General features: G+C 36.1%; 13 protein-coding genes and 1 long non-coding RNA gene across 16 annotated transcripts; 5 read left to right on the plus strand and 9 right to left on the minus strand.

Moving 5' to 3' along the window:
• Positions 1-443: 443 nt before the first annotated feature.
• On the minus strand, positions 444-9,564 carry LOC136800700 (tyrosine aminotransferase-like). Its single transcript, XM_067057355.1, has 12 exons — positions 9,268-9,564; positions 8,415-8,519; positions 7,851-7,918; positions 7,438-7,596; positions 6,487-6,625; positions 6,095-6,147; positions 5,735-5,817; positions 5,200-5,266; positions 4,472-4,600; positions 4,247-4,330; positions 2,716-2,814; positions 444-1,085 (listed from the first exon to the last, which is right to left on the minus strand). The coding sequence occupies exons 1-12, from the start codon at positions 9,461-9,463 to the stop codon at positions 972-974; spliced, it is 1,296 nt and encodes a 431-aa protein (XP_066913456.1). The 5' UTR covers positions 9,464-9,564; the 3' UTR covers positions 444-971.
• Positions 9,565-27,870: 18,306 nt separating this feature from the next.
• Positions 27,871-50,699, minus strand: LOC136800803 (glucose-6-phosphate isomerase-like). Its single transcript, XM_067057459.1, has 9 exons — positions 50,532-50,699; positions 49,282-49,372; positions 48,048-48,116; positions 47,370-47,438; positions 39,261-39,311; positions 38,647-38,730; positions 38,075-38,218; positions 28,875-28,946; positions 27,871-27,960 (listed from the first exon to the last, which is right to left on the minus strand). Exons 1-9 carry the CDS (start codon positions 50,657-50,659, stop codon positions 27,871-27,873), a joined length of 798 nt encoding a protein of 265 aa, XP_066913560.1. The 5' UTR covers positions 50,660-50,699.
• Positions 31,968-34,005, plus strand: LOC136800596 (uncharacterized). Its single transcript, XM_067057249.1, has 4 exons — positions 31,968-32,044; positions 32,228-32,512; positions 32,721-32,858; positions 33,470-34,005. The coding sequence occupies exons 1-4, from the start codon at positions 31,990-31,992 to the stop codon at positions 33,988-33,990; spliced, it is 999 nt and encodes a 332-aa protein (XP_066913350.1). The 5' UTR covers positions 31,968-31,989; the 3' UTR covers positions 33,991-34,005.
• LOC136800598 (uncharacterized) lies at positions 42,673-44,536 on the plus strand. Its single transcript, XM_067057250.1, has 2 exons — positions 42,673-42,956; positions 44,046-44,536. The coding sequence occupies exons 1-2, from the start codon at positions 42,674-42,676 to the stop codon at positions 44,492-44,494; spliced, it is 732 nt and encodes a 243-aa protein (XP_066913351.1). The 5' UTR covers position 42,673; the 3' UTR covers positions 44,495-44,536.
• Positions 50,700-52,182: 1,483 nt separating the features above from the next.
• On the minus strand, positions 52,183-81,194 carry LOC136800804 (NEDD8-activating enzyme E1 catalytic subunit-like). Its single transcript, XM_067057460.1, has 17 exons — positions 81,103-81,194; positions 80,294-80,381; positions 79,830-79,910; positions 78,983-79,065; positions 78,271-78,351; positions 77,627-77,670; positions 76,195-76,259; positions 75,081-75,159; positions 74,041-74,120; positions 73,482-73,584; positions 72,799-72,966; positions 58,275-58,311; positions 57,613-57,694; positions 56,943-57,037; positions 54,749-54,812; positions 53,236-53,290; positions 52,183-52,287 (listed from the first exon to the last, which is right to left on the minus strand). Exons 1-17 carry the CDS (start codon positions 81,126-81,128, stop codon positions 52,205-52,207), a joined length of 1,314 nt encoding a protein of 437 aa, XP_066913561.1. The 5' UTR covers positions 81,129-81,194; the 3' UTR covers positions 52,183-52,204.
• Positions 81,195-81,649: 455 nt separating this feature from the next.
• On the minus strand, positions 81,650-88,114 carry LOC136800701 (GTPase Obg-like). The gene is made up of 7 exons (XM_067057356.1): positions 87,936-88,114; positions 87,462-87,543; positions 84,833-85,010; positions 83,255-83,357; positions 82,861-82,982; positions 82,274-82,412; positions 81,650-82,038 (listed from the first exon to the last, which is right to left on the minus strand). Exons 1-7 carry the CDS (start codon positions 88,069-88,071, stop codon positions 81,674-81,676), a joined length of 1,125 nt encoding a protein of 374 aa, XP_066913457.1. The 5' UTR covers positions 88,072-88,114; the 3' UTR covers positions 81,650-81,673.
• Positions 88,115-96,916: 8,802 nt separating this feature from the next.
• LOC136800805 (dynein axonemal heavy chain 5-like) lies at positions 96,917-161,996 on the minus strand. The gene is made up of 69 exons (XM_067057461.1): positions 161,978-161,996; positions 161,497-161,711; positions 160,375-160,540; positions 159,187-159,603; positions 158,332-158,492; positions 157,025-157,204; positions 155,907-156,021; positions 155,347-155,582; positions 154,761-154,979; positions 154,050-154,112; positions 153,137-153,375; positions 152,415-152,655; positions 151,537-151,736; positions 150,798-150,970; positions 149,869-150,116; positions 149,031-149,129; positions 148,136-148,303; positions 147,635-147,859; positions 147,296-147,441; positions 142,655-142,761; positions 141,984-142,141; positions 141,020-141,148; positions 140,226-140,555; positions 138,953-139,114; positions 138,455-138,701; positions 137,521-137,707; positions 137,057-137,111; positions 136,650-136,790; positions 135,673-135,907; positions 131,942-132,084; positions 131,142-131,276; positions 130,144-130,266; positions 129,406-129,619; positions 128,460-128,569; positions 127,381-127,670; positions 126,883-126,952; positions 126,383-126,505; positions 124,649-124,779; positions 124,025-124,178; positions 123,079-123,243; positions 122,712-122,813; positions 120,904-121,028; positions 119,776-120,100; positions 119,445-119,519; positions 119,052-119,219; positions 118,491-118,619; positions 117,831-117,917; positions 117,342-117,479; positions 116,599-116,726; positions 115,328-115,496; positions 114,551-114,706; positions 113,797-113,952; positions 112,856-112,945; positions 112,025-112,117; positions 111,370-111,475; positions 110,770-110,907; positions 110,207-110,321; positions 109,359-109,549; positions 108,874-108,995; positions 106,834-106,952; positions 105,598-105,800; positions 105,214-105,287; positions 103,734-103,953; positions 102,926-103,233; positions 102,239-102,399; positions 100,653-100,809; positions 99,444-99,656; positions 98,307-98,459; positions 96,917-97,438 (listed from the first exon to the last, which is right to left on the minus strand). Exons 1-69 carry the CDS (start codon positions 161,994-161,996, stop codon positions 97,052-97,054), a joined length of 11,547 nt encoding a protein of 3,848 aa, XP_066913562.1. The 3' UTR covers positions 96,917-97,051.
• Positions 161,997-169,964: 7,968 nt separating this feature from the next.
• Positions 169,965-179,347, plus strand: LOC136800702 (uncharacterized). Of its 2 annotated transcripts, none has more exons than XM_067057357.1 (12): positions 169,965-170,159; positions 172,462-172,552; positions 173,406-173,499; positions 173,758-173,843; positions 174,495-174,588; positions 175,007-175,086; positions 175,321-175,418; positions 175,651-175,799; positions 176,987-177,052; positions 177,229-177,275; positions 178,303-178,454; positions 178,610-179,347. In XM_067057357.1, the coding sequence occupies exons 1-12, from the start codon at positions 170,147-170,149 to the stop codon at positions 178,816-178,818; spliced, it is 1,179 nt and encodes a 392-aa protein (XP_066913458.1). In that variant the 5' UTR covers positions 169,965-170,146; the 3' UTR covers positions 178,819-179,347. The 2 variants fall into 2 exon arrangements, with proteins under 2 accessions (XP_066913458.1, XP_066913459.1); XM_067057358.1 differs by having other exon boundaries at positions 175,657-175,799.
• A 3,966-nt stretch (positions 179,348-183,313) lies between these two features.
• On the minus strand, positions 183,314-191,573 carry LOC136800704 (uncharacterized). Of its 2 annotated transcripts, XM_067057360.1 has the most exons (10): positions 191,542-191,573; positions 189,934-189,999; positions 189,266-189,514; positions 188,504-188,842; positions 187,962-188,024; positions 187,718-187,765; positions 187,257-187,307; positions 186,617-186,658; positions 185,957-186,172; positions 183,326-184,841 (listed from the first exon to the last, which is right to left on the minus strand). In XM_067057360.1, exons 1-9 carry the CDS (start codon positions 191,554-191,556, stop codon positions 186,080-186,082), a joined length of 966 nt encoding a protein of 321 aa, XP_066913461.1. In that variant the 5' UTR covers positions 191,557-191,573; the 3' UTR covers positions 183,326-184,841; positions 185,957-186,079. The 2 variants fall into 2 exon arrangements, with proteins under 2 accessions (XP_066913460.1, XP_066913461.1); XM_067057359.1 differs by lacking the exons at positions 186,617-186,658; positions 187,257-187,307; positions 187,718-187,765; ... (3 more) ...; positions 189,934-189,999; positions 191,542-191,573 and having other exon boundaries at positions 183,314-184,841; positions 185,957-186,079.
• Positions 191,574-216,732: 25,159 nt separating this feature from the next.
• LOC136800705 (bifunctional glutamate/proline--tRNA ligase-like) lies at positions 216,733-247,067 on the plus strand. Its single transcript, XM_067057362.1, has 28 exons — positions 216,733-216,961; positions 224,124-224,211; positions 224,385-224,484; positions 225,534-225,690; positions 225,863-226,008; positions 226,217-226,302; positions 226,694-226,820; positions 227,167-227,359; positions 227,652-227,823; positions 229,181-229,305; positions 229,735-229,928; positions 230,862-231,032; positions 231,448-231,589; positions 232,360-232,559; positions 232,962-233,074; positions 234,281-234,422; positions 236,296-236,481; positions 236,696-236,932; positions 237,643-237,921; positions 238,208-238,417; positions 239,042-239,296; positions 239,924-240,277; positions 240,583-240,753; positions 241,183-241,266; positions 241,924-242,000; positions 243,709-243,787; positions 244,342-244,406; positions 246,794-247,067. The coding sequence occupies exons 1-28, from the start codon at positions 216,802-216,804 to the stop codon at positions 246,945-246,947; spliced, it is 4,467 nt and encodes a 1,488-aa protein (XP_066913463.1). The 5' UTR covers positions 216,733-216,801; the 3' UTR covers positions 246,948-247,067.
• Positions 247,068-252,459: 5,392 nt separating this feature from the next.
• On the plus strand, positions 252,460-255,542 carry LOC136800706 (uncharacterized). The gene is made up of 2 exons (XR_010845748.1): positions 252,460-252,618; positions 253,539-255,542. It is a non-coding gene; the product is annotated as an uncharacterized lncRNA (long non-coding RNA).
• A 13,487-nt stretch (positions 255,543-269,029) lies between these two features.
• Positions 269,030-271,650, minus strand: LOC136800707 (SH2/SH3 adapter protein NCK1-like). Its single transcript, XM_067057363.1, has 2 exons — positions 270,545-271,650; positions 269,030-269,798 (listed from the first exon to the last, which is right to left on the minus strand). Exons 1-2 carry the CDS (start codon positions 271,292-271,294, stop codon positions 269,598-269,600), a joined length of 951 nt encoding a protein of 316 aa, XP_066913464.1. The 5' UTR covers positions 271,295-271,650; the 3' UTR covers positions 269,030-269,597.
• Positions 271,651-272,132: 482 nt separating this feature from the next.
• On the minus strand, positions 272,133-281,343 carry LOC136800708 (cytochrome c oxidase assembly factor 1 homolog). Its single transcript, XM_067057364.1, has 3 exons — positions 281,176-281,343; positions 275,254-275,402; positions 272,133-272,585 (listed from the first exon to the last, which is right to left on the minus strand). Exons 1-3 carry the CDS (start codon positions 281,264-281,266, stop codon positions 272,400-272,402), a joined length of 426 nt encoding a protein of 141 aa, XP_066913465.1. The 5' UTR covers positions 281,267-281,343; the 3' UTR covers positions 272,133-272,399.
• A 1,550-nt stretch (positions 281,344-282,893) lies between these two features.
• LOC136800727 (uncharacterized) lies at positions 282,894-286,775 on the minus strand. Its single transcript, XM_067057383.1, has 2 exons — positions 286,387-286,775; positions 282,894-286,237 (listed from the first exon to the last, which is right to left on the minus strand). Exons 1-2 carry the CDS (start codon positions 286,676-286,678, stop codon positions 283,248-283,250), a joined length of 3,282 nt encoding a protein of 1,093 aa, XP_066913484.1. The 5' UTR covers positions 286,679-286,775; the 3' UTR covers positions 282,894-283,247.
• Positions 286,776-288,358: the final 1,583 nt, after the last annotated feature.

A 288,358-nucleotide genomic window follows, 5' to 3' on the forward strand; every position in this document is an offset into this window, starting at 1 on the left:
GGTTGCAAGTGACGTATTGACTGATATTACGTCACTTTCAACCAATCAGCTATTGGGTCCGTCGAAGATATTGCAATGGTGCATATCATGAATATGGTCGATTGATACACCCCTGTCTTACATCCCGGTGGAATTTTTTTCCTCAGTGGGGGATAAAAGAATACTATGGGGATAGCAATTCTTTTGTTCAAAGGTTAAAAAATCCAGTGGGGATGGTTTTGGAGGTGCAATTTTTAAACATTGAATTTCGAATGGAGATGAAATAAAAGTCAATTTCCCAGTTGGGCTGAAACTCCGGGGTATTTTCCAGCCAGGGACGAAATTTTGCTCAAATTTTTCAGTGCGAGCATCAGTGGAGTCCCAGCGGGTCTGTGACACAAGGATGTATTAATAAAAATTAGAAAAATAGAATGGGACAATAGATAGATAGAGACACAAGATGGTTCACTTACACTAAAAATATACATTACTACCTTTTTCTGGTCAAAAAAATATAAAAAATTCTCCTTATAAATAAAAAGATTGCTAAGTATAACAAAAGTCAGTAACAAAAAAAAATTTAAACTTGTCATTAAAAAAAAGTCATTCCAATTAAATACATGAGAGGTAAATTATATAAAACACAGTTAAAACTAAAATTTTAGCATATTTTCAACATACCTTTTACTAAGATACAATAACGAAAACTTTAGACGTTTTGGGCTATTTATAATAATAATTTTCAAAATCAATTATTCCAGAGAATAAAATTTGAGAAATTGTGATTAGAAAACATTTTCTTTTCTATATAAAAAGTATTAAGAAATCATATTCTCTCAAAGCCTACTAGAATAAACTTTTGAGTTGAAAACACAAGGAAACGTTTGCCACGCTTTCCCATATCTCAAAATTATGTACCGTTGTACCAAAGCTCAGTGAGCCTTAAACGACCAACGCCCGGCGCCCACATTGAACGCCCAATTGGCGCCCGACTATGAGATAGCGATGACTTCTTCACAAAACTCTTTGATGCGGCTACACGCTTCTTGGATCATATGCGGTGGAACGGTCAAAACGATTCTGAAGAAGTTTGGATATTTGAAACACTGAAAGAAAAGAAATTGTTAGAATTAATGAAAAAAAAGTTCGCTGGTGTAGAATACACCTTTTCGACCGTACCGCCAATTTCCGTGCGGGCATTTTTTAGTCCGTTTTACCACCCTAAAACCGTCCCAGTCTTTTTTTCGCACCTCGGCAAACAGTTACCATGATTCCTATCCTTGCAAAGTTAGATATTTTTTGTTTCAAAACACAAATTGTTTGCTGATTTTAAAACAATGAATGGTTAACCCTTTAAGTGCCACGGTCATTATTTCTAAGCTTTTTAAAGAAAATCGCTACTTCAAACTTTAAAGGCTTATATCTCCGGATCTAGAAAGAGTTAGAAGCTTATTTATGGCTCGTTGGATAGCTATAGTCCGCTGCGCGGACCTGCCTGAACGATAGAAAGGTGCCCAGTGGTAAAACTTCAAATTAATTCGCTGGAGGACAGAATTAAGTAAAGCAGGGCCAAATTTGGAGGTTCTTGGATCACTATCGTTGACCAAAAATGGTCAGAAAACGGTCAAATCTAAAAAAAAGTGGATTTTTGTCAAATTTCTGAATTTTTTGACTTTTTGGCTTAAAATCTTGCTTGAAAAACTCGCTTTCGACTTTTTTGCTTGACCATGAAGCCCAATCCAATTCCTACGAGTTAGACCAAAAATGACGATTTTTAACTCAAACTGGGCATTATAGGAGGGCTTAGCCCTCCTACATAGACCATGTCTGATGTATACCTCATTGGCACTTAAATGGTTAAGGTAAAAGAAAGATACTACATCATATGTGGCGCATACAATACCAAAATTGCTAACGAGATAGGCGTAAAGCTTCCTCAACCACATTTAGAATCAAATGTTCCTCCGTCCTCAAAACGATGTATAGTAGAGAAAAACTTGCCAGTATGAGTATCTTGGTCAATGATGGTATGTTTTCATCATTTAAAGGTTTTGCTTTGTTTTTGATAGGTTGGCGAATGAAAAATTAACCCCGGCGAATTCTAGATTCTAGTCCAGCGGATTCTTATTAGACCTGATATTGTATTGATTAGCGTGCATACATGAAGATTAAGAAACGGTGTATTTCTTCTCAATACAAAAGTTTCTTGTTTACGCATTCATCGGTTGATTAGAAATTGTAACTTTCACTATAATCATCATAATCTATAACTTTATGTAACAAGCTTTACTTAAGTTAGTTAGTTTCCGCTTAAATATTGAGCATTCTTAATTGTGTAGAGAAACACAAAAAGATTAGCGTGAACATGTGCTTGAGGCGGCGAACCGAATTTTTATACCGGCGAATTGTAATTTTTTTTCTTGTCTTAAAACGGCGAAATTCGCCGTTCGCCAGGCCTAAGAAAGACCCATGATCATTCTTTCCATAAATAACACCATGTAAAAGGTTTATTGTTTATATGAGAGCTCAGTTAGGCACTGTATAGTGAGTTTATGTATTTGAGGTAAATCGAAGGAGATGGCATAAAGCAAAGTTGACATGTCACCATCCTTTTTTTCCAAATTCCTGGTTAGGCACTCTATAGCGAGTTTATGTAATCGAAGGAGAAGATATAAAGCAAAGTTGACATGTCGCCAAAATCGCTGTCCAGTTAGGCACTCTATAACTCGCTCTTACCGTTCCAGGCAGACAGAAAACTGATTTGTTGGCAAGTAATTGTTCGGTGAAATGTATATCACTCTCAATGGTGCCAAGTACTTCAGTGTCTATACCAACCTACAAATGATGGAAGAAAGATTTTAGTTATTTAAAAGGATATTAATTACTATAAGGTTAAATGAAAATTAGCCTGGATATCTAAGCTTGAAATTTCAGAAAGATAAACTTATACCGGGTGTCTCTGAAAAAACTTCCCCCTGTTTGATTCAAAATTGCGAAAAAGTGAAAAAAATGTATTAGCTTGATTTTTTTGAAATCGTTTAGAGGAGGGTTTAAGTTAAATTTTGGTATATCAATCTTTAAAATTGCTTCATTAGATCAAAAGTTATGACAAAAAGAGTAAAAAATCTTTTTTCAAAAAGAGCGAAAAAAGACGAAAAAACAGGGTATCAAATCTTTTGTTAGAAAAAAAGACACTCAAACTTTCTCTTCTCCACTCAAATAGACTCGCTAAGCTTTGGAAACTTTTGGAAAAATTTTGATAAAAGTTTGTTGCTTGTTTAAACTTCATGCTCATTAATGAATCCAAAAGGAGCTCTAAATTAGCAATAAAATCATTAAAAACGAATAATAAAACAAATAAGATACACAGAAGTTCAAAATTAAAACAATGTTTTCTTGTCTAATTTGATACCCTGTTTTTTCATCTTTTTGCGCTCTTTTTGAAAACAATTTTTTTACTCTTTTTGTCATAACTTTTGATCTAATGAAGCAATTTTAAAGTTTGATATACCAAAATTTAAATTAAACCCTCCTCTTAACGATTTCGAAAAAATCAAGCTAATATATTTTTTCACTTTTTCGCAATTTTGAATCAAACTGGGGGAAGTTTTTTCAGAGACACCCGGTACTTCAACATACAAAGCTCTGAAATTACAGCTTAGTCTCCCAAAAATGAAAGTACGAGTCCATGTTTCCAAAATTTTTCTAGTCAACCTTGGGCGACAAAACAGAAATCAATAAAAAGTAGCCTTTAGCAGATATTTAAACCCATTTAAATCATAGAGTCCATAAGCAAGTTTGCATCATAATCATTTACCACCTAGATATTCAGGCAAAATAAACGATGTACAAAACTGTCCGGCACAGCAGCCTGTTTCTCAATCATTAACAAATTTATAAAATTGGATGTGTCAGATTAAATAAAATAGACAGATTTGGGATAAAAATAAGCGGAATCTGATCGCTTTTTATTTTACAAAATTTGTTACTCGATTAATTACTCTAACTACATCGAGTTTTAGGGGCTAGATGGGAATCTTTGACCTCAAGCGAGAAAAAGTGAAGCCTTAAGATTTTTTGTATGACAATTCAATTTTGTCTTTTTTTTATTTTTGAGCTGCATATTTTGCGAAATCTAACGATAGGGTTTACTTTCAATCCGTTGTTTGGGTGGTAACCACGTGTTATGAATGGGAAATAAGTTCATTTCCCATCTAAAAGTCTCAAATCTAGCCCCTTCGGGACTTTGAAATCAATGTAATCTTACCATCATATACATAGCACCACGTGGCTGAATAGGTTCCAAACCATTGACTTTAGACAAACGGTCCATCGCTAATTTAGCATTGTCCTGTGAAAAGTAAAAGACAAGCTTTTGTTTTTCAATGAAGTCAATGTTTTTAATCAATTTTCACCATACCATCACCTTATAAGTCCTGGTGAAAGTATTGATTACTCTGTGAAAAAACAAACAAACAACGATAAAATGTACCTCGATATATCGTAGATTTTCGTCGAACCATTCTTTCGGAGTTTCAGATAAGATTTTTGGTAAAGCTCCCTGTGTGACGGAATTTGCACCCAAAATACGAGTCGCCAGGTCATATAGTCCTTTTCGTACCTGCAGAGAATTACCGATCAAAATAAAAGCAAACTGGTAATGTTATCATCAATTTTACGAGTTAAGAAAAATTCTTTGGGCCGAAATTCGTGGGGGAGGGGTTTGAGTGGCGTCTAGGTTATACTTATATTCTCAGTCTGTTTGGAACAATTTGAGTCTTTAAATCTCATAGTAAATTTTGGTTTTTAAAATGTTGCAGGGAATTCCCCTTTTTACCAAATATTGTGGCTTTGATTGTATACTGGACATTACTCTCGGGTGCCAAGTTGAGGAGTGGGATTTTTTCGAAATTAAATAGCTGTAGGATGTGTTAAGAATGTCCTAGATAAAAGAATTTTGAAGATCAAGCCCTCAGAACAGTCAAGGTAAAAGAAAGAAGTTTCTCGAGCCAAAAAGCATCTAATCCTAAATAAGATATCATCGTATAAAAACTTTTGTTGCGAGCTCCCTTGCAGACACTAGTCCGTTTCCCCGGGATATGCTATTTTCCGCTAGCCAGGGGTGTCAAAAATATTTTTTCCCTTCCTGAAGAAGAAAATGAATTAGATTCGCATTATTCAAAATGGTTTTACTTTCACTTTCGTTTTTGTTGAACATACCTCTGCCAAAACGTCGTTTCGATCGTGTATCTGTATCCAACCAAGCCTCCAACCAGGTACTAAAAATCTGAAGGGAAATGATACAATAATTTGAATCTAAAATGAATTTAAACAATTCTACAAAATATTCTTCGGTTATACCAGATGCCTTCAATCCGTAATAATATGTGTCAGCTTACGGAATACCCCTGTGTCTGATATCTTTTTTGGATGGGGCTTTAAATTTTATTTTATTTATATAACACCCCTGTCTCACAGCAGTGGAGATAGAAATCTCCATCGAAACCCCAGTGAAGATAGAAGTTCTGTTGTTCCAAGCTCAAAAAATCCAGTGGGGATGGTTTTTTGGATTGCAATTTTTTTACATTTGAATTTCGAATGGGGATGAAATCAAGTCTATTTCCCAGTGGTAAGGTAAAATTGCAGGGTATTTATTTCCACCGGGGACGAAATTTTTGCCTAATTTCCCAGTGATGGGGGGTGTCCCAGAGAGTCTGGGACACAGGGGTGTTTTATACATACTATACTACCATACCTTTTCGAAATTGCACAACAAGATAAAATAGGTACGGTCGTGGTCAAACTTGCTAAGGGATAAAATGTCTCTCCGGAGAAAACCTAAAAAAAGAAATAGTTTGGACGAAATTTAGATTTTAACATTTTAACGTTTTTAAAATTTTTCCTTTTTTTTGGATCGGCTTAGCCAGAAGTGAAACAACATTTTCATAAATTGTCGCGAGAAACTCTTAACTCGTTTTCAAAATATTGCTATAGTAATTGATTTCAAGAGGAGTTCATAAAAAGTTTAGTTTATACAAGTAACACTTGAAGACTCAAGGGATTTAATCACCTTGGCAATGGTTTCGAAACGATGCAGTCGTTAGTACTAACTTACGGAATAAGCGTAAATTTCGTCCGCTAATATCGGAATTTTGTGTCTTTCAGCAACTAAAATATAAAAATTACGAATTCAGTACAACATATTTTACAGTAGAATACAGTCAAATTTTTCTAATTCAAGCCTCCATAATTCGAATCTTTCTCTAATTCGAAGAAAATTGACGGCCCCTTGAAGATCGAACTAGAGAATAATCGTTCATAAATTTATTTGCAACACAACGCATTTGCATATAAAATACCAAAATCATGTAAAAAAAACCAAATTATGTTAAAAAAACAAAACAGGTACAGACGAGTCTTTATATCTTTAATCTCTATTTCTCGAACAAATTTTCGTTACTTGTCGATATTCGAGTTATAGAGACTCGTCAACTGTAACATTCATACCTTCTAAGATATCAATAAGATGTTTGCGCGAGTAAACTGAACCGCAAGGGTTTGATGGATTTGTGACCAGAATGCATTTCGTTTTTTCATCGATTTGTGATTCCAAATTGTTCAGGTCGACTTCCCATTCTTTCTCAGGCTAAAAAGAAAATTGTTTAAATTGTATGTACTTGATAATTACATTGGTAAGCCCTATTCAATGCAGTTTTAGTCATGACTGGCTTTTTCCTTACAGAGGATGTTCGGTTCTGTATTGAATGGTATAAGAGTCGTCTCGTTAGAACCTTCTTACGCTGTCGTTTATACTGCCTGCCAGTTTGCGAAACACGGACACACAGTTTTTTTCGGATCAAATGCGTTAATCCGGCGTGAACCACTAGGGAACTAGGTCAGCGCACTCTCACCTCATCCACGATGTATTGTGGAATCGATTCCTAGCACAGTCACCGACAGGCTTCTTGAGTTTCTGTCTACCAATTTCCTCTCACATGGAATGGGTTGGCCAAGTGAATCACAGCAACGAGTGGGAATCGAACCCCGACCTCCTGGACGGCAGTCAAAATTGATAACCACTACACTACTGCATTTGTAAAAGTTTATTGACAGTAACTGTTGTGCCTTTTAACACCTCTGTGCCACAGACTCGCTGCGACCCCCTAAACGCTTTTTTATCCCGTAATCCTGTAAAATGGGTTTCAATAAAAGGAAATATAGAGGTTAGTGCTCTATCCTCATTAGAGTCATTCTTGATTTTGATTTCCTTTAAAATCTACCGGATTTAACAGAGCCCTGCTACCATAAGTAAATGTCTGTTCAACAAAACTGCAACTACCACTCATATTAGCCTGTACTATTCCAAACAATGGGATATTTCTTCAGCGAAGGAGAGTCTGGTATACGGGCTATAGAGCATAAACATTTTGTCCGAAAAAAACAACACTTTATACTTACGAGTAAATTATAAAATCGGACATCGAGAGCGTTTGAAACACCAATTGTTTGATATAAGGAGAAACCAGGTCTAGGACAAACGATGTTGTCTCCAGCATTTGCCAGAGCTGACAGACAAATCTCGATGGCTCCTGAACACGCGGAGGTGATGATAATATCCTTTAAAAGCATTAAAAACACAAAAGTTTAAACAATAACAATAACATTTTGCGCGTCCGTTCTAGAAAATATAGTGAAATATTCTCGAATTGCGACCCTTTCCACAACGTGCTCTTTGGAAAATCTAAAAGTACCCTTAGGGTCCGCCGCCTACTTTGAGTGCACCACCCTCCGCAGTTTTTTCGTTTCTCGACTAAAAGATTTGCAATGTTTAAAATCCAAAAACAAAAAAAATAATGTCTATTAAATGATACCTTTTCCGTAAGTGGTGCGCCAGGGACAGACATATATTCTGCGATTGCTTTCCTTGCTTGCGTTTGACCTAACATACGGAAGTTAAGCGTGTTAATCTTTTCGGATATAAAAAATCTCGAATTATAAGTTTAAGCTCACCTACACAACAGGCTCCAATACTTGCAACTTGTAATCTTAAAGAGATAATAAAATGCTTTGAAATCTTCCGCGCTGTGGATTCCTCTTATGGAAATGAGCTAAACTTCCAAAGTAGAGATACACAAGTTACAAGTCTCTCCAATTCGAATCTTTCAATAATTCGAAATAAATACTGGTCCCCTCAGCTGAAAAGTGGTCTCTATAATTCGAATCTTTCTCTAATTTGAATGATTGTTTTTATTCTGTATATGTCTAGAACCCATTTTGACAAGTCTCAAATATTGATTTTGAAACACACACCTTAGACAAAAAGATTAGAATCTTTTGTTCAAGACCATAAACGAAATCTTTATGCCAAATACTCCATTATCTCCATAATATACTTAGTGTATATAAAATTAAAAAATTATAATAAAACCACTCACCTACTGCTGGAGCATATCCATTATTCTTATGCGAGCGTAGACTTTCTTCGATGGCTTTTAAAATATTGGGATGTGGTAGCAGGTTACCGAATATCGTTGGGTCGCCTTAAAATGAAAGGAAATCGATTTATTTTATCAGCGGCGATTTTCAGAAAACTCATCTCCATGTAGAGTGCGGAACCCAGTTGGCGTGATAACCCATTTGGCGTGAATTTGACTGACGCCAACTGGGTTCTGCACTCTATAGCAATAAAACCAAACTTGGACCCAGTCCCTTAGTACGCTTTTTTATGATTCTGAGATTCTGATAGCGCTCACGAAAGGTTGTATTATATCAAGTACATCAGTAAAATTAAAGAAGTGATGCAGAGCGAGGGCTCTGGGTACGAAATTGAGAAAAATATCTCTTAAAGATCATGCACGTGTGGTACATGTAAAACGAGAGAATTTTCGTAAGTCAAATCTTCGGTCCGTACAAAATATGAGGCCCCAAGCCAAGAAGCTCCCCGATGTGATGTCGTGATAGGGACTTTCTTTCGAGCGTGATTACATGATTTGAAAAATGTTTTTTTTCGTGTTTGCAAGATTAGAGGTCAAAACGTGATTCTGATTTGAAATTTATGAGCCGTGATGCGTGATTTGGACTTTGTTCAAAGAGATACGTGATTATCCAAGTTATTTGCTGATTTGCATAATCGTGATTAAAGACAAAAAAATTCGTGATTGATATCGTGATTAGAGTTACCGCTGGGGATGCCTCATACATCGAATGTTAAATGTTTTTCAAACCAATGTTATTCTTCTTTTTCAAATTACAACTCGCTGGAAGGATAATTCTAAACTATAAACATACCAATTGAGAGTGAGATAGTTGATAAATTAGGGTTAGGTTCGATTTTCATATTATCCACTATTCTTCGAATTGGATTGACTGTCCGTTTAGCCATGTCCGATGATTGGACAACCCATTTCCGCTTTCTAGAGTGTCCGTTACATAGTTCCATCCGGTCTTCACTGTTATTATTACTGTTACTTTTTTGAGAATCCATGTTTTTCGTTTTTATTTTATTCGTTTGTTGTTGTTGTTTGTTTTAAGTGAGTGTAGTTTTGTAGTTTTTTTACAATATTTTGTTGTTGTCGTTGTCTCTCTAGAAAAGAAGGTTGGAGTTTCATCAGATTTGATACACAATCAAATACACGTTTTTTTTTATAAGCAAAACGTTTATAAGGAACTCGAGGCTGAAAATGGTTCAAAAAATAAGGAATTGTTAAGGAACTGCTCAGGCTGAGAATAAGAAAATAAGTTTTAAGGAACAGTATTTTTGCAAATCCAAACTTAGCAGCTATGTAAATAAGGAACTCGATAAGGAACTTTGAGGCTGAAATTCTCCGTAAAAATAAGGAACTGCAGGCTCAGAGCAAAGTTTGTTTCTTTCCTTTAAAAAGAATGCTTTAGATATTTGAACATGATATCAATGACAAGTTTATGGATCTCTCCTGAAAATTTCACAAAAATTAATCTAGAGGAAAGGAAGTTATGATAGGAGTTCTTTACCTACCGTTTCTCTGGTAGGTTTCCTTACGAGAACCGGAATTTTAAGTACCGTTTTTTTTACGGGAAAGAGCAGTCGCTAAGATCAAAACAATGGAAAATTGTTTGGGCGCGTGCGCAGGCGACACTACTAAACGGTGTATTGTCCTCGTGATGTTTATTAAGGTCTAACAAGAAATATTCCAAAATGTACCAGATAAAATGTGACGCGTACAGTTGATGAAAAATGTCAGTCCGACCCGTTTTTTTATCTCTAATATGTTATATTAACCTGACATAATGTTGAGTGACCTACAGCAATCTTGAAATATAGTCTGTGCCATGAAAATATGATCATAACATTCAACTTACCTTCTAACCTACATTTTCAAACCAAAATCAACAATGAATATATACAATACATCTTAAACGTTATCATTCATAATTTACCAAGGCGATTTGAAACACAAATGCATGTAATCTTATTATCAAAATCAAAAACTTTTCTCAATTCTTAATAGCATCAAGTGGGAATTTCCCTAGCTACCTTTAAAATATTTGGCTCGAATAAAATAATCTAATTTGCAGACAGATGCAAAAAAGACGCCGTTTTCTTAAGAGGAACTCGGAGAAATATAGTGATCTTTGAATAAAGAATACCTATTTTAATTGGTTTATATATTTGTCAAATATATTGTATTAAATATATTTGACCGGGTAGCTCAGTCGGTAGAGCATTCGCCTTACAATCTAAGGGTTGTGGGTTCGATCCCCGGTCACCGCCAACTCAGCGGATGAGTAGCTTAGATTGGGGTAATCTGATCTAGGCGGTAAGTTACTGGGAGCTGAGGGTAGGTGTGGCGCTCCACCTCAACATTCGATCTCCCAGGTCTAGCGCAAATAGAAAAGGGGATAGACTCCCTCACTCCCGGCTCCGCCGACAGCCACCAGATGAATATACTTTACTTACTTTACTACAAATATATACCTATGCCTCAGAAACTTGACTATTTGAATATTGGTATTCTGAAATTCATTTTAGCGAGACTCAAAAGTCCCGAAAGAAGTATGATGACTGTGAATTAGGACGAATACCAATGGTCATTATGTAATCAACTGAACGACTGAAAAACGGAAAAAAGTTTCTAATTGGTCAAAAACCCCAAAAATGTTTACGTTTGAACCTCATAAACCTAGCTGGCATCAAATCATTTTGTGGTAAAAATGATAATATATAATGACTTGCGATAATTAGAGAACAAAGTCAAAGGTACACACTAAAAAAAGTTGAAGCTTATGGCAAATTGCATACAGAACCAAACAATATATTTTTTCGAAATCTCACATTTTCAGTTGGCGCTTGCATAATTATTCTCCAAATTTAACCAATCAAAACTTTCTCTTAAGTAATTATTTCATAAGGGAACATCAATCAAATACAGGTTTTTTTTAGAACAAATTATATAAGAACAGAAGGCTTCGATAGCCAAAATATTAAGAACAAGTTAAGAATATTTTAAGGCTTTGCAGACTCTTAGGCTTAAAACTCTGAAAGTTAAGAAGATCTTAAGACTTCAAAAGTTTTGGATGTTCTTATAAAAAAACATGTGTAGAAGGAATGCAAAACGTGCTTCCGTATCTAAGAGATAACAGTCCAAATAATTATTGATAATTTTGATTTGTCATAATTATTTAAGTAAATTTACTGCTTTGTTAAGTAAATGTCATGCTTCATGCTATTATAACTGTAGAATTTAAGCATGGAAATAACCATTTAGTTCATTCGTTCATCTAATAAATAAATATTATGATCGACATAGACTGAAGTCGTTGAAAATGCGTGTAGCGAAATTTAGTTTTTAGGATCCTTTTCTACATTCTTCCAGCGTAAACTACCTCGTAAACTGAAAATATAAATGAAACAAAACTGAAAATATAAATGAAACCATAGAACTTCAGTATAATTTCATATTAATGAAAGAAGAAAGATTTATACATCAGAATTAGTAATATTTTATCCATTTCTAAAGTGTCTTAAAAATAAAATAAAATAAAATCAAAAACCAAAATTTGAATGAATCATGATTTTTTAAAAAGGTTAGAAATAGAACAAAATACTTTAAAGTTATATTATTAATAAATGAAAGGAAATGCCTCACTTCTTGACAGCTCTTCTGATCGACTATATCGAAGCTGTGAGACATGACTGAGAATTCAAATAAACGCAATTCTTGTTTGCCCTGGAAAGTGTTTCTTCTTATTCAGATACACATGTTTTTATAAGAACAAACTATATAAGAACATAAGGCTTCGGTGGCCAAAATGTTATGATTTTAAGAACATTTTAAGGCTTCCCAGACTCTAAATCACCCAATTTCTTAGGAAAATGGACCAAAATACATTAAAAATGGGGAAAATAAGAATATTTTTAGGCTAAAAACTCAAAAAGTCAGAACACCTGAAGGCTTCAAAAATTTTGAATGTTCTTATAAAAAAGATTTTCCTCCAGACTTTTTTAGTTGGAAAACACCTAACCTAGATAGAATCATCTAAATAAAGAAAAATCAGCTCACTTATGAATAGGATTAAAGTCGATTCCATAATCTCATGATTAAAACTACCAAGCTTTTTTACACTGTTTTATAGTAAGCCACAATTTGACTCAACTGCATGCAACACTACACAACATAGAGAGGTCTGATAAAAAAGTCTTTTTAAACAGTTATTTCCCAGTACAAAGAGAAAAAGATAGTTCTAATGCTCCTAATCCAATCACTGGCATTTGGGTGAGAGAGAGGAAAAGACATTAATATCATAATACCACAATAATAAGGTTCTATTGTTTGAGAAATATTTAATCGCACTGCAGACAGGAGTGGATTTTTATTCGAAATTCCTCACGTCTCTACTTTGCCCTGTTTTGCAAATCAAGTATAGTATAGAGGGCAGCAACAAGGAAACTTGTCAGCAATAAACCGCTAATCGTGATGAATAAACAGAATCAGATCTTTCCTGATCATTAAAAAACTGACAGATTTATAGACCTTCTTTGTAATTAAATCAAAATAATTTGAGCCAAAACATGTTAGTATTCTAATAGAAACTTTTATTAAAAATGTACAACTCCTGTTTGCCTATCTTTTCCATATTTACCCAAGCCCTTCTTCAATTAAGAAATCCAAAATTTAGTATTTCTTATTTATCAAAGTATCTTTTAAAACTTATAAATAATAATTTATATCAATCCAGAGTCTACTCAAAGAATTTTGAAAATTTGTCATCCAAGAACTCTCATTTTCCTCATCTTTCTGTTTCTCAACAACTCGAAAATATATTATTCAAGATTTTTTCACTAACATTCTTTTAATAATTCATTACATGTTACCTCATATATATAAATAGTCTCTTCTTTCAATGAATAATCACATTTTTTCCTGAAACATTATCAAAAAGGAGACAATCACCCAACTACATTTTCTCATGTATTCTCAATTTAACAATTTGTTATAACCAGTTGGATTTTTAATATACCCATATAAGTAAATACATGGAATAAATCATTAAAAAGTGAATTGTGAACTATAAATTTTCTACCGAGATCTTGTTACTATCAGCTAGCTTTAATTTAGAAAAAGAACATCAATTGTATCTTGTAATCTACAAAAAGCACCTTATCAATGGTACATGTGAGCAGGGGACATGAAATAAACTTTTTAATATCAACAGATTAACATTTTCTAAGTTTCTAAATCAGTTACATAAAATAATCTTCTGAGCCATGCTTTTAAATAAAAAAACATACTGAGGTAGATATATCATTCCTCATTCCTAATTTTCACCAGAGTGGTGTTTCTTAATTTCATAGATGACCTTTACATCAACATAAAGCACTAGTTAAATCTTGCTATTAAATTCAAAATACAATTTCATTTAAGCTTTTACTCTGTTTTACTAGTAAAATTTTTTGAATTAGATGTCATTTAAATTATCAAAAGTCTGATTGATTAGAATTACAGAACACTGTTCTGGTTAATAAAATAACAAACTGTGTTTTGTTTTTCTCATTCTATATCCATTCAAGGGAAATAGATATTTTCAAATAAAAACAAACAAAATGTTCAAAAAGATAGTAAAAGAATCTAATCTCTAAGAATATTGAGCAAAGTTGAGCAAATTAGAATCTCAATTCTTTCCTATACTTGATCATACTTAACTGAAATTAACCAGTCAAGCATTTTTGACTTGATGAATAACTTTTGTGAAACTAATTTTTTCTTAAGTGACTTGAAATTCTCATTAAAAACTGTAGGACCTAGGAAAAATTGCATAAAAAAAATATGAGAAGAAAAAATTAATGATAACTTATAATAAATCAGCATTAATGTGTTATTGTTTTAATGCTGGAGTTTTTAATTAATCAACATGACATTGTGATTAGCAAAAATTCTATAGCAATTTGATTGTGTTCAATTAAGTTCGATTAATTCAATTGCAATTTTATTTGTTTGAAGTTATTCAATTGGCACCAATCCCGTAACTTTGTGTAATGCCAAGATACCTTGTCTAATTCCTTCAATTTGATTGTGTTCAATCAGTGCATCACAAACAGCCATATAAACAAAACTCAACATTCTCACAAAAGTTGTCTTTTTGATTTCCCAAACATTCGTCTAAAGCGTTCACTTCCACAATAATTTATGTAATTGCAATTTCGGTCAGTCCATAGTCGGCTTCAACATATGCACATGTTTTTATTTACGTGTCTACTAAAACAATCCGGGGGTAAGTGGCGAAGCAACACAGCAGATTATTCGTAAAGTAAAGAAATATCTTTTGGCATTGACAATCAAATATAATATATTATATTATATTTCCTTAATTCAAAATCAAAAGTTCATTTTTCATTCGCGAAAAATAAAAAAAATCAAAATAATGAATTAATATTACATACTAAGATGCCCCTGTCTTTTACTCTCGTTTAATTTCCGATCTCGGAACGTGCAAAACGCCCGTTCGCCCAATATCCACCCAATCAGCTTAAATTCACTTTGATTGTCCTTTGACTTTCAAAAAATAGTATTTAAAAATCATGAATTTATAATAATTACAAAAAAAAAAAGTTTGATACTTCATTAGTGAAATATTCAATAAATTCCTAGTTTCAATTTTCAGTGGGCGTTTTTCTAGTGCTTCGTTTATCGCGCAATTTTTGCATCACACAAACTTTCTCAGTCGCTCGTAATAATTATGCATTGCCAAATTTGGTTCTCCTTTGTCAAGTCAGGATCGATGGTGACGTCACCTAAGCATAAAAAAAAAAGGATTTTGTCAGTTTTATGCATATATTAATTAATTGCGAGGTATTCTATTCGCCGCGCGAGCGCACTTTTCGTAGACTAGTCGGAATACTTTCTTTTACTCGCGGGATTGATGGTAACTTTTCATCTTCGTTATTTTTAAAATGAAGCACGCCCGAAAAAAAACGAAACTTCAGAAAGTTGCGTATTTCCAGTGAGTAAACGATTCTGACATTTAACAAAATTGATGATAATGATTTTTTTTCTGTCAGGCAAATGTCTCGTATTGGGGGTTGGGGGTTGACCCCTAAGCCTACGGGAGATTGAAGCGTTTGGGTAAACGAGACAAAACTCCAAAAAAGTTGGTGTTTTGAAGCGCTTCCGTGCGATCGAAATATCGCTGTTTGTGACGCACTGTCAATTAAGTTTGATTAATTCAATTGTAATTTTATTTGTTTGAAGTTATTCAATTGGCACCAATCCTGTAACTTTGTGTAATGCCAACATACCTTGTGTAATTCCTTCATAGCAAATTTCTGGTGCTTTTTTTCAAAACCTATTTTCATGAATAATGCCTAAAAAACCTGAAAAAGATTTTTTTTCAAGAGTTTTCCTCATTATTTAGTCATATGTATTGGAAAATCCATAAAATTTGCTCTATTTTCTTACCAAGTATTGGAAAATCCAAGATTTTCCCATAAAAGATCTTGAATGTTACGGAAATCCTGAAGTTTTTCAAAAGTAAATTGTTGCGGAAAATCCATGTCGTCCACAAGGGGGTAAGTAAGTTAGTATTTATTTTACTTACCTTTTTAACACATCTGAAAATGATACAAGAGGCGGAATCAACAAAATAAAAAGGAAGGAGACCGCCTTATAGCTAAGCTAATCAAAAAAAGATGCGGCCACCTAAGTGCCGAAAAAATTGAAGCAATAAAAAATAGTAGAATAAATTTTTGCTTTCTTGGTTGGGGAGGGGGTGTGCTCAGTATTTCCCAAACCAGTGAGTGAAGGCAAGAGATTTAATGAAATCATAATCAGAAGTCATAATCAGGTTATATCAGGGTATGATCGCTGTAAACAATTCCATTGTGTTATGCAGGTCTTAGTAAATGATTTGTTACCAAAAGTTATAGTGTTAAAGGAAGGAACAAAGAGAACAAAAAGAAGTTTCAATTTTGCTCCACTGGGGTAACGGACTATAACTTGAACCGCCCAATGTAGCTATGTGGAGTAACTTTTTTATTCAATAGACTACTACCGTCAGTCTGAGAAATCCTTCTAATTGCACGCTTAACTTCCGCAGGCGTAAACTTTTAAATGCGCACTTATCATAGTCCGCCCGAGTCCACCCATGTGCAATTGCACGCTTAATTTTCCGCCCTGCTTGAAGAAGCTTGAGCAATATAGTGGGGCTTACTTTTTTAAAAACGGATGGAACCATGGTCAAACGGACAAAAACTGATTTTTGAATTGGAATCTTCGTAAAATTTTGCGTAAAATTGACCAAGCATTCCAGATTTTTTTCCGAGAAAACTCGAGGAAAATCGTCAATTTTGAATTCGCACAAACGAAAAGTGTTTTCATTTCTTTTCTAATAACTTGTAAATGATGTATCTCAATGTAAGCAATGATTATAATACTGATTTAGATTATTTGGAACATGAAATTGATAGGTAAAAACACTTTTAAAAACCTTACAATTTGATAGCCGTGCAATTACGCGTTTAAATCTCGGAATTTTAAGCGTGCAATTAGAAGGATTTCTCAGACTGACCGTGAGATCGGGTAACTTGCATCAGTGTGGAGGCTAACACGCATAGCCCTCAAATGAATGACCTGGCTGGTTATTAAAATACAAAATTAAATCAAAACAAAAATGGTAGAGTAGAGCTGTAAGCGGAGCTGTGTAGTTCATTTGTTTTGAAATTTTGCTGCTTAGATTGTTGTTGCCTCCACTGATGCAAGTTACCCAATCTCACGGTATAAAAAGTGACTAGTAAGGCTTTGTTTAATGAAGACAACAGAGTAAAAAAAACTAAACCAAATGACATGAAAGATGAAAAAAAAACCTCCATTTTGCAATGATATCATTGAGGAATGACTTTGAACAAGCGATAAAACAACAACTCTTATTCAGGAAAAAAACAAATAAATAACCAAACCAATCATCATTAAAAATAGATGTTGACGACGAAATGACAGGGTCGCGCGTAATCTTGCTCCACACACCTTCGAAATGCCTTTTCTAGTCACCATCTTGAATGTATTGCTCCACATTTAAGTCTATTTTCCGCCCGTTACCGCCAAATCTTTCTGCTAAAAGCCATCTTGTTGAGGTTGAGTCTGTAAAGTACACTGAAAATTGTTCTTTCGCCAAAATTTCATCAGCCAAAACCACCCCCCACGCATGACGCAGTGGAGGCCACATCGACCATCGACTTCAGCTGGCCAAATCCTGGTTCCAGGGTTGTATGTTTACTTCTAAAGTTTCATTTGGTTTGAAAACATTGGTTAATTTTACAAGAAATCCTTGTTTGAAGTCTTCTACACGAAATTTTCACTGTAAAATGGATCCTAACACAGACTCTAAGGCTTTACGCCAAAGTTTCATTGACTTTTTTGTGAAGAAGTATGAACACACTTTTGTTCCATCCTCCTCCACGATCCCTCATGATGATCCAACTCTCCTGTTTGCTAATGCAGGGATGAATCAGGTAAACTTGCATAATCAGTTTTGATGGTTTATATTTATGTGTTTTGTCTGAGAGATAAAAAGATGAAAAAAAAAGAGATTTGTTTTTTGCAAAGTCCAGCGTCTCCCTGCTGAGGATGGAGAGATGTAAAGCAATTTTTTAAGCTCAATATTTGGTTAGAAAATGTAATGCAATATAATGTAATGTAAAATTTATTTGGTCAAGAAGGTCTAAAATTTAGGCATTATTTATAAGCATTAATGTGGGCCTACTATATATATATTCTAGACGTCCGCGCTCGATAGTAGCGACTCCAGAAGTCATGCAACTTTCGTTGACGTCAAACCAAATGTTTCATTTTTCCGTGAACTTTGAACCCTTTGAACTTTTTTTCTATGTATGCTAAAGCGTTCCGGTTTTTACTAAATGAAAGCCCGTGATCTTAGCTTTCCAGCGGTATATAACACTGTGGACACGGGCTAGACAGCAAATTGGTAAAATGCTGAACGTTTTGCAACATTTTGAAAATTTTTTGCCGATGGGAGAAAAAAAATTTCCAACTATCGATGAACAAATGTGTCTGGAAACGGAGGAAAGTGTATTTGAAGGCTGAAACTTTGTATGTTTATCAGAAAAAGGGTGAGGAATTCAAAAATCACAATCGCTAATTCTAATTCTTTCATTTTCATGTAGTTTTTTTCACTTTTTTGCTTCTTTTGCATGGGAATGTCCCAAAAAAAAGTTTTTATTTCTGCCGAAATGGATTTTCTTTTCATTTGGGGTTTCTCCTTTCAGAAAAACTTATTCTTTATTCATAAGTTTTTGTTCCTCCATTTCCAGAGGCCCCTTGAAAATGGGTCCTACCACCTTTTTTGACTCATTTCAACCTTTTCCAAGCTAGTTTTCTTCAAAAACAAAAATAAAACAATGCAATGTCTTCTTTTTGCAAAAAAAAGATATATCTTTCATTATTTTGATATAGTCAGGCAGCTGAGGTCACATAAAAAAGTGCAGTAGCTACAAAGTTTGCGAGAAAACTTTAAACAGTTGTTTTCAATAGATACGACCTTTCTGAACACAAAATCATCAACCGGACAGTTTGAAAAAAATTACCGAACGCGTCCGAAAATATTAGGGGGGGATGTTATTTTGCAAAAATGGCATAATTTCTTAGCCCATTTGTCAAAAGTTGCCTTTGGGTATAAAAAGAAGAAAAAATTATGTTAAAACCCTGTGGTACCCTTTTCAAGGTTGCCACGGGCAGGGTGCCACCGTGGCTCCGCCAGCAAAATCGAAATTTCAAAGATTTTCAAAACATAGTGAAGTGACCCCTCATTTGAAAGGTATCTTCATGCTGGTTAAGAAAATCAATATAATGAGGTTGAATAACACTGTCACAAAAAGTAATTTCCAACAGTTGGCAAAATTTTGAGGATTTTGCTAAAAACGCAATGTTTTGATCGTTTTTCTTAAGTTACTTCTTGTGAGAGTGTCTTTCACCCTTACAATATTGATTTTCTTAATCAGCATGAAAATACCTTTCAAATGAGGGGTCACTTCGCTATGTTTTAAAAATTTTTGAAATTTCGATTTTGCTGGTGGAGCGGCGGTGGCACCCTACCCGTGGCAACCTTGAAAAAAGTTCCACAGGGTTTTTACATGAATTTTTCTTCTTTTTATACCCAATGGCAACTTTTGACAAATGGGCTTAAAAAATTAGTCCTAACATCCCCCCCTAAAAATATTTTCGTATTTGATGACGTCACAAGCAAAATGAAAATTTTTATGAAAAAAAGCATGGACATATTTGTAGCGTCAGGATGAAATTGAATAAACAATAACGCCGTGTTTGTAACACTGTTCAGTGCATTAATTTATTGATGTGTAGTAATGTAGTGTTCAAACTGAAAATAAAAATTGAAAAATACTAAGTCTAATGAATGAAAATAAAATAATCTAACTTAGGTACAAAAGGATGTAAGTCTATGAGAACAACAGTAGAAGTAGAAAACAGCAAATGTATAAATGAATGATTGAAGTACTAATATAATGTAAAAGAAAATCTAACTTAACTTAGGTGCCACAAATAGAGACAGAGAAAAGAAACAAAAAACTCACCAGCTGGCCTGAGGTAGAATGCTGTAAGCAGGCAGCAGAACACAGGGTGTGTCAAGACTAACACCAACTGTGTGAAATGAAAATTGAATGTGCTTGTATATGTGAATAACTAAAGAGACAATTGATTGATTTCATTTGATTTGAGTTGACATCATGTCAGAGGAGGTCTTCACTCCTTGAAGTCTCTGTTGAAGTGAGGTCTGAGTGATGATGTGGCATTTATAGGCAGATCAAAAAGTCTAATTTACAGACCAAAATAAATTATGAGAAAAATTGAAATAAATTATAACAAAAGGAAATGCATATCAAATTGACATAAATTTAATGAATAAAATACTGACCAAATGCTTATCAAACACAGAAAAATGCAGAATAACCAAAATGGTGGGAAAAGTGAAATAAAATGCAGACCAAACAAAAACAAACAAAATGGCTGCACACTGAAAAAGGTGAGAGTGTTTGATTGACCAAAATGGATTAAAACTAAGGTTTATGCCTTAACACTCCCCCAACAGAATGAAAAAGATTTTTTTTTTTTTTTTTTTGATATATTAGAAAATTTTAATTTTTTGAGTTATCCAATTGTTTCATCAAATCTATTTCTATTTCCACACCACGTATCAAAACCAACGAGCGAACTGATCGATGGGTCTCACGTTTGACTTTCTCGGTTGAATTTTGATACTGCACAATAACATCCCGAATCTTTCCGTCACGTCCTTTATTGATGCTCTTAACGATTCCAAATTGATAGTTTGCGGATAGGCTCGACTCCTGCTTGGTGAAAAGAACGATGTCTCCTGGCTTGATGTCATTGTCGTTTTTGAACCACTTTGGCTGATCCATTAATGCTGGTACGTGTGAAGTGAGCCAACATTCAAACCACGAGTCAAAGATCTTTTTGTTGGTTCGTAGAATCTTGTCGGTGTCATTTGTGACTGTTAAGGGCTCTGAGGGTGAGCGGTCGTTGTTGCGGCCGAGGAGTAGGCGGTTCGGGGTGATCAAATCTGACATCTCGAACTCCTTGAAGTTGCCAACGGCCAATGGCAGATTGTTGATTGAGTTCGAGATTGTTGATGCCAGTGTCTCCCAATGAAGAATGGACAAACGTTGATTTCCGGCAGTTTTATCGATCGACTTCTTGATCTCCTGAATCTTTCTTTCTACACGTCCGTTGACATTATGTCCACCAACAGGACATGTCTCAAAATCGATATTCATTTTTGAATGAAGGTGCTGTTGTAGGTCGACGAAGTTAAGTTGCATTGTTTCACAACCCTTTACGAGCTGACTTCCTTCATCAACGAGAAGCTTTTTCGGGTAACCAACCTCACAGGCTAGTCGTGTAAATGCTTGGAGAAATGACGTTGTGTTGTAGCTGTCCATGACTTTGATTTTGACAGCTGTGGTTGTAGCGCAGCAGAAAACGAGTAGCCAGATCTTCACAGTGGTGCGCTTGTGATGTTCTGAATAGGACTGAAATGGTCCAGCAAGATCAGTCTGGGCGACAAAGAAGGCAGGGGCAATCTTTAGGTTGTCTTCTGAGAGTGGTCCCATTATGACTTGGAATTTCCTTTTTAATAGATAACGACATCGAGGACAAGAGGAGCGAACTTGTTTTACGAGTGATCTTCCTTCAAGTATGTAGCAGGTTTGAAGCACATAGCGCCAAGTGGTTTCGATGCCAGAATGGATTGCTGTAGGATGATTCCAGTGAACTTCTTGTACAATTGAATATGCCAAAGGTGAATTTTTGTCGATAATTGGCACACAGAAGGTTAACGCAGTTAGATCCTTCATGATGGCGGTAGCTTTTCCAATAGCGGTGATCTGATCGGTTGGGAGGATTCTTCCAGTATAAAAAAGGATTCCATCCTTTTCTTCAGATATTTTGTTGTACTTCGTTTTGTTGGTGAATTGTTTGACTTCAGAGGTTGCCTTTTTGAAGTAGTAGGATTTGGCTCGTTCAATATCCGCATCATTTAGGAGTAGGTGTCTTTCCTTGGTAGAAGCTGAGGGATTTGGTTTGTGAAATTTTTTGAAGCTATTGATGAATTTAAGTACGTAAGCCATCACTCTGATTACATGGTTGAAATTTCTCCAATTGGGGTCGATCAAATAATTTGAGTATTTGTAGTGATTTGAAACGGCTTCTGGAATCATTGACTTGGTTGAGGATATGTAGCATTCGATACCTTCCTTGTGTACTTCTTCTCTTGACTCTTTCTTAAGATGTTGTTTCTCTTGCGCTGTCAGTGAGATGTCAGTAGTAGTCATGGCTGGGAAGTCCGAAGGGTTGCTTCTCATCCATTCATATCCGTTGATCCACTTTGAATGTTGGTCGACATCTTGGATGGCTGTGCATCTTCTAGTGCCCAAGTCTGCAATCATGTCCTCTGATCTGACATATTTCCATTGGGATGTGTCTGTAAATCTGTGGACTTCAGATACTCTGTTTCTTGTCCATTGCTTTAAATTCAGGTTAAGGTTACAAATCCAATAGAGACTGATCTGAGAATCTGTAAATTTGATGCTCGACTTGTGTTTATCCTTCAGGGCTTGTTTGATTGTATGACCAGAGTGTGCATTGATCATCGCTGCATATAGCTCTGCACGTGGTTGAGTGTATTCATCTGAAATGAGTTTGGATCTACCAAAGATGAATTGACAGGTGAATGATCCATCCTTCTTCTTGAATCGAACATATATAGCGACACAAATGAGGCTTTTGCTTGCATCCCCAAAGTCAAGCGTCTGAATGTCCAAACTTGCAGCATCTTCTGGTACAACGGCTCTTTGATACTTGATTTGTTTGATTTCATTCATCATATCGAAATGGTCAAGCCAAATGGTCCGGATGTTATCGGGAAGAGCATCATCCCAATCCAATTTCCGAGTGACAAGGTCGTGAAGATCTAGTTTCATGGTGGCAACAATCGGTGTGATTAAACCAGTGATGTCGTAGAGTTCAGCTACCTTGGCCACGCATTGTCGTCGAGTTAGGTTCTCAGGTACCGTAGATACAAGTGTTGGTTTGCGACCTCGTGATTTTTTGGCGAAGTTGAGTTCTTGCACATCGAGAGAGATTTGATCTTTGAGTGGAAACCACTTGAGTCCAGCCACTCCAACCGATTGACCATCAGCAGATAGAGACTCTTGAGGAGGTCTTGATGAAAATGTGAAGCCTTTGAGGCCGAAGCCACCGTGATTGACAGCAACTTCTAGATCGTCTGCTATTGATTGGACTTCTGTCATGCCTGATGAACCTGACAAACAATCGTCCACGTACACATCTTCGGAAACAATCTTGTGGACGGTAGGATATCGGTCCTTGAGGATTCGGGCTGTCTCTCGCAATCCTCTCTCCGCTTGGTTGCCGCTTGACTTGATTCCATAAATGAGTGTTTTTATGACCTTCTCTTCTGGGGGCTGTGAAGGGTCCAGTGAGTCTTGCCAGAGATATCGTTGGAGTCCCCAGTGACATTGGTCCAATTTGATGGAGTTATACATTTTTTGTACATCAGTGTGGAATACCACAGAGTGGCACCTCCACCGCACAAATATATCAACCAATCGATTCATACTGTTGCGTCCTTTTGCCAAGATGTCATTCAGAGAGAATCCTGTGTCGGTGGGCATTGAGGCGTCGAATACCACTCTGCATGGCGTTGACACCGAACTCTCCTTCCAAACGGCACGCCATGGTATGAAATTCTGGTAAGGTGATTCTTTGAGGATTTGTTGAGATTCTGTTGATAGATTTTTGACGTAATCTACATATCCAAGCTTCTGAAGTTTTTGTTCCGAATGGAGGATGTCTTCTCTATCTTTGGTGTTCTTTGCGAGGCGATGAACTTGTTGGTTGTAGACCTTCAGTGCGATATGTCGATTTGGTTGCAAACGGTGTGTTGGGTCAGCCATCAGTGGGAGGGTGGCAATTGATTGGTGATTTTGTACATCGACTGTGACGGAATCATTTATGATCTGCTGCTCTGTTTCCTCCTTGATGCTCATGATTTCGTTTGGTTGGTTGCGACACGTCTCACATCCTCTACAATTAACACAGCGAAATGACCATTCGCTGCCAGCACGTTCCGCTTCATTGAATGTGATGAGCTTCTGAACATCAACATCATCGTCTTCGTCAAGTGTGTTGTTGCTAGTGACGTCACCGATGGTTGCAGAATATCCGAGCATGCGCACATCTGGGTTGACTTGATAGCCATTTCGAAAGAGAGCCAATTGATTGGAGATGAAGTGTGTGGAGAGGTGACTTGAGCCAACATTGTTGAAGACCTCATGAGGTCCTCCGATGACACCAGTGGAACCGTCTGCGTTGATGAATTGAGATCGGTATATCGTCAGTCCAGATGGAAGTTGGAAGATGGGTTCTGGGAAGTATCGCTGATATCTGATGCCCACCATAAAATCGACGTCTCCTCCAATGGATTTAGGAACGGAAGGAAGAAATTGAAGTTTATTACCTTCTTTCAAGTATTGAGTCTTGATGTCCTCGTAGACCCTTCCTTGGAGTGGGTAGCTTGGAAAAGTCTCGGTTATGCGATCCATGCAAGGTCCAGTCATCATGGCATTAACTCCGTGGCTGAGAGGAATGGAGATGGTGTATACTCCGTGAGATGTAATATTGACTGATCCACCAACACCACCCATTGAGATGTCCCCAGAGAATTGCTTGATTGCGTTGGATCCAAGATGCCTGACTGCCTCGAAGCGACTGATAAAATCGCTGCAGCCAGAGTCGTAAAAGATGGTGTACGTTCGTTTGTTGATTTGGATGGACTGCAGCATGAAGATAGCACTGTTGGAGTCGTCTGTTGGAGTTGAATGGCTTGATTTGAATGAAGTGTGGAAGATCTTTATATCCTTGGAATACGTAGGGACTGGGAGTCTTCTGATGCATCGGCTCTTATAGTGTTCGAGCACGTCTTTGTTGGTCTGGTCAAACTTGTGATCGTCACATACCAGTACATGTTTCTTCGTGATTTCGGAGTTGTGAGCCGGATTCTTGCAGATAAAGTCTCGTTGACATTTTCCTTCGGCGTGTTTGCCTCTATCCATTTGTGCTCCGGGATAAAGGCATTGATAACAGAGTCCATTGTCTTGGAGGAACTTGAAACGTTGGCTGGTTGTCATGTCGACAAACTTCTTGCATGAGAAATACTGAATTAACTTTGTACCTCTCGGACCATTGGATTTGATATGATTGGTTGCGCCACAGATGAAGCATATTGGCTCTTGGTGTTGTTGGTGTTGGGGTTTTCCATCTGACGAGCCATAGTAAGTTGACGAACCAGACTTCCTCTTGTCTTTCTCCTTGTCATTGGTTGAGTTGGATGTCTTGGTATTCGACTGGATGACAGTGACTTGTTGCTGTACCTTGATTTCTTTCTCCAGAAATTCAATCATCTGTTTCCATTTGTATTTTCCCTCTCTTGGACTTTCGCAGGTCAATGTCAGCCATCTCATCATTCGACTTTGACCAAGTTTGTTCGACAGGTGGGTTAGGGCGTCACCATAGTATAACTCGTTCTCGATGTTGTGGTCGGATGCTAGATGCATTAAGTCCCGCATGACGTTGATGACCTTGCTTAACGATTCAGTGATTTTGATGGAGTCCTTGTGCTTCAAGTCAATGGAATTGAGTTTGGACAGCTTGTTGGAAAGGAGCAGACGTCTATCACCAAACGCGTCTTTGAGTCTTGTCCAGATATCTTGGATGTCGGTTACGTTCTTGACAAGCTCCAGGGCATGTTTTCCGAGATGATTGTTTTTCAGTAAGTCAGACTGGTACGATTTTGGAATGTCTGAGAACAGTTTATTGAACTCCGAGTTGAAGGTGTAAATGTCAATGTGCGAGTCATAGCCTGTGAACGTAGGCAATTTGATATTGAGCTGACTCTTTTTAAAGTTATCAAGTTTATCAAGTTCTCTGGTTTTGATTTCCTCTTGAAGACTGCTCTGGTATGACAATCGAAGCTCTAATAACATGTCGTAATCCTTCTTCAGGCTGGCAAACTTGTCTGGTTTGATGTTGAGATCGAGGAGTTCCTTCATCTTTAGAGATAAACTGTTGAATTCTGTGCTGACGGACGATAGATCTTTCTTACGTTGCTTGAGGTCTTCATTGGTGCACTTTCCAGCAATGAACGTGATGGTGGTCTTCAAGTGCTTCATTGACTGAGTGAGATCGTCTATGGCAAACTCTGACTTGTGCTCTTGTGTGGCTTGAGATGTAGCAGAAATGGCGATGTTATATTTTGTGAGACATTTCACATATTCACTGACTTTTGATGTAATTAATGTCAATGGTTTACTATAACTTTGCTCATAAACACCATCTTGATCTTGAAGATGAAAACGAAGTTCTCTATGTTTCTCTCTGAACTGGTTACGAAGTGTCTCAATTTTGGTAGCACACGATTTGATGAGTTCTGGCGACTCTTTGATGTCATCTGGTGCATAGTCTTGGATGATGTCAAGTATCTGATCCTCAAGACCTGAGGCTGAGAACAAAATGATTTTGATTTCTGTCTCTGCCATTGAGCGAATTGAAGTGTCGGACGACAGACGAATTGAAGTGTCGGACGACGGATGAATTGAGGTGTCGGACGACGGATGAATTGAGGTGTCGGACGACGGACGAATTGAGGTGTCGGACGACGGACGAATTGAAGTGTCGGACGACGGACGAATTGAGGTGTCGGACGACGGACGAATTGAGGTGTCGGACGACAGACGAATTGAGGTATCGTACGACGGACGAATTGAAGTGTCGGACGACGGATGAATTGAAGTGTCGGACGACGGATGAATTGAAGTGTCGGACGACGGACGAGTTGAAGTGTCGGACGACGGATGAGCGATAACCTTTTCTCCGGTTGATGCAAGGATGCGATAGTCAATACGATCTTTCTTCCTCGTGTTCATTGACCGCGCCCACAAACAGCAGTGATGTTGATTGAACGGTCCTGTTTGAATGTAGCGTCAGGATGAAATTGAATAAACAATAACGCCGTGTTTGTAACACTGTTCAGTGCATTAATTTATTGATGTGTAGTAATGTAGTGTTCAAACTGAAAATAAAAATTGAAAAATACTAAGTCTAATGAATGAAAATAAAATAATCTAACTTAGGTACAAAAGGATGTAAGTCTATGAGAACAACAGTAGAAGTAGAAAACAGCAAATGTATAAATGAATGATTGAAGTACTAATATAATGTAAAAGAAAATCTAACTTAACTTAGGTGCCACAAATAGAGACAGAGAAAAGAAACAAAAAACTCACCAGCTGGCCTGAGGTAGAATGCTGTAAGCAGGCAGCAGAACACAGGGTGTGTCAAGACTAACACCAACTGTGTGAAATGAAAATTGAATGTGCTTGTATATGTGAATAACTAAAGAGACAATTGATTGATTTCATTTGATTTGAGTTGACATCATGTCAGAGGAGGTCTTCACTCCTTGAAGTCTCTGTTGAAGTGAGGTCTGAGTGATGATGTGGCATTTATAGGCAGATCAAAAAGTCTAATTTACAGACCAAAATAAATTATGAGAAAAATTGAAATAAATTATAACAAAAGGAAATGCATATCAAATTGACATAAATTTTATGAATAAAATACTGACCAAATGCTTATCAAACACAGAAAAATGCAGAATAACCAAAATGGTGGGAAAAGTGAAATAAAATGCAGACCAAACAAAAACAAACAAAATGGCTGCACACTGAAAAAGGTGAGAGTGTTTGATTGACCAAAATGGATTAAAACTAAGGTTTATGCCTTAACAATATTATATACCGATCGAGGCGTCAATACCAAACTCTGACACTTTATCTTTATTCGTGGAGAGAGCTACAAAATGTTTAGCAACAGCATCGTCCTATAGAAAGAAATGGAAGGCTATTTAGTCAATACAGCTTGCATAGAGGTCTTTCATGGTTGATTAAGTTACGTAATTATTCAAGCAAATGTTCAATTAGCGTAAAGGGATCACCTCCTACAGATTCGGATAGACCATTCATTTCACAGTCGAAATGGATCATGGATAATCAGGACTGATTGCGCCCCGATAACGGTTTCCCTTGGTTAGACGCAATAATCTTCAAAATTTTTCAAAACTTTAGACCAATAGTAAGTCGTCATTACCATTAGCGCGCAGTGGTTCTGATTACCCATTACGCTTTGCGACTGTAAAATGGCCTATATTTGCTTCCAAAATGGCGGAATTACGCAACTTAAGGTGCGGCTTAATTCAACAATAGAAAAAACTTGACACTCCAAGCGATTTTAAGTACCTTGAAATCGGATAGGTCTTACATTACACAGTCCTTCAACCTTAACTAAACCAAGACTGGTCCGTTTTCATAGGTATTTAAACTCGCTTGGAAGTCAGCAAAGGTGGCAGATGATAGTAGAAATTCAAAAGAATAATTTGGGGACCCAACAAAGGATTTGTTTGAATTATGTATAATGTGTTACAAAATCCTGTACCTGTCATTGGGGTCACAACAACATGATTTGCATGTTACCACGCTTGACTTAGTTAAAAAGTTTTGCTGGGGCCGATCTGTTGCGATTTGCACCTATCACATTATAGTAAATGAAGTGATAAAAAATGCAAGCAACTCTCCTTAATTCGAACCTCTACCATTGGAATCTTTCTGTAATTCGAACTAAATCGTCATTCCCACAGCTAAAAAGTCATGTCCAAAATACTTTTCGTATATCTTTCTATGGTCCAAAGAATTCTTTGATCCCTTGAAGGTCGAATTATAAAGAGTCAACAGTACTTACAGATTTAGCGGCTTTCAAAAGCCATGAACGAGCGGATTTAGCATTTGTGATTGTTTCAACTGTGGTAAAAGTCTATGCAAAGAAAAAATAATATTTGATGATGAAAGGAAACAAAATAATATAACAGCAGGCAAGTCAATCACAAATTTGTGAACAATCATTTTCAAAGACGCAAAGTCTAAAATTTCTCAGACTTATTTCGTTAGTCTGATAATTTGACTTCGTTTAAGAATCAAAGCAGAAAAGGATTGAGTTATTGACTTAGAGGTTTTCCGTTGTGAAAGTTCGGGTTTTTTGCTCCTTTAACCAATGTCGGGTATATCGGACATAGGATATGCCTTCCATCCCGTAATTCCCAGTTTGAGTTAGAAATCTTTATTTTTGGTCTAACTCGTAGGAATTGGATTGGGCTTCATGGTCAAGCAAAAAAAAGTCAAAAGTGAGTCTTTCCAGCGAGATTTTAAGCCAAAAAGTAAAAAAAAAAATACAAAAATTTACAAAAATCCACTTTTTTGAGATTTTGACAGTTTTTTGACTATTTTTGGTCAACGAGTGATCCAAAAGCCTCTAAATTTGGCCCTGCTTTACTTGATTCTGTCCTCTAGCGAATTTAAACATAAGCCTTTAAAGTTTGAACTAGTGATTTTCTTAAAACAACTTGTCTGTTTATTTGTTGCTTCTTTTTTTGGAGGAGCGGTTTTTTTACGACCCTTTTAGGGAGATTCAGAATGTCCAAAAAACGTCCTTACACTGTCTGCACCCCAAAATGTCGGTAAATTTTGTTTTTCTTCTGGCGCGAACGAAAAGCTTTGGAAAGGAAAAAATGGACTTGTAACAACTTATTTACCCCCATAAGAATCTTTCCATTATTCATTCTCAAAGTTTTTCAGATGATCAATATACAAGTTTTTCATTCATAACTTTCTAAAAAATCGCACATTGTACCTTCTATTTGCCTGGGTACAACCCTCTCCCTGGACGTTAAGCGTAACAAATACTTCATCTGACTTGTTTGTTATCGCTGCAAAATGAGAATAGAAACCCAATAAGAACTGCTTTTTAAAAGAAGTGGGCGGAAATCGGAAAGTGCCAGCATGTGCATTCATAAATCGATGCGTTAATGAATGGGTTCATTCCTCGAGCAAATAAATGCACGCATGTATCTCATTAAGATAATAGCCTCTTCTATTTCTTATTGCTATTTTCTCATTGCTACTTATTGATGTGCCAAATGAAATTAAATACCACCAGAAATGATTAAAGATGCAAAAAGAATTTTGAAATTTCAGTCAGGACTCGAGCCTTCTGACATGAAAATAATGGTGTACTTATTGTTGAAAAACATGCACAATTTCAACAGGCAAATTTCCTCACCTGCCAAGCCGCAAAAGAAAAAAGTTTTAACTCAGTCAGGGAAGGGTTGTGGGGAAAAAATAAATAGGAAGTTCTGGTCGCAAAAATCAGTTTTATTGACAATGAATCATGCTTGATGGTGAGCATTGTTATCAATAATGTTTTTGTGTGAAAAACATGGAAATAAAAGGAAAAAATCCAATGAAAATCTGCAAAAACGGCGATTTCCGGCATTTTCAACCGCAAGAATCTTTTTCTCAAAAATCGAACTCGGTCATGTTTTGGGCATTGCGAATACGCATCTTTCTGCAAAAAATCAGAAAAAACTAAGGATGAAAATTCGAGAAAATGTCAAAAAACCGGGTTTTCCGGCATATTTCCGGCATTTTTGGCCGGAACAAAATGTTTTTCGAAAATCGGGCTCCGTCACATTTTAGGTATTCTCATTTTGCATCAGTGTGCAAAATTTCATAAAAAGATATAAAGTACAGCTCGGAAAATTCAAGAAATACTGTCTTTCCGGCGAAAATAGGTTGTTCCGGCGATTTTTAAATAGTTCCGGCTTCAAAAATGCTAAAAAACAGTTTTTCCGAAAAAAATTTTTTTTTTCGAAAATCGGGCTCCGTCACTTTTTAGGAATCATCATTTTGCATCATTGTGCCAAAAAACAGAAAAAAGTAATTAGCCAATCCCGAGAAAAGCTGGTAACAGACGAACGAACGAACGGACGGACATGGGTTAATTTAAAGGACCTCCACCGGGGTACCCGGAGGTAGGTCCAAAAAAACCATGACACAAGACATACAAAAATTTAAACTCGCTGATTTCAATTGTGGATAATGATTTTACGTTTCTTTATTTACCAATTTGATTTTGGTAATACATTTTTATTTTCATTGCTTTACAGACTGCCAAATTTTTCAAAATTTTGGTAGTTTTTCCAAGGTTTTGAGAACTTTATGTTCAATTTTTCATTTTATCCAAAGAACTCGACCTTCTCGTGTATTCTTATTTTCTATTTTACATTTTTTGCATTTTTTTCAAGATGTTGTAGCTTTCGCTGCATTTTTAGGCGAGACCAATCTGATTAGTTGTTTTACGGGCCCGACCGACCCTGAAATATCAAAAATCGAAATAGAAATATAATAAAATAGATTTTTGTAGTAAATTTTTGTTTTCATTGCTTTACAGATTGCCAAATTTGCAACGTTTTGGTAGTTTTCCAAGATTCTGAGAACTTTATGTCGATTTTTCATTTTATCCATGAATTCGAGCTTTTTGTGTCTTTTTTTTCTATTTCGCATTTTTGTCAAGATGTAGTAGTTTTTGCTGCCTTTTAAAGATATTTTATGGAGTCAATTCTACTTTTAATTTTATTTTTTCGCCGACCGACCGACCCTCTTTTTTAGGTAGCTTTGCCCGTAAAACAACAAATTAAATTGACCTCGCCTTAGTTAGATAAATTGTCATAGCGCTATGAAGTAGCCAGATGTTAAGTTTCATAAATTCAAAAACCTAAGTGCTGGGGAATAGTAAATGAAGCTCCTTTTAATTACCGAATAAACAACGTAAGCATAAGCATATGTGTAAAGGTGGTTCCGAAACCCCTTCGAAAGCTCTTTATGACTTTTTAATTGGGGACGGATCGAAATGAATTGAAGAGAACAAGAAATTGACGGCTATAAATAGCGGGGGTTCGATATGGAATTTTCCTTCTTGACTTGAACCAAAGATATAAAGAAGACAAAAGCCAACAAGAAGAATGAACCTTTGGAAGATTTTTCTTCTCACTGCTTGCTTCATTGCAATCGCAAATTGTAAGTACAAACCTAAATATCAGTTTTATTTTTAATTTGCTGTATACAAAACAAAATGATCTGCTCTGTGTCCTTTTTAATTACCATACCATTATTAGCAACGTTTCTAAAACCATACTGCGTAAAACATCCCATCACAGAAACTTAAGATGATTTTGAAATGAATATGAATTCCAATTTTAGGCAAACCAGAGCGTTTGGAAGATGTTGCAAAGGACGAGAAATTGATCGAAAGCGATGAAAAAGAAGATGTTGCAAAGGACGAGAAATTGATCGAAAGTGATGAAGAAGAAGATGTTATGCTGAGCAATGACAAAGAAGAGGCGGATACAGAAGACGAACCGAAAAGCGAAGCGTTAGATGAAAAGAAAGAGGACGAATTGAGTGAGGATGTGGTTGAAAAAGAATTCGAAGAAGATGAACCGGCAGAAGAATCAGAGAAAAATAAAGATGAACTGATTCAAAAAGGTATGGAAAATCATATAAAAAAAGTCTATTTTGTATTGAGGTTTTACGTTTCTAACCTGAAAAGATTTGTTTTTATGCAGCGGACGATTCTTTCTATAATTCGAACTAAGCCTCGTGGAATACTCTCTGTAATTCGAGTCTTTCTGTTATTCAGCAGTGAAAAGCGCGAAAATTGCAGTCAAATAAAAGCGAACACATTAAATTTCAGCTGATGCTCCAACTCCAAACGAAGAAAAGAAAGAAGACGAAATCGTGAAGAACGAAGAAGAAGACGAAAAGGAGAGGAAACCGGAAAATGACGAAAAGAAGAGAGATGAAAAACTAACTCACAACGATCCACAAGTTGGTGAGTTGAGAGCCTTATCGGTATTTTTCTGGGTCAAAAAAAGTTATAGCGAGCTAATAGGTGTTTGGTCATAAAGGCCGGTCTCCACTTTCGCGCGACATGAGCGAAAATTTTTTGATGTTTTTCTAAGTTTCAAAATCAACGCATTTAATAACACCCGACACTAAATTTTTAACATTAAACCAATGTTTATTCTTGCCATTAGCTTTTCCAGCACGATTAACAGCGATAAACTTTTCTTCCTTATTGGTATTTGGGTCAATGAACAAAATCAGGTCATTGGTCGGTTGAAAAATGAAGCAATTCCATTGGTAGAAATTGACATAACGGATAAAAAAAGTAGAACTTCCTTCAACTTTTTTTTGTTCGCACGAAACTTTTTTATGACGTAATCTTTTATTCAGGCAAAAAAGGTTAAGAAAAAAACTGTCGCCCATTTCGCGCGAAAGTGGAGTCCGGCCTTAATCAATAGAGCTCAGTATGCAAAAATACTGATTATTGGAGCTCTGAGGAAAAATCAGGTTCCTCATGCTCAAGCACCTATAAGTTTCATACTTTTACTTGCAAAAAAAGACTTTCAAAAGGATATATAAAAGCCTATTTCCTTGTAGGTTACACACTTCGAAAAAATTTCATCCACGACGCTTTCGAGACCTGGTCACCAGCTTATTCAATAACGTTTCAAATCAAACCACTCTACATCGTCAACCATTGGACCAGTATCTTACATTTTACAACTGGTGGGAACTTGGGAGCTCACGGCCGTAGAGTACCAGCAGTTTTTATCATGCCACACACCTCAATACTTCATATTTGTACAAGTTTACATAACAGTAACAACTGGTGTGTTAACAGTGCTGCCTTGCCTCTTCACAAATATTCTTATGTCACGATTAGCCAATATCCCAGCAATATTCCAACGAAATATATGTATAGAGTTTATGTGAACGGCAAACTATTAGCAAACGTGGAGAACAAGACTCCGAGATATTTCCAGAACATTAAAGTGTACAAAGCAGACCCATGGTATAACGCAGCACCGGCAAACATCAGAAGTCTTTACATCAGTGATAGCCAATATAGTAAGGATAGATACTCTTCTTTGGGGGAGGTTAAGGACATTGATTTATAAAGCCCGAAGGGCTAGATGTCGTACTTTGAGCCATCGCAGGCAAAAAAATTGAATATCGGAAAAAATATTGTTGCTATTGTTTTCGAAAACCCGCGAAGCTTCAGATTGATCAAGCGCTTAAATTATATTGTAATGTCACGTGACCTAGTTAGGATTTCCTACCTAACCACGACACACTTTTCAGCTAAAGTACGACATCTAGCCCTTCGGGCTTTATAAATCTATGGTTAAGGGTGATCGCGGGTACGAGATGGCGCCACATTCAATTCTTTTATTTGGCTGTTAAATTATAGCAAAGAGACATCTAGTAGAACTTTCCAAGCTCTTAGTAAGAACGGAATAGGAATTGGATTTGAACTAAAGACCTTGCTGCTAAGCTTCAGTTACGGCTGCTATCTACGGTCGGCGTAGGCGTAGTGATATAGTGGTTATCGTGCTTGACTTCTGTCCAGGAGGCCCGAGTTCGATACCCACCGTGGCACTACGATTCACTTGGCAAGTGAATGCTCCTTCGCCCGGGTCAACCCATGCCATGTGAGGAGAATTGGGTACCATAACTCTGATACAAGAGTATGGGTAGATATTCCAGACATTGCGGTGTGCTGAGACACTCAGGAGGTTCTACACCTGCGAGGAAATCCGTTCTCCCGTGTAGTTCGAGTGTCGTGGTATACACCATGGCTCGGCAGCTCGCATCTGCAGGGTTGCAAAGTCTGCTTGCGCTGTGATTCCTACTCCATCGTGGGTAGGACCCATTCCGATGCATTGGAGGGCATATCTATCCATCTATCTATCTACGGTCGGAATGAATTGGATAATGGTATGCTATGTATTACAAATATTCGATAGAAATATTAACCTTAACTTAATTTCCCTTTTAGCCAATCATCCCATCCGAAAAAACACTCTCATCAAAACATTTCCAACCTACTTTTCCGAGTACGAAGTATCTTTTCGTATCCGCCCCTACGCAAAAGCCAAAACGTGGGAAAGTATACTTCACGTCACCAAAGGCGGGAATCACGGATCTCATGGCGATCGAATCCCCGGGGTCTGGTTCCGGCCAAACTCAAATAAACTTTTCATTGCAACATCTCTCGGTGCCAACAATAATTACCATTGGACCAGTAAGGATTTACTAATAAATAAATTCACCGAAGTTAATATCAAGCAGAAAGTAGTCGGCTGCTGTACCCATTACTTTACAGTCACCATTAATAAGAAAGTAGAACTGAACGTTGTTAACACCAGCCCAAGAACTTTCCGCAATGTTAGAGTTTACCGGGGCGATCCATGGTTTTCACCAGCTCAAGCGGACATCAGTAAACTTCAAGTCACAACAACCTCAGGAGGTAAGAAAATCTTCGAGTTACACTTTGATTATTTTCTGAAAAAAAAAGAAGCCTTAAAGTGCTCTGATGCAAATTCGATTTTTCCCTACTGCAAGAGCTTTGAAAGTTTAAAGTGACGTCAATAAATCGAATGTATGGGGCTCCAAACAAAACAAGAAACGCTGAATGGACCTACCTGATGATGAGAATTAGATAAAAATAGGACAAATAGCAAGAGAGTAAAAAAGTGTAGTGAGCAGCTTGAATTGATTACCTTGAGTATCACAGCTCAAATTAATATCGACCTGTGAAGTATAGTTAAAGTCGTATGACTTATAGTCGTAGATACTGGGGTGAATAAATATTTTAGCGTGATTTCCCTATTGACGATAAAAGGTGATTTTCCCCAAAGTCTAAAACCAGACCCAGGCTAAATGTTCGACTTAAGGTTAGTAGACCCTTAGGCAGTTTTTGGACCAATGAAAATCTAGAAAAACGACGATTTCTGGCATATTTCCGGCATTTTCGGCCGGAAAAAAAATTTTCTCAAAAAATCGAACTCGGTCATGTTTTGAGCATTGCGAATACGCATCTTTCTGCAAAAAATCAGAAAAAACTAAGGATAAAAATTCGAGAAAATGTCAAAAAAAAACGATTTTTCCGACATATTTCCGGCATTTTTAACCGGAAAAAAATGTTTTTCGAAAATCAGGCTCCGTCACATTTTAGGTATTGTCATTTTTCATCAGTGTGCAAAATTTAATAAAAGAATATAAAGTACAGCTCGAGAAATTCAAGAAATACTGTCTTTCCGGCGAAAATAGGTTGTTCCGGCGATTTTTGAATAGTTCCGGCTTCAAAAATCAATTTTATTGAAAATTGAAACATGCTTGATGGTGGGCATTGCTATTAATAATGTTTTTGAATGAAAAAACAACCAATTATAAGGAAAAAGTCCAATGAAAATCTAGAAAAACGGCTATTTCCGGCCGGAAAAATTTTTTTCTCAAAAATCGGACTCAGCCATGTTTTGAGCATTGTTAATACACATCTTTGAGCAAAAAATCAGAAAAGACTAATGATAAAATATCGAGAAAATGCCAAAAAAACAGTTTTTCCGGCATATTTCCAGCATTTTCGGCCGGAAAATCCGTCACATTTTGGCCATTGCCATTTTGTATCTTTGTGCCAAAAATCTGAAAAACTAATGAGCCAATCTCGATAAAAGCTGGTAACAGACGAACGGACGGACGAACGAACGGACAACGGTTAATTTATAGGACCTCCACCGGGGTACCCGGAAGTAGGTCCAAAAAAGCCTTGACGCCTACTGTCTGGTACCTAATAGCCGGGGGGTACCCGAGAGTAGTATATAAAACCATTTCTTCTCATTGTTTCAGGTGGTTACAAACTTTCGAAGGGCAAAGTCCTTCGATTCATCCCGCGCATTGAGAAACAATGGTATATGTCTTTCGACGTCAAACACGTAGGCAGTATCAAGAACCACTGGACCAACGTTTTACACTCCACTACCGGCGGGAACCACGGAACATTCGGTTACCGTATTCCAGCAATCTGGTTCGCCCCAAACACCCGGAAGCTCCATATCTGCCACGCCATCAACAATAACCATAATTATTGTTTCAACACACCAAACCATGTCCCGTTCAACAAATACACTAATGTTCAGATCGCCCAAATCTACGAGACCGATTATAAGAGATATCGATACATCATCTTGATTAACAGAATACAGAGGTTCACCATCATCAACAGCACACCTCGCGTTTTCCATGACGTCAGATTGTGGGGCTCAGACCCCTGGCACAACGCAGCCAACGCGTTCATCAAGAATCTTGTTTTCAGAAGTATTCCACACAAAAAATGAGGGACTTGTTAAAGGGATTTTAATTAGCTTTTGTATTATAACTTTCTTTATTATCTTTATAAGTTTTATATGCTCCACTTCTTTTTAACGATGCAAAGATAAGAATTTCGATAATTATGATCTCCAACTCATCGTTTGACGTTTACTGAACATTTTTGCACAGTCGGCAAATTTCTAGCTGGAACATCTCAAGATATAGCCATCGAAGTCTTATTAACGATATCTTCACAGTGCCGTAGGAAGCATTTGATATTATATGATGTTATATGACAAAACGAGGGCCAACCAGGGCCCGAGGGTGAAAATTTTAAAACTAAGATTTAGACCCGCGGCACTGCCTTAAACAATACACGGATATCGAATTAGATTTTGCTTTGATTCCATGTAATTTGCACGGAAAATAATCAAATAAACAAAACTGAAAGTGGCTATGCGACAAGCAATTTTAGCTCATCTTTCTTATTTTGGCATACTGTATGGGTCACTATAACAGCCAATAATATAACAAGCTACAGAAGATATATGGTTTAGCAAAAATTCATAACACATTAAATTTCATCATTGATTGTTGATGGGGGAGAGGGAAGGGGAATATGAAAAGTAGAAATAGAAAGTTCCGGTTTTTCAGGCATATTTCCGGGATTTTCTGCCGGTAAATTTTTTTTTCGAAAATCGGGCTCCGTCACATTTTGGGCATCATTATTTTGCACCTTTGTGCCAAAAACCAGAAAAAATATTGAGCCAATCTCGAGAAAAGCTTGTAACAGACGGACGGATGAACAGACGGACGAACGACGAACGAACGAACGAAGGCTAATTTAAAAGACCTCCGAAGTAGGTCCAAAAACTACATCACACCACAAACCTTTGAAGCCACAATAAACAAAGTGCTTTCTGGTTTCAATTTCTTTAGCGTTTCTGCCATGTGGGTACCATCGATGTTTGAAACAAAGTGAGCTTTAGGGCCGTCCACGAAAGGCTTTAAAGCTTCAGTCACCATCAACGGTCCCTAAAACACAAAGTAAGTAAGTAAGTGGGATGAGCTGGAGTTTTTACAAGATACTTCACTAATTGGTCATTTAAAGTGATAGAGATGACGCGTTCTTTAGAAAAAGTAATAAGATTCTTTTATTACATCTTAACGACCAACCAAATCAAATAAGAGCTTGTAAAACTCCAGCTTGTCCCAAGTAAGTAAGTCTGCGACCGCAGTCCGGATCGACCCGAAGGCTTCTCTTTCGATAGCTATTTACCCGAAGGTAGGGGAGGATGTCACTTTTTCTCCCTGGATTGCTCCATTTACTCTACATCCTTGAAAGTGTTCTCTAATCTCACAAGAAGGTTTATAGGAAGACCTACAAAAATGATTAAAGACAAATTTCTCCCCTTGAAGCTTAGAAACGCTTATTAATAAGACAAAAAAAGTAAAAGCTGCACCAGATCTGAGCCACCAATCCCTATATTGACAATGTCTGTGATCACTTCTCCGCTATATCCTTTCCATGTTCCACTTCTCACATCCTAAAATATTAGGGAGATAATAATACATGTAGATTTACATTCAAATTACGAAGATTAAAAAGATGATCAGTTGGTTTGAAGATTTTAAACTGTCATACTCAAGTGTCCAATACCCAAAATGTTGGAATGTTTGAGATCTTTGAAAAATGGGTCCTTGTCGCTGACTTTTATATACCCCGGATACTGTTTTTCGATCCCGGCCAACCAAGATCTTTGATCGGAGTTTTTTGTAAGTGGTACCCTGATGGTAGCACTACTCAATGTGGCAAAAAAAAAATAAACGGAAAATTACAACAAATTATAAATTACCCCGCATCAAAAGTGCTACCACTTTTCAAAAAACCCAGATCAAATATGGCGGATATAGCTTGGTCAAGGGTATATAAAGGTCAAAATTAGCGTCGCTTCGTAAGCCAGGCTGGCTGCTTGGCAGTTCTGGTCAAGGGGACAAGTGGTTTTGTTTCGACAGTTGCAGGTATTCTGCTTTTGGTTTTATATAATCAAAATTTATGGAGCAGGAGCATATTTACCTTCGTGAAAGATCTCATTTGAGCCAGGACAGCATTGACGTCACCCATTACCTGTCAAAAAAGAACGTAAATAAAATAAAAATTGATAATCAAGTAAACAGACTCTTGGTTCCGCAATTTCCAATTGTCTTTCGAAGAGTAATTTTTTTTGCGGGTGGGTGGCTTACTCTGGGCACCGCGCCTGATCTCAGACTTCGGTCTTCATCATTCCATACTTTTTCCATTTTCTTTTGGTTTAGATCTCTTTTCATTTTAAATATTGGGTTCCTATTCGCTAAATTTATTTTTAATTGTTCTAGTAATGTGTCTCTAGTGAAATTTGGTTTGTTTTGTCTGTCTTTTAGGATTTTGTGTTGTTAAAATTTATTGGTCATTCGATTCTTGCCATATGATGAGGGAAAAGTTTTACTGTTTTCTGAAATTTGATTAGCTTCTTCAGATATAAATTTTTTATAATTCTATTATATAAGTCAGAAATTTGCACCCAAAAATCTCATATTCTTTCCCATCTTTTGTTTCTTTAGCATTCAACAGCGAATCAATGGCCGGCAAAACATCACGGGTTGTCAGAGCAGGGTTCTGAATGGTCAAAAGGCCGAGAGGTATAACGGAGAGATGGTATATTTGACTAACTACAGAAATTATCTTGAAAAGAGTTTACTTGAAATAAATCATTTAAAAATATTCCAGCCTTTTTAAACTGGGAGAAAACATATGGTCATAAATATCAACAATTATTTCCTTAAAATATTGTCTGACATATAATTATTGAAGTCAAAAAGATATCGTTGAGAAATAATTGAAAAACTCGAAGATCGTGTTTTTATTAAACAGTTTGCAATCTGCTTCAGTCAGGCTTGTTTCGATGGGATAATTTTTTTTACATTATTGAAATCCTGTTAGCAGGGGTTTTACTTTGTTTTTGATAGACTGACGAATGAGAGATTGACTCCGGTGAAATCTAGATGAGATTCCAGTTCAGTGAATTTCTAACGAGCCCAGTGCATTGATTAGCATTAATGTGCACTTGAGGTGGCGAGCCAAATATATTTAGACCGGCGATTTATATTTTTTTCGTTCATTGGACCGCCGTTCGCCGGACAAAAATAAGGTGACTGATTGTGATGGATTCGGTTACATTGATTAGCCTCCCCTGGTGTAAACGTTTTTTATAAGAACAAACTATATAAGAACATAAGGCTTCGATGGCCGAAATGTAAAGAACAAGTTTAGAACAAGTTGAGGTTTTGTGGGCTGTTTTCTTTATAGGAAAATGGACAAAAATACTCAAAAAATGCTGAAAATATGAACATGTTAAGAACATTTTTAGGCTTGAAACTCGAAAAGTTATAAGAACATCTTTTATAATAAAAAAACATGTACTATGACCCTTATGATCAAAATTGTATCTCCTGTAACAATGTTAGTAAGGTGAATTTTGGTAAAGGTTTTTGACGGGGAGGCAGCAGGTTGCATTAACGCCATATTATTTCAACATGGGCAGCTCAAAGGCACAAGTTACGTCGAATATAGAATTCATGATATTCATGACGTAATGTTTTCTACGGAAATACCCCGGTTTTTGACAGTAGTGGCAAATTTGCCACTACTGGCAAAAACCGGGGTCTTTCCGTAGAAAACATTACGTCAAGAATATAATGAATTGGGTCCAGATGGAGGGTTCAATCTTTTTCGATGACATGAAACTGATGAATATTTTGAATAGTTTTCATTGATAAAAGTGAACGGGTTGAGTTGCAAAATTTTCTATATAACAATTCATTTCATCACTTATTAAATAGTTTTGAAATATAACACATGAAAATGTACAGCCTGCGTCTATTTTCAAAATAAAAGCTTGAAGCGAAACACAGCACTGCCTCTCTTCTTCAAAGTTTTTTTTTCTAGAATTCAATTTGACCTCACGTAGGGCTGTCATGAAATATATTTTTCATAGTATTGAAGAATCTAACAAGGCTTTTACATTAATTTCTATGAGACTATTCAGTTCCAGTCACCTATAGCATAAGGTTTCAAAGGTTTCAAAGTTATGAAATTTCACATTCAAACAACACCAGATCGGAGAAAAACAAGAAAAAGGGTTCACTTTTTTTCCCTTGATTTTTCTTAACTATTCACAGGGAATCGGAAAAAGCAACTTTTTTCCCCTTGATTTTTCTTGACTATTCACAGAGAATTTCCTTAGACAAGAGCACTAAATTCATATTTGTGATTAAGATTTTTTTAATGGATTATCTAATATTGTGAATTGGGTTCACCGATCTTTAACTACTTGACTGGGATCGGGCTACCCGTATATAGGAAGAGGAAGCGTATCCCGATTTAGACTAGTCCGCCATCTTATTTGCAATTCTGGTTGCAACAGCACGATTCGAATGTTTTGAAATTCGAACGTTCGAAAATCTAAGGTAAATTGGAAAATAACATGGCGGTCTAAAACTAAACACACTTCCAAGGGAAATCTGTGAGCAGTTAACCTATATCTTACGTGTAAAAGAATATGACATGGGTGATTGACGTCAGCAGTTAACTTTTTTTATTATGATTTTTTTTTACACTGTTTTTAAAAATAAGAATCAGCAAATTTTTGCTGAGGCTCAACTGTTCTTCTTTTTAAACACTTTTAGTCTAAAATTGTTCTTATCCTATTCCTAATCTTTAGAGCAATTGGGTAATTTCTGGCTGGATACTCTATTTCTACCGTATTGAACTTTAATTTGCCCAAAATTCAGCCTTTCTATGCTATTCATAAATTCTTCTTATTTTTTGGCATTTTTGAGCCTCATTATTTTTATAAAATTGTAATAGTAACTGTTTTCCGTTCTTTGTTTACTTCAGCAGTAGTTTTACCAAAAAGCTAGCGTTGCATTATGACTGTATTCATGATATGCACCACTGGAGAGTCTTCTGAGAACTTTTTAAAAATTTTCCACCCAAAACGTCACTTAAACAATAGAAATTGTATTGTATTGGGTCGAACATTTTGAAAATTCTCAGGAGACTCGATAGTGATACATGAGCATCTGACATTCTGACATTACATCACGGACCCAACAGCTGATTGGTTGTAAGTGACGTAAAAACAGTCAATACGTCACTTACAACCAATCAGCTGTTGGGTCCGTGGAAGACATTGCAATGGTGCATATCATGAATATATTCATGATATGCACCACTGCAATGACTTCACGAAATTATGCAACTTTTCTGTTTTTTTCCACCCAATACGTCACTTTTTCTATTGTTTAAGTGACGTATTGGGTGGAAAATTCTAAAAGTTCTCAGAAGACTCTCCAATGGTGCATATCATGAATTTTGTTGTCTTGTGTTTATTTTATCGCCATGGAATGAATGGCTACTGATAAATAAAATATTGTTGATTTTCAGCAAAAATGAAGCGACATGGAATTCTCATCATGACTTGGATCAATATGAATTTTCTTCGACTTGTGAAAAGTGTATCCTACGAACAAAATGTTGTCAAAATAAATCAAAACTGCACTCAAGGAGATGAAGGCATTCCTACAGAATCCATAATAGAATGTGTGTTGCATTGTGGGGCAATGAAATGTATGGATGCACTTCGAGATAAAAATGGTAGATGTTACTGCGTGGATGGAGAGAAGTGTCGGACAGAAGGTATTGGAGGTCAAGAAGAAGCTACAATCTACTCCAGTGAGTTACTTCTTATAATAGATACATTAAAGGTTTTGTTTTTACATAAGTGTTCCCGTTTCATATCAGACACATACTTCATATCGGGACAGTGTCTTCCTATTGTTATGTTATGTTAATATAAGCAAAAAATGTTTTTTTCATTTTTCTGACCAATCTTGCTCCACATCCGTGTCAATTCAATATCAAAAAGGTTGTAAATTAAAAGTGATGAGTAAGCAAACGATATCACTTTTATTTAAAATCAAAACCTTTAAGTATTATGTGTTATTTCTTTGATACCATCATTTCTCAGATTTAATACGTCTTCTTATTGAACGCAGATGATTAATTTCAACAAACATTTAGACCATATTAAACTCTACATATCAATGAGGGTTTTCACCTATTCCTGATTTCGCTTAAATTCGTGGATGAACATTTCCAGAGGGTAATCCGAGGGTGTGTTTTTTCATTTTTCCAAGGGGGTAAAAAGTTATTTTAAAATTCCCAGGGGGGAGACTAATTTAAGTTTGTTCACCCTAGCTTTAAGGTATGAAAAGCATTTTCTCAAGGGTATTTTTGCAAGTTTTGTCATAGAATGGAAACCTCCATACTAACAACGTCAAATCGAATGGAATCGGCCAACCTTAGCCCAAATGACCTAAATAGCTTGCATCATCAAGTTCCCTTTAAACAGTTCCATTGAATGTAAACGTCCATACTAGTAACGTCCATTCGTCTATGGAATAAGCCAATCTTGAGCCAAAATGCATAATCAAGACCCCTTTAAATTTTTTTTCTACAACAATATCTAAATCCACACTACATTAGGCTCTACGTCATATCTTCCTTCGTTCCGAGCGTAAAACTCCTTCCCTTGGAAAGGCTTAAAATCCTGGAGTAGTCTACTATGTAGACTATACTAAACTCATGATATGTACCATTGCAATGTCTTCCATGGACCCAACAGTTGATTGGTTGAAAGTGACGTATTGACTTATTTTACGTCACTTACAACCAACCAGCCCTTAGTCCCGTGATGTAATATCAGGAAGACATTGCAATGGTGCATATCATGAATTGATTTCATTTTTTTTTCCTTTCTAGCTTTTCAAACGCCAGTGACTGTTCAACCGATATGTTATGAGCCTAAAAATACAAAGTACGCAGTTTTCAGAGTTCCGTATAACGGAAAACTCAAATCCATCAAATTGGTCTCTGTATCCGGCGGAATCGAATGCTCCACGGACAGGGATAGTTACGGACCAAGCAGATGGAGCTGTAACCATATAGCGTTCACAGACGATGACTTTTTGACGGTTGTTACTGACAATCAAAACAAAGTTTTGGTCCCTAAAGGGCCTTACGAAACGTACAAATTCAAAATACCCGGTCAAGATAAAAATGGGAAAGAATTGTTATTGGTGGCTGAGAATCCGATCGGCGTACAGTCTGGGGACGAGTTGAGGGTGTGGAATACGGAAGATTTGTATAAAACGTATGAAGCTGATAATGTGGGAAGACACTGTATTGGTGTCTACGTCAAATATTGTTGATGGGTTATTCTTGAATGAACCTACAGTAGAGCTCTCTATAATTCGAGCACCAAAATACCGTCGTCTGTTTAGGTGAGCAAAGGCAATATACATACATCAACTATCGACTTTGTATCGATTTCACTTACCGTCGCCCTCGATATCCTCCGATACATAAACTCGGTATTGTTAACAGAAGGGACGAGAAAACTTGTTCGAGTTAAGGAGACATTAGAGTTTATAGGGGTTCGAGTTAAAGAGACTCTACTATATCTGATGTACAGAACAACGAAACACGGAACTCTATATATGCTTGAGTAATGGACTATAATCAACCCTAAAAGAACTAACAGAACTCTAAAATATAAACTGGAATTGACATCAGTAACTTGTTTTGTGAAGCTTGCATTCTCCACAGCTCTAGTTACCATTTCGAAACACGACGCAAACTAAAAATACCTAATACGGACGGATGCACTTTCTACAGCCCATTGACAATAATGCGCAGATGTTTAAATATTTTAGTACAGTTAACTCTCTCTAATTCGAACCTCTATTATCCAAGTCTTTCCGTAATTCGAACTAAAATATTGGTGTCATCGGCTGAAAAGTTACTCTCTGTAATTTGAATCTTTCTCTAATTCGAAGAAAATTTTTTTTCTCCCCCTTAAAGATCGAGTAAGAGAGAGTCATTTATATCTTTAGTTTTAAAAACATAGCTACAAATTTTGGTATTTCGAGAATTTATGGAATTCAAAAAATGACTTTTGAGAAAAACAGGTTCCACAGTAGTTAATCATGAATTTTGCCCTTATGTATTACAATGAAGTGAATACAGTCGCTCTCATGTTGTCTTCTGACCAGCCACCAGAACCGTTTGAAAACTAAGAGATCCGGCGAAACTCGGCCATTCGCGAGCATTTGCTCTACCATTGAGCTACGGGTCCATGTGGAACCCGAGGACTCCATTGCCACTTGCTAGAGCTGGAAGTGAATTCTTGTCTACTGACTGGAATATTACGATTTTAGATGTAGCATACCATGAGTACATTACCGAAAATAACGAGCATTTTATGCCTCTTGGATGAGTATAAACAAGGGTATGCTAAGTTGATAAAATATGTGCAATAAGGCCGAAAGTTAATAGTTAAAGGTTTTTACATAAGTTTTCCCGTTTCATATCAGACACATATTTCATATCAGTGTCTGCCTTTTGTTATGTTATGCTGAAATAAGCAGAAAAATGTGTTTCTTTTCCTATTTCTGACCAATCTTGCTCCACATTCGTATCAATCCAATGTGTAAAAACTTGTGAATTAAAATTGATGAGTAAGCAAACGATATCACACTTATTTAAAAACAAAACCTTTAAGAATTCAACGTAACTACGATAATTTTTAAGGATTATTTTGATATTCATTATTAAATCAAGTGAAAACATTTCTCCTAAAGGTAAGTTTCAAAATCCTGAACAATTTTTAATCATAAGTTTGATGAGAACTGCAGAGTTCCTGGATAGAATTCCAAATTGTTTTTCTCACTTTTATCAAGAGACCAAGTCCGCGTGACGTCATTTTAAATGGCAGAAAGAATTATGTTCAGGGTGATTAAAGGTTTTGTTTTTAAATAAAAGCGATATCGCTTGCTTACTCATCAATTTAAATTTACAAGCTTTCAAATTGGATTGACACGGATGTGGAGCAAGATTTGTCAGAAAGATGAAAAGAAAAACATTTTTTTTGCTTATATAAGCATAATATAACAATAGCAAGACACTGTCCTGATATGAAATATGTGTCTGGTATGAAATGGGAACACTTATATAAAAACAAAACCTTTAAGTCAAACCTTGTTTAGCTCAAGTTTGCAAATGTTCCCTGTTTGGTTCGGACCTGCGCATAGATTTCTAATTTCGTTTTTTTTGTTTTGTGGGTGAAATTTATGTTAGTTAGGAACATACAGCTTCACTGAGTTTTTGTTGAAAATACTTCCTTCTAAACTGTATTTTGTGGAGTTGATCTATAAATCATTTGTGAAGGATCTTGTCAAGATTTTTCAATGCTTGAAATGATTAGTATGGTAAGATAAACAACCTTTGAAAGGTCATTATGAGAGGTTATTTGAATGAGAAATTATTTGAAGCTTTCTTAAGATGATTGCGATCAAATTGAGCCGTAACAATTTTGCAAATAAAACAAGGTCCCAAATGCTGTATCCGGGGGGAGGTACTAGGGTTGCGAGGCTGACGGGGGGGGGGGGGGGGTGCCCGCCCCGACTTTCGAACCCTTACCGGGACTAAAAAGGAGAAAACAAAGGAGAATTTTGGGAATTTTACGACCCTTAGCGGGACAAATTTGACCGATTCTGACCAAATTTCGATCTTTCAGGGGGTAAAAAATTGAAATTTTCCTATTTTTACGACCCTTAGTGGGACTGAAATTTGAATTTGATTTGAGTAACCCCCCCCCTGGTGCTGTATTAACCCTAGCCTATACTAGACAAATAAACACTATATCATATAATTAGATTAAGCTTTTTCGAGTATTCGGGATTTTTCGAGGTTTTCGAGGTCTCGTAGACTACACGTTTTTTATAAGAACAAATTAAGAAAATAAGGTTTGGATGGTCAAAATATCAAGAACAAGTATAGGGACAAATTAATACTCAGTTTCAATTTCTTAGAAAATGCGGACAAAAACGCTCACAAAATGGTGAAAATAAGAACAACCTAAGAACATTAAAATATAAAACTAAAAAAGTTAAGAACATACCCGCTGGCTTCAAAAAATTTCGGATGTTCTTATAAAAAATAGCGGATGCACTTTTAGAGATATTGAATTCGTGAGTTTGTCAGTCAGGTATTAAAGAGTTGTGACAAAAAAAGAACGAAACTTACATCATTTCCATCAACCAGGATTGGTTTATTTGATCGATTACGTAATGCAACATGGAGGACAGCACGATTCTGGCAACGAAAGAAAAAAAATATTTGAAAAGATATTTGTACACTTGTAGCTGATACTTTAATAAATAACATTAATAAATTTTGCATTTTATTTTGCGTTTTATCGGAAAATTAAATCTCCGAAAAAGAGCTCAAAAACATCGTTATCCAGCAAAATACAAGTATGTAAACGATTAAAGTCCTATTAACTTATCATTGTCAGCAAATTTAATGTTAAGTAAAGAATTTCACTAATTTTTTAACTTCCCGAAAAATAAATCTAATCAAATTATAGCTGTATCTCTCGCTAATTTGAACTCGAACGAGGAATCTGATTTGTTCGAATAACAGAGAGGTTCGAATTATAGAAAGTATTTTGAGAGGGTTTCTCCTAGACAGTGACTGGGAATAAGTTCGAATTATAGAAAGATTCGAATAATAGAAGTTCGAAAAAACGAGATTTGCAGATCATTCCAGTAGATGTTAGTCAAAATCGAACACAAAATAAAAAGTACAGCTGGCACACAACGTTGTTTCAACGTCAATTTAACGTCCGTAACGTCCATTTAACGTTAGATGAACGTTAAAACAACGTTGTGTGTCAGCTGGGAGTACAATATATAAAAGTACCTCAGTGATATTGATTTTTTCTCCGGCGAACATTTTGTTTCTCATTTCTTCGACATCGCAAGCTCTTGCCTGAAAGAGAAGCAGTTCACGATAATCTACCATTATAAGTTGATACACACAGCCCCAGCGGAACTTTCTTCCTCTGTGGGGATAAAAATTTCTATTGAAATCCCCCGATGGGGATAGAAATTCTTTCGTTCCAAGGTTAAAAGATCCGGTGGGGATGTACAATTTTTAAACATTGAATTTCGAATGGGGATGAAATCAAAGTCATTTTCCAAGTGGGGCTGAAATTCCAGGGTATTTTCCCACCGGGGACGAAATTTTTTCAAAATTTTCCAGTGGGACTGGGGTCCCAGTGGGTCTGTGACAGAGGGGTGTCTTAAGGGAAATAATTTTCATCAAAAAATTTGAAAAATCCCTGGGAAAATTAAAGAAATTAGTCCAAAATAAGGCGAAAAATAAATTCCCGAAAAATGCGGTTTTTCCGAATTTCTTTTCAACTGCTAAAATTAGTTCGCGCTAAAATTAGTTCCCTTAAAGCAGAAGACAAACTTAAGGCTCTTCATTCGAAAGGTACCCGATGCGAAGGAATAAGAGGGGCACTCTTATCTCCCTCGATTATGGACGACTTACCCATAACTCAACATAGACCTCATGTGTTATTTTTTTAGATTTGGGTTTGAACCCATGACAAATGCTCTACCTCTGCACTACAGTTCGCTGAAGTAATCCTTCAATAATTTATCTTCTGCCCAAGACTGTAATTGGAGAAAATTAGAGGCGCTATCATAAAATGACTCTTTTCGGAATCACACTATATTTTTACGCTTCCCCGGTACCCTTTCTCCTTGTCCAAATTATGTTCTAAACCAAAATATGTAAATAAATACCTTATCGGCCAAAACTTAGTCGGCCTTGATTTTAGTCGGCCTTAATTATTAGTCGGCCCTAATTTTAGTCACCAAGCCAAAATTTAGTCACTAAGGGCCGACTAATAATTTTAAAAAACTTTTAATTTGACCAAAATTTTTAGTCGGTCCTAATTTTAGTCACCTCGTCAAAATTTAGTCACTAAGGGCCGACTAATAATTTTAAAAAACTTTTAATTTGACCAATATTTTTAGCCGGCCCTAATTTTAGTCACCATGCCAAAATTTAGTCACTTAGGGACGACTAAGTTTTGGCCGATAAGGTACACAAAGTTCTACACATATCATAAAAATTTACTTACTAAATTAAAGAGGGCTGATAAAGTGTCTTCCGTGATTATGTTTTTGGAGAAATCGACAAGTAAATCCCCTTCAGGTGTAGATAGTGTCTTACTGTAAGAAATAATTAGGTTTATTTTTGGTGAGTAATTCTTCAGTCTTTTACAGAGCTCGATACATAAGTATAGCAATGTCAGTCAGGAAGAAAAGACATTTTTTTATCTGCTACTGGAAGTTTCACCACTTTTGTGACAATCTTCAGGCAGCTGAAGACAATGTTTATTTTTGTTAAGTTTAGTTTTGAAGACTTCTAACTACGTTATTAAAGTCTGTCTCGATATAATCTACAGCGGAGACAACAAAGACTGTAGCTTTTGATAGAATTCAAATGAGATAGCAGTTTTGTACTTGTTGAAAAGATAATCGAGAGTGGAATATTCCCAAATGAAAACATTTTTTCAAAATTGAAAAATGAAGAAGAGAAAGATAAGCTGCAACTTTTTTAACTTTTAACTTTTGACAGAATGTTGAGACGCATCAAATTATTCCAGTGTCGCTTTCAAAGCATTGTTGCCAAGAAAAATCGATATCTTTTAGGTACAATAGACGATATTGCGTTTAGATAAATGCAATGCATTCTGGTTTCTCGGGGACCCTCAAGGGAATTATAATCTATTCCAGATCATTATATAATCGACATTATAATTCCTTTGAGAGTCCCCGAGAAACCAGAATGCATTGCATTTATCTAAACGCGATATCGTCTATTACCCTTATTTTGAACGTTTCCATTTTTAATAACGTTTCAACTACAGTCAACTCCCAATACCAATCCCTATTTTTCGAATCTTACGAAAGAATTGACACTAAAGACAACGAAAAAATTGGTCCTCTCTCTTGAAAAGACATTATTTGGGAAGCTTTCTCTAATTCGAAGAAATTTATTGGCCAAAAGATCGATTGAATTTAGAGAGAGCCAAATAAAATACTTCTGATTGAAAACGAGGCGTGTCATACTTTTTGACATACAGTTGGCTCTCTATAATTCGATCTTAAAAGGACCAAAAATTTCTTTCGAATTAGAGTAAAATTCGAATTAGAGAGTAATGTAAACAACTTTCCAGCTTGGTCGCAACTTTCCAGCTGAGGGGACCATTATTTTAGTTCAAATTTCAGAAAGATTCAAATTACAAAAAAATTCGAATTAGAGAGAGTTGGTTACATCTGATAAACATGAAACAAATAAGAACAACTTGTTAAAGGGTACTAGTACCTGAATTTGTTGAACCTGTTTGAATCATCTTGAAAAAGTTTTCTCATGTGGAAGGTTTTTGCTTCACCATCGTAATGTTGTTGGAGTTTCTTCCATTCTGCTTTCTCAGTCAAAGTTGCCATTATCATTAATTAATTGATGATTATTTTTTTAAATGTAACTTTTTCAATCTAAATTTGAAGTAAGAAATATTAGTGATATTTGACTAAGTGTCGTCCAATGGATGCTTGAATAATCGGTGAAAATAAAGATAACGGAGACAGTGTAAACATGAACTTAACGCAATGTTTTAGACAACACCCGCGAGTAAAGTAGGTGGTCGCGGAATCTAAATCGCCACATTATATTATACACTTATCAACTCTTAGTGGCGCAGTCGGCTTTTTAGGGGACTGGTAATGAATTTACAAGGAATATTTGTTCTCGGCGCACGGCATTTTAAGACTGCTTCTAAAAACAAACCAAGCAAATTCCCGCCAAACCTTCATAACATATGAGAGACATTTCCTTGGGCCTCTGTTATTGAAAGCAAATTATTTTCAGCATTCGAATCAATGGTACCCGAGAAGAAGCCATTGTAATGTTAAAAATTAACGTTAAACAGCGCTACATCAACTAATACTTTAGGAGGAAAATAGTAGATCTAGCGCTCTCGATGCATTTCACCGCTATTGAGTAGTGCTACTATTAGGGTACTCCGAAAAACTCCGATCAAAGATTTAGTTTGGCCGGGATTGAGAAACTTGGTCCAGGGTATATAAAGGTCAGTGATTCGAATAGCTTAACTAAATTGATGTTATTTTATCACTTCAATGCAAGGGTATCCTATCCACATTTTCCAGAAGAGTGCTCCAACACCAATACCGTCATCAAAAAAATTCGCTATGTGTTTTCGTTACCAGCCCCTGAGCGCGCTGTAAGGGTTGATAGTTGTTTTATGGTAACATTTCACGAATATTGGAAATCTTTAAGGGAACTAATCTTTGTGGAGCTTTACAAAGGACAATTCAGAGGTTTGATACCCAATTTCTGGACGAATTCTTTAAATTCTCCTAGGGTTTTATAGGAAAAGCTATTGCGCGATAGAACTTTAAAGAAAATTGCTCCCCCTGAAATTGTTTCCTAGGAGAGCTGAAAATCTGTAGAGCTATTGACTAAATTTTAGGCCAATCATTTTATCTGTAACCAAGTTAAGCTTTAGAATGTAAAGCAATATGCAGGGGTGAATGACGCCTAATAAAAACAACGGGAAAAGTTGATCAGAAGATATTTACAAATGTCATATTTTACAAAGGATATGGGTGTTAGAAAAATAACGACTAAAACTAACTGATGAACAGAGATGGCGATGATTTCTGTTATGCTCGCCTTTGGTCACGTTGTGTTTGTTAGAGGCGAGAGAAAAAAACTGGCTGAAAGAGACCATATTTATTGGAAGCTTATCGTGGCTTGGATCATGAGATTTTCACGTTTGGCTATGTTTCGAGAGATTTTTCTCCAATCATCGGGCAAGGTGAAAGATGCTTTTTCCACTGTTGTACTACACTTTTTTTTATAAGAATAGGCAAAATTTTTGAAGCCTTTGGATGTTCTTAAGTTTTTCCGTTTTAAGCCTAAAAATGTTCTTAAAATGATCAAAGCCACGATAAACTAACAATAAGAATATAGATTTTCTAAGACAGTAGTTGAATTTCTAATGTTTTGGGTAATGCACTGTCCGTGATATTCAGCGCTTGTCCCGGTTGAAATCCAAGATCTATAACGAAGAAAAGAATGAAGCCTCATTACCAGAAAGAGCAGGTCCAATGATAAATTTCAGAAGAAAATAATCAATTTTTTTTTACCTAGGTTAAAACACAACTAAAGTTTTTGGAGGTGACTAAATATTCCCGCAGTTCAGCGGGGACGTGACATTTTTGACAAAGTTACCAAATTGTTCCCAGATTTCTTTTTACCTAGGTAAGATTCTTTCCATGGTAGTATATTAGTCCATGTTCAGACGTTACAAATCCGTTCCGTTCCGTTCCGAAACAAGTGTAAACGTCAAAATTCGAAACGTCAAAAAAGAAGACGTTACAAAGCAATACAGATCGAAACGGTTTCGCTCAACTTTTTACATCGGAAAGGAACTGCTCTGTTTTCTTGCTCCGAACCGTTCCGAAACCAATATGAACACACTCGATCCGTAACAAAAATCATACCGGAGCGAAACGGAACAGTAACGTGTGAACATGGTCTTGGTGGCAAATATAAAGGTTGGTGAATGGTAGTCATCACCAAAGACCATGTTCACACACTATGGTTCCGTTTCACTCCGAAACGAAAAGAAGCCATTCTATTGGTTAAATTCAATCCTTTATAAAACTCAGTGTGTGGTATTGATTATAATGAGTACAGAGAGAACATTATATCACCGTTAGACCGAATTTTTGGGCGGTAGACTTTCTGTAGAATTCGAAGGAAAGCGAGAAAAGTAGTCAAGCATCTAACCCCTTCCTTAGCTTAGAGACATTTAGATAAAAGTAGAGTTTTGATGAATCTTATTACCCAAATTAGCAGCGAAAACATTACGTAATAACTAAAAAAACATGATAGCGGATCAATTTCTCAGCGCTTGTAATGTCCTGTGCTAAGATTATGTAATGTTTTTGGAGTTCATTATGTAATGTTTTCCAAGCTAAACTACCCGGCAAACTTCTTTTACCTGTCAACGTTTTGGAAAGGTTGGGTCGGGTGCTTGCCTCCAGTGATGGAATGTTCTAGAGAGTGAAAAATGTATACGAATTACCTACTTTTAAAATCAGAAAATATGATTCTAAAGTTTGAAGCAAAGCCAGCAATGTCAATCCATTTTCTATGGTCTACTTGAAAATTTCTAAAAGCTATACCATGTTTTCAATTTTCAAAAGAAAAATAAAATTTGAAATTAGCTCTGCCTTGGTATAGAGCACTTTGGCACCACAAGTTACTAATGTTGTCTAAAAGCTATACCATAAAACTTTGAGAGTGTAAGCATAATGGTTGCTTTCCATGCTGTATAAAGACACACAACTACAGTAATACTGAGATTCAATTTGTAAATAACATTTTTCGCATCAGAACAAAAGCCCTTCATAAATAACTGCGTGTAATAAGAGAGAGAAAAGAAAATTGCTGACATAGTATATGCTGACGTCAGCGTGACACTAACAAAAAAAAGTTGTTGATAAAGCTCATTTTATACCATGGCTTCTGTTATTTGATAATGATAAGAAACTTTGCTGAAAGAAGTGTCTTATCAACAAATCGTGTACATACATAATCAAAAATAAATAAAAGTGAATGAATGAAAAGTTTTCACAGATTGCACAGCCTCATCGTTCAATCTTATGTCCCCCCTAGCACCTTGCGTTAATAAGCATTTTTCGTTGGTTGAAAATAATGCATGAAAATCTTATAAAAAATTTGTGTCAATGTGGGGGTTTATTTCTTTCGAACAAGAAAATTAGCCTTACGAGAGAGAATTGACACAGAAGGAGCAGACTTGGATAAGCTTGAAAACAGCGTTAACTTTTTTCACGGATGAGTAGTAGTATCAAAGGTTAAATCTACGGAAATTGTCTGTACTTTGCTAAACATTACCGAGTTTATTTATGTGTGTTTTCCGGCGACGGGGACGGTAAGGTTCTAATTTTTCTAGATCCTGACCAACCGAGGATGACGGTAAATCAGCACTTTTACCGTCCTCGATTTTGCGGGGCAGAACAGCGGGTTATTCCAAATCGCTTCAGTCACTTTACCGTCCTAAAAAGCGTAAATACATAAACTCGCTATTTTCAAAGTGCGCCGGAGATGATCTCCTTCTTTAGAGCACGCTCCACAAAAAGCACTTCTCCATAGAGATTTCTTCACGTAATGTTCTACGCTACGTTAAGGCCGGTCTCCACATTCGAGCGAAATCGGCGACAGTTTTTTTCTCAACCTTTTTTGCCTGAAGAAAAGATTACGTCATAAAAAAGGTTCGCGCGAACAAAAAAAGTTGAGGGAAGTTCTACTTTTTTCATCCGTTACGTCAATTTTGACCAATAATTGCTTCATTTTTCAACCGACCAATGACCTTACAAAAACGTCAAAAAGTTTTCGCTCATGTCGCGCGGAAGTGGAGACAGGCCTTTAAACGTGAGATCTAGACAGTGTAGGTTGCTAAGAAGCAAAAGACTGAACTCCACACTGCTTACCGGAACATATAGAGTCTTTGTCTTGTCGCCAAACAGAGTCGTTACACCAGGATTTTTCAATTCACTGAAAATGAATTAAAAATTAACTAAAGGGATAATCAGATGGTTTTACATATTTGACCTGTAGTCAACGTTCAGTGGTTTTAAGTAAAATCCTCAAGTAGCTTCGTTTAACTATTCTCCAAAGTCGAGATATCACAATTTGAAATTTCTGAAAATGGGTTCTTACAGTTCTTACAGTGATATTCTATTGTTATAAGTCAAAAACTTGTAACCTTGGAAAAATAGTAGGCAAATATATTTTAAGGATTTGCTCAATATAATATAAGGAATTCCTCTCGTGTCAAATTATCTCAAACCATCTGATTATCCCTTTAACAGTAATAAAGTAAAACGTTTGTACAGAGAGTGACGGTAAAATCACGACGACGAACGAAAATTGAATAGGCTAGTGAGTTTCAACCAATCAAATTTCGTATTTTCACTAGCCTATTACAATTTTCGTCCGCCGTCCGTCGTCGTGATTATCCTGGTATGCTTAACCTCAGTAATGAGAGCAAGATAACAACAAAATTTGAACTATGATAGTACTTCAAGTTGGAAAATAGTAATATACAGAGAATGGCTGACAGACATCAAAAGGCACATTACTTCCTCTTACTCAAAGACATGACATTTAAAAATCGGATTAAGAGTATTTAAAAACCAACATTATCATAAACGGTTTCTCATTTCATTGAACAACGAATATCTTTATTTATAAGAATCGCAATTTGATGATAGAATCAATATTATACGCGGATAGCCCAGTATAATCTACACGTTTTTTTACAACAACATTCAAGCCTAACTTTTTTAAACTTTCGGATGATCTTAACTTTTTAGTTTTAAGCCTAAAAATGTTCTTAACATGTTCTTATTTTCACCATTTTATGAGTGTTTTTGCTAATTTTCTAAGAAAAAGGGTGTTTTGGAGTCCTTAAAATGTTCTTAACTTGTTTTAAAATTTTGGTCATCGAAGTCTTATTTTTCATATAGTTTGTTCCTATATAAAAAACGTGTAGAGTTTTCAGACAATTTATTCGATTGTTTTCAAGGGGTGCAGTTATGTAGTCTAATTTTTAGCCACTCAACTTCTCTAGTGACCAGTTTTTGCGATTGATTATGATTGGGTTGTTTAGTGATAGAAGAAGTTAACTGATTATTTCGTGTCTTATTCAATCTATCTTTATGTTATTAAAATGTTCTTGTTGTTGTCACCGTTTTTGAGGTATTTTGGTGCGATTTCCTAAGAAATTAGTTTTCTTGAAGGGGATAATGAGATGGTTTGACATATCCGGCCCACAGAAACTAACTGTGGTTAGTTTACTTTTTGATAAGGGACAAAATATCAACGTTTGATGGGGTTTATCTAAAGAATCCTACGATTACTAAAAAATTAACAAAAATGACGACAAATTTCATAAAGAACGACAAATTTCATAAAGAACGACAAATGTCGCCATCCACAACCCCGACCCATACGTATCCATTCCTCTTTGTTTATCACGGGAATTAACTACATATGGTTTAAAGAACGACAAATTACGCATGCGTGTTACAATGCAGGATTCTTTAGAGGAACAAAATGATTAGTTTTACAAAGCTTTACTGCTCTAGAAGAGACTAAACCTTGTCTTTATAACAGCCAAGTGCCTGTGAATATTCTTCTGAATTCTTCTGAATATTTACTATTATGGCCTGTAACAGGCTGAGGATTATTCTTAAAATGTTCTTATATTTGGTGCGTGTTGAAGCCTCGTTATTCTTATTACAAAATGTGTTCTACCTTAAAGGAAGAAATTTTGGCGGAAAGAAAATTTGGCGGATTTGGCCAAAATCCGCCAAATTAAGTTCTCGCCGAAATTTATTTTTCCTCCATCCGCTAAATTAAATTCCCACAAAATTTATTTTATTTAAAACGCATTCCCCAAATTGGTGCTATTTCAGGCTTTTTTGCTTATCTGATAACGATTTTAGCCAAAAAAATCCTGCAACCGCCAAATTAAATTCCCTTCAAATTTAATTTTTCAAGCCACCCGCCAAATTAAATTCCCTTCCAATCTAATTTTTTCAGCCATCCGCCAAATTAAATTCCCGCCAAAATTCCTTCCTTTAAGGTACATAAAGAAGATATCAAAGTAAGAACACTTACAATTCATTTTTGAGTTGTTCTATAACTTCGCCAAGGGTTGAAGTGAATTCCACTTTACGTTCGATAGGTTTCCTACTACACACTGGACAATCTTCCTAATGGATGAAAATTTCTTCTATAATATTGAGATGTTTTCATATTCGAGGCATTTTATTTTAAGTGGAGGTAGAGAGTCTATCCCCATATTCCCCTAACACCCTGCCTGGAAGTGCTAGTAAGTCTGTGATCGAAACCTTCACACTACCAATCGGCAGAATGTTAGTGAGCTTAAGTAAAGCTCAAATTGCAGATGTAGAACAATAAACTCGGTATAGAAATTTATTTCAATACACCTTCCTTATAGTCACTATATACTTTTGGTGTAATCATGGTACAGGCCCCCAATCTTGGACAATACCGAGTTTATGTATGTGTGTTTTTCTGCGACGGAGACAGTGAGGTTCTAATATGACTAGATCCTGACCAGCTGAGGAGTACGGTAAATCAGCACTTTTACCGTCCTTGATTTTGTGGGTCAGGACTGCGGGTTATCCCAAATCGCTTCAGTCACTTTACCGTCCTGAAAAGTGCAAATACATAAACTCCAAGCGTTAAGATCCATAACTCTTAAGATCTGTTTCGACCACGCCCTTCAGACAAACGGTACACAAATATGAAAACAAAAAGATACCTTCTTCTCTGCTTCGAAAGTGTACGTATAAACGCCCTGTGAATCGTTAAACACCGTGTAATTCTCCATGGTTTTGTAGCAACTGAATATAAAATGAAGTAGTAAGTAAGTAAGTTTGCGACCGCAGTTGGAGGCGACCCGAAGGCTCCTTTTTCGATAGCTATCTACCCAAAAGTAGGGGAGGGCGCCACTCTTTCTCCCTGGATTGCTTCACTTACCCTTGACCCTTCTCTTAATTGCTGAGCATCGAGTAGAGAGGCATCAAGTACCATTTTGGAAATCTGTGGTATGACCCGGCTGGGGGTTGAACCCACAACCTTGCGCACCGTAGCCGGATGCTTTACTACTGCACTACGATCGCTAAAATGAAAGAGCAGGGTAGAATAACGAAATAGAGAATTAGCAAATCTCGAAACTATATAATAATTAATGATTCGAATCAATCAATCAATCAATCAATCAATCAATCAATCAATCAATCAATCAATCAATCAATCAATCAATCAATCAATCAATCAATCAATCAATCATCAATCAATCAATCAATCAATCAATCAATCAATCAATCAATCAATCAATCAATCAATCAATCAATCAATCAATCAATCAATCAATCAATCAATCAATCAATCAATCAATCAATCAATCACAATATCACTCACCAAGTGATAGCTTTGAAGACTTCGGTGACACACATTGCTGAAAAACGAGAATGAGACAAAGAGGCTTAACTAGATTTTCCGCAAAGTCCATTTGGCTGAGACCACCCAACTTTGTCTGTACACAGACCCAGTGTCTACGGCTAATTTCGAAATTCATTGCCGTAGAGGCAATAGCGATAAACGTGAGATACACTCTGGTACAGAGTAACCCAACTTAGCTCATACATACGTGGATAATTCCGGGATACGTAATTTTTATTGAAGCAAGAACGTCGTATCGGTTTAGTGCTATATGGCTGAACCCCCGTCCTGCTTGTCAAGCGACAACTGGCACCTTTTTTGATCCAGGGGGATACTGATATAGAGGTCACAATTTTGAGTTGTGTTGTTTTTATTTATTCTAGACTGTGTAAAAGAAAAGTTTGGCCAACAGCACAAAATGAAATACAATACATCTACAGTTTTTCATTTTGCATCTGAATTATGTTCATAATTTTTAAGGGGTCAGCTGAGATGTCTACGTATAATGACCAGGGGATATGCCAAGGTGCAAATCAGTAGAAAAAAGGTGTAAAAGGTTTTAGACTTTTCCACCTTCATCTGACCTTTCGACTTTAATTTGACTACGTAATGACCAGGGGATATCGAAGGTGCAAATCAGTAGAAAAAAGGTGTAAAAATATTTTGACTTTTCGACTTTAATTTGACTACGTAATGACCAGGGGATATCGAAGGGGTAAATAAGTAGAAAAAAGGTGTAAAAATATTTTGACTTTTTGACTTTTAGTTTGACTTCAAAAATTTTCCGCCTAAGAAATCCGCTGATTCAACACACTAATTGATTTTTTCAGGCTTTTTTAAAAATGTTTTCTTTCGAGGTGAAGGAAAATTTATTGGAGTGATGTACCCCTCAGGGTCACCTAAAATATAAGGGGTTGCCTAAAATTACTAGGTATTACCTAAGGTTTCAGATGCATCATGGATATGCTAGAAATTATGCGTTACTAAGCCAATTTCAATTTAAAAAAAAATAAAGAACTGTAAAAGGCATCAGAAAACACCATTTTTGATTTTGGATACCAGCTAGGGAATTTACAACTACCTGAGTAATTTAATTTTGGGGGAAGCACAAAAAAATCATTTGTTTATTGGGCTTTCTGTAAATATTTTCAATATAATTAAATTTCGCCCTGGTTTTAAATAACTATTGTTTATAATATAAAGTTTAGGGGATTCTTAATCATTTAAATGATTTCAATAAAAATTCCAAATAAAAATTTAAAAAAATGTGTCGTCAAGTTTAAAATCTTAAATTTAAAATTAACATATTTTCGGACATTATACACGTTTTTTTATAAGAACTAGCTAAGGACATAAAATTTCGTTGGCCAAATTATTTAAAACAAATTTAAGAGTATTTTATATGATTTGAGGGCTCTTTATTAAAAACACCCAATTTAAATGAAGATTGTACAAATATACTCACTGAATGGAGAAAATAAAAATATTTGTAGAACATTTTAGGCTTTAGAAGACGCAGTGTTTTGAACTCTAAAAGTTGAGAACATCAGAGGGTTTTGAAAATTTTGTTGACCTATTTGTGAAAAAACACACAAATGTGAAGCTTTTTTGTTTCACTCAGTTTAATCTGCAAAGTTTGATATACTGTTTAAAGAATACGTTGAAATTTATATACTTTTCACTCGCTCCATTCACCCATCAATTGGCTCTTTTTACGCCGGCCCTTATTACGATAAAGCTCAACTTTTCCACGTTTAACGTAGTCTAACAAGCTAGACGACTAATTCAGACATATTAGAAATAAAGCAAAAAAGTAAATTTTAGTCGTCTAGAAACCTTTGTGCACTAACTCCAAACAAAAAAAAAAGTGTCAATATCGCAATTAAATTTTTTTCCCGCTCAAAAAAAGTTCTTGAAAATAAAATGTGTGTGGATTTGTGTGTTAAAAATGTTTCATTTGAGTTGATTTTATTTTGAGAGTTTGTTGTTGCTTGATAAATTATTTTTTCGCTACGCAAGTTTCTGCGTAGCTAGGCCCGGTATCTATAAGGCTGGAACACCGGATTCTTCCAGTCGTTTATACAAACTAAATCCCGTATCATTATTTGTGTTTATTATTAGTATTACATGCATTATAAACGACTCCAGTCTACGTTTAACGCGGCCCTAATTCAATTTCCGATCCCTTAAGCCGGTCCATATTACCAAAGCGACGAAAAGATTACACCAATAAGGGCCAGTGTAAAAATGACTCATAAAGGTATATAATTTTATAAGTACTATTGAGCGTTCATAGGTCACTGTCCACGATCCTCGCTATCAGGCATACTAATCTTTTTCCATGATAATAATAAGATTTGTGCTGCATCTCATCATTTCATTACAGCTATGATAAGTAATTGAATGTCTCTTCCCTTCAAATAAGATGACTGTCGTCCACTCAAAACCATAACACGTGTATTCATCAACAATCAAAACATTCCCCTCTTGAAGAAATTTGTATGGATTCTCCTGCTCTGTGAAATCGTTTCGATGTGTAAGGTACATTTTCCATTTCCCCCTTATCTGATTGTAAATTTTTTCATGGTATCTAGCATCGATGACTAAAATTCCATCTTTAGTTCGTCTTCGTGCTTCTTTTATCGCATTTCCAAAGGAATCAACAAATATTGGTTCACAGCCTGCTGGGAAGTTGTCCGGTGGCATAACGATACCTTCTTTGTATTGATAACTATTAATGAGCGCTTGAAATTTTGTCCTTTCTACGATCTTTCGCGAATTACGAAAATTCTGCGAGAGATCGAGAAAGCTGAATTCGTCTTTCCATACTTGAAAGTTTTTGTAGTACAAATTATTAGTCGAAGGAACGATCCACAAGAAATCGACCATTATTTTCCTTATCGATTCTTTGTTTTCGGTGTCAAACTCATCACAAAACAGGGCTTCGATGCCATCTTGATTAATTTGTTTGATCAGTTGCTCGTGGTTAGTTTCCTATTAAAGATTGAAAACATAGATATTATTGTTAATATGAAGTTAATTAAAAGCCTATCCCAAAATATTGGCAGTCCACGCATTTTGATACGTAAACCTAAAAAGAAAAATGTCCAATTAAAAGAGAAAGGTCGTTCGAATTTTGGCCAGATGAATTTACTGTATTTTGAACAGTGAAGATGGAAGGTTAACCAGAAAAAAAGGTAATGGCATTATAAAGAGCTATATATTGTAAAAAGTGATTCTTCTTAAAATGGTTTTCAAATCTAATAGTGTGAGCCAATGGTGAAATGATTGTGCACTTTTTGCAAAAAGCATGAAATTTTGCACAGACCTACTTTAGACCTAAATAAAGGATTTCAGTCCGGGAGCCCAAAAAATTTTTGCCTTTTTTCCCCTTTTTCAGCCGATTTTCTGCTGACATCAGCTAAAAATCTTTGGCCTAGAGGTCATCTTTGAAAATATGGTCATATCATATATCGTTGGATCGGAAATTGTTTGTAGATTCCAAAAAAGGATTATCTCATACCGTAAAAGTCAAGCCAATAAAAGTTATTCATCCCTAAAGTGAGTGATGACGTCATCAATTTTTTTTGGCTAGCAGCTAAGTCTTTAAATATGGTCATATCATATACCGTTGGATCGGAAATGTTATGTAGATTCCAAAAAAGGATTATCTCATACCATGAAAATTTAGAGAAAAAGAAATATCAATGCTCAATGTGAGCACAGTATTTCTGTTAGTAATTGGGCTTAAGACTTGTAACTCCCACTTTAAGCTTCTGGAACAATATGAAACATTGTTACATACAGTAAATCTTGTACAAAATGCTAACGGGCAAATTATCGATCTTTTATACACTATTATGTCTAAATAACGGAAGATCGTGGTCGATCGTGATTCATCTTTTGATCTATATAGCGTTAGAAAAATATATTAAAAATTTCGAGAGCGACTGTATTCACTTCATTGTAATTAAAAATCTTTTAAAATCTAGAGTAGATATATAAACAAAGTAAAAAGTAAGATAAACACCTTTAATACATAGTCATAATGGCTTTTATATACACATTTTAAGAACAAATTTATTTTCATTGGTAGACCAGCGACTGAGTCGATTCAAGACCACTGAAAGATCGAAGGGGTGACTAAAACGACAAATATACTTTCCCTATGAGAACCAACAAACGATAAAACGAACAACCTAGAAGGGTATATCTTTTGTCCTAAAATAATGTAAACAAACTTCAAATACCTAAACTGAAACACATCTTATAAATGCAGTCAATCTCGCTCGTATTCACCTTTACACCTGCAAAGTTCAGTACACAAGAATCCAGAGAATACACATTTACAACGCCCCTTAATCCTTTCTCTAGATCACACGAACATTTAATCAATTGTCTGAAAACAGGAAGATCTGTCCAATTCGGGATGTAACTTCCATTTCGCACGTTCCATCCCCAATCTTCCGGAGATGGAAGAGACAGTTGTTGTGAGACAGTTTGATGTTTTGTTGTAAAGTAGTAATGTGAAGCGCTCGATAATAGGCAGTGACTCCTCTACGTCGGATAGTGATGGTCGGTTACTCAGCTTTTCGAAAACAGAAGTAATTTCTTCGAACGACTCCCAAACTTTCCATGCTGAATCCTTTGAAACACGTGAGAAAAAAGATACTTGATCGCAGCCTGTAAAGGCATGGAAAAATGGAAGTGCTAAGGCTTTCGACTGACCAATTTCAGAGAATATTTTGTGAGCTGGAATAAATTGCCGATGCTTCCCCGTTCCAAAATCGACCCATAACTCTTCCAACTGTTCTTTCAAGCGGGCCAACACGGAGACTGCAACATCTGTATCCACGAACAACAATCTTCTTTCGGCCTTGTAATGACATGTCGCTTTCATCAGATGATTTAATGACATTGCTGTTACTTGGTGACAATACTTTGTTTCAGCGACATCATGACCTGATAACATTGCTTCATTTCCTGATGATGCCACTCCGCTACTTGAAAGAGCTTCTGTCCAGCCACTATTCTTTAGAAAATCACCTATACATCCCATCATGACCATCTCGATGTGTAACGCCCCAAGCATCAATACCAGTTTCTTTTCACCATATAGCGAAGGATGCTGCCACTGGATTTTCTTTGCGATCGCGTACAAAGGCTGGTCAAGACCAATCACTGCTGCTTGTCTAGGGTTTAAGAAATTGATTGACTTCATTAAAATGTTCAGCAAATGCTTGATTGTAGCTGGTGACTTGGAGTCGTCTCGTAGAATCGGAAGCATAGCGGACGTATCTTTGCATGTAGGTGGCTCTTGATTTACTGAATGATAAACAGCCCATGATGATTTGCTAGGATTGTCAAGCCATTTTTGATCTTCGCTATAATGACTCCTGCTATTATAAGCTGTCAAGCCTTCAAATTGAGCAAGAAACCTTTCCTTGAAGCGAGTGCTGTGCTCCCTTGTTTCAACAGTTACACCAAGCTTGGCAAGCTTTGTAGTATAAAGCTTTACCAGATCAGACAACTTGAATGTGGGTATTTCATCATCAGTCGATGTCAGATGAGTTTCTTCTATGAAAGTTACAACTTAAGCGAATGCGATTCCACATAGCTTGTGATGAAGTTCTGATTAACAACCACCAAGTTGTTTATTTGTTCTCTTTCTATACAGATCAGTTTCGATGGTACATGGCATCCTGAGCAATCATATCACCATTTTGAAGCTTTGCGTAGAGAATGGAATCTTCGAGTAGCTTTGCACTGGTTCGAACACGATGGTCAGGTCTATATGATTGAGCCAGATGCAACGCCCCTTCTTCTGTGTTTGACGGTTCGTTGCAAAAGAAACACGTGGCAATTTGAGATGGTTGTTATGATTGAGACTTTTGCCGTGTTACTAAAGATAAAAAACATTATAAAAACTTGACAAATTCGTGCAGAAAAAATAAAATTAACCTTAATAAACTCGAAAAGCTAAAAAACAACGGTAAAAATAGGTTAGAAAATTTAAAATTAGTTACTTAATTTAGTTAATTAGTACCTCTGTCTGTCTTGTCAGATTTCTGGTATTTCTGAATCGCCTTGTTTTAAGCTTTTCGTTAAAATGAAAATTAGCTTCATTTCTGATTAGTGAATCACCCAATGCAACTCCCTCTTTCAATTTGTCTATGTCTAGAGGCACTGGTAACATGTCTATTGAATCAAACTTTGCTATTCTTTTTCATCTGTGTCAGTTTGACAAATAAAGCAACTGCTCCAGTCCTCTTTACCATCACTTTCGTCGCGTTTGGAACTCTTTGGGCTTGATCCACCAGGATCAGCAATTATAACACTTCTTCTCTTTGACATTGTTATTCTTTATTTCTGTATCTACATTTTTCTTTATCTAGCTCCTAAAAGAAAGAAAAATAGAATGTAAAAATATACTTATGTTCTGCTCTTGCTCCAAAGATAAGTTCAAATGGTAATCGCAATCCAATAACATAGCTAAAGACTTAGTCAGAGAGAGCCAGAAGAGCAACCTAAAATCATTTGTGAAATAACCTACAAAGGAAGATTATGAAGTACAATAAAGATATTAGAATCATCCCTCAACATTTGCACCCCCCCCCCCATTAACACCAAAAAATCACTTCTTTGTCGGAAATACCGTGCTCACATTGAGCATTGATATTTCTTTTCCTCTAAACTTTCAAGGTATGAGATAATCCTTTTTTGGAATCTACATAAAATTTCCGATCCTCCAACGGTATATGATATGACCATATTTACAGACTTGGCTGCTAGGCAGAAAAATTTGATGACGTCATCACTCACTTTGGGGATGAATAACTTTCATTGGCTTGATTTTTACGGTATGAGATAATTCTTTTTTGGAATCTACATACAATTTCCGATCCAACGATATATGATATGACCATATTTTCAGAGATGACCTCTAGGCCAAAATTTTTTAGCTGATGTCAGCCGAAAATCGGCTGAAAAAGGGGAAAAAAGGCAAAAATTTTTTGGGCTCCCGGACTGAAATCGTTTATTTAGGTCTAAAGTAGGCCTGTGCAAAATTTCATGCTTTTTGCAAAAAGTGCACAATCCCTTCAAAATCTTGCACCATTGGCTTACACTATAACTGTGAAAGTTGGATAAAAATAATATACAAAAACCACTGACCTGAACGATTATCTCTTCCACTTTAATCCCGTGCTTTTCCTCCAAATCGACCTTCATTCGAAAGTAAAGCATGGTGTGCATATGATAATATCTTTCTCCCAGTGCATACATGACTTTGCCTTTATATTCCGGTTGTTTATTCAATTGTATGGCTTTGTCTCTCAGCAAAATACTTTTACCCACACCAAATGGGCCAGAAATTATCAGTCTGTTATAACGTGGATCATTGTTGTTCAATGCCGCCATCTGTTGGTTGGAGTAAAACAAAATGTTGTCACTAGTTGAAACATTTTGGATGGCGTCTTGGATGTACTCTACCCAGTTTGAGCTGGTTATGGGTGCAACTAGGTCCTTCTTGGAAACGTGAATCGAAAAGACGATAATCTTCAACAGCTTTTGAACTTGATCGAGTGGAGTCGGTTTTTGAGTGATTTGAACGATTGGGTAATTATCGAGGATGCTCGCCAACCATGGTTTGATTACAGTCCCCATGGTGATGAAATGATTACTAGCGATTGAGATGGAACTGTTTTGGACACAGACAACGGGGAAGAATGTCCATCCAGGTTGAAGTTGGTCACCTAATCTTTCCTCGAGTAATCGATGGTTCGAATCCAATTGGTCGAAAACTCGATCGTTGGGGAGTTCGCGTTTCATCTCTACGGAAATGATGAGTTTTCTTTGCCAGGAAATGATTAAGAAATCTGCTTCTTTATGCATCTTGTTTCGAACATTTGTTAAAAAATTGACTGACGAAAGGACAACTGTGTCCTGGAGAATGCCATCTTTTAACGGTAAAAGTTGATTATAAAACCAATGTTCTAGTTGTTCTCCCAACTCTGAAAACTCCAATCCGAAGATCCATCGAAGGTTTGAATCCTGTGGTGGGTTCTCCTCGATCTTTTGTTTAAGAAGCTTTTTGAAATTCTTTTTGCCTTGACATTCTCTCAGAAAAACCTTCAGTGCTGGTTCTGGTGTGGTCGAAGGGATTTCATTGATGCAAGCTTGAATGAAACTTCCTCGATCTGATACAGTAGAAAGTAGATTAGCATGCTCAGTTTTTAGCACAACAACAACAAGATACATGATTTTGAGATTTACAACCCATTGGTCAAACGCATTCGTGTCAATCCGATTCATATCATTTTGTGTCTGCATAAAGTTTTGTAATTCTTTGGTCAACCAATAACCTGGTGATTTTATTTTCAAATTATCCAAGAGTCTATCAATATCTTTCTTGACTTCATAATCCAGAATGGCAACGGTCGATTTCTTTGAGTATTGCTGTGAAACAAACGTTGGGGGTATGAAGACAGCCTCGTTTACATCGTTCTTGAAAAGTGCAGAATCGCCGTACTCTCTTTGAAGGAGGAACATGGCAGCTTTGATCGGGTCATTAAACGTAAGGGTGTTCCCCAAATTGAATTGTTTGGCTTGACGACTCGATACAGTTTGGTTGTTCCTGATGATCTGCCAATACAATGATTTATTTGGGTCACATTTTGTAGGATCAATTGGTTTTGGTTGCAGTATAGATAATTTCTGTACGATAGTTTGGACACCAATAGAACTCGCCATCTTGTTTTCAAAATAAAAAACACACAACATCAACTTTCTCTCTTACGGTAGTATTCCCTCTCTTCTATCTTTCTATGATCGATTTCTTGATCGACCAAGCGATTTAAAAAAAATGGCATTATGTTTTGTGTTTATCAAAAAAAATTGAGAGGTGGAATGTCCAATTGGAATTTCCCATTGAACATGCTTCGTTGATATGAAAGCGAAACTAAAGACGTTGGGAAATTTTCAATGGGAGGCCCGGAATCTTCGAGTTAGGAATTCTCGAGTTATAAATTTTCGAGTTAGCTAAATTATGACGTCATAAAAGTGCAAATTATGACGTCACTCGACTCTAACTCGATTTTGTCATTTACAAAAAAGGATTTTCGAGTTAGGATTAACTCGAATTTTATTTTTCGAAAAAACTTTTCGAGTTAGCTAACTCGAATTTCTTTTTCACAAAACCTTTTTTCGAGTTAGCTAACTCGGAATTTATTATTTTAATTTTTATTTGTATGGTAGTACGTAAATCAAAATAAATTCGAATGTTTTTATTCAAAATTCGAATGTTTTTATTCATAATTCGAATGTTTTTATTCGAAATTCGAGTGTTAGTTTGGAAATTCGAATTCTTAGCTCTACGGTCGTCGAAGCTCCAAAATACAAATATGAATAAAGTAAGACACTCCAATCTCTTCAAAGGAATTGAAGCTTTTCGTATTAGCATATAAGTGCCACTCTCGGGAGTTTCTAAACATCGACAAGAAATAGCGACCACGACCGGCGACCAGATAAATTTGGATTATCGAGTTTATCTGCTCTCTCCACCGTAGAGAATGTTTAAATCAAGTCCTCAGAATACAAAAAAGTGACCTTTGAAGTACTAGTAACCAGTCATTTTCTTGACAAAGTGACACTATTTGACAAAAATAATATTGACAGGGTCATTGATGTTTGTAAGCTTTGTTCCACCAAATATTTTAATTATGCTGAATGAGATGCATTTTGTATAAAGGTATAAATGGATAGAACTTGTCAGTAGGAAAAAATTGGGAAGGCCAGTTTTAGAGATATAAATCTAATCAATTATTCTATTGTCTTTATGCTGACAAAATGACTAATTTCGACAGAAATGACAATCTGATGATGAAATACAAAGCTTCTCAAACCATTTTCAAAAAGTTTTGTGCCACTAATTATTTTGATGCTGATAATGCAAAAGGATAGAAATTGACACCATAATCAAGCTCCAAGAGCGTCGAAATGGTTGTTTTACGTATTTGGCACGTGGCTTTAAATAGATGAGACAGGGGTGACCTTACTTTTCAATATAAATTTAAATGATTAGGAGAGACACTCTACGTTGGAGAAAGGGAAAGAACTCGATAACTCAAATTTATCTGTTCGCTGGTCGTGGTCGCCGGTCTTGGTCGTCATTTCTGGTCGACGTTTAGAAACTATAAGGAATGTGATCTATCAGGGGGATCAGGGTCAGAATTCGCCGGAAATTGGGCCGTCGAAATAGTTCGGTGGAATAGTCGTCCGGCCGGCTGAAATGTTATCTGGCCGGCGGAAAATCGGCCTTCGGAATAGTCATCCGGTCGTCGGAACAGTTATCCGGCCGCCGAAAGAGTCATCCGGCCCGCGGAAAATTGGCCGTCGGAAAAGTTATCCGGTCCACAGAAATTGAGGTCGAGTTATTTTTTTCGAGTTGTTTTTTTGAGTTATGAAAAACCGTGTTGTTGCGTCCTTTTTCGTAATTTTTGGCTTGATTATAATAACTTTATCAACAATCTGGTACTCGGGAACCGAGTTATAGAATAGTATAAAATAAGGAAATTTGAATAGCTAATCTAAAAGTTATTCAATTTAAAATAAGCGAGTAGTTATCAACAGAAAACAACTCGAACAATTAAAGTAAGCAAAAAAAAAACGAGTAACGATATTGATGATGACAATGACATCATAGTTAAACCAAAATTTACAGAAAATGTTATCATAACTCGTTTTTTCGTAGCTCAAAAAAATAACTCGTAACTCGACCTCAATTTCCGCGGACCGGAAAACTTTTCTGATGGCCATTTTTCCGCGGGCCGGATGACTATTTCGGCGGCCGGATGACTATATCGACGGCTGAATTTCCGGCGAATTCTGACCCTGACCCCCCCCTGATAGTGATCTAACGTTTAGAAACTCCCGCCACTGTCATTGTTTGAATGTCCAATTGGAATTTCCCACTGAACATGCTTTGTTGATATGAAAGCCAAACTAAAGACGTTGGGAAATTTTCAACGGTACACCTTTACGTAATATTAGCACATAAGTGCCACTGTCATTGTTTGAAGTCCATTTGGAATTTCCCACTGAACATGCTTTGTTGATGTGAAAGCGAAACTAAAGACGTTGGGAAATTTTCAACGGTACACATTTTCGTAATATTAGCACAAAAGTGCTGACTGTCATTGTTTGAAATCGCATTATTTTTTCCGTCCTGGAGCTAGGGGCGCCGCAACGGGAGAAGACATAACTTGGACCCCCCTATATGGACCCCAATATGGACCCCATTATGGACCCCAATATGGACCACATTATGGACCCCCTCAAAAATGGCGGGAAAGCATTTTGGTTGATTAAAGAAGATTTATATTTGACCATCTGATCATTATTTTGTAAAAATAAGTCATTTTGTCAACGTAAGGACAATAAAATAATTGATGAGAATTGTATCTCTAAAACTGCGCTTCCCAGTGTTTGCCTCTTGACAATATTCATCTATTTATATCAAAGGCATCTCATTCGGTACAATTAAAATATTTGGTGTAAATAAAGCTTGCAGGTATCCCACTTAAGTGCCTGTCAATATTTTTGTCGAAAAGTGTCACTTTGTCAGGAAAATGACAGGTAACGTCTTTCTCGTGGAAGAAACACGTCCTTTCAAAACTTGAAGTTATGTAATGCTCTGCTCATACGAAAATAAAAATAAAAATAATAATAAAAGTACTATTTTCATATCTCTAAAACAGCTCTCTTGGAGCATTTAATGTTTTCATTACATCACAATCTATATCCATTTGCACCGCCAGCATCCTATTGAGCATGAAAAAAACACTTGTTGTAAATTGGTGTATACACCTCATATTTTTTGATAATGTCCTTATTTACATAACTTAAGTGTCATTTTTGTCAATATTTGGGATTGATGATTTGTCATTGAAATCTTCTAAATAGCATATTTTGTATACATCATTTCCATTGCATATATTATTTTCATATCATAAATTATATGATACGAGCGCGTTACAATCTTTCTGGTCTGTAATTTGTATGACCTGTGCCCTGTGTCTAAAAGACACGTGTGACCTTATGTTCTAAAACATAATTTCAAAGTGATTTTTGATAATGAAATGATTTTATTTCAAGAAATACAAATAAATAGCCGGTCTATGAAATTAAACATGTGGTAATCATGATACAATTCGACCGCGTGGTGTCGTGATGCAATTTGCAATTTTTGAGGGGGTCCATATTGGGGTCCATAATGGGGTCCATAATGGGGTCCATATTGGGGTCCATATTGGGGGTCCAAGTTATGTCTTCTCCCCGCCGCAACCGCATTTTATTAGTTGTAAAAATGGCAACAATAGAAAGAAAAGGGTCGGTGGAAAACATGAATCCCATCCATGGACTACTCCATTGGTGTACCTGTTAGAGTACCCCGATATAATTCACAGACCAGAATGGGAAAACTCGTTTCTTGAATTATAGACCAACGATAAAACGAGTTCCAAAATAAAAGTTAGATAAATCTTAAGGGAAGAAATTTTCGCTGGAAGATATTTTTGGCGGAAATTATTTTACTTTCCTAATAGAACAAATGTCATTGGCTGAAACTGACGTAATCTTTCAACTAACCAATCAATTATCGCCATACTAGCCCGTGTTATCTTATGAAAATAGAAAACAACAGGCTTGATACTAATCCGAAACGGAAAATCGGGAAATTAGTCTGTCTTTCTTTCATCTCTCTTTCCTCTGGTCTGCAAGATTTCTACTCAAATCGATTTTTAATGCATCGAGAGCGCTAGACAATATTATCTTGCTGACAAAATGAAAAACTTCTAATTTCTAGATTCTCATCATGTTATTATGTTATGGAATCACTTGAATTTCAAATAGAAGTCACCTACACAACTAAAGAAATCAGCAATTCTAAAATTTTCAAGCTCTAGGGCATAAAAACTAATGGAGTAGTCAATGGATGGGATCCATGTTTTCCACTGACCCGAAAGAAAATGCAAACTAAAAGATCAGAAAAAATACCAAGCCAATCACGAGAAATACTCATTTTCCCTTAAAATGACGAAAGGGATTTTTCCCCAAAAAGAAAATCCGATTTTTACGGCCAAAAATAAATTTCCGGAAAAACTTTTTAGAGAACTTTGCCCTCTGTCTTTCTGCCAAAAATCAGAGAAAACTAATGAAAAAATTTTGCAAAAAGTCCGGTAAGTGTAAACCGCAGGTTACAGGTTGCAGGTTCGCTTATCTACTTTTCGAAGAAATAAAGAAAGGCTTTGATTCTAATACTTTAATCGGATTAAATTTTGCGATTTTGCGAATTTTTGCCCAATTCGCAAATCGTTTTGCATTGTTCATTAGTGAAATTTTTGAAATCGTATTTTCACCCAATATATGTCAAAGTATGTGTAAGCTGTTTGTGACGAAAAAGACCATTTTCAAGGCTATACCCATGGACAATCATCAATTTAACACCTTGGACACTAAAATTTACCCCTGGACAGTCCAAGTTTACCATAACATGGCATTTTTTTTGGAATTTTTCGGAACCCAGTAGTTCGCAATAATATTTAACATGTGATCAAAATATCGATTTTCCAGGTTCAACGCGCAATGTTTATCACATGACTTGCGTGATCACGTGAGGTAATGAACACTAGGTTTCGGGCAACATCTTTTTAGACGTCGTCGCTTTTTAGATTGTCAAGACTGGAGATATTGCATGCGATTTTGTTAAGGCTGTAATTTTCGTGAGGTCTGTAAAATATCTGCTGTTTTGTGGCTCATTGCATCATGTTACTCGAACTCCTAAAAAGTGGTCTAAAACACCTCCAGAAGGAAGTTTTTATTTCAAAATAGTAAGAAATTTAATAATTTTATCTCAACAATTATTTCTATTGACTTTTAACAGCTTTGTGACCTGTAACCTGTAACCTGCGCTTTACACTTACCACAAAAATTTTTGTCATTGGATTGGTCGTTAACTATTCAAACAAAAACTTTTATTATATTTTTCTAAAGAACGCGTCATCTCTATTGTTTTGAATAACCAATTACGTGAGCATCTTATAAAAACTTCAACACAACTGGAGAAGATGCGGATTGGCGGTATTTAATGGGTGAAGGACGGCGTTCAAACGCTGGAAACAAGGATATAGCGCCTTGTTTAATATGCTTCATGACAGCTAGGGATGAGTAACCAATCCCTCTTAATCGGGAAGGGGGGGGGTTAAATTAATAGACCTTTGCAAAAATTACATCACGAACATCACTTGCCTCGTATTCAAACAATTAATATGGTGATTATATCACTTTGAGATATTAAATGATTTTTTTATGAATAGAAAGTAGTTTTAATGAAATCCGCTGGGATTTCAAAACGAGGCAATAATTTCAAAACGAGGCAAGTGATGTTCGTAACGTAATTTATGCTAAGGTCTATACTGCCAGCGGTCACACTGAAGAAAATAAGTACCTGCAATTACTGCATTAGTTGAGGCGACCGCTGGGATGATATTTTTGATAACACCCTGTGTCAAGCGATAGTTTACGCCTTCGATACCGTACTGTTGCGCTCGCTCAGATGCACGTTGGCAAATCCAAGCGATGTGGTCAGGGTTATCCCCGTCTATGTTCACACCACCTTAAATTAAAAGAATATGAACTTTTGAAGGATAGAGAGACACTTGCGTTAGTTAATTCACAGATATCTTATATGAAACACTAGATAGAGCTTCCCCGTCCCTAGCTGGAGCAAAATAATCCGCCATCTTTGATGAGTAGACCATAGTTTAGTGCAGGTAATGTTAAAGATTAAGTCCATTCTCTCGCCTCGTCGCTTCACGTAATTCAGATTTATTTGTTTGGTTGAATTATAACCTACTTTCAGCAAAGATGGCGGATTATTTTGCTTCAACTGCCATTTTATGAGGAAAACAGAGTAGATCTATCTTTGTTTATACATCTATATGTAAGATATCTATTAACCCCGCTTCCCAGAGTCGATTTGTTCGTGTATACCCAAATCTACCTATTAGGAGAGCATGCCACTGGGAAACAGAAATAATTGAGCCCGTTCTATGAAGTTTAACCTCTCCTCACTATGAAGTATCAGTTCGCTTTGAATAGGCCAAACTGACTAATATCAAAGAAGCTTACCACCAAAGGGGAATTCTTTTGGCCAGACAACTATTTTGATATATTCGATACAATGTTCCGGTAACCGAGGCGTTTCTGCTAACGTGCATAGTGGGAAGTTTACCTTAAAACGAAACAATATACAATTCAATAAAAGAATAATAAGGAATTTCAATCATCCCATTTGCGCACGACACGCTCTGCTCTGCTCTAAAAGGATGTGGTAAAAGTGATGTTCTGGTCATGTTGTTCAGACAAAACAATCAAAAACCGCTTTCGTAGCCATAAGACGGAGGACAGCTGTTCAGAAGACTAAAATGTTTATTATTACTTTAGAAGCACCTTGTTAGCATCTTGTTATACTAGTGAGACAAAATCCTAAGGTACCTAAAGACTATTCCCTTTTGTTTAAGAATACAAACCGAATCAATAATATATCCCGCTTATTAATCGAAAGGATTCTCATTTCCTGGGGAATACAAAACCACAAGAAAGTTGAAGATGATATAAACTTTTGAGGTAACAAAGATTGCTGGCAAAACCAGGGAAAGCACAGAATTGCACGGAGAAAACTTCTCACCTGTTTTGGATAAAGATCGAGGTTGCATTCTATACAAGCTGTTCGTCCGGGGTATATGACCCTAGCGTTTCCTTTGAAACCTGGGCAAAATATGTTTGAATCATTATATCAAAAACCGCTATTAGCTTTCTTTTGTAATTATTTTTACAGACATGTCTTCTTATGGCATTTAATACATAAAACTGTATTGGATTTGATACATAAAACTGTATTGCATCGATTCGTCTTTGGTACAATTTAATTTGTGCTAGTAATAACATGGTTTGGAGGGTGATTTGGGATTAATAACCCCGAGGTTCATTGAAAACATTTCAAAATTTGGAATGTTTTCAGTAAAACAAGGGCTATTATCACCAGAAATATATAATCTATAATCGCTGAAATAGATTCTGCAAAATTGCACCGAGATAGGTGAATCGGTCCCAATACCAAACTTGAGTTTTTTATTTGGGCGGGGTAAAAAAAACAGGGGACGACGTGCGAATAAGCGGCGCTACTAGGTCCAAAAAAAACTGAGCCATCTCATATGATGCCAGTGTCACTTGAAGGGTTTATACGCGATCACATAATTGTCATAAACACATTAGTAACAACTTTATGAAAACCATAATGAATCATAAAAAGACAATACCTTATCGGGGAAAAACAATGTCGGAGTTTTATTTAGTCGGGGTTTTTTTTTCGTCGAGGAAAAATTTCGTCACCTAGAGGCATTTTCGTCACTTTTCCCCGACCAAAATTTCAAATTCGTCACTTTCACCCGACTAAACTGTCCAAAAGAAATGGTTTCCTTCACTAGCTCGAAAACAGATCTTGTAATTCGACGTTTAAAGCACTAATTTCGGTAAATAAAGGTGTAAAAAAATTAGATTTGAATTTTGGTTGCGGTATAAAATTTCGGGTAAATGTTTGGTCGGGGATAAAAAAATCGGGTACAAGTTTTAGTCGGGTGATAAAATGTCGGTGTAATAATTCGTCACCCCCTCAAAATTTTCGTCACTTTCCCCCGACATTTTTTCCCCGATAAAGGTATAACAAACCTTCAGTACCGCCGTCAACAATAGGAATGAGTGTTCCAGGTGTGATTGAACCATCTTCCTCGTAATTCAATAAAGTATGCTGAAGAAAAATGAGCAAGAAAAGCATTAGTTAGAAGTTTGTAATCATGACATGATGCACCACTGTAATACACCTTTTTACGGCCAGCTGCTTCGTATAAAAAGTCACCAAAACTTCGAGTAAAAAAACCATCTCATTGGCTAAAAGCAAAAACATAAACAGAAAAATGTCCAGAGTAAAAGCACAGAAAGCACATTTTTTTTCATACTCTGCACATTTTTTTGTTTATATGCTTTTGCTTTTAGCCAATGGGATGGTTTGTTTACTCGAAATTTTGGTGAAATTTTATACGAAACGGCTAACCGGAAAAAGGTGTATCATCTCACGTAATAATACAACTTTTTTCGTATCCTACCCAAACCAATCAGGTGATGAGATAACAGAAGAAATTGCAGAGGTGCATTATCATGAATAGGTTTCTTGAACAAATTATATTCTGTTCATACAGAAGGGTTCGGCGATTGGTTAAAAAATACCAGACCAAGTTTGGCATATTTGACCTTGAGGGGACTAAGTTTCGCGTTCTGAGGTGTCTACCACGGAAATTAGTTCTGCGAAATGCAATTTTTTGCTATAAATCCTCGAAAACTTTTAGGAGAATTTCGACAAAAAGTGGGTGTCAACTGCAAAAATCAGTTCCGCAAAAAAAAAACGTACAAAACGTATAACATATTGATCCTCGCACTATTGTGTACTTAAGGCAGGTCTCCACTTCCGCACGCTTCGATCGCACGTTTTCGAACAAAGCTTCCACGCTATTGGTCAAAAGAAAAATGAAGCAATCCGTTGGCGCGATCTGACGTAACGGTTGAAAAAAGTTGAAATGTGTTCAACTTTTTTTTCGAGCGCGTGCTACATTTTTATGACGTAATCTTTTTTTTAAGTAAAAAAGGATTGAAGCCAAAAAATGCGGTCGCAGCGCGCGCAAGTGGAGACCGGCCTTTAGACAATGCTAGACGCACATCACAGCGGAGAGGATTTTCACCAACAAACAAACAAGAGAATTGTGGGAACTGAAGAGACAAAGGAACATACCACCATGCCATTCATCCATCTCCTAGCAACCACCGAATCCAATCCACAAACGATCACTTGGAAATCTGAAAAAGAAAATGAACAAAAATGACTCACTCATTTTCATAAAAATTCGGCAAAGCCCTATGCGTAAAAATTCTAACTTTAATTTAGCTTTCAAATTAATTCATTTTGACACATTGAACATGATGACATTTCCGACGGTAAGGTTGAGGTGTCCGAAAAAAATTCACAGTACAAATCTGATGATTTTGTCAAATATGTCGCTCAAACTGTATTTATCGTTCGAACCGTAATTTATTGAATGTTTGTGATAAAAGCCTTGTGAACTTGGGGAACTTTTTTTCTAAAGGCATCTATTCTTTTTAGTAGGGGTAAGCCTGGGGTCCCGTGACATCATTTTTACGACCTAACCATTTTTAGTCTATTCCAAAGAACAGTATATTGCAAGATATTTTTGAGAGGGAGGAAGCGGATTGGGCCCGGGAAAACTTTTGGTGACCAAAATAGTGACGCCATAGGCAAAACTGCAAGGGAAAATAAGGGGTAGAAAAAAAGCTGATTTTTAAAAGTCAAAATAAACGGAAATGATTGGTACCATCTGATAGAGCATGAAATTCTGAGCAAAAAATTGTATTACAACAACTCTCTGACTAAAACACACAAAGGAATACAGCCGCTTTAAGACCAACTAACTGTCAGTTCTACTATGTGATTTGACGTCAAATCTTGTCTCGATCGTACTGACGTCGGTATGTTTTTGAACACAAATCAGTCAAAAATATCATGAAATGGAAAACTTTTGTAGGATGACTGAAAACGTAAGACTCTTCGAGAGAACCATTTATTTTCTTGGTGAGCTCATTATCATCTAACAGTTTCCATGGAAAGGATGGATTATTCTGGCAAATAAGAACCAGAAGATTTATCTTGCCTTGTTCAAAACTATACATAGTTCGGGGGTGAAAAGTTGAAGAAGGGCGGATCAGAAACTTTCATGAAAAAGGGAGGGGGTAGCAAGGAAGGGGGGGATAGCTTAAAAAGGGGACCTACATATATATTATTTTCAAGCACAGTTTATGAAATTTGGTCTTCACGAAAGGAAGTTTTCTGTTCTAACAGACTCTAAAGAGTAGTCTGAGTCAAAAAGAAGAAAGAAGTTCATTATGTCGCTTTCTCTCTAAAATTTTTCACCATATATTTGTTAGTTATTTTTGTCCAAAATCCTTGGAGGATAAGCATTTTAAAGGTTAGGGGGGATGCCAAGAAAGGGGGATCATTTAAGAAGAGGGTCAGACCCCTTTCCACAATATGCTATATATTCGACTTTGCTAAGAATGAGGTTAACGTCAGAAATCGAATACAGATAATGTAACTTTTCTTTGTATTAGAGCTTTTACTTTGATGATGGAAATATTTTTTTGAAACTTACTTCTATAAAAATCGTCATCAAAGTCTTGAATTTTATTGTAATATCTATAAAATATTGGCAGTTAAGAAAATCAATTGATGAAGAAAAGACTGACTTCACAGAAGAAATGATGGTTCAAAAGGAAGCATGCATCACCACACTATTCTAATTATTTTTAGTTCATAAATGTGACTCCCCAATCGATTTAAAGGACCTAAAATAGGATAGGTCTGCTAGTAGTGGTCAAATTATTGTTTCAGATCGGCCTACAGACCTTCTATAAAATCTGATTTTGAACGGCCCTGGTCGCTCGTATACGATCATGGCCGCTCGTTAGACCAGTTCTGGCCGTTCGTTAGTGTTTTTAGTAATAATTACATAAAGAAATTGTTATAAAGGATATAGACCGCTAAACTGCCACTGATTTAACTAGACTCGAAGCGGCCATTTGATAATTTTTTACCGGTCATGTGCCGGCCCTTAGATAACTTTTTAAATACCGGTCTGATTGATTGATCTGATGATGTACTTGGGAAGTCACAAATGTTTTTAAGAAAACTAGAGACGTTCAAGACGTCACTGAACAATAAGATTGAGAACAATTGAACAATGATTTTCCACAAAAATGATAATTTTCAGAATAATTTTATAGAATGAAAAGATACGGTGTGACATTGCAACTTGGTATTCGTTTATTGATGAATGCTGCTGCCACTTCAGCTTTTGGTTTGCCAATATCTTTAGCTCTGTGGAAATGAATGAAAATAAAGATGACTGAAATCATGAGTAATTATAGAAGCGATGGCCAAGGTGTCGGAAAAACAAACCAGGGGTTCTCGGTTCGAGCCCCTGATCCTTTCAATGTTCCGTTCAGTTCAGATAAAGATAGTCGAGCTGACTGAGCGTGGACCACATGAGGACAATCAAAAGATTATTTAAAAGTCCAAGATTACTAGGCTACCCACGTGAAATTTCTACTCAAGGGAATTACTATATGCTTTTCAGTAATTTCAAGCAATTCAAGAGTCAAATTAGTAAAAATGGATATAAAACCTAAAAAAGTAGCTAAATTTTGTCCTAGAAACGTAAGAAAAGGATATGAGCAATTAATTAGTTCTAGTTAAGACGGCCCACTTTTTTCCCTGTCTATTCTAATTGTGAATTGAAGTTGGCAGAGAGTTGGCTGTCTAAAAAGCCCTCTTTTGACGTCAATGCAATGTCTTCTTTCAACCCTTTTAAAGCAAAGATTTTAATTGCCAACATATAGTGCCCACATTTTGCCTGCTATAACAATTAGAATTGGAAGGGCAGAAAGTCGGCCGTCTATACTAGAGCTTAGAGGCTCAAAGTGCTAAAAACGAGTGTCAACAAGGGTACCTGAAAAGAAATTGTCGATTCAAGTTTGAGAGGTCAATCGTATCCATATCAATCACACTGATGTTATGAAATCCACTCAATGCCTTTTGAAAAGAGATGAAAGAGAAAAATGATCAGTAATTAAGCAATGAATCTGCCAATGTTTTCAATAATTGACAAAAATATTTTCCTAATAAAGATCCCTCGTTTTTTATATTAATTTCAGCACCCCATATTTATCAATTTTTGAAATTATTTTTAAGCTGTCAAAGAAACACTGCCTTATTTTTCTCTAAATAGCCTGGCCTATAATTTCCTTTAAAGTATTTTTTGCAATTTTATAAGGTTTTCTTGAGTCCATTGAATCCATCTAACTGTTAGCCATACAATGCGATTCTCACAACAGTGTGCTTTGGCTACCTCGAAAGATACACCCTAAGCTCAGGTAATGCTGTAAAAAAAGCAGGCAGTACCTTCGTCGTAAAGGATAGCAGTCAACTGTCCCTCAGGCAGATGCAGTCAGCTATTTTGCATTAGTGTCAGCATATTCCGTATAAAAAAACACCGGTCTGGAAGCCTTTTTTGTCTTTCCATTGTTTATTTTCATTGTTCTTTACTTGAACTTGCGTTGAGAAACTAGTTTGTTTTGTTCACTTTTTGATCATATGATTGAATCTTAAACCAATCCCAAGAGGAGTAGGTAACTTGATCAAAAACTGAGCAAAACGATTTTAACAAAGTAAAAGCTAACAAAAAGCTTCCAGGCCAGGGTTTTCTATACAGGCTATGGTGCCAGTCGGGGGTGACTAGCTTTTAGTTAACCCAAAGTCGTTTTTTTATATCACTGAATATATCACTGAATTTTTACCAGGTCTTTAAGTAGTTCACAGCCTAAACCACCAGCACCAATGACCAGAATGTTGACATTTTCTCGAATAAAATCCAACAGCTGAAACGAAAAAAGGAAAAAATATTCGTCGTTGTCGAAGCAGAAGGACCCATCTCAAAATGAGTGTCTTAATGTCATAATGAAAATCTTTCTATAAGATGAGCCTTTGACAATGAAATCTTAAGACTCATCTTATAGAGGAGAGATTCATTCACTTGACCCAAAGGCCGAATCTCGTTTTCATCTTAAAGAAACAAATTCTCACTTTCCCAAAATACTAATTTTAAGATTTGCCTTTTATCTTGGTTGATAACGATAAAATTGATCAAAAGAAGCACACCCATTTCAAGCAATATCTATCATTTTATCCAATGTCCATTTTGCGGATCAATAGTTACAACGTTTTCATCATTATCACAGGAATTGTAATATCAATCACTTACAATTGGAGCAGCTTCAAATTCTGGATGTTGCATTGGGCCATTTGTGTTCAGGAATTTTGAAATGTGTCCAAATTTAGCTGTGATGTGGCTGAAGGTGAGATCAACAAAAATATAAGAAGTGAAAATATTGTAGAGAGTCTTGGTTGTTCCTGGAAGGAATTTCATTGAATTATTTGTTAGAAATATCCCTTTTTCAAGTCTTTAAAAAGTAAACCTGAAACTTTTGTTTAGAAGGTTAATTGCATTGTCTTCTTTCATAATTAAAAAAGATCAACAGATAGTCGACCGTCTAAAGTCAAATTGATGCCTTATTTTGATTCCTATGCAATGATCTATTTTAATTTTTAAGTACTGTAAGATTTAAAACTATCGATTCTCGACTAATCTTCGGCTCAAAATAACGGTTTCAAATGTGTCAGATAACATGTCTGTTGCATTAGCTTGAAAATTATGATTTTGGGTCGGAGACACAGAATTATAAAGCCCAAAGGGCTAGATGGCGTACTTTTGCTGAAAAGTGTGCCGTGCTTAGGTAGGAAATCCTACCTAAGTCACTAAGTCACGCGACATTACAATAGAATTTCAGCGCTTGACCAATGACCAAGAAGCTTCGCGGGTTTTCGTAAATAATAGCAACTATATATCTTTTCCGATATTCAATTTTTTTGCATGCGATGGCTAAACACGACATCTAGCCCTTCAGGCTTTATAAATCTATGGTCGGAGAATGTCTGATGTCTGTCTAAATTAGAGAAAAATAGAATTATGATGCAAGCAAGGTAAGGAAATTTAACATAAAATTTGTTTACCTTGAGACATTGTTTTCAACCTCCATTTTTCAATATGCTTTTGAATAATCTTTTTATTATCAATTTTTTTCTAGTTATTCTATTGTTTTTTCACTAAAAGAAACAAAGGTTAATTCATAATAGTGCATTTCAACCCTGACACCATAACAATAATTAAGAAAGCAAGCCATTTTTAAAAGACAAAGTTTATATAAAATATACTACCAAACATCATACTTTTGAAAAAACTAAATAAAATCTAAAATAATATATTTTTCATTTTTATTTTCTCATTAGCCAGTATGCTTAAATTTCCATTTCTGAAATATAAGACTTTTCAACTCTTCAATATTTTGATTGAATTTAGCAGAGAGTGGGACAACAGGCATGTTTACATGTTGTTGTATGTTATTTCTCATTTCGTCTTGGTCTTGTATCAAATCGATTTTATTCGCTATGAAGATGGATGATATTGTTGACAGTCCAACTTTGTAAAGATCTAACTCCTTTTTCAGGATTTCGAATTAGGAAAGCATGTCCGGTGATGAACAATCCATAACATATAATCTATTTTTCATTTTTCTTTTCTCCATTAGCCAGTATGCTTAAATTTCCATTTCTGAAATATAAGACTTTTCAACTCTTCAATGTTTTGACTGAATTTAGCAGAGAGTGGGACAACAGGCATGTTTACATGTTGTTGTATGTTATTTCTCATTTCATCCTGGTCTTGTATCAAATCGATTTTATTCGCTATGAAGATGGATGATATTGTTGACAGTCCAGCTTTGTAAAGATCTAACTCCTTTTTCAGGATTTCGAACTGGGAAAGCATGTCTGGTGACGAACAGTCCATAACATACATTAACATATGGCAACGTTCTACGTGGCGTAAGAACTCATGTCCAAGACCAATGTTTTCGTGGGCTCCCTTGACTATGCCAGGAATATCAGCAACTAAACGGTTACAAATAAATATTATTTGGGTTTTTTAATGAGTAAGCATGAACAAAATATCTCTAACTTACATGATGCACTTTTAAAAGTCATGAAAATTATTTGAAACCCCATATATTCAGAAATTGAGGGCCAAAATCAAGCAAATTATTATGAAATCCCTAGAATATCAGGTAATGCTACTAAAAAGTAATAGGCAGGAATGTGTTAACACAAGGAAGCAATAGATAAAAACCTGAAACAGTCAAGTCATCTTTTAAATTCATCACGCCGATGTTTGGTTTCAATGTTGTGAAAGGGTAATCTCCAATCTTTGGTGTTGCACGTGAAATGCAATGGAGGAGAGAAGATTTACCAGCATTCGGAAAGCCCACCTATAAATACAAACACAGTTCCTTTGAGAGAATATTTGGGTTCCCAACCGAACAGAGAGGCAAAATGGAAATCACAGTAATGAGTAATCTCATAAGTTCAAGAGCTATTTTACCTTACAACTATGATAACATGGGGATCCACACCTTGCAAGGAAATTACACTTGATAATTATGGGTACAGAAGGTCTTAGTACAAACAGTGGAGAAAACATCCTCTACATTTCCCGATGATGGGAGAAGAATCTTTTAAAACGTAGCCAAACGTAAATCTCATGATCCAAGCTACAATTAAACTTCCATTATGAATATCACTGGGTCGATAAACTCAAACTTATTTAGATTATTCCTTTGAGAGATTGGACAAAAAAAATCATTTTTGGCGCAATTTCATTGCAACAGGGGGCTAGTGGTGTAATTTTTAATTCTCTATTCAAATAAATGCTCATACCAAGCCAATATCAGCGATTGATTTCAGTTCCAACTCTACAAATATTTCTTCTCCTGTTCCTCCCTCTGTGAACTCTCTTGGGCGCACTCTTGTAGGTGACTTGAAATGGACATTACCAAGACCTTTAAGTTACCAAAAATGCAAAACAACTATTTCATTCACAGCTATATCATCTCGTAAAGAAAAATGAATAACAAAAGATTAATTAATAACTTGCTTTCTTCTGGATTACCCCCTAAGCCTTAAATTAAAAATTATGATTAATTTATATTAATTGATAATTAAAATTAATGAAGAATTATTACAAAGTCATGCAATGGAAATAACATAATAAGAAAGAAAATTGACCTTGCAATTATAGTCGATTTTGCTCCAAAGTAGCAGATGAGCATACCTTTAGATCCACCTTTGGCAACAGTGTATGTTTCTCCCTTTCTCGTTAAATCTGCTAGTTCTTCGTCACTATTTGAGTTTGTAATGACAGTCCCCACGGGGATCTGCAGCCAAAATTGAAATGTAAAGATGTTTTAAATAGTATAAAGAAATGAAAAAGTGTTGTCACTGGATCAGTTGAAAGGGACATAAAAATAGTTAAATTAAAAAAAAAAAAAACTATATGCCACACATGATTTAAAAAATCATACCGGGTGACCCACGAAAAAGTTCAGACGTTTCTCGACGTCTTGAGGCCGAACAAATGTCCTAAATTGCTTGGAGTTTAGATATTTAGAAAGTAGATATCCTAACTTAAATTTGAGCTATCACTTTTTAAATTTGACCAATTTGTTCTCTACTTATGAGCTTTTAAAGTCAAAATTCACTTTTCGGAAAGTGTAAAAAACACGTAAAAAAGGGGTATCAATTTTGGTATTTTTAGACGTTTCTGATATACAGTCTTTGAAAAAAAATCTGAAAAATCTACAAAAGCGCCAATTTTTATAAAAACTAGTCTTGTTTTAAACAAAAATTACTTTTAAAGGTGTTTTTATTAATTATTAATGTCATAAAACTCGTTAAATAAGTCCATTTGTAAGTGATTTTCTAATTGATTGCATAAATTTAATACCTCTTTTTTACGTGTTTTTTACACTTTCCGAAAAGTGAATTTTGACTTTAAAAGCTCATAAGTAGAGAACAAGTTGGTCAAATTTAAAAAGTGATAGCTCAAATTTTAAGTTAGGATATCTACTTTCTAAATATCAAAACTCCAAGCACTTTGGGACATTTGTTCGGCCTCAAGACGTCGGGAAACGTCTGAACTTTTTCGTGGGTCACCCGGTACATATCTTTTTTTATAAGGAACACGTTTATAGGGAACTTGAGGCTGAAAATGGTCCAAAAAATAAGGAATTGTTAAGGAACTGCTGAGGCTGAGACTAAGAAAATAAGTTAAGGAACAGTAAAGAGATAAACTTGAACTTGTAGGCGTTTACAAAAATCTAAACAAAACGTTTATAAATATTGACAAAACAACGTTGAAAAACGCGTATTGTAGTCCATTGTTTAACAAAGTAACCTATTAATCCAAACTTGGCAGCTTAGTAAATAAGAGCCCTGATAAGGAACTTTGAGGCTGAAATTCTCTGGAAAAATAAGGAAATCCAAACTTGGAGCCAAGTTAAAGTTCCTTATAAAAAAAACGTGCAGGACATGTCTCGAACAATGTTTATATTTCAGTGGTCAAAGCAAGACTTTCATCTGAGACGGAAAATGGATTTTACACAGCAAATTAGCACATATTCTTGAAATTTCGGTCAATTATGCTGTATTAGAGACGGAAAAGTCTCTCTATATACTTCGTTGAGACGGAAATCAGTCTGAGACGGAAGAACTTTTAACACTAAATATTTAGAGAAGCATGACCACAAAAATTTTCCAAGTAGCTTTTAGGCAGTTTCAAAATTATTTCTACACAAAAACATAAACAAGGACATTCCACTTAAACAATAAGAAAATATATTGACACACTTACCTGTATATGTAGATGTTCTCCATTCTTTCCATGCCTGTTTTTCTTGGAACCATTCCCTCCATTCTTAGCACGGTATTGATGCTCCAGATGAGAAAGTTGGGAGTAAGCATCATCAGCAATGAAAATGACATCAGCCCCACGTCCTCCGTCACCACCGTCTGGCCCCCCTTTATGGTCCCTTATGAAGAAAAAAACAAATTTGTTCAATGAGCCATTTGAAGTAATGAATTTCGTTTTAATAAAAAGATCACAATCATAGGGACCAACTGAAAAAAAATTCTTTTAAGAAACTGCAAGAAAGCATAATTATTTTAAGAGTAAAATGAGAATATGTTTTATTAAAAGTTTCAATACAAAAACAAGCTAGATGCTGAATGGACCTACCTGATGATGAAAGTTAGATAGCAATGCGAGGAGAAAAAAATCAGTCAGAAAATATATCGTTTAGCGAAAATGCATAACGCAATAAATTCATCATTGATTGTTGATGGGGGAGAGGGAAGGGTTGTAGGGAAAAATTAATAGAAAGTTCTGGTCGCAAAAATCAGTTTTATTGACAATTGAATCATGCTTGATGGTGAGCATTGTTATCAATAATGTTTTTGTGTGAAGAACATAGAAATACAAGGAAAGGAAAACATATAATGAAAATCTGCAAAGACGGCGATTTCCGGCATTTTCAACCGGAAAAAATTTTTTCTCAAAAATCGAACTCGGCCATGTTTTGAGCATTGCAAATACTTTCTTTTCTGCAAAATCAGAAAAAGCTAAGATGAAATTCGAGAAAAAAAAAAAAAAAACCGGTTTTTCCGGCATATTTCTGGCATTTCGGCCGGGAAAAAAATATTTTTCGAAAGTCGGGCTCCGTCACATTTTAGGAATTGTCATTTTGCATCAGTGTGCAAAATTTCATGAAAAAATATAAAGTACAGCTCGAGAAATTCAAGAAATACCGTTTTTCCGACGATTTTTAGAAAGTTCCGGCTTCAAAAATCACTTTTATTGACAATTAAACCATGCTTGATGGTGGGCATTGCTATCAATAATGTTTTTGTGTGAAAAAACAACGAAATATAAGGAAAAAGTCCGATGAAAATCTGCAAAAACGGCGATTTCCGGGATATTTCCGGCATTTCAGCCGGAATAGAATTTTCTCAAATCGGACTAGGCCATGTTTTAGACATTGTTAATACGCATTTGTGCAAAAAAATCAAAAAAAATGAGAAATCCGAGAAAATGAAAAAAACCGGTTTTCCGGCATTTATTTTCGGCCGGAAAAGTACGTTAATTGAAAATCAGGCTCTGTCATATTTTAGGTATTGCCATTTTGCATCAGTGTGCAAAAATTTCATGAAAAATATAAAGTACAGCTGAATTCAAGAAATACCGTTTTTCCGGCGAAAATTGCTGTTCCGGCGATTTTTAAAGTTCCGGCTTCAAAATCACTTTTATCGACAATTAAAACCATGCTTGTGGTGGGCATTGCTACAAATAATGTTTTGTGTGAAAAAACAACGAATATAAGGAAAAAGTCCAATGAAATCTGCAAAAACGGCGATTTCCGGGATATTTCCGGCATTCAGCCGAATAGAATTTTCTCAAAAATCGGACTCGGCCATGTTTTTAGGCATTGCTAATACGCATCTTTGTGCAAAAAATCAGAAAAAACTAATGATGAAATCTCGAGAAAATGCCAAAAAACCGGTTTTTCCGGCATATTTCCGGCATTTTTGGCCGGAAATGAATTTTTTTCGAAAATCGGGCTCCGTCACATTTTGGGCATTACCATTTTGCATCTTTGTGCCAAAAATTAGGAAAAACTAATGAGCCAATCCCGAGAAAAGCTAGTAACGAACGGACGAACGGACGAACGGACGAACGAACGAACAGAGGTTAATTTATAGGACCTACAGCCCACCGGGGTAGGTCCAATAATTATATAACGTATTCCTATTTGAATTGAACTATTCCTAAGATGTGCACATAGAAAGGTCTCATTGGTGTTTTTTGAGCTCTAAAGATGGTATTTCTTGAATTTCTCAAGCTGCACTTTATATTTTTTTATGAAATTTTGCACACTAATGCAAAATGACAACACCTAAAATGTGACGGAGCCCGATTTTCGAAAAACATTTTTTTCCGGCCGAAAATGCCGGAAATATGCCGGAAAAACTGTTTTTTTGCTGTTTTTTGGCATTTTCTCAAGATTTCATCATTAGTTTTTTCTGATTTTTTGCTCAAAGATGCTTATTAACAATGCCCAAAACATGGCTAAGTCCGATTTTTGAGAAAAAATTTTTTCCGGCCGAATATGCCGGAAATATGCCGGAAATCTCCGTTTTTCTTGATTTTCATTGGATTTTTTTCTTATAATTGGTTGTTTTTTCATTTAAAAACATTATTAATAGCAATGCCCACGATCAAGCATGTTTCAATTTTGAAAAATAATGATTTTTGAAACCAGAACTATTCAAAATCGCCGGAACAACCTATTTAGCTTTTTAAACAAAGAGCTCCAAAAAACGCTGATGACACCTTTCTAATGCACATCTTTTATATGATATGTTATTGTTTTTGTGTAAATCTATATAAGAATGTCTTGATTCAAATAGGAATACGTTATACATACCTTGAGTGAACAAATGAGGCTGAACCATTCCCACCATTACCCGACTTGATATAGATACGCTTCCAATCTACAAATGTTTTACCTGGCAAAATGAAAAATGCAATGGAATTTGTGATCAAACAATTAGGATTAAGGAAAGGTTTCATTCTCATTATAGTTTTCAAACCAAGGTCAAGTCAATCACAGGATATACAATAAAGTAGCTTATATACTTCCGTAACTTAGTCTAATGTCGACACCCCTCCTCTAATTCCAACACCCTTTTTATCACCTGAAATTGATAGAAAGGTTGAAACTGTTTTTCTTTGCTTAGTGGTCAGAGAGGAATAATCCTTTTTCAATCAGTGATTTAAGCTTTCATATTATTCCTGTCTCTAAAGAAGATTGTCGGAATTAGAGGAGGGATGTCGATATTAGATCAACTTACAGTTATTATTTAGACAAGAGAAAATAAACTACATCATAAATACCAACCCTTAGCGTATATTAGTTTTCGTTTCTTCTTTAAAGATGGGGAGACTTGAGTGGAACATCCGCATTGAGATGAAGAAATTATTACTTTATTTGACAGTTTTAACCGTGATAGATGATTTCTGCAATACATCAGCATGTTTCAGAAAGAGAATATCTAAAATTGCTATATGTGATCATTATTGTTTATCAAGCTCACAATTATACAGAACAGAGAAGTCTCAACAGGTTATGTATTTTTGCACTCTGGTATCGCTCCTGAGTTACATTTTTTCATGTAAGTAGAAATTCTGATTCAAATAGGAATACGTTATACATACCTTGAGTGAACAAATGAGGCTGAACCATTCCCACCATTACCCGACTTGATATAGATACGCTTCCAATCTACAAATGTTTTACCTGGCAAAATGAAAAATGCAATGGAATTTGTGATCAAACAATTAGGATTAAGGAAAGGTTTCATTCTCATTATAGTTTTCAAACCAAGGTTCAGTCAATCACAGGATATACAATAAGTAGCTTATATACTTCCGTAACTTAGTCTAATGTCGACACCCCTCCTCTAATTCCAACACCCTTTTTATCACCTGAAATTGATAGAAAGGTTGAAACTGTTTTTCTTTGCTTAGTGGTCAGAGAGGAATAATCCTTTTTCAATCAGTGATTTAAGCTTTCATATTATTCCTGTCTCTAAAGAAGATTGTCGGAATTAGAGGAGGGATGTCGATATTAGATCAACTTACAGTTATTATTTAGACAAGAGAAAATAAACTACATCATAAATACCAACCCTTAGCGTATATTAGTTTTCGTTTCTTCTTTAAAGATGGGGAGACTTGAGTGGAACATCCGCATTGAGATGAAGAAATTATTACTTTATTTGACAGTTTTAACCGTGATAGATGATTTCTGCAATACATCAGCATGTTTCAGAAAGAGAATATCTAAAATTGCTATATGTGATCATTATTGTTTATCAAGCTCACAATTATACAGAACAGAGAAGTCTCAACAGGTTATGTATTTTTGCACTCTGGTATCGCTCCTGAGTTACATTTTTTCATGTAAGTAGAAAATAAACAGGAGAGGAAAAAATACATTGAGCCTATTATATTGTAGCTAAACTCGTCCTACAAAAAATAGAAACGATCATGATTTTTTTGGCAAAATAATAATGAGCAATACAAAGAGCAATAAATAACAAACTCGGTAAAAACAAGCTCGCTTTTTATGAAATCTAGTTTGCTATTGAGTTACCTTAGCTCTCTATTTGTTGAAATTCTGTCTTTTGTTCAAGTTTCTTAATGCACATTCAGTTTATTTGTAATCAACTTCGAAAAAAAGAATTTATAACTACCATGCAACGATTAGATTTAATTTCTTTCTCTCTCCTCCCATCCATTTAAAAAGGAAGATCCCCATTGTAACCCCCATTGCTTTTGCATTTGGAAAGAAAGAATTAATCGCTTGCTTTGAAAGATTTATAACGGAAAAGGTCGAGTTTTTAAGCAACTGACTTTGAAGGATCAGACAACAATCATCGATATCTCTTATAATCAATTGGTTATCTAAGTAACCAATTGGTTTTATTTTTCGAAGTAATCAATAATAAGTACTCAAGTACGATTATTGAGTCTTTGAAGGGTTGTTAAGAAAGTGATCAAATACTCACAATTTTTTTGAATAGAAATTTTGGTACTCAAAATTCGATTATTAATTGATATGTAAGTGGTCTTTTGATTACTTCAATCATTATCGATTACTTCTATAATGGAATTTATTGTACCAGATGGTACTACACGTTTTTTTTAATTTTAAGAAACTAGTTTTACTAAGCAGCCTCAATGTTTCTTAAGAAATTGGCCTTTTGAGCCTTAAATGTTTCTTAAATGTTTCTAAACTTTTTGACATAATCAGCCTATTTTTCATGCAAAGAATTCTCAGTCTCAGCATGTTTCTTATATCGAAATAATCGATAATATAATAATTGAAGTAATCGAACGACTACTTATGGATTAATACCATAACAATCGAATTTCAAGCTCCGAAATTTCAAAAATATTGATTGTGAGTATTCTATCACTTTCTTAACAACCCTTTGAAGACTGGATTTAAACCGTTTGAGTGATTTATTGTTATTGATTATTTCGATATTCAGTGATTTCTTCAATAACCAATTTATTACATAATAGATAAGATATCTTTCAGAAAAACCAAAAACATTGACCTAAAACCAAAGCACAATTAAAGAAGCGCCAGCAATAACAATTTTTCAGATAAAAAAACACTCACAAGCCCAATAATTTTTCAGAGTGCTACAAAATTCGATTAAATTTTTTATTTACAGTAAACCCTTGGAAGTTCCACAGAATTTGTCAAAATTTTCAAAAAAGTATTGGTAATTCCAGATTTTTAACACCAAAAAATTGATTTGGTATTGGAAATCCTGGAGCTTCAATTGCTTTTGAATTGGAAATCCAGGAATTTCACTGTGTCGTCCACCCTTTGTAACAGACTTTAACTGGAAGAGCCCAATATAATCCATGATGATGGCTGATGAAAAGAAAAAAAAAGGGTCTATTCTTTCGATCACTCATGGTCTCATGTCATTGTCACGACCGTGCCTATACCCCGGACCGAACATGTCACTTGTGCACCACCACGCACCTACTGTAGAGGCACGCCACGCAGCCATCCAAATTTACTGTACAATCAACTATGTACACCTCGCAATCCTTTGAGTACGTCGCACAGCCAGTATGGCGCGGCCAGTACGGTTATGCTGTTATGGTGTTCATTCCAGCCAAGCAATATTTTTCATTCTACAGAAGTCCCCGCTTGAAAAATCAAAACATTGATACGTGGTCAAATTTATATCAGAAAATATCATAGTATGACCATGGCTCCTGTTCACTCTGATCATATATAATTCTGATCACGTAATATTGCTTGATGTATTGACTTTTTTAAACCAATTAAATCATTTGCTTATACCGCACTAAAGGCCTTTCTAGGTATATGATGTGGGCGGGTGACGCGAATAGAACAATTTTTTGATGACCGAGATTATATTAGCGTTAGAATACGTTAAATTTTCATGAAAGATATTTCGTGATGGCGGTACGCCCAATCACGCCCACGGGAATGTTCCAATTTTTAATTATTGGGAAATTAGGGAAACCGGTTCACCACGTGGATAAAAAATGTACAGAATGAAACCTGAAGGTTTTCAACCAGATTTATTCAGATAAAGCTATGAGAGGATTTTTAAACCTACATAACCAAAAACGAAAGTTGTTGGGAAGGAAAGAGTGACACAAGACAGAAGAGTGAGGGTGTACGGTATTTCGGTATTGCGGAAATCAACCCTGTTTTCTTCGGAATTTCGGAAATCAGGCAAAATTCTTTCGGTATTTCGGAATTCTGAAATGGTTTCGGTATCAGAAATCCATGAATTTTTGCTTCGAAATTTCGGTATTGTAAAGTTTTTATCCCCCTTTTTCGGAATTCATACATGAAAAATCAAATTTGATGAAAAATTTGTTAAATCGAGGGAAAATACCCCAAAAAACGGTATCGGAATTGCAAGTATTTTTTTGCGGAATTTCGGAAATTTTGGCAAAAGTATTCGGTATATAGCTCGGAAATCCTAAACCCCGTACGCCCCCCCCAGAAGGACCAGAAGGTAGGATTTCCAAGGGCAAATATTTTCACCAAGATTCAAAATTTTCAAAGTGAGAGAATAAAATGTATGAATTCCCATTAAGGCAATTGAATTAAAAAAGGCAAAACTAAAAAGAGTCGAATTTCCGATGCATTTTGCAGTATATATACATGAATTTCCATCGGAATTTCAGACCACCACACAGTTGTTGTTCATTGTCAGACAAAATGTGACAAAAACTGTTCTGGAAAACTGGCTGGCACAACTGTCAGTGTCAGAATCTTCAAATGTTTTCATTGTCTGATTTTTTTTGCGGTTGGACTAGAAAGTGTCAGACTTCTGAAAGCTCCCCGATCCGAGGCTGAGCCATCCAAAGCACCAGCACCAGGTGCACCAGGAGCAGGAACAGTCAGTGTACTGGACTAGTGGAGGCTAACAGCTGACTGTTCATTAAAATAAAAAGTTAAATCAAAACAAAAATGGTAGAGCAGAGCTGGGAGCGGAGCTGCGTGGTTCATTTGTTTTGAAATTTTGCTGCTTTGTTTTTTTGATGGTTGGTCAGGCATTTGATGGCTAATCTCAGTTTCAGATTATAGAGAGAGAACTAAGGGTAGAAAACCCATAGAATAACAACAAGGGCACAAGAAGAAACGTCAAAAACTCACAGCACTGATAGTAAAAGAGACAGAAAGTGTCAGAAAGTGAAACAGAAGTTACCAACAGACCAATATCAGATTGAATTATCATCGAATTCATGCGTGCAACTCGTCTGCCATTTTGGAAAATCGAATGGTTCTCTATGACCTCCAAGCGGATCTTCAGTGCCTCACGTATTCCACACATCGCGACCTTGGAATACTAGCCGTATTGTATAAGGGTTGCGAAGCGATCCAGACTCCACCTCAATTCGCAAGTTGCTAGCAAAATAGTGAGGTTAAGCATACAAGGATAATCACGACGACGGACGAAAAATGTATAAGGCTAGTGAAAATACGAAATTTGATTGGTTGAAACTCACTAGCCTGTTAAATTTTCGTTCGTCGTCGTGATTTTACCGATTTACTTAACCTCACAGTGAGGTTAAGTAAATCGGTAAAATCACGACGACGAACGAAAATTTAACAGGCTAGTGAGTTTCAACCAATCAAATTTCGTATTTTCACTAGCCTTATACATTTTTCGTCCGTCGTCGTGATTATCCTTGTATGCTTAACCTCACTAATAAGAGACTCTCTAAAAATCCCTCTTCTAATAAAGCCGCTATAGAGACAGGGTCGTAAGAGCCTTAATGCCCCAAACACACCACATAATCCACGGCGGCACAACACCCGCCGCTGCCGCGCATCGCTCTTTTGTTTTCCTTCTAGTTATTCTAGTGTAAATGGTGCCTTAATAAAATCGAACGATATTCGTCGAACGAACATTTTTATTCGAATCACGAATCGTCTGTCGAAATCATCACAAAACATAAAAATAAAACAAAAACAAAAATGTATAAAGATGGCTTGTTGGTTCTTCGGCAGTTTTGATTTATTTCTTGACAAATTCGACAAATTTGATTACCTCCGTACTTCTTTATCATAGAATATCCACTTGGTTTTGCAAGGTAAGTTTCGTTCACTAAAAGAGCACTCCTCCCGCCCGCGCAACTTGCAAAAACTCTCATTGATTGACCTTATTTGATACTTGCTGTTAAAAGTCAAGGGATGATGAAGATCCTTTCTGTCATCGTTCAAACTATTTTTTTCCATTTGACAGCAAAATATAAACATTAAAAACCGGAGAACCACTGCTTAGATTGCTTAGATGCGTGCCGCCCGCGCGGCAATTTGATCAACTTCAGAATCTAAGTCCGTGTTTCGGCTTCCGGTAATTTTGTTGCTGTTCACTGCTAGGGTACACCATTTTAAAACGGCATTTTTCGCAGTCCTAGCTACCAAACTGAGAAAATTTGCGTGGCTTCAAGCCAAACCATTCAAGGTCATTAGGATAAAATCATCGGTTGGAAGATGTGATTTATATAGCAAATTTTATAGCAAATTTTCGCTTGGGATAGAAGTTAAAGGTACGTGCACAATATAGCAAAACTGCTTCGCTCATAAATTCGATTCGCAAAAAGGGGTTGGTCTAAAAAGCAGGGTAGCCAATGGGGTAGCCAATTGGGCTAGGTTATGGGGTACCTCTTTTTGCCTAAACTTTTGAAATCTGAAACCTGTTTTCATGTGGAAATAACTATACAACATCTTGTTAATGATTCCATGTAATAATGTAATTCGATGATAATAGCTTTGAAATCGCCTTTGGGCCATATGATCTCTAATCTTGTCATATCTTAACAATCCTTTGTTATTGAATCTATTGTTTAATTTATATCATGTTTAGATGTTTCAAACAATTAATTCCTTTCAAAATTTTTTAATATGGCAGCTTATAATAGATACAAAAAGTCTTTTGAAATAGCTTTTATAATGAAGCTCTATTTCTTACTCCTCGTGCATTAACACGTGGTAATTTATATCTTTGTTTATCTTTGTAATCATACATGATCAATCTAAGTATCAATCAGATTCGTGCTCCCTGGTCATTAAAATGTGGTTCTATGCATTCATTTTCGGTATTTCTATTCTGGTCTGTAAAATATTTAGGTACCCCACAACCTAGCCCAATTGGCTACCCCAATTGGCTACCCTGCTTTTTAGACCAACCCGAATAAAAGGGTTCTATTTGACATTTTCTTTGATTTTGTTAAAATCGTTTTGAAAAAATTGGATGAAAAATAACCTGGTTCCACATTGTTGTTAACCTAAAAACCTTGCCTTTCTGAAAGATTGTGTCCTACAACTACAAAAAAATCAATTTAAATGTTTTTACATTCATTTCCCCTTTTTTTATTAAGCAATGATTATTCGGATAGAACCTTTTTATTTTTAATTTTCCCAAAATTGCTAGAATAAAAAGGTTCTATTGTCAATTTTTCTTAATTTCTTAAGGGTAGTTCGTACCAAACGTCTTATATTCAATTCTTTGGTCATTTCCACCAAGGACACATCTAAAGAAATGCATACAAGTGCATTAAAAGTGAAATTTGGGTGTTTTTCAATTATTCTGCTAAATAGAACCTTTTTATCCAAATTAAATAGAACCTTTTTATATTTGTTGCTTCTTACCGGGAGAAGATTGCACGATTGGCAAAATAACGTCTAAAAGGTTCTATTTGCCTGATAGAACCTTTTTCTTAATTGGGTATAGAACCTATTTATCTTCTTAATTTTGAGAAACTGGAAAAAAGTAAACAGTAAAAGGAGTTGACAAAATGTTTTTCTATGCCCTCAAGATTTCATTATGCATAAAACTCAAAAAGTTGAAATTTTGCGATAGAACCCTTTTATTCTAAGGTCGCGACATGTGCTCTAGGTTCGGCAGACAGAACGATGCAGAAGATGCCAGATGCCCATCATAGTACCATATATTTCATATAAATAGACCGTTTCATAACTCAGGTAAGTTATAGCTTGGCATGTCTCAAAAACATGAAAATTAGCATAATTTTTTGAAAGTATTAGCTGCAGGGAAACTTCGTCATGATGTACCCTTCGTATTAAATCCGATTAAATCATTGTATGGTTTGCTACTACAAATATTTTTGAATTAATACCCCCTTAAAACCTCAACCAAAATTACTTCCAAATTATAAAATTTGCCTGCCGGGCAGTATGGAAAGAGTTTAAAGGCTAACCACCACAAATTAATGAAAAAAGACAAAATTGTTGTGATTACATATAGATTAAAAAATTATGTTTCAGATATTCATGATAAGCGTTAAAAATGGTTATTAATTACAAATTGATGTGAGTTTTTATTTACAAAATATTTTCTTAGGATAAAATATATTAAATCATTAAAACACAATTATTTATTTTTAGATTATAAAACATTTATTTATTTATTAAAGGAGTCCTTTCTACTGTCAATAAATTTGAAAAGTAAAACAGTCATAATCCCCTCAAAAACTAAATACAAAACAATAAATCATTTGGTTCGATGCCCGGTCACCGCCAAATCAGTGAATGAGTTGCTTAGATTGGGTAATCTGATATAGATTTTAAGTTACTGTGAGCTGTGGAGTAGGTTTGGCGCTCCGCCACCTCAACATTCGATCTCCCAGGTCGGTCTAGCGCAAATAAAAAAGGGGATAGACTCCCTCACTCCCGACTCGATGAAATAATATACTTACTTACTAACTTATACACAGTGAACGCGAAACACACTTTCTGAAATAAAAAAATCAAGGGGCTTAGACAACCTGCACTCATCATTCGTGACGGGTGAAGAAAATTAAATGACCCCGTGTTAAATTGAAAATTTTACGAAAAAAATGTAAAAGTAATAAAAAAGAATTACAGTAAAAAATAAAATGAAAAAAAAATAAAAAAGAATTTTGTCAAATAGAAATTTTCAAAGTTCTTCGAATATCAGACAGATACTCTAGGGGCTGAGTTAGGTCCCGTATGCGCATCGGCGTATAGTCATTTTTTCTTTTGATCATGAAAGTATAGTCCTTGAAGAGTCAGAAAACGTGTGTGGCGTTATTTGGATCAAGCACAAATTTCCATAATGGCGGATTTTAGATTTTCAACCCTTTTTAGCCCTCTTGCTTGAATAGACATATTATATACCAATCGATCACAAATTTTATGCTGATTAAGAAAAATGTCAGAACCATGGTCTGAAAATTTCGTTATCTGGAGATATGAAGCACTTTCGATTTTGATTTTTTGAAATGACTACTTTTGGTTCCAAATTTGCGTGGCTGTAACATTTGATTGGCTTACTTGATTTACTTGAAATTTTCGGAGGGTCTTGCCTACCGTTCAAATAATAAAATTCAGGAAAATTTATTTTTCTACATGAATTTCGAAATCCATAATGGCGGATTCAAAACTTTCTTTCGTCACATGGGCTCTTAGGCTCTGCTAGCCTAAGAAAAATATTTTTTTGAGCTTAAAACCCTGCATACTATATACCAATCTATCAGAAATTTTATGCTGATTAAGAAAAAGGTCAGAACCATGGTCTGAAAATTTCGTTATCAAGAGATACGAAGTACTTACGTTTTCTAAGTTTTGAAAACGAAAGTACTTCATAGCTCGAGATAGTCAAATTTTCAGACCATGGTTCTGACCTTTTTCTTAATCAGCATAAAATTTCTACACACGTTTTCTGACTCTTCAAGGACTATACTTTCATGATCAAAAGAAAAAATGACTATACGCCGATGCGCATACGGGATTTAACTCAGCCCCTAGAGTAAGAGCTTTTCACAAAGTTCTTTAAATTTTAGATTTTAGATGTTCATTTAGGCCTTTCGGAAAACAATTGAAATTATATACCCTATAAAGTATTTCATATTTTACTGGAAATACTTAAAAATTTGAAAAAAATTAAAAATTCCTCATTTGATATCACATAGCAACGCCACTCCCCGCAAAATCCAGTGATCCGGTGATTGTACTGTCCGTAAATCAACTTCCGTAACAAAAGTCAAATCCGTTCGGACAGGCTTTTTATAAATCGGACATGGATATCGACTTTGTTCTTTGGAGGGCGGGTTATTTGCGGCATAAATATGAATCACGGGCATGGGCGTGAAAAGAACTTTCGAGGGCGGTTCAACAAGTTTGTTGCCACGTCGATCCCAACCAGCGCCTTCAAGGAATAAACCATAAACGTAAACGCCCTCGGTTGGGGCGGAGGTGATGTCATCTTTGTAATGTTTAAGAACGTCGTTCTGCAAAATAACGCTATCCAAAGCCCAACCTTTGTGTGCGCGAGTGACTTCCTGTTTATAAAGGAGATCCGAAAAAATATATCTAGGACGTTTTTGGAACTAGTATTCATTGACTGCAGATAGAGCAGGTTTCCAAAATCAACATGGAGCAAATTCATGATATTCATGACGTTCTTTGCCAGTAAGTGGCAAATTTAAACTAGACAAAAGTTTTATAAAATTTGCCACTACTGGCAAAAACCGGGGTCTTTTCGTAGAGAATATCACGTCATGAACATCATTCACGACAGCACAAAATGCTGGTTAAAAAGGCTAAATATTTGTCTGGATAATTAATACCGTAAGTTGGTCTATAAAAACTATATTTCTCTGCTCAGTAATCAGAAGGAATAAATATTTTTCATCAGTGATTCCGACATTTCTATTATTCCTATCTCCCTTCTTCTTATGAAGAAGGTTGTCGGAATTAGAAGAGGGTGTCATCATTAGACCAACTTACGACATAGTACATGCAGCTTATACAGTTTGGGATGACCGATTTACATTAAGGGATCACCTCTACAGATTCTAAGTGGCTTTCATAGTTGCGGTAATTACGTAACCTCGTACTTGTGTGCTTAATTGTAGGAGGGGGTGAAATAAGCAGGGGGACTGGGTACTCCAGATAAAAATCAACAAAATGGGGGGACACAATTAAGTGCTATTGACCTGATTTTGCTACAAATCCCTAGGAAATTGAAGGTTTTGGCCAATTTTGGCACTTCGTAGCATAAAGGTCATAAAATGGGAGGGGGGTCATTATAAAGTGATATGGGGGTGATTTTTTCCGAAAATTGCAAAATGACTCCCCCCTTCGTCTACAATTAAGCATACAAGAGTACATGAAAAAGCTCCGTGAAAGTACAAAAAGGGTACCTACCTGTCTCATAGCGGTCAAGAAACCTTGTGGGTTGAAAAACCCAGTCATCCAGAAAGAATGTGGACGTCCTTCGTTTATCCATACGGAAAATTGAGTATTACGCTCTAGAAGCTCGGTAAACCAGAAACCCAGGGTCGATGATTCCCAAGATATCTAAACAAAGAGATAATAAAAAGTTTATTGGAGAAGTAGACAAGAATTTCTAGAGTGTTTCAAAGAGCTATTTTATTTTACTTTCAAACCAACAAACAGTTATTGCTCACGAAACACTAAAAAAATCCACGATAAAGAGCTATCGAGTACCCGAACAAAAAAGGGGACGAGAGGGAGTTTTTACTGGCTCTTATTTGATTTGGTTGGTCGTTAACCAGTAATAAAACAATTTTGTTACTTTTTCTAAAGAACGCGTCATTTTTATTACTTCAAATGACCAATTATTAAAGTATCTTATAAAAACTCCATCTCATCTGAAGAAAAGGGGGCTGTTTTACAGTTACAGCCCTTAGCTGCTACTCAGGAAATTTCTATACAAGAAAGTAAGTCTTGCGATCGCAGAGTAGGAGACAACCTGAATGCTCATCTCTACCCAAAGTGATGAAGTGCGTCACACTTTCCACTTATCCCTGTTCGTTAATTGATGAGCGTCAATCAGAGAGATATTTGCGCCCCGTAGCGAAAGCTCTACCTTTGAACCACGGCTCGCTATTATGAAATATCATATACAGTTGACGCTCTCTAATTCGAGGTTCTACTAATCGATACGCTCCAACTATTCGATAATATTAAAAGTGACCGTCAACGAGAAACTCTCACATATACGACGCTCTACTATTTGATATGCTCCCTTATTCGATGAAAACCCAATGCTCCTTGAAAATCGAATTTAATAGCATACCGTAGACATCAGATTTACTGTTTGTCCGAGTTTGAATCCCATCATTCTTTGCATTAATTGCTTTTGCAAGACTATTACACTTTTTGACAATACAAAAGTAATAACTTGAACGCATTACGAATCAAGATGAAGAGGATTGTGGGATTGAATTTCGATCAAATGTTAAAAGTAATAATTATGACGTTTGCATAGCAGTGTGCTATTGGAGAGAGTCTACTGTACTAAAATTTTCATATACTCACTCTTTGCCAATGACTTGGGATCCTCGCATCATATATACAATCTAACGAATCTCTCAATGTCTCATTCATGATAATCGTCCCATCGATCGCTAGCTTCAAATCCATCAATGTCGTGCGCACGGACGCTATAACGCGTTGCATACGATCTATCTCTTGTCGAAGGAAAATATTGATGGGTTGGTATTGACCCATTTTTTGTAGTTTGGAACGCACCTGGTAATAAAACAATACATACCCAGCTGGCACACAACGTTGTTTCAACGTTCATATAACGTTATATGGACGTTGTGAACGTTAGATAAACGTTGAAACAACGGTATGTGCCAGCTGGGTAAGGATAACTATATGATCGTGGACAGGCTATTCCAGAGATCGCCTCTACCCCCTATGTTGAGGAGGTGTGACGCCCAGGGTGATCTGACAAAAGAGAAAAAAAGGGGTCCTTATTTTTTTTAGATCCACAGGGGGGGAGGGTGGTACCTTTTCCAGAAAAGACCTCCTCAAAATGGGGGTAAATTTTTTTTTGGAATAGTCCATTGAGTTTAAAGCCCTAAGAGGAATCTCCAACCTTTCTCACGCAAGAAAAAGTGAAGCCTTGACAGTGATTTTTTTAAGAATGACGGATTGAATTGAGCTCGTTCTTTATTTTTGAGCGGTATATTCTTTGAAATCTGGCGATAGCTTTTACACGTTTTTTTTTTATTAGAACACCTAAAATTTGGCTGAGCCTGGATGTGCTTATTTTTTTAGCGATTTTCAGCCCAAAATTTTCTTAAATGCGTTCTTAATTTTCAGACTACTCTAAATCGACAATATCATGCAAAATAAAGAGCACTTAAAATTGGTAAAATTTGGACAATATTTGACTCTCGAATTTAGAAGATCCACCTCTAAGTTCGGTTAAAACTCCTTGAAAAGAAGAAAAAATTGTAGTTTCTTGTCATTTTTTCCCAAACTGAGGCTGGGCATGTTCTTACAATGTTCTTAATTTTTCGACGAATTTCAGCCTAAATGTTCTTATAAACTAGGTTCTAATAAAAAAAAAAAAAACGTGTACTTTCAATCTGCCGTCTGCATGAAAATCACCCGGCTCACGCGTTTTAGTTGGGAAATAAGTGGCTTCGTATCCATCCAAGAGTTATAACTTCTAGCCGTTCGGGTTCTTTAACTCAAAGAACCTCCATATAAATAAAATAATAAAATACAAACCTCGTGTTTCAAATAGTTCGGTGGTAGTTTTTCCAACATATCATCCGCCAAACGTTGAACAACCGCTTCTCGCGTCTCTCCGCCTGTTGCCGCGCTATCTTTCGGCTGGATACTCAAAATGGTAGCCAGGCAACTTTTAGCGACACTGCTCTGATATCTGCCAAGTATGAAAATAAAGATAATTTGTACTTAATACATATTTTTAAATTTCGATTGCAAGGAAGGTGATGTGTGGACTATTGTTAACCGGTTACTTTTTCGAAGCGGGCTACATGGCTTTTTGCGCAATGCAATTGGTTCTTTTCGCATGACGACGGGCCTACATTGTCCAGAGTTGCCCGTCGTTAGGAAAATTCATTGTGACGTCACTTTTTCAAAGGAAAATGAACAATGCGTTGACATCATTTCTCTCATTTTTTATTTCTGACGTCAGAAATTATAGCAATTTTTTATCTCTTTTCGCTTGTTTTTTCTGTTTTATTTCGCTATTTTTCCTGGATAAAGCGCTAAAAATCAATCAAAGTTGAAGGAAACGGTTAACAAATACAATAATGACCGGTTTTTTTCGGGCTGTACTGAAAATATTGCCCTCGGTCAACGCAACAACCTCGCAAGCTCGGTCGTTACTTGACCTCGGGCAATATTTCTCAGTACAGCCCTCACTAACCGGTCATTATTGTATTAGTTATGATGTCGGTCCTTGGAAGTTAGGTTCATTCAATGGGGGTGCATGTTTTTTTATAGGCAAGTGACTTCCCCTTGGTCAGGCTCGTGTATGCTTAAACTTTCAAAGTATTCAGGCCTAGCATATGCTTATTTATATGCTTATGAATTATAATGCTTATAATTTACCCGAGCCAATTTTTTGAAAAATCTCAGAAATTATTCGATACAAAAAGCGTTCAGATTTTGGGAGCAGTGGTATGTGGCTAGTCGTAAATGTATTTTTTACTTGATTACTTCCAAAACTGTTTGAATATTCCAGGCTGGTGTATATGCTTATGTTATGCTTAGGAAATCTGCAAATCCGAGCCTTCATATACAGTTGACGCTCTCTAATTCGATTTTCAAGGGGAATCGGATTTTCATCGAATACGGGAGCGTATCGAATAATAGAATGTCGAATAGTAGAGCGTAGTTTATGAGAGTATCTTAAGGAAATTTGACGGGACTTTCAATTTCATCGAAAACGGGAGCTTATCGAATAGTAGAACGTCGAATTAGAGAACGTCCACTGTACTTATAGAAAAACATGTATTAGGGGTATCAACTCATTAAATGTCGTCACTCCGTAACTTCAACTTTTCAAATGCATTTTTGGATTTCAATACACATCCCTAAGAGAAAATGCAAATCTCGACTTTGTTTTTTATTCGGGCTGAGTAAAAAACAGGGCTGTGTGGCCTAGCGTCTAGGCCCAGACCTGAAGGTACAAGACGGAACAAATAGAGTGTTTTCATATGATATCAGTGGCACTTAATGGGTTAAAATAGCAGTCAGTTCATTTTTGTGATTTTCCTCAGGAAGGGGCGATAATTCAAAAACTTTATCACAAGAACCATTGTAAATGTAAATAAAGCACTTACGTTATATCGGCATTGGGGTGCAAGCCAAAGACTTCAGGATTATCAACCGTGGGCAAACTTTCGATGTAGTCCAAGTAGTGGTCACATTTATTACACTTTGGTATTGTGTAACCATGGTAAAATTTGAAGGTCGGCAAAAACATTGATTCACTGAACCAGACCTGGTGAAGATAAATACGAAATTGGAAAATCAGTGATTTAAAGTAGAAAAAAGCATCGCCAGTTAGCAACTTTACCTACAAGCACTTAGGAAACTTTATATTTGCCGAAATCGGCTCTCGTTAAAGTTGAAAAGAATTCCTGCCTAATCCGAAAAAAGTTCGCCCCTACATTAACCTTTTTCATAATCACCAAAATCACCATTAATATTTTAAGGGGGAAAAACCTTTGTATCCTGTCATACACCAAAATCAAAAAAATACTTGTCAAAGTTAGTCTAGACAGCCAAGATTTTTCTGTTCACTGCGCTGTAATTAGAATAGGAAGGGCGAAAAAGATGGGCCGTCAAGACTAGATCTTAATTCTCTTAAGATATTTAAAATGACGTTTTTTTCTTCATTCTACCATTAATTGGAGTAAAAACTTTCATCAAAACCATTGACTTGAAAATAAACTGGTCAGAAAACTTGAAAGGGGAGTCTAGACTGGAATACTTGAATTGATCAAAGAAGGACACAGTATATGTACCTTTGTGAAGGTGTTCAGAAGTCTCTTATCGTAATCGTCCGTAACTCGTCCGCCATATTGGACCTGGCCGATCATGTATCGCACGGTTGTCCAGGAAACGCCTCGCTTGATGTCCATATCATCCAAATGGTTTTGTATGAATTGTACGGAAGACGAGAAATCTGATTGGTTGAATTCGTATGGGATATTCCAACCCAGACTCCCGAATTTGCGTCTCTCTTGGACTGTAGTGTGAAGGAAGGCGACTGCGTATAACATGGGTTTCCATTGGTGGAGGTTGGTAATGTCTAGTTGGTCTTGAGTGATTCCTGAAAATAGTTGAGAAAAACATTATTATTAACAGTAATAGAAGTAGAAGAGATATCGAGAAACATGTTTTTCATTGGAAGTTTTGTGAAGTATCAGTGAAAATGGGACAATTTGTAATGCACTTCTCAAAAAAAAAAATCCCTAATCAAACTCATCAGAGATAAGTTAATTGGGTCTTGTAAAGTTAAAGACTACAAATCAGAGGGCGAAAGATATCTTAAGTAATGTTTCAATATTTCTATATAAAATGTTATCAACTTATCCCCTGTGTATTATCGACTTTTTATGCTTACTGGTGGCGCCAGATAGTAGTCTATGATACACGGGAACGATGACGTTTCAGCGAAAACGCGTTTACAGTATCGTAAATTTGATCAACAATAATAAATCTGAGCGGGGTCCATGCAGTCTAGCACCTGGTGGCCGTAGAGCTGCCAAGAGGTTAAAAGTGATTAAATACACCTAAAAGCTCACATCAAAAAATAAAGTTGTATTTTACCTGTGTATGTTCGTTTCAGTCCAGGTTTCAAGCCTTGTGGTGGCTCATTGGTAAATTTGATGGACATTTGAAGCAACGTGATCGGAAAGAGTGGATGAACTTCTGTTGTGATCCACAAGCGAAAGGAGTTGTCAACATTGTCAGATGTGGTGATAAGGTTCATTAACTCATCCATAAATGGAAGACCCAAATGACAGTTCTGGAGTAACACCCATCCACCCTGAAAAAATTAGCTCTAGTTTAGACGGCACACTTTTTACCCTGCCTATTCTAATTGTGAATTAATGTGGGCATAAAGTGAGCTGTCTAAAGTCAATGCATTGCCCTCTTTTGACGTCAATGCAATGTCTTCTTTCAAACTTTTCCAAGCGAAGATTTTAACTGCCAACTCTCGCGACTACGCTGGCATGGTTTTCACATGGTATCAAAAAAGAGTGCACAATGGAGACTTTTGCCCAGAACGTCCATTTAAAGTCCATATACATTATAATATAACGTAAAAGCAACGTTGTGTGTAAGCCGGGAGGTCTGGGGAGGACTGGTGAGGAGTGATCGTGACTTTTGGATTTGAACGAAAGCCAGAAAAACAACAACAAGCGATACTTTTATGGACCTACCTGGTTATCAAACTAATCAGTGAACATTGAAACAGTAAAACACATAAGACATAACTGGTCAAAATACAAAAAAATAAAGAAAATGAAAGCATATCTATTGAGAGAAACTATCAACACTATTGAAAAATATTTTTGAAAAAGAAATAAAAAAGCTATTAAGCGCTTTTTTTTATAAAAACCACTATCAGAAAAATGCACAGCTTAATAAATAAGGTTTCCAGAAAACTCAAACCGTAGCACTCTACCGTGACATTTTCTTCTGTTAGAAAAATAATATAAAACAACAATTTCTAATAACATTGATATATGCTCATAAATAGTGATTTTATATAAAGATTCGTTTTTCACCAAAAAAATAAATAAGTGTTTACAGAAAACTCAAATCATTAGCCTCCACCGTGACTTTCACGTAAAAAAAATAATAAAAATAATAAAAATAATAAAATAAATGGCTAAGAACATTGATGTATTCTTATTAAAAGTGGTTCTTAAATTAAAAATACGATTTTTGAGCCAAAAAATTTTTTTTGCAAAAATTGCTTGAGCCATCCTTTAACTATGATTGTACCCTACTTTCATGCTAAAAATCAGAAAAAATTAATGATCCAATTTTTCACAAAGTCCAAAAAACCCGTTTTTAAGCCGTTTTTTGGCCTAAATTTGCCCAAAAAAATTTTTTTTAGAAAATCGGGCTCCGTCACATTCGAGGGTTTATGGTCGTGCACCTTTGTGCCAAAAATCAGAAAAAACTAATGAGCGAATCTCGAGAAAAGCTGGTAACTAACACACTAACTAACGAACGAACGAACATGGGTTAATTTATAGGACCTCCACCCCACCGGGGTAGGTCCAAAAAGACATACAGTTTGCATGGATTGGTTGATCAAACGTCTTGCGTGTATTTCTTGACCTTGTCCCATCGATACTGCTCGACATTCTGGTAAAAAGAAAAAGTAAGCAATTTATTCATTTTACGGTTAACCAGATTTGTAGTAAATTAGAGAGCATCCGACTACGATTCGCAAGGTTTTGTTCGAGTTAAGGAATCATTCGAATTGTAGAGGCTCGAGTTATGGAGGTTCCACCGTAGAACAAAATCATTACCTTTTGAAACATCCGGGAAAAAGGATTTTTCCTCATTGTAAGAAACTTCAAAAAGCTTTTGTAAGGCCGTCTAAACTAGAGCTAATAGACTCATAATTCCAACTTTATTGAAATCACAAATCAAATCGCATAATAGATCTTACCTAGCTTCATTCGTTTAGCCAACTGCTCGATACTGACGGTAGGATCAGAACCCATGGAAAGAAAACAGATCAAAGGTGTCTTGGTGTCACTCTCCGACCACGTTTCATGAAGATCGAGGATGACTCCTTCTGCATATTTCCGCCCTAATGATTCTTCGATGTATTTTCTTGCTTGTGATAAAGTACGGTCTGGTGCCCAGGACCTGTAAACCAAACAATGTTGTTTGTATCATTTTATGTACGTTCAAATAGTCTCTTCATATAAATTTTTATTCTAAACAATATTTCGACCTCCTTAGTGGAGGTCTTCATCGGGTTTACACTTTTATTTGTATATTTTCGGGTACCTAATAAACGGGGGGTTTGGAATAAGTGGAGTTGGTGGGTAAATTCGCAAAACTGAGGGGGTGGGTGGGTGTTAGTTAATAAGAATGTCCTGGTTGGGATAATTTTGAAAAGGAGGCTATTACAGCAGAATTAGGCCAAAAGAGGGAACTTTCAAAAACATTTTCCCAAAAATTAATAAACGAGGGTTGGGGGACTGGGTGGAAAATTTTCGAAAATTAAATAGGGAGACGCTTATTAGGTACCCGAGAGTAAGAGGAGTGTTTATTTCTCAATTCTAATTTCTTTACACTGAGTTTTATCAACCTTTACAGACAGACTTGTTCAATAGTACCTTATTGCTAAAAATATCTATTATGATATAGAAAGAAGGCACGCCCCTTTTGCTGACAAAGCAGAATTGACAAAAGAATTCTGCTCGCGTTGCTCGGGGAGGGAAGAAAGATGTTCTTTCTTTTTGTTTAAAACTGCTGTGTTAGCAAATGGTAGGAGATACAATAAATTATGTCCTGTAACAATTGGATATTTGAGAGAGTCTCTCAGAAACATCCAGTGCAATCCATCTCAGTGTAACTTATAAAAAAGAACTTATGAATCGTATGAAATATCAAAAGGCTTGCTAACCATGAAGAGTTGAAAAGCTTCCAGAACTTACTTAAGTAAATAAGACATGCGTTCGGGGGTCGCCTACACCGAGACACCGACGTGAATATCCTGAATCGCCGTCAAAACCGACAGCGAAAGTCGTAAAAAGCCTTATTTTATCACCCCTTGACACCGAAATAACATCGTTTTTTCTTTACACACCGACAAAAAAGGGCTAATACCGACACACCGTCACACCCGTACACCCCCAATTAACATATCAATGCAATTTGACTTTGATTATACCTGACGAGGAGGAGTTTTCTGAAAGTATCGAGAGAGATATGATAACCATCAGGAATTTCCGCTTCTTCAGGCGTCTCCTTGTCAAACCAAACTTTCCACTGTTTCTCATTACGTCCAATCTGGAAAAGTGAGCAAAATTATAGAGATATTTGTATAAGATATCAATGTTGTAAACACCATAGTCATTATAAAAACAGTGGTCTGACAATGTATTGTATTAGCTTTTTGTTCATATCAATTTTCTTTCGTTACAAACAAAAGACAAGTTGCAATTTACATACTTCTTGATCAAGTTACCAAAATCTCCTCTTGGGATTGGTCTATTTTCTAATCTCATGATCATAAAATAAATCGATGGAAGCTGCGTTTAGACCAACTGGCATTTGTAATTTGGCATTTGCTCATGAGGGATTCGATTTTAATAGCTTTTCCATTGTATTTTCTGTCATTGCATTTTAGGAATCGTCTTTTTAGAGTCATTACTGAAAAGGTGATTCCCTCAAGTTCAACTTTGACAGATCAAACAATGAAAAGCATGGAATTTCTCAAAAACTGCAGTCATTAAGACTGAAACTTTTTGCCGTAGGGCTAGGCTATGGCAAATCTTGCAAATTTTACAATCTATAGAAAGAACTGAATAAAAAACGTGCAAATACTTTAAAAAATCAAAAATGTCATTTTTTCTCTTTGTTTTGGTTCCTTTGTTTTATTTGAAATGCCAGAAAAGGGGATTCCTTTGCTCAAAATGGCATTTCAAATGCCAACGAAATGCCAACACGCTGGCATCATTAGGCATTTGACAAACCGAACAATTGCGCGGAACAATAGAATTCAAAAGAATACTGCAAGCAATTACAAATGCCAGGCTGGTCTAAACGCAGCCGATGTTGGTACGTAAACTCCATCTTTTAACAATAAAAAGAGACAAAAGCATTCCAGATCAGTGTTTTTATAATGGCTATGAAAACACACACCGCCGAGGAGCTCAGTTGGTAGAGAATTCGCCTTACAATGCAAGGGTTGTATGTTCGATCCCCGGCCTAGGCTTATATTGTAATCTGGTCCAGATAATAAGAGCTGAGAGAAGGTGTGGCGCTCAACCTTATAGGTCTAGCGCAAATAGATAAATGGATAGATTTTCTCACTCACAGCTCCGCCGACAGCCACCAGATGAAAAAACTTACTTTAATCACACGCTTAGAGTCATTTTCATATCACTCTCGGTTTAAAGTCGCGCGCCCACCATCCGGCTAGTTACTCAATAGATTTTATCACAAACGTTTAGGAAAATTACAACAAGTATGAGAATCTAACACAAATTTTTTAGCCAAGCAGGGGTTCTGCTTTGTTTTTGGTAGGCTGCCGAATGAAAAATTAGCTCCTGGCGATTTCTAGATTCTAGGTCGGCTAATTCTTAGCAAGCGCAGTGTATTGATTAGCGTGAAAATGTACTTGTGGCGGCGAACCGAACTTTTCGAATGGCGAATCGTAACTTTTTTCATGCCTTGGACCAGCGAAATTCGCCGTACGCTGGGCCTAAGTAAGACCCTTGGCCAAGGGCACTTTTTCGTTGTAGAGGCAATACTACTAAATAGTAGGTACTAAAGAAACCATCGAAAGATCTAACATAGGGTAATCAATATCAAAGAAGCACAACATTAAGCTTGGAAGTGTCCTGGTATCTGTGGATAAATATCCAAAGCTTAACCCAATTTGGACCCGGCGATTCATCCTCCTGGACATCCTCCACCTGACAAAAATTCTAAACTTGCACTTTTCAACTTAGTCTCCGGTCCGAACAAGGTAAAAGGTAAAAGTGTAATCCAGAAACATCCAGAAAGCAAACTCTGTTAGATGGTTTTTGGTTCCTACCTCATGGCGGTATAATCTAGGGTTTTTAGCGGGAGGCTAGGAACTTCGACTGTTTGTATTTTTGTTCCGTTTAAAACCTTATACATGTAAAAAAACAGACAACAAAATATTGTTTTTGACCCTATTAGTTTAAATTGCCGAGCAAATAATCGTTTTGTGTATTATCACCTGGTTGAGAATGTCAGTGAATTGTGGAAGTTTGCTCAACTCCACCAAGTTCAACCAAGTCATATCAAGGATCCATTTGCAAGGTTTTGGTGGAACCTGCTTCAAATCCAACGATGCACCTCCTAGAATGAACGAATGAATGATTAATTCAAAAGTTGCATGGATGAATGAATGAATGGATAGGTGAAAAGGTGGATGAATGAATGAATGAACGAAGGAACGAAGGAACGAACGAACGAACGAACGAACGAACGAACGAACGAACGAACAACGAAACGAACGAACGAACGAACGAACGAACGAACGAACGAACGAACGAACGAACGAACGAACGAACGAACGAACGAACGAACGAACGAACGAACGAACGAACGAACGAACGAACGATATTATATAATAATATAGTCACGGCTATTAATATACGAGTTTAATATGCAAAACCGAGGCCGGCGTTTTTTCATATAAACGCTTTAATGCTAAACTACCTTTGATGAAAGTGGAAAATTCTCTATGTTTGATCAAATTGGACTGTATATCGATCTTCAGTGCCAGCAACAAGGTGAAAAGAAATTTGTCTTTCTCATACAAGCCACGGCATGAATATTTAAAAACGTCGTACGTCAGACAAGCAATTATGTTCGTGATACGTTTGGTCGTGATCGGTGATTGAGGGGACCTGGAAAGAAACAAATATTTCACATTACCAAGAGCACAGGTCATTTCACAGTCGAAATGATTCATGGGTAATCAGGACTGATTGCGCCCCGATAACGGTTTCCCGTTGGTTAGGCGCAAAAATCTTCAAACATTTTCAAAACTTTGGACCAATAGTAAGTCGTCATAAGCGCGCAGTAGTCCTGATTACCTATTACGCTTTGGAACTGTGAAATGGCCTATTAAAGAGTCTTTATAGTCGCTTACATGTTATACAGTAATACAGGTGTAATATAGGTGTTATATGATAACGCATTAAATGTGTTAATGTTAGTAATCCAGTCTTTTACATTATGCCCTACCCTCTCTTGAATCTAATCATCTACCATGCCAGAATGACATTATGTAATTCAAGCGACCCACTCTGAAGTAGTGCCAAGAAACCCTTGTATTAACTAAAGACGTGCCAAGGTTGATAAACTTCCAATATGAATATCACTTGGTCGGTAAACTCAAACTTATTTAGAATGTCAATACACTAATCAACTTTTAAAACGCGAGGAGAATGGGTTAAAGTTTACCAGGATGACGTCAAATGTGATACGTGGCAAGATGTTTTAAATAGCACCCGTGGACCATTATTACAATGTCCATTAGCGCACAAAGTTTTGAATCTCACCGTTCGATAGCTTGATCGAATATCCCGAGAAATTGTTTCAGTGATGTTTGGTACATGCAATTAACGAAAGACATCTCGACAATCAAAAAGTATAAAATGCTTCCACGCGTTGCAACTATGGGAAAATGAAATCAGAAATTAACGAAAGCATTCAGATATTATAATAAAGTAAGTAAGTCTGCGGCCGCAGTCGGAGGCAACCCGAAGGCTCCTCTTTCTCCCTGGGTTGCTCCACTTACCCTTGATCCTTCTTTTAGGCATCAAGTACCATTTTGGAAATCTTTGGTATAAACCGGCCGGGGGTTGAACCCACAACCTTGCGAACCGTAGCCGGATGCTCTACCACTGCACTACGGTTGCTTTAAAGGACGTTAATAAAGGAAGATATATTTATAGAGGTTTTTCATGTGTTATTAAGTTAAGCACCTCCCGCCATTATGAGATGGTGTATTATTTTTCCTGGCCTGCAGTAGTTTGGAAAAGATAGAGAAGCTCTATCTAGTTTTTTTTGTATGATATCTGTATGTATAAACCTATAACACCTTGACGTATTACTCGCTTACCATTTCTAAATTCCTCTCTCGCGTTGTTGATCTTAAGTTCAGTATCAGCAGCAACTGCTAATTTCTGTGCCACCTCTTCGGCAGTCCTTTTGGTGATACTCAACACTTCGATTAAAGATTCGTCGTCCACAAGAGAGCCTATGGGAAAACAAAAACATCAGCATGATATCCAAATAATCATAGCTTATAACCACCGATCTTTATATACCCTGAACCAAAGTTAATTCACGATTTTGATCGGAGTTGGTAAAAAGACGTCACATTTCAAAAGTTTTGGCCTACTAATGGTAGGTTCATTTCTCGTTTCTCCTTGATATTAATTTAGATTATTAATACAAATAAATGTAAGAAAAGCAGAATGCATTTCAAATGTAAGTCCCCGTTGATAAGACCAAACATAGGGTTGAAAATCTTTTTTTGTCTGTGTGCCTGGAAAAAGCAGCGGAAACATCTCGGAAATGCTGCAAGAACATTTTCCCGGGAATGAAAAAGTGTAGCCATCCTTATTTGCAAAAAAGGGGAATAGTCAGAAAGGACATACAATCAAAGGACTTCATTTTGGAGTAATGTTTTTAAGGAAAATGTTCACCAAAAACAAACCTTCGACACTGGTGAGGCGATACAACAAATTATCTTCCAGCTCCTTCATCTTACGTTTGTTGAAAGAAACGTCTTCAATCAGTTTCAATCGTTCTGCTTCTAACTCCTGATAGTAAACAAGTTTGTAAAACAATTACATGTTTTTTTATTAGCATAACGCTTATAAACATATGAAGACTCAGATTTGTAGAATTCCTAAGCATAAACATAAGCATATGTGTCAGAAATATTTTTCAAGTTGTCATTTTTAACAGTTTAAAAAGGTTTGGTAGAGGTCAAGTAAAAAAAAGACATTCCACAGTTGCCACTGCTCCCAAATCTGAATAAATATTTACAAAATTTCTAAAATTTCACTAAAACTTGGCTCGAGGTGAATTATAAGCATGATTCAAAAGCGTATAATAAGCATAAACTATGCCTGGATGCTTTGAGAAATTAAGCATACACGAGCCTGACCAAGGGGCAGACACTTGCTTATAAAAAGAAACATGTACTAAATCAAAATCACTATTGCTTTTTCACTAGTGATCTTTCAGCCAGTTGACAACTGAAGGGACCAATATTTTAGTTCGAATTAAAGAAAGATCTAAGTAGTATAGGTTCGAATTAGAGAGAGTGAACTGTATTTTCAAAATTGATGACAATTTGTTCTTACGCTTTTCTCAGTGAGGATGACACGCCCAAGTAATTGATCTTCTAAACCTTTCATTGTGACCGTGAAATCGATCATAGATGTCCGTGCACTGATCTAAAAAATATTTCACAGGAATTGGCATGAGTAGTATTTAGTTTATCTCGACCGCGGTCGAAAGATGATGGATGATGATGATGATGATGGAGTATAAGCTGTATAATAGGCAGCTCCAGGCTTTTAGGCCTTAGCTCTAGTTTAGACGACCAACTTTCTGCCCTGCATATTCTAATTGTTAGAGTAGGAAGAAAAGTGGGCACAAAGTTACTTTCAAAGAGTGAGAAGAGTTTTACGCTCAAAACGATTGAAGATATAATAGCCTAGTTTGTAGTGACTGTTCAGTGGTCAAGTAGAAGAACAATCATGTGCAATGGATATGTTGGGCCATCAGTTATAATATTATACTTCACGTCACACTAGTTTTACGCAGGAACCTAAAAGCCCCGTGACTCATGACCTACTTGATAGCGGCAATGGGTTGAATCGATATTCTCCAATTGGCCAATCGAGGTTAAAATTTACAAATAATATCAATGAACCTTTGAACGCATGGAGCTTTTTATTTACTATGGAAAAGTAATAAAATGGGACTCGCAAACACTTAGCCCTTAACCACTACATCGCGTGAAAATATACATCTCAGAAATTTGAAAGGCGTAATGGTATATTGGTTATCATCCTTGACTCTGTCCGACTTGCCAGCGCCGTGATCCTTAATTATTCGTGGGTAGGGCCCATCCCGAATGCATTCGGAGGGCTCAAATCATATCTATTTATCTTAAAAATTAGACAAACCTCTGGAGTGTAAGAAGGGTTGGGCAATTTTGTTGTGATGTACATTGTGAAGCCATTCATAACGTCTACTTCTTTGTCACCGAGTTTCACCTGCAGAGTAAAGAAAACAAAAATTTAAGATTTATCTAAATAAGTTTGAGTTTATCGGCCAAGTGATATTCATATTGGAAGTTTGATCGCGTAGCTTGGATCACGAGATTTACGTTTGCTTGGCCTGGTTTGACTACGATTCAAGACCCTACTTTCCAACTTTAGGGGAAAAAAACCCAGGACTAAGATCATCAACGTTTTTATTTGTACGTTATTTGATAATATTTTGGCCCTAGTGTTTGAACATAGTCATTATAAAAAACCCCGGTCTGGTGATGTATTGTTTTAACTTTATTGTCAATTTTCATCATGTTACCATTTTCGATATATGGGATTTATTTATTTTCTTGTCACGTGATCAAAAAAATATGCAAAACAAATCTTTTTATGTACGGAAGCTCTAACTGTTAACAATAGAAGGTAAAAAAAGTAATGGTTCAATGGCGTAGTCTCAAAATATTTATATATTTGTTTCAACATTATGTGTTGAACGGTGAAAGACGATGCGGCTATTGTTTTGATTTTTCCCTGTTTCAACTAAACACATTTAAAAAATATATGATTTCCCAGTTAACTGAGCTATGTCTTTTTCATGACCTATTCGAGAGCAATCCCCCAATTGTTAGAATTTATCCTTTCTTACAGGGGTCGCGGCTCTACTTTGAAAGTGATAGGGCCATGGTATGCGGACTAAGGAAGCGCCACCATGGTTTGCGCCGGCAGGATAAAGTTTTTTTTGAATTTTAACCCTTCTAGATTGCCTAACACATCTTTGTTCCAAGGTCCGTTATTAAACAAATTTAGCTCGATTAGTAAATTTTCTTTTGTTTTGAAAAAAATGTTTGTCTTACCTTGAAACTACTTCCCAGTTTGATAAAATTCTTTTCCAAGATATTATCGAGGACTGGATCAAGTTCTTCGCCTACATCTTCAATGAGTAAAGGTCGTCCGAGAGATAACGCATCTTCAAGGTGTGTCCGGAAATATTTGTGATTCAGTGAAGTCACCTATGTAAGAGAATGATTTAGGAGCTTTAATTTTCCAAAAAAAAAAACCAGATCCTGAAGTCTAGCCCTCCCTGGTGTAGTGAGCATTAGCCTATTTCATGGGATTCGTGCATCTGTTACACGCTTTTTATCTATGCACAAATCTGTGCAGACTTCCTTTCAAGATAGACGTTGAAAAATATTGATTTCTTTGTCATCATTCATGACTTTGGAATTCATGAACTCTTTTCTATTGTCCATATGATCACATCAAGACAGTTTTGAAAAAAAAAATGAAAAAAAAAGGGTGCCTTACGGTTCTTACGGTCCTTGAGAAATACAGAAGAAACTCGATTATTATATTAAGCACCCAATAGCGCCCCGCAACACATACGTCATAATTATCATAATCCTCGCAATTAACGTGCAAAAGAGATTAACGCAAAGGTTGATGGGATTGGAACTCGTACAAACACATCGAGAATAATGATTATATCAAAAAAAAATCTATTCTTAGATTCAGCATGGTGCGCTATTAAAGTTTGAGCTTTTCATTAAAAAACATTAGAAAATGATCCCAAGATTTCACAACCTTGTTTGGAAGCACATTATATCTTACCTGAAGGCCATGGTCTTTTTCTTTATTTTTGATCCAGATTTTCCCTTGACTTTGTGGATCAATAAGAAGAGGGTAGCGAGCAGCTTTGCTGACAATAATACCATTTTGTGATGAAAGCTCGTCGTTGGGGAGGCCTTGTAAGTTCCACTCTGCTAGCTGTAAACGAAGAAAAGATATTTACGAGTGGATAGAGCCTCTACAAAAGCAAGATAAAAAAATGATCAATGTATTATTTTTAACCGAAAAATGGAGAATGAAAGTCGAAACAACAAGCGAACTGCTAAGCCATGGCGCATACCATGACACTCGAACGACACTGGGAAAGCGTTGCTCACGCGATGCCCAACCTCGTGAGTGACACCACACACCACAATGTCTGTCTCATCTACCCACACACTCATTTCAGAGTAATGGTACCCAATTCCCCTCACATGGCATGGGTTGGTAGGGCGATGGTACATTCACTTGCCAAGTGAATCGAAGTGACACGACGGGAATGGAACTCGGGCCCGTTTTTTTATTGAAAAAATTTTAAAATTCGTGATATAATGTGTTTGTTGAACAACCCTTAAGAGTGCTCAATACTCTTCGTAGAGCAAATGCAATAAAGTTATCACCATATGTAAAAAACATCCTAACAACACATCATCATGTATTTTATTTGGTGATTTTTGAAATATAACTTTATAAAATTCATGATATTTATACATGGGAATGGAACTCGGAGCTGCTTTTTTATTGAACAAAAATGATAAAATTCGTGATATTTATACATACCGTAGCTGTATCTACCAAGAGTGAAGTAACGTTTAATTTGAATGTGAAAGGAATTTGTCTCTGATGTAATTCTTTTTGCCAGTTCTTCTCTAGGGATTTACGGAATTCTTGGTTGAAAGGACCACTGTAGGAGAGGAATGCTGTTCCTAACAACACGTCACCCACCAAACTGAAAATGTAAATATTTTTTGAGTGAATAATTATAATAAGACACACCACGTTGTTTTGGCATCCATCTTACGTTGTTTTGGCATTCATCTTAAGGCCGGTCTCCACTTTCGCGCGACATGAGCTAAACTTTTTTGACTTTTTTGTAAGGTCATTGGCTGATTGAAAAATGAAGCAATTCCATTAGTCAAAATTGACATAACGGATGAAAAAAGTAGAACTTCCTTAAACAGCTGTTTTTTTTTTGTTAGCACGAACTTTTCCATGACGTAATCTCTTCTTCAGGCAAAAAAGGTTAAGAGAAAAACTGTCACCCATTTCGCGCGAAAGTGGATACCGGCCAATCATCTTATGTTGTTCTTCGCAGCGGCACGAGGTCAGAACTTGAGAAAAATAGAAATCTGCCGAATTAAGCTACCGCCAAATTTATTTTTTGCACCATCCCCCGAGTTAGAATCTCGCCAAATCTAATTCATAGCATACATTCTTATATTTCTTACTATTATAGGTCTTAAAGGAGGTTACCATATCAATATTATGCAAATTTAAAAACCATTTTTGGCACAAATATCCTGCAACCGTCAAAAAAATCCCGCAAAGAGTTCCTTTCTTTAAGGTAGAGATTGATCGTATGTTTTCAAGAAGCAAAGGTGAGCTTAAAAAATTTGTTTTCCCTTGAAATATGATCAAATTTCATTGGTTAATTCTCCGTAGCGAAGATTAAGGACGAGGTTGTTTTGACATTACATGTCCTCTTAACCAGGACCTTCCTATAAACTAAATTATTTATTAGTTAAACTCACAGATATCTTATATAAAACATTAGATGGAGCTTTTCCTACCCTATTCGAAGCAAAATAATTTACCATCTTAAATGAAGTGACTGAAGTCATTGCAGTGTCAAAAGAGTTTCAACATTAAAAACCAATGTTTCTACTGTGACCTACTTTCTGCAAAGGTGGCGAATTATTTTGCTTCACTTGCTGTTGCTTGGGAGTTACAGAGTAGCTCTATCTAGTTTTTATATAAGATATATGTGGTTAAACTGCGTAAAAAGGCGTTTTTTTGTCTAACGGGTTGTGTAATTGTAATCTTCGATATACCGTTCAGTTTGTTGTGCGAATTCTTTACTTTGTTCTGTCCACCGTTCTTTTTCACCACCAAGTCCATTGATCAGGGCTGATGCAGCTACCATTTTGCGTTTGCATGTCTCTGCATCGTCGACTAGAATCTATGATCGAGATAAAATTCTTAGAAGTCAGTAGAACAAACCTTTATGGACTTTTAAAGGTTTTGTTTTTAATAAAATTGATATCGTTTGCTTACTAATCATTTTTAAATCACAAGCTTTTTCACATTGAATTGACACGAATGTGGAGCAAGATTGGTCAGAAAGAGGGAAACAAAAACATTTTTTTGCTTATATAAGCCTAATATAATAGGTAGACACTGTCCTGTTATGAAAGGGGAACACAAAATAAAACCTTTAATACGTTCACTGCCGAGCCCTTTTCAGGAATCGAAAATTTGATCTCTTGGTCTTGGAATTTCTTTGAAAGTTTGACATTCAGAGGCACCCGTATCCTTAGTTTTGCCTTCAGTTTGTATATCAATAGACTTAGAATTCCACGTAGATCCCAAAAATGCAAGCAATAGTTTATTTATCAGAAGTAAATGGCTCTTTGAAAAACTGCCGGTATTTTGACCCCTAAACTACGAGTATACCCGTAGTCGGCAGCGTACGTGGTAAAGCATCAATTTTTGTGTGATATTTCTTGATAAAATTCTAACACATTTCGAACATTCCTATTCCAATTCCAGAATCTTTGTGCCCTGGGTTTCCTACCTGTTTTTCGCGCATGGCACTTTCATATTCTGCCTGTGCGGCATCTAATTCTTTCTGTTTTTCGTCCAACTGTTGTTGAGCTGTTTGTAAATCACTCATCGCCAGTTCTAACTTTGCTTCTTGAATTGAAAGGTTTGCCTAAAAGTTGAGAGTTATATAAGAAAAAAAACTATATAAGAACATAAGACTTCGATGACCAAAGTGTTCAGAGCAAGTTAAGAATATTTTAAAGCTTTGTGGACTCTAAAACACCCGATTTATAAGGAAAATGGACAAAGAAACATCTCGATTTGGTGAAAATAAGAACATGTTAAGAAAACTTTTAGGCGTCAATCTCAAAATGTTAAGAACATCCGAAGGCTTCAAAAATTTTGGATGCTTTTATAAAAGAGACGTGTAAAATCTCAGTTGTCTATGATGATCAGTTATCAGTAATCAGTTGGTCATGACATAACAAATTTTTGATATCCAGAATAAAGGGAAGTTTACTTTAAGAGGAAGGACTTCTTTGTTGACGGAGAAAAATTTGGCCATTGCTTTCGTCCACGAACACAACCCAGCTACGTTACCACAAACCTATAATACAAAGGTAAATTAGTACACCTGATATGAAAACTTAAATGATCATAGTATATTTAAAACATATCCATCATGTTGTAATCTCATGCTCATCACAAGTCCTCTCATTGAAACACCCCTGTGTCATAGACCCGCTGGGACCTCAGCCCCACTGGAAAATTTGGCAAAAATTTCATCCCCGATGGGAAAATACCCGGGAATTTCAGCCCCACTGGGAATTTGAATTTGATTTCATCCCCATTCGAGATCCTATGTTCAAAAATTGCACTCCAAAACTGAAATCCCCACTGGATTTTTTAACCTTGGAACAATAAAATTTCTATCCCCATTTGGATGTCAATAGAAATTTTTATCCCCACTGTAAAAAGTTCCAACGGGGCTGTGAGACAGGGGTGTACAGAAAGAGAAACATGAATTGAAAGGGAAATCTTACAAAGATTTTTCAAGTTACGTAATTTCCATTATTATGGAAGCAAACGTTCGATATGCGTAAGGGATCACCTCTACAGATTCGAATATTTGCTTCCATAATGGCGGAAATTACGTGACTTAAGAGAACAAAATGAATACTCGTTTAGCATTTTCCATGGTGTAATCTTCAGCTTTGAAGTAAGGCTCCATTAATTCCACCATCTCTTCATTTATAGTGTCCTTTGGGAATTCTTGCAGCGCTTGAAGAAAACCCGCTTGTGACATGAACTATAAAATTAGAAGTTTACCAAAGACATTTTTTAGCGAATTGTGAAGCCCAAAACTTCAAGATTTTTATTACCTAGACATTTATTCATGATATGCACCATTGCAATGTCTTCCATTCCACCCAATAGCTGATTGGTTGAAAGTGACGAATTGACTGATTTTACGTCACTTACAACCAATGAGCGATTGGTTCCGTGATGTAATGTCATGTCAGAAGACATTGCAGTGGTGCATATCATGAATAGTCAAGAATAAAATACTTTAATCAGACAGGAGAGACTCAAATATATGCCTGGTTATTGCTGGTTGAAACAGTTTAGATTAAAAAAAAACGTAAAAATTAAGTCGATGCAACTATACAAAATTCCTACTACACGAAGGAAAATATAGAGTTTTTTTTAGAAAAAGAGCTTTAAGAAAATATTTTTTTACCCTGAGTGATTCAGACCAAGACGCTTTATTTCCAGGGCGGTCAGGATCAGGAGTGACTGGATCAAGACCCTTCCTGGACAGTATCAAGACACAATCCATGATTCTCATGATCAGTGGAGGTGGTTTCCCAAGGCGGCGCACTGTAGCGATGTCAGCTGCTTTGATTGTCTGGAATAATTTCACATGAATAGAATAGGGTCTCATGAGGGACTATTTTTTGAGGAATCTTTTTTATTCGTAAAAAAACCACAACTTGCCTTTTTCTTCTAAAATCTTGTCTATCTAAATACAACAATCGGATGAAAGTTTTTTTAGGGCGATTAACCAGCGTAGGGCCTAAATTTTGTGTAACCTATCAAAAATTACCAAGTACTAAATAAAAATATGACTTACCTGAAGTGCGGCTTCTGCTTCTTCAAGGGCAGGCTTGGCGGCTTCCAGTTTCACTTCGGCCACTGCTTTATCCTCCTATCAAAAAGAAAGGTATCATATGCAAACAGGTAAGTAATTATTTTAATTTATGTCCAAAAAATTCTTAAATACACGGTACCTATTTTCCTAAGTAATACCCCCAGTTTTCTCTTGGAAGGGTAAAATTATTAAAGACATTAGATAATTATGAATATTTTTATTAAAAATCTCCCATTTGAAAAAGAAAAATATCAGGAAGAAATTCAGACCGAATACAAAAACATCAAGAAAATGAAACCATGAATTTCCGTACCCCGATTACATCCACAATAGCTTGCGCTCGATCTTTCACTTCTTGGACTTGCGATTTCACTTTCTCAGCAGCGTGTGCTTTCTGTGTTACTTCCTTCAAGACGGCCTCCGCCTTTACTGAAGCCACGGCAAGTTCTTTCTCCTTGACCAACAACTCTTTAGAGAGTTCGGCCACGGACCTGCTTGCCTCCATTAGCTTATCGAGACCGATATTCATTCGGTGTGCAAGGCCGTCGATCTCAGTTTTCTGAGCTGCATACACTTGCTTGTAAGAGTTCATAAAGGAAAGGTATGACTTTGGAGTGACGTGTGTTTGACGACGAAATCTAAAATATAATTTAGTAAAATAGAATTTTGGTTTCAGATAGAAAATAGATTTTACACTATCAAAGTCGATATATATTGAGGCAGGAATATCATCTTTCAGCATTGTTGAAATAGAAATTCGTTTGAGACTGAAAAACGTTGAGCCCTGATAAAAAATGATACCGCTTTTGAAGCATCGTACATCCCCTCAAAAAGTTTTTCCGACATCACCTCATTAACAGAAATACCACGACTACGTCTCTGTGCATAGTGACAAAGAAGTTTCCGCTAGACTATTGTTTGACAAAGAAGTTTCCGCTAGACTAGTGTTTGACAAAAACGTTTCGGCTAGAGGGCTAGACTAGTGCTTGGTAAAAACGTTTCCGATAGACTAGTGCTTGGTAAAAACGTTTCCACTAGACTAGTGCTTGGTAAAAACGTGTCCAATAGACTAGTGCTTGGTAAAAACGTTTCCGATAGACTAGTGCTTGGTAAAAACGTTTCCGCTTGACTAGTGTTTGACAAAAACGTTTCGGCTAGACTAGTGTTTGACAAAAACGTTTCGGCTAGACTAGTGTTTGACAAAAACGTTTCGGCTAGACTAGTGTTTGACAAAAACGTTTCGGCTAGACTAGTGTTTGACAAAAACGTTTCGGCTAGACTAGTGTTTGACAAAAACGTTTCGGCTAGACTAGTGTTTGACAAAAACGTTTCGGTTAGACTAGTGTTTGGTAAGAACGTTTCCACTAGACTAGGATCTGGAAAAAACGTTTCCGCTATATGGTTTGGTAAACAAGTTCCGCTAGACTAGAGTCAAGCTAACCTTTCAAAGTAATCTTTGCAATAGACAGCGACACCATCATGAATGGAACCCATTGCTTTCACCAATTCATTCTTTGTTTCTTCAGTACATTTGATCTCGAAGTTCGACAGATAATGCATTGCAACCTGGTGTCCGAAAAAAAAAGAATGACAAGTAAAGTGTCCGCTAGTATTCTATCTGACAAAACTTTTTTGGCAGTATTCGATAGGGCGAACACGTTGAGGATGGTTAAAATTCTGAGGCTTATGACCTAATAAAAAGGCCGACAGCTCTCGAACTATCATGTTATCACAAAATTAAAACATAAAATTATTAATTGTTTTTATCAAAGAATGAAGAAAAAGACACGAGTTGATAGAACAAAAAACATAAAAAGTTTTCTATTATTCGAACCCGCAAAGGGGGCTGGTTTATCAAAAAATTTGTTCCAGTTAAAAAGATATTCGAAAAAAAAAAATCTAATGATAAATGGGCCAGGAATCAAATAACCCGATTAAGTACACGTTTTTTTAAATAAGAACAAACTATATAAGAACATTTTAAGACAAAAATACTCAAAAGAACGGTGAAAATAAGAACATGTTAAGAACATTTTTAGGCTTAAAACTAAAAAGGTTTTAAGAACATCCGAAGGCTTCAAAAGGATGTTCTTATAAAAAAAAACGTGTAACAAGTGATACTTTTATGGACCTACCTGGTTATGCATATTTAACACATTTATAATGAATATCTACGTGACGTGACCATTAAACAATCATTCAGAACGTTTCTTATAAAAAAAACATTTAGAAACCAAAAACCCGTTTTTTAGCCTTTTTTTGGGCCAAATTTGCCCAATAACATTTTTATTTGAAAATCGGACTCCGTCACATTCGAAGGTTTATAGTTATGCATCTTTGTGCAAAATATCATAAAGAATGAAAAACCCAATCTCGAGAAAAGCTAATAACTAAGTAATTGATAATGTGCTTATAAAAAATATCGAATCTGGCCAGTTTTTCTTAGTGAACACGCCAAGCAACTAAAATTTCCTGTCTTAAACACACATATTCTTCAAAAGTAAGCCCTCATGAGCAAAAAAAACATCTATCTCATCAAACAAATTGAGTAATTCGGCTAAGAACATTGATGTATGCTTTTAATAGTGATTCTTATAGATAAAGATGCGTTTTTTGAGCCGAAAAATTATTTTTTTACAAAAATCTGCTTGAGCCATCTTTTACCTACTTTCATGCAAAAAATCAGAAAAAAACAATGATCCAATATTTTACCAAGTCCAAAAAACCCGTTTTTTAGCCGTTTTTTGGCCCAAATTTGCCCAAAAATTTTTTTTTCGAAAATCGGGCTCCGTCACATTTTGGCCATTTTGCACCTTTGTACCAAAAATCAAAAGATTCCTATGATTCAATCCTGAGAAAAGTTGGTAACAGACGAACGAACGGACGGACGAACGGACGAACGAACAAACATAGGTTAATTTATAGGACCTCCACCGGGGTAGGTCCAAAAAGACATGATTACACCAAAGTGCAATGTTAAGAAATTTGGAACTTGGTCTTTTATAGTAAAGTAAGGAAAAGGTCTGTAAACTTAAGTATCCCTCTAAGACTATACCTGAATCTCTTAAAGTATACGGATTTGTGCTATAGAAATCTCTTGATAAATAGACCAGGAATCAGATTATAGCCCGCCGATAGAACAGATAAACATTCATGATTACAGTAAAGTAAAGTCTGTAAAACCCAGTTTTTTTTATTTCAGAAATGTCCAGAGAAAGGTGAAACTCAGGAATCCCTCAAAGTCTATACCTGAATGAGTGCTTCTTTAGGCCACCTTTGGAACCAATTGATAGTGCATCCACTGATCAAACCGGGAAATTGTAAGGCGCGTTGTCGGAACTTCTCGCCAACCTATAAAGAAGTGAAGAAAGTTTTATTGTACGAAAGTCAATTAATTCACCTAGGAATTCATATCTTCACAACGCACAGTAAACGCCGGTGTATATTCAACTTTCGACTCTGTAAAAAAAGATTAATACGCCTATCAAATCAACGCTACCAACCTATAAAGAGTGAAGAGGCTGGGTTCAAGTTTGTCTGTACATCGCTTTTTCAAAAAAATCAAAAACTCGGATAGCGTCTATTGCTGGCCTCGAACTTTAATAAGTATTCTTACCGGCGAGAAACATAGAACAACGTGTAAATTGCTTCGAGCTCGATTGATGAAATATTCGTAAAGGTTTTCAGAAGTTGGTGGACGCCTTGGATACTCTTTCTTCATGACGGGGATAAGTTCAGATGTGATTTCGTCGATCTCGTCACGCGCAAATAAATTGGATACCTAAAAAACGTGGTTTGTTAACAGGTAAGGTAAGGTAAAGATTTCAAATAAGCTGATTCGGTTTGTTTTTAATGGAGGTGATAAGCTTACAGAGCAGGCAGACAAAAAAGCTTTCTCCAGCAAAAAAAAATTGAAGCCAAAATTTGACATTTTAAATTTCGTGCCGATGGATATTATATTTGTTTTCGGAGCGCGAGATAAAAAAAATTAGGCGGCAAACGCTATTTCGCATCTCTCAAACCAGTGAAATTGCTTGTTGTCACGTGATTTCTTTGGTAGGAAATCCTACCAAAACTTGCTTCACTTTTCGATAAAGGCCGTGGATCTAGCCCTTAGGGCTATGATAAATTTCGGGCTATGATAAATTAGTAGTGATAACCCGGGTCCACTTAAAGCTTCCTTAAATACTGGATGGCGCGAATAAGTGGCCCGGTAGGATATGACAGTTCTCCATTTTGACGTTTCGCTTACATGGACTGTAAAACAGACTCTAGTATAAGTTGATATAAAAGAGTTCAGCGATTTTCGAGAAAAATTCGAATAACAAAAATAATGACTACAGTGGGCTCTCTATAATTCGAACTTCTATTATTCGAATCTTTCTATAATTCGAACTAACACTGAACCCTAAGCTGGAGAGTAATGTAAAATGCTCTTCATGATTTGAATCTTTCTTTAATTCGAAGAAAAGTAGTCGTTCGTATTTGATAACGTGATTAAAAAATGGCCAAATCGATTTTCCAATTTTTTTTATTAACAAAGAAAAGGAAGTTATTCTTACTTCACCCGATGAGAGGACATTATTGAGATATTCCAAGAAGCCTTCATCTTTAACTTCTTGATCAGTGAAAACGAAAGTGATCCCTTTGCCTTGTTCACCAGCCACTCGATACAAATATTTCAAATCCTCCATCAGATTCGTCAGGTTGTAGGATCTTGAAATTAAATAATCTTTCTTGGAGACTTCGTATTCCACACCGTTGTAAGTTTGGCTACCCTCTTTTTAAGCGCTTATGAACAGTCTAGAACACTGACCTTTATATACCCCTGGACCAAGTTTCTCAATCCCGTCTAAGCAAAATCTTTGATCGGAGTTTTTCGAAAAGTGGTACCCTAATGGCGGCACGACTCAATAGCGGTGTGAATGCGTCGAGAGCGCTAGATCTACTTTTCCTCGAATACCTTTGATGATGTAGCGTCGTTAGACGTTAATTTAACACTGCAATGGATTCTTTACAGGTACCAATTCAAAAGAAATTTCGATCAAAGATGGCGGATATAGCTTGGTCCAGGGATATATAAAGGTCAGTGATCCAGAACTCTGTACCGTGCACCGATCATTGAGAAAAAAGGTCCGAGGAAATTTTTTAAGATTGGAAGTAAAGACTTCCGGAAACTCACTGACCTTGTGATAGTGATTTGGAATGTTTTATAACCAGCAATAAAAGAAGCGAGTCTTGTTAAACTCTGTTTACCAGATCCTCCAACGCCTACCAACAATGCGTTACCACGTGGCGTTGCTAGGATACGAGAAATCTGTAGAAAGAAAAAAGAAAATAAGATTCATGATATTCATGACGTAATATCTTCTACGGAAAGATCCCGGTTTTTGCTAGTAACGGAAAATTCTATACAACTTTTGTCTAGTTTAAACTGGCTAAAACCGGGGTATTTCCGTAGAAAACATTACGTCATGAATAACATGAATAAATTAACATCAAATCTTCGGTTGCTCGTCAGCACACTCAAGTGAGATTAAAAATGAAAAAATATCAATAATAAACCTTTTGGCATACTTACCCAGCTGCCAGCTGACACACAACGTTCTTTTAACGTTTATCCGTTAATACGTTTATACGTTTACAACGTCATATAACGTTAAGATGAACGTTAAAACAACGTTGTGTGCCAGCTGGGAAGGATAATCTAAGAGAAGCAGAAAAAGGTTTTTAAAGTTGTTCGGACAGGTCAAAAGCCCAGAAGGACGTAATAGATCTGAAAGCCAAATGCAAATTTGAGAAAATTTGAGCGCAAAATCGACCCTTACGGGACTTTTGGTTGGTGTAAATTTTTTTTTTGATAGAATTTCGACATACTTCAATTCGGGACTTCGGGACTTCGGGACCTCGGGACTGTTGGTTGGTGTAATCTTTTTCTCAGAAATTTGTTTTATTTCAACTCGGGACCCCGGGACTTTTGATTAGTGTAATATTTTTTTTTCAGAAAGTTGATGTATTTCAATTCGGGACTTCGGTAGGGTGTGATTTTTTTTAAATAGATTTTCGATATTTTGCAATTCGGGACTTCCGAACCTCGGGACTTTGGGTTGGTGTAATACTTTTTTCAGAAAGTTGATGTAGTTCATTTCGGGACTTCGGGACTTAGGTATAGTGTGATTTTTTAAAATAGATTTTCGATATATTGCAATTCGGGACCTCGGGACTTTGGGTTGGTGTAATACTTTTTTCAGAAAGTTGATGTAGTTCATTTCGGGACTTCGGGACTTAGGTATGGTGTGATTTTTTTAAATAGATTTTCGATATATTGCAATTCGGGACTTCGGGACCTCGGGACCTTAGGTTGGTGTAATTTTTTTCTCTCAGAAATTTGATTCATTGAAATTCGGGACCTCGGGACTTTTGGTTGGTGTAAATTTTTTTTGATAATTCGGGACTTTGGGACCTCGGGACTTTTGGTTGGTGTAATTTTTTTTCTCAGAAATTTGTTTTATTGAAATTCGTGACTTCGGGATCTCGGGACTTAGGTATGGTGTGATTTTTTAAAAATAGATTTTCAATATTTTGCAATTCGGGACTTTGGGACCTCTGGACTTTTGGTTAGTGTAATATTTTTTTTCAGAAAGTTGATGTATTTCAATTTGGGACTTCGGGACTTGAGTATGGTGTAATTTTTTTTGGATAGAATTTCGATATATTCAGTATTTCAATGATTGTAACTTTGTAATTTTAAACATTGTAGTAAGAAAGGATGAATTGATGCTGTTCTGCAAAATTCAGCATTTCTCTATCTTGTAAAAACTCCAGCTTGTCCCGAAAATAAATTGATAATAATAATACGGACTATATTTCGTAGCAGACAGAAACCAAAGCTCTTTCGACAAAGGCTAGTAAAACTTTACCTTAAGCAAGCTGGTGATAGCATCTTCAAAGAAAACCAAATCAAGACCAGAACCACGAACGCTTTCATTATATTGATGCATAAAGTGTGACAACCTCTCGCGTAAGCTGTCCATACTTTCAATCTTTAAAAAAAAAAGAGAAAAAAGAAGATGTTTACGAAACCATGAATGCATTAGACTAGACTAGACTTTGGTTGTTCTTAAGGAGTCAGTAACCGAGATTTTTTATCAATAAAAGAAAAAAGGAATGTTTACGAAACCATGAATACATTAGACTAGGCTTAGGCTTTGGTTGTTCTAAGTGAGTAACCGAGATTTTAATCAATAAAAGAAAACAGGAATGTTTACAAAACTGTGAATGCATTAGACTTAGGCTTTGGTTGATCTAAAGGGAGTCAGTAACCGAGATTTTTATCAACCACCCGGTAAATTGACTTCGTCTATAATACTTCGAGTCATATGTTTCGAAAATGGTTAAAAAAATGGTTCAAGATAGTTACGGGTTCATAAATCTTGGGAGCTTCGAAATCAGCATCATCCGGTTCATCTCCTGTGGGCTCTGGCGCATCTCTGAAAAATGAAACATAAGATTGAAATGAAAGATAAAAGCTTTTAAGAGTGGAAGAGCAATCCAGAAGGCTCTCTTTTCGATAGCTATCTACCCAAAGGTAGGGGAGGACACAACTCTTTCTCACTGTATTGCCAACCAACCAACTAAGACAATATAGCCATCAGAAGGCTATGGGAAGTCAGACGTCAGATTGGATGCTTTGAGGGGTTACCATCGTGGAAATCTGATATCAGATGCATTAGGAGAATCTTTTCAAATTTAACGTTAACTTTCCTATTGGTAACTATCCTTGATAGACTTTGTCAAGCTTTAAAGTTGTTTTAAGCTTTAGTGGGAGATTTTTAGCTATTTACAATCACAAACACTCCGCTAGATGAAATACGAAGGGTTTATTTCCATAGCACGAAATGTCCACATCTTAACTCACCTCAAGAAATCAACAAAGTAAGCTTCTTCTTCCAAGCATGACAAATCATGATTCTCCCCAATCTCCTCATTACATATCTGTACAGCAACTTTCCTGAACCAGCTCTTATCCGTCTCATTTACGAAGCGGTCACAAATAACGCGTGTGCATTCGTGTTGCCATAGAGACAAAAGCGTTGACGTTTCTGTGATGACGTCACTGACGGCGTTAAGCATCCCTTGCCAAATACGCGATAAATCACGTAAGTTAAAGACGTAATGAAATTTAGCCGGCGTTGGCAACATTTTGACCTAAAGCAAGGGCGCAATAGTAAGTAATTAAACGGAAAACAATGCAGAAAGAGAATATTATTACAAAACCATAAAACGGATAGATCATGTAGAGCAAGCTATTCATGATATGCACCATTGCAATGTCTTCCACCGACCCAACAGCTGATTGGTTGAAAGTGACGTATTGACTGATTTTACGTCACTTACAACCAATCAGCTGTTGGCGGGTCCGTGATGTAATGTAAGAAGACATTGTAATGGTGGATATCATAAATGGAGGTTGTTCATGTTTCGTTGAGTTACATAATCTCCACCATTATGGAATCAAACGTTCGATTTGCGTAAGGGATCCCCTCTACAGATCCGAACGTTTGCTTCCAAAATTATGCAAGTTATGTAACTTATCAAACAGGAAACACCTCTTTATCATTTTACACCAATTAGGTAATGGTTTGTATTGCTCAACCTTTAAACCTAGAGTTGACTCGTGGGGTAACGATCCCTAAATCGACGCTTCATTATTTGATAATACTGAAAGTCGCTGTCAACAAAAAACACTTTCTACCATTCGATGCGCTCCCTTATTCGATGAAAATCCAATTTCCTTTGAAAATCGAATCAGAGACCCGTTGACTGTACACCTAAACTTTAAAAAAGGATTTATTTAAAATGCAGCCATTGGGTCGATATCTTAAAAGATAATTAAGGCATCTTTTTGTTTTAAAAGGTTTACGATTGAGCTGACTTGTGGCAAAAATACGACAGCTTCTTTTGAAGACAGGCATTATAAGGTAGAAATGAACAAACCTTGGTATATTGCCACAACCTTCTTGTGCAAGCAACCAAATCATTTGCCAGAGTTCTAACTTCGTCCGTGAAGCCACGCTCTTTGCAGAAATGACCACGACAAATGACACCTGGCAAGTAAAAAATATTTATTGCAAAAATTATTAAACTGCGATATATAATCGGGACATGTAACTGCACGGGTTATTCCAAATCGATTTACACAATCTGCCGTCCTCAAAAGTGTAACTCGAAGCAAGACGCATTCAAATAGAATAATATTGCATTCGAAATTATTTTCCCTGCAAAAATCTAGTTTGAAAAAAGAATAAGCAGATCTTTGGATATTTTATGTGATTTGAAAACCTTTGAGGATAGCAATTAGATTAGATATTAGAGATTTGGAATTTAACAAATTTAACTTGGAGGCTTCTTGCTTAAGACACCAATCAACCTTTAAATTGTGCAAAGACTGGGTTCGAGTTTACCAGGAAGGAATGACATCAAAATATCTGTAGTCGTTACATTAATATTCTTAAACACAACGAATTTTGTCGTCATATCCCTGTTAATTACCAGTCCCCTTAGAAACCGACCACGCACTCAATGGTTGGTAGGTGTATCACCAAGCATTGGGCCATTCCATTTTATATCCATGCAGGGGGGGGTGGACGAACATTTCCAGGGGGTCATCCGAGAAAAATTTCCAGGGGGGTGTTTTTTCATTTTTCTAAGGGGGGTAAAAAGTCATTGTAAAATTCCCAGGGGTAAATGACTGATTTTAGTTCGTCCACCCTCACCTTAATGTATGAGAAGAATTTTTTCAAGGATATTTTTGCAAATTTTGCCATTTTCCAGAGGCTATTCACCGATTTTCAATAATTAATTTCTTTTTGGCTTAAAAAGGTTCGTCCAGCCCCCTGTGTGGTTTTTTAATGGAACAGCCCATTTTTGGATAAGGACTTACCAAAGATCTTGTCGATAGAATTGTTAGAGGGTAGAGTGCAATTGAAAATAGAAAACTGTCTTTTTAAGCGTTCAGGAATATCTTTACGCCCGCCGCCCGGGTGGATCATGGCGGCAAGGAATTGGATATCAACAATTGTGGTGAAGTCACCAGGTTTATCAAGGTTGTAAAAACCACCATCGCTCATTAGTTGACGCACGATTTCGTTTGTTACCTATAATTAAAGGTTTTGTTTTTTTTAATAAGTCGACATCGATCGTTGGCTTACACGTTTTTCTTTTTTATTAGAACAAACTATATAAGAACATAAGGCTTCGAGGCCCAAAAATTTAAGAACATTCTAAGAACATACTAAGGCTTTGGAGACTTAAAAACATGCATTTTCTTAAGAAATTACATAAAAATGCTAAAAAAATGCTGAAAATAAGAACATTTTAAGAACATTTTTAGGCTTCAAATCCAAAAAACTAAGAACATCCGAAGGCTTCGAAAATTTTCGAAAATAAAACAATAGGGGACACCGGTCTGATGTAAAACATGTGCCTGATATGACACTGAAACACAAGAATACTTATGTAGAACATCCTTTAGTACACGCTTTTTATGAGATGTACGGATATTATCACAGTGGATACCATCATGGAGACAGGCCCGCCTTTTAGAGTGTCCGCTAATTAGATGTTCTTCTGTGTAAAGATCTGCATTTAATAAAAACAATCAATAATAAAACAACCTCACCTGATCGCCCCACTCATTAATGACCGGCATATTAATATCGTCGATGAATACGGACATACGTTTACCGGCCACCGGACCGTACGTACTTCCCATACGTTTGTCCACGTAACTTTCAATCGTACGCTTAAACGTAAAACAATGACGTAAAAATACTAATAGAGAGTCTTAAAGCCGGTCTCCACTTTCGCGCGCTTCGATCGCACTTTTTCTAGCATAGCTTCCACGCTATTGGTCAAAAGAAAAATGAAGCAATTCCATTGGCGCGATCTGACGTAACGGTTGAAAAAAGTTGAAATGTGTTCAACTTTTTCTTTGAGCGCGCGCTTCACTTTTATGACGTAATCTTTTTTCCAAGCAAAAAGGATTGAAGCCAAAAAGTGCGATCGAAGCGCGCGCAAGTGGAGACCGGCCTTTACGTTCTGTAATGTAAAGCAAGCGTTAATAGATAGTTTTAACTCGGTGCAATTGTGTAAATTATAAAAAGGTAAAAAGTAAGAAAATTAATCGGTTGGTTTATCTTAAACTAAAGAGAAAAGAACGTTAATTAGACGCGCCACCATATCGTCGCTGTAAAATGAGAGTGCCTTATGTCCAATACTATGTATATGTATACTATGTCCTTTTTTGTTGCACACCCGGTACTAGCCTGGAGATCCATGCTATGATGTCTTATTCTATATACTGATGGCGAAATATATAGCATGGTATGGGCTGAGAGTTTGAATTTCCCAGATCCTAATAACGGTTGAAAACATAGCCAATCAAATTTTGTTATTCTTTTACTGGTCATACTTTCTTAGAAAAAGCGCCAGTTACGAAATGTGGTTTTTATTTTAGTAAGTGACAGTGTTATATTCGAATTTCCCACTGTAAACTTTTTGAGGCAGAAATCTACCTCACAGGTCATACCCGTCCTGTATACATCAGATTACAAAAATACAGGACGGGTCTCCTGTCTAACCCGGTACTTGACAATTGAAAGTTTCTTCAGTTCATACCTGGAAATGCATTGGAGTAGAAGCAGAAGAGAAGTTGAATCTTTTGTTAAGGTGAACTTCAGGGTCATAATGTTTCATGTAACTTTGTATCATAATTGTCTTCGCTGTTCCCTGTTCACCAATCAAAAGAGCAGCCTGAAAATATAGAGGAGGTTTAGACGCTGTATCGTCCGTTACAGTGATAGTAAAGGCGGTATACGGGAAAAAATCGGCGGGAGAGTTTCGAAGAAGACCGGCTGTAAACTCTTTTCGACAAAAAAACCCGTTTGCAAATTTTCTTCGGCTTTGGGCTTTTTTCTTAGATAGTGATTCGTCTTAGACTATAACAAAGTCTAAGGAGATTACGCAACTTAACAAAACATGAAAACCTCCACGTGCCTAATAATTAATTATATAAAAGAATAAAAGCAAGTCCAAGAAAATTGACAAGACTGATTAAAATTTTAATACTATATAGCTACGATCAAAGAGCTGCCCTGACGTACAAGAAAGAAAGTGAACAAATCTTGATTTTGGATCTTGAAAAGGTGGTGAATATATTCTCTCAGATATTATTATTCTTGTCTAAGTGCCGCCTTTTGTCATATGTCATCTACAAAAGCCTGTCAGCTTCGTTACCAAATAGAATATTCTTAAAACCGCAACAATTAGGTTGTTCGCCGTTTATTTCGAACCGAAACTCCATTTTCTTAGAATCTCAAGGAATTATATAAACTAGGGACTACTCAAGGGAGCTACATAGTTGTTTCAAAGTCCATCTAACGTTACATGAACGTGTTATGAACGTTGAAAGTATATACCTTTCCCTGTTTAGCAATGGTATCGATTAAGAAGTTCGTTCGAACGTTGTCTACATTGGGAACCAAGATGGAAGAATATTCAGGATTGTGATCTGTCGGGTAAATGTACTCTTCGACACGTGAAGACCAATGACACCATTTCCCTAAAAAGAAATATTAGGGGGATAAGATGATTGATGATACTAAGTTTTTAACTCGATTCAATATACGATTAACAGCGTACGAGGCTCTGTAGGCAAACGATCTACTCTTAAATGCGTCAAGACCAATGACACCATTTCCCTACCAAGATATATTAGGGAGATAAAATGATTGAGGATACTGAGTTTAATTCTAAATGTGATGCAGCATGTAGATCACGACAGATATACAAGGCTCTATAGGTAAATAATGGACTATTCATTGCGAAAAGACCGTGGATAACAATATACAAGGCTTAATTTGTAAACAGTGGCGAGAGGACTAATGACACCATTTCCCCATAAAGAAATAAATCGAGATTTAACTTGTATATTTACACAGTTAAAACCGCCCTTAGGCGACCGAAAATTAGAATTCGGATGGTTGTTCGGATAAGGGTTGTTCGGATAAGAGCACTCGTCAAAAACTCGTCAGTAATTCGTTGTCGTTTTTTTCAGATATTCGTCAAAACAAATCCGTTATCATATATTGGTCTTTTCCAGAAAAAAATCGTGCACCCCCTGTTCAGGAGGTCCATTTCCGTTCCAAGGGGGTAAGGTTTGAAATGCAGTGGAATTCCATAAGGGTAGACGAAAATCCGTCAAAAATAAGCGGAATTCCAAGGGGGTAATGATTGAAAATTTGTAAAAATTCGGAAGTCCAGAGGGGTATGATCCTAAAATTGCCTGGAATTCCAAGGGGGTAGGTCACAAAAGGTTGGACCTCCTCCCTCAACAGGGGGTGCACGGTTTTTTTCTGGAAAAGCCCATTATTAGCAGTTAGTTACATTCTTCCAAAAAATCAAAAATTATAATAAAGTACACGAAAAATTACATTCAAAGGTGAATATGGATATGAATAATGCCATTCGTGGATTAAGACGCGCTATGAAAGGCCTGATCAAAAGTTCAGGGTCCTTATAAAAAAACACTTCAATTGCTCCTTCCAATCTCAAGTCATACTAGAAGGCCTAATTAAAAGTTGAATTTCTTCAATCACTCCCGTCGGATGTCCAATTCTAAACTTATTCCAACGTGGTCTCCAATATATTTATTGGGGTGAAAATCAGCGCAAGAGTTATGCCAAAAAGAACCATGTCTCTCCGCACAACCTGTTCTACTTTCTCTGTCAGGGGTATGAAACCTACTTCCATTTAAATTCCTTCTCAGTAGGGTTAGGTTTGCAAATGAGTGTATTCCATCGATAAGTTTACCAAAATACATTTGATATGATTGTGATTCGTTAGCAACTGTGAATCTCTCATACCTTGATAATACAATTTGTCCGGTAGTTAATCGTGCTCGGATCAAGATATCGTGACTTTCGGACGCTGTTTTCTCATGGATCAAATCATTCCCAAGCCAGAATTCTTTGGACAAATCACCAAAACCGTTTTTGAATTTTTGCCAATTTTCTAGAAATTTTAATCTGTATGGATGAAAACGTCTCTGAAAAATTAACCAGCCTCCACCCTCCGCCTCCATGTGACATCTGACTCGCCTTGGATAACGCCCTAACCAGTTAATTTCATATATACCAGAAGATCTTGCACCGATATCGTACCAATCTCGGCAATCTCTAACATCGATATAAAAATGAGTCCCAAGAGAGGTTATGAAATCTGCCAAACTGACTTTCGTGTCATAGAATTGGCATTCGAAGTAATTCCCGGAACTCATCATTTCTTTCACAGTAAACGATAAGCATCCGTGCACACTTTGACAAAAACTGATGCATTGTTCTTTAAAGGGTGTTGAGAATGTTTGGAATGGTTTGTTCTTTGGTGACGAGTCTTTGGAGATTTGGTGGAATATGGAGGAGACTTGTTGTGAGAATAATAAATACGAGGTGATGGATAAAAACCAGTATTTCAGCATCTTTCGGTTAGTAAGATTTTTGTTGACTGCAATTCACTAAGTTTGTCTCTGATTTAAGCCAAACACAAAATCAAATGCAGCGGAGTCTCTTAAACTTCTTTAACTTGAATGTCTCCTTAATTCGAACAAGTTTTATGGTCCATCCAGTTAACAATGCCTATACAAATCTTACTCCATAACTCGACTTTTCCTCAACTCGAACGAAATTGTGCTCCTCGTGCGTGTTCTAGTTATGGAGGCTCCATTTTATTACATTAGGTATGACCTCTGTATTTTCATTGAAGTCGATATTTATATGGGCTTTGATTTTTACCAGCAGTAAAATTCACTTCATCGTGTTCGAGTTATGGAGACTCCAATGTATGATACTTCTAAGACAGTTAATATTATAAAGAAATCCAACAAAAATTTACTATAATCATAATAAAGAAATCAAATTATTATGTCTTTATTCTTTAGCTATACACTCTGTTCAACCAGGATTGAGTTAAAAAGCAATCAAGGAAAATTTTATCTTAATTAATTTCAAATAGCTGGATACTATTCGTCCCGATTGAATCTGAAATTTGAAATTTGACATTCACTTTTCATTTTTATATAAGAAAGATAGTGTTGACATATCTAATCAACAATTCAAGGTTTATATTAGATGCCTTTATCCTCCCAACCGACTCGATTGGTTTCAAAGAAACTTTGATTGAAAAATTCTTTACCAAACTCTCAACAAAATAAAAGTAGAAAATGTAAAATCCACTCTTAACTGTTAACATTATTTTGCCTTTTATCTTTCCAACCGAAGGGTTAAAAGTACTAATTACAAACAATAGAGCTTGGAGTTTCTTCCAATCTTTCTTACAAAATGATGTCTAGTTCAACTTTGACTGTCTAATTTTTCATTCGGCACAACAGGTTACTTGCCAAAACAAACCAACATGTCGGAAATGTGTTTCTATTTAAAAAGCTATCATTTATTCATTGAGTCTACCCTAAAAAGTTCTGATAATTTGTAGATTTTTGATTATTCGTGTAACTCGTAGAAAATATTATTACATCATTTCTCTGTAACTCGAATTTTCAATAATTTGAACACATTTCGGTTCTCCGTGCTTGTTTGTGTTATGAAGATCGTTTAAATGAATCTTCAACCTTTTTCAAGCAAGAAAAAGTCAAGGCTTAAGATTTTCACCACATTGAGAATGAGGAATTGAAACTATCCCTTTTTTTGTTTTTAAAAGTGGCACATGTTTTGAAATCTGGTGATCGCGTAAATAAGTAGCATCATTTCCCATCCAACAGTTTCGGGTCCATCCCATTGAGTTTGAGGGCTTGAGGCAAGACTTCTGGATGGGAAATGAAACCACTTATTTCCCATCCCAAACGCCGAATTGAAACTAAAATCTATCGCCAGATTTCAAAAAGTGTAGTCTTCCAAAACAAAGGAACCGCTAGATACAATCCGTCGTCATGATTACGGCGCGTTCTATGCGCGTTTTGGATGGGAAATAAGTAGCTTCAATTTCTCTTGCCAGAGAAGGGTTAAAGTTTCACCTCTAGCACTTCGGGCTTGAAACTCAATGGCTAAGAGCTACAGATTTTGAAGTCAAGATGGAGACTGCATTTGAGCACGCGAAATGAAAGTTTTAAAGTTGAAGAATGTAAAACATATTCTCTCACCTTCTCTATCGACAAAGTATTCAAAAATGGTTTGACTCGATGCCTCATCAATGTTTGGTAAATCGAGATCAAGATGATTTTTGATGAATATTTCCATCTTGACTCGATCATCTAATTCAAGAGTAGCACCCAGACTCCACATAAGGGCGAAGACGTAGAGTTTTGACACGTGTTGAGGTGAGAAAGTAGTTCCTTCCGAAGGTGTGGGTAGAAGACCGTTCAATACGTTGATGGACTAAAAAGAAATCATATCAAAATATAAACAGATTATATATCAATCAAGTATCTCTTAACCCTTCGAACATCTTCCTATTTTTCTACTAGGGGAAACATCTTAGGGGGGGGGGGCTTGAGGCCCCCTTAAAATCTCAAGATTGACAAATGCTATGACCTTGAAATTTTGACCATTGTTAGATATGGATAATTAAAGATGATTTACAAAATTCTGGTTCGGCCACCCAAAGGGTGAGCGCGGATGCAAAATTTGAGTAGGGAAAAGGATTTATGTAAGATAATGACTTGTCATAAATGTGCTTCTGTTGTTTGTGTATCCCAGCTGACACACAACGTTGTTCTAACGTTCATCTAACGTTATTTGAACGTTGTGAACGTTAAATGGTCTCACACAACTCATGCAAAGCTTCTTTCTTTTTGAAAAGAAATATAAGTGGCAAGCCGTTTCAATATTTGAGACGTCCCTGCATATCGAGCAGTCTTTATAACTAAGTATCGTGTTCTAGCTTAGCCTGTGCACAGACCCACTATCTACGGCTAATTTCAAAGTTAATTGCCGTTGTTACTTATAAATCATACTTCATTGCAGAGATTTCCGTAAGGAAAGTTTTAAAAATTGCGTGAATTGCGAAAAAAACAATGCGTGAAAGTGTGAATTTGGGGAAAAAAATTGCGTGATTGCGACAATTGAAGATCCGCTTGGGGGAGGGGGGGTGCTCATACTTCAAATAATTCATTTATACTTGAGTGACATAATTGCATTCAAGCAATTCGATCTTCGGTGATACATTTTCAGTCATAAAGATGAGCAACTCTTGAAAAGACTTATGGTAGAGTGTTCGTAATGTCTCTGCTTCAACCAAGTCTCTCTTCAAAAGCCAAGCCTGAAACGGGAAGGATCAACGAGGGTTTAGCCTGGACGGTAAAGGTATCAGTATACTTTGACTATTCAAGCAGCATTAGTTTCTATGAAATAACAACAGCCAGGAAAAAAGCCCTCTTTTAGAAGAACGATGGTAAAAATGATGAAAATTTTAGCAGAATTTGACATTCTGAGTGCGTCTGGCTCTTCGAATATTCACAATTTAGATAATATATAGAGTGCCGTGACATTTCCATTGGAAAATCTAACAAAGATAAAAGATTATACCTCTAGGATGGGTCTCCAATCCAAACACGAAGAGCTCATGTATACCATACCATTTCTAAAAAAAAATTTTTTTTTAAAGTTTGAAATTCAATTCTTTAATCGTGAACTAAAATTAAAATCTCCTTTGTCTCTCAATAAATATAGTGGAAGAAAGTTGTTGACCCTATTAGGGGACACTACGGAATATAGGTTAGATGCTTGCATCTATTGGATGGTAATTTCCTGGCCTGCTTAGTGATTTATTTCATTCCCATGCATATTCTATGTTTTCGTATCCTTTCCTTAATGCAGGCCAATAAACTTCTTTCAATTCAATTCAATTTAATTCAAAATATCTTTCATCTAATGAAAGCCTCCAGTACGGAAGTGCGAAACCTGGATCTAGTACAAAGGAGCACCCGACTACTTATCTCTACATACCTTTTTGTTAGAAAACAGTCCAGCTATCAAAGACTATAGTTTACCTAGAGACAGTAGCAGGGGAAGCATTGTCGATGTTGTGAGGTTCAAAAACTACTTTGCAGAACGGCGACATTGGTATACGATCACCGTTGGCAAGAGTTAAGGTTTTATTGTCATCCAACACAGAGTTCAAGTTCTCAATCCATATGGCATCCACGGGACCATCCAATACGATCCAGATACGTTCACCTAAAGAAAGGAAAAGTGGACATCGCTAAGACCATGTTCAGACGTTACGGTTCCGTTCCGTTCCGTTCTGTTCTGAAACGGTTTCGAAACAAGTGTGAACGTCAAAATACAAAACGTCAAAAAAGAAGACGTTACAAAGCATAACAGATAGAAATAATTTCGCTCCACTTTATTCATCGGAACGGAACTGCTCCATTTTCTTGCTTCGAAACGTTCTGAAACTAATATGAACACACTCGGTCCCAATCGAGAATCATACCGGAGCGACACGGAACACTGACGTGTGAACATTCGGAATTCGCGCCAAAAGTTTTTTGGTAAATTATGCAGAATTTTGAGGCGGAAAAGCATCTTTAAGACAGAAATCAATCTGAGGCGGAAGAACTTTCTAGCTTTGCCAGCAAAGTCGATTTCACCGATGAAGAGAATCATCGAGGACAAAAAAGTTGTAGAAAATGGTGTATCTCTGACTGGTTAGACAATGCTATCGTCTGTTAGAAGGAAGAATATATGCACAGAGTTTGCAGCCTTCAAGGCGTTTTCAAATTTATCCCTGCTTTAAACTATTCCCTTGATTTTGTGTAAACGAGAGCATCGTTTTTGGTAGGAGAGATGTCGAATAGGTCAAAGTCACCTATCTCGTTAATACGTTCGCTGCCAACCACGAGCATACTCGTACCATTATAAGAGTACTCTATTATTGTTCGTAGCTTATTATTATCTCAATACTTTACTGGGAAATCTAACCTTTCTTTGCACGTAATGTTTTCCTCCACAACGTTGAGAAAATGCCATCCGTCCAATCATTCGTCGCCACGTCCAACTTCCCAAACATTTGTGGAGCAGTGATAGCTTTCGGATTCATCCGATATTCCCGATGTGGCAACCCGATTTCTGTCATTGCTTTCATAAGGGTATGTATACACGTCGTTTTTCCCGTTCCGCTTGGACCTAACGCCATCATTCCGTGACGAACTCGCTGTGTTTCGTATAACTATGGAAGAAATAATGATTATGAATTGATTTTTTTTCTTCAACCAATTAAGTGCCATCTACACCATATGAAATCGCTCGATTACTTCGGTCTTGTAATGGTAGGTCTGAACCTACATCCATAAGTTGGAGCTGACATTTTCACCTTAGTTGGGGTGTGTACGCAAAAAAAATTCTGGAATGATGGCACTTCACAGGTTAATTTGAAAACCTGTTGCAAAAATAATCTTAATACAATTAGTAGACCATAACCTGTATGAGTTTCAGTGACCACGACGGGTGATTAACGAGCCCACTTTCTTGGCATTTTGCATCAATTGCTGCTTCCAAGTTGGGATAACCAGCTTTGTCCAATGAGATTGCAGGAAACAGATCGTTGATTAAACTCAAAAACAATGGCTCATCTTCATCCACCTAAAAGCGAAAAAAGGTTTCAAAGAAATAGGAAAACTTCGTTTATCTTTCAATTCTGTAACTTCATTTGAGCCCCTATACCAAAATACCACGTTTTAAAGATTGTGTCTCAAGGAAAAATTACGGTTCATAAAGTGTAACATTAAATAAATCATTTAAGCCAAAAAAAGTTGTTTTCTCTTGAACGCTTGAAAACAATCGCTTTTCCCGGTCTCGGTTAAGCTATGCATGACGACTTAGGCCTACCCGGGCATCGGATTCCACAGCAACAAGCTTAGATCACTTTATAAAAAGGCGACGGCTTTATATATCGGCTTCTTTGAGAGATATTGCAATATTTATCTAGGAAAGTAACCCATTGAAAATCTTTCGAAAGGCCAGTCAAACAAACTGTTACACAATCGATTCCATCGATTCAATGATCGGTTACAATTGACTCTCGTTAATTCGAATACTCGAACGGGGAATTTTACTTGTTCGAATTACAGAGAGATTTAAATTATAGAAAGCATATCAAGAAGGTTTTTTCTCGCCGGGGACTGGGAATAAGTTAAGAATAATAGAAAGTTCAAAGAAGCGATAGTCTTCTGTATGAAGCTTTTGATACCGGGTGCACCACAAAATAGTTTCGCTCTTTGAAACTGATCTTCTCGAAATCTATAAATTTTAAAAGAACCCTTTCTATGTCGTTGGAAAGAAGAAAGATGAACTTAAATTTTGATGGGTCATTATTTAATTTCGATTCATTAGATAAAAAATTATGCACAATTGAATAAAAAAGTTACTTTCAGAAAGTGCTCAAAAACGTTAAAAATCGACCTATGATAAATGACCCATCAAATTTTAAGTTTATCCTTCTTCTTTTTAATGAAAGAGGAATGGTTCTTTTAAAATGTTTAGATTTCTAGAAAATTAGTTTTAAAGAGAGAAAGTTTTTGGGGCGCACCCGGTATTTTGATGTTTTGTTAAAATTTCGTAAACGTTCGAATCTGTAGATACGATCCCTTACGCGAATGGAACGTTTACAAAATATTAAAAACTCTCTTATACGAGACAGTAATCTGAACGAAAACCCAAAAAAACCAAAAATCCTAACTACATTCTAACTTACCAGTTTCGACAAGTTCATATCCCTCAAAACACGCATCACAATTTTACTTTCGCTATCGGACGGATTATTACGTTTCGCTTGGCCCAACGTTCGTAAAACTGATAACATGTTTCGTAAACCAAAATCGTAATGGACTTGTTTCGTAAGCTGTTCCTCACAAAGTTTATAAAGCGTAAAAAATTTACGCGCTAGTACAATGTTATCGAGGAAACCACAACTAGCCAGCTTAACTCGGATAATAATCTGCCTGTCCGGAACCATCATTGCAACTGTCCGGAATTGAACTTTCAGGTTTTCTGGTAATTCTTGACGTCCAGCATAACCAGGATTCTAAAATGGAATCAATTCACGAGAAATTAATTCAAATGTGCATGTACTCGGGTACCTAATAGCCGGGGGGGGGGGGGTTTGAAATAAGCGGGGGGTTTAGAAGAAATCTCAAAACTTAATAAGCGGGGGGTTGGAATAAAAATGTCCTGGGTGGAAAACTTTCGAAAAATTAATTAGCGCCCCCCCGGCTATTAGGTACCCGAGAGTATTAGTAAGTTAACGAACAATAGACCACCTTCTTGACATTCTACTTTTAGCCATAAAGTTTGATCTACAGAGGAGTCTCTATAACACGCAAGGAGACAAAAGCATTCTTCACTGAAGAAACTAGCAGAAAACTTGTTCGAGTTAAGGAAGCATTCGAGTAACAGAGGTTCGAGTTATCAAGACTCTACTGTGACAAAGCATTGGCACAACATGTTTCAAACCACAATCTCAGATGAGAAAGAAAGAATGAAGCCCACCATTGTGAGAAACAACCCAAATTCAGGATTCATTGCAACCGTATCTCCATCAGTGAAAAGAAATTCAGGTTTTCGTTCTTTCTTGCACGATAAAATGACGTGAATTTGTTGCGCTGCAACTGATAAAACCTGTGGTGTAGTAAAAACAATGAAGTAAAAAGAGTTAGTGCATAAGATTACAGTTCCCGCACGAATATTCCACTGGCCCTTTTCTAGCCGAAAAAGACCAGGACTCCTGGTAGTTGAAAAAAGAGAGCTTCGGAAAATTAGGCAGTTTCGTAAGTAAATAAATACACACCTTTAGCGGGAAAATTGCGGAAATATTCCGGAAAAGTCAGTGGATTCTTAGTGCGATTCTTAGGTGAAACGACGGTGAGAGTTTTTCTCTAGATCACAAATCTCACATAATATGAACTACTAACATAATCAAAAACATCGGCATTACAAGAAGATGTATAGACCGCATCTTTTAGGTTGTTAGAAGCGTGTGTCGAGAGAAAATACCGAGAGAGGCAGGAGTCAAAACAAAGATTTCATTGAACTTTAAATGAAAAACATAAACTTTGGGGTGTACACAGACCCTTAGAAATTGAGACAAAACTACGTGCCAAGATGGAGTTTTTACAAGCTCTTATTTGATTTGTTTGGTCGTCATCTTGTAATAAAGTAGTTTTGTTACTTTTTCTAAAGAAGGCGTCATCTCTATTACTTTAAATGACCGAATTAGAGAAGTATCTAATAAAAACTCCAGCTCATCCCAACATGAATAGCTGATGGTTTCAGGCGAGGTATAGACCATGTTCGCACGTGACTGTTCCGTTTCGCTCCGAAACGAAATGAAGCTATTCTATTGGTTACATTGAAGTTTTAAGTCAGTTCTAACCAATATAATGGCTTTATTCCGTTTCGGAACGAAACGAAACCGTCACGTGCGAGCATGGTCATAGAAATCGTAGGGCCTCACTGGTAGATCAATTCTGTTGAATTCATCAAAACATCCCCAACTTCCAGATTGCGCCAACCCTTTGAAGATTCGACCCAATCCCCTGTAGTCGAGTTGATCGGAACAATTGAAAACAATGACGTATTTGCCCAGTGCTTTTCCCATGTCTTTCACCGTTTCTAAATGTAGGGAAAAATGTTTGAAAACGTGTGGGTGTGAAGTTTAGAAAACGTGTCAATCGGCTGTTTTATTTAATATCCAAACGGGGGTGGACGAACCTTTACAAGCCAAAAAACTTTGGACCCCTCCTGGAAATTCTTTCTCGGGTTACCCCCTTGAAAGAATCTTCCACCCACTGTATCGATATAAAATGAAATAACAAAACGAAAAGAATCAATTATCACAAGGGCTTTATGTCATGGCCCCCTCAAAACGTTTCACATTTTTCAAAATGTCGATGAAAAAGCTTTTTGATGAGCTCTACAACGTGTTCTTTCTTGAGTTTCCAAGTTTGGTAACATTCGAATTCTGAATAAGCACCCATTTGACTAAAACCAAGGATGAGAGCTTTTTCACCGACATTTTGGATTTTTTTATCCGACAGTATTTTTGAAACTTCAGCGACCCAATGATAAAGTAGATTTTTTTAATTATTCTTTAGCAAAATGATGATCAACAATCAGGTCACTTACCAGTTTTACCGGTACCAGCCGGACCGGCCGGACTTGCTCCCATGGACATGTTTAATGCTTGTGCTAGAGTTATGTAACAACGATCTGTTAGCGGTGTAATGACCAACCTGGAGATTCAAAAATGTTTAAAAGTTGATTTGCTGAAAACATAACTCAGACGATAATACAGTGGAGTCTCTATAACTCGAACACGCAAGGGGAACACGAATTTGTTCCAGTTAAAGACATTTTGAGTTATGGAGTAACGCTGAAGAGGCATTGTTAATTGGATGACAATTAAACTTGGACACTGCAACGGCTTCTGTAACGAACTGACGTTTTTTTGCAACTGACGTTCAAAAAGTAAAAATCAAGAAGTTTTTCGCTAAATATTTGACGAATTTGCAGTTTAGAGCGCTCAAATATGCATCAAAAGAAGAAGATTGTCACGCTGCTTCTCCTGGTATATTTTTTGTCGCGCAGATCGGAAAATTCGCCCAACAGATCGAGATTTGCTGCTTCGAAAAATAACAACAAACATAGATTCTGTGCACCGATCCGCTTGTATGCCAACCATATTGCTTCGTTCCAGCTTAACATCTCAGGTACCGATATCCTTTTGTCAGGCGATATTGAATCCAATCCTGGGCCATCTCTATGTACTTTGTGTGCCAAAACAGTACGCAAAAACAGTAAACTTGTGACCTGCTGTCGCTGCCAACAAAAGACCCATCTTCGATGCGTCGACCCGAAGCGCAATTCGACAATCACTGGTTGGATGTGTTCCCAATGCTTACCATCTGTATTACCATTCTGCAACGTACGAGATCTTTCGCTTATTGATCAAGAGATCCAACAAGAACAATTCCAAGATCTACAATTCGAAAAACTCAATGAAAATAGACATTTGTTTAGCATCGCTCACATCAATACACAGTCCATGGTATCCACGTTCGATGAATTTGTGCTCTTTGTTAATAAATACAAATTCGATGCGGTAACACTCACCGAAACCTGGCTAAAAGACAATCCTTTCTTGCTTGATTATGTTAAAATTGAAGGTTACAAACTTTATTATCATAACCGAGACAACAGGCGTGGTGGCGGTGTCGGCATATACATCAAAGATGACATCAAGCACAAAATACGCAAAGATATCACCAACATCAACCCAGCCCTCGAACATCTATGGGTTGAAATTGAAGGAAAAAACAAACATTCTAAACTACTCCTCAATGTTGCGTATCAACCGAACTTCACGAACCAAGAAAAAGCGGATTGGCTTGAAAGCTTCGACAGAATCGTTGGAACAGCTATTCTTGACTGGACGGGAAACGTGGTAATAACGGGTGATTTTAATATCGATCTATTATCGAACTCTCAAATAAAAGATTCGTATCTCGAAACCCTTCGTTCGTTCGACCTCACCCAGCATGTCAAATCTCCATCACGTAAAGGAGTGTCGCTCATTGACCACATTTCGACCAACTCGTCATGCAAAGTCAAATTCTGCGAAGTTCTACCGACGCCAGAAATCAGTGATCATGATGCCGTGTTTGCCTGCTTGAATACTCGTGTCGCCCGATTCGAACCACGGTACAAAGTAATACGTGACATGAGAAACTTCAACTTACCTACATACGTAGCTGATGCTTCCACCCTACCGTTCAATCTCGTTTATGCAACCGATTGTTCAGATGATAGTCTAAGCACACTCAATCATCTACTCTTTGAGTGCGTCGAACGCCACGCACCCTTAAAAAGAATCAAAGTCACTCGTCCGCAAGCACCCTGGATGAAAGACTTACAAATCAACGATCTACAGCAAAGCTGCCACGAGAAGCGTATCGCTGCTCATCGAACTCAATCAGACTCCGACTGGAACGAATTTCGTGACGCTCGCAATGCATTAAAAAGAAAGATAAAACACACTAAAAAGACTTTCTACCGCAGACTTCTTTCATCGAAAAAACCAAAAGAAATCTGGAGGCTGATTCATCGAATTCTCAATCCAACAAAAAGTGTGATAAATATCCAACCATCCGTACTAAATGCACACTACCTATCCACGGCACCAAGAATCCTTGGATCGCAACCAACTTCCACGGAAGAAATCCAACATCTTCTTCGAAATTTCGTCACTGAGGTTGATCAGGAATTTGAGTTTCAACCCGTCACTTATGATCAAGTTGTCAAAGAGATAAAGAATCTTCGAAGTGACTGCTCTGCCGGGTATGACAATCTACCAGTATCGCTGATCAAACCTATCGCCGACCATCTAGCATCACCACTAACTCACATCATAAACACAGGGATCGCTCAAACCACTTTCCATCAGCAATGGAAAATCGGTAAAGTAACACCGATTCCAAAAACTGAACATTCCGTCACTCCTGACCAATTCAGACCCGTCACTGTTTTGCCTATCTTATCAAAACTTTACGAACGTTTAATGGCAAAGCAGATCGTTGAGTACATCGAAAGAAACCAGATATATCAACAAACCATGTCTGGTTTCCGCAAGCGTCATTCTACCGAAACGCTCCTAATGAAGATACGAGACGACATCATTGGTGCGATGAACAAAAGCGAAGTCACACTAGCCGCCTTTCTTGATTATTCCAAAGCCTTCGATACCGTCGATTACAAAACGCTACTGGTAAAACTACGAAAGATAGGCTTTTCGAACAGTGCTGCCATGCTTATGCTTTCGTACTTATATAATCGTCGCCAATTCGTCCAGATTGACGATAAAAAATCTGACTACGGAACTGTATCGTTTGGGGTACCTCAAGGCTCTATACTTGGACCAATTCTATTCAACCTTTATACCGTCGACCTACAAGATAACGTTGATGGTGGGAGTAAAAACCAATATGCAGACGACACTACTATCTATGAACACTGTAAGACAGTAAACCTCCCAGCTTCAATCGTCAACTTAACACATCGTTTAAACCAACTTAGAGAATGGTCAAGCACTAATAATCTGGCGTTTAATAACAAAAAAACCAAAATCATGCTACTGTCAACACTGAGAATGTCAAACCTTCACGATTTCATGAACCCCGATCACGCAACCTTTCATATCTATCACACAGACCAACTGATAGAACGAGTTACCGTTTATAAACTTCTTGGCATCCAATTCGATCAAAATCTAAATTGGCAAACTCATATCGATAAACTCTGTCAATCAGTTTACGCAAAATTATACGTGCTACGCTATCTTCGTCGTACAGCAACTTTTCGTCTGCGGAAGCAACTGGCCGAAGCCCTTCTTATATCGAAGTTACACTACTGTTGTTCATTGTTCTGGAACCTGCCACAAATCCAGTTGAAAAAACTTGATAAACTGCTATGCAGAATTGCAGCTTTTGTGACGCTGAGATATTCTACAATCGAGGATGTAGTACAGCTTGGTTGGTTACCGATCCAGCAGCAAATTAATTTTGAACTTTTGAAACTCGCACACAAATCGATTCACCAGGATGAGTTTCCATCGTACTTAAAAGGTTTTAAATTAAGAGTCGCTGGACGTAATACTCGTAATGTTGAGGAAGTTGAATCTAAATACGAGACTAATGTATCGGAAAAATTATTTGTTGGCAAGGCAAGTCGCCTTTTGAATGATATTCCAAAAGCGATCAGGGAAGAACCTGATCACAAAAAATTTCGCAATATTTTAAAAAAGTATTTATTAGATCGTAGTCTGGCAATATTTTATACACGTTATATCTAATTTTTTTTTTTTTTTTTTCTACAATCGGTAACCTCACAGCAATCTATACATTACTTAATCTTATAGTTTTCTTCGTTCGAGTTAGCAGTATTCAACTCTACAATTTCTCATCATGTTCTAGTCTTAGCAACGTTTTTCGGGTCGTGTCCGTTTTTTTTTTGTTTTTTTTTTCTTGGCACCTCACTCACTTTCAAAATTTTTCCTATTTCAAGCCAATATATTGTAGATTCTATGATCATGAGGTCTAGTGGTTATATTATTAATATTTACCTTACAATATTTACTTGATATTTTAGTCTGGTGGTCTGATCAACACTGAAATTTTCGCAGGATTAGCTACTTCAATACTATTACAACTCAACCGAACTTTTCCTAATCAACCACTATAACACCAACAAGTTATACTTTCTGTTTTCTTTTTCTGCAATTTTGCGAGCTCTGTCAGTATCCTTGAGTTCTGTTTTGTGTTTTGTTTCTACAGTTTTACGGTTTTACAATCTGCAATTTTGTGAGCTTTGTCAGTATTCTTGAGTTGTTTTTTTTGTGTGTTTTGTTTCTACAGCATATTTTTTTTCATAGAATATAATTATCTTTTTATTTAAATATGATTATTTTTACATAGGACGAATAGCCATTGTAAAATATGGAAGAGCCTGAAAGACAATTAATAAATAAAAAAAAAAAATTGGTTGCGTTAATAAGGAGACATTCGAGTTTAAGAGAATCCTACGTAGATTTATAACATCTCTTTGGTTTAACAATCATGGTGGGTCTCTAGTCCATTGTTTGCACTGAAATTCTTGCCCATCGTACTAGCATCGATGTTACGACTTCAAAAAATTAAAAACCACAAAACCGTTCCAGTGCGCCTGCTAGGCCTGTAGAATTAGAACGCCATGCATATAAGAATAATGTTATACCTTTCCACGCAACCAATGAATTCGTTTTGGTATTTGAAATCAACATCGGTAATGGAGACGAGACATTGATCCATATCTTCCAAGAAATAGAATCGGATCTGTTTCAACCATTCAAAATCGTTCGGTGATTTGATATGCATTTTGACCTGTGGAAATAAGAGTGAGTTTAAAGGATAAGAATTAGAACAAATGGTTTATATTTCTAATGGAAATAATAAATATTTTTGCATCGCTTCGAGCTAAGTGATATGTAAACTTTGCTTTAAACCGTCTCCTTCGATTTATCTCGAATACATAAACTCGCTAACGGGTTTGTACAGACAAACTCAAACGACTTACCAAATCATCGAAAATATCTCTCTGATGAACGTGAATGGTGATTAAAGATTCATATTTCGTTCTTTCAACGGATGACAGATCCTTCGTTGTCTGTTCGATCAACAGATTCAACAACTCTAAGAAAGCTTGGTTGGTTTCCGACATGACTTTCTTGTCGTATTTATTGTTCTGCAGTGCATCTGTGGAATCACGTGTCCAAAGCATTTGTAAACCCAGCAACCCAATCTGAAAAATATGAAAAAAATTTTCAGAAAAGAATGTGTGCGGAGGGGTGTATTGGACAAATAATTATGATCCCACTCCCCATTTGTAAGCCCAAAAATCGGAGCTGACTTAAATGGACTTTTCCGTAAAAGGGATGTTTGGGTGGGTTGTCGACCAGGTAGTTTATTTAATTAAGCTTTTGAAATGTAAAAAGTTGTTTATAAGGGTTTTAGACCAAAAGAGGAGGCAAGAAAACGGATATGTTTCGGAAAGGACAATTTGAATTTCAAAATATACCTGAGCTGGGAAAGTACCAAGGAATTCCATCACATCAAAGTTCGAATCACTGATGGCGTGATACGCTTGTCTGATAACACCGTGTACCGAACTTTGTGACATTTTCAATAGATTGTTCAACCATTCTTCGACGTTGCCAAAAGCCATGACGTACTTGTCAAGGACGACCTGTAAAAAGAAAAAGTTTCATTACTGCCATCAAAGGGAATTTGTTAAAATTTATTGATCCTTCCTTTTTAAAAAGTTAGGGGCGATATTTCACGTGAATGGCCCAGTAATCTAGGACTTTTCATAGGCGTAGCGAGATACCTTGCAAAATTTATGGCTGAGCGCGGTTTTTACGACACTGTAATTATTGTCTTTGTTTTATCAAAAGATAATGAATAATGTCATAAACGCCTGCACTCCCTCATAAATTTTGCAGGGTATCTCGCTACGCCTATGCTTTTACGATATAGGCTTTCCATATTTTACGGGCTCCTTGGCCAGCTGACTCGGCTATCTATGGAACTTTGGAACTGAACAGTAAAATCTCTACAGTTCGATCTTCAAAGGATAAATTTTTTTTCTTTGAATTCATGATATGCACCTCTGCAATGACTTCACGAAATTATGCTAACTGTTCTGTTTTTGTTCCACCCATTACGTCACTTTTTCTATTGTTTAAGTGACATATTGAGTTGGAAATTTTAAAAGTTCTCAGAAGACTCTCCAGTGGTGCATATCATGAATTAGAAAAAGATTCGAGATATAAGGTTTCAAGCTGAAGGGTTCGATGTTTATGTTCGAATTACAGAAAGACTCGAATAACAGAGGTTCGAATAAGAGAGAGTTGGCTGAGACGGGGACACGAAACGGGAACCTGAAAGTATCCTTTATTTAGAGTTCATCATACCTTTTCGCCTTCTTTGGAGATGACAGCTAGAATTTTATCATAATCCTTCTCATGGAATTCCACGTGTTTGGTATTGTCGAAGACATTCAATAAGTGATTCTGAAACGTAAAAGATGTTTGGTTTGATCCTATAATAGCTAGCCTGAACCGGACGGACACGGTAGTTTTCCAACCCAAATCCAGTATGAAACCTTTTACAGATATCCAGGTTTGTTATGTTTTGTTAAGTTTGTTTTTTCCCCCATTATGGAAACAAACAGAAACAAGCGTTCGATTTTCGTAAGGGATCGCCGTTACAGATTCAAAAATTTGCTCTCGTAGCAGCGGAAATCAGGCAACTTAAAAACTATGAAAGACACATGAAAAACCTCTAGCCCATCCATAAATAAATGATTCCCGGGGGGGGGGGCACTCGATTTCGAAGCGACGGTATGTGCCGCGCAAAATCTGCTTTTCAAAATCTTACCCTTACAGTGCAGTTCAATATGGCTGAAAAGGTACCCTTTCAGCCCATCTATAAATATGATATTTAATGATCGGAAAAACAAAGGCAAGTGAACAGCCATTCAAATGAAAGAAAAACTTTAAAATCATTTTATTTGGGGGATTGAATCCTAATGTGATAACAATAATGATAAGAATAATTTTCAGAAACTGGTCTTTTTGATAACCTGTGAGGTGCTCGCTAGTTCACACAATACAATTCCGATTTGTTCTGAAACGGAATGAAGCCATTCTAGTGGTTATATTCAATTTTTACGCCACTTCAAACCAATAGAATGTCTTCATTTCGTTACGTGCGAACGTGGTCTGTGGGAAACAAAAACGAAAGTCATACCTGAATTGTATGTGAGTCACTAGCTTGTCCAAGAATCTCCAAGAGAGCTGGATCCGAGACAAAGAAAAAGCGCGGGAAAACGAGCCGTTTCTTTTCCAGATATCCAGACAGCGATTTCTGACAAAGTTCGAGTTGCTCTTGAAGATGCGGGAGTAGTTGCGAGAGAGCTTCATCACCGGTGCAGCAGACAACGACGTTGGGCATTTCGTGCGCTCGCTGCATGATCTTCTGCCAATTCTTGTCGATACCTTATTAGAAAAAGTAGAGGAAATAAAAACCAAGAAAGAATAGAAAAAACATTTTATTTAATTCAATGTACCGGACATCAACTGTTGAAAATATAATGCAGTAGCGTAGCCAAGGGGGGGGGCACAATATTTATGTAGGAGAGCAGATTTAAATGGCACAGCAATTATCTTTTTATATTATGAATAGATAATTACAGTGTCATAAAAATCTGCTCTCCAACACAAATTTTGCGCCCCTCCTGTCCACGCTACTGTAATACCGAGTTTATGTATCGGAGGATATCGAGGGCGACGGTAAGTGAAATCGATACAAAACAAAGTCAATAGTTGATGTACGGCTCTATATCGCCTTTGCTCACCTAAACAGACGACGGTATTTTGGTGTTTTTACCGTCGTCGAGCAAAGTGGACGGTGATTTTGGAGACATGTCAACTTTGCTTTATACCGTCCCCCTCACTTTATCTCGAATACATAAACTCGCTAATGCGATGCTTTTTTAGGGGGTAAGCCCTTTTCTATTCAATATATAAACTGTCAATGGAAATCGTTTGAGCTCATATCAAGACATTGTATAAATAGCACAATATGAGCGTTTTTACAAATAACATTGGATATAGATTTAATCAGGATTTCTTAGGCTTGAGTGGAGAAAATTGAAAATTTCACTTCCCTATACATACCTGAGAATCGTTTAGCTTCTCTCGGTAACTGTCTTGCGATATCACCACCAACGAAAACAGCTTCCAAGTAAATCCACAGATTCTGAACGACCATCCAATTCTCCAAGATGTCAGTGGAGTTGGACAGTTTCTGTACCCAAGACTGGATCTGCTTCTTGAAAGGAGCATTATATCTGAAAAGAAAAATCATATATTCATGAGTCAATAAAAAGCGCTCGTGATTTTGATTAGAGCTACCAATTAACCAAATAAATCACAATACTACAGTCCCTGTCACACAGAATACAGGTGTTCCATGTGTTATGTGGGACAGGAGCAGTAGTTGGTTTACAGTTATTTACTTTTTTTCCAGTGTTTAGCTAATCTCATTCCTGATCGAGTGAGATTCTTTTCTCTGGAATCCTTCAGTAACACAATAAAGCCTGGGAAACACGAGAAGGGGGCGAGTTTGTTTTTCTACAGTGGACTCTCGCTAATTCGAACTTCCCTTATTGGAACCTTTCTATAATTCGAACTAATTCTCAGAACACGTCAAAGGTAAAACCTCGTAAAATACTTTCTATAATCCGAATCTTTCTGTAAATCGAACAAATTAGACTTCCCGTTCGACTTCAAATTAACGAAAATTAACTGTACTTTATTCAAGGATCGATTAAAAACAGGTTTTAATAAAAAAGGCTTTTCCAAATAAGTTCACAAGTTCTCAACAGAACTAGACAGACAAGAAAATTAGGTTTACCTGTTACTGAGCAGAGAGCCAAGAACCATCAAACTGTCTTCCAGAAGGGTGATAATTTCGGACGTACTATCACCACGTAACAACAATTCACCACGGCTTTTGAAGGTAGCGAATGTTAACTCCTGATGATTCCAATCTGCGATTACCGTCTTCAGTTTCGCTTCGATGTCTTTCTCCTTGGTAGCTGCTATACAGATGTCCTGGATATTGAAATATTATAGCGATTTATAAAGTAACAGCTTTAAACACTTATATAATGTGAGAAAAACGAGAAAGATGCTAAAAGTTCTAAATATTGACTTATTTCAGATTTCAGTTTTTCACGCATGACTTGACACTGAATCCTTACACAACTCCTTGGGTTTAGAAGAAGTTGTTGCAGTGGTAATATTCTACCTCTCCCCAATGTTCACCTGGTGATTGGCGATCTAGTTTTCCCCGAGTCCTACCCTAAGCCTGTTACCTCTGAATTGTTCTAGCTGCCCATGATTATTGTCTAACCACGTCTTTACTGATATTTTCATCTTCCCACACTCTTACGGTATATTCTAGGAACCAAAAATCTTCCCCTATAAACTGATTCCGTGTGACGTCATTTTCACCCACGATCAGCCATTTTTTATTAGAAATGGTAGAAAGAATAAGTACAAGATGGCTTAGTAATAACTTGGTAACTCAAAGTCTTCAAATATTTCCCGTTTATACCTGCACACAGTTTTTGTTTCGTGGGTGAAATTTTTTTCAGTTAGGAACAGGCAGCTTGCTTGAGATTTGCTTAAAGATAGTCCCTTTAACTGGATTTCGTCGAATCAGTCTATTAACAAAGATATAAGGAGGCTTTTCCCCTTTCCTCCAAATTTTGAGTAAACCTAACTAACCTCAATATCTTCCTTGTTCTCCAGTAAAGGAGCTTCCATAATATTCTTCAACAAGAACGTTTCACTTTCCACATCAAACTGGTGGTTGGTGATCTCACCAATCTTCTTCCAATGTCTCGCTTTCATTGCTTTGTTCGCCATCATCTCCAGTAGTGGACAACTTTCATTGAAATCATCAATCTGTTTCTTGAGATCAAGGTAGGCTTGCCAGTCTTTCAGACCACGTGGAAGCTTTCGACATCTGAAATAAAATGAAAATTTTCACAGAATATACAGAATCACAGAATAAGAATGCTAACTACTTCTTACATTGAAAAAAGATTTAAGGGCACGATGATGGCCAGAGAAACCAGGGGTTCCCAGTTCGAATCCCCGCTCCTTTCAATGTTCCGTTCAGTTTATAGATAGCCGAGCCGGCTGGCCCTGTTCGAAGATCACTTTTCAGTCACTCCGCCGTCCTCCAAAGTGCGAATACATGAGCTCGATTTAAAAGAATTTTGCTGTCGAAGCGAATTTTTGCATTTTAGTTTCTTTGCAAATCACTTTTTTCCGTATACTAAAATTATCAGCTTCAAGCGCTTTGAAAATGTATTTTCCCGCGTTTGCTTTCCCTTTAACGAACAGGACCTTAACAAATACAATTCACGTCCTTAACAAACGGAGAGGGGTCTGTTTGAGCACTATAGCCCCAATCGAAATATTTGTTTATAAAGAAAATTTACCGTGTTTGGAAGTCTTGCAATTCTCCATTGATTTTATCCGTATTCACCTCAATCCATGGTATATCATAATAACCATTTACTTTATGCGTGACGTCATTATAGAGCCCATATAATTTATGCAGCAAGCTTAACTCTTTACGTATTTGTTGCAAGCCGTCGTATTCAGTGATAGGGAGGCCGAACAATTCTTCACCGCCGGAGTAAGTGACGTATTGACGGTATAACGTATCAAAGCGATTCTACGAAGAAAAACAACAACAATAAGTTTAAAAGTATATCATTTGCTTACACAGTATCTTTAAACAAAAGCAAGAGCAAGAGCAACTCCCACGCACCAATTTCGAGAAATTACTTTTTTTATTCTGCTTTGTCTATTCGAATCTTTCTAAAACTCGAACTAAAATATTGATCTCCTCAGCTGGAAATCAGTATCAAATACTTTCTAAAACTCGAACTAAAATATTGATCTCCTCAGCTGGAAATCAGTATCAAATACTTTCTATAATTCGAAGTAGATTCTTGGTCCCTTGAAGATCGAATTAGAGAGAGAGTCAATTGTAAACGGGGCATCGTCTTCAATCACGAATATTGCTTTTTACTGAAAGAAACCAACTCTATCGAGGCTATCCAACTAATTACAGTTGACACTCTCTTATTCGACGTTCTACTACTCGATACGCTCCCTTATTCGATAATATCCTAAGTCACCATCGTCAAGAATTTCTCATTAACAACACTCTATTATTCGATAAGCTCCCTTATTCAATGAAAATCCAATTCCCCTTAAAGATCGAATTAGAGAGCGTCAACTGTATGGTGATATCTTATAATTTGGTAGTTCAAAACTGGGAAAGCTTCTCCCTTAAAATAATAGAACATAAATGTATTTGATGGAAAAGAGAAGAATTTATACCTGATATGTAATTAGACGTTCGTTGGCTTCATGCGGTGGCAAGTTTGGCGTCATTGGACCTCTCTATAAATAACAGAAGATTTAGTTTGCTTATTATTCTGAAAAAGAAGACAGTTTAGGAAACATCCTCTTGTAGTAGGGAGGCGAGTCTTAAAATCCGTAGCATTTTTTGTGGGAGGCAAGCGCATGTGATTGGTTCGAAAGAAGATAGGATTTTGAATAGTTTTGAATAGAGAGGGACCCCGGGAATTAGGGCTGGCAAAAGCTTTTATGGCAAAAAAACTGGCGTGTCAGGCAAAGCTCCTAACCCGCAAGATGAGTAAAAAATTGACGATTTTCCCAAAGTCGAATTTAACAAAAATAATTGCGATCATCGTGTATGGAGCATGAAATTCTGAGCGAAAAAGTATACCTTCAAAGGTCCTTTCTAGCTTCCTTGATTCTTGAGCGGAGTTTTAAGACTTGTATTTGGTAATAAAACATGATCTTTATTTTTTTTTTAAATTTGAGTCTCAGCAAGCTTACCGCTACTGAAAAATCTAATTCCGATGAGATAAGAACCCAAAGGAAGAAAAAATGTTATTACTATAAATCGAATGCTCACTGGGTAACTATGAGAAGTTCGAATTAAAGAGAGTGCTCTATAAAAGGTTAAACTGAAGGAAGGAGAATCAAGTCAAGGAGAGAGTAGTTAAGTAGATTAAAACAAACCTTTTGATAACTCTTGACAAAATCTTCTGAGTCTTGTTTGAACTGTTCCACTTTGGCAGTCAAATCACTCTTAAAGACAGGTTGTAGTTGTAACAATTCATCTTGTACTTCTTTGGCCAGCAATAAAAGGTTTTTCCAGGCGTAACGAAGTGTATCCACTCTCTCAATGTCGTCTTTAGAAACTGTGATGTTGTATTTAGTAAGCATGGCGAACGAATCCTGTGAAAATCAAAAAATACTTTTACACCCATGTGTCACAGAGCAATTTTGCCGGACCTGGCCGTTATTGGCCGATCCAGACCGGACTTGGCCGATCCGAACCAGACCTGGCCGATCTAGGCCGATTTGGGTCGCAAAATTACTTGGCCGATCCTGGCCGATCTTGAATGTGCTCTAAATCGCTTGCAGGGACACAAATTCGTCCCCAGTGAGTAAAATATCTTACAGTTACAGCTCCAATGGGAAATTGACTTTGATTTATCCTCATTTGTAATGTGATGGAAAAATGCACTTATTATTTAAGCCATCGAAACCTAATGTTCTTATATAGTTTGTTCTTATAAAAAACCTTTTAGCGAATTTTCACCTCAATAGGGGTCACTTCCATGTCCATAACAATTTCTTGATTCCTCAACTCAATGAGGGTGGCCATTGCAAACCGAATGTCATCCAGATCATTCAACGGTCGACTTAACTGTTTTGTAAATGAATTGATGAATTTGAAAAAGTCCACCATTGCTGTCCGATATTTGGAATTTGCGGACCGTCCGTAAATAACAATCCATGATTTAATCTCCGTGATTATACCCAATTTGATTTGCTCTGAAATACATTTGAAACAGAGTTTAGAAGATTTACAGTAAACTCTCGCTTATTCGAAGTTCTATTATTAGAATTTTTCTTTGATTCGAGCTTATTTCTAGTCCCCGTCAAAGAAAAACCCTCTTAAAATACTTTATATAATTCGAATCTCTATGTAATTTGAACAAATAATATTCTCCGTTCGAGATAGCTTATGAAAAGATAACACAGAAAAAGTGTGGACGAAAAAACTCGAACGAATTTATGTTTCCCGTTAAAATATGGAGACTCCACTGTATTTCATTAATTTCGCAATTCCCCGATTTCTTAGAAGAAAATACTGACCGGTTAACAAGCAAACTGATCCAACATTCATTCTCTCATCCTCCATCTTGACTTTTTCTTCAATCTCTTTGTAAGACAAAATCTGTTGCTCGAATTCATCCAAGGTCGGATTTTTCTGAAATAAAGGTAAATTGAGATTAAACAGATTTCATGGTTAAAATACCACCATCTAATATAAGGAGTTGAGATTTACTGCTAAGTCCAATTGTCTTCGACAAAACAAAAGGGCTAATCTCAAAATAAGTGCCTGAGAAAGCTAAGAATTGTTCTATTTGGTTGACCATGAATTTTAAGATTGAATAAAATTTTCATTATTCGAATCCCAATTCATGATATGCACCATTGCAATGTCTTCCATTCCACCCAATAGCTCATTGGTTGTAAGTGACGTAAAATCAGTCAATACGTCACTTTCAACCAATGAGCTATTGGGTGGAATGGAAGACATCGCAATGGTGCATATCATGAATAGAGGTTTTTGGTTAATTTATGTAATTTCCGCCATTAAAGAAGCAAACGTTCGAATCTGTAGAGGCGATCTCTTACGCAAATCGAAAGTTTGCTTCCATAATGGCGGAAATTACGCAACTTAACAAAACACGAAAAAATTCTATATGATTCGAAAAGCTTAGGTCTAAGGTAAATATGTGAAAGTCTATTGTATCAGAGCTTATGCACCCTGGTCTCTTTACTCGAGGTTCACATATGGCAGCCTTTATTCAAATACCATCTCAAAGCTGGGTAAGGTTGGAAATATTCAAAGCATTTACAAAATATCATCGTCCGGTGAACGTTAGATGAACGTTGAAACAACGTCACATATCAGCTGGGCTATCCAAGACCAGCGTGAGTGAAGATTACGTCATCTCCCGAAAATCAAAACTTCACCCTCGTGTTGTGGTGAAGACGAAAAATCCCGGCTATTTTTCCTGAGAGTGTTAAGTTGACTCTCTCTAATTCGATGATTCTTCAAGGGGCCAAAATATTTATTCGAATTAGAGAAATATCCAAATTTATACCTAGAGTATTTTAAACCACTTTCTAGTTGAGGGGACCAAGATTCGAATTGGAGCTAGAGTTAACTGAATTTGGAAAAAAGCCAAACCAAGACTAGATACCTGCAAGAATTTCTCCATCGACATTTCTTTATCAACAAGCCAGATGGTGTTGTATTGTTCATAATGACTGAAAGCTCCAGTAACCTCTTTCTTCTGCGAGTTGATGATAGTGGACATTGAACCAACCAGTTTTGCTATCTCCTTGTTGTGTGAGACGCTCCGGTAGTAACTTTTGCGCACCTAAAATAACAAAATTTTAGAGCTCCTTTAAAACAGTGGGCGAAAGTAAGTTTTTCCTCTGAGACGGAAAATAGCCACCACGCGACAAGCTAGCCAATTTTTCTAAGTTTTAAGACAGAAAAGCCTCTTACACTTTGCAGAGACGGAAATCCAACAAATTAACCGAGATTTTCAATACTCCCAGCTGGCACACAACGTTGTTTCAACGTTTATCTAACGTTCACAACGTCCATATAACATTAGATGAACGTTGAAACAACGTTGTGTGCCAGCTGGGCTCTGCTCAATTATGCTAAATTATTAAGCTTAAAATTTCTATTTTTGCAGAGACGGAAATTCATAAGACGGAAGAACTGTAAACGCTGCTTTAAAAGGCGATGAACAGGTTGATTCAGTGTCATTGGAAACATTTTGCATATGGGGCTGAGGTTTATTAACAGCACGAGGACCAGCCATGGTCCCCCCGCCCCCGGTTGAAAATCAAAATTTAAGATGGCCGTAAAATTCACTCATGAAATTTCTTTAGATAAACAGAATGAAAATTGTGTTGCATATTATGAAATTGATGAAAACATACTTATAACGTAGACCCTAAATTCCACGCGATTATTATGCGTATGTGTATTGGAGTCTAGTTCAGGTGCTGGCCCAGTGAAGCGTAAAAGGCGCTATTTGGTGTTAGAATGGCGCTAGGTTGGTGATATAAAGGTGTGGCCGAAGAAGCTTAAGTACACTAAGATGATGAAAATGAACTTAAAGATGAAAACCTAATCCTTGTACCTTATCGGCCAAAACTTAGTCGGCCCTAAGTTAAGTGACTAAATTTTGGCATGGTTACTAAAATTATGGCCGACTAAAATTTGGGCCGACTAAAAATTTGGGCCAAATTTAAAGTTTATCATTAGGCTTCCTTATTTTCCAGTATTTTAAGCTTTCTCCTATTTTCCATCTGCTTGTAAATTCAGAAATGGCCCAAATTTTAAGTCGCTTTTAATTATTAGTCGGCCCTTAGTGACTAAATTTTGATGAGGTGACTAAAATTAGGGCAGACTAATAATTAAGGCCGACTAAGTTTTGGCCAATAAGGTATTTTGTTTCATGATAGGGCGACCCATTGAACTTCATACCTTTGCGATGGATTGAATCGTAGATAAACCGTCATCATCATTGACGCTCGATAATAAACTGCCCGCGCGGCTTCGAGTGGCCGCTTCATTGACGCTCAGCGATGTTTCTTGTTCAAAATCTGTTTTTGTCTCTAATTCATCTGATGACGAGGTTGTAAGAGCTGTAAAACCAAAAGAGCCGGCAAGTCAATAAAATGACACACTTCCCTAACACTAAGAGTGGGTGGGATATTTATAATGAAATAGAAAAAAAATAGAAAACGAAGATGAAAAATGAAACTTCTTTCAGAATTGACCACCGCGGTTTTGGCCAGTAGTAGTAAATCTAAGAAATTTGAGCTAGAAAAAAATTCTTAGACACTACTGGCGAAAACCGGGGTGTTTCCGTAGAAAATATTACGCAATATCAGTAACCTCTCTCATATTGAAAACCTTTGAAGCTTATAAACATTTTACACTATTCTGCTTAGACTTTTAGGACAAACTTCTAGAGCGTATAAAACTCTCTGACTCTTTATATTGTTGTTTAGCACAGTAATACTCCAAGTCGTTTTACATCCATTAGGACAGGGTTTTATGACTTAATTTAGTCTGTATCAAGACTAAAAATATTTTTTCCATAAATTATCAAACTCACTTTTTTTGCTTGGAAAAGCTTAAAGCACGCCATCTAGCCCAAGCTTTAAAGAAATCTGTAGACCAGACCGTAAACTAGAGATAATTATAAAAAACTAAACGGTTCACAATTCAAAGTCTAGCCTTGAGACTTTGAATTGTGAATCATACCACAAAAAAAAGAAAATAACAGGGCATCCTCCAATAAAACGAGATTTGGTTGGAAGTTCAAAACCATACCTTTAACATTGGAGTCCCACATTGTGATGTTTTTGGTGATCGATAGAATGACATGCGTGCATTTGTTGATAGCTTGTTGAATTTCATCCAGCGAGGGGCTCATTGATACGTTCGGTATCTTTAACACAAAATCAGAGTAGAAAAACGGAGCTAGGCTGCCAGTCTCTTCAAGGTTTTGTTGCGTGCGTTCTTTATATAGTATAGTAGCCGTGGCATGAATTCTTTTTCGAATGGCATCGAGTGTTGAGCGAATTACTTTGTTAAGCGCTTCCAAATTTTGATGATTGTAATAGTTTAGAAGCTCGTTTGCTCGCTCTACCAGAACTTCAAGCATTTCTCGCTTACGTTTGGCGGCCGCACGGGTTGGTGACACAGCCGCACTACCAAGGCGTGATTTTGGTCTAGACTTGACAAGATCTAAAGAAAGAGAGACATAATTAAAAAACCCGACTTCGTGGCGCAGACTTTTGGAAATCTTCTTAAAATCTTAAGATAGAGCGTGCAGGCGTTACTCCCTTATCCAATACCGACTCATACCTGATAAACCTGTCACATCTCCGGATGTACTTTATAGATATTGATAAATGTGAAGCTAGAGCATGTAAAAATGAATTCTCTAAGGAGCTAGATTGGCTGAGAGATAAGGCAATAAAATTTCATCTATTCAATTCGTCGAAAACTGTTGCAATGTTACGTCTTTGAGTGATTCGTCTCTCCTAGCCGGTCAAGCCTACCTCTATTAAAGACACGTCTAATTAAGATTGTAACTGAAGGCCAAAATAGAGAATGATGTTTTTAATTGATTTGCAAGAAAAATTATTTGATTGACCTAGGCGCGCTATATTCGTGATATTTTTTTACCGAATCAGCCAAAATAATATGGGCGTTTACCACTACTTTTATTGTTGAAATTCAGAATTAGTGGCAAACTTCTGGTATTTTTGGGTTCCTCTGTATAAAACATTACGTAATTGATGACTGGCTTCTCCTTACAGAGGATGCCAGCTCTGTGATGAGTGGTCTAGGAGTCGTCTCGTTAGTACCGTCTTACGCCGTAGTTTTTACTGCCTGTCAGCTTGCGAGACACTGACACACAGTTTTTTGGATCAAGTGCGTTATCCGGTGCGAGCCACTAGGATTGCAGAATCAATACCTAGCACATTACGTCATGAATAACACAAAACATACCTGGTGATTGCTGTCTTTCTCCATCCTCTTCATCTTCATCAACATTTTCATTTTGTTGTTCAACATTTTGTTCGACAGTTAACAACATCATACACAACTCATTAGTTGCTTTCTCAACATACTGACTCTTCGATTCAATCGTTTCTGCACCTTTCTTACAAAGCACCTGTAGTGAATAAGTTAAAATCTTCTAAAGCTTAGTGAAATGTCCAATGGAAAACATGAAGCGTCTTAGATATCTTAAATAAAACACTAAATGCAGCTACTCTTTCCCTAGCTAAAGTAAAATAACGCGTCATCTTTATAAATAAACAAGAAGCCCAGAGGGCATGAAGGCCCAGCGAATAAAAATATGAACTGAACAAGACTTGAGTAGCAGAGGGGATTTGAACCTGGAGCCGCTAACGCAAGCCATAGACGCCTTAGACCCTTCGGCTATCTCTTATTTACAACAGTAAAAAATAATTCATAATATTTAATCTTATATACAGAGATGTTAGTTTTTTTCCTAACACGTGAACAACTGAACTGTTCACATGATAGAGAAATGTAAAAACAACTTGTTTTTAAAAGAACATCTTCCTAAAGAGAAGAAGGTTTGTTACGGTTATTTCTGTGTAAATCACATTGTTTTTCTTAAAACGTACTACATCTGTTATATTCTTATAGTTTTAATAGTTAATTGTATTTTCTCCTTTTATGTTTTTAACCAATAAAGACGATTTCAATTGTTTTTTACTCTGTCAATCATGTTCTAACAGCCAATCAAATCGTTCACAATATGTACTAGCCTGTGGTGTGTTTGAAAACGCGTATCGCCTAGTAAATTGTTACACACTGACACCGGGCAGAATGCTAATGAAAGGCCCAGTACGCTAAAGCTAGCTGGGCCAAAAACAGTTCGGTGCCGCCGTTTTCCCGAATAAATTGCCAGTGGTCTATTCAGCAAAGATGACGCTTTATTTTGCTTCAACGACAGTTGAGAGAGGCAGGATAGCTCTATCGAGTATTTTTTATAAGATATCTGAAGAAGGGAAGCGATACACTTCCATTTTTATACGAATCAGACTTTATAAAGAATTGTAAGGGACAAAATAAGCTTGGAGAGAAATAGCTGCAAACCTCCGTTCTTTTTATGAACTCATCAATAGTCCATGGTGTGTCTGTCGGCAGCTCAACCAATTTCGTGTTCGCGATATCGTTCAAAATTTTCTCGATACGAAACTCGATTAAATCGATGACTCGATCAACCATTAGTTCGACTTCATTCAACGTCTCGTAAACACTCTCAATGAATGCGTTGAAATTGAGTGAATTCCAAGTTAACATACATAAGCCTGATAAGAAATCAGAGAAGATAGAATCGTTATCTATATATTAATACCACAGCGACAGCACTTGGACATACCTTATTATATGGATATAAGTATGGAAGTATTTAACGGCCTTGAAATTCACACGAATGAACAGGTGTAAACTTTAGAGTTTAGCTTTCAAAATAAACGGGATTTCCCTTTCGTGTTAATTACACGTCTCAAATATTCATGTACTCAAGGTATGTTTCATATTTGAATTTTTAAACTAACCCCAGACTGGATATTACGGAAGCTTGTTAGTGCCATCATATTATAAGCAGATAATAATCAAGTTATCTTTAGATAACTTAATATATCTCGAGATAAGTAATCTCAGGACACTTTATCTTATCTCGAGATAAATTTATCTTAGAGTTATCTTAGGATATTTATCTCCGGATAATTTATCTCGAGATAATTTATCTCCGGATAATTTATCTCAAGATAATTTATCTCGAGATATTTTTATCTCCGGATAATTTATCTCAAGATAATTTATCTCGAGATATTTTTATCTCCGGATAATTTATCTCGAGATATTTTTATCTCCGGATAATTTATCTCAAGATAATTTATCTCGAGATATTTTTATCTCCGGATAATTTATCTCGAGATATTTTTATCTCCGGATAATTTATCTCAAGATAATTTATCTCGAGATATTTTTATCTCCGGATAATTTATCTCGAGGTATTTTCATCTCCAGATAATTTATCTCCAGATAATTTATCTCGAGATATTTTTATCTTCGGATAATTTATCTCAGGATAATTTATCTCAAGATGAATTTCATGATTACGTGTCATGGAAAAATTTCCTGCTCTGCGAATGACCCTATTGGTCGAATCTGACGCAATGTTTTACTGGGCATCAGATGTTGTACATGTTGTACACCGGGCATCAGATGTTGTAGAGCTGACACGTGAGGTAAATAAACATTTTGCTGGAAAATCTATGCCCATTTTGATGCTGCACTACCCCCACTACAAAAATCTGACGTGTTATGTACGGCCATATTCATTTTTTTACGGCCCAGTTGCTTTCAAATTATGTAACTTTACACGTTCGAAAACCAGACAATGCCAGGGTATTAGTAAAACCAGTGAACGTACTGAAGTGAATCTAACAAAATTCATGCTTAAAACACACTAAATTAGAGGCTCTTTTTCTTGATCGAATAACTTCGTTTTAAATTTTTTCGGGGAAAAGTGACTACCTTATCGGCCCTTTTTACGCCGGCCCTTATTCCGCCACAAGTCAATTTTTTGGGTTACGTCACTTACGGCTTCAAATTACGCCAAAACAGGCACATATAGCACACTCGGCTTGTAAATTAAACATTTTTAGCATGGCTAATATTTTCATAATATAATTAACGCCACTCGAGGCTAAAAATTGCAATTCTCTGGACCTCTTTACAACGGCCCTAATGATGCCGGCACTTATTACGCCAAATGCTAAAAAATAACGACAAATAGGGCCGGCCTAAAAAGGGCCGATAAGTTCCAAGTTTTTCCCTAACTAATGTTTGATCCGACTATACGTGTTTGAAAATCAAATAATGCCACGATAGTATCAAGTGAATATCGAAAAGCTGATAATACGCCGGGGGGTACTAGGTTTGCGAGCTGACGGGGGGTGCCGCCCGACTTTCGAACTTTGGACCCTTAGCGGGACAAATTTGACCAATTTTGACCAAATTTCGATCTTTCAGGGGGGTAAAAAGTTGAAATTTTCCTATTTTTCGACCCTTTGTGGGACTGAAATTTGATTTTCTGATTTTTCCGACTTTGGACTTTGGAAGTCCAAAAAAGGTACCCTTAAGGGTGGCCCACACCGTACCCTCCATTTGCCTAAGTAACCCCCCCCCCCGGGATAATACGCTGGAAATATGAGATTATGAGCCGTACATGTAACTACAAGCCTACTAGCCTTTCTCTAGATTATCTAACTGATATTTGGATATGGAGTATTTGTAGCCACTCACGCTAAAGCCCCATAGGAGAGGATAATGACATAATGACAACGTAGGACCCGACTGGTTGCTTTGGAGCATCATTGTGGTCGAGCTTGGAAAGTTTTTTTGAAAAAAATAATAACTTGCCCTCCTACCCAATACAACTACTTTCTCATCAAGTTAGTTGTATCACGCTTTTTTGTGTTTTTTTTTTCTGTGCTCCTCATGCAAATAGGGATTAAGATTTTTTCCTGGGAAAGACAACAAATTCGATATCGTGTGAATATTCGTTTTCGTGAAAAAAATTAAGTATAATTAAAGTCTATTCACGATAAGTGTGCACTCTTTTTTCTTTTACTTATAACTTTTGAAGGAATTCTTCAATCTTTATAAATTTGGCATCATTGGAAAGATATTAGTGAGTGGAACAATTTGAAATAAAAAAAACTTTAAAAAGATTATAAAAATGGAGATGAAAAAGAAGAAGAAAAAAATGAAGATCTTGTAGAAAAGTGCTATAGCTATCATTTTCACTGAAGTGAATCCTTAATCATCGAACGTCATTACTGTGAAAAAAATTCTCAAAAATAATCATTCAGTCAAAAGATATCAAACAAAGTTATAAGCTGATTGACGTCTAAAAACGCTGTTTTCTGCAGTTTTTTGCTGTTTTTTGGGGTCAATCACTTATTAACTTTGTATTATAACTTTATATAGAATAAATATTTTAATGAAATTTTTTCACAGTGATGATCTCCTAAGATCAAGGAATCTCTCCAGTGAAAATGAAAGTTATAGCACCTTTCTACAAGATCTTCATTTTTTTCTTCTTCATTTTCATCTTCATTTTTATGATCTTTTTAAGGTTTTTTTAATTTCAAATTGTTCCACTCACAAATATCTTTCCAATGATACCAAGTTTAAAATAATTGAAGAATTCCTTCAAAAGTTATAAGTAAAAGAAAAAAGAGTGCACACTTATCGTGAATAGACTTTTTTTTTTTAATATACACTTGATACCGCATCTTTGGTCAATATTTTGAATTATAGATTGGGTGAACTGTTTTTGAGAGATTTTGTTACCAATTTTTATGACGTCATAATTGACGACCGCGTTATTCCGCGCTTTTTACCCCAAAATTACGCATGTTGGTTGTCGAAATACGCATTATACTCTGGACTTCGATTTGTGAATTTTTTTTTGGGTTCATGAATATTTCGAAATTTTAAGTCGGAACATTGATTCGGCTCAAAAAATGAAGGAATTCTTTGTAATTTGGCGCTGCAGGCGAAAATCTTTTTGTCTAAGAAAGCTCAAACAGCTTGGAGGTTGAAGAAAATTTAAAATTCAAATCGTTTGGTTCGGACCTTTATTTCATAAATGATTATTAAGAAACTTTTTTTTTCCTTGATGCATATAAGAAGCGTAAAATTCGACAAATAAACGAGCAAAAAAGGGCTACGAAAAAATTTTCTCTGCGTACGTACATTTTCCTTTGACCCCTTCCCTGCCCCCGTACGCAAGCATACGCTTTTGAGAAGACTCCCCCGTACAATGTGGACGGCCCCCCTTTAAAAGTAACCCTGAGAAGGTCAGCGTTTTATAAAAGTTGCACGAATTTTTTTGCATTTCAGCTGGAATTATGCTTAGCATTATGCTTTTTTTTAACCGAATTCGAGCCTAAGTATACTTATAAACGGAATTAATTTCGCGGATGACACCCAAATTCGCGAAATCTGCGAAATTAAGTATCCCACAACCATCCAGAATAGTTCACTGTGTTATCCAATATGGATAAAAAGAATTTCGGAAACGCTTAGTTCAAATATTACGTGTATAAATAGGATTTCCTGTTCTTAGATTGGTGGTAAGTAGTTACATAAATAAAGGGGGTTAAATTGTTTAAAATTTTGTAGAAGAAAATCATTCTTCTACTAAATCGACGACCAACAAGGTTCTCCAGACCAAGTTCAGAATAAAGTTTTTCTTGGAATGTTCCACGAAAGCAGCTTGTATAGCAAGGCAGACATTATATTGGATAGATTCAAGCTGTTACTCACAAAAGTCGAATTTTCAGGATGGTCGTATATGATGTAGTCTAAATGCGGTCGAATGTAAGATTTATATAAAGTAAGCAGAGATTTTTTTGGTACAAATGATGACTGAATAAGAGTTTAGAATCCAAAGTAAGACCCAAATGTTTCTGACATTCACTAGTTCTTATGTATGTCAGTATTGAAAGATAAACAGCAGCATTTACTTTTGGAAAATTAAACTTCCACAGCTTGTTTAGTAGAATCGGGATTAAAATACATATCTTCCATTGACGAGCCCACTCACTTATTCTTGCAAGATCTCTGTTTAATTCGTCACTGCTCAATTTTGGTCAATCACTAATGAAAATAAAGATGTGTCATCAGCGAAGATCTTAGGCTTGGTCTCAAGATACTTTGGACAGGTCGTTGATGTAGATTAGAAAAGCAGGGGACCAAGAATCGAACCTTGAGGAACTCCTGCCTTGATTTGTTTCCACTCGAAGGTCTTTCCATTTAAAACAACCCTCTGATACCTACCTGACAGAAATTCCTCAAAATGGAGAGTAAGGGACCAGATACCCCGTAGAATTTGAGTTTATAAATTAAATCCTTATGCTAGACTCGATCAACTGCCTTTGAAATATCAAGAAACACTCCCCTCGTGTTGGGGAGGGGGGAAAAGACAAAAAGCAAGGCACCTCTGATTACTAATTTTGTGTTCAGCAAAATCTTTACTAACTAAGACATTTCCTTTTAAAACAAGGCGCTAAAAATAAAATTTTATAAAATTGCCAGGTTTGGTCGACCCTTCACGCTACTACTTCGAGGATTTCGAAGATAATGGTGGAGAACGGTCAAGCCACAATGATTTAAGCTTGATGATTTAAAGCCATACTTTAAATACCCATTTCCCGAGATCTTTTTATACAAATTTTGCTACGCCGTCTAAATGAAAAGCAAAATTTCCATGAAAATTCCTTAAAAGTTAAATAGAGAGGTTAAGAATATTTCAACCTCTGAAGACCAATAATAGAAATTTTATTATAATTCGTTATTATCAATATAATCACTGTAGAAAAAATCAAAGATGAATATTACCATTTTAATGTCTAGCAGACTGTATAAGTATGCAGTTTACTATTTACGAATTCCCCAAAACCTCCAAGTGTAATTGAAATAAGTTTCTTTCAAAAGAAATCTTCTACTTGATCCCCAAATAAATTACTAAACTTTTAGTTGTGGAAATGACATATTAATTGATTCGAAATGATAGACCAGACTTTATGTTATGATTCTCTATCACTGACTTTTTTAAAAGCATTGATGATATTTTTGAGTTGTGTTTTAAACGACGGGAATAAAAATATCAACTTTGAACTTCATCCAAGATCTTGGATGGTCTTGGATGGTCGTCATGGTTACTTTTCTCTGCGTTGATTGCGCGCTGAATAGAAGCTGGATTGGACGGCACAGCGTCGATATATGATTTCGACCTGTGCTTTTCACGGTAGAGAATGTCATTTCTGTATTGATCATTTTTGGAATAGTCTTGTTCGAACCGTCTACGTTATTGTTATATATTTTTTACGGTCCGTCGGATATCATCTGAATGCGATGTTTTTTTGCAATGGGGAAAGAAATCCAATCGCGTTTTCTTTATCAGTCAGCATGAGCATTGAGCATTATATAATATTATGTTGCCTATACATTTTGACATTGCAATGGCAAAACGCTCGTATATACCGTCAGTCACGACCAATACATCTTGTTTAACCAACTTCAAGAAATGCTTTGAAAAAGAATAGCTGAGTCGACAAAGAAAGTGTTATGAGAGAAAAAGGGTAAAACCATTGTTTTAGAAAAACTCTACACCACGATAGCATCGCCTATCGAACGTCTATCGTTGAGTCAAAAATTGACTCAGGCTTCTTGTCACCTAGACTAGTAAACTAGTCGTTGAAATCAGACCCATATACAAAAAATTCAAGTGGTGTTGGCTGATCGAGTTCCCCCTCTGAGAGGGGGAACTCTACGTAATGCTTTTCTCAGTGAAAATTTACCAGTTACAATGTGGGAGGCGCAGAAACATTTGAGCGCAGCAACAAAAACAAGACAAAAGAAAAAACAACAAAACATGGCTGGTTGTTACATTTTTAAAAACTCTACAGAGATCATTAGAAAAAAAACAGTATAGAATATAACTTGAAGGTAAAGCAAATAATTGCAATTTATAATGTGTTCAAAGGACGAGATGTATTTGCATTATCTAGCGCCATAGTTAAAGCATTAAAAAGCAAGCTGATGATGCGCAGGGAACGAGGTTGCGGACACTCTAAAAGGCGGACACCTCTGATTAGCGGACACAATTTTCATTTTCCCCGGCCGTTTCCTAGTCAAATCCTCATAAAAAAGTTTCTAAAAGGCGGACACTCAATTAGCGGACCCTCTGATTAGCGGACAAATCTTTTCGCACGAAATGGCCAAAACCCCTATTTTAGCTCTCCAATTCGCGAACATATCAAACGGGTCACAGACGTCCAAAATCGAAAAAAATTATTTTAGATATTTTTATTTCAAGCACTTACTAGTATTATTATTTAAATTACTTCTACAAATTTGCAAATTTCCCTTGACCTATTCAACGAATTGTATTTTCAATTTTGGTGTTATTTTTTATTTTATAGCAATATATTTCGCAGGTCTATTGACCTCTATGAAACAGAACTTATGATTTTACATTTTATAAAGTTTTTTCTCCCATTCTTTTATCAAACGCTCTTTGAAGACTTGTAAGGACGGTGCTTCAACAATATCTTCTTCTAGATCATTCCAAGGTTTCACACTTCTGTAAAAAAGAGAGTTGCTTTGGTAGCCTCTCATACCGTCATTAGCAAAGTTCCTTTGAAGCTCGTAATCGTGCTGACGTCGTGGTCGTGTTCGAGGAGTAAATTTCTCTGATCTTATAGACTCGTCATAAATGTGGAGGTTCTTGAAAACTTCCACCATATCACCAACTTGCCGCCTGGTCTTTAGGCTAGGTAGATTGATGAGTCGTAGCCGATCTTCGTATGAGTAGTTTCTATAGCAACTAACTAGCCTTGTAGCTCTTCGTTGGACGCCCTCGATTGCATTGATATGTTTGATTAGCCTTATATTTCTAGATTTTCTTTTATTTGTTAAATCCTTAAATTTAAAAACTAAATTGTTGCGTTTTAATAACCTTTCTCTTGTTGTTCTATGGCCTTGTGTCTGCAGATAAGTACTTTAGACCCCAATTTTGTATTTCCGACACCCTGGGGATGGCCTAATTTCAAAATTGGAGCTCCGAGAACAAAAGTTTCTAAAAGGCGGACACTTCTAATTAGCGGACACTAACCCCTTTCCCCGATGGTGTCCGCTAATTAGAGGTTCCATAGACGATTGTACTCTTAGGTGCCAAATAAACGGGGGGGTTCGAATAAACGGGGGGGGGGGTTGGAATTTTTTTGAAATTTCAATAAACGGGGGGGACCTAATTGCCGGGGGGGTTGGAAATTGTACTTATGAAAACCCAAAAATAAGGTAAATATAGGCTAAAATCAGGCTTTTTGGAGCAAAATAAGGGGACTTCTTTTAGCCAACTGAAAATGTTCTTTAAAATTAATAAACGGGGGGGTCCTAATAAGGTCCGGGGGGGTTGGAAAATTTTCGAAAAATTAACAAGCGGGGGGGACCGTTTATTTGGCACCTAAGAGTAGTCGGTTATCTTCCTTTTCTCTCACGCGCGCTGGATATTTAATTAGTGTTTACATTATTTGCTTAGTCTACTTGTCACCCGTCCTATTTGTATTTCCAAACTCGATTTTTAGGAATGGCAGCTGAGAAAGGGTGGAAATCGGGCGGGCGCCCCGCCCTCTGCTATCGTAGCGTAGGCACTGACCTTTATATAACCCTGGACAAAGCTTCTCAATCCCAGCCAAGCAAAATCTTTGATCGGAGTTTTTTGAAAATTGGTACCCTAATGTCGGCACTACTCGATAGCGGTGTAAATGCATCGAGAGAGCTAGGTCTACTTTCCCTCAAATTCTTTTGATGATGTAGCGGCGTTAAACGTTAATTTTTAGCATTGCAATGGCTTCTCCTTGGGTACCAATTCTAAAAAAACTCCAATCAAAGATGGCAGATATTACTTGGTCCAGGGTTATATAAAGGTCAGTGAGCGTAGGTACAAACCGAAAGACACCATTTGATGTGTAAAAAGAGAAGCCGGAATCAATTGTTGTGTGTAAAAAAAAGGAAAAGGTAAATAAAAATTTTAATGGCTGCGCCTGCTGCACCAAGCTACTTAAAATACTGGACGTGAAGGTTGAAGTGAAGGCTGATGTGAAAGGTTTGGGTGTTTGTACTGAAGAAAGCTGAAGATTGGTAAAGGCAATAATTTAAAATGAACATCGACAGTAAGTGACTTTTATACTGTCCATGCCAGCAGCCACACCCGGGGGTATAGTGCCAGTGAGTGGTAATATCGAATTTTGCTGTTCTGCTGTTATGGACGTCAGGAGGGTTGTTCTAAAATAAACCAAGTATAAATCAACTATACCCAATTACCCTCACATGGCATGGGTTGACCCGTTCGTAGGTTTGTTCACTTGCCAAGTGAACCGCTGCAAGTGGGAATCGAACCTCACTACTCGCCTGTATGCAGCAACCAAAGCAAAGTCAATGACCACTTGACCACTACACCACAGACTCAGACAGCACCTTACTACATCTTGGCCAGAAGTTACTAATCGATGAAATCAATTATTATTTGAATGCATGCCTTTTTTTTAATACTCAAATATAAAAAAATTAAAAATTTTTAACTTGGTCATTACTAGTAAAAAAAGTTATTAAAATTGATTAGCCTCTGCGATGGAGTGCAAGGCTGAAAGCCACATGAATATGGTTCATCCTATAAAAGGAAGTTCATTCTATGGTGGCCTATCTTGAAGTGAAGTTGGTTGAACAAGGTTGGCATATTGATGTACTGTAACTGTCAATTGAATTATCACCATCAATTTTTAATCAACAATATCGATTACCGTGAAATTGGGTAACTTGCATCAGTGGAGGCTAACATGCATAGCCCTCAAATGAATGACCTGGCTGGTCATTAAAATACAACTACGCAGCTCTGCTTGCAGCTCTACTCTACCATTTTTGTTTTGATTTAACTTTGTATTTTAATGACCAGCCAGGTCATTCATTTGAGGGCTATGCAAGTTAGCCTCCACTGATGCAAATTACCCAATCTCACGGTACAGTGTTAATAAATGACAATATCGATTAACATCGATATAATCGATACCTCAACCCTATCGATTTTTAATTGATTATATATGATTGATATAATCGATATCTTATATCTGATGATATAATCGATATCTTACAGTATATCCAGGCGATGTCAATCGAACTGTTCGATGATCGAACTAATATCGAACTAATCGAACTTAATCGAACGATTACTGTTCGATTACCGAACCAAATCGAACAGTAATCAAGCCAAGAAATTTCGGTAAAGTTCAATTAAGTTCGATTGATGTACGATCATGATTCGATGTTAGTTCGACTTTTAGTAACAACGGTTATATCGTAGTTCGATAGAGTTTGATTTTCTTTTCGACTGCCTTTAGCTTTCCGCTCTCCGTCTACACCCCGACAGACAACGTTGACCATTACTTGGCCATTGCTTGATTTAGAGTGAATAGGTTCGATTGCAGTTCGACAAGGTTCAATCATCGATCGAACATTTATCGAACTACTCGAGTCATCGAACAACATCGAACAGTATTTTTAATTGAACTAATTGAACTAATCAAGATATTTTTGCGGTAAAGTTCGATTACTGTTCGATTATTTATCGTAATCGAACAGCTATCGTTCGATTAAGTTCGATTGAGTTTGTTGATTCGATTACGAAAATCGGTTCGATAAAGTTCGGTTGACATTGCCTGGGTATATCTGATCGATAACAATTTTTTAGGCACCAATTATTATTTATCGATTATCGTTTTTAATCGATATTTAATCAATCGATTAGTTATCGATTAGCTATCGATTTTAATCGATACAGATATGACCATTTTACCGGACTGGCATTTTGCGGTACACTAGAATAAAGTTACAAAAATTCAAACTAAAAAAAACAAACTACTATTGAAAAAAATAGTTTTTTTTGTGCTGGGAAGAGATTTTATGATAAAAAATACACAAAAATAAAAAAAATATTTGAAAAACTAATTTCAGCTAAAAATAGAGGAGATCTAAAGTTCACATACATTCTGCGGTACATACACCTGTAATCGATTTTATAGATTAGTAACGTCTGGTCTAGATAATTTTTGTACAGTCAGATGATTTGGCAGAAGGCCAGGGGCTGAAAGAATCGTTCACAATTATATAATGATTTTATATCCCTTGGGATAAAAGCAGTCTGCATATATGATATATAACCAGGCGGTGTCAATCGAACGAATCAAATATTAAATTTATCTATCTATATATTTAAGTAACATCAGGCCCCATATATCCCATATATATCCTGTGTTTGTGTTCAAGTTTAGACGTATGCCCCCACTTTTCAAAGGGGGTAAACAGATCACCATGACTACATGTGGCAGTGACTACATGTTTAGGCAAAGGGTAAAACTGATCATTATTCATTTTCTACTTATATTAAATCTTTTGGGTAAAATGAGCAAAATTATTTTTCAGGAGATAACATTATCATTGGTCTTTTCCATGAAGGTCTTGCATACAAGGAGATTTTAGCCTTCTTACTCAAGTGGAATAACTTAGATTTAAGGTATGTATCATTCAAATAAAAAATAACATTTAATTATGACTTTCAAATGAATTCCTTATTTATATATAATTTTTTGATTTATGCTCTCTGTGTTACACCCTATAGACTATAATTGTTGATTTGATTTGCAAAAATTATGTTCATGAAATAGATTTTTTCCTCAAATTTGCAAAATTTTATGTTGTAAATTTAGAAATCTTTTGCCTTAAAGTTTGCACGACCAAAGTATACCTATCGGTCAAAGCTCCCAACAGGGCAGTGCTGCTAGAGTTCAAAGAATGGACCCTGTCAAAAAGAAAATTTGCAAATTTAAATTTTAAAAATGATTAAGTAGATTAGTAGACGAAAAATTGAGACATTTCTAATTTTCACCCTGAAAATTGTCAAAAATAATTACCAAAAGTCGACCCTTTCAGATACACATCTTGAAAATTAATAAAATTGGGACCCTGTAAGATAACTTCAGAACTCAAAAAAGGGATCCTGACCAGCGGTGCGTCCCCTTACCCAATTTTGCCTAAGTACCCCTCCCCCGGATAGAGACACAAATAATTATTTTTGTTGCTTTTTTATGTTTCTGAAGGGAGATATCCTATCGTTTATTGTGACTGTCAACTATACTATATATTTCCTGGTGTGAATGAAAATGATAACATAAATCAAAAGATATTGTCTTCTTTTGGGACGAGATAGAGTTTTTACAAGCTCTTATTTGATTTGGTTGGTCGTTAACCAGTAATAAAACAATTTTGTTACTTTTTTTCTAAAGAACGCATCATGATGTTTATTACTTCAAATGACCAATTAGTGAAGTATCTTATAAAACTTCATCTCATCTGCTTCTTTTGTTAAGTTTAAGACAATTGAAACGAATTTTGAAGAGATACAACTTAAGAAGAAGATTGAACAATGATGAAAATATTGCTGATGTTACCGAGGTTATACAGGTATGTTTGCTTGTTTGTTTGTTAAACTTTTTTGACCTTAAAAATCATAACCATTATCAGGGATTTAAAGGAGGAAGATGAAATTTGGGAATTTAATTTTTATAAAGTATTGACTTGAACTTCTCTCTGCAAGTTCTTTTGAAGAATAACAAAAAACTGATGTAGGATTTCCGCACAAGAGATCTAGGATGAGCAACTATACGACATGTCTCAAAAGAAAAAAAATACAGGATCCTTTTTTTTTTAACTTACTTTCAGTCTGAGCTCCTAAGTGATGGTTGCAACCTTGGATATCGCAGTATGCACCAAAAACTTATCATTAAATATCATCTCAATACATCCAGGTGAGTATCTTTGAGTAAAATTTAGGAAATTTTTATTGGACAAAATCGTTATAATTGCTCCTCAAATTTTAAAAGTTTTATTGACTGTAAAAAAGAAACTTCATTTATATTTGGCTGTTACGAGTCTATTATAAAAATTGTGGATAAGAGTTCCAGAAATGGAGACTTGAAATTTAATAAAGTCTATGATTGTGTCATTGATTGTGTTGACAAACTTGCTAATTTGCAACCAAAGTTATAACTAAATTTAGATCAATTAAATAGACGACACAAAAAGAATTGATTCTTGGTCCACAATTTCCTCTGATATAAATTAAATTTTTTTTTTTCAAAACAGTCGAGTGAGCAAACAATCTGGTAGTTAACTTCTTCCCTTCCATGACATGAAGTATCCTTTTTATAATGTTAATATTAACTGTATCGTACATCTTTTCCCCATTTTCAGGCCTCAAAGCCATTATGGTAATAACCGGGTTAAAATGTTATGAATGTTAAATCCATTTAATTCATTCTTCTGTCAATTTTTCGAACGGTAACTAGAATTTGTCTGTTCTTTGAAAAAAAAGATACTGCAACAAAGACTGACCATAAGTCCTCTTACAAAACATTAAATTTGACACATAATTTTTTATCCTTTGTAATTTTTTCTAGGGAACAGGTGAGGCAGATATTAGGCCGTTTGGACCCTGAAGGTGTGAACAGCAGAAAAAAAAGAAGGCTTCGACGTAGGACATATGTTTGTAAGGTTAGTAAACTCATTTTTGCACTTAGATTTAGGGCTATTTCCTATTGAATCAGTCAAGCCATAAAATCCCCATTTATTTACTACTGATAGGTAAAAAAACAAAAAATATTCAATAACGATTTTACAAAGATTACTCTTTGTAATCTCTGACATTTACCCTCTGTAAAAAGCCCTTTTCAGGAGGGGTTGTGTTGATAGCAAATTTTGTTATTTTTTTTACAATTATTTACAATTTCATTAGGAAATTTTACTAAAATGGTTTGTTTTATCTACACAATAGTGAATATACTACACCCGTCGGTATTTTGGCTTTAAAATTTCAACATCAAGGTTTCACGGGTATTCCGATGTATTTTACACTTGTTGATTATTTCTTTGTCTCTATTATGTATTTACCGATCTTGTATTTTTTATTCAGGGCCCAAATGAATTATGGCACATGGACGGATATGATAAGCTTAAGCCCTATGGATTCGCAATACATGGCTGCATTGATGGGTAAATTTATTAGCGCAGTACGCAGTAAAAATTGTGTTCTTGGTAACATTTTTTATTTTAATGAAAAAGTTGAAAACAAATACTATGCTTCTCTTTATTTACTTTGGAATTTGGAATTAAAATGATACTAAACGAGATCAATTGAATTTGTATAAATTTTCACTTACTGTCTTCAAACTAACATTGATTATTAATAGTGATTGCAGTATTTAGTATCTTCTTACAATTTTTTAGGTTCTCCAGAAAGATTTTATGGCTGAATGTTAATTCAACAAATAATGACCCGGCAATAATCGCAAAATATTATTTAAATTTTGTGTCTCAAACCAATGGTAAATAATGTGTTTTTGTAGTTTCTTTTATATTCATTCTGTCCTTTAGATTTTACCAAGACTTTTACACTGGTTGGTATTTTTTTTCGTGGGACACTTTCTTTTTTAACCCTTGCTAAAGTGCCCTGAAGTGTCATAGCCTTTGAGGCGCTTTTAAGAAAAAGAGTTCGATCAAACTTCTTTAAACTGTTTTAATTGGTTAAAAAGTTTGAAATAATTTATTTTTCGCTAGGAACAGCACGGAGAATAAGAGCAGACTGTGGCACTGAAAACTCCAATGTTGCAGGCATTCAACGCCTCTTTCGCACACACCCCATTGACGAAAGTGACAATGCTTTTGGGTTACAAAGCTTTCTGTATGGGAAGTCAACGTCGAACCAGGTTTGCTATTGTGTATACAGTTTTGGAAATTTTGCTTCAGGAAAATATTATATCATTTTAACATTTAGACTTATTAAATAAAAGTAAAATTCTATCATGTGCCTGGAAAATTCCCCCGATGAACCCCCTCCCTGTGTAAGCCGCCGGAAAATCCCCCTTCCGACAATTTACCCTGGTGAATTTCCACCCACAGGTACCTAAAAATGAGAATTAAACAATATCAGATATGTATGATTTGTAGTCCTTTTTATTGGCATTTAGGTACTAGACTGGGTAAATCACAAAATCTATTGTGTAATGAATTTTCTTTCTATTAGATTTTCCTTCAAAATCGATAAGCTAAAGTTTCTGATAGGTAACTGCCAAGGACATGTTTGTATTAAAGCATTGCTACTATTAGCATAGTTATGCTCAGATTAGGAAAAGTATACCTTTGAATTTTTTACGAAAGTATTTTTGTCGGTGTCTATATTATGCCAGTATTTCACTAGATATTGAATATAAGATTAAGAAGCATCTTGAAAGCATTTTTTGAGCCTTGTCACTAGAATGTTTTTATAAATATATGAATCTGATTTAGAATTTTTCATGTCTTATAAAAAACATATAATTCCATTTCCAGGCTGTGTTTATATGTTGGTAAAGATAGGTTCATAAATATAATTGCTTAGGGTTTTGGTTTTGTTTAGGATTTTCATGGCATAAGACTTTAGAAACTAATCTGCTTTTCAAAATAATGTTTAAAATATTTGAGTGGGAATTCACTGAGGAGAAATTTTCTGGGGGGTTCACCAGATGGCAGTGTCTGCGGGGGGGGCTTCACTAGATGAGGGGATTTGCAAAGGGGAATTGTCCGGGAATCATAATAAAATACTGTATTTGAAGTTCCAAAATTATTGCAAATTATTAATTTTATGAAATATTTGTGTGGATGTTGAGGATATTGGGTATCGAGAGATAAGGATAAGGATAAGGGATCGATTAAAAGCCAAATGTCTAGATATATAGGGGCTGGCTGACTCACTTAGAAGGTAATTAAAAGAATTATGAGTGTCAAAGTTCAATAATTTATAATAACAGTCAAATTACATAAATGTTAAGTTTGACCCCAAGGTAAATTTTTCTTGAAAAGCCTTTTGCGCACACCATACAATGGGGATTTTGAAATTGTTTTTATCTATTTTTAGAGAATTGAAGCATACTGGAGCAAGCTTCGGCCAACAGTGACGCAATACTGGATGAGTCATTTCAAGGTGATTAAACTTCCTCATAAGTTACGAAACTAAACCGTTTTGAGTCATTCTTTATAGTTTAGAACATATCTTGAGGATTCAAAAGGGAAACTTCTTAAAATTCTATTTGTGACGTTTCATTCGAAGTTTTTTATCTTGATCCACTAACGTGTATTATTTATCATTCATAAAATAAGGACATGCGTGATGCTGGAGAGCTAGACGAAACAGACGATTTATTCAGGTAAAATCTTCAATGAAATATGTCTTTATTCTAACCGAATATGCTCAACTGAGTTAAATTAAACGAAAAATGTGCGTTTGAAATAAGCTAGACGAGTTAATGAATTTTACTCGTGAAATTGTTTTGCAAAGGAGTAAAATTGTTTGGGGAATTTTAGGGTCTTGGAAATCCAAGAAGTGCTAACAATACGTATTTTAAAAACCAGCATGCATGATTTGACACTAAAGGCAACGAAATCGTGAAAATATTGTCAAACAAAAGTGGCATCGATGCCAGTAAACATTCAAAAAGTACTTATTCAACATTTTTTGAGTTTATTTTTTAGAAATATTTCGCGGATAAGGCCTACTCAAATTTCTGTTGAGACTATACTTCGCGGATTTTCTTGGATGACACCCAAATCTGTGATATCCGCGAAATTTAATCCCCGCAAAAGTGGGGTGACTTTCCCAAAAAACCCTAGGAAAATGAAGGTTTTGGTACTTTTTCAGTGAAATTTCATAAAATGGGGGGAAATACTATTGGGGGGATTTTTCCCGAAAAAATTTAAAATCATCCCCCTTACAATTAAGCACAGAAGAGTAGTTAACAAACATTTTGATTACTTTTTGTTTTACAAAAAGAATAGTTGTCCCTTTTTATATATCTTAAAAAGTATGGAGGAAAAAGAACGGATAATGCAAAATCTGCATGAGCTGAAACGATTCAACGAAATTGGTGGCTTTAGCATTACAGACGACTTCACCATCAACGAAAGAAAAATTATTAAAGATATGTACCAAAAGGCGAAAAAATGAATTTAAAAAATGATAATTTCGTTTGCCATGTAAGAGGAAGCCCTAGAACAAACCTTTGCCTAGTTCGAAAACCTAGGACAAAGACCAAAACAAAGTCTTCTCTGTCCATATCTTCTGACGACTGGACGACAGATGAAGAATTAGACAATATTTTATAAATCTAAAATTATTTCGTAGAGGTCGATAGACCTGTGAAATATATATGAATTAAATATAACTTGTTTTTATAGGGATTGTCTGCGCTTCAGTTACATGAGCCTGATACAGAGATCTTTAGATGGAGCAAAGGAGCTGCACAATACGCATAGAATCCGTCGTTATAATTTCCAAGAATGTCCGAGTGGACGGCCAAATGTAATTTATGATATCCCAGAAGTTTATGGTAAATGGATTCTTCACATATTCCATTATTACGTTTGGGGTTAAAATCGTTCTGTAATATCTTCGACTTTAGATATTTTTCAAAGGCTTCTTCTTCTCATTAATGATTAAATCCTATTCAGATAATTCAATCTTACTCTCTTTTACAAAACTTAGACGCAGAGGATTACATAGTACCTGTGACAGATGAAGATATTGAAATCGCAAATGAAGTAACCACCGAACCTCTACTCAATGGTTGTTCCGTAGAGTTTAATGCCTTGGCTCATTTTATTATGCAGGAGTTGAATGCTGAAGAACCAGAGAATGCTGCTGAAGCTAAGCAACTATATCTAGATATGTGCTCTATTATTCGTAATTTTTGATTATTTTTCGTAACTGGTCTTTTTCACCTAATAATTTATTTAAAAGTGGATATTCTTCATTTAAATTTTTATTTGTGTTGCCCGTAGTGCCACAGCAGAAATGAACAAGTACCCTGTCAAAGCATTTCTACTTTGATTCGAAATTTTTGTGTGTGATTGAATTCCCCTTCTCCAGATAACAGCTGTTAAAAGAACCCATCAAATTTCGAAAATTTTTTTTGTCTATATTCAATTGTTTGTATAAAATTTCGACAAATTTTTAAGCTGAGGATTATAGTATAAACATCCAGCGACAATGATCAAATTAAACTATTAATATTTGAATAACATATCACATAAATTTGGTACGCGTAAGAATATCTAAGGAAAGATAAAGTGAATCAAAAGACTTCGCAAGTTTGGCGACTTCTTGAAGTCAAAAAAATCTTGGTTGCGACAAATTTAATTTTACCAATATTTTAACCGTTGTTATTTATAGTTGACGCTGTTGTATATTATTAGTTGTAAAAATACTTGTTTAAACAATCGACATTTTTAGTAATTTCTTAGACCACCCCAAAATTTCATACCGCAAAATTTAAATATATAGGTTATTCGCCAAATAAATTCTCACCAAATTTAATTTTCGTTCAATTTAGTCTATTTCTCCTGAAACCATTTTTCCCTCTTTTTTTGGTAGGGCCATTCGCGAAAGTTTATGCTCGCGAAAAATTCTTGAAAAAATAGAAAATCTGTAAAACTTCAAACTTTGAATAAAATGTAACTTTTATGGTACTTTTTTGCCTGCTAAAAGACTATTAAGTCAAAGGACAAATGTTTCAAGCCAATTTAAGAAGTATTTGTCCCTCTAAGCCATTGTTTTATGTGAAAATTCTCAATTTTACGTCTTGATTCGCGAAAGTTTATGCTCGCGAAAATTATTTTTCCGTTAAATTCGCGAAAGTAAATGTCGTGAATTTCGCGATTTTTCGTACTCGCGAAAGTTTCTGCTCACGAAAGTTTGTACGCCTAAAGTAAAATTAATTTTAGTGAAATTTAGAATTTTTTTTAAATCGCCAAAATAAATTCCACCTAATTGCACCAAAAATGGCGAATGGGCCCATCCACCATGATTTCTTCTCTTAATTAAGGTAATATGAATGTTTTTTTGGACCTATGTCCATTCGTTCGTTCGTTCGTTCGTCCGTCTGTTACAAGCTTTTCTCGGGATCGGCGCATTACTTTTTTCTGATTTTTTGCACAATATGATGCAAAATGGTAATGCTCAAAATGTGATGAAGCCAAATTTTCGAGAAAAAAAATTTAGGGGTAAATTTGGGCTGCCTAAAAATGGGTTTTTTGGACAAAATTCTGTCATTTATTTGTTCTAATTTTTTGATGCAGGGCAAGATTCTTTAAAAAATGACTGAAGCGGTTTTTCCCGGAAAATTCTTTTTTGCCGTAACAGACGGATTTTCGTATTTTGGGGAAATTCCCCTTAACTAAATAGGTATTGCCAGGATCGGAAATCTCTTATTTCGCCCAGTGTTTGGCATTGCCATTTTGCAACAAATAAAAAAATCGGCGGTTTTCGGCTGTTCCTTAGACGATGCTATCGTCTTATCTGATATTCCAATGGTGTATTAGCGGCCGCCCACGCTAAAGCTCTGAAGGAGCGGGCCAATATCACCATCGGAGACCTATAGTAGTCATCGTTTGATGTACCGCATCACAGTCGTGTCTAGCTGTCCTTACACTTTTTTGCTTTACTATTGGTTGCACCCGACTGAATTTAGCATGAAAATCTCTGCTGCCTGAGAAACCTTACAGAAAAAAAGAAAAATGGTAACCCAAAGGTTTCAGATGTTAAAATTTTCCCGACCTTCAGAGCTTTAGCGTGTCGGAAGAAAATTTCTACATCGAGTACCAGATAAGCTATCGTCTGTTTTAAGGTCAGTAAACGCGGGAAAGTATGTATGCGCAGAGTCAGGGCGCAAGGGCGGTTTACGGAAAAATAGTGGCGGTAGAGTTTTGGAACAAATTGGTATCGTCTACACTGTAAGCACCTCCGCCCCGGGCTAACCACCATTTTCAAATTTATCCCGCCTCCTAAACTATTCCCTTTTTAGTGATCTTGTGTAGACGATAGGATCGTCTAGCTGTTCCTGCAAGTTTAAAAAGTTCCCGGTACAATCTTGAGTACCATCATCGAGGATCATTTTATGCAAGTAAGGAAAAAAAAGAAACTTGATATGGGTATGTCTAATTTTGACTCCTATGACGTAATCTTTTCACCATATAAGGACACAGATATCTAGCATTTTAACAACCTCGATCCCTGCGTATTATCAGCTTTTTGATTCTTACTGATAGCGCTAGATAATACTCTGGCATTGGCTGGTTTTCGAACGCGAAAGATTACGTAATTCAAAAACAAAACGTCAGATTTCATTCGTTCTTCTTTTTTGAAGTTGTTGCATTGCAGTGTAACTTTGTAACGTCAGAATATTTTATGACGTATTGTTTTGAAAAGTTCCCCCTCTGAGAGGGGGAACTCGCATCAGCCAACACCATAGGGTATTCTCTGGCGTCAATCAGTAACGTAAATAAAGCCTGGGATACACGGGGACGAGGTTGACGCGTATCTTATCATGGAATAGGCTGACAAATTGTCATGAAAATCCGTAAAAACGGTGTATTTCGGCATATTTCTGGATATTCTACCACAGCCGAATTTCCGCAATAATTGGACTCTGTCTTTTTCGCCCCTTTGTATCAAGGGTCAACAAAAACAAATTATAAAATCTCAAGAAAATTAGAAAAACCACATTTTCCGCCCTAACAACCGGTAATTTTTTTTTGAAAATCGGGCTGCGTCAAATTTTGGGCATTGCCATGTACCAAAAGTCCTGAGATAAGCTGGTGCAGACTAACTGACACCACCTGTGATAGATCCAAAACGAAAAAAAATTATGAAAAAGAAATTGAACGAGGAAGAGTACTTGTAATTTAAGGTCCTTATATTCACAGAAAAACTAACACTGTGCTTCAAAATTTCAGAATTATTCATATAATTAAAACCTGTTTTTTTTTCTAATCTGTTTTTTTTTTCAATGAAAAAGAACTTTCGTTTTTCTGTATCAATAATAAACATAAATAACAATATGTCAATAAAATAACCTAATATAACATTAAAAAACTAATGGTGCATCATAAAGCATAAAAGTAGATCTTACGCAAGTGATTACGAAAATTTATGTTCTTTCGATCTCTCTCGCATACCTTCAGGGAATAAATTAATGCGGAATTAATTGATGCGAATTTGGCCATTTTTCGCAAAATTAAATTCCGCAAAACTTGAAAATTTCGGTCGTTCGCATTAGTAAATTCGCAATTCATTTTTTTCTCTAAAATATTGCTGATTTTAGAGATGTAAACCCAAAATATTCAATTTCTAGACTCAAGGGCATAGTCACTTGTATTCCCATATTTGAAATTATTTAAAACGTAATAAGCGCCTAAAGCAGTTGCTTGAATGCATTAAAGATCCTTCCATAAAAACCAATAGCGCTCTGCAATGCATACGTCATAATTATTACTTTTCACTTTTTTTGACATTTGTACGAGTTGCAATCCCATAATTCAACGCGGCTCAATTAAAGATACGTGCAAGTTGTTATATATGTTATATATGGAACTCGCACAAACACATCGAGAGTAATTATTATGTCAAAAATAAAATCTATTTTTAGATTCAGCGCGGTGCGCTATTGAAGCTTTCTCTCGCATTAAAAAATTCCGCAATAGCTCTAAAAATGAGCCTAGTCGCATTATTTTTTTCCCGCAAAACATAAACTTCTTTGGGGGTAACCCGCATTAATAAATTCCGCATTAATTTATTCCCTTAAGGTAGGTGCAAATTCTTCTCAAAACTTTCGATGAAGACAATCAAATAAAACAAAATGTCAAACCCCACCGAATGTTATCAGGATGGGATATAATGGACAATGAATTGATCCATTACGACAGGGAAGTCATATCGAGCATAGAAATAAATGATAAATTTTGAAAAAAATAAGACATAAATCAGCATACAATAACATAAATACGAAAATAAAAATATAACTTTGTGATGTTAGGAGCCATAAGGGATTCGGTGTCAACATTGTTGTCAATGGAATACAATTTCAATGAGCTCTTACGATTTTCTAAAAAGTTTTACCAAATGTTAATTGTTAATTCCTTTAGCAAAACAGTAAAACTAATGACAAAGCTCAAAATAATATTTCACTTATCACAGTCCAATAAAAAGGCCTAACAAAATGTTAACAAAAGAAAGAGTGTAAAAGTCAAAACTATTCTTGTAAAAACCTCTTTGCTATAAATATTAAGGAAATAAACATTGGGCAACCAATAAACTATAATGATAAACAATGTAAGAAATAAAGAGTCAATAATTACTGTCACACCTCAAAAACCTAGGAAACAGAATGTTACCAATTTGAAAACGTCAAAATGTGAAAATTAGAATTTTACAAATGAAATTGATACAAGTTTTAACGCATGTTCCAAGTAAAAATCAATTTGAGGATCCTAACCAAGTTTGACAATAATGACCCCATTTTCGTTATCTATTCATTCAAACCCTAATCGCTAGGGTAATTACAAACAAACTAAGAAAATACAAAAATACCCCTGTAAAACATTTACTTCAGACAGTATATTGTCAACAAAAGAACAGAATAAATAAATCGTGAAAGATGACGGTAGAGCTCGATCCTAATCGTCGTGAAGTCTCCAGGATAACTTGTTGTTTAAAACTGAAAGAAATTCTTGCCTAAATCTCATGAAACTCATGACCATTCTTGGCAGAGTTAGGATTTTAAAACATGTCGAAGATTTAGGTGCAAAATAGGTTGCTTCTACAAAGTTAACTTTAAGCTTTTCTCCTTCGACGAGTGATGACGTCCCAGTCGTGAATCTAACAAACAATGCTAGTTCATCTTCACTAACACTTTCTATAAAACGATGTAGATGTGTGGTGATTTTGCCATCGAGGGCACAGTGCTCATTAGGGTCTAGCGTTTTAATGATTGTTTTGGCACAAGGTTTCGTCGACAGCAAGCAATTGTCGAACATTTCTGGTGTGAGCTTTTTCCAGAAAAGACCCATACTTTCGACCATTGTTTTGAAAGCAAAAAATGGCTGTTTTATCAAAAGTCGGTTAGCAGCTTCTCTACATAATCTGAATATGTTTTCACTGGTAGGCTTTTGAAAACATCTAGCTTCACTTAGAATGTTTATGATAGATTGAACACTATCTACCTTTCCATCGGCAAAATCATTAATAGTTTTGCGTTCGTTCGCTGGCAGGTAGTTTAGAAAACTACGTACAAGGTCTTCATCATCTAGATTTCCAAACAATTCAAATTTCATTGCGCAGTGTGCTATCTTGAATGGATATAGACCATGAAGCAAATAGGCGTGCGTTATTACCTTTCCAATAACCTCTAAATCAGTTTCATCCATGTCGATAGTTGGAATTTTCTCGTTATCACCGTCCATCTTCGTGTAGAGCTCTGCAAAAAAAGCTGCAAAAACATCTCTACTAACACCATCACCTTCACCTGATTCGTCATTGAACTCAATTACTACATTCTTCGTTGTTATACCTCTTTTTCTGTAAAGCTTCAACATATCGTTGTAAATGTTCTCTCGCGAGACAAACTCAAAGTTTGTTCCATTGTCAATTAAGCGCTCTCTTTCGGTTTTTCTTAGGCTTTCCAACTCTTCTTTGGAACAAACAACCTTATTCCCTGCAGGTAAGAACTCACCAAATCCCACTTCTCCGGATTCGGACAAATTCATTGCTTCTTCGATAGGTTTAACATTGTAAACACCTGACGTTGCAATAGAATCAGGGAAGTGTACCTTACAATCATAATCAACAATTTGGAAGAACTCAGGATCCATGGACATGGAACCAACCCAATGGTAAACATCAGCCATTCTTGAATTATTGAAAAATAATCTTGATTTGGTTCCTGAAAATGGAAAAGTAAATCTAATTAACATGACAATATGGACTAAATTTAAAATTAAAACCTTATAGATCAGCTAGGTAACGGTTTCTGTCAAATAGTAACAATTATTTTATATATCATTCTATAAAAAGGCATAGGCTCTGAATTAAACAAGAAACATGCTGAATGGACCTACCAGATGTAAGGGAATAAATTAATGCGAGAAGAAATTAATGCGGAATTAATTAATACGTATCTTGCCCTTTTTTGCAAAATTAAATTCCACAAAACTTGAAAATTTTGGTCGTTCTGGGTCGTTTGCATTAATAAGTTCTGCATTTTTTCTAAAATATTGCTGGTGGAAGTGCAAAAAGGTGTAAAGCCTAAATATTCACTTTCTGGACTCTCTAGGGCGTAAATCAAACACTTGTATGTATTCCCATTTGACATTATTCTGCTACCTTAAAGAAAGAAATTTTGGCGGGAATTTAATTTGGCGGATATCTGAAAAATTAAATTTCTTGTAAGGTGCTTAATAAATGCCAAAACCAGTTTCACTGGTTCCATTCCCAACTCTATTTCACATTAATTGATTTCACAAAATCCCTAATATGGGACTTTTTGCATTAATTTATTACGCAAAACATCAAAATTTTTTGGGGGTTGCACGCATTAATTAATTCTACACTAATTTATTCTCGCATGAATATATTCCCCTTAAGGTAGTCCGAATCATGCTGAATGAAGATGAAAATGTTTGACTCTCCAATGTTTTAGGGTTTTAGAGGTAAGCAGCCCCATATAAAAAGATATTTTTGAAAATGAAACCGTGCTAAGGGTTGGGCATAATCTATTTCCCCAAATAAGAAAATCTGATTTTTACCGCCAAAAGAAATTGCCGAAAAAACTGCTTGATTCACTTTTAAGAGCATCTTGCCCTATCTTTATGCAAAAATCAGAAAAGACTAATGAGCCAATCCTGAGAAAAGCTGATAACAGACAAACGGACGAATGAACAAAAATTTAAATTTAAAGGACCTTTCTGGTAAGTCCAAAAAATTTTAGATTTAGTTCAATTAGAGCTGAGAACAATATTACTAATTGTGTTTGCCAGTGTTTGGTTTACTGATACTAACCTACTGATGGATGTCTTATTTTGATCACAATGTGATCTTCTTCAAGGCTGGGCTCTAGTATCGCATCTGCTTTCAATTGCCTTGCTTGCATCAGTGTTTGGCGTCTTTGCTTGTTTTCTTCGTTCAAACGATCCTTCTCCAACGACTCTTGATATTCTCTTTCCTGTTCTGACGCAACCTTTCCCGTTCTTCATTATTCCCAATCAAATCTGTTGTCTAATTAAAAGAAATATCAACAATTTGATTAGTACCTTAAAGATCCATAGAAGTGGTAGCATTATGTATCAATGTCAATTTGCTACTAAAGTGTGTTGAACAAAATTTGTATACATTGAAAATGCATGCTCTAGAAGTGTACTCCTAGGTTCCAAATAAACGCCCCCCCCCCCGCTTTTTAATTTTCCAACCCCACGGACCTTATTAGAACCCCCTGTTTATTAATTTTTAAGAATATTTTCAGCTGTCAAAGAGAAGGCCCCTTATTTTGCTCCAAAAAGCCTGATTTTAGCCTGTATTTACCTTATTTTTGGGTTTTCAGAAGTACAATTTCCAGCCCCCCGGCAATTAGGCCCCCCCGTTTATTAAAACTTTGAAAATTTTCTAACCCCCCTTGTTTATTTGGAACCTAAGAGTAGTTGAAGAGATTTAATATTAATTCACCTTCTCATCATTCTCATCAGATTGCAGCTGTTTGTCTGTTTCCTACAACATTTAAAATAATGATGTATTTCCTAAAACTGTGTCCATTAGGTGGATTAATTTTTTGCGAATAGATACTTTAATCGTAGACATTTTAGCGAGACTAATTTTAGTGTTTTTGTGAGTTTTCCCAATTTTCGCCAAAATAAATCTCGCTAAACACACCGAATCGACAGATCGCAAAAATTTATCTGCGCGAAATTTCTGGTTATATTGCCTTGATACATTTTTATCATAAGAAGGGTTTCAGTGCAAAGAAATACTGGAAAACGAATTCAGTCGATAATTTAATACAAATATTCGCTAAAATTTATCCAAGCGAAATTTTTGAAACCGTGATTTGCTAAATAAATCCAATATTTCAAGTCCAAAAGACCCTTTTTTAGCAGTTTATATTATAATATTTATATTAAATCTTGCACTGCAAACCGCAAAAAACAGTTCCCTTAAGGTATAAACAGTTATAAACAGTAATGTGCTAATCATTATGTAAAAAATTGGAAAATGATTAAACTTCTCAAAATAATAATTTGCAGGGCTGAGTTTTAGGGCTTACGGCTTACTGTTGCTGACTTTAGAAAATAAAAATTATCAAGATTACCTGACTTATAGAAGAATGTCTAGTGTCAGCAGAAGTAGAAGATTTGAAATCCTAAAATAAAAAAAAAGATGAAAAAAATTATTCCATTTCATAGTGAAGTGAGGTAAGTGAGAGCTAGAATCAGAAGGGGAGGGGTATTTGGAGATAAAGTATAAAACAAAACTTTCTGTGTATTCTGAATTTCCTTTTTTGGGTTTCACTATTTTGCATTACTGTGCAAAATATTAGAAAAAACTTGTAACAGACTAAAGAAAGAATGAAAAAACGAACGAACAAACAAACATAGGTTAATTTATAGAACCTCCAAGGTAGGCCCAAAAATTATGCTCACCAGGAGTGATGAGTATTATAGTACAGATGCTTGAATGATCTGGATTATTTCAAGTTGGTTTTACTTTCTATGTTCTATGTAAAAGTTGGGAACTCCAGATTATTTAAATGTACCAAATTATTTAAAGTACCTGATTATTGATAGTATTTTGTTCTCTTTGAGTAGAAGATAACATATCCTAAAAAAATAAAATTATCTAACAGTTCAGGTGCAAAAAAATAAAGTTTAAGGAGAAACTAAATTTCACTAAACAGCCAAAGCACCAAATATGAAAAAAAAGGGGACACTGCCCTGCTTTTCTAAAATACAAACTGCATATAACCCTTATACTGTAGGCATAACCTCTGACTTAGAATAAAACATTCAAGAAATACCTTGTTTGAGAAATTTGGTGTCATGGAATCATCACTTAAATCAATGACATCATCACAAGGTTTCTAAATAAACAAGCAATATGCTGAGTGGGCCTACCTAATGATTAACATCAGACGAATGCAAAAATTCGAAATTGAAGATATTTAAAACATTAATGGAATATGCATCTTTGTACAAAAAATCAAAAAAAACTAATGATGAAATCTTGAGAAAAACGAAAATGAGCTAATTTAAAGGACTGCCTTGGTAGGGTCCAACAAAGAACCATGCTGAGAAAAGTTCAAAAAATTTATATCATCTCTCATCCATCTCAAAATAATATGATAAGCTTTAAAATTTGAGATTGAAATCACTCAGAAGAAAAGTTTCTAGAGAAGCAGATTGCTTTGACCTAGGCTCTTGGTACATAATTATATAAAAACTTTCAGAACGTTTTAATTTTTCCTCCACATTTTGAAAAAGCCTCAAGCTTAGGTGCTGATATTCTCAATCTTGACCAACCTGGTTTGCAAGGGTTGACCTAAGTTGAAATTAAGAATACCTTTCTCTTGTAAGGTGATTCAAAGTCAGAGTCAAAACTAGTATCAGAATCATAATGGTGTTTGTTGCGAATTTCCAGGATATCCATTCTTGACTTCTTCTTTGTTCTAAGTGAAAACTTTAGGTCCTTTAAATCGTTTGATCTTTTAAAGTCGGATAACGATTCTTCCAGATTGTAGATATCTCCAGTCTTTTTATTCCAAAAACTTGTTTCGAAATACACGATAGGTCCTTTCTGACTTTCATTATTTGGAAAAAATTTCTTCTTCATGTAATCCATAATGATTGATAATGGATCGGACTTGAGAAATTTTTCAGAATGGCAACCACTACCTCGTACCTATAGATAGAAAAAAGTCATTATATCAGGATAAAAAAACTTTAAACAAGCAACATGCTGAATGGACCTAACTAATGATTTAAGTTACATGAAAATAGGAAAAAAATGGTTAACATAATTCAGACTGCAATTTCGAAAACCGGGGCTCTCACTTTTTAGAGAACCTTGCCCTCTTTCTTTTTCTGCCGAAAATCTGAAAAAACTAATGAATCAATTTACGGGCAAAGTGTCTGTAGAAACTAAAGCTAATTGTAAATTAAAGACCTCATTCAATTATATATGGAACAGAAAAAAGGAAAAGTTGACTGCAAAAATTATGCGAGACCTTGATGATCTAAAAGATATTCAATTTCAAAAAATATGGAAAACTGTGGAAAATAATATTGCCAGATTCTAACCCTGCTTTGACAAAACTGGACATACCTGGCAGAATTGGAATTTATCTGGATTATAATCAAACCAATTCATAGAAACATTAAGATTATTAGATGTCTTGATTTGAATAGTCTTTTTTGAATTTGTTTTCTTTCTTGCATTGATAACTAAGTTTTTCAGCTGCTTGGATTTGTGGACTTTGTTAAATTGGTTGATGACTTCGTATGAATGTGCAAGGGCCAAACCCATTTCTAGGAAGTCCTTATTTGAAAAAAGGTGGATGTTGTTCACTGTGACCTGAATTAGATTAGGAAAGGTAAAAAATATACTGGATCACATACTTATATTACTTTATGTTCTTTTTTAGTATATCAAAAATAAGAATGGAAGCACATTTTCATTCTTAATTAGAAGTACAATATGCTTGGCAACCACACATTTCCGTCACTTAGGGGTGACTCACAAATCGATTTTAGGTTAGAAAAACGTCAATTGACTGCCTTAGACTGATTGATCTAGAACTGATAGACAAAGATTGCAGCAGATTGCAGTGATAAATACTTCCATCCAACTCTGTTCAACTTAAACTCAATTTAAGGGTTAATTCTCTCTTAAAATTATGGCGTAGTATATTGCATTTGTAAATAAATTGAGCAAGTTGAGTAAAATACATAGTTTTAACAAACTAGATTAAAATAAAAGGAAAAATCTTATACCTTTGAAGCTCGGATCTTTTGGAGAATATCTTCACCATAGCCACGCTCAGATACAAAATTGAGTATCTAAAATAATTTAAAAAATAAATGCTACAAAAATTGGGTCAAAAAATTTGGAGGTTTTGGGCCATTCCAGAAATTTTGTCCAAACATTACTAATCAATAAAACCGATACTAATCGATAAAATCGATAGCTAATCGATAATTAATTGCTTGATTAAATATTGATTAAAAACGATAATCGTTAAATAATCGGCGCCTAAAAAATTATGAGTATCTATTATATCGATCAGATATAAGATATCAATTATATCAATTAGATATAATCGATTAAAAAAGCGATAGGGTTGAGGTATCGAATATATTGATGTTAATCTATATGTCTATGTAATCACATGATAACGAGTACAATTTTCGAATTGTACGAGTTATTATGTGATTAAGAGCTAATCGCACAATTTGTTTCACTACTTTTTCCCGTCAGGAAAGTAAATTACACTGAAAGTTTTATATTTTTCTATTCTCTTTATGTTTTTCTTTCTCAAAAAACTAATTTCGAATGCAGTTTGATGAAAAAAAACAATAAAAAAAAAACATTATATAAAATCAATTTTGTAAAATTGGCGCGGCATTGAGTGTGATTAACGACTAATTGCTCTCTTAAAGGATGCAATTAACGATTAATTGCTCTCTTTGAAGGCGCGCCAAATAAGAAAAAATAGCTCATCGTGCGATTATATCAATTATTAACACTGTAATCGATATTATCGATTAAAAATCTATGGTGATAATTTAATTTAGTGCTAAAAAATTGTGAGTATCGATTAGCTATCGATTAGCTATTGATTTTAATCGATAATCCATTAATTTTAATCGATAATCGATTATATCGATTAGTAACGTCTGGTTTTGTATCTCCCCTCCGGACGACACCACTTTTTGCAAAAAATAAGGTCTCAGAATTTCCTTCTAAAATTCAAAATAGTTGCGAAAATTGCATTTTTTGGGGGGGGGGGGGGGAGACGTTGGAAATTCCACGTTTTTACCTATTAATGAGAAAATTGCCTTGGAAATTGATCATTTTTTGTACTTTAGCAGGCTCAGCGGCCTCCCCACTTTTGAGCAAATGAGACCTTTTTTGTCCTAGCAAATTTTATCTCATTTTGAGCCTTCAGCCTCTCCACTTTTACGGTTGTTCCGCCGGGCCTGTTTAGGCTTGGAAATTCCAAATTTTTCTAACAAAAATTTGCTCTCAGAAATCCTGTGTCGTCTGCCCCCCAATTACGGACAAAATCTGGAATAACTTTATTCTCAGGAATAGAAGGTACATATATGTGTGTAGGCCAAATATCAAAAACAATCTGATTATCCCTTTAAATCAGATAGAATCGACTTTCTCCGCTCCCCTGTGCCCTGGCCCTGGCCTAGGGCTGGGCAGAGGTTCAAGAGAAAATTTAAAATTGATTTATCGCATAACCTTTATTACATGATTAAAACATAAAAACAAATAAAAGAAAGCCTGCGAGGGTTTATGAGAATTTAAGATTTAATTTAATGTAAAATTGGTATTATGAGATATATTAATGGATCAATTTCTCAATTTCTTACCTCTTCCGCATCCATCTCCGATCCAAAGCAGCATTTCCTTCTTCTCCCTCGTGCAAAGCCGTTTTATAGAATGTTACCGAATCTCGAGATAAATACGCATCCAGTGAGCTATCTCGAGATAAATACGCATCCAGTGAGCTATCTCGAGATAAATACGCATCCAGTGAGCTATCTCGAGATAAATACGCATCCAGTGAGCTATCTCGCGATAATGTGCATCCAGCTATCTCGAGATAAATGTGCATCCAGTGAGCTATCTCGAGATAAATACGCATCCAGTGATAATTTTATCTCGAGTCGAGATAAAAATTATCCGAAATAAAAGTTTTCTCGAGATAAAATTATAATAAGATAAATTATCTCGAGATAAGTTATTATCTCTTTTATTTCCCGAAGTAAAAATTACCTCGAGATAAAATTGTCCTGATATTACTTATCTCGAGATATAATATTTTATCTGGAGATAACTTGTTTATTATCTCATGTTAACAATATGGCACTAACAAGCTTCCGTACACACGTGTACAGTGCTTTCATTCTGTTGATCTGAAAAATCTCAGAAACAGGGGGTTAAAAACATTCGGGGGTAGCTGTGTAATTTTTGTCATTTTTCGATCTGAAATTGATGTGGTTTAGTATGTGCTCTTAATCGTTATACTTTTTGCTGCCAAATTTGATTTCTGGAAATAAAATGCGTGGGGTGCGTAACGGATTCTGTTTTAATTGACATTTTATAAATAACTTAAAAAAAAGAAAAATGCCATTTCAATGCTAACATATAGATGCTTGCCAACTGAAGATAGAAGTGAAGATCTTTAAGTAAAGCTAGATACATTTTAATGAAGGAAGAAATTTCTTTTTTTATAGGAGAATGAAATCAAATATCAATCATGTTATTTGATTGAAGGCATTTAACCCCATTCCTGCCTAGTGGGCCGACTGAGTGGCCCATTCGCAGACCGTAACTTCAAATCATCATGTCTCGAAAAGAGAAAAAAAAATGAAATGAAAAGTAACCTAAAGGAAAAATGAAATAGATGAAATTTTGAATTAGATTGATGTACTTAGGGCATGTACGAGACACCTTGCGAAATGTTTTTTTTTCTCGAAAATGAATTTTAAGCGCCCGAAAATGTCTTGACAAAGATATCTAGGATATCTGGATCATTTTACAGTCAACCCAATAAAATTGAGTATATTACAGCTATTCGCCTTGAATGGGTTTTACAGATCTATGGTACAGTAGTTGTAATCACAGCGATGAAGGCTTCGAACCATGGGAAATCGAACAGTTGATGGAAAATATCAAGAATTTCGAAGTCAATTAGCGATCTACAATCTTTAGCAAAATATCGCGAGACACCTTCCAAATCTATAAAAATTCAGACTCCCCTCCCCCCAAAACAAAGTTGGGTGGATTCAGTTTTTCTCCAAACAAGTATATTTTGGATGATTCATAAACCTTAAGTCGGTATGAAGAAAAGTTTTGAGGTTTTCAAAGGTATATCAGTGATTTGGGTGTGTTTATATTTTTTACCCACAAGAAAGAGAGAGAGAAGACCTTAAGCGTTTACGATAGCAGTTATCAAAGTAATGACCCAATTACATTTTAAGATTCATTCATTGCCCGAAAAAAACTTTAAACAAATTGCGAAATAATGAAATCCTAGTTCTGATCCTTCATACAGTAAGCACATGACAACAAAACCTCTCCTGAATGTTAATTGGATGTTGAAAAGATTACATCATCTATGTATAGGTCGTATTTGAATGGCTACTCACTGATTGGCTAATCATGAACCAATCATCTTATTGACGTCATACTAAATTAAAGCGAACACATCAAGGTCCTTTTCCTTAGTAACAATAATGACAATCAATTTAAAATATGCGTAAGTTTGCCAAGTTTTATGGATGTACAGCTTTGCTTACAGTATCATTTTTTCTTTACTTTCCCTTATATACGAAACAGGAAATTCTGGTTCTAAGAAAACAGCAAAGTAACCCTGATAATAAAAAATCGTCATGACTTTTTAGTTTTCATGTGAAAATACATGCAGTACTTTACTACAGTGAGACTCTCGCTAATTCGAACTTCTATTACTCGAATTTTTCTATGATCCGAACTGATTCTCCGCTCCCACAAAGGGAAATCCTCAGGAAATACTCTCTATAATTCGAATCCCCCTGTTACATGTTTTTTTATAATCAAGTGTCTGCCCCTATATCAGGCTCGCACTATGCTTACCATTCCATTGTTTAGGCACCCAAAACTGAGCCTGCATATTATTATTATTATTATTATTACAACGAATACAAAGTTCAGGCACGCCGTGGGCCTCTAGAACTGGTCTTTGTTTATTTACAATAAATATCGTAGTTCATGGTTTGCCCATGCTTTGTTTAAATTATTCTTGAACGATTTTATCGATGATGCTTCTGCCACGTATTTTGGAAGCGCGTTCCATGTTGAGATAGTTCTATAAAAGAAGGACTTGCTTTGTGCACCACGTACTCCATCGTCCGGGAAATTCATCTGAAGCTCGTGTATATGCTTTCTACAATGCTTAAACGTTATGCTTATAAAAGAAAAAACAAGTTATTTGAACGAATTAGTTTTATCGTTCTAGTTCGAATTAACAAAAGCTAACTGTAGTACATAGTTAAGGGACGTATATCCGGAGGTCACTCGATCTGAAGACTACCGTATGTACGGATAAGAATCAGGGTCGCAAAATTTGAACCCTTTACTTAAGTGTAGAGAAAATTTAGCCGAATTTGTGTAAATTTGGACAAAAAGCATTCAAAATATGGTCAGATTTTCCAAAATTTTGTTCAAAAGCTTCGTTGTTCTCTTTTTACACCCTTTATTGCACAATTGCACTTTCTTTTAGTTTGATCATTACAGTGCACTTCGGGAAATGCCTAAGTGAAGGGGTTCATACTGTTGGTTTGATGAAGATTAGTCTCCCCGTCGATAGGTTGCTGGGAAAAACTTTTCTGGCTGAAAATTAGAAATGAAGTTTTATATTTAAGTTTGAAAGGGGGAGTATCATCTTTCTATAACAGCATGAGAACTAAATATGAGTTCGTTAGCCTTCGTGGTGACGGAGTACGTTGACTGTGAAAGACTTTTGTAGAGCTTCTAAAATGTTAAAGTTAGTAAAAAAAGTCTCCGGAGCACTTTTCTAGAAATTCAGTGTACTAATAGCAAAACCAAAGGGCAATTTTGTCGAAGCTAGTTTGAATTTTCCTTGTCACGTTATGTACTTTCTTTCCTTGTTTAATTAATTTCCTTGTTCCATTCGCCATATACGGCCGTCCACATAGTACGTACGCACTAAAATGTTGAAAATCAAGTACCCCGTCCCCCCTGTACACACGCGTACGCAAATGGCTATACCCCTGGTGAGTATGTACTTTTTCATTCCACACCCCCCCCCCTCAATTGAAGAAAATTTCGAATTCAAATCGTCTGGTCAAATTAGACCTTTATTTCATACATGAAACTCACTTTTTCTTTTCCTTCATGGTATAAGAAGTGTAAAAGTCGACAAAAAAACATGGAAAATGGACTATGAAACTCTGCGTACGTACATTTTCATTTGACCCCTTCCCTCCCCGTGTACGCAAGCATATGCTTTTGAGAAGACTCCCCTCCCCCCCTTAGTGCAAACGTACTATGTGGACGGCCCTCACTTGAAAATTTGGTCCACTTCAAATAAAAAAAGACCCTCTTAATTCCAAGAGACGAGTAGGACGATGTTGAAAAAGTTTTTTGTACTTTCTATAGTTTATAGACTTCCTTTTTTTACCCATTCACGTCAGCAATAACAGCTCAAACAAAAACATTCTTTTTGTGGGGGAGGGGGTTTACGGTTGGTGGAGGAGCGGAATCGGCCCTTTCTTTGATTGACCGAAATTTCTACGGGATTTCGGAAATTGGGTCCTAGTGGAACCTGGCGATTTTACAATATCAGTTTTCGCCCAAAAGGGCAAAGGTTCGGGAAATACTAAACATGATGTTTTGTAGAAATTCGATAAAGTGTTATAATAAATAGGCTCGCATCATGTAATACCAAAATCATTATATTGAAATAATCAGGAAAATATTTTGTATGATATATTTTTAGTACTTTTTTACGTTCCTATATCCCCTCTTCAAGACCTCTCTTACATTTGTGAACTTAAACAATTGACAACAGTCAAGACATTGATTTTGTGGTGATGAGCTCATCATCAAGTGAAAAAGTACCTTTTTAAATATTGTTTTGATTTCTAAGAAGTTTTACCATTTTTGCATAGGTCAAGACATTAAAAAGATACAATGTTTGCATATCTTGTACATTCCTCTTCAGTTACCTTATTTTCCGGGCACTTGAAAAACAATCGAATTGTCTCTCTATGACAGTTTTCTTACAAAAATTACATTTTTTTCGATTGACTTTCAGTCTGTCGTCTGTTTATTTCAAAAGTAATATTATAGATTGACTCATCCTTTCCCCTAAACATTTTGGCCGCGCCAATGTAACGACAACCAAAGTCAAAGTTGATATTCTGCCCGGGGGTGTACTAGGGTTGCGAGCTGACGGGGGAAGACTTTCGGATTTTTGGACCCTTACCGGGACTAAAAAGGAGAAAGCAAAGGAAAATTTTGGGAATTTTATGACCCTTAGCGTAGCGGGACAAATTTAACCAATTTTGACCAAATTTCGATCTTTCCGGGGTTAAAAAGTTGAAATTTTTCTATTTTTCCGATCCTTAGTGGGACTGAAATTTGACTTTCTGATTTTTCCGACTCTTAGCGGGACTTTGGAAATCCAAAAAAGGTACCCTTAAGGGCGGCACATACCGTACCCTCCATTTGCCTAAGTACCCCCCCCCCCGGGATATTCTGAAATGTGCACAGCACACGGATATTCTCACGGTTTTTTTATACCATGTTAAAAATTTATACACTATCGGCTAGATATTGTAGATTAGAATGATTCTACTACAAAACTTCCCGTTCATTCCAAAATTTTCAAGTCTTTAATCTATATTATTCTCCCTCAAAGATGTTTCTCAAACGATTGTTGGAGTGAGGAACGGAACCAAAATGACGCTAAAAGCATATGTTGAGAAAGTGTCCATATCGTTTTCATATAGTTTCACATGTACTTATGACAGAGCAAGAGTAGCCCAAGAAAGTATCTCCTTCTCTTTGGCCTTTTTTATTCGTACTGTTGGTTTAATTGGTTGGATATTTGCGATGGTATTTTACTGATACACACAAAGAGGTTTCAATCAACTCACTGTATCATTTGTTGGGGGCTTCAGACAGTGCTAAATACCTGAATGAAAACTTCTATAGCCTTTAATAAGAATCACTAGAATACCATTATACCTGCAGATGTCTCTTTTCCTCTAATATAGGAATACCGGTCAAAAAAATGGAATACCGGCACACTAGACTCTCGGAAGCCCCATATCATAGAACATAACGACCACAGAGTAAAACATTCTGTCATGTTAAACAACTGTTTTTTATAATCATACAAAAATTTCAAGGGCAAGGTCAAGAGCTTGTTGACAAGACTGAAAATACTTATAAGGATGCTATCCTAAGCAAACTTTTAGGGAAATTCCGAAAATCCGTAAAATTTCAGCCAAAAACAGACAAAATTTGAAAATGAAGGGGACAAGGTAATGCTTATAGTAAATACTTAAATTTCTGCCATATCTGAGCCTAGATATGCTTATAAGCGCAATGCTTATAAAGAAAAAAACGTGTAGTGAAACACAATATTCCATGTTGCGGTGGACCCAGTATTGACGTTATTAAAGCTGAAAGCAAATTAATGTATGATTCAATACAGTTAATGGTCATAAATCTATCCACATTGACAATGCTAAAACGATTTGTTAATGAGTATTTTCCTACATACTGTCTCCTGTGTGAATTTAGCGAGTTTATGTTTCTGTGTTTTTCAGCGACAGAGACGGTTAGCTTCTGTCCTGTCTAGATCCTGACTGACTGACTTGCCGTCCTCGACTGAAACTGCGGGTTATTCTAAATCGATTCAGTCACTTGGCCGCCCACAAATGTGTAAATACGTAAATTCGCTCTGACGTTACTTTTTCAAGGACCCAACTCAATATTGTTTAGCCAACATGAAGTTCAAGTGAATTTGTAGACGATGATATCATCCGTTTAGTAGAGGGTCAGTAAACAGGGGAAAATATATATGCGCAGAGTCAACGCGTCAGGGCGGTTTACGGGAAAAAGAGTGGCGGCGGTAGAATTTTGGAACAACACTGTAAACACCTCCGCCACTGTTTACTCCGCCCCGAACTAAACTCGTTTTCAAATTTATCCCGAATTATTCCCTTTTCCAGTGATAATGTGTAGACGCTAGGATCGTCTAGTGAATTTGTTGAAAAACCTTTATGAAACACTAGTGTTAAGATCACAAAAATAAGTAGCCCCTTTGGAAGGATCTATTTCAGGTTTTTCACGAAAACAGTTCAGAAAGTATCCAATAATAATGAATTTTGTCGAAATGCTGTAGTTTTTGTTGTAAATAACAAACTTTCAGGCGATTTATCAATACTCTAAATAGACAGAGAGAGGAAAAACAGTACGCAGACCAATGTCATGTGAATTTCAAAGAAAATGCATGTTCATATCCTCTGATCAAGGTACTGATGAGGTGTATTACGGCAACCGTTTGACAAAGAATGGGCTCTTCCAGAAAAAAACCATTCATGGGGGTGGAGGATATATTGTCCAGGGGTATTGAAAAAACCCTGAGAAACTGACACGTCCATGGGGTGAATCTGCGATGTCCAGGGGTAAATATTTGTGTCCAGGGGGTCAAATTGATGCTTGTCCAGGGGTAAAACACGTGTCCAGGGGGTGAAAAATCGAAATGTCCAGGGGTAGATCACAGAAAAAATAATATATCCTCCACCCCCCATGAACGAATTTTTTCTGGAAAAGCCCAATTGTCGGGTACGCATACACATTTACTTGTTATAGCAAGGATCTCCCTTGGTTACGGCATCAGTCAAATAATATAAGGGCTAAATGTAGAGTTGGTAGTCAATGAAACATACACGTTCATTTTACGAAAATTCATTCACACAAATCTTTCTCCAATTATCAACGGACTTCCCTGGGATATGTACAAACGGAAAGTGGGTATCTATCATTTTATAACATTTTCTTGGCACCAGAAATCACACTATTTCACAAGAGCCTCAATTTCATCTTGCTATAATACACTGCAATAGGAAGCTTCACTTCTTCATGCCAGGACGCCACCTTAGCAACCTCGTGCTTAGTCTTTTTAATCTCCCAGGTTAGAAATTTCATTAATGGCATACTCTCGGGTGCCTAATAGCCGTCCCCCCTCGCTAATTAATTTTTCTAAAATTTTCCACTCAAGACATTCTTATTCCAAACCCCCTTTCCGTGCGCTTATTCATTTTTGGGAAAATGTTTTTAAAAGTTCCCTCTTTTGTCCCAATTCTGTTGCATTAGCCTCCTTTTCAAAAATTTTCCACTCTCAGGACATTTTTATTTCACCCGCCCCGCTTATTGTATTTTGAGATTTTTTTCACCCCTCTCCCTGCTTATTCCATCCCCCCGGCTATTAGGTACCCGAGAGTAGGCACTAGGGATTGGTAACTAGTCTCTAAAAGATAAAATAATGCGGATAAGTTTCATCGAAAAGAGGTTATCGAAACTAAAGCTAACTGAAAATGAAACAAAAGGAAGCTTTAGTTTCTTCAGGAAATCGGAAACGACTCTATTAGTTAAAAAAAGGAATTTCTTGAACCGGGAAACCAAGGAATGTGTATATAACTTTAAATTACTTTGCTGTATACATTAATGAATGTAGACTGACAATTACCCAGATACAGTTTCTTAATGAGTACCGCGGGCTTGCGAAAAGGCTGTATGTGGTTTTGATCGGGCTTTTGAACTGAAATTTAATGTCATTTAGAAATACAATTTTTATCAAAGACGGTATCTAAACACGGAAAATAGAAATGAAATTACTTTTCATTACTTTGTTTCTTTGTGAAGATCCTGCAGCTTCAAAACGTCCAAATGGCGTCCATTAAACATTCTGAACATTCATAAAACCTTGGAACAACGTTGTTTGCCAGCTGGGGTATAGAAACAGCCACCCAAAAGAAGCTGTAATTTTCTGGCAATCTTCAAATATAATTTCATTTTTCTTCTTTTATTTTTAGAGTTCTTGTTTAGGAAAAAACGAAACGTTTTGTGGTGTGGATAGATACTTAATGAATTGTGATTCTTAAGCTTGCCAAAAAATGCCAACGCATTAACCTAGTGTGTCAGCGAAATACTGAAAGCTTTTTTTTTAGAAAAAGATACATTTTTTTGATGGAATGTGCAATTTCGTTTCTTTATTTTGTAAATTAAAAACGCAAGTATATTGCGGTTGATGACAGACCCAAGCTATAAATAGTTTTCTTCTAAATTCCCATATTTAGTCAAAAATCTCTTGAAATTGAATGAAACTGAAAGTGTGATTAAAATCATACGATTTGAAAACTATTGGAAAATATAATATCTTTCAAATTCTAATTTTTAGTGATCTCATTTAAAAGGCATAATAATTTTTATGGGCTTCTTCAGCCAAAATCTTAGTAAAAAATCTCTTTTTAATATGACAGCTCGTTAGATGACATAATCTTCCCTACTAAGGACGCTTTCAAAATAATGGACGTTTTTAAATAAGTTTTCGCCAGTGTTCTAGAATTTTTAGTATTAAAGACACCCCCTTCTCACAGATCCACTTGGAACCCTTCCCACTGGAAAAATTGGCCAAAATATCGTCCCCAGTGGAAAAATGATCCTCCAATTTTTGTCCCTACTGAAAATAATCAAATAAACCAATCCTCATTGCAAATGTTATGCTATTTTTCCCATCCCCACTGAATTTTCTGACTCGAAAACAAAAGAATTTAAATCTCCGGCCTTAAAAAATATGGCAATATCAATCCCCATCGAGTTTCAGTCCGTTATTTTTATCCCCACTGCCTGAAGAAATCCTACCAGGTCTATGAGAAGGGCGTGTATAATCTTTTTGCTGAAACCATCACCATACCAGTGATTATAACAGACATCAGAATATTTTTGTCCATACAGTAACTTCCCATTTAATGTCTGACTCCTATAACTCCTATAACTATAGTTCTTAAGCGCTTTTGGGTAGAAATTCACCGGGCTGAAGAGGGGGTACCTAAACTAGAGCAGGGTACGGGTATGTGCCACCACATATCCCCGTCAATTTTCATCCCGTGTACCCCAAATGGTTAGGACACCCCTATCTCACAGCCCCGGTGGAGCTTTTTTCCTCAGTGGATGATTTAAAAATTCCTATTGAAATCCCAGTGGGGATAGAAATTATATTGTTCCAAGGTTAAAAGATTTAGTGGGGATGGGTTTGAAGTGCAATTTTTAAACATTGAATTTCGAATGGGGATGAAATCGATGATGTCGATTTCCCAGTGGGGCTGAAATTTTAGGGTATTTTCCCACCGGTAACGAAATTTTTGCCAAATTTTCCAGTGGGGCTGGGGTCCCAGCGGGTCTGTGACACATGGGTGTGTTAGGACTTCGAGGAATCCGATAAAAAGACTTTTCTCGACATCAATATGATAAGATGTTGGTTTATCTGTGGTTTCTTTTATAGATTGATATGACTTCTTAGAAGGTTACTACATCAAGATGTTTAGCTTTTCGGAAGTCAATTCAATCATGAGCCAAATTCTTCATCGTCCTGACAGTGTAGTCACCAACAAAACAAATGGTGGAATTTCTTCATGCGAAAAATACATGAAATACCCTCTTTTTTTCCTAATTGCAAACACTAAAAGTACTTTTACATGAAAATCATTTGGTGGTTTCTAACTAGCGTAATGAATCATACACATTAAGGCCACACTGCATATCCCATTATAATTATCCTTAGAAAATAATGTGGTCAAAACTCCAATGATTTTCATATGCTCTCTTATGTTACCGACTGCTTGATGCAATCCTTATTACAAGACGAAAACAGAAGTTTGCTTAAACAGGATATTACCTCAAAAGATTCCGCTCACCACACTATTATTGATATCAATATTTTTCACAATAATCCTTAATTTTATTAATTTTTGTTAACTGGTATGGTAGCAACTAGAATGACGAAAAAAGATACAAATTCACAGAGGAACCGAGAAGAGATATGCGCCCTTACCGATTATGCGACTGGCCTTGTAAATGTTCAGACCACTAGAAACTTAACACTCAAAGGTTGAAAGTGAAACCTTTATCTTCACCATCTTAACCACTTTGGTTTTGCTTGGCTGGTAAAATATTAATCACTAAAACGGGGAGACATTTAGTTAGAGACTCGGAATCTCAGATCAATATCATATGAACATTTACAATCAAGGTCATAATATTTGAGAAAAAAGGGAAATACACCGGGAAGTTTTTGAACCACAAGCGACTTGTAGGTGCTCTAAAGTACATTTGAAGGGTAGAGTTTTAACTCTGAGTTTTAACACTAGACTTAAGACATAGGACCTTAGGATCTGAGGATCCAAAAGTTCAAAAATAGTCCAATAAGGCTCAGAATATAGCCTGTAAGCCTGCCAACCCCTTCCGAATTGAAATATTCAATTAAATTAAAGAGATAGCCCAAAATCGACTTTCTCGCCGGAACTTTAAATTATTAAAAAGGTTAAAGTAACCAAAATTATCAAAATATTATGACCTTGATTGTCTTTGAAAATAAAAAATGCCAAATTCTGCTCTGCTGGGGGTCTAATTTCAAACTTAAGGCACATTTTCCGGTTAAAAATATCCCTTTCTTCTATTTAACAGCCAAAAACTTTTAAAAAATTGAAAATTTTCTCAATTATTGGCATTTTTGGATGTCCATAAACGGGACCTTATCAAAAAGTGAAATATTTCACCAAAAACTGATTTTGACCTAGTGAAAATGCCTCAAAATGGTCGGAAAAGGGTTATTTTTCCAATTTTTGGGGTTTTCTCCTAATTTTAGACCCCCCGCAGAGCAGAAATCGGCATTTTTAATTTTCAAAGACAATCAAGGTCATAATATTTGAGAAAAAAGGGAAATACACCGGGAAGTCTTTGAACCACAAGCGATTTGTAAGTGCTCTAAAGTAGGTTTGAAGGGTAGAGTTTTAACTCTGAGTTTTAACACTAGACTTAAGACATAGGACCTTAGGATCTGAGGATCCAAAAGTTCATAATAGTCCAATAAGGCTCAGAATATAGCCTGTAAGTCTGCCAACCCCTTCCGAATTGAAATATTCAATTAAATTAAAGAGATAGCCCAAAATCGACTTTCTCGCCGGAACTTTAAATTATGAAAAACGTTAAAGTAACCAAAATTATCAAAATATTATGACCTTTATTGTACCTGGTCAGAAAATTCAAATAAAAACGTTGAATTTCAATTATTTTGGTCACGTGATCTACATCGATGAACAATCTACAACCGTTTAGCTGGGTGACATAACATTGGGCTTTTCCAGAAAAAAAAATTAATATGGGGGTGGATGATATAATAATTTTCAGTGATTTACCCTCCGGATAAAGTGACTTTTGGCCCCCCGGACAACGGGTTTTACTCCCAGACAAGCATCAGTTGACTCCCGGACAACCCAAATTATCCCCCGGACAATATATCCTACACCCACCATGTACGGACATTTTCTGGAAGAGCACATTGTGATTCGAATGCAACGATTTCCCTAATTTTATTGAACACTCTCTAAATATCGATGGGTAAAAATAACTTCCAGGTTTTTCATTCAATCGAATTTGTAGAAACGCAACTAGTCATCTGGAACTCGCTAAAGCTCTGAAGGTCGGGAAAATCTCAACATCTGGAAATTTTACATCATGGAATTTCCAGGCAGGCCTTCGAGCTCTCAAGTCGGATATAACAAAATTAATTTCAGGCTAACCTACAAGGAGAGTTAAATATGGGATGCTGCACATCAAAGGCCTATTATCATTCCTCCCCGATGGTAAATTGGTCCGCTCCTTTAGAGTTTTAGCATAGGCAGCTGCCAATACGGCATCGCAATATCAGATAATACCACTAGAAAATTAGGTTCGATGTGAGCGGGACGGTTTAAGAACGTCAAATGTGAGTATGTGTACGTAAATAACTGAAGAAATATAACGTGGTAATCCAATCACCTTTATTAACGGGATTCTCGGTACGAATCTAGATCCTTTGAAAACCAACTAACACACCTTGCACAGCGTCACAAAAAATAGAGAGCTTATTTATTTTCACTTTTTAGGGCGGCAAAATGACTAAAGCAATTCAGAAGAACCCGCAGTTTTGCCTAACTAACCGTTTCCTTCGTATGAAAACACATATTCATAAACTCGTTGTTGCCACTTGCAAAAAAAAAAAGAAAATCAAGTAGTCTGAAGGCTGATCTGTTTGATTTCATATCCTATGATAATTATCTCAGGTAAATACAGCTCCGGATAAACTATCTAAACATTTTGTAATAAGTTACCACGCACGTCAAAAATCTGAAATCTTAATTATCATAAACTTCCTATTGCATACAGACATACTTAGCAACTTTCATTCTAATCCACCCACCCTGATAGATAGCTCTATCCACACATTTTCTTTTATAAAAAGCATGAGACATCTTCCTAGCGGAAATATCTGGCTCCATAATTAGGCTCCGTTTTACGTACGTAGCCTGACAATGAACGCATTAAAGGGTTAATTAAAAAATACTTACAATCTTAAGACGTCCTTTGAAATTTTCTTAGATAGCTTTATTGCAAATTATAAATTATATGTGAGATTGATTTACGATTTACGCTCTTTTTGGAGAAGATTCTAAATTCCAAAATTTCCTTTTGGAAACATGGTAGTTTTTTCAATTCTCAGTTTTTTTCAAACCGCGTTCAATTTTGAAGAGACTGGTAAAGAAAATTCAATCAAGTCTCTTTAACTCGAACCTCTATAACTCGAATGTTTCTTTAACTCGAACAAGTTTTATGGTCCCTTCAGTTAACAATGCCTTATAAGCCTTTATATTTCGAAATCTCCATTATTCGGACAAATTTGTGTTTCAATGCGTGTTCGGGTTATGGAGACTCCACTGTACATAGAAAATTCTTTTCGACAATACGGTAGGAGCGCTCTTGTAAAAAATGTAAGGGGATTTGAAGCGGACCTGACTGGATTGACAGAAAGATCCCCAGTGGTAAAACTTCAAACCAATTCGCCAGAGAACAGAATAAAATAAAATAGGTCCAAATTTGGAGGTTCTTGGGCCACTCGTTGACCAAAAACGGTGAAAGTCCCCAAAAAGTGGATTTTTGTCAAACTTTTGTATTTTTTTGTCTTTTTGGCTTAAAATCTCGCTAGAAAGACTACACTTTTGAATTTGTTTGCTTGACCATGAAACAACTCATTTAACTCATATTGTATTACAGGAGGGCGTCCTATATAGCCCATAATGGGCTATATAGGACGCCCTCCTGTAATACAATATGAGTTATATCCAATATACTCGACATTGGCACTTAGAGGGTTAAGGCCTAACCCCCCCCTCCCCCGAGAAAATTATTTTAAGAAGTACAGATATTTCAAAAACAATTTTTATGTAGTTTTGAAGTCCTTAGCCTAACTTAGAAATTTGAAATTTTTTTTTGAAAATTTCTTATTATGGTGACAATAAGACAGCGGTTTCTGAGATTTAGGCGCTTCACCCCGGCAAAGATTCAGAAAAGAGAAGTAAGTTTTTCAAAGTGAAATTGTGCATGTGATTCCTTAAAGAGTGTCTCTATGAAATGAGCGGAGCAGATTTTGAATACAGTCCTTCTGTACCCTGTAATTCGATTTTTCGTCTAAATTTCATCAAAAATTTCATCAGAAATCAAGAATTTTAGACAACCCGTATGGGCCACCATAAAAGTCAAACCAAAATCCCTTCCGCTCATTTTGTGGACAATGTAGAGTATAATGACCCCCATCGAATTTGGTGTTGTTTGGGCACTTGGGTCAGCGTCAATCTTTGCCAGGAGATCGAAAAGTGGTATTTCGAGAAAACGAGGTTTCAAGATTTTTTCTCTACAAATTTCTCAAAAAGACTGTCAATTTGACCAAATTTGAGAAGGTTTTGTCAAATAAATGACATTTCCAAGTTCCCTGGTGCACCCACGACCAGTGTGCTGAGTTTCACTCATTTTCAGTCATTTGGACTGAATGCTTTCAAGGGCTGGACCAGCCCTGGAATTTAGCAATTTTCCAGGTGGGAAAGTGGTCAATTTCCAACCCTGGAATTCGATAGGTTTTTCATGTGATTAGGTCTAAGACATACAATGACCCTCCATCCACAGCTCGACCATCGCTGTCTCCGATTCTCCAACTCAAGTTATGTTGTTCGTTTTAAAATGTCTAAGAAGGTGTGTTTTCTCAGATGCCAGCAGGACACCAAAGAAGTGGATCAGAGATAATTTCTCTGTTTTGAGTGGAATCATTGTCTTGAAATGACAGGAAAGTTAGACATTCTGCTAGTCAGATTGAAATTTTAGGCATTCGGCAATAGATTTCTTGTAGGGTGGTTTCTTCAGTCCAGGTTTGTACCCTTTTCAAGAGATCAGTATAAAAGACCAGACTTTTAAGCATAGCATTTGTTATCGTTTTAGCCTCAGAAGTGTGAAGAATAATTGGCTCGAAACAAGACTTTTGAAAATCTGAACTTTGAGAACATTAGATACATCGGAGTTCCCGATATTATTATTGAGTTTATTGTATGCTATCAAAGCGAGACCTTTTCTTGTTTTAAAATCACTTTCAGAGTTTTTGACTGACTTGATATTGACACTTGAATAAACATTGCCGCATTGCCTTGAGATCATCATGCCCCACTCCAGTGGTTTGCATGAATGCTTGAATTTTTCACTTGCGTAAATGCGTAAAAATTTAAAAACATTGCGTGAATGCGTGAATTTTGGAAAAAAATTTGCGTGATTGCGTGAATTAGGTCCGCTGAGGGCTTCATTTGTAATGATTTGAAAGATTCTTAGATGTATTGTAGGGCGTGTTTGGTGTTTGTTCTTCGCCTCTATCAAAATGTTTTACGCACGTCAGACATAAGATTAATTTGAAAGAGATTTTTCTTATTGATTTTTTGTTTCTTTGGTAAAAGGGGGAGACTGACTTCATCGTTGCTTCCAGAAGGGTTTTGAAAAGACCAAAGTTCTGAAGCTGTTCACGAATTTTGTGTTTGTAGAAAATAATTGATTTAATTGAATAAATAATTGTTTCGATTTGTAAGCTTATGAAAAGTAAATCTTACATTGTTCAGACCAACCTGGACATTAAAGGTACCACATATTATAAAAAAATTGTGCATTGGTGTATTGAGGAAAGCTTGGGATGGTGAAGAATAAAAATCATCGACATTTATACCTCGTATTAAACGGGGAGGGGGTTGTAAGCAATGAGTTTCAAGCCCGAAGGGCTAGAGGTCAATCTCTTTGGTAGGATTCGAAGCCAACAAATCCTACCAAAGTTGCGCGGCCTTGAGCGACCCGCCTGGTTTTTACACAAATGACAGATTGAAACTAAAATTTACCGCTTAATTTCGAAAAATATATCACTCGAAAACAAAGGAAGTGCTAGATTCAATCCGTCATCAAAAATACGGCGCATATTTTAAGGCTTCAATTTTTCTTGCCTGAGAAAGGTTAGAGATTGACCTCTAGCCCTTCGGGCTTGAACTCAATGGTTGTAACCAGAAATCCGCAATGTTGTTTTGGGGTTACTGTTAAATTTGGCAACAATAAAACAATTTGAAATTGAAAGTAGATTGTGCGAGGTCTTCGGGGAAAGCAAAAAACCCATACCTGATATAGTTGTTCCTTGAGAATTTCTCCAGGCTGAAATCGTGACAACTTTATTTCTACTAAGCTGTGTGTTTTGGAATGCAGCATTAGACTGAAGATTTTGTGCCCTGGAGGCTAAGAACGTTGGTCTTTTGCTTCAAAAAACAGGAGAGAAGTTCCTGTTTACGACTAGTTAGAGAAAGACGCATATTAAAAGTGCTGAATTGTAAATAAATATTTTAGAAATATTTCTTTCAATTTTTTGGTTCTGCTGAACTTCATCCTATCATCACCTTCTCGTCCAGGAGAGTGTTAGAGAAGAAGGTTCATTGCTCTCAAGGTAAACAAACAAGGTTAGGTAGGTTGCAGAACCGGAGATGCAGGAGGCAATATTTTCGTGAAATTTGTCTTTTTACTGTAAGACCTTTCCAAATTTCCAATGGGACTTAATTTCGTGAATGACACCCAAATCCACGGAATTTAATATCCGCGAAAATTTATAGGAAGCTGGCCTTGAAGGTGACTGACTGTCATCCCGCATACGTGACACGATCACTTGAAATGTCGAATTGCGGTACCTGGCAGGGTCTTACAACATCAGAGAAACAATAAACCGGTTTCGTGAGCTGAGAAATCAGTCGCTCCGTCTCCGAGATATCACACTGGCGTTGTTGGATTCATCAGACGGTAACCCCCAGAGCGTCTTCTGTTTCACTCCCTAGCTGCGACAGACTATGGAGGCGGGCACCTCCCATCCTACCAACGCGGTGACTGACTCCTTCAGTTTGCAACGTCCCTCTTGGTTCAACCGACTTACCTTCTCAACAGTTTCTTCCATCTGCTCGACCATTTCCTTTCTTTCAGTACGATTAAAACCAAGATGCTTTAGTAGGCCAATTGTTTTCTGATACCAACAAGACCTCTGACTCCAACTTCAAAGGGTAGACAAGTGACAGTCTAACCTTGGTTCTTGCAATCTTCCACCAACTGATTGTAGTGATCCTCTTTTCGTATCCTTGCAGCTTCCATACCTGTTTCCCAGCAAACAGTCAGTTCAAAATACTTGACCTCTGTCATCATCATCATGTTTCGACCGCAGTCAAAACCATGGCATTAACAATCCTTCTCCAAACATGCTTACCCCTCATAACTGTTCCAAGATCTTGTTTTGGTATGTCTGTGTCCCTAGAGAGAACATCAGGAAATGAGAGCCTTCTTTCCCGACGGATTGTGTTTGGGGGTCTCCAAAGGAGAAGAGAGGAAATGATCTCGTGCTCAGCGCGATAGCAGTGTCCAGCAAATTGAGTTCTCCGTTTCTTAAGAACTTTAGAAATTCTAGGAATATTTCCATAGATCTGAAGAAGTGTGGGATGGTTCTTCCACGCAAGATTTTTTACTCTCATAAGCAAGCGTGTGTATGTCCCGTCTAATCGTTTTTCTTGCAGCTTTGAGAGGGTCCATGTCTCAGAACCATATAAAAGAATTGGTTCAATTATGGTTTTGAATGTCTTGACTTTGATATCAACGCTTAATTTTGACGTCCAAATTGAATGGAGTTTGTTACAAGCAGCCCACGCTTGTCCTTTGCGTGTTTGAAAATCTTTCTGAGAGGATGATATGAAAGATCCCAAATATTTGTAATCATTGACTTGTTTTAATGAAGAACCATTCAATGTGTTTATACCTTGATTGATATGGTCAGAGTGGGGGTTATAAATGTATTCAGGTTTTGACTCGTTTAAGTAAAGTCCAACACAGTTAGAAGCTTGCTCTAAGGATAAAAGGAGCTCTTGGGCATCTTCGATGGAACGAAGCAAAATCTGTATCAGTCAAAAATTTGGCTTTATGTCGAGAACTATGAGTTGGAATGACCTGCACGCCATTTTGAGATTTGGTGTCAACAGATACTCTTAAAACATAATCAACAACGATAATAAACAAGAAGGGAGCAAGGGTATCGCCTTGTAAAATACCTGCAATAGTTTCAAAGGGGGCCGTTTCGCCGTCGGGCGTTAATATTTTCGAAATAGAATTGGTGTAGAAAGAGTACTTTAATTGCAGAGATGAACTTTTGTGGAATTCCATAGAGCTCTAGTATTTCAGACATTTTAGTCCTATCATCAGAATCAAAAGCTTTCGAGAAATCGACAAAAATAAGAGAAAGATCAAGTTTACACAGATCAGATTCCTCAATAAGGCGACGAAGAAAGAGAAATTTGACTGGCTGATTGTTCTCCCAGCTCTAAAACCGTTTTGATTATCACGTAAGAGAGGTTCTACAATTGGTAATAGTCGATTAAGAATTAATTCATTGTATATTTTTGCTGCGATAGACGAGAGAAATTCCTCTATAATTTGATGGAAGTGAAAGATCACCCTTTTTTGGGAGAGGAATTATTTGCGCACAGCGCCAATGTGACGGACATTTTTTCTCAGAAAAGCATAAATTACAAAGATTAAGAAGAAAATTATCAAATATTTGGTTTTCAAGTCAGAGTAGCACTGCCTTTCAGAAGCTTTAGGGCCATTTGATCTTATACATCGTTTAGCATCAATGAGCTCAACTGCATTATGTCTAACCACGCTAGACCCTTTGCAGGGTTTAATAACGTCAAATACCACACCACTGTTCATTTGGTGTACAAAAAGAATTTTGAAACTAATAAAACCTTATTAATGGGGCTCCCCCAGGGGCTGGCGTGACACGTGAATGAGCCTTTTTTCTGACGTGAACACGTGAATTGGACTTTTTTAGCGCGTGAATACGTGAATTGAGATATCAGCGTGAACGTGAAAATAAGATTTTTCCACCGTGAATTCGTGAATCGAGATTTTCAACGTGAACGTGAAAAGCAAATCATTGTCTAAAACACAAGGAAACTCTAAAAATTCAAGACCTAAATCTGTAAAGTTTTCTTGGTGCTCGCTTTGCTCGCATGGTCTTGGATTGCATTATTGTCATGGTAAAGTCATTCAAAATAATCAAAACTTTATAATATTAAAATCATCAAAGATATCTAAACAAATATTTTCGTTATTTTTCCGAGGGTGTATTTTTTTCATTTTTTATGACAATTTTTGTGATGCAGGGAGTGCAGACGTTTATGGCATATTCATTATCTTTTGATAAAACAAAGATAATAATAACAGTGTCGTAAAAACCGCTCTCATCGATAAATTTTGCAGGGTATCTCGCTACACCTATGCAAATACTGCATCCAACGAAAGCGTTGTTAGCCAAAACAAACAGTCTAGAGAAAATCTTTTCCGTCAACGTTTAATAATGGTCGTCTCTCCGTAGTCATATTGTTACTACAATACAATACACAAAATGATACCGCGTTAATTTAGAGACTTAGAAGATTTGCTCCTTCAATAATTTGCAAAAATAGGTAGTTCTAAAACATCTTGTATGCATGTGGCATCGAACAATTAAAAAATAAGTCTCATAGATAATGATGTACATCTAGGCATTCTAAATTTTAAAAGTTTTCTCTTGGGTGAAACTCTTGGAACACCGCACCAGGTACGGCAGGTACGTCGCTCGCCGTACCAGATATTTGCCAACAAATGGTCAGTGCTAAATAAAATCAAAAATTTTCAAAAGAATTGTGTGACAAAACAAGGCATACTTGGCTAACAATAGCGTATTAAGGCCGTTTTTCAGTCATAAAAGAGCGAAAATTGTCGAAAAATTTCGTGCTCGCTTTGCTCGCGTTGCTGTTTTCCATACATTTCCTTCCGTGAGATAGTGGTCGAGCATTGAAATTTGAGTCCTCTGGTTGTACTAAGCTTGTGTTGAATTCTACGGCTTCTCAAACCATTATTGGCCCAACCTCGACTGATTTAAAAATACAAAAAACTTCCTACGGTTCTGTGACGAAGAGAAGCCAACCCTACGCCAGAGGGGTAGTTCTTTGTAACTTTGGCCCGGCAGACCTAAAACATTGTTTTACTGAAGCTCAAATAGCTGTAAAAGATGCCTTAAAAGGTCGACGCTATCGAGAATAAGGTTACAAAACTGCAGAAAACTTCATATTGGCGAAAATGTTTGGCATAATAGGTTAAACTGCTTAAAAAAACACAAAGAGGTCATATTTAGCCCAACAAGGACACAATCGTTTTAACCAAAGATGTAAAAGCAAACTTGGAACGTGAACGTGAAAATGTTTTTTTTCGCGCGTGAATACGTGAATTGGCAAAATTTTGTGCGTGAATACGTGAATTAAGGGTCGACTGGGGGGGGGGGCTCATTAATCGTAGTAAATTTTTCAATTAACTCTTTCTGGACGGGTCCACCTAAAATCGTTCCATATGGAACGATGACGTCAGAATGTAATTTTGATTGATCTAGCGGTCCATTTCTACTCAAATAAAAAGCAAACGGCGCCTTATAAAATTGCCGATCGAATGAGCCTAGCCTAGCTTCGCTACATATATTTTGGTGATGGTTCAAAGTTCAAGAAACTGAAATGCAAGCAAAATGGCGACTTCTAAAAACACTAAATGTTTTGATCTCAATTATGCTGTGAATTACATGCTAGACAGTGATAATTCTGATATTGATTCCTCTCAAGGTGGTCTTGACAGTGATGAAGAAGAAAAGCTGGATGATTTGTTGATGGGTTATTCAGATTATGACCAAACGTAAGTTTGTTTTTGACGGATTTCTTCGGCCGCGCAGTTTCTTGAATCCTGAAAACCTTTATTGAAATGTTTACTTATTCACAATCAGAAGCATATGTACTTGTTTTTATTCTTGCTGGGATACTAGGGATCATGTTGAAACCTAAAGTGTTCTTATACAACAACTTTTAAATATTTTAGAGACGATGAAGTTGATGACGTAGTTGATGTTGTTGAAAACAAACCCAGTGACGGTACACTACCGCCATCAGTTCCACCGCAAAGCGCGGCTTGCTCAACAGACTTCACAGAAGATGATAATGAAGCAAAAACATCTGAATTTTCAATATACTATGACCAGCAAAGTAATACAATAATGGAAGAACTACCATCCAATACACTAATAAGGTATAGTCTCTGATTTCAAACTCAAGCGCGACATGGCGCTTTCCGTTACACGTGTAATTATGAATATTTATTTTCCACATTTTGTTTATGAATAAATTTAAATAAAGTGAATAATAAATTATTAAACCTAGATAATTCTTTGTTCTTTTAGTGATGAGATCCACCTTGAAGCAGCTGATATCTTAATGGAAAACCCAACAGCAACTGAAAACAACAATCATCGTATTGAACGCATTGTACCGTCATCGCCAAAGGATGCTGATGAAACATCGCTATCAGATAATGAACCCTGTTCTTCTGAAGGAGCTGAAGTAATGTTTATTGATGATGAAAGTGTGTTAGAACACATATATCTAATTACAGAGGAAAACAAAAAGCTGCTAAAAGAGACATCCGCAAAAGGGAAACTAAGGTAACCCCCCCCAGTTGTAAAAGAGTCCGCTGCGAAAGATACTTCAAAAATAAAAACATCGGTCAAAAAGACTGCTCCGAAAAAAGATGCCCCCAAAAAAGCTGCCCCAAAAAAGACTGCCCCAAAAAAGACTGCCCCAAAAAAGACTGATGGTGATAATCAATCTAATGAGTCAGATGGCGTAGAAAAAAGTTATGACGATCCAGATACTCCTAACACTTTACCAGAATTCAATCCCCATCGAGAGCCGGGATTTCATAATGATGTACCAATCTTGCGTGGTTGTGAAGAACTAGATTTTTTCCAATTAAATTTAACAGATGACATTATCAACACCATTGTAACTCATACAAATACTTACGCATGGCTGAACATCGAAAAGAAAAAGTCTTTCGCCAAGGTTGACGGTTCATGGAAAGAAACAAACGCTGCAGAAATGAAAAAATTCATCGCCTTGATTCTCTACATGGGTATAGTTAGACTTCCTCAAAATAACTTATACTGGAGCACCAAATCTTTATTTCATGGGTTATGGGCAAGGGCAATAATGTCAAGGGATAGATTCAAAGCACTCTTGTCTGTTTTACACGTTGTTGATCCTAGTGAAGAAGAGAAAGACGACAAGCTAAAGAAAGTAAGACCTTTCATCAATCATTTTCGAAACCGATGTAAATCGCTTTATCAGCCGGAGCAAAATCTAGCAATTGATGAAAGACTAGTGAAGTCCAAGCACCGCTCAGGAATTAAGCAATACCTCAAAAATAAACCCGCCAAGTTTGGTATAAAGTTATGGGTTATAGCAGACAGCGCAACTGGGTACACATGGGATTTTATTGTCTACACAGGAGCAGGTGATGGTATTACTGACCCAATTCATGGACTTGGATATGGTGTTGTAATGAATTTATCTAAGCCACTTTTCCTTCAAGGTTATCATCTGTACTTTGATAACTTCTACACCTCTAGCATTCTTGTTGAAGATCTGTTCACAAAAGGCATCCCATCATGCGGCACTACTGTCGAAAGTCGAAAAGGTTTCCCTGACTCCATGAAAGGTGGCAAGTTCTGGGCCAAAGCGAAAGAAAGAGGGGATATGAGATGGGCGAGAAATGGGAAAGTCCTCAACGTACAATGGAAGGATAACAAAGTGGTAACAATGGTCAGCTCCATCGACCGCGCTGATAAGTACGTTGAAGTTGAAAGAAAGGTGAAAAATGATGGGAAATTCTCAAAAGTTGCCGTCAAACAACCAGAATGTGTCCATAAATACAACCAATTTATGAATGGTGTTGACAAATCCGACCAGCATTTGGCAAAATACAATCTTCTGCGCAAATGTATCAGATGGTGGAAGACCTTATTTTTCCATATGGTTGATATTTCTGTCGTCAACGGCTTTATTCTATTTCAAAAGCATCGCTCTATGAATCCAGGAAATGAGTCACTGGCACGCTCCAATTCCTACGCGTTACTTGATTTCAGGCAAGCAGTTATTCGTCAACTGGCCAACCTCAATGAATATGACAACCCTCCTACCTACAAAAGTTTCCGGCCTGCACCTGATGGACGATTTAACACCGTGCACGTTTCAAGTCAAGTTAGCACTAAGCGGAATTGTGCTGTATGCTTCAAGCGCTTGCATGTAGAATACAAAGTGCGTACCAAGTGCACCGCACCACAATGCAATGTTCATTTACATGTTAGAGATGAGAATAATTGTTTTGATATATGGCATAACTCAATGAAACATGAATAATATTTGACAGAGTTGCAGCAGTAAATTCATTTGTTTTCTTGTGTTTTGAAATGTAGTCTTCGCATTAAGACAAGCGGTGCCGATAACTTTTTCTCAATATCTTTAGATCTAAAAGGGCTATCTTCATGAAATTTTTTGCAAATTTTCAGAAATTCCCAGGAGAACAATTTTCTAAGTCAAGTATTTATTTGGAAACCAAAACTTTAGAAACAAGGAGCTTCTAAAGTGAAAAAAATCGATTTTTTCATGAAAATTCTGCAGTTTTCCGCCATTATGGATTTCCGCCATTATTGATTTCAGAATATTTTTTGACAATATTTTTCTCCAAGGTATAAGCTTTCATTTGAGGGGTCATTGAGCTTCTAAAGATGATTCTAACTAGAGTTATAAAGGATTAAGTGGAAGGGTATATTTTTCCATATATTAGTATTTCACAAAATTATTTTCCTTGTAACAATAGTTGACCAATTTTTCTCGATATCTTCAGATCTAAAAGGGCTATCTTCATGAAATTTTTTGCAAACTTTCAGAAATTCCCAGGAGAACAATTTTCTAAGCCAAGTTTTTAGTTGGAAACCAAAACTTTAGAAACTAGGAGCTTCTAAAGTGAAAAAAATCGATTTTTTCATGAAAATTCTGTGGTTTTCCGCCATTATGGATTTCCGCCATTATGGATTTCAGAATTTTTTTTGACAATTTTTTTCTCCAAGGTATAAGCTTTCATTTGAGGGGTCATTGAGCTTCTAAAGATAATTCTAACTTGAGCTATAAAGGATTAAGTGGAAGGGTATAATTTCCATATATTAGTATTTCACAAAATTATTTTCCTTGTAACAATCGTTGACCAATTTTTGTCAATATCTTCAGATCAAAAAGAGCTATCTTCATGAATTTTTTTGCAGATTGTCAGAAATTCCCAGGAGAACAACTTTCTAAGCCACACTTTCGATGGAAAACCATGGGTTTTAAGCAGTGAGTCTTGAAAATCGAAAAAAACAAAAATTTCGTAAAATATTCCGCATTTATTCCGCCATTATGGATTTCTGCCATTATGGATTTCAAATTTTTTTTGAAATTTTTTTTCTCCAAGGTATAAGCTTTCATTTGAGGGGTCAGTGAGTTTCTAAAGATGATTCTAACTAAAGTTATGAACGTTCAAGTAAACATGTCCAAATTTGCCAAAAATTCACGTCGTCCAGAAAGAGTTAAGTCTCTCTCTAAGGGTCACTTTTTACTTTGGTTTCTCAAGGCTCGATTTAGGGTGTTTAGGGATGAGACTGTTTAATTATCAATTAATTGATTGACTTGATCAGAATAGAAATACGAGTATTTATCCTTTTGCAATTTTGTAACTAAGATACATAAAGGCGTAGTTTTCTGTAGTTCCTTCAGGTCACCTGTTGTATCATTGTCTATTTACAGGAACAGCCATCAGAGAACACCTGCGGACAGACACTTGAATGCTTTTGCATCAAAGTTCATTTGTTGTATTTTATAAGCAACGTCTTTACCTAACTATTGCTCCAGGGGTGAGTGATTTCTTTTATCATTCTTTCATCACCTTTTTTTTCTCGGCCGCGCTGCTGAGGACCTAGACTTGTAAACAAGTCGGTTATTTATAATTCCCGGGTACTGGCTAATGGTAAAATCAGGAAAACGTTCACACGGGAAATTGCGCGCAGAGAGTGAGGAAAATAACCATCAATTGAAATTTGGAAACTCCCATCACAAAACAGTTTCCCCGATTTTACCTTCAATCGATATTTTTCCGCGATATAGATAATGTTTATGCTATATCTTTTCAACGACACAGTCAGATAGTTCACTTATCTGGCACCCGATGTAGAAATTTTCTTCCGACACGCTAAAGCTCTGAAGGTCGGGAAAATTTTCATATATTGGCCCGCTCCTTTAGAGCTTTAGCGTGGGCGGCCGCCAATACGCCATCGGAATATCAGATAAATAGTTCACTAGTCTACTGAGGACCGCGCTGGCAAATTTCTCAAAATTTCGTCATCTGACGCATTACGTCATTATGTGTGTCAACGTGATCATAAAAATGGTAGACCAAGCTGGGTGAACTGTTCACACGTTGAAAACTGTGCAAGCCGGAAGGAGGTTTCATTCCCAACAACCTGGTCTATGGTGATTTTTAGTGCTCTCAACAGGTTATCCTTTGTTAAGCCAACTTTACGTTATTTTTGTAATCTCAACCAGCCACTTTTACACAGAAGCAGATTGACTTATACAAGCACCTGCAAAATGATCGAATTAAATGTTGACAAGAAAAACCAGCCTGCAGGTAAAAACTACTTTCATTTTCGGTATGTGTATATTTTTTGAGCTGTTCAATCGATAATGATCGAAGTAATCGATAATGATAGAAGTAATCGATAATGATAGAAGTAATCGATAATGATAGAAGTAATCAAACAACCATTTTTATCGATTAACAATCGAATTTCGAGTACCAAAATTTCAAAAAATTTGGGGTATAGACAAAACGCTGAACGGCGGAATGACGGAATGCCGGAACCGGAATAGCTGTCAGCCTAGACTAATGTTAATTTTTCTTTCAGAAAAAAGACTATAATTTGTTTACCTTTATTCCTGCCAGCTTCCCAACATCCAAGGTCTCAAACATACATCACAAGCCAAATGAAATTACTTTCGATTTCCTGTAGAAATTATGCGATGAAAAATCCGGGGGTCGAAGAATGAAAACTTTTTAATTCCGAACAAGTTATCTTTGCTTATTAACGAAATATTACTTTTCGATATATTTGCTAAATATAATGTTTGATTACAAAAATACTTTACACTGTATTTTAAAGTTTGAAAAAGTCGATTCTACTATTCTACTTAGCATTTTGTTTTCATGTCTAGGCCGATGAAATTTACATATGAGTTTACCGTCGGCCGCCCGCATCTCTAAAAAGCACCCGCATGAAAATTTCATTATCTTCAAAATTCCTAAGATTTTCATTATTTCTATATTTCTTTACAACTACAACCTCCATCGTTGTTAAAATCGTCTCTACGCAGGATTCCCTCTACGCATGACCTTTTTCCCAGAGTAAACACGGGTAAACAAAGAAGATTTTTTACAGAAAATGTGACCGCCCTCAATCCTACAACTACAGCGGGCGTCACGCCCATCTATCTGCCTAACTGCCCTGGCTGCCATTTTAGTTTTTTGCCAAATCTAGCGCCACTGTAGCAATCGATCTTTATTTTTCGTTCGCAAAACATGCTTAGGGTTGAAGCGAAGCAAAATTTTTTATTTTGAGAGAGAATGGTTAGCAGAAATGGTGGATAAGGTGCTGTTGGGAAAATAATGAATAATGAATAATGAAATCATGCCGCATCTATTTTTGGGTAAGTTCACAACGTAAACTCATATGTAAATTTAATCGGCCCTAACCCCCGTCTTAAAAGATGTCCCAGAATCCCGAGATTTTTGCAGTCGGGCGTTCAAAACAAAGGCGTTTTTATTTTTCCGCCCACTTACAAATTTTTCTTTATATAATAGGCAGGCATTTAAAATATCAAATTTAAAAATAATAGTATAAAACCTTATTTTCTACCGTATAGTATTTCTTCTAAAACGAAAAAACAAAATACACTAGAAAAATAAAGAATTTACAAGTGTTATCAAGCCACCCAAAATGAACTTTCATCGAATTGTTGTATACGTCACGATTTATTGTCAACCATTGTCCAATCCCGTAAGCGATTGAAGTGCCGTCAGTAATAATCTGAGAAGAGAACAATAACATTATGACATCACACAAATAAATTACGCTGGGAAAGTCCGCGAGGACAACATGCGGTCTTAACATTTTTCCCTCACAAGTTTGGGGGGAAAACAAAAGTACTCTATATTTTACATATGGGGAAGTGTAAGAAAGATTTACAAAATAGAAAAGCTTCGTTTTGGGGTAAAGAATCAGTATTGTGAATTTAAGCGAGTTTCTATTTTGCAATTTTTCTACAGAGCCAAATAAAGATTTTTTCTATTTATTGTTCTTGCTCGATTGCCTCTAACGATAAGTTCCGTAGTTATGAGGTTATCGAGACAAAATATCACGAATTTGCGCTGAAACAAAATTTAACATTAGTCTAGGCTGGCTGTTCCGGCCGGAATAGCTATTCTGCGGAATAATGATTTTTTTTTATATTTTGTATTCCGCGGAATATGATTATATATTTTTTTCCATAATCACCCATAATCAGCAATCGGCTACCTTTAATACACCTTTCCCAGGGTGTTGTTTGGGATTTTATGTTTGAGTGTTTCCCTTACGTTACATATAACTAAGATATAATTAATTACATGAAAACGAGGCCTGGCTGTATATGGAGGGCTGTAGAGGCCTCAAGTGGGACGTTTATACAACTCGTGAACCACTTGGTGCTGACGTACACCTTCAGCCAAGTCTAAAAAAATACTCTGAGGTGTCCCTATTGAGCTTTGGGCCAAGTCAAGCTAACGAAGGTATGATATGGCTGAAAAATTTCAGTAAAGTAGGGCTAGAAGTTGGTCCAGTGGTTTAAAGCGTTGGTTTCACGCACTAGAGATCCCCGGATCGAAGCGGTTCAAAGTCACCTTTAAAATTTTTATCTAGGTTTTGATGTTTCATGTTTTTTTGGGTGTAGATTCCGGCCGGAACAGCTATTCCGGTTCCGGCATTCCAGTATTCCGCCGTTCTGCGTTTTGTCTCCACCCAAAAATTTGTGAGTCGTCAATCACTTTCTTAACAACCCTTCGAAGACTCGATAACCTCGATATATATCTTTTTTTGAAAAAAGAAGACATTGCATTGTTTTATTTTTGTTTTTGAAGAAAAGTAGCTTGGAAAGGTTGAAATGAGTCAAAAAAGGTGGTAGGACCCATTTTCAAGGGGCCTCTGGAATTGGAGGAACAAAAACTTATGAGTAAAGAATAAGTTTTTCTGAAAGGAGAAACCCCAAATGAAAAGAAAATCCATTTCGGCAGAAATAAAAACTTTTTTTGGGACATTCCCATGCAAAATCATGGCTGGAACCCCCCCTGGCCGTAGGGGGGGGGGCTAAAAGGTCAAGCAGCAATTGGTACCTGATTTTTTACTGTGGCTAGGGGGGACTAACCATGTTAGGGGTCACCTAATTTTTCAGATGGACCTGGGGGCTAGATTCTATATTTGGTGATTGAATTACAAGCAGCCTACCAGACCATAGGTTGGCACTTTCTCATCTTATATTTTAATCTAAGCAATGCTCAAAAACTGACAATTTGGTATCTAATATATTATCTGCAGTGCCGAAGCAATTGGGGGGGGGGGCTATGCCCCTAATAATTTTTTAAAAAATGGTTATTTTGCAAAATGCAAAGTTTTTCTTTTTTAATTTGTCATAATTGTCTTATAAGTGCATGTTTTGAGTGCATTTTCAAGCAATCTAGAGCTCAAATTTTCAAAATTTCCCCCCTCGGGCCAAACCATGGTTGGCCCTCGCGGTGTCACCAAACTTTAGCCCCCCTAATATGAAAATGCTTCTTACGGCACTGATCTGTAAAAATTCTTTAATCCTGTTGCATTTACTTAGATAAAAAATCTGTCTGGCTAGGGATCTGCACCCTGACTTACAAAACCTTGATAATGTAGCATGAACCTTCAGTAGTTAGCTTATCTCTTATTTCTTAGGGCATTTATTCTATTTAGCAATAAGCTAAACTAACTGTTGTATTTGTTTGATTGTTTGAAAAGGATTTTCGAAAAAATTTGATGTGTCATTGGCTTAGGGGCCACCTAAAATATTTGGCAACCAGGGGTTACCTAAATCATAGGGGTCACCTGAATTCTCAGGGGGCACCTAAAACCTGCTGCCAAGCCATGCAAAAGAAGCAAAAAAGTGAAAAAACTAAATGAAAATGAAAGAACTAAAATTAGCAAATGAGTTTTTTGAATTCCTCACCCTTTTTCTGATAAACATACAAAGTTAAGTTTATCAGCCTTCAAATACGGTTGTGGCTTCTTCACAAAGACGAAAGACAGATCTGGACTTATTTCGTACTTTCCAGTCTCTTGTTCGTAGTTTTTCTGACTTTCTGGTTCTTTGTGAGTTATTTTCTATGTTTTCTAACTTACTGAATGACTTACCGACAGATCGCCACCGGTGGGATTCGAACCCACTAAATGCAAAGTTCCGACGTTTTGAAACCCATTGCCACAGATTCATGCCAGGGAGGATAGCGCTTCTGACGGCTATTTATATTGTACAAACTGCAGACCAGACTGTATTAAGAGAAAATCACAAAAGAGTGCTTGTTTTGAGCTCCAACCCTAACCCTAACTGATAATAACCCAATTCCTAACCAATCTGATACGTAACCACACCCAAACTACACCCATACTCAACCCTACCAGGTCGCCTGCAGGTCCTGACACTATTCCCGCATACCGGATCCGAAAAATAGATACATGTCTTTTGTCTTTATGAGGAATCCTTCACCTTCAAATACATTTTCCTCCGTTTCCAGAAACATTTGTTCATCGATAGTTGCAAATTTATTTTCTCCCGTCGGCAAACAATTTTCAAAATGTTGCAAAACATTCAGCATTTTACCAATTTGCCGTCTAGCCCGTGTCCACAGTGTTACACACCGCTGCCAGAACGCTTTAGCATACGTAGAAAAAAGTTTGAGGGGCTCAAAGTTCACAAAAAATGAAACATTTGGTTTGACGTCAACGAAAGTTGCATGACTTCTGGAGTTGCTAACTTTGACAACTTCGATAAAACACTAAAATATCTCCTCCGTACCGTGAGAGGTCCTAAATCCGACACCACTGCCTAATTCCGACACCACTGCCTAATTCCGACCCCCCAAATAACTGTTCTGAAAAAAAATTCTATGTTTACAAACATTCCCTCTCCAAGTTGAACGATAAACTATTGTTAGAACAATATAAACAAAAACAAAACATCTAACATAAGATAGCTGTAATGTCAAGATGTCAATTAATGTAATTAAAAAGTGTGAGTTGTAAAAATAATTACCTTTTATTCTGGATCAGTTGCTCATGTTTAAAACGATAACAGTTTTGTAATGTGACTTGTGCGGGAAAAACACGGAACAACTTGGGCTGGTTTCCATCAAGAAACAAACAGACTAAATTGCAAAAATGGCGCAAAGTTGAAAAAAGGGCGGATGCGATAGCACATCGAATCAATGGGGCGGCAACCATCAACGCCCTCTTTACCACCCACAAGTCCGGATGTTTATTTACGGAAGGCCCGCAATCAAGCCAAGTGCCAGTGTAAAGTAATAAAAACCAGGCTTGATTACGTAACGTTTCAAAATGAGCACGCTCGTACACAGACCTCTTTTATATTTTCGTGTGCTTTGGAAAATCAAAACATATCATTACTTTTTATGATGCTGCAATTACTACTGTTGTCATTTATGATGTTGTGCATATTGCAATAAAAAAATATGTTTTGTTATAAGAAGCAATTATTGTTATTTGGTTCAGTGTATCAAATCTCTCAGTTTAGTTGACACTTTGGTATCTTCTTTGCGTCACAGCGAAAGGTTTGTTTTTATTTTAGTTTGTATCTTTGAAAGACCCCATCGGATTTAGGCAGTGGTGTTGGAAAACTCTTTGTTGGTATATGATTCAAATGTTTTCTCTTCCGTTGGGATTCAAAAAGTTCCCGGTATTAGTCTCTACAAAGTAGAGTATAAAATATAAATTCGTTCTGTAAATTACACAATACTATTATGCATTATGCAATATGCATTATGTTTTATGCATTTTGTACCTGCCGTCTGTCGAAATCATAAACAAAAGCAAAAATTTACAATGGCTTGTTTGGTTCTTGGCCAGTTTTGGTTTGTTTTCTTGACAAATTTGATTACCTCCGTACCTTTATTTTTTAAAACCGTAACTTGGTCTAATGTCGACACCCCTCCTCTAATTCCAACACCCTTATTATCAGCTGAAATTTATAGAAAGGTTGTAACTGTTTTCTTTGCTTAGTGGTCAGAGATTATGTCGTTATTAGACCAATTTACAGTATCCACTTGATTTCGTAAGGTAAGCTTAGTTCACTTAAAAAAGCACTCCAGGGACTTCTCCCGCCCGCGCGAACTGCAAAAAACTTCTCATTTATTGACCTTATTTGATACTTGATAGTTACTTTTAACAGTCAAGGAATGATGAAGATCTTTTATGTCACCTTTTAAACTGATTTTTTCCATTTAACAGCAAAATATTTAAAACATTTAAAACCAGAAAACCACTTTTTAGATGTGTTTCCACGCGGCAATTTGATCAACGTCAGATTCTAAGTCTGACTAGGGCTGACTCGTGATTTATGTTTTGAAGGTGAGTCGGTCGGGTGATGTGAACAGAAGATATTATTGATGTTAATATAGTATGGTCTTAGTTTGTACAATATAAGTAGCTGTTAGAAATGATCATTTGGCATGAATCAGTGGCGCAGTGGTTAGGGTGTTGGGTTTCTGATCAGCGGAACTTTGCATTTAGTGGGTTCAAATCCCATCAGTGGCAATCTTTTGGTATGTAAAGTCATTCAATCAGTTGAAAACCATAAAAAAACTCGCATAGTCCCAGAAAGTCAGAAAAACTACAAACAAGAAACTGGAAAGTACAAAATAATTTGTCCAGATGTGTCTTTTGTCTTTATGAGGAAGTTGCAACTATATTGGGGGGGGGTTGGGGTGTAGCTTGTGGACGTTTACTCGTGGCCAGATGGTGTCAATCGAAAATACAGGAGGCACGATTTCCAAAATTCAGATGGTAGATGGTAGACAGCGAGTGAAAAAAACGCTGTTTTTGTTTAGGATAGCTTTCCTCTATCAAGAGGTAATTTCACATGGGATTTTAATGAGAGTGATCCTAAGAACACAGATCAATAAAAATATCATGTACTCGCATTCCAATATAAAAAACGATGCACATTGTAGAGGGTACTTTTCAAGTCATTTCCAGACATTTCGTTATCATCCACATCTATTTGAAAATCTTTTTTATGAGACGCTTGGAATCATTGTAAACAAAGCCGTTCTAAATGACTTATACCCTTCCTTTGTTCTGAAAACCCGAGAAAAGTAATCTTTGAATGTGTTTAGGGAGTCTATTTACAGAGTCTATTTACAGTGGTTTAGAGAAAAAAATATTTCCTTTATCCTTTAATTAGCAGACTACAGATTACAGATCACACAATTTCCTTAAAGTGCAACTTTAAACACCCATGAGATTAAAGAAACCTTGATATTATTGTTTTCTTAGAAGCGAAACATGACTATGAAAAGAATAATGAACCCCCGTCCCAGAGTAATACTGAGAAATTTGGTGCAAAAATATTGATCCAATCAGCCTGCCTATCTTGCGAGCGAAAAAGCAAAATACAGCAACGCAGTGCATCAAAATCTGATACCATTTCATTTCCTCTTTTAGTGGTATTGCTGACTGTCGAAAAACTGAAATCATTGAATGAGAAAGTTCAAGTGAATCAAGCTGACAAAACATTTGTTAAGATTTCCAGGTAAGCTCACTTTTGACTCCATGACTCTTTCCTGCATTCTTATCGTCATGTTATAATGGCACATTGATAAGCTATGCTGATCTTTGGAAATGGTAACTGGAACCCAACTTCTTTGCTGCTTTAGGGATTTTATGTTGGTTATTTAGTTAAGGCTAATTTTGATCAAATCTTAGTGACACAACAATTGAAGGTGAAAATGCTGTTTCACGTTACTTGGCAAGACAATTTCCCAATGCTCAACTATATGGCTCAACAGCACTTGAAATGTCACAGGTATTTTATTTTTGCAGTTAATTTTTTGTGATATTTTAACCCTTTTTGGGTTTTTAATATTATTGAGCATCTTGAGGGGGCCTAAAAGCCCCCTTTCCACTTCCCACTTCCCTCCCTTAAAAATCTGGTCGTGGAGAAAAGTTAGTACAGTCTACTAAAAGGGTGGTGTCAAGTCCTGGCCATGGAAGAAAGTTAGTACACAGTGTACTAAAAAGGGTACTAAAAATACTAAAATGGTGGCAATTTAAACTTATCTGGCCAAGATGAAATTAGAACTGTGCACTATAAGAGGTAGTTTCTAAACTAATCTTGTCAAAAAAACAGCTAGTACGGTGTACTAAAAGGTTGGTGGCAAAGCCCCGGCCACGGAAGAAAGTTAGTACAGTGTACTAAAAAGGGTGGTGGTCTAATTAGTACCATTATCAAGTTAGTACCCTATGGATCAGTACACTGACTCGGTATCCTCCCTGGCAAAGGTGTAGAGGTTTGGTGGTCAGCACTCGTGACTCTGGTCTGGGAGGTCCAAGTTAAGGTTCTCTTTGCAAGGGAACACACCTTCGCCAGGTCAATCCATATCATGTGAAGGGAATTGGGTACCATTACTCTGATACAAGAGTCTGGTTGATATGCCAGACAATGCAGTGTGTGATAGCACTTACCCTGGTTGTATGCTCTGATGAGCTATATGCTCTCCCACATAGTTCTAGTGTTATCACTATACACCATGGCATTTGTGTCTCATGTGCACAGAATCAGCGGTGTCTGGACCACATTCCAATTAAAAAAAGAAGGAATTCTTATTTCGTATGGAAGTGGGGCCCTACCCCATGGAGAGGGCTCATATCATATTATTGACAAATCAAGATGATTTGTAAAGTTCATGTCAGCCACCTGTCTAATAATTTACTGACCAAAAATGTTGAAAGTTATCATTGGCAAACTACCCTATTGAAAGGATTCTGTTTGGGACATCATAATTAATATATATGACAATTTTTTCTGGGATTAATTCTTTCTTTTTCATTTTCTTTTTGCTTTTCTTGATTTAGATTGACAGTTGGCTTGACTTTTCAACACTGTACCTCAAAAATTCTTCTGAGATCAAAGATGCAATCGTTGAGCTAAACAAATCTTTAAAGATGTCAACTTATTTGGTTGGACAAGGTTTTACTTTGGCAGATTTTGCAATCTGGGCTGCACTTAAAGGTGATTGTTAAAAAAGACACGAGATTTAGTACATAATTATTTATGTTTTTTTTTCCTTTTTTGGTCTCGCTGTTCTACTTTTTCTTGTTTTATAATTTTACTTGTAAGTTTACTAATTTTCTGTTTTTGTTTTAACTGATTTCTCAAGTCAAGTTTGTCTATCCTATTTAAGACAATTCGAAATGGTCAGCTAGTGATGATGAAGTTTCCCGATGGTTCAAATTTGCCTCTGAGAATGGAATCTTTAAGGCTGTATCTGCCAAAACAACCAAATCCTCTTCATCCAACCAAGGAGGGTCCAAGAAAGGCGACGGAAAGGTAGGCCGTCAATAGTTCTATGAAATACAGGAAACATTAATAGTCTCATTTAAATATTTTCCGGGAAGTCGTTCTGGTTGACTTTCTGGTTGTTTATATTGTCAAATTAGCTTATAAGCTGAACTCTAACTAGAATTACTGGTTAACTTTGATCTAGCAGGCTATACTAAATTTCTATATTGAAAATAAATATATGATGTTATTTCAGCCCCTTGAAGAAGGTGGTAAATTCATTGATTTACCAGGAGCCGAAATGGGCAAAGTTGTCACCAGATTCCCTCCAGAAGCTAGCGGGTAAAAACACTACTTTTTTTCTTATTTTTTTGAAAACATTTTTGTATTTAAGACAACTGGTTAATCCTACGGGTTTATTTTAGTGTTGAACCAATAATTTTTTTTTAGGTTTAAAAAAAAGTTTTCTTATGTGAGTTTTAAAGGTAAAAACTTTGAATTTATGACCTCTATAAAAACCTAATAGATTCTTTCCCTGAGGGTTCTGACATCTATATACTGCATATACTCCCAGTGACTTTTCCTGAGACAGTAGTTGAAATTTCTAACAAGGTTTTCTATCCCAATAAGAAGCCTTGAGAGTTATTTTATAAAAGTAGTGAGTAATTTTAAACATTTCAGTCAAGCTCACCAACATTAATTACAACACTGAATTTCACATTTTTCTTTTTAGCTACTTGCATATTGGTCACGCCAAAGCTGCTCTTTTGAATCAAGCGTACAAGGAGATTTATGATGGAAAGCTGATCATGAGATTTGATGACACAAATCCAGCCAAAGAAAATGCTCATTTTGAGCAGGTGATTATTCATATTCTTTTTACTCCATGTTCAATATTGACCAACAAACTAGTATAGGAGCTAGTGTATGGAAAACATTTTATCTTTTTGTCAGTGTTAAAGGTTCTTCCATCTCAAACGGATTTCCATCTCAGTGAACGAAACAAAAGACTTTTTGTCTCAAAATTCTGCATAATTCACTAAAATTCAAAGAATGTGCCAATTTTCTTTGAAAAATACATTTACCATCTCAGACGGAAGAACCTTGCGTTGACCATTGTGTGATTGAAGCTAGTATCTTTTTAGTTCATAGCTCCTTATTCAACTAGCTTCCCGATACATAGTTCCTACTTAATTTCTTTTCTAGATTATTCTTGAGGATATCAAATTGTTAAAGTTGACACCTGACATGTACTCGCGTACCTCCGATCATTTTGATAAGATTGAGGTGTTTGCTGAGCAACTCATCCGCCAAGGAGATGCTTACTGTGATTGTACACCTTCAGAAGAAATGAGAAAGTGCAGAGAAGAGAGACAAGCATCGATTTATAGAGATCAAAGTAATGGATCATACTTTATTAATTCATGATATACACCATTGTAATGTCTTGTAACATTAAATCATGGACCCAATAGCTGATTGGTTATAAGTGACGTAAAATCAACCAATACGTCACTTCCAACCAATCAGCTGTAGGGTCCGTGGAAAACATTACAATACTGCATATCATGAGTACTGCGTTCATAATTATTCGAATGTCTGTTATTCCCAATTAAAAGGACTGGATCTAGTAGTATGAATTTGATACTTTGTTTAGAAAAATTCCTCTCCACTATTAATTTATCTTTCAGCTCCTGAGGAGGCGATGCGGATCTTCCAAGAGATGAAGAAAGGCTCACCAGAGGGATTAGCTAACTGTTTACGTGGCAAAGTGGACTACGCTTCGGACAATGGGTGCATGAGAGATCCTGTGCTGTACAGGTGTCGTAATGAAGAACACATATCTACTGGTGACAAATACAAGTAAATTTTTAACACACCCTTTTCAGTTTTACTAAAAAATTTCATATTTACGTGGCTTATCTTTTTGCCTCGATAAAGTTTTACTGTAATCTGAACCTTACCTATTAAAGAAATAATCGGGCTAAAAATGTTCTTTCATTTTTGACATGTTAATTCTAATACTTACACGTTCTAGGAGCCTACGATATTCTTGCATAATGATATTTACCTTTTAGTGATTGCATATGATTGCATTGCTATTGTTCTGCGCTGCCATTTCAAGTTTGATGATACGAAGTTTACTACTTACAAAGGACGTTTTGAAAACGCTTGGTTTTGCACAATTTCAAACTTGTTTTTAGGTCTGATTTAGACGGCCAACTTTTTGTCCTGCCTATTCTAATGGTAAGAATCTAGGCAAAAAGTGAACAGAAAGTAAGCAATTAACCCATACTGTCCCGGAGTTTTCACAGCTACTTTCCCAGAGCCGTAAAATGAGTTTTTGAATGTGTTTACTTATGTTTCAATATCTCTGGAATCACTAAACCTAGGCCTCTCAAGTTTTCACCCTTTTTCGCTTATAGTGTGAGGATCATTTTGATAGAAAGAAATTTGCAAGTGACGTCATCAGCGTGTCACGTGACCAGAAAAAGGCAAAAAAATTGGAAACAGCAATTTTTTGCCATTCAATGATAATTTTTTTTATGAAAAAATGGATTAAACCCATTCATTCTTCTGATAAATGTTTAGCACAACAGTATCTTCTAACTGAAAAAAAAAAATTGTTTGATTAGCCCTCGTAGAAAAATCATAATGATTGATAGAAGTTGTAAAAAATCCCATTTTCGGCCTTTGGTAAATATGTAATATGTAATGTAAAGTTTTGTAAATACTTTTGTAAACAAAACTTTTTACTCGAACAAGCTTTTTGTACGCGGTCTTTTGCACACGACGCGCTATCTTATCTTTTTTGAAAGCTACTTAAGACTCTTTATTTCCCGCCTAAACATCACAATTTGAAAAAGAAGTCAGGGACAGAACAGTGCGGTCCTCTTGGAAAAAACGAGGGGTATAAAGGGACTGCAGTGCAGTCCTCTGGGACTGAAAGGGTTACAATCTTTGCTTGAAAAAGATTAAAAAAAGTCTCCATTGACGTCAAAAGAGGGCATTGAATGCATTGACTTTAGACAGCCAACTTTCGCTGTACACTTTAGTTCACAATAAAAATAGGCAGGGTGAAAATTGACCGTCTAAGCCAGAGCTTAGAGCCTCTCAGTTGTACTTCTATGTACCATGAAGTGAGATAAAAGTATTAATCAAAACTACATGACTTTGAACTTTCAAAAGTATCTTTTCTATATTCATCTTTAAATTATAGAGCTTACCCAACGTATGACTTCGCTTGCCCGATCGTAGACAGCGTGGAAGGAGTCACTCACACGATGAGAACCTCTGAGTACGATGATCGTGATGTGCAATACTTCTGGATGCTTGAGAAACTTGGTATGTTACAAGAGAATTTTTAATTTGTGCAATTCACTATGTAATTGACCGGTACTCGAAATCTTCGTCTACTGGAATTGAAAGTATAACATCAGCCTTAATATGTTTTCAAGCCACTTTTCGGGCATAGACTTAGAAGTTTTTCCATTAATTCCAGCCTGACCCTACTTGGACAAGGTGGCCAACCATGCTGAACCATGCTGAAAGTACTTGAAAATATTGAATATTACGGACAAAAAAATGACTACTTGCAATTATACGAAATTTTGAAATAATGGCCTAAACGAACCAACTGAAAATGAATTTTCTTTCAATAATTACCAAAACTGGCGAGCGACTTTTATAAGGGACGAGATACGTTCCCCATCAGAAAATGCACAGTAAAATGAACTGATTTTATTTCTAACCTCTTTTACAACTTGTCTTCAGGTCTCCGTAAGCCTATGATCTACTCGTACAGTCGATTGAACTTGATCAATACTGTGTTGTCGAAACGTAAACTAACGTACCTGGTAGATGAAGGTCTTGTTGACGGATGGGATGATCCACGTTTCCCGACTGTCCGCGGTGTTTTACGTCGTGGATTGACCATCCCTGGTCTCATTGAGTTTATCAAAGCTCAGGTTTGTCGCTTCTTCCTCTTTGGATCTACCTGGAGATCCTTAACCGCTTTATGTTTGTTCTTTTCTTCGTTTCTTCGTTGATACTTTTTCTAGAGTTTCGCTCATTTGATTTTTCTGATTTTTTACACAAAGATGTGTAATCATTATCCCTCGAATGTGACGGAGCCCAAATTTCGAAAACACACAATAATGCATTAGGCTTGGACATTCTTTCCGTAAAAATGCACTCTTCATGTACATAGTGTGCAAGTGGGGTCCAGGTCCCACCAAAAAAATAAGGTCCCAGCACACATTAAAACCCCCACCTAGAATAAATCATGCATGGTCCCACCACCTAAGTATATCCCCCACCAAGATTTTGAAAAATTTGAATTCCCAGCAGAATTTAGAAAGCAAAACTTAAGTCTTCTTTGAAGTAGAATACAGGTCATGTACAAGATTATCCACTAGGTTTCAATAGTAAAAGGTAACTACTAAAGTTATATATCATTGATTGATGTTGATGAGATGTTTCAATTTTACAACCAAACCACCTTAGTCCCACCTTAAAAAAATCAGGTCCCACCTAATCCTGTCCCCCCCTGAAATCCAAAAAATCGGAAGTCCCACCTAAAGATTGAACCCAAATCAACAAACCCCCCCTTAATTTAGGGGGAGTGCACACTATGATATATCAATGTTAGAGGGCAAACCATGTCTTCCGCATTTTGATTTTAATTTGAGAGGTAGTTCCAATTTACCAATCACAGTTAAGCGTTTATAACAGGCAATAGGTTTTTTTCAGTTTTGTAATTATTTGCCATAATGGAAAAACATTAAAATTTGCTGAAGCAATATCATCTTAAAATTCGACCATTTTCTTCCATAAAAATTTAGAGAGCTACTCTTCTTTGTACTACAGTGATAAACGAGTATATGTTTTTGATTTCACAGGGAGCTTCAAAAGCGAATGTCGTGATGGGTTGGGATAAGATCTGGGCCTTCAACAAGAAGATGATCGATCCAGTTGCACCAAGATACAATGCTTTGTTGAAGAATGACGTCGTCCCCGTTAATGTCAACAATGCCAACGAATCTTCCACGAAATATCCAAGACACCCCAAGGTATTGTTTGTGTTCCCATAAAAATTTTCAGATCATGTTTGTTCATTCGTACATTTTACCAATTCTTCTCAACGAGTTTTCTTGCCAGAAATTCTTTACTTGACATTATAATATTAACCGTGTATCTCACGTTTATTGTTTCGTGGTACACTCTGTGCGCATTGTCTGTTTGATAAAAAAATTCCCGTACGGAAATCTCTGCGATGAGGTATGATTTATAGATAGCACACTTCTCTCGTCGTCTTCCCTCTCTCGCCTGCACTCCATCGCAGTGGTCGGTTTGAAATATCCCAAATCAGAAAAGACATGACAACAAACACTCTACGGCAATGAATTTTGAAATTAGCCGAGTCTGTGTACAGACTACCGCCTATCGAGTTTTAATAAACAAATTGTTATTCGATTTTACATTCAGAACGAAGAGGTCGGAGAGAAGAACGTGTACTATTCAAGCAAAGTGTTTATGGAGGGAGAAGACGCTGCCGCTATTAAGGAAGGAGACCTGGTCACTTTCATCAATTGGGGAAACCTACGGATCAAGGGCATCAACAAAGAAGGTTTGTATTTACAGCTAAGTATCCATAACTCGAACACGCACGGGGAACGCAAGTCGAGAGTAAATTGGAACCAACAAACTTGTTCGAGTCATGCAGATTGACTTGTTGTCTTGCCTTGTCAAAAAAACTGAAGTTCACTTTGGTGTCATTGGCCAAGGATGAAAATGGCGTTACATTTGCGCGCTGCGAAAACAATGGAAATGCTTGATACGAGCCATCGCCACAAAATCTTGAATTCCGAAATTTTACAAAGGGAAAGTTTGAAATTAAATATCTAGCCCTTCGGGGCTCTAACTTTGCTCTTACCTCATTCGAGCCTGATATACCCTACCATGGTCTTGATGTGACGTCTGTAGTTTCTCTTTTTTATGCCAATTTTTTATTTTTGTCTCTTTTGTCTAAACAGGTGTGAAAATCGTATCTACTGACATCACGTCACTTCTTCCCTTATAAATGCTTTACTGCTAGTTTCTTTCGAAAAACAAATGATGTCGCAAAAAGTTTTGTAAAGAGCAGAAGCTTTTGGAATTATTGAATCATTTTCGATGCTTAAAAGTTTTCTTTTTCAAAGGATTTTGTTCAATGGTCGTCTGATTAGATTTTAGATTGGTGTATACCAACTTTTATCTTGTTATCCAAAGGTGACAAGGTCGTGTATGTGGGCGCCATCACTGGCCTTATAAATGATTCCTTCGAAGCTTTTATGATTTGATTGGTCATCAGGTTAGATTTTAACTTGCTTTCAACTTCTTATTTCTTTATCATAACAGGTGACAAAGTGGTTTCTGTGGACGCTGTTACCGAACTCGACAACAAAGATTTCAAGAAGACATTGAAGGTGACCTGGCTTGCCGAACATTCATCAGCACCTTTCGTCCCAACCAAATGCTTCTTCTTTGACAACATCATCACCAAAGACGTTCTCGGTAAAGATGATAACTTCAAAGACTTCATTGGTAAAGATACCAAGGTACGCCATCTCATTTTATACTTTGTACGAGATCAATGGTTTTTCCATTACTAATGAATTTATTCCATGCCTTCTTACCGACACAGTCGTGTTATATTATGCATATTATGAATATACGAAAAGAAATTATCAAAATTTCTTCAGGAGGAAAATTAGTCTTAAGATCTTAAATGGATTAAATTTTTCAATTAATGACCGTTTTCGTGAAATTCAGTCCTCGCGAAAAATCTAAAATCAGGATTTTCGCGAAAACTCCTTAGGAAAATGAAAAAAATTAAGTCAAAAAGAGGACGATTCAAGAAATTTTGTCCACACAAGAATTTTAATGACCATATATGATCATAAGAATCGTGTCAGAGAGACTCTTCAACTGTACTTCCATTTTCTTTTCTTTTTTGCTAGAGAGAAAACGAAATGTTGGGAGATCCTGAGTTGAAAAACTTGAAGAAAGGTGATATCATTCAAATCCAAAGACGTGGTTATTTCATATGCGATCAACCTTATGAACCACCAAGGTAATGTAACAGTTTCCCCGGCAATATGCCTTCTTTTCAAATGTTCATAAAGGTCAACATTATAAAAAGCCCACTTCTGATTTCTCCCAAATGATGCGAACAATTTACTGGTTAACTTTTATTCAGCTGAATCTTGTCAAACTTCTAGTGTTTAAATTTTTATATTTTCCATTCAAAAATTGAAGAATGCAGCTCCCCAGTACATTTTGTGAAAAAATTAGCCCCCCCCTAGCTCAGTAGCCAAAGACAACCTGTAGACACCCAATATTGTCTTTCATTGTTTAAATTCAAAACTGGTTGCAAATGCCCAGAGATTTTCTGGTTTCCGCATAAAAGATTACGTCATGAATATCAAGAATCTCTTTTGTGTGATGGTGTGATAGGATAAAACATTTTGACGCAATGGTGTGTTGGGGCAAAACATTTTAGCTGATCAGATCATGGGGACAATGTTCGCTTTTTTCTGCGTGATGAACCAATTTTACAAATTTTCGTAATCGTGATGAGAGCGAAATTTTGAGTGATGGCGTGATGACGGGGGGGGGAGGCTCTTTAGTAGTGTTTGATCTTAGCTAGGCTCAAAAAATTTTTTTCTTAAAACGTCACACAAAATTTCTTGTTATTTCCGTCTCAAAATCTTTTTTTGAGCTTTGAACACTGAACCTTTATGTGATTCTTTTTGGTAATTTGTAGAACGAAATTCAATTTTGAATTGTCTTATTGCCTCTGTGATCATGCTGGACTATGATGATATAGAGAAAACATCGAAAGGTCCACATGAACAAATTTAAATTTCTTGTCTTTCATTGATCATTATTATCTGGCCAGGGCAAGAATCTTTTGCAACTTTGTCGTTGTCCCTCAAAAACACCTTTGCTAGTCGAACGTTCATTACCTCAACTACACACATCTGAAGAACAATCTACCTTTAGAGATGAAACAATGCCAATCCCTCTTATCGTTTAAAAACAAACTCAAAACTCGTATTTTCAATTAGAAATTTATTTTTTATTATCTTAATCAGTTTTCGTTCCATTTGTTGTTCTGTTATGTTATACGAGTGGCCCCTGGGGGAGACAATGGCTCAGCTGCCTAAAAGCTGATTCATTATTCTATGGCTAGCCACTTCAAAATAATAGTTATTATTATTATTATTATTATTTATTAACTCAATTTCAATGTCTTGTGTGTTTTTTTTCACCATAGTCGCCATTCAGGTCGGGAATCACCTTGTATGTTATTCCATATTCCGGACGGCAGCACAGCCGGTATGATGAATCAGAAGAATGATAAGAAGAACGCCTCGGGCGGAGGAGGCGGAGGAAGTAACAGTTCTGCTACTGCTCGAGTAAGTCATTCATTCATGTTCAGACTATGTTCAAATATTACGGTTCGAAACGAAGACGTTACAAAGCAAAACGGATTGAAACAGTTACGCTCCAGTATTTTCATCTGAAAGGAACTGCTCCATTTCGTTGTTTCGAACGTTCCAAAATCGGTATGATCACTTCCTACCCGTATAAAAAGTAATCTGAAGTGACGCCAAACTGTAATGTCTGACTATGGTCTCAAATATCACGGTTAAGCATCGCCCCGGTATTGTTTTTGTCACGGATGAATCACGCGTGAATCTTCTTGAAAATAAGCCATTACGAAATCAAGATTTTAAGACGTGATAGCGTGAATCTTTCCAGTTCAGTGTGATTGCAAAAACAAAGATAATTACGTGAACTGTGAATTGTAGCCATCCAAGAGGGTCACATCTCCAAAATTTTCTTGAACCAAGTGGAGTGGAACTTTTTTTTTTCCAGCCAAAAAGAAAAAAGTACAAAACTCATTATTGAGTATTTCTCCACCTCGTCATAAACAATAGTTATTCTCCTCGATCGATACAATTTCGCATCTTCTCTTTCCCCTTAGGAAAATTGGAATCCTTGTCCGAATTTTTCGACCCCTCCGCCACCTGAAATCCTCAGCCACCTCCATTTCTGGGCGTTTCTTTCTGAATGATGAATGATGCTTCCTTACAGCTACCTGTTTCAAATAAAAGCCCCTGGGGGACCCGTTTATTCGAAAGGGGCACTTATTGGAAATTCTTCCTCTAGGGAGAGGCGTTTATTCGAAGAGGGTGTATATTCGAAGTTTTTCCTCTAGGAAGAGGCGTTTATTCGTACGGTAACCCTTTGTTGACTCTTCACCGAATAATTCAAAAGTTTTCATTTTAGCTTTTTCAAAAGGATTTTTGATTGCTTGCTAAATTATAGAAATAATAGCTGAAACTTTTCCCGATCGATTTGAAAATACTTTTCTTCACAGTATTATATGAAATGATAAAAAAATTTTCTTTTTTATAAAGTGATAAAGCTATTTTAATGATAAATTTGTGGTTAAGAGTTCTTCGTGAAATTTATCTAGAAGTTTCATTATTCACTTTCATTTTCGTTTTGGTGTTTTTTCGTGTTTGTGTTTCATGCTCAAAAAAGATCAAACAAATATTTCCAGTGTTTTTCCATTTCTCCGAAAATCTGAATGATTTTTTCATTTTGAAGACTTCAATTACAATTTTTTTTTTGTAAGAGGAAGCAGACGAAGTGATTTATATAATTGATGGTCCTTCTAATTATCCTAGTTTATTTTTCTACAGTACTTGTTTTTAATGAGCCAATTCCCTGTACTTCCTATTTAGAAAAAAAAAACATTGCAATTTTGTGTCATGGATACTTTTTAGACCAGAGTCTAACTTTGTGTTTGTAATGATTATTTATCGAAAGTTTTTAAATTGGCATTGGCAAAATGCTTTTCTAGAAAAATACGGTACAACTCCTGTTGAGAAGTTCCATTTCTGTCTCAAGGGGGTAAGGTTTGAAATAGTTTGTGCTTGGAATTCAAGGCTTCAAAAAATTCTGGATGTTCTTATTAAAAAAAAACTTGTAATTTAGAATTCAATTTTAAGTGTGGAAGAATCGAACTCCTTAACAGGTGGTGTACGCTTTCTGAAAAAACCATCATAAAATTTGGTTATTAAGCCTAAGAGTTCTAATTTCAGGCTAAATTTTGGGCATTTTTAGAGCATTTTTACTTATTGATGGCTTATTATCCCTGATCGTTGTTTAAGACTTTCAGAAAGCAGCATATTTTGATCCTAACCTTATAATACTGTTCAGAAGAAAACAAGACACTTTTGTTCAACTGTTTTGTTCATTTTTTTGATCTCATTTTAGTCCAATAAGAAGAAGCAACAAAAGCAAACTTCACCACAGAAAGAGAGTAAAGCCAACCTCTCTACTTCTGCTACAACTGCTGCTAGTGACGCTTCTGGACATACTCCGGAACAACAGAAATTATACGATAGCGTGACTGCTCAGGGTGATAAAATCCGCTCCTTGAAAGCCGAAAAAGCTGCTAAAGTGAGACTTCTTCATTCAATGGTTTTTGTATAAATAACTTTTGCTTCTCCGGCGTCTGATAAAGGCAGGCTTGTTGATTTCAGCTTGGTATTTTCTTAACTGGGAGCCTCTACGGACTTAAAATGCTTAGTCGGGAAGTGCATGAAAGGTGAGTATACTACGCTCACTGATATGAATTCATGGAGTTAACCATTGAGTCTTCTCAATTTTTTAGGACGCAATTCTTGCTGAAGTCACCGTTTTAAAAGACTTGAAAGCACAGTACAAAGCAGCCACAGGTCGTGAATACGTTGCTGCTCCAACAGCCAATACCAGCAAACCAGTAGAAAAGAAGATGGCCCCTGTAGCTTCGACCACTGTTTCGCTTTCACCGGAAGCCGAGAGTGTGGTCCAAAAGATCACAGAACAAGGAAACAAGATTAGGGACATGAAAACTAACAAAGCTGCAAAGGTATGTTCTTGGTTCTTGCAAAACAATTATTATTAGGTTACACGTTTTTTTATAAGAACACCCAAAATTTTTTAAACCTTGGGATGTTCTTAACTTTTTGAGTGTGAAGCCTAAAAATGTTCTTAACATGTTTTTATTTTCCCCACTTTGTGAGTATTTTTGTCTGTTTTCCTAAGAAATCGGGTGTTTTAGAGTTTCCTGAGCCTTAAAATGTTAACTTGTTCTTAATATTTTGGATGTCAAAGCCTTATGTTCTTGTATAGTTTATTCTTATAAAAAACGTGTAATCACAGGGCCACATTTAGCCACTTGGTTGTGATAATCTCGGACTTCTCTTAACCAAAGTTTCAAAATCTCATTTTACCTTCTCTTAGTCGTATTACAATGAATATTTTAATTTCCATAGCATTTAAGGTCTATTTACAGACAAGCTTTCTACAGTTGACACTCTTTAATCAGACGCTCTTTAATTTGACGCTCTACAATTGCTCTACTGTATTCTTGATATGCTCTATTGTTCGATTATATTGACTGCCAACAAGAAACTCTAAACGACGCTCTACTATTCGATACTCTCCCTTTTCGATACTCTCCCTTACTCTATACGCTCTCTTATTCGATGAGAATCCAATTAGAGATTACTAGTTTTTAGTTCTTATCGGATTAGAGAGTACTAGTTTTTCAAAAAAAATGTTTCCTTCCATTCTTAGGAAGCCCTTCAACCAGAGATTGATCAATTGCTGAAACTGAAATCAGAATACAAGGCGATCACTGGCAGTGATTACCAAGCCCCTGGTGCTGGTAGCAGTAAGAAAGACAAGAAGAGCAAAGAGAACAAACAGCCAAAGCAACCCAAGGAAAAGAAAGAGAAGGCAAAGAAAGAGAAGGCGGCCGCCGCCACCACGCCCGATGATGGACAGAAACAGAAACAAACACGTCTCGGTGTAGAATTTAAAAAAGCTGAATCCCTCCCTGACTGGTATTCGCAGGTAAAAATTTACTATTTGTTTTTTTTTCGAACTTATTGTTCCAAAGGCAGCCGGATGCGTGATTTAAGTTTACTAAACTCTGAGTGACCAAATTAGTAACACTCACGGGTCATTCATATATTTATCATATACGCTATCTGATAGGTTTTTTCTCTACTGCTGTCAAGAACAATCTTCCCTCTTGTTTTTCTTTTTAAATTCGTGTGAAAATTGAGAGTTTCAGAAAGGTTGCATTCCTTATGAAAGTCTTTTTAAAAACATTGTGCAACTTATTTGACTTTCTAAGGTAATCACCAAATCTGAAATGATTGAGTATTACGACGTTAGCGGCTGTTACATCTTGCGACCATGGGCTTACAGCATCTGGGAACGTATCAAGGCTCATTTCGATGGCAGAATCAGAGATTCCGGTGTTGAGAATTGCTATTTTCCAATGTTTGTCTCGCACAGTGCTCTTGAGAAAGAAAAAGAACACATCGCTGATTTCGCACCTGAGGTAAGATTTCGTTTTCAACTATCCACGTTCAATACACCTATCGAACACCTACCTACATTTTGGTGGGAATTTGCAAAGTTTGATTTAGTTGTAGCCTAAAAATGCCGTGCAACTTGGTTGTTACACAGGCGAATGGGCTTCAATTCCCACTCGCACCGGTTCACTGGGAAAGTAAATGAACCATCGCCCGGGTAAACCCATTTCATGTGAGCGAATTGGGTAGTCAGTCCAAGGTCTGTCAGCACCTGGATATTGAAAGCGTCAATAGTTGAGCAAGCGACCCTCATCTGCAATTCAACCAAATAGAATTAAAATTAGCACTGAGAAGATTAATATTACTTAACTGAAGAAAATATCATGCTATGACCGTGATATGCACTACTTTTTCCTCAAATATAATCATCAATCAATATAGTTGACGCTCTCTAATTCGACGTTCTACTATTCGATAGGCTCCCTTATTCGATGAAATTTTAAGTCCCCGTCAACAAGAAACTCTCATATAAACGACGCTCCCTTTTTCGATAAGATCCCATATTCGATTAAAATCCAATTCCCCTTGAAGATCGAATTAGAGAGTGTCAACTGTATTTATAAACCTTTGTTTCTGTGTCTCCACTTCAGGTTGCTTGGGTGACGAAATCTGGACAGAGCGAGCTCGCCGAGCCCATCGCTATTCGGCCGACCAGTGAAACCGTTATGTATCCCGCGTACGCCAAATGGGTGCAATCTCATCGCGATCTCCCTCTCCGTCTTAACCAATGGTGTAACGTAGTGCGTTGGGAATTCAAACATCCGCAACCATTCTTGAGGACCAGAGAATTTTTATGGCAAGAAGGCCACTCTGCCTTTGCTACTCGAAAAGAGGCTACAGATGAGGTAATTTACCGTTCCTTTACTATACTTTTTACTGAATTAAACCTTATCTGAAAATCCGATTGGTGATTAGCGGCCGCTCAAGCTAAAGTTCTAGAGGAGCGGGATAATTTCTCATTGGAGAAGAATAGCACTCAACCTTTGTACCGCATATCAAGACTGATTCAACTACCCTAAGTCAATAACACTTGAAGTCAAACCCTTTTGCTGCAATATCCTTAGGCACTTTCAGCCGTAGTTCCTCAAACCTTCCAATTGTTTTTAATTATATGGACCTATATTATAGAGAAAATTTCTACATTGGTTGTCAGATAACGAAACGTCTGCCTTTAGACTGATTACATTTTGAAAGTATAATATATCTAATGAGACTCAAAGCAGTGGACGAGCTTCTAACTTCCTACAGAATCATGGATCAATCAGCGGTATAAACTTCGAGTCGCTCAAATTTTAAACTTAGAAAGTCCTAAAGGAATACTATTCCCATGAATTTCCTCTGATTTTTTCATCTGCAAAGAAATTTTTAGTTCTTACGAATCTCTGTCTCTAACATTACTCCTTGGGATGCCATAACAGTATATTTCCGAATTTCCTAGAGCTTTAGAAATAACTCCGTCATCAAATATTCAGGTTTACGAGATTTTGGACTACTATGCGGAAATCTACACCGACTTGTTGGCCATCCCAGTCGTCAAAGGAAAGAAAACAGAGAAAGAAAAGTTCGCTGGAGGTGACTTCACCACTACAGTTGAAGCTTACATCGAAGCAAGCGGCCGCGCCATCCAAGGTGCCACTTCTCACCATTTGGGACAAAACTTCTCTAAAATGTTCGGAATCACCTTTGAGGATCCTAACAACGCCAAAGAAAAGATGTTCGTCCACCAGAATTCTTGGGGAATTACCACAAGGACGATTGGTGTGTTAGTGATGGTGCATGGTGATGACAAGGGATTGGTGCTTCCCCCGAAAGTAGCCAATTATCAGGTAACCAATCAAAGTTTATCAAGTAAACTCCCTGTTTGGATAAATTGATGTGTTCAGTTCTAAGGCAAGCGGAGTTTGTAATACTTGATATTTATACGAATCCGTTGGTTTTCCACGGTTCTGGTGTCAAAATTTACTAACTATGATGTTTTTGTAACCCTTAAAACTGTTTCGTATTCCTTAAAACATCAAAGGGAAAACCTCTTGTCAAAAGCTGTTTAGATTTCGGCTTTTGTTCTCTGGGCTTGTTACTCAAGGAATTTCTTTCCCCGTTCATAAGTTTCATTCTCCCTCTCGATCTGTAGGTTGTTTTGGTTCCTATCATGACAGCTCAAACACCTGAAGACAAGAAGAAGATCATTCTCGATGCTTGCCAAGATTACAAAAAAACTTTCGCTAAAGCTGGCATTCGATCCACTTTCGATTCGAGAGATAACTACACTCCAGGGTGGAAATTCAACCACTGGGAAATGAAGGTAAACATTGCAGCCTTTCTGTGTCTTTTTTTTCCATTTTGATGCAATATCATATCCATCAACCGTTTTGAGTTGCTAATCAATGGGTTTAACAAAATGTTTTTGTGATATAAAATCATTTAGAGTGTTTCATGTAGAATTCTCACATTACGTTAAAATTGAAAGACGGTTTGTCGGCACTCCGAAGCCTATTCTGATAAAGATCTTTTTATTTCCCCTAAGATAGTTTAGGAAACTTTTTCTTGTAAACTTGCAATTATTGGAAGTATGAAAAGAGTAATTGGAGCAATCCAGGAAGAAAGGTCAAAAATGAAGTGCCCTCCCCTTCCTTCGGGTAGACAGATATCTTCGGGTCGCTTCCAGCTATCTGACTTATTTATTTTCTCGTAAAGCTTCTTTGAAATTTTGTCTTGTTGCTTTTTCTTGTAGGGTGTACCACTTCGTGTTGAGCTTGGACCACGTGATATCGACAATCATCAAATGGTAGTGGTCAGACGAGATACTGGTGAAAAGGTTGGTCCTACAAATATCATATTCCTTTACACACTAGATAGGCTAGCTGCTTACAGATTTCCTGCGGAAATGTGCCCAGTTTTGAAGCCGACTAGCCCGCCATGTTGTTTTCTAATTCACCTCAAATTTTCGAACGTTCGAATTTCAAAACTTTCGAATCGCGCTGTTGACGACCAGAATTGAAAACAAGATGGTGGAGTAGTCAGCTTTAGAACTGGACACACATTCTTTTATTACGAGAAGGCTGATCTAGTGAAGTAGGGTGAGGCTTAGAAAATCATTGGTTTGTATCGTCAGCCGACCCTAGTGATGTTGGAGGTTGGTTGGTCGATCGTAAAAAATTATTTTGACGATCAATAGTTCGTCTAATTTCTTCGGATATATCAGCTCGTGTTTTCTCGTTTAGAGGCACGATGGTTAACTTTAACCCATAATCTGTTTTGGAACCTTGACGCGAGTATATCGTTGTATGAATTTGATATGTGCTTGCATTTTTTCACAATCATAAATTTGAGGCGGTTGCATTTTTTTACAATATAGACTTTGTAAACTTTACCGGAAAGAAATGAAAACCTCAAGTCATTCATGAAATACTAGACACGTACGCTAACCTACCTGCGTTACTGTCGCTCTAAATGTTTTCGTTAATATCTGTAGATCACAATGAAACAAGAAGGATGCGTGGACAATATCAATAAATTACTGGACAATATTCAAGCCAATCTTTACGCAAAGTAAGCCTTTTTTTCTTTTCCCCCTTCAAAATTAAATTAGCCATAAGCAAAAAGCTTGTACCCATGTCTATTTTTAGCTGTTAAAGCATAATAATTTGAGTTGAGTTCTTTTTCAGGACATGAAACTTGGATATTCAAAATCTACTCAAAATTCGGCTTCCACTGATATATAACATGATAGGGTTATTTTCAAGTTAATATTCCGGTTTTTTTGGATTTCGGCCTAAAAATGACCCATTTTTGGCCAAAAAAGTGATGAAACGCTAAAAATCATAAATGAGAAATATGTAATTATTTTCCTGAATTTGTAAGAAATATTATAATTTTAATGTAAAGTTGTCAGAAATACATACTAGAATGAAAAAAATAAACTTAGAAAGTTAAAACATGAGCTAAATCCTAAAAAAAAACCGGGTTTTTCCAAAATTAGTCTACGAAACATTTTGATCAAAAATGAGAAAATCCACCTTGCAGGACCTCTAGTTCATTGTAATTCTGCATTTTTGACTCTATTTTTTGCATATTCTGATATACTCTACCTATTTGAAGAATTTTCAAGCAAAGAAATCTCAATTCAAGTACAATTGACGAAAAGATAGGGGAATTTTGACATAGGCCCAAATTTTCCGTCACGGCGTGACAAAAACTAAAAAGGGCTACAGAAATCTTGTGGGTTGATTTTTGAATTTCTATTTTAGGTTTCTGATTAACACTATATGGTTGATGTTTCATGGAGAAAATTAAGGCCTGATTCCACTCTCATAGATTTTTACAGGCTATTGAAAATTTTCCGTCACGGCGTGACAAAAACTCTGACCTAGTACTAGTCAGTGAAAAAATGGATTTGAAAGCCTCAAATCATAGATTAACCAGCCCAAGTCCTATAGAAAGTTGACTCAGCTTGCAAAAGAGGCCTTTTGGTAAGTTTTTTGAATCTATACCTGAAAAAAAAACCCTGTAATAAGGACATCATTCCAAAGCAGTTTTTTAAGTACCGTAGCAGCAGGCTCAGATTTAGCCTATGTTGATTTTTCGGGAACATATGCATGTTATATATCAAATTGTCGGAAATTTTATGTAGATTTCAAAAATGGTTAAAAGTAGGGGTTAAAAATGAAGTCAATGAGAAGAAAATGCCAAACTTGGTGATTTTTTCTCCTATTTTGGCCTGCGATTTTACAAAAACCTAAAAAATGCGATAAAAAAATTCTAAAGCGAGGTTAAGCTCTATTTTTTTTTTGCTTTTTGCTACAAAATACCATAGCTTCCCATAAAAATAGGATTTAGAGAGATTTGAAGACCTTCATTTTTTGACATTTTTAAAATTTTTGGGTACGAGCTTTTTGCTTATAGCTAATTGCATTGTAGAACTTTGAGAACCGTCACTTGAGCACAAAAAGTTTCAATAAACTTCCTTCATTTTGCTCATACTTGCTAAACGAATTTAGAAGTATTTGCTCTACGATAGGCAGTATATTTATGACAATTTTTTCCGATATCTTTTTCAAAATATATGAAACGGCTTAAAAAGAAGTCTCCCCCTTCGGCCACCTAACAATATTTTGAGGGGAGTCTAAGTTTTTGTAGATTTGCAAGGTATTTCACAATATTTTGCAAAAGATTCTGGCTTAATTGATCGATTCGAACGCCCGGAGATGTAACCAGTTCTATTTCATTTAGTTTTTGATTTAAAAACCTTTTTCTTCAGAGCATCTAAAGAATTGGAGAGCAACATAATCGTCACCAAATCGTTCGACGAGTTCAAAGCCAAACTCGACGAGAAAAAGGTATTCTTAGCGATGTCAATGAGTGGAACAATATTGCCTTGCTTTAATAAAAAAACCATGCTTTGCAACATTTTTAATTCTAGCTCGTTCATTTATCTTTGTGGTACATCTACTCTCCATAACTAAAAGTCACCCAAAACGTTTTTCAAATACTCAATAACCTCGACGTCAGTTTGTGGCCCAGGGCTTGTGTCAGGGTCGCAAAACCCACTCGCTTTTTTTTCAAGTAGAAAGTTATTTTGAAAATATCACGGGTAAAAATCAATCTGAGGGCATGGGAATCTGTAGTCAACCCCGATATCTACGGCTAATTTCAAAATTCATTGCTGCTACGATAATCGTGAGATACACTCTGGTACAGAGTAGGGAATCTGAAATAGGGCCATTTTAAGGCACACTACCAGTTGCGCCTCCGTTATGTTTTTTGCCCCACCACTTTCCAGATTATTTCGTGGGCCCTATAGTGCAATACTTAGAGACGAAAGCAATTTTGAAAAAAAAAAATCATACGCTCTTTTTCATTTTTAATCAAATATCCTTTTGTTTACTTGCAGCTCATACAAGCCCCATTCTGTGGAGCTCCCGCTTGCGAGGATAAAATCAAGAAGGACAGTGCACGGTACGTAGTTAAATTTGATCTCTAATGTCTACATTTAAACCTTTGCTACTGCCGTTGAACCAAAAGAGGTTTCTAAGACGTGAAAATATCCACCAATATTTACGTCACAAAAATAGATTGTGAATGGCTGTAAGCTAAATATCGATTAGTGTAATCACAAAGTAAAAAGGAAATACGAAGCTTTTTGAATCGCGTCTGCACCAATCAAAATAAACCAGCCGAGGCTGGAAGGTCAGCCAATAGAGCTTAGCTAGATAGCTTTAATAAGTGGGTTAACAGATGTAAGAGATGTACTGAAACAGAGTAGACTAAAAATGTTGAATAATGTACAAAATGTGAAACATTTGATAACTTCATTTAAAATTATTCAAAACAAGCCTGAGAGCACCTCCAACCCCCACCCCCCCCCACCCGCCACGAGAAGTTCAAAGTATACTTCTCTTTATAGCATCATTGTAGCACTGTTTCTATGACATCAAACAATTAAGCTATAGTTCATTACTGTAACATAAAAGAGAAACATAGTGTAATTAAACTTTTTGTTAATTTCATTACAGTCAGTTATGTTACATTTTTTCTGTTGGATGTAGACAATATCCATATTTGACCAAAGTGTTATGCTAGAAATAAATAAGAAAATTGCCAAAACGTCAGAACCAAAATGAAGATATCTACTTTGCACTTGAAGCAAAATCACAAAATCTTGAAAAACACAATTTGCATCCAGTCTGCGTAAATAAATTTGTAGTTTAGTACCGTCAAGTTACACAACATGCACACAAACCATCTTGAAGACTTTGCTGGTCACAAATGATAATGGAAAGCAAAACTTAAAATTCATAACTTTGCGGGGAAGCTCATTTTTCCCCCGTTTTGCTTTAAACTCGCTTTTTAATTGGTCTATGATTTGGGCGATCGCTTTTACTGCCTTGGCGGAATAAACACACGAGCATAATAAATAAATTCAACAGGGCAGCGGAGTAGCAATTAATTTCAACTGGGAGTCCTCTCTTCTGTGTGCCAAGCACTGGCAGTGTTTTTTAAACTTTAAAAAATGTTAAATGAAGACCAGATGGATCTGTTGTTGTGTAACTTGGCGATATAATTCATTAAATTCTAGAAACCATTTTTCATAACTTTCTGCAGTCCGCTTTCTGCAAGTCTGATAAGAGATATGTATAAACTGTTATCGCCATTCATTCCATTCCATTATTCGGTTATTCGTCAAAACGTGCGCCAAGGTTAGGAAAGGTTAGAAAAACACAATCTGCGTCTGGAACTGCATGAAAAATAGTTTGATCAATTTCAATAAGAACTGTATATATTAATATTAATATAATTGATCAAATTCCAAAGACCATTTGTCATAATTTTGCAAGCCCAATAATAGGAGATGGGATGTCATCATTTGGTTCCCGTCATCTGACCGACCCTGATTTACGGTCATCAGGTAGAGTTGGAGAATCGGAAAGCTTTTCCGCTGCTTTGCTGGATTTCCACTGTCGACCTCTGCACGCTCTGTGTTTACAAGTTTTCAAATCGAAGTAGCGAGCCACATGCTAATGGAGAGTAAACCGAAAACCAGTTTATATCCACGGTTTCTCAATTTCTTAATTCGTATCAGTCCACACGACGGATTCCCTTTCAACAAGATGTAGCTGCTTCTTAAAAGAAAAATATTTTCAACCGAATGACCGAACGACCCCCACTTTTTAAAGTAGAAATGACGGGAACCAAACAATTTTTTGCGATTCGCCTTAGTCCAAAAAAGCACAATTCCATCCAGTCTTTATCAAATTTAGACAGTAGCTGTACTTTTGTAAACTTTATCAAATTCCAATAACATTATAACACCATCAATCCCACCTAGAGGCAGACAAGAAAAATATGTTTTTATTGCAAAAACTAATAAAAAGCAGCAATAAAAAGTATCAGAAAATTCAACATAAACAAAAACTTGAGCAAACGGCTTTAAACCTTTAAGAGATGTAGAAAAAGAATCCCCTTGATGAAAATCATGTGTTTAATTTGCCGAGTTAAAAAAATAAATGACAGAAATTGAAGCTTGCAACAGATTTACACTGGAAATACTTTGGTACAACACTGACTTATCACATCTGACTTATCGATTGAGCCGCCATCTTGAAACACCACTGTGATCTGTAAAAACAACGCACGCTAAAAGTACCCAAAAAGTTAACCCGATCGGAAGAAAGTTTAGAAATCAAAGTGAGATCGGGAAATCGGATTTTTTTTTGCCGTCTTATGATGATGGAAGAACTGAATTTTACCTATTTGAATGCCCAGCTTAGGCTGACCAATTATATTTCCTTTTGAATTGAATACGTTTGTTCCTCTACAATAATCGCTCATGTTTTCTTCTTCAGGGAGGAAACAGAAGCTGGAGCACCAAGCATGGGAGCCAAGAGTTTATGTATCCCATTCAAACAACCTGCTGAAATCAAAAAAGGAGATAAATGTATTTGTCCAGGGTGCGAATGTGACGCCGAATACTACACTCTATTCGGTAGAAGCTATTAAAGGTTCCGTTATTCGGTAAAATACACCAAAATATTCACATTGTAAATTAGACGAAAATATCAAGATATGGTATTTTTCAAACAAATTATTTTTTTCTGGAATAAGTCATTAGACACTGAATTCAATCGAGATCACTTAATAGTATTTCTATGTGGACGGGGAGGATACCACAGATTTCTGTGAAGCCCAAGCACTTGATGTCGTGCTCTTCCAAGCAAAAAAATGAATAACGCAAAAAATATTGCTACTATTGTTTTCGAAAACCTGCGAAGCTTCTTATAGGTCAAGCGCTGAAATTCTATTGTAATGTCATGTGACCTAGATAGGATTTCCTACCTACCTAGGCACACTTATCAGCTAAAGCACGACATCTAGCCCCTTTGGAATTTATGAATCTATGGAAGATACTGGTCAAATTTTGGGAAATAGCACCGTTCTTACGACATTCAAATCATTTTGATTGGTCAAATTTTAAAATTATATGATGTAATCGAGTAAAATCAAGTAACCATTTCTCAGAAAAACAATTCGAATGTTGAGCGAACTTTTTAATAGATTACTGTAAGTACGGTATGGTTCGATGGTTCGTTTTTGAAAACTATTACACACTTCTAGAACTATATTACAGTATTAGCATCACAATCCTTAAGTCAATTTTGATTAAAGAAACCTAATTTGGACATGCGGTAAAAGTGACGTAATTTCTTTCTTATGTCGTGGGCATAGTGAGAAAATGTCAAAAAATATAAAAAGCATTCCGTTATAGTGGAGTCATCAGACGTACAGACTAAACAAATGAATTCTCGTGTAAATTCATATTCCCCTTATTTCTATGTGAAAAGGGCGGGAAATGTCAGTAATCACCAGTACGCGAAAGGTTTTTCCATTGAGTTTAAAGCCCGGTAGAGGTAAAACTTTTTCCTCATTCGTGTCTACTTATTTTCTCACTATTTAAGACTTGAAAAGTTCTTCAAATTAACTTGAGTCTACGAGACGTATTTTCCGCTGACAAACTTAATATGGCTATAAAATTATTAGCCAAAGCTTTCGTTTTTCCCATTGTCGCATATCTAACATTTCAAATAGATTTCGTCTTATTTTAACTCTGGATATTACTACAGTCTCCTGTTTAAGTACCTGATATTAAACGGTTTCTAAATCTCGAAATACCACTTAGTTTAGTCAGGAAATCCCTAAAACTGCAAGGTCAATCCTTACTCATTTAAAGTTATGTTCGATCAATAACAGAAGTAGCGATAGCCTACTATATTTTCCATATACAGCACCTGACCCCGAGAATGTAGGTGAAATTTGAATCAGACCTGAGAGATGTAGATTTGCATTTAAGAAAATATTGCATGTTTTAAACGAAATTTTGAACTCCCAAAATCCTTTCCCAGGGGTTTGTTTCATTACTTTTGATAGATAGGCTAATTTTTTTGGTCCTTGAAGTCGACTCCCATTTTCGTTATAACCCCCAGAATGTAGGTTTGGTTTTATGGCTTTAAATCTAGTAATAGTAAAATGTTGATATTTTTTCGATTGAATTAATTATAACAGGAAATTTTAGAAATATTTTATGCCAAAACAATATTCTAAAGAGCTTTTGTTATTCTGAAAATTGAATTTTTTCGCTTTTTAACCCCCAGAATGTAGGTGAAAAGATTCGGTTGCTGAGAGCGAAATTTCAGTATTAATCGGAAATTTTTGTTCTCTAAGTGAAATTCATACTTTCGAAATATACTCTGACAAAAAAATTACAAAGATATTAATTTTATCGTGCTACAAATCATGAAAAGTAAAAGAAAGGACGAAAAGAAGAGACAAGAAAGTTGTTTTTATTTTGTAGGTTGAAGATTCTGTGTTAAAATATGTGAATAATGTAACAACACCCCTATGCCTCACAGCCCCGTTGGAACTTTTCCCACGTCGGGTCAAAAAATTGCTACTAAATTCCCAATGGGGATAGAAATTCTGTTGTTCCAAACTTTTCTGATTGGGCTGGGGTCCCAGCGGGTCTGGGACACGTCGTAAAAGCTTAAAATACCAACATTAATCATCTCTCAGGTAATACTTTCATGTTATGAAAGTAAAACAAAAAAGTTTTATATAATTTGACAGACTTTTTATGTCGGGTTATGAAGGCTCCCAAATTGTAGGTCAACTAACCCCAAAAGCCAAAAGGTAGGTCAAACATTTTCGTTAAAATATCTAACTTAGAACAATAAATATTGAAATGGACTATTTTCACATTTCCTTAGTTTATTAGGAATAAGAAAATACCCTATCATCATAACTTAATTCCAATAGATTTCGATTTAGAGAGGATTTATTTAAAAAATGTCTCAATTCGAGTAGTATCCAATCAACTTCGATTCAGATTTTGGCCTGAAAAAATCAATTCAAGTTAAAAATTTATGTCTAGAAATAATCAGTAATACGTAACAGTATGCTCTGAAACAACTTTTTATGAAGTTGAACTATCGTTAGGGCTACCATGCTAAAAAATGAGAAACCTACATTCTCGGGGTTTACTACATTCTCGGGGTCAGGTGCTGTAAGTCACCACTCTAATCTATCGTACTTATTTCCAGTTTGATGTGGGTTCCATCTGTAGGTATTTGATGGGATTTAACAGCATGCATCGATGGCATGGGTTCCATTAATTCAGCTTCCTTGCTCTCTAGTAAACCATGTTATATCTGTTGTTATAATTCACCGCATCCATGCTTGCGCTAGGCTCGATAAAATTGCTGAATATACTGGTATATATTGGTATTTCGCGTGTACATAATTTCGCGATTGGCAGTTTCTAGAAATTTTCGCGTGTATTAAATTTCGCGATTCACTAAATTGGGCATTTTCAAAAAGTAGGAATATAGAAAGAAAATGACTGATTTCGCTTGAAACACAACCGGGTTTGCGGACTGACGGTATGTGCGGGCCAAAAATTGGCTTCTAAAATTGCACCCTTACAGTGCAGCAAAAATCAGTGAAAATCATACCCTTAGAGGACATTTTCCCCCAAATTTTCGATCCCTTTCGTGCAAAAAATTGTCAAAATTCTAGCATTTTTGGTCAAAATATCTAGATTTTCCAAGAATTTTCTGAAATTTCTACCCTTACAGTGCATCTCTAGTTTTTCCGACCCTTACAGTGCATTTTAAACATATTGGAAAAGGTACCCTCAGGTCCCGCACATACCCGTCGGTCCTTTTGCCTAGCTGCCCCCCTCCCTGTGAATCTGAGATTGATTCGGATGTATGTCCATCCGAATGCTATCTAGGCTGCTGGCCTCCACTGACGGATTCGTGCTTCTTGTCGTTCATAATGTACGCTTTTGCTAAACCCCCTCTCCCCCCTTTACTGCGTGCGTACTACTCTCGGGTACTGTCGTCGCCCCCCCCCCCCCCCCGCTAATTAATTTTTCGAAAATTTTCCACCCAGGACATTTTTATTCCAACCCCCCCCCCGCTTATTAATTTTTTGGGAAAATGTTTTTGAAAGTTCCCTTTTTTGTCCTAATTTAGCTGTATTAGCCTCCTTTTCAAAAATTTTCCACCCAAGACATTATTCCACCCCCCCCGCTTATTAAGTTTTGAGATTTTTTTTCCATCCCCCCCCCCCGCTTATTCCACCCCCCCCCCCCCCCCCCCCCCCCCCCCCCCCCGGCTATTAGGTACCCGAGAGTATATGGATATCCCCTACCTAATTTTTTTACAGGTCTGCGATTCAGACTAAATACTTTGAGACTTTTTGGTCTGGCGATGAGTTCACAAAAAACTAAAATTTTGGGCAGCCTAATTTGGCTATAATACAGAGGGGAGTTTTTCCATTAAAATTTTTGATTTTTATGCCCTTAGGAAGGGTTCTTACAACATCTACTGCAATGAGGATTTCGGCTGTTATTATTTTTTAGCACTTTGTGTTTGCAAATTGTTCTAATTTTTGGGCAAAAACGAAGTATTTTAGGCTTTGTACCCAGTTACTAGTATTATTTAGGTATCTTGTCCTTTCGTTTTTAACCCAGCCATTAAATGTTCGGCTTTGTTCTCAAATTGTTCATGTTTTATTATTTTTGAGCCTCATTGTTCTAATAAAATTGTTCTACAAAAAGAGTAGTCGAAAAAATACCGTACTTACCAAAAATAATCCAAAGACCCTAAACAATCAAACTTTTAGGTTGCTAGCCGTAAGTAGAATACGGAAGCATGATTCCATCGAACATTGAAACCACGCTTAAACGAAAGCGGATTGAGCTCTTCTCGCTTACAAAAAAATTATGTCATTATGCCGTACATCTATATTAAACCTGAAGAAAGGTTTTAATAGTCATTAAGAGAGTAATTAAAAAGGAAAATGTTTTAATGGCCCAGCAATCATACGGTTATTTACAAATGATGTTGTAGGTTGATAATGTAAGGGTATTCTTAAACATGTTGTTATTATAGAGTAATGTGTACTGTTAGTATAGTTTTCAGAGTGTGCGTGTTATGTGTTGTCGAAATGATTTTATGTTTGGCTTAGAGGTATGTATCAAAACTTTGCTAAGGAATTAACGTTAAAAGTTTTGACTCTATAATTACCTGATTCTTAAGTTAATCTTGGATAGTATCACAGATACCCGGGCACAGATAGTAAAAACTATATTGACTTGATAAGACAAACGTAAGGTACAAGCCTCTAAAATAAGATCAGGTTATTCGAATTTTTTCTATCCACCATTCCGCCTTTCGAGGGGGTATTGGGTTAGGGTTGGAGAGGGATCCTTGTAGGGCACTTGTAGGGTTGGGGCCTTCCCCGCCTTCCTCTATACTGTACTTACCTCTAAAAGTTCCCCTAACAACAAAATCGATTAATTTGGCTACTATACCCGCAGCTTTATCCGAATTTTTGCGGCATTTTGGCGCTTTTGATTGTCGAGGGAACTTTTGGATTCTTTATAATAAGTAATATAAGTACTTACGATATAAAGGGATTTGTCAGTTCCGTATATTTTCTTCCGAATATTTAATATTTTTACATTCTCATTAATCAAAGTCATGGTGTATGAGATTTTAATACCGACCCCCTTATGTTTTACAACCCTGGTTCCTATTTTTCCCAAGAACCCTCTCCCTGGACTTAAGTAGCTATAAGATTAAATTGTGTTCTTTTACGGCTAGTTCTGGAGTCTCAAAATAGAAACATTTTAGAAAGAAACGTCAGCTATTAGAATCAAAGAAGGCAATCCAAAAAGACGATGATTTACATTTGAAAAATGTAACAATATTTCCCAGACAGGAAAAAGTCTATCAAAAGAGGTTTTATTTTCATCTCTTGACTCCTACTCATGATTAATGACATCATATCACTTTCAATACCTTCAAAAAATGGTCTATTGACTTTTCACCGCACTCCTTTTGACTTGAACTTTACAAATTTGATACAATTATCTATGAATCGTCTAAAAGTTTCGTAAAGAAATTTCAAAATTGCTTTTACTTCCCTTATTAATAAAATTGTGGTGATTTTTAAATAAAAAGATTCAGTTTGATAAATGATGCTATGCTGATGCCTAAAATTGATAAAATACACTTATTTAAACAGAGGATACATAGTCTATTCGTATAATTTTCATTTGAAAGCTTTGAAAAGACCTTCAAGAGGGGAGTGCATATTGAAAGAAAAGGTATTGATTTTTGACCTTCTGATCAGTTCGTAGTGAAAACTTCTTATTTCATGGACAAGACTCTCCTGTCCTGTATCGGCAAGTCAAGACTCTCGATAGTAGGGATGGGGTTAGACGATCCTATCGTCTACACACGATCACTAAAAAGGGAATAGTTTAGGAGAGGCGTGATAAATTCGGGTGGAGTAAGCAGTGGCGGTGATGTTTACAGTCCGTTTTGTTCCAAAACTCTACCGCAACTTTTTTCCCGTAAACCGCGCTGACGCCCTAACTCTTTCTCGCATTTACTTTAAACGGACGATAGCATCGTCTAGGATGGGGTATACTTTTTTCTATACTTGATAAAGTTCGGATTTCGGATAGTTGTTGTAATATTTTCCGTTTACATTAATGTCCCATACCCTTTTAAATAGCAAAGGAGAGTAAATTCTTTTGGTTAAATGTGTTTGATAATTCCAGGGCATTTTTCCAACTATGGTAATTTTGGGGTTTTGTAAAGGGTATAGTTAAGTAACTGAAATTTCTCAAAAAAGGATTCCTCCATATTTCGAGCCATATTTCATAACCTGGTATAAATGTTTGACTCGACAACCCTGTCTCATCTATCAGTTTGTGATATCAGTTGTTTACACCCAAAAACCTTTGACAGTACGGTCGGGTTTTGAGGGGACTGCTGATGAATTTTACAAGAAAATGACGACAATTATTTTAGTTTTTGAGAATGTGAATGCGAACGACTTCAGACATTTTGATGTCATTATTTTTTGCTAAACTCGAACCCAGTCTTCTCACGCTTGAAAGGTTGATAGATGTATAGAGTATATCCAAGTCTTGGAAATATAGATCTGATCATCAATGGTTTCGAGATCTCAAATTATAAAAATAACTTTATTTTTAAAAATTGTTTCCCCTACTTTTAGATGTATAAACAATCATCAATAACTGGTCAACAATCAAGAAGACTAAATATTATATGCATTCTGGCCATGTTGTTCATACCATTACAAAAACATTCGACCGTTGATGGTGCATACGCTGTAGCGAAAGATAAAGAACGTTGCAAATTAGTTGGATATCAACTGAAATTAAGTTTTCCGACATGTTACGACAGTATGGTTAACTTGAATACTTGTCTTGGAGCTTGTATATCGGCTACCGGTCCTTTTACACGTAACAAAATGACTGAAATGACCACGTGTTGTCGTGTAGTGAAATACCAAGAAGTTCACGTTCGAATCAAGTGTAAATATCAACCGAATTATTTCCATACTGTTAGAAGTGCAACTGAATGTTCGTGTGGAAAATGTCCTGGATCGTAGAATATTTTGGTGATTTGATTAGAAGAAATGACGTTGGTTTGAAGATTGGTAGAGAGGCGATATCTTTCAAGCCTAAATCGACGCTACGCAGTTAACTATTGTAGACTATCACGTCAAATTTTGGCAGGGTGTAATGTCCCTTGCTTGGTAGAGACATCAACTCTTTATGCAGCTGATACGAGTTGATACATAATTTTTTGTGCTTTGACCCGTTTTTCGCGAACCCTGTCTAAAGAGATTGTCACGAAAGGTAACTTCAGCAAAATTATGAATTAAGAGAAATTTATTTTTTATTCAATTGTGAAAATATGAAAAAAGAATTTTATGGAGATTAATATTTATTATTTTTTAGAGATATATTTTCATTGTTATTTAAGTTTTGTAGATCTTTCGATCTGTTACTGTCGTCTGTCGATAATTATTAATAATATTATTTTTGTCAATGTCCAAATTGGGCATAAGAAGTAATAATTTTTCAATATATGGGAAATTTCCTTTTAAAAGTATGGAATTAAAAAAAAACTGGAAACTTTCTACACTTCGATAGTGCTCGGTGATCCCCAAACTCAATAGTCTTTTACTTTAGACGATCAGGACGGATCGCAATTGAATATCTAACTAGTATAAATTACCATACCCAAAGCTTCAGGAGATTCATCATCTCACTCGTTTTGCAAAAAAATATTTTTCTGGTACTATAGACCGCTTTTCATAAATTACGTTACGAACATCACTTGCCTCGTTTTGAAATTATTATCATGTTGATTACTCGGTGATTTTATCAAAACTACTTTCTATTCATAAAAATCATTTAATGTCTCAAGGAACATGATCGCTATGGCAATTGTTTGAATACGAGGCAAGTGATGTCGTTCGTGACGTAATTTATGAAAAGGGCTACTTTAATCGTAGAAATTTTAGCGAGACTAATTTTAGCGCATATTAGCGAGTCAGGAAAATCTTGATTTTTTTTGGATTTATTTTAGCGAATCACGATTTCAAAAAATTTCGCGTGGATAAATTTTAGTGAATACTCGTATTACATTATTGACTGAGTTCGTTTTCTAGCATTTTTCTGCACTGAAACCCTTCGTATTGATAAAAAATGTATTAAGGCAATATAAACAGAAATTTCGCGCGGATAAATTTTAGCGATCTGTCGATTCGGCGTGTTTTAGCGGGATTTATTTTAGCGAAAATAGGGAAAACTCGCTAAAACGCTAAAATTAGTCTCGCTAAAATTTCTACGATTAAAGTATTGCTTGAGGTAAATGATTTAAATTTTAGTAATAGACGATATCGGCTTAACGAAATTCTCCCCGAATGATTATTGATTCAGAAAGTCAATGTTGTCCGTGAATTTTTTTGCGCGATGCATTATGGGTAATCATTCGGGGAGAATTCGGAAAGCCGATATCGTCTATTGGGCCAGCATTGATCCTTTCATTAGCATGTCGCTGCCCATGTTGCTGTTTGTCCGTTTTTGAAGAAACAGCACTTTGTCAATTCAAAGTTCATTTTGAAAGTTCTCTTTTAAAGCTTAAAAGTTTACTGGTTTATATTTATTTAGATATGATGTATCAAAAAACGGAAAAACTTACAATATGTACTTTTTTGAGTCAATGAACCTTCACGCCCTACAGGTCTCTAGTTAGCTATATTCAATATACCTTCGCGATCGCCTAAAGGACAATGGAATCCAACCTCGATCCCTGCGCATTATCAGTTTTTTAATTCTTATTGGATAGTGTTATAGTGCTAGTTAATACCCTATTCTCGGGCACCAGTACATCAGTACATAAATAAAGCTTGGGAAACACGGAGGCGAGGTCGATGAAAAGGTTCTATGGGGGTCTACTTAGGCTTGTGAGTTGTTATCAACCACACACAACTCCTTCACATATGAGAAATTACACAATTACTGTGAATAACACATCTTCCGTTGCCTAGCAACGTTAATCGGATAGTGTAGTTTATCCTTTTAGAATCTATATTCGTGAAAAGATAAAATCGATCGAACTTTTGTTTGAAGAAAGATGGTCGCACTTACTAATCCTTTATCATTTAATATTTCTTCATGATGGTGGAATAAAGTTTGAGTTGCGGACATTTTAAAGTTATTCTAAAAACTTGCTATTTTGGATTGATATCAAAACGCATTCGGCGGTTTAGTTTGTAAATTTTTCTGGAGAATATGATATATTGGGTGTATTTAAAGTATTCACACCCCTTTTTGTGTCAGTGGAACGAAGGGAAGGTTTAGAGTTAATGAGAAATGTAAAATCTCTTGCCTTGTGTTGTGTGGGGATTTCAATCCCATTTTTTTTGGCATATAAAAAAATGGTTTGCCAAATGGAAATGTTAGTTCAGCGCGTAGTTTGCCTTTCGGCGTGAAGTCGCTTAGATTTATCACCAATACGATTTCCGCTAATTTTTCAATGAATTCTAGATCGGGTAGGAAAAGAACAACGCTTAAATTACTGTATAGATCAATGTTATCAGTTAAGCTAATCGACCTTCGATTTATCATTCATAGAGAATTTCTCAGTCTACCAGAAAGCATTTGCACGTCTTTGAAGTAATCTTTGTGTTGACAGTTGTGAAGATTATTTGTAAGTTATATGGTTTGTGAAAGTCGTGGATTTTCAGTGTGCAAAAATATCACGAAATTTGTACAGTGGAGTCCCTTTAACTCGAACCTCTACAAATCGAATCTCTCCTTAACTCGAACAAGTTTCCCATGCGTGCTCGAGTTATGGAGACTTAACTGTACCACTTTTTGATTTTGCTTATGGAGAGCGTTTCGTGAGCGCTATCAGAATTATAGAAAGGCAAGCTAAGGGACTTGGTTCGTTTTAGTTTGTCCTAAGCTAGGAGAAGTGTCAATTTTCACTGAACTCAAAGAATCAATAGAAGAGCTGCTAAATTTAAATAGGGAGCAGCAATGTCAATTCCGATTAAATTTATATGTCATTGGCTTTTTTTACACTGCTTTAACAAAGGCAGGGTTGCTCAATTAGCCTTTTCATTTCAATTGTAGAACTTGTTATTGTAGAGTTTGCACTGATTAAGCTTTCTATTTAAAACGACGCATTGTCATTTTGTTGTAATCAACAACTTTTAATTTTGTTTTATTTTGTGACGAGGAAGAAGTAATTTTCCGCAAAATTTGTTAAAAACATCGACATTAAGAAACCGCACTAACATTTCATTGAATCAGCGTAAACCAAAGTTGATTACTTTTATTTTGATGACTGAATGGTTCAATATTTCTAAATTGAATCCGTTAAATGGTTTCAGGTGGTAATGGTTTCATGTGGGTTAAGTATATGGCATATAGATTTATCGTTTTTTATCAACAATTTTTGTTATAGAATTAAACCCTACTGCAAGTAACCAACGATATACACCGCAGAATCAACTTTGATAGGCTTTATCTCTAGAGTAAGTTGTTTGGAAAACCTCACCACTGTTTGAAAGAGTTAAATTTCGCGGATTTGGGTGTCATCCGCAAAAATCCGTGAAATAAGTCCCAATGGAAATTTGGAGGGGCCTCATCCGCGAGATTAAGTACCCACGAAATATTTGAAATATTTCTTCGATCCGCGAAAATTTTAGATTTCTATCGTCATTTTTTCGTCCATCAAATTTCTTGCATACTACCAACCCTTTGCGTGCCGTTACCTTGTTTTTGTACCCCAATCCATTTGCCGAGGGGTAATTTTTTTTAGTAACCTGATTTGCCGATGTCGTATATACCCGACATGCAAATTTTAAGGTGGTCGTTAACACTTCTGAGATAGGATCATTTTTTTTGGGTCGATTTTTCAATTTTTGGTTTAAATTAAAGTTTGAACCTTACTAAACAATATCCCAAAGTTTTATTTGATATAAAGAAGAGGAAAGTGGAAAAATTTAGGTCTTTAGACACCTACCTGAGCAGATCTTGCGGTCCGCCCTAACCGCCCACCCCGCCGCCCGTCACGAAAACTGCAATATTCGCTCTTCTGGTCCTTGGAGCGACTCTAAATTTTTACCGTCGCTACTTAGAGCCACAAAGAACATTTCCGGAAAATTTTACACCGGTACTGTTAATAGTTCCGCATTTATGACAATCAAAACAAACCCGCCATCTTGAATCTTGTCAAACTTCAAGTGTGGATCTTTGGTAAAGGGAATAACTGTTTCATGGCTTATTTTCTTGTAGTAAGTGATGGTTTAATGCTTCCATTTTATATAAAGAGCTTCTCAAAACTCCAAGGAACATTTTTACTTGATAATCTTTCTAATTTCCTCCCCATTGGGATCAAATTTCAGCGCCACAAATGTGTGACAGGTACGTGAAACGTTTCTTCTGTTTTCTCTCTCTTTTTAAGTTATTTAATTGATAACTAACTTTTAAAAACGTCCATAATGTATTCTTGAAACTAACCATACACCTTTAGTTGGGTTTCGATAGTGATATAGTTGATTTTGGTGCATTTCGGGGTTTTCGCAAACGTGAAAGTGAAAGTGCTCTTTACTAGACTTAAGCGCAGCTTGTATTTCAAGTAACGGGGATGGAAATTTGCTTTTCTACAATAAATTGTGTTACTTTAACCAATGAAAAGGTTAGGGAATATTTTTCAATCACTTTTCACCAACTTTTAGCTTTTTCGCAGGCAAAAGTAAGGTTTACGCAACTTTTTTGCATGTTTGCGGTAAATCTCAGGGTTCCAGGCGAAGCCATGAATTTGCTGACACATGCAAAAAAAATGGCTTTACTTTCCTACTTATATTAAAAATTGGATAAGTGCATCAAGTTCAACTGAAATATGTCAAAAATCCCATATTAAAAGCTTTTTTTTCCTCTTTTTACAGGAATAAATAGTTTTAAGGCCAGTTTACGCAAAACAGCAAAACCGGGGGTTTTTGATCTCTTGGCGGAAATATCTCAGGATTGGATGGTCCGATTGGCATGAAATTTTCAACACAGCTTCCCCTCATGGAAAGGTGTGATCTGAGTGAAACAGTTTTTTAAAAAAATGTTTTGTTAATTTTATAATTATAAAAAACAGTTTTTTGGGTTTTTACCCCCTGATTTTATTTTTTTCAAATTTTTTTTTCACTCAGATCACAGAAGGTCACTAGTGTAACATAACTGCCAAATATCAAAAGCTAACTCCTTCTGGTTGCTGAGATTTTTCTGCCAAGAGATTTTCGAATCTATTTTTAGAAGTGACGTCATGACCCCCGTCTTTGATATTTTTAATTATTTTTTCTATTTTTAGAACAACATAATAATGAAGTACCATCATACAAAGTTTCAACAATATATCATTTATACATTTTGAGATATTTCAATTTGAATATTTTTTGACATTTTCAAAAAGTTTGTTAACGACCACCTTAACTCGTGTTGCCGCATGTCGGATATATACGACAAGGATATTTTATTCCTATTTGCCAATGTTTGACATTTGTATTTGACATTTGTTTTATATTTTATGATAGACTAAAATAAACCTGAAATAAATCTTTTGAGCACTTAATATATACTGTCAGTATTACTATTTGGATTTTTTTATGTCGGATATATACAACATTGGCAAAATAAGAAAACCATTTTCCTAAAAGCTAATTACTCGGCAATAGAGCTCCCTCTTTTTTAAAGGCCTCGGCAATTAGGTAAAAAAATTTGATGTCGGATATATCCGACATTGGCAAGTAGAGTGAAAATTTGCATGTCGGGTATATACGACATCGGCACGGAAAGGGTTAAGTGGATAAATTTTGGCGGGGATTAAATTTGGCGAATTTGGCGAATTTAGCCAAAATTCGCCAAATTAAATCCTCGCCAAAATTTCCAAATTCGGTAATTCGCCAAATTAAATCCCCGCCAAATTTAACAAACATAGAATTATGTGAAAAATCACAACTTTTTAGTATATAACTTTGAGTAATTTTCACCTATTTCAGCGTGACAAAATTTCCAATTCGCCAAATTAAATCCTCGTCAAATTTTACGAAATTGATCTATCGCCAAATTAAATCCCCGCCAAAAATCGTATTTTTGCCAATCGCCAAATTAAATCCACTCCAAAATTTATCCACTTAAGGAATTATGAGTTTTGATTTGCACTTTTCGCTAGGTTTCTTCTCATACTCTAACGAAAAAAGCAACCTTATATTTAGCCAATAAAGGTCTGTGAATCAGACTACTCAAACCCCGCTTTGAAGGCAATCTCTTTGTTATTTTTCGAAATTTTTGGTCACTGCATTATCAAAATTTTGAGAGAAGTTCTGTTTGAAAAATTCGGAATCACTTAAGAAAAATTAGATTTAATTCTGATCCGCGAAATTACGCGGAAATTAAGTGAACTCCTCATCCACGAAATTTTCGAATTTCGTGGATAGGCCCGACCGCGAAATTTAATCCCCTCGAAAGTTTATCCCATTAAGGTATGTGTACACCTTTTTTCTGATTTTTTGTCAAAAAAATTTTCTTCAGTCAAAGTGGAAGAAAAGTTACTGGATTTCATTTTGGTAAAATCGCGATCTTAAAATCTTTTTTTGATCCAGAGTTATAACCATTTAAATTTTAAAACAAAGTTCGTCTTATGATGGATTATTTACTCAAATAATTGTCTCTTTCGGAAACAACAAAGAGAAAAGAGAGAATTCAGCTGATGTTTATTCTCACATCTATTGAATAGTAACATTTTTGACACATTTCTCTGATTACTTAATTAAACAGTAATTATCTCGTCAAAAATTTCAAATTGATGTAGCAAAAAATGAAATTTTACCATACCATACTACTTTTAACGAGGTTAAAGTCACCCATAGCATTTAGCTATGAACTTAATTTTTTTTTTATATTTTCGGCAAAGAATTGAACTAAAAAAATGTCTTAGGATTTTTTTTCTAATCGAGTTAAGGCTTCACAATTTCAGGTTAAGTGGAAAAAAATCGAGAAATGAATGATTTTTTTCCAAATTTTAACAATTTTTAAGTTTTCTCGAGTTAAAGTCGATCCAAAAAAAAATCCTAAGACAGTTTTTTGGTTCAATCTATTGGGAACATAGTATCGAAATTATTTTTTCAAATTTCAAAAGCTATGGGTGACTTTAACTTCTTTGAAGTAGGTAAGTTTAAAATTCTTAAGATTTTAATTATATCCTGCCCAGTTTTTTAAATTCAGCTGAAACTTTTACCATTAGAAAGAGAATATTATTGGCTTTCAGAAAATATATACTTTTGATGTATAAAAATTTGTTGTTCTAAAGATATGATCAATTAAAGAGAATGTGTCAAGGAAGGTGAACACATACCTTAAAGTATACATAGTCTGAATCGTAGACCTCTACAAAATCACAGGTGGTCTATAAGGAGCACGAATTAGTTAATGGATGCAAGCAGCCTAAGTAAACATACGAATATTGAGCTCTTCCAGAAAAAGTCCGTTCATAGGGGGTGGAGCATGAATTGTCCAGGGGTATTGAAAAAATACCAAAAAATTGCAATGTCCAGGGGGTAAATTTTAATGTCCAGGGATAATTTTTTGTGTCCACGGGGTTGATTTGATGTTTGTCCAGGGGTATAACCCGTGTCCAGGGGTATAACCCGTGTCCAGGGGTAAATCATGAAAAAAATAATATATCCTCCACCCCCCATGAACGGATTTTTTTCTGGAAGAGCCCATTACCGTAGTTACCTCTATTTTCCAAAAGTGCGCTCAACATTGAAATTCTTTTTCTGAACACTGGTTGGTCGATTCGTTCAGTGGCATCATAATTTCGAGGTCTGACCAATCAAATTGATTTGAATATTGGACGAACTTTTGGAAAGATACTCTCGAGTACCTAATAGCCTAATTTTCCACCCAGGACATTCTTATTCCATCCCCCCCGTTTATTAATTTTTGGGAAAATGCTTTTGAAAGTTCTATTCCCTCTAATGTCCTAATTTTGGAAGAAGAGATGGAGTTTTTACAAGCTCTTATTTGATTTGGTTGGTCGTTAACCAGTAATAAAACAATTTTGTTACTTTTTCTAAAGAACGCGTCATTTTTATTAAATGACCAATTATTAAAGTACACGTTTTTTTTTAAAGAAACACACTTTTAAGAAACATGAGGCTCAGAATGCCTAAAAACTAAGAAACACCTAAGAAACATGCTGAGGCTGAGAATGAGAAAATAACATTTTTTAATTCGTTTTTTTAAGAACCTTCCAATCCAGCCTTCCATGAGGCTGATTATGTCAAAAAAGTTTAGAAACATGTAAGAAACATTTAAGGCTCAAAAGGCCAATTTCTTAAGAAACATTGAGGCTGCTTAGTAAAACTAGTTTCTTAAAAAAAAAAAAACGTGTATCTTATAAAAACTCCATCTCATCTGTAATTTTGCTGTACACGTCTTTTTTTTTTAAGAAACACACTTTTAAGAAACATGAGGCTCAGAATGCCTAAAAACTAAGAAACATCTAAGAAACATGCTGAGGCTGAGAATGAGAAAATAACATTTTTTAATTCGGTCTTTTATAAGAACCTTCCAATCAAGGCTAATTATGTCAAAAAGTTTAGAAACATGTAAGAAACATTTAAGGCTCAAAAGGCCGATTTCTTAAGAAACATTGAGGCTGCTTGGTAAAACTAGTTTCTTAAAAAAAAAAAGACGTGTATTACCCAGGACATTTTTATTCCGACCCCCCCCCCCCCCCCCCCCGAGAGTAGTCATATGTAAGTATGAATGGCTACTTTTTGGATGAAATCAATTGTTATAAGGTGACAGTGACAAGGACAAGTAAAAATTTTATACAACGAAAACTTCTCATCCTTTACTTTACTGCTAAAGTCTGTCTCGAAATAATTTGCAGCTGGAGAAAAAAATGGCTGTAACTTTTGATAGAATTCGAATCAAGTTGCGGTTTTGTGCTCGTTAAAAAGATATTCGTGAGTGGAATATTATCAAGTAAAAAAATTGAGAAAAAAAAGGAAAATGAAAATGAAAAATGAAGAAGAAAAAAATCAACTTCTTGTAGAAGTGTGGTATAATTATCATTTTCACAGGAGTGATTCTTCAATCTTAGATCATTATCACTGTCAAAAAATTTTTCAAAAATATTCATTCAATCAAAAGATATCAAACAAAATTTATTGCTGGTTGACTCTATAAAGTAGTAAAAAACGACAAAAAAAAACGAAAAAACCTGCCTTTTGTCGATCAACCAGCAATAAACTTTGTTTGATATCTTTTGATTAAATTAATATTTTTGAAAAAATTTTTCACAGTGATGATGATCTAAGATTGAAGAGTCACTCCTGTGAAAATGATAATTATACCACATTTCTACAAGAAGTTGATTTTTTTCTTCTTCATTTTTCATTTTCATTTTCCTTTTTTTTCTCAATTTTTTTAATTGATAATATTCCACTCTCGAATATCTTTTTAACGAGCACAAAACCGCAACTTGATTCGAATTCTATCAAAAGTTACAGCCATTTTTTTCTCCAGCTGCAAATTATTTCGAGACAGACTTTAGTAATGACATGACAATTTTTTTGTCGATTTTTGGTTTTAGAGTGGACACAGCGACACAGTTACGAAAAGATTGTGGGAGGTTGTTTTGAATCATGGGAAAAAGATGAATAATTGCGGTTGTCTTGAAGTGACGAAACATTTTCTGAAGTTTTTAAATATTGGATTATCAATTTAAGTCGATAGAGTGGGTTTAGATTGAAAGTTTATTTGAAAGCCTTTAAAAAATTATTTTGTTGAGTATTGACTTTTAGTTAGTGTTGGTTGGTTGTCTGTAAAATTTACTTTTTCAATGAAGTTCTAAATGTCAAGACCTGCCAAGAGAGCGTGCAGCGACTTCGGTTCTTAATGGGGCTCAATCTAGATTTAGAAAGCCATGGCCATCTCTCATGAAAGAAATTATGTATGGAAATATTTTGCGAGTTACAGATGTATGGTGGCCCATGGGAGCCAAGTTAAATTGTTTTGACATTTCTATAAAAAAAATTCAAAATAATTTACTTTTCACATTCATTTTTGCAATAGCTTTTAATTTAAGTTTTGAACTAAATTTTGATTTCAAAATTGATTTACTTTCTATTTTCGTTTCAAATTAAAAACGGGTTTGTTTTCAAAAACGATTTCCAACTCAGCCCATCGAGGCCATGTCATTTTAAAATCAATTTTAAATTATTTTAAATGAATTGATCTGACAGCCCATTGAGGCCACTCATAGAAATGAGTAAATTTCAACAGATAAAGTTTCTTTTGATAATAGAACGAACCAGTTGTTGGCCCAGCGCTAAGCGAGTGGGCCTTTCATTTGCAACGTTCTGTTCGTGTGTACGTGTGTCTGTCCGTCCGTTTTGGTAGAAACGGCGCTTAAAACCAGTAACACACTTTTTAATTTTGCCGTCTGGAGAGGGAAAAGCTTGCTAAAGTTGGGTACTGGCTATAAAAGATATATTTTCTGATTCCGCGCTCCTTCAAAACAATTTTCAAAACAAAAAAAGATGGCGGTCGAAGCGAGGAGGTTGATTTATATTATATATTATCTTGAACATTTTCTTTGCTTTAGTGGTCAAGAGACTTTCAAACCAAAGAAATTTTTTAATGATTTTTCTTTATAAACCTTTTTCAACATTCTGCCATATCTTATAGTCTTTGCTCAAGTTTTCATAAAGTTTTATGAGTGGAAATTCTACCTTAAATCACTTTCATTTTTAGTTTCTTGTTTTCAGAATTTCAAAAAGACTTTATTTTTAGGAAATAATGGCTTCTGATATAGAAATAAATAAACTGTAATGCAGCTGATGTGTAAAATTGAATAAGTTTGGAACTTCTATTTTGATGCTACACAAGAAAATAGTCACTTCTGGATCTGTCGCTGTTAACAAAACAACGGTCAGTGGTGGGACGTGGTACCGTGAAGTCGGGTAACTTGCATCAGTGGAGGCAAACATGCATAGCCCTCAAATGAAGTTAAATAAAAATAAAAATGGTAGAATAGAGCTGCGAGTGGAGCTGCGTAGTTCATTTGTTTTGAAATTTTGCTGCTTTTATTGGTCATTCATTTGTGATTTGAGGGCTATGCATGTTTGCCTACACTGATGCAAGTTACCCGACTTCACGGTATGATTTTCAAACTCAACACATAATTATTTCAAGTAAACCGATTCTGGAATTTGGTAATGGACACTAAAATGGAGCTCATGTGTAAATTGGAACAAGATTGGAACTTTTTCCGATGCTACGCGTGAAAATGGTTGTTTCTGGATCTGTCTGTTTGAGGATTGGTGGCTTGATTTTTCAAACTCGACACAGAATTATTTCAAGTAAGCTGATTATGGAATTATGTTAACGGAGACTAAAATACAGCTCATGTGTAAATTTGAACAAAATTGGGACTTTTTTCATGATTCTACACATATTAAATGAAATGGTCATTTCTGGATGTCGCAATAAACGGTCGGTGGCTTGATTTTTCTAACTCGACTCACATAATTATTTAAAGTATAAACTGATTCTGGAATCTGTTAATGGACACTAAAATGCAGCTCATGGGTAAAATTTGAACTACCTTAAAGGAAGAAATTTTGGCGGAAAGAAAATTTGGCGGATTTGGCGGATTTCGCCAAAATCCGCCAAATTAAGTTTCTGCCAAAATTTACTTTTTCCTCCATCCGCCAAATTAAATTCCCGCCAAATTTAATTTATTTCACGCATTCCCCAAATTTGTGCTATTTCAAGCCTTAAAACAGGTTTTTTTGCTTATTTAATAACGCTTTTGGCCAAAAATATCCTGCAACCGCCAAATTAAATTCCCGTCAAATTTATTTTATCCAGCTAACCGCCAAATTAAATTCCCTCTGAAAAAACTTTTTCAGCCATCCGCCAAATTAAATTCCCGCCAAAATTTCTTCCTTTAAGGTAGATTGAAACATTTTTCATGGTTGCAACGCATGAACAGTGAAAATGGTCATTTCTGGATCTGTCACATTATAACTGTTAACTCACATTACTACATGAATTTTATTAGCCTGGATATGCAGACCGTAAACTATTTCACCGTCTAGTTTTTAAAGATTATTTTTTTAGTTTACGGTCTGATCCAACTAACCTGCCTGCAGGGATATTTCTCCCTGCATATGTCTGTATGTGAGTGCACCTAATTCGTTAATTGGCGCCCACTCACTATATATTCGCGGGATTTTTTTATATTTTTCTGTGGGCGCGCATAATTTATGGACATTTTCCACCTAGGACATTTTTATTTCCCCCCCCCCTTGCTTATTAAGTTTTGAGATTTTTTCCAACCTCCCCCGCCTATTCCAAAACCCCCAGCTATTAGGTACCCGAGAGTATTCAACCAGGTGAACCTGCGCCTGTAGACCCGGTTGGTTAGGAGACCATCAATAAAATTTCAAGTGTCTAACTAATGAGACGTACCGCGGTGATTTTGAATAGATTTTTCCTGTCTTCACTTTGATCCATGTCAACAGGGTCATACATTTGCTGTTTTGCACGCTCGTTTTCAACACTTTTCAACACGTTACTTTTCGCTGGGCCTTCACGCCCAACGGGCTTCTTGTTTGTTTTAGGGGGGGGGGTCACATTGGGGTTTCCTCGGAGCAAAAAATATTAAAGCATATGGCGGCAACATGAAAGGGGTTGGAAGTAAATAAAACTTCCCTCTTATTACACTCTTTTTTTATAAGAACCAGTAAATTTTTGCTGAGGCTCGGCTGTTCTTAATTTTTTGGCACTTTGAGCCTTGAATTGTTCTTATTTTGTTCTTATTTTTTCCAAGGTAAAAAACAAGTTTTGGCTATTTACTTTACTATTTAGAGGATTTTAGAAACCAGGGCAACCAGGGATTCTTTTTGCTATAACTCTCTAACTTCAGCCTCTCCACTGTTCTTAAATTGTTCTTATATAAAAAAAGTGTATTTCCTCTCTTCTCGACACTTTTCCTATTATGCTCGCATGCTGCATATTAAGAAAAAATTCGACTCTTTATTTACACATCAAAACAAAGGCTCTTCATGTTCCCCATTGTTTGATGAATAATTTTGTCTGCAAAAAGAAGTAAATTTTTCAAGACAGTACAACCCACCAGCCAAACAATGAACAATAGAAAGGAAAAGCACTGTGACGGACAAAAAATCTCTCATTTATGGTACCATAGAACACTGGAACACTAAAGGATATCATTTTATACTCTCCTACACATTTGTAAAAATATTTGGGGTTTAAGCACTAAGTTGTTTTGGCCTTGATGGGCCGTGAACTGTAAACAAACCAATAAGTAACCATAGTAACTTCAATCTTTTAAGCCTGTAGGGGTCTGGAGACAAAGCTGTCCTTGGCACTGATGGGCTACGTGAGAAAAGTGATTTTAAAAATAAAAAAACAAAATGCTTTTTAAAATGATATCGAAAAGTAAATGAGAATTAAAACAAAATTTAAATCATTTGTGTGGCCTTGCTGGGTCGTATTTTAAGTTGTTTTTAAAGTCATTTTGAAAACGAAATTACTTTTAAATTGATTTTGAAATGAAAGTTAATTTAAATTGTAAATTGTAAAATTATTTTCATTTATAAAAAAAATATTTTTCTGAGTTTTTCAATAAAAAATTACTTGGCACTTATGGGCCACCATACAGATGCCTTACTGGCAAAAATCAAGATTTATCTTACTCGACGAAGAAAAAAGTAGTTTCATGGAATGAATTTTTCATGTCTCCAGCCGCTCAAGTTACTACCAAAAAAATGAGTCACTCACTCAAGACTTGATTTTCCAAGGAATGGCTTATTAGAAAATAATAATTTCTTCACTATTTGTTTTAGGTCACAAGAAAAAGCTTCGAACATGAAGATCGAACAAATATTGATGATAATAAACATAATTTTTTTCAACATAAACAACAAACAATACGTTCAAGGACGAAATCTTGTAGCACATGTTAAACGTAAACAAAAATGTAACTTACAAGCGTTCAATTTAGACGTCAAATTACCTGAATGCAAACCCGTGACAGTAGAGATAAGCACTTGTTTAGGTGCATGTATTTCGTGTCATTCACCTTATCATGAAACAGAAAAGAATAAGAAATTAGAAATCCATTTACAAGAAAATGTATGGTGTTGTAAAGTTACGGAATATGTCGAAGTAACCATAATGTTGAACTGTAAATACCTTCAGACGAAATATCATACAGTGAAAAGTGCGACGTCGTGTAGTTGTCAAAGATGCTGACGTTATTAGATTCGACTAAAATTGTTTAGTTGGAAGTTTGTAATTCAATTTGGATAGAATTTAGAACGACCAAAGATTCGGAAGATTGCGATGTTTTTAAGAGGGATTGAATATCGTGAACAAAATGAGTATCGTAGGATGGTTAAACTTTCTCATCCCTGGTAAAATATTCATGGCGTATTTCCGGGATCGTTCCGCTGTTTATTACGGACATACCGGCAAAAAATGATTTTTTTGCTATGTATAAGTGAATGGACAAAAGATTAAGACTTTGATACTGAGCGCCTAAAAATTAAAGTAACCTAGCCAAAGTGTCGGACTTTCTTCGTTGTAAAGTGGCGATAGGAGATTTTTTACGGGGGTAAGAAGGTTTAGCTATCCAACGGTACACTTATCGCATCAGCTAATAATGTGTGCAAAAAAATCACAAAAAAGACCGTGATAAAAAACACCTTTGGTACTTTAGGAGCAAGAAAACCAACTGAACACCCCTGTCTTTGCGTATCCCAGTGTATATTTCTCAACAAGGGATAAAAAGAGGAGATAAATAAACAATTATAATTTTAGAAGTTGGGTTCATAAGCTTTGTAAATTTTATATTTTTAGATGTCATTTAAATATGGTTTCCAGAAATAGAAAAATATTGATGATATTTACAGCCAAAAAGAATAATATTATAATAATAATAATAATAATAATAATAATAATATATTGGGTTATTCCATTAAATTTCCATAATGGGGGTGGGCGAACCTTTTCAAGTCAAAAAATATTTCTTGGAAATGTGTGAATAGAATTTGCAAAACAGTTTTGGAAAATTTCTTTGTTTACCTTAAAGTCGTGGTGGTCGAACTAAAATTATTCTTGAAATTCTTCAAAATAATTCTTTACCTCCTCGAAAAATGAATAAAAAACAACATTCTTTTAGACCCGCTGGAAAGTCTGCTCGAATTACCCCTTGCAAATGTTCGTTCGTCCCCTGTATGGATATAAAAAAGTTATACGTGCTATATACACTCATTCATTCAGGTGCAACAAGGTAAACAAAATGGACAAATTTAGAAACACATTTGCATTAACGTTCAAAATCACTTATATTATGATTTATCGTCAACATGAAAAATAGCTACAAACTTTTTTCGTTCAAAGTTTTCTATATTTTACGAAATATTACGAAAAATCTGAACTCGAAATATATATCCCATATTGTACTCAGTACCGTGCGATAACTATTACCTATCGAGTCTTTTGGGTAATTTCACGGTGAAAAGGTGGAATTTCTTTGTAATATAATCGCAGCTTTGCTATTCTAAATTCACCCAATAAGCGATATCACAGTGATTTGATCTTTTAGCTTTTTTTTAAACATAATTCCCTTTAATTCGTCTTGACGAGAAGAATCATCACACCATACATATTGGCGATGTTAGTAAACACTTTTCACCGTTTTCTGAAACCATCGGTTCTTTGCTAAATGTTTGTACGAGTTCTTGAATCGATGGAAAAGAGCGACTTTCACCTAGAATGACCGTATTTGGTTTCATTTCGATGCGACAATGTGAAATTTTTGTGAGTCCCTTAAACGAGAGGGTCAACATTCCAGCCTAAAATGTGAAAATGCGCACACTTTAGAATAAAAGATAATGGGCTCTTCCAGCAAATGTATGTCCGGGGGTAGTGAAAAATCTACAAAATTTGCCTTGTCCGGGGGGTAAACTTGCTCTGACTTGGGGGTAATATTGAATATCCAGGGGGTCAATTGATGCTTTTCCGGGGGGTCAAAAGCCACAATGTCGGAGGGGGGAGGTAAATTACATAAAAATGTTACATCCTCCCTCCCCCTTATTCAAATTTTTTCTGGAAAAGCCCAATGTCAACTAAAATTACTAGTAATAAAACTAGTAATTTTTTTCTAGACTAGAATCTACTGGTTGAACTTTGACGAGGTCGCAAATTTGAAGAAAGATACAGAAAATCCAAATCACATACCGATCTAAATAAAAAGCTACTTAGAGCCTTAGAGTTATCAGATTTGAAAACCTACTTTTAAATAAAAAATATTGCACAATCCATTTTTTACCTTCCAAAATCAACTAGAATCTGGCGGACCTATACAGTTCGCCTGACTAAAAGCTAAAAATATTGAGAATCCAGCTTCCCAGTTTATAAAAATGCTTAAGTGGACCCCGAGCTATGAATTTGCGACCTTATCAGATTTTTACAGAGCCTTAAAAAGCGGGACGTGCATATTCGTGTAACGCCATTTTGTCTGAGTGAGCGACATGGATAAATCATCAGTCAGTTGTGGATATAGGGCGGGTAAGAGACAATTTGTTGAAATTCTATTTACCTGAGTTTGACTTTTTCGAATAAGAAATGTTCCTTCATCCGTCCCACTCAATAATCGTTCACTAACTGCTTTGTTTATGTTTCCACAAAAATATGGTTCGCGTTCGTACGTCGGCGGTGGAAGAACGTTCGGTTCGAACTCGCGCGCATGACAATAAGGGTATTGATCTTCATCTTCATCGTTCTGTGTTTTTAATGTCGTTTCACCTTGCGTTCCTACATGTTTGTAGCCTCCGTAAGAGATGCTTCTGACCAGCGAATATCCATCAGATTGACTTTTCACACGATCGTATCCGTCATCTGGTGGGAATTCATTTGCTGTATTCATCAGAACATAATCACTCTCGTCTTGAGCTCCTGATCCTCTTTGTAGGGAACCCATTGTCTCATAGCCATCATTTTCTTTCTTATTTTTCTGGTTGTATCTAAGTGTGTCTGACTTGTTTGGTTTTCGATTCGATTTTGTTTCAGCTTGCTTTCTTCCTATCTGACCATTATTGTTGTGTTCAGGCAAGTCGACAATTTCTTGCACGTAGTTTCGTGGTACCCAGCCTTTTTGAGAGTTTGCTTCGTTTAAAGCAAGCCACCACCAGTCACCTTCAGGTCTACTAAGAATTTTGAGAAAAACTCCTTTTTCAAACGATATCTCGTTCTCATTTTTAGCCTCGTACTGATACAGAGTGCGGACGTATATTTGTTGATTCATGATTTGAAAATAAACGGCATCGACAGCATACAATAATATGACCATAAACCTATAACTTCAAGTTTTAGTTTTCTCAACTTTTAAAACATAAACCTGTACTCCATCAATTAAAATAAAAGCCAGTTTAATTAGCATTACTTTGAAATGTCACCATGTAAGTAGCATAGTCTAGCTTTTAGTTTAAAACAATGGACATAATAAAATCTATTTCGGCGAACGACGTAAGAAATTTAATGAGATCTATAGATAATATACGAGGCCGACTCAAGCAAAAGCATAATGGTAGTGCAAAGAGGAGAAACTTATTTTCAGGGGTTTTAGTTTCGTAAAGTTTAAGGAAGTCTAAACTTATGTCATGCACCTTTTTTATTTATAAGGACAATTTTATAAGAACACCAGCCTCAAATTCAGACCCTAATAAAAGAAATGTAAGAACAATCTCAGGTTCAATTTAATGGAACATTTTTCAAAAATGTCCTTACTTATACACTTAGACGCACTTACACATTTTTGCGATAAGAGCATCCAAAATAAAATTAACACTTCGGACGTTCTTTAAATATTCTAAAATTAGTGTTTTGAGCGATTTCCTAAGAAATTTGACGTTTTTGAGTCTGTGAAGCCTTAAGAAGTTCTTAACTTATTCTTAATATTCTGAAACCCTATGTTCTAATAGCTGGACGCCTTAATAGAAAATTCATAAAAGCTTTTCGAGCGGAGAAATAAAAGGCATTTCACCTAAAGCAAGACTCCAAATAGTTTTGTATAGCTTAAAAGAAGATTATGCAAGGGAATTTCCAGATAATTTGTACGTCTTTTTATTTGTTCCATAAGCTCTGATTCCTGAAACTAATGTAAATCGAATGATATACCTCGTCCAAAGTTAGAGTAAAATCAATATTATTGTTGGTTCTCTGTGTCACACCATTCAAAAAAATAATTTTATGTGGATCGTTCTAGCACCGATTTCCTATTTACCTATTCAAGGAGACAGAATTCCTTCTTAGGAAGTTCATAAAAATTGGTAATTTGGTGAGAAGATTGCCTTGAGTTCATTCCTCTAAGTCCTGTTTCCAAAACAACTTGCAAAAGCCGCGACAAGCTATTCCATTATATAGTCATTTTACAAGATTGAACTTGGCCAATTTCATCAATCTCTTAGAATTTCGTTGTCAATTTCGTCCTTTGCAATTATACTCTTGGAATAATTCACTTCAAACCTTTTTGAATTGACTTCTAATTCAAGGGAATTGATCTTCCATTCCCCTTGGACGTCTGTGGAACATTTGGTGTGCAGAAATCCTTTGTGCTTTGTTCCTTTAACTGGAATTGACAACTGTAAAAAAAAAGTGAAAAATTTACAGCTTAAAGCCGATCTTCTACATTGAATCATGGAGGTAGAATTTCTACCTCCATGATTGAATGAAGATGTTATTTTTGCTAAATCATCAATGCTAAATATTCAGTTGATCCAATAAAAATTTAAACCATTCGTTTCAATACTTATTCAACTTATTTAACTTCGAACTGAAAATTGATGGTCTGTATAGAAGTAGAGATTCTATTGTCAAAAATAAAAAGAACAATCAACTGCAATGTTTTCGAGAGCTTAGTTCCCCCCCTAGCTATTCAGTATTTAGTGTCAATCTGGATTTAGAATCGCTTTAAAAGAGCAGGAGTAGGATTTAAAGACCAGCTTTTTGCTCAACATCCGGGTTCTGAATGCATTTTTGGGAAGCAGGCTTTACGACCCCCTAAGACATGAAAAAACTATCGAATTCCAGGGTTGGAAATTGACCTCTTTCCCACCTGGAAAATTGCTAAATTCCTGGGCTGGTCCAGCCCTGGAATGTTGATGCCTCTTCCAGCCTTGGAAAAGTGACTTTTTCCAGCCTTGGAAAAGTGACTTTTTCCAGGGTAGGAAAAGTGCTTTATTCACTCCAGAGAAAATAACTTTCCAGCCTCGATATAATTCATAAAACAGTATTTTCAGGTTTGAAAAGAGCTTATTTCCAGGTTGGAAATTTGGATATTTACATATTCGGGGGCGAAAATGCCGAAAATGAATTACGTTTAATAAATTGTTAAATACACCCCTGTCTCTGTGCCCCAGTGGGTGTTGATTACCCAGTGGGTGAGAATCAAAAGACCTGAAATTCACTGGGGTGAAAAATATTCTTTCAAATATTGAGTGGGGTGGCGAAAATTTCCCTTGATATTCACTGGGGTGAGAAAGAATTTTTTGCAAGGGCTAAATTTTAGTTAGCCTGTGAGTTAGACTGGGTAGACCGCTTAATTTTGTCGCGTTTTAAAGATAGAAGGTGTTGGCTAACTTTTGGTTTAGTGCTAGTAAAAATCTGCTTCTTACATGCTACTAAATATCACTAGAAATATCATCTTGATCAGGTAGATTTACTCTTACACTGTAACAGGAAATGTAATGAGGTCTGGGAGCAGTACGTTACATCAAATTTTATGAAATCTGGAACCTAGTAATGTTTAGTCAACATGATTTAAGTAGAGGTCTTTCTTTCAGTATCTACGCAAGTGAGAAAGCCTCTATCGAAAATCTTTCAGGCTATAACCTAGCTTTAAAGAAAGAAAGGTACAAGTACAACTGTGGTTTGCGCTGACAGAAATTTTTGATTTTCAACCCCTCTCGTTAGGCATTTTCTACGTTTTAAAATGACCATGACAATGACATTAGAAATCGGGTTAAATACAGTTAATATATTGAAGTGGAACATTTGACGGCGAGGGAGCGAAGCGAGCAGATTATTTTGGCTCTTTTGGATATTTCAACTTTAAAGAAGGGGAAGGAGAAAATTCTAGTGGGGTGATTTTTTGAAAGAAAAGTTCTACTGGGGTACGTTAAAATGAGGGCATTTCGAGTGGGGTATGTGTAAACTTTTTATCATTTTCAATGGGGTGTTTTTTTACTACAACATTCCAGTGGGGTGAGTGATTTGTCCAGTGGGGCTGAAAAATGAGCCATTTTTGGTGGGCAGTGGGGTGGATCCCACTGGGTCACAGAGACAGGGGTGTTTAAATGTATTCGATCTTTCTGTGAGCATTGGTTCGATAGCTCTCATCCGTTCTGACATCTACTTTGAGAATCCCGGCACTTTTATTACAACAGTGGAGCTGCACTAGAGAGCCAACTTAATGACCTCAAACCCGTCTCACCGATCCACTGAGCCCTTGCGACGCAAGTCCATTGCGAACGAATGAGGCCGCCCTTGGCTTGCGGGACGCCTCACCTTTAGCGTTGTGTTACACACTGATCGAAAACACCCTAAAAATGGTTTGGTTTACATACGACTCGAACACTTTTGACTGAAAAATCACTTGTGGTTTTAACTTTGCACATGCGTACATTTTACATCCCGAGAAATCCCAGGGAATTGCCCATTTTTGGGGTGGGTTTTCAAATCTCTGATTTTGGAAAATAAATCCCACCCCGAAAATGATCATTTTACAACCCGAGAAATCCCAGGCCTGGGAAATAATGGCAAGAAATCCCAGGCCTGGGAAATAATGGCAAGAAAAATCAGACCTGAATATGGCTGTTTACCAACCCGGAAATTTACCACCCTGGAAAGTAATCAAATTAGGGGTGGATTTTCCAAGTCACTATTTTTTTTGAAAATAATGGCAAAATACCTGAATTTTAATATTTTCCAGCCTGGAAAATTTCCACCTGGAAAATTATGAAATTCCAGACAAGAGTTTTTGTGTTGAAAGGCTGGAAAGGAACAATTTTCACACCGGTTTTTATAAAATTCCAGCCTTCTTAGAAAATGAAGCAAAAAAATTCCAGGGTGAAAATAAATTCCACCTGAAAATAGTATTTTTCCAGGCATGGAATTCGAATATTTTTTCCTGTGTAAAATACCTAAACTAACATGTAACTTACTTAAACTACTCTAAAAACTACCTAACCAGATAAACTTGTAAGAAAATTGGCGACCCCTTTAATAACAATAATACCCCTATTTTCTTACATGTGCTTCTGTGGGCGATAATCGATTATTACTATCCCCAAGGTTCAAGAACAAAGAGCGAACAGGTGGTCCAAGCCCATTGGCTAATCGAGAATCGTTACGTAATGCTTCAATGGACAAACGATAATAGTCACCAGATGCAAAACGACCTAAAAAAGAGAGCAGAAGAATAACTTTAAGGATTATGTGAAAACCTTCCATCCCCTTTAAACCATGATATACTCTGATCGGAGTTTTTAGAAGTTTTATTTCAGTATTCCAACAATTTGAAGGTTTGATTGAAGCAAGGATCAATACTTCGGAAGTTTTCACCAATGGAACAAGTGCAAAATTTCTGCAAAATCCTACCATTTTTGAAGACCCCAGGCTTCTCCAAAGTTATTTCCTTAGTTTTGGAGATAAAACCGAGTTTATGTATCGGAGGATGTCGAGGGCGATGGTAAGTGAAATCGATACATAATAAAGTCGATAGTTGATGTACGACTCTATATCACCTTTGCTCACCTAAACAGACGACGGTATTTTGGTGGTTTTACCGTCGTCGAGCAAAGTGAACGGTGATTTTGGAGACATGTCAACTTTGCTTTTTACCGTCCCCTCGATTGATCTCGAATACATAAACTCGCTAAATTAAATTTTTTTTAAATCAATTTTTACAAAGAAAGAAAAAATAACCGCAGATATTTATTTACCCATAGAACAAGTGCGCCAAATTTAGGCAAAATCCCACTATCCAGCCAGAATTTTTGTAAGGGACAGCACCATAAATTTGACCTACATCGAGTAATACTACTATTTCACGGTACCGAGCTTCTAACAAACACCGATCAAAGATTGGTCCAGGGGAATAAATATAGGCTAGTAGCAGTCCTTGGCCGTTATGATTTTGTTATAATTAGAACCTATGTCAAGGGAGTGTGAATTCCGACTGCTTTGAAAATTGAGTAAAAAGTAATTATTCACATCTTATTTATAAACGGGACGTTTAGAGAAACTGTCGAACGTGCTAACCGCACTGGGATCAACTTTAGTGTTTTTAAATCATTCGTAGGCCCAATTGTAAGATTGTAACCAATTTCAACTAAAAACTCATGACCACCCCCTTAAAATGGAAATTATAAAATAATGAAAACCACCCACAGGGATTCGCCCTTGAAGTCTCCAGCCTGCCTAGACTATGCTATAGTCTAAGACGAGTTTCATCTAAAAAAAGAACAAACGTGAAGAGGGGAATTTTTTTACGGGAGAGGCCGTTGTCTTAGACTATATCAATTTGGTCGAAAAGCGGAAATTTTGGATTTTGGTTAGGGGTGTGATCGGCCGGCCCGGTTCGAACAAATGTAAACAAACAGTCGGGTCTGACTGGTAAATCCCGGGGCAGTTCTTGCTGTGAATACAAATTGACCCGACTGGAATTTGATACCAAAACAGGGCGACAGAAAGTTGATCTAAATGTGTGGAAATGTTTTATGCAATTCGTTGGCATTTTAGTCTCTTAGCCTCCTATTAGTTAGTACTTTAGTTTGTAACTTCTTTGCAACAAGGTGTTTTATGTAAATGGTTTGTTTTGAATTTATTTTTAACAAGCAGAACTCAGATTCAAGCAAGTATCATATATATTTTTTCAAGAATAAAAGAGAGAAGAGGTAAGCAGTACGGCTCTTTTATTTTGAAAGACTAATCTTTTTGTAACACTCTCCAGTGTATGCAGATTATTTTGTCTGATTGCTCATTGGAAAATTTTATTAGAGCCGCATTTTTCAATCACAGCTTTTTTACAAGTTTTACAAGTGTACGTGTGATGCATTATTTTTCTTTATCAAAATTTTTTTAATTTGTCATTTTCTTACAGGCCGCGAGCTAACGAAAAAAGAGGATCAGTGTGGTTTGCAAAAAAAAGAATGAATCATACTCATATATAAAAAATGATATTGTAAATGATTATACCCGTGAAAACATCTGCAGTCTATACACAGCAAAAATCAGTAATTATACCAAACTTGTGAAATTAAAGATTATTGGTGAATTGCAGTTTTATTGAAAAACTTGAGAAAGCTTTTAAAATTTTGAATAAAGCTGTAGTCTACTAGTCACTATACTACTAGTCACACATAGCAAATTTTTTTTGAATCACCATGATATTTTGGGTGAATTTACCAGATTTCATTTTCACAATTGCAACTTTTTAAAGTGAATTATATGTGAGTTCACCCGAAAATCAAGGTATATACTTTTTTAGATTTTTCCTGTGTGAATGATCAGCATTGATTTTGATCTTTTAAATTTTAAGTGCGGTCGGGGCCGTAAAACAACATATCAAATTGGTCCCACCTTATGGTCTTTCAAAACTTTTCAAGTCCAACACAGAAAAAATTCAATGTAAATCATTGCATGACTTTTTAGTGGATTCGCGGTGAAAAGCTGCAATTAATAATTCACGATGAAAAGGTAAATTTCACCGTGAATTGTTGTCAGATTGCAGCTTTTCACTGTGAATTCACTAAAAAGCCAAGGTGAATTTCATTGATTTTTTTCCTGTGCGAAGTTGTCATATACTGATTATAATTTTGATAATTATTAAAAATATAAAAGTTTCAAAATAAATAATCTAGGTAGTTTCAAAATAATGAAAAATTATACAAGTAGCGTGTTAAAATTTTTTACTTTTAGAAAAGTATATATAATAAACATTTCCAATGATGTTGACACCAACTTCAATAAGGCACCGCGCTGAACCTAAAAATAGATTTTATTTTTGATATAATCACTACTCTCGATATATAACAGCTTGCACGTATCTTTAATTGAGCTGCGTTGAATTGTGGGATTGCAACTTGTACAAATGTCAAAAAAAGTGAAAAGTATTAATTATGACGTATGTGTTGCAGAGCGCTATTGTGGACAAAGTAGCAACCATTCCTAGCAAGGTAGTCATTAAGAAAAGAATTTTATTTAGTTATCTTCTTATTGACTGCTATATGTTAGTAATAGTTGCTTTTCTGCCCTACTATATTCAAGATGGGCATTATATAAGGACATTGTATTCAATATTTATTTTTGTCATGCAAAAATCAATGTTGTATGAAATTTCTATCTTATTTTTTTTCAATTTTGAATAAATCAATTCATTTTTACGTGTTATTTTATGGGTATGCCACTTGGATCATTTAAAAGGATATTTGAGTAAAGAAATTTATTTTGACAAGTTATTTTTTGCAAAGCATTCGGTTTGCAGTCAAATGCCTTCTCGGCCTTAGGTCTAAAATTGAAAATTTGAACCACAGATTTTTTGGGGAATTTTTTTTTACAAATACATTTCAATCGTCACAGTGACCCTACATTCCAAATTTAAAGTAATTTTGATCATTGGTTCAGGAATTGTGATAAACTTTTTAGTTTTTTACAAGATTCAAACCAAATTTGTGTTTTCGCACGATTTATAGTTGTAAATTTTTAGATGAAATTTGCAAACTGTTTCACAAGAAAAAAACAATTACCTTGACTATAGATGAATTGGCGGTGAAAAACTGTAATCTTTCAATAATTACTTGATGATTAGCGGAAATTTCACCGTAAATTATTAAAAGATTGCAGCGTTTCATCTTGAATTACCCTAAAAAAGTGAAGGGAAATTTTTATATCAAATTGCATTCTGTGTATGGTCTGATTGGGTAGCAGATAATTTTGCATTTCTCCAGAAGAATGTGGAGATTTGAAGTGAAAAAAGACTCCTTTCGATACAATATTTTTAACATCGTAGAAATGTCAGAAATGTGTCCTAAAAAAATTTATGGTTCAAATTTTCAATAGACCTGAGGCTTAAAAAAGCTGTTTTTGAATGAACCAGCTGCTGCCCCAGCTGCGCTAAAAATATAGTCAAAAAGAAACTTTTTGTTCAGATCTTTCAAGATGCTTGAGTACTGCTTTTGTATCATAGAAGGTGTCGTTGTTCAGATCTGTTGTGGAAATTGTTGTTCAGATATCGTGGAGGGTTTTCTTCAGTCATAATGGAAAGTGTTGATCAGCCGCCGTGGAAAGTGTTATTTAGATATCGCAGAAAGTGTTGTTTAGACACGGTAGAGGGTGTCGGTCTGATATCGTGAAAGGTGTTGATTGAATTTTGTAGAAATGCATTGGTTATTGAAATATGTCACTCAAGTGCCAAGCTGAAAAATTGACTATCAAAAAATATAAAAGATAGCTAACTTTAAACTCAATCAAGCCCAACAAAAAAATAAACAGAAAGTAGAATCTATTAAAATTTAGGCCTTCTTTCTTAGAAGAAACTTTACAGAGATTGAAGATTTTTGACGTGCACAAAATCATACTTGACAGAACTGGGAAAAAGTCAATATTTCAGTCTCAACTGACACTGATTCCTGCTAACATAAAAGAAACTACAAAATGCAGTGAATGTAAACCTTACCTTTAGATGCTACTTCAAGCTTCAGGTGTCAGGCATCAAGTTGAATAAAATTTCCAAAAAATCAAAGTTAGAATTTGTTTGTGGGCCTTGAGGAAAACAATCCCTTCTAACTAATATTGTCAAAAAAGCTAAAGAAACAGCAAATGCATTTATGTAAGGTCTTCAGCCTCCAAATTATCCTTCAAGAGCATTCTTCTTCACCAGACCCAGAACCATCATGCTCAAAGAAAACAACCATTTTTTGTTCACTCCCTACTTGCATCCTTCCCTTCGATTTTGTGTTGTTTTGGTTTTCTCTACCAAGTTCGTCTATAAATCTGCAGGGATTTTCCGCAAAAATCACCGACCCTTCTCCAAGGTCGGTAAGGGCAAAGATGAAATCAAGAAAAGCGCCAAATTGATATCGTCCGTAAACACAGACTCTATCCGCCGCGAAACATATTACGTTTTATAATATACAAACTATGTTATATCATAATAACATATTATACGGACGATAGCATCGTCTACAGCCTGCCTAAAAGTTTTAGCCTCGTTTTGGCGAAAACTCGTGACCACGCCCTTAAAAATGAAAATTTTCAAAAAATGAAAAAAAGACCCCCAGATATTCACCCAAGGAACAAGTGTGATAAATTTCAACCAAATCCGACTATTTTTGAAGTCTTCATCATGCCCCAAAGTCCCGGGGGGGGGGCAGCCAAGCAAAATGACTGACGGGTATGTGCGGGCACTAAGGGTGTCTTTTTCAAGGCACCTCAAATGCACTGTAAGGGTCGGAAAAACTAGAGATGCACTGTAAGGGTAGAAATTTCAGAAAATTCTTGAAAAATCTAGATATTTTGACCAAAAATGCTAGAATTTTGACCATTTTTTGCACGAAAGGGATCGAAAATTTGGGGGAAAATGCACTCTAAGGGTATGATTTTCACTGATTTTTGCTGCACTGTAAGGGTGCAATTTTAAAAGCCAATTTTTGGCCCGCACATACCGTCAGTCCGCAAACCCAGTGCCCCCCCCGGGCCCAAAGTTTTAGCCTCGTTTTGGCGAAAACTTGTGACCACGCCCTTAAAAATGAAAATTTTCAAAAAATGAAAAAAAACACCCCCAGATATTCACCCAAGGAACAAGTGTGCCAAATTTCAGCCAAACCCGATCATTTTTGAAGTCTCCAGCCTGCCCCTGAAGTTGAGAATAATATTAGTTACACAGTCTTCTCGAGATGGGATACGGGATATACAGGGTCATCGAAAACCGTATTGGTGAGGCTTGCCGAGTTTTCTGTCTTTTCAAAACAAAACATTCGAAAGAGCATTCGTCAATATGCAATGTCTTCTTTTTTTCAATCGAATGCGAGGAAGATAGACACAGTATATAACCCACCTCCACGTGATGTCTTTTGACCAATGAAATTGCTAGAATCTTACTAATGCAGGATATAAAGGAGACTAAGTACGAAACCAAGCATCATCAAGCAAAATGTATTGAAATAAACTTACTTTGTATTTTGTAGTAGAAGAATGAACAGGAAGCAACAGTAAATACACCACCATAAATTGCAACTTTCTTCAATGTTGATACCCCGACCATTATTGTAGGTTACAATGGTAGAAGCTGCAAAAATTTCATTTCATTCTGTTATCGATTTGTATTTTTACTCTAAAGACTGAAACAAAATATTGGAAAATCTTTAAAAGATAATTTTGAAATTTTTTAAGCAGATGAAATTTTCTTCATAAAGATTTAAAAAATCTGATACGATTCTTCGCTTGAAAATAACTCAAATGTTATTTGTATATTTCTAAAAATGGTTTTGAGGCAGGGTTTAGAGTCCGTGGTAAAAAAGAAGGCATTATTAAAGGTATTAATTACATGAAATCATTGCCAAGTATTGTCATCGATATATTTCAACGTCATTTTTTGTTTGAGAAAAAAACACTCATCTTTATCCTGCTTTATCACCATTTTATCAAAATAAATTTCAAAATAGTCTCCTCAAGCTAACTTTTCTCAAAGGGTCAGGACTAAAAAGTCAGGTCTGCACCCTATATTTCTCAACCTCAGCTCCCCCCCCCTTTGATGCTACCACTCTGAAGGGATTTCGAACAGGAAATGCGAGTGAATACTTTTAATATTTCCTCTTCATCAAAACATAAAAAAGAGATTTTTACAAAATAAATATTCAATACATTAGATATCAGGTAACCTATATTACCGGGAAAACTTTGCTCACTGACTGCCATCTAACAACGGAAAAATTACCATGGCTAAGGCTTCACTTAGTAAGATAGACAGTTACGAAGTCGCTTTAAGTGGTCTACGTCTTTGTGCGTAACAATACTATATTCTTACTGGTACCGATAAAAGCAGCGGAAAGGATTTCGAGGAATCAATTAGGAAAGATTTCCCAGTTTAGCCAATAGGCAACCATTATATTTTGAACGTTTAGCACGTAAAAAAAGTAGCTATAAAATAACAGAACTGAAATTTTCACTTTTTAAAAATTAACATATCGATAAAAAAAAAGAATTGGCCAAAATTTGATTCACCTTTTACCTTAGATTTTTTCTAAAACACAGTTCATTTTGAAAAGTTTATTCTTTATTTTACAGACCGAACACCGACATTTTTGGCCGTCGATCTGACTGTACAACGAGAAATTAACCCAGTCTCGCTTAACCATACTTTCTCTGTTCGTAAAAAAAACAAGGGAAATTTAATGTTTTATAACACAGAAAGAATTCTGTTGAAAATAATTTATCTTGTTTTCAGTCTTCAGCAGTATGAAAAATCGAAAGTAAAACGCGATTTCAAGGGAAAAAACTCTCAACCGGATCAATATCCTTAGATAAATAAAATGTACGATATAACTATAATAAAAATGTAAATATAATATCGTCTTGTACGCCGACAAGAATAAATATGTCTCTGTTGGAACTCTCTCTATATATTTCTAGACTTTTTGAAATAATATATTAGATCTCTTTTTTTAATAAAACTCTCTCCATAATATATATTTGGGTTCTTGATAACTCAAAACAAGCCTTTAGTCATTCCCTGTAATCAAAGAAATCGATTTTGAGTTCGGATAAAAGCTAGGAATGTTTATTATACCCAAAACGGACCAAATAAAATTTATAACGAATTTTATAAAACTTCAAAATTGCAATTGCACTTTGTCTCTTTTACACAATTCATATAAATGAAGGGACTGATTTTGATTTTACTAAATGTTTGGGTAAAGACCTCTTCAGCTGATAAAAAAGGCTTTTCGGATGTACCATTCTAAAAGTCATAGCAATAAATAAGAATAATCTACTTCAAAACAAAAACATAAAAACAGAAACAAATAACAGAAAAGTTAGGGTTTTTCAATAAGTTGAAACTCTGGCTGAAAATAGTCAAAAAATTGGGAATTTGTTATGTGTATGCTAACGAAAAAATAACCCATTGAAGAAATGAAAATTTCCAGCTGTTTTAAGAAAGAGAATTCTCAAAACAAAACTTAACCGTCGGTTTAGTACCGAAAAGAAAGCAAACAAAGAGATTTAGTCCAACCAACATTTTAAAATTACGTCCTTTCTTTTCCATCCTCCAAAATAAGCATTTCAATTCTGTAAGTGAAATTCGAACGATAACACACCCATTTTTCAGGGACACGCCCATCAGAAAGTAAAACCTCTTCAACTGAAACGTTCGATCCCATCTGTTGTTTGATGTTAAATTCTAAATAAGAATACGGTTGAAAATCATCTCTTATATGTAGCGGGAAAGGAAGTTCGATAGTACATTGAAAAGTATGAGTCGCGTCTGCCGGTAGACCATCACGTATAATCGGCAAGTTACCCAACTCCCATATAATAGCACCGTAAGCTGGTTCGTACCTTGCACACCCTGTACTTATCTCGAAAGAAGCACGTGCGTTAGAAGCTCTAGACACACGTTGAGATTTTAAAGATGATTTTACACTCAAATATTTGGCAATTCGACCCACAAGTCTTGATTTTAAGAACAGTTTACTCCAAGATGATGGTACTGGTATATACAAAATAACATTATTCCGTTTATGCCGGATACTTTTACCGTCGCCGTTAACTCGAACCTCTGCCTTCAAATGGACCGACTTTAAAGCTAACACTTCCAGACTGGATTTAACGGTAATAGGAAGGGGGTTTCGCTTCCTTAACCGAAAACGTAAAAGCTCAAAACTGCATCCATCAGGTGGAGTGAAAACCACGCCTCCTTCGTCCTGCGATTTTTTCACATCAATACAAGGGTTAAATTCGTAATTTTCTGGTACAATCCAATTATTGGTTCGTTTATTCTCTTTCGACAATGCCTCCTTAGTTCGCGATAAAATATCTTGGTTGTTGACGTCATTTAGGAACAACTTCAACTCTGGATTTCCAGATATAAAACATCTAAGTTTCAGTTGAACGGTTATATTATATTTTATGACAACACCGTCACTCCCAGACACTAAGTATGAACAATCGTCTTCGCTATCTATAAAAATTTCCTCACGTTCGTAAGAAATGTCTTTATCACGGTACGTTGGTATCTGCCGGATCACAGATTCAATACGATTAATGAAATCACGTAACGCAATCACGTCACGGCACGATAGTTTAACAACCGGTGTAAAAACAGGGACGTGCTCAACACCCAGTCTTGGTTTTACACGCCTTATTTCTTTATATTTGACGTATTGTAATTTAACAGAGTGTACTTTTCCGTCTTTATTTCCTTTATGCATTGTAGGCGCCGTGAAACTGCAGAATGGATGTAAGGGATACTCTCGCTTAATTTCCGGCGTACAACCGTTCAGACTATTCAATTTGAGAAAATTATTCTCAACGTGAGCAATGACGGGTGTCCATTTACGACGTCGTCCCATCTTCATTTTCTTATCCGGATAACGGTACCATAATTTCCAACTATTACGTTGAGTGGTTGGAGGATATTCATCCAAAACATCATTACTACCGTTATCCTTTGTCACGTGATCATCACTATTTTTGCGTTCGATTCTCAAGTTATCTCGATTCGTACCAACAACTGACACTTGAAATAAAGAAACGTCTGGGAATTGCTTGACGGGGGTATCACGAAATTTCTCCTCGTCGGTGTCAAATTCAAGACTGATAATTTCGTCAGATATCATTGATGACAAATCGTCTGGAGTATCAGTGTTAACAAACTCTTTACGTTCGTCAGGGTCAGATATTTCTCGATTAGTTATAGAACCTTTGAGTAAAGTCACAGTTTTGTTGACTGTTTCTAAAAGGTTTTCAACACTTCTGGTAGCGATTCCCGTAGATTGTTCTTTAAGTTTATCCACTTCGTTTTCAGAATCAACATCTTTCTCGGCGACATTAGAATCTAAAATCATTTGATCAGTTTCGCTAGTCAATTCTGGGAAAAATTCAAAGTCTATTTTCTGTGGTGATTGGATAGATACCGGACTTATTTGATGCTCTTCCTCTTGAAAAATATTTTCTTCACCTCGATCCTCCTCAAACTGGATCCATTTATCACGACCTAAAGCCACCGGTCCTGGCACTTTCGACGACGAGGATAAATCAAAACTAAAAGATTTTGACATTCTACCTACAGCTGCTGTTGAATTAGAGTTCAGACTATCTCTTTTAGATTTTCGGTGTTGCATCGTGTTCGAGCGACGGAAGCCGGGTACGTCATCAAAAGGTGATGGGCATATTTTGTTGAATTGGTCAGCACGTATTGTCTGTTGTTGAGGAGACATGATTGTATTTTCTTCTTCGTTAGATGATGTAGCTGCTCCTTCCTCCATACTTTTCCTTCGAAATCCACCAAAACTTTTACGTTTTCGTTTGTTATTATGACTACTCAATGAAAATATAGAATATTCTTTTTGGTGAGAACGACTGTTGTTTAACTTTGAAGAAGTTTGTTGTGGTTTTTGATGATGACGAGTCAAAACAGTCGATGATATGTTTTTACGATTACTAGAAGATTGTAAACTATTTTTACCATTACTGATATTATTAGTTTGAATTAAATAGTCTCCTGTTTCTTCTTTTTCTCCTTTTCGTTGTCGTCGTTGTTGAAGGAGAACGTCTTTTTTTTCTTCTTCTTCTTCAGTTTGATGATTATTTTTTAACAGAAGCTCACTCTTCTTTTTCTGATTCTTTGTTATTGTTCGGTAACGTTTGTTTGTATTATTCCTTACTGTTCGTTTTGCTTCTTTGTGTTTATTAGTAGTGAATGTCGTTTTTGAAGTTGAACAAGAAGAAGAAGAAGGAGACCAAGAAGAGAAAAATAACACATCTTCGTTTCTTTCTTTCTCATCAGCATCTTCTTCTTCTGATTCTGATTCTTCATTTCTATTCTTCTTCTTTTTCAATAATAATCCCCCATCTACACTTTCCTTTTGTTCTTCTTTTATCCCTCTTCTTTTTGTTTCTTTGATGATGATCTTTGTTGTCGAATCAGTAGAAGAAAACATCTGCGTCTGAGAATCTTCCCCGTCAATAACATTATGATCATCCTCGATGTCTCTTCTCCTCTCTCTCATTTCATCTGAAACAAAATGATAAAGACTACTGGTTTGATAGTTGGTTAATTGAGTTGCTTTTTTTTATTAACATACTTTAGTACTACTTTTTCTCCCCCAATGGAATAACTCGACGTCGAAAAGCCATCTGCTTCAACAATTTTTTCACACTTACCGTTCTCTCTCTCCTCGTCTCCCACAATTGAAGGATATTGTCTAGTGGGCGATTTTAATCTCAACTGTGGTCGAAAATAACCATCGACATGAGAATCTTCAAATTTATTGTGACCACTAAAACTGAGATCAGAGGTCTCCTCTCGTAAACTGATTAAACTCTCTGTTTCAACATTATCTTCTGATTGGCTGCTGGTCTCTTTCAAGTAAAGATTGTAGTCCTTTAACGTTTTCTTTTTAGATTTTCCTCGAGTATTGTTACCGTGTGAGCCGTAAAGGAAACCGGTCGCCATATTATGTTATTAACGACATTGTTACTTTTGTTGGATTTCTGTTTCCTTCTCTTGAATTTTTAAATATTTATGATTTTTTTTTATTCTTGAGATTTTCTACTCTGAAAAGTTGAAAAATAGAATTAAATTTCATTGATAACTAAGTATGAGCTGAAGTTAACACCTTCTCAGCTTTGCCTGTTTTACTAATTGCAATAATAATTATCGAAAAACATCGTTTTCAAAAAACCTCTGCTGTCGATGAAATTCAGAAAAAAGCAAAAATAAATATTGATTTTTTTTTGAGACTGAAAAAGAAAAGTTTTTTAAATAATAATCTTTAATGATTTCTAATTTGTTTGCAATTTTACTCGATGATAAAAAAGATCGTGTCCATTTAAAAATCAAACGAGAAACTTTTTCATTTCAATTAGAGGAATTCGAAAACTCCACGTATGACAAGCACAAAGTGACAAGGTTACCCAATAAGAAATCCAAAGAAAACTCCTAAGAAAAAACCTTTTACACCACTTAAGGTTAGATACCACCTGAAAACTTGTGAAAACTAGATTTCCAAATATTGTTTGCTTCAAAAATTGAAATACAAATAAGAGTTCACATGTTGACAAAACATTGGTTTAATATGATGTAACATTTACATAGTTTCAGCAAAAAAAACCTATTTTAAGTTTTAGAACCATGGAAACTATCAATTTCGTTTCGTTTTGTCAAAAACCTTTCATACTGTCTTAGTGAGGTCTGTTAGCACATAAAAACGTAAAAATACTTCAGATGGTGATTAAAGCATGAAATTTGGCACAGATGATCCTTAGAGGGTCTTAAACTTAATTTTAAATAGTAACACCAAATTTTGCCACCTGGCCACCTGCCAGATGACGTCATCAGGTGGCTGGGCAAAAAAAATATTTTTTTGAAAATATTCAAAATCTGATGGTTCCAGCGGAAAGAGCATGAAATGCTGATAAAAATTGAGGTACAAAACATGCCTTGAAAATCTTCCTATCAAAAGTTATGGAGGTTGAAAGTTTTTTGATGACGTCATCATAAGCCTTTCCAGGCAAAACTTAAAAACCTCGTAATTTTGGTACAAATTGACCAAATTTCATGTTTTATACATGAATTCATATCAAAATTCATTGCTTTTTCCGAACCTGATGTTCAAATTGAATTAAAAGCTTTAAATCCTACAGAATACTAAAGTTTAGATTTTGAGCTTTTACAAGGCAAATCAACGCAGCGTTCTTTCTTCAGGAGCACAGTGTACAACCAACTAATTTTTTTGGATGTTTTGAGCCTTCCTATGTTGTTTAGACCCAAGCATCAGATGGAACCTCAAATTTTGACATGGATTCATGTATAAAACACTAAATTTGGTCAAATATTTCCGTTATTACGGGATTTTAGGTTTTGCCTGGAAAGGCTTATGATGACGTCATCACAAAACTTTAAACCTTCATAACTTTTGATAGGAAGATTTTGAAGGCATGTTTTATACCTCGATTTTCATCAGCATTTCATGTTCTTTCCGCTGATACCATCAGATTTTAAATATCTTCAAAAAAATAAATTTTTGCTAAGCCACCTGATGACGTCATCTGGCAGGTGGCCAGGTGGCAAAATTTGGTGTTACTGTTTAAAATTAAGTTTTAGACCCTCTAAGGATCATTCTGTGCCAAATTT

The sequence above is a fragment of the Clytia hemisphaerica genome, unplaced genomic scaffold, assembly GCF_902728285.1.
Source record: "Clytia hemisphaerica strain Z4C2 unplaced genomic scaffold, Clytia hemisphaerica genome assembly, whole genome shotgun sequence".
Taxonomy (NCBI): Eukaryota; Metazoa; Cnidaria; class Hydrozoa; order Leptothecata; family Clytiidae; genus Clytia; species Clytia hemisphaerica.

Bases quoted from the DNA above. Each gene is read 5' to 3' on its own strand.
- LOC136800705 (XM_067057362.1), top strand. From the start codon at position 216,802: ATGGTGATTTTTAGTGCTCTCAACAGGTTATCCTTTGTTAAGCCAACT. The intron at 231,033-231,447 runs GTATTGTTTGTG...TTTTACATTCAG, and splicing joins AATATCCAAGACACCCCAAG to AACGAAGAGGTCGGAGAGAA. The intron at 243,788-244,341 runs GTATTCTTAGCG...GTTTACTTGCAG, and splicing joins CCAAACTCGACGAGAAAAAG to CTCATACAAGCCCCATTCTG.
- LOC136800701 (XM_067057356.1), bottom strand. From the start codon at position 88,071: ATGCTGATGTATTGCAGAAATCATCTATCACGGTTAAAACTGTCAAAT. The intron at 83,358-84,832 runs GTAAGTGTGTCA...TTTTGGCTGCAG, and splicing joins GAGAACATCTACATATACAG to ATCCCCGTGGGGACTGTCAT. The intron at 82,039-82,273 runs GTTTTTATCTAT...GTAACCGTTTAG, and splicing joins AGATGACTTGACTGTTTCAG to TTGCTGATATTCCTGGCATA.
- LOC136800708 (XM_067057364.1), bottom strand. From the start codon at position 281,266: ATGGTCGGGGTATCAACATTGAAGAAAGTTGCAATTTATGGTGGTGTA. The intron at 275,403-281,175 runs GTAAGTTTATTT...TCTCTTTTTTAG, and splicing joins CTTCTACTACAAAATACAAA to GTCGTTTTGCATCTGGTGAC. The intron at 272,586-275,253 runs GTAAGAAAATAG...TTTTTTTTACAG, and splicing joins TATCGCCCACAGAAGCACAT to TTGTCAATTCCAGTTAAAGG.
- LOC136800700 (XM_067057355.1), bottom strand. From the start codon at position 9,463: ATGGATTCTCAAAAAAGTAACAGTAATAATAACAGTGAAGACCGGATG. The intron at 6,148-6,486 runs GTATGAATGTTA...TTTATATTTTAG, and splicing joins TCTTATTGATATCTTAGAAG to TTGCTGAAAGACACAAAATT. The intron at 2,815-4,246 runs GTAAGATTACAT...CATCATTTGTAG, and splicing joins GTGGTGCTATGTATATGATG to GTTGGTATAGACACTGAAGT.
- LOC136800707 (XM_067057363.1), bottom strand. From the start codon at position 271,294: ATGGTCATATTATTGTATGCTGTCGATGCCGTTTATTTTCAAATCATG. The intron at 269,799-270,544 runs GTAAATAGAATT...TTCACATTTTAG, and splicing joins TTCGAAAAAGTCAAACTCAG to GCTGGAATGTTGACCCTCTC.
- LOC136800805 (XM_067057461.1), bottom strand. The intron at 142,142-142,654 runs GTAAGTGACCTG...CCCTACATTTAG, and splicing joins GGCTGGTACCGGTAAAACTG to AAACGGTGAAAGACATGGGA. The intron at 119,220-119,444 runs GTAAGTCATATT...AAATTATTCCAG, and splicing joins AAGCAGAAGCCGCACTTCAG to ACAATCAAAGCAGCTGACAT.
- LOC136800803 (XM_067057459.1), bottom strand. From the start codon at position 50,659: ATGATAATGGCAACTTTGACTGAGAAAGCAGAATGGAAGAAACTCCAA. The intron at 48,117-49,281 runs GTAAGTAAATTT...CTTCTCTTTCAG, and splicing joins TATCAGCCCTCTTTAATTTA to GCAAGAGCTTGCGATGTCGA. The intron at 38,219-38,646 runs GTGCAGCTTTTA...TTTGTGTTTTAG, and splicing joins GGATTGGTGGCTCAGATCTG to GGACCGTTGATGGTGACTGA.
- LOC136800727 (XM_067057383.1), bottom strand. From the start codon at position 286,678: ATGGCGACCGGTTTCCTTTACGGCTCACACGGTAACAATACTCGAGGA. The intron at 286,238-286,386 runs GTAAGTGTGAAA...ATTTTGTTTCAG, and splicing joins AGACGAGGAGAGAGAGAACG to ATGAAATGAGAGAGAGGAGA.
- LOC136800598 (XM_067057250.1), top strand. From the start codon at position 42,674: ATGAAGCGACATGGAATTCTCATCATGACTTGGATCAATATGAATTTT. The intron at 42,957-44,045 runs GTGAGTTACTTC...TTTCCTTTCTAG, and splicing joins AGAAGCTACAATCTACTCCA to CTTTTCAAACGCCAGTGACT.
- LOC136800704 (XM_067057359.1), bottom strand. From the start codon at position 186,047: ATGCAAGCAAGGCAATTGAAAGCAGATGCGATACTAGAGCCCAGCCTT. The intron at 184,842-185,956 runs GTTAGTATCAGT...TTCCATTTTCAG, and splicing joins AATAAGACATCCATCAGTAG to GAACCAAATCAAGATTATTT.
- LOC136800804 (XM_067057460.1), bottom strand. From the start codon at position 81,128: ATGGAGGTTGAAAACAATGTCTCAAG. The intron at 75,160-76,194 runs GTATGTTCCTTT...ATTTTTCTTCAG, and splicing joins GATGGATGAATGGCATGGTG to CATACTTTATTGAATTACGA. The intron at 53,291-54,748 runs GTAAGCAGTGTG...TTCACTCTCTAG, and splicing joins CAAAGACTCTATATGTTCCG to AACATTCCATCACTGGAGGC.
- LOC136800702 (XM_067057357.1), top strand. The intron at 173,500-173,757 runs GTATGTTTGCTT...ACTTACTTTCAG, and splicing joins ATGTTACCGAGGTTATACAG to TCTGAGCTCCTAAGTGATGG. The intron at 177,053-177,228 runs GTGATTAAACTT...TCATAAAATAAG, and splicing joins ACTGGATGAGTCATTTCAAG to GACATGCGTGATGCTGGAGA.
- LOC136800596 (XM_067057249.1), top strand. From the start codon at position 31,990: ATGAACCTTTGGAAGATTTTTCTTCTCACTGCTTGCTTCATTGCAATC. The intron at 32,513-32,720 runs GTATGGAAAATC...ATTAAATTTCAG, and splicing joins AGATGAACTGATTCAAAAAG to CTGATGCTCCAACTCCAAAC. The intron at 32,859-33,469 runs GTGAGTTGAGAG...ATTTCCTTGTAG, and splicing joins TCACAACGATCCACAAGTTG to GTTACACACTTCGAAAAAAT.